This window comes from Malaclemys terrapin, chromosome 10 (assembly GCF_027887155.1).
Source record: "Malaclemys terrapin pileata isolate rMalTer1 chromosome 10, rMalTer1.hap1, whole genome shotgun sequence".
NCBI classification, from domain to species: Eukaryota; Metazoa; Chordata; order Testudines; family Emydidae; genus Malaclemys; species Malaclemys terrapin.
The window spans coordinates 45,449,424-45,737,781 of record NC_071514.1 but is presented as its reverse complement, the minus strand read 5'-3'; the positions used below and the strand labels follow the sequence as shown (position 1 = coordinate 45,737,781).

Genomic DNA, 288,358 nt, shown 5'->3' with positions numbered 1-288,358 from the left:
CGTGCCAGCCACATGCCCACAAGGCAGAGTTGTTGCTGACTTCAAGCTCCGTGGCCTTTTTGATAGACTGTGTCTGAGATACCATAAATCCTGCTCGCTCACGAGGCACAGACGTGAAACCCTTGGGACATGCACTGGAGATGGATCTGATCTGGGGGTGAGTCACTGTGATGTTCCCCTGGTGTTATCTGGACCAGTGATCTACTAGGTCACTCCAATCCCCGACTCCGGGAGCCTGCCTTACCCTGCTCTGCTGTGAGAACCACCACTCCTGGGCTGTTCACACACAGCCTGTAGCATGTAAGCTGCTCCTTGGATTATGCAACCGAATGACACTAGCCAATATCTCTGATCCCAGACACAACCCTAGGAACCTCTGTCTTGTGGTGTCCAGTTATGTCCACTGGACGCTGCAAGCTTATATGTTCGTCAATTTAACAAAGAAATTGATATGTACCAGGCTTGTTCTCCCAAGGGGAGTCTCTGACACTTTTCAAACCAAATGCACTGCTTCAGGTAGAATAAACAAATTTATTATCTACAAAAAATAGATTTTAAGTGATTATAAGTCAAAGCACAAGTCGGATTTGGTCAAATGAAATAAAAGCAAAACGCATTCTAAGGTGATCTTAACACTTTCAATGCAGTTACAAACTTACATGCTTCTCACCACAGTCTGGCTGGTTGCCCTTCTGCCAGACTTTCCCCTTTGATCAGCACTTCAGTCGCTTGGTGGTGATGTCTGTAGATGGAGGTGGAAGAGAGAGAGTCAGGTGAGCATTACCTCATCGTAGTTCCCAACTGACCAAGGGAAGGGAGATGACTCACTCAAGAGTCCAACAGATCCTTTGTTGATGCCTATGCCAGCGTCCTTTGTTCCTGTGAGGCTGGGCTGGGTTTGTCCCATACATGCCCTGATGAGCTGTGAACTTCCCCTCTGTTCCTGGAGAGTTTTGCCTGGGCTTGTTTTACGCCATGAGGACACGTTTTCAGCCTCATAACTATATACATGAAATTACAATCTATAACATTACTATAACAACAATGCTCAGTGCATCATGAGCCTTCCGAAAACACCCGACATGACAAACTTTGCATTGGATACCACACAATCATATTATAAGGATGAACATGGGGGTGCAGAGTGTTCCCCCAAGGTACAAAGCGACACACCCCACCCCCTTAGTTTACTGCAAGAGGGTTAGTCACTGACTATCTCGAAGGCAGTTTGTGTTATAGTTTTCTTGTCATCCAGCCATTAAGGCCAAGAGACAGTATGCCTCAGTTTCCCCCTCACCCAGCAAACCAGGTTTGTTATGGTTTATCCGCTGTGGTAAGCTTTAAGTCTGTTTACAGATACAGTATTAATTGAAAAGTAGCATTATCATAAGGTTTGACATCTTATCCCCAAAACTTAACATTAAGACCAAATTTTTTATCACAGATGGGTGTTTACAAGTATCTTTATGATACCACACCCTCTGTTCAGATAGTGTAGTTTGAGGTATCCTATCTCCTAGAACTGGAAGGGACCTTGAAAGGTCATTGAGTCCAGCCCCCTGCCTTCACTAGCAGGACCAAGTACCAATTTTGCCCTAGATCCCTAAGTGGCCCCCTCAAGGATTGAAACTCACAACCCTGGGTTTAGCAGGCCAATGCTCAAACCACTGAGCTATCCCACCCCCTTAAAGATTAGTTTGTTCATTACCCATGGTGTCCTTTGACTCTCTCCCATGTAATCAGTCACTGGCTTTTCTTTCCCTTCAGTGTTTCCCTCTGTGTGGGTTCTTAATTTAATCATGCTTCTGGAATTTTGGTATCTGGCAAGATAGGTGTTCAGGGGGATCCTGCACATTGGCTGGCCCTTTGGGGAGCGGTCTCCCAACCCCAGGACTGGACATATGCAGCAAATCCAGCTCCCCTTTTGGGGTTACCTGGTGTTCCCCCTCCCAGCACTGAGTCCTTCCTTGCCCACTTTTCCTAAAGGACTATGATCTGTGCTCTGTGGGCGAGGTGTGTTTACCCTTTGATCAGATGCACCTTTTCCCAGCAGCTTTCCCATATCTGCTTTCTGTGTCTCACCAGCGTGGGGGAAGACACCCCCCACGCCTGCCGTCAGTTGGGTCATCTGTATTCTGGCAGACTACCACCTGGCAACTTCCTGGTCCTCTGTTATCACAGGCATTGGAGTTGCATCTTGATTTAAAGAGACACAGTTACTTTCCACAAACTTATCAGAAATAGCATCCTGAAAAATTGGGGGGAGGGATAGCTCAGCATTGGTCTGCTAAACCCAGGGTTGTGAATTCAATCCTTGAGGGGGCCATTTAGGGAACTGGGGCAAAAATCTGTCTGGGGATTGGCCCTGCTTTAAGCAGGGGATTGAACTAGATGACTTCCTGAGGTCCCTTCCAACCCTGATATTCTATGACCTGGATTGGGGTACCCTCACCCACCCCTTTCTCTGTCCCTGAGAAATCAGCTGTGTGACTGTTCCCCTCCAGGAGGTCAGTTACACATTTCCTTCTCAAAACCTGGGTCATAGCCTGGGTGCACACATGCTGACCCAGCCATCCTCTTAGTGTCCTGGGCATCCTGCCCCAAGTGACTACTGAGGAGACATTCCTGTACCCCCAGTTTCCTCCTCTGGGCCCCCTCCTAAGACACATTTCTCTGTGCTCCCTAGGAAAGGTTCTGTCCCTGGTTCATCTGCAAAACTCTGCCAGCTAACTGGGACAGTTTCCTTAATCACTGACAACACCTCTTCTGCCACTGCTCCTGAAGGCATGTTGCCTTCTGCTGGAAAGGAGCTAATCTCAGCCCCTCCCATACTTGGAAGCACCCTGCTTCCCTGTGTTACAGAGTCACAAGAATCCTGGCCCACCTCTGTGGTTTCTGAGATTCCCTACCCCTTCTCTGGGCTCTCCTCTGGGGCAAATTGCTCTATGCTCCCTAGAGCCGGGTTTATCTCTGGTTCAGCTGCAACCTGCTGGCAGCTAACAACCTGGACAGTCCTCTCCCTGTCAGGAATTACACCGCCATCCCTTCCTGATGTGGTGTTGCCTCCAGCTACAGTGCAGGAGTTGGTCTCAACCACCTTCCCACCTGGAAGCATGTGGCTTCCCCCTGCTGTAGAAGAATCAAGGAGATTCGCTCCCATTCTCTCAGCAGTTCCTGAGACCTTACCCTTTCCCTCAGGGGTCCCAGCATAGAGCTCCCACTTGCTGCAGGCAAATACTTTAAACCTGAGCTACATGGAAAAAATCATTACCAAGAAGCAGGTCAACTAGGAGGTGTTCCATTACCCCCACAGTCAAAACACTTTCCAAACCTTCCCAAACCACATGGATTTTAGCTAGTGGTACAAGGAATCTGCTTTCACCCACCCCTACAATCTCTGCCATTTGGCCAGGTAACATACTGGCCTTTGGGACCACACTCTGCTTAACCAGAGAGATCTGGTCCCCTGTATCCCTCTGCCCCAAGCATTCCCTGCCATTAATTTGGACAACCTTAACATGCTCCATATCTGGTTTTGCAGAGGCTAATCTCAGAAAACCAATATGATAGGTTTCAATTGCTTGGGGGGTTTCTGTGTTGAGGACAGCAGAACTAACATGAGCTACTGATTGCTTGCTTCCTCCTAGCACAGGGCATTTATTCCTCAGGTGATCAGTGGAATTACACTGATAGCACCTTTTGGGCTCTTCTGCTTTTACAGGTGATTTGGGATGAGGGTTAAAGGAATGTTTTTGGGTAAAAGAATGTTTAGGCTCCTAATCCCCTTCTCTCTTCCCAGGGGCAAAATGGATCCTCCCTGCCCACCAGTTTTAAACCCCTCTTTCTGTGGCCTGCCCTCACTAGACGCCTGAGTCTGTTCAAAGGCAATCAGGATAGGAACTCTCTTATCATCATGGATTTCATGTATTACACACAGCCTTTCGAAGGTAGTCAGATATTCAGCAATATCATCATCCTCACTGTATGAAGGACATAAGTGTTCCCATTTGTGGATTTTTGGAGTGATGGGAGTCATTGGGGTCGAGGGGTTCTGGTTCTGCTTCTCTAGCAGGACCAGTTGGTGTTTTTGCTCTCTCTCTCTTTCTTCCCACTCTCTTTCTCTTTCTTCTCTCTCTCTCTCTTTTTCTTCCATGGCCCTTCTGTGTGCAGCCTCCTCTCTGGCTGCCTCTGCCTCCATAGTTTCCCGGGCTGCAACTGCTTCTTTGAGCCTCATTTCTGTCTGCCACGTTTGAAACTTTGCCTTCTCTGCCGCTTCCAGTCTGGCCAGCTCTAGTTTTGTAGCTGCCTCACTGCTAGTCATTTTTCTGCTTTCTTGTGCTTATTTCCCTCACCTGAAATAAACAAACAAAAAATAACAAAACTGTGACCTCCACCTGACTGTTCTTAGCCACTGCACTTTAGACTCACTGAAAATCACAAATATCAGTGCTTAAATGTGAACTCCACATGGAGTAACAAGCCACACATACACCCTGCTCGCTGCGCCACTGTGACGTTCCGCTGGTGTTATCTGGACCAGTGATCTGCTAGGTCAATCCCCGACTCTGGGAGCCAGCCTTACCCTGCTCTCCTGGGCTGTTCACACATAGCCTCTGGCATGTAAGCAGCTCCTCAGATTGTGCAGCTGAATGACACTAGCCAATATCTCTGATCCCAGACACAACCCTAGGAACCTCTGTCTTGCGGTGTCTAGTTATGCCCACTTGATGCTCAGTGCATCATGAGCCTTCTGAAGACGCCTGACATGACAAACTTTGCATTGGATACCACATAGTCATATTTTAAGGATGAACATGGGGGTGGAGGGTGTCCCCCCGAGGTACAGAGCGTCACAGTCACTCACCACAGTCTGAGTCCAGACACTTGACTGTTTCTGTGAGGAGCTCTGTTTCTATGATGAAAACAGACACAGCAAAGGGGAAGCTGCTTTGTTAAAATAAGTGGTTTTCACCTGGGCCCGGTGGCTGTTTGTCTTTATCCAAAAAACAGCATGTATTTGTCACTATGAGAATCTCTGCTCAGGAGTGGCTCAAAATGGCAATGGCAGGAGGTACTATAGGCCCAGATTGAGATGTGCTGGCAGAAATATGTAGGGAGGTCAGATTTGGAATAGCAGGGGCTGCAGTTCAGGACTGAGCTGCAATGGCAGAGTTGTGTAAGGGGAAGCTTTAGAGCAGCACCTGCTTCCTTTGTAGTCAATATGCAGCTAGTACAATCAGTCACTCAGTTGAATCATAATCACTAAAATTGATTGCAAATTTTCTTTTAATCAATAAAATACAAATCTCCCCCCACTCTGGCAGGATGTGCAGGGCATGGAAAGGGCCTCTGTTTGCTCCAGAGTAGCCAGTGGATGGTCCTTGGCAGGTCAGACCAGCTCTGATTTCCTGCAAACTGCATTCATATTTGGATTCCAGGCAAGTATTTGGGAGCTGGTCAGTGACACACACCTCATTCCCTGCAGCCAGGCCCTTCCCTCCAAGGGCTTTAGTGGAAGCACATGACAGAAGGTTTGCTTGGCTCCAGTGCCAGAGTGGAACAATGCAGTCCTGCCCCAAACTAAAGGAGTGTGATGATCTTGAATCAAACTCGTGCTCAGCACTGGCTCCATTCACACTTCCTCCCTCTGTCTGTCTGTGAGCCCAGTTTGAAATTCTTTGATGGGCTGATTTTGCACCTTTGGGAGCCTAGTGGCTAAAGGCAGACCTGCTGGGCCCAATCACACAGTCAGCTCTCTTTGAAAGAGAACTGCCCCAAACACTCACAGCAAACTAGAGAAGAGAGCACAGTTGTTTCCTTTTCCCGTCATTTCTAGGCGTTCCGTTGTCAGCCTTGCTGCTTGCTGACTCTTTAATGAGAAGGGTTTCTTCCATCTCATAGTTTTCTCTTCTCCTTTGGTGCTGTATTGGGCAAAGATTGTGCTAGATCTTACATGCTAAAGCAAGGCTTGGCCTGCTCATTATTTAGATGGGAGATGCGGGATACAGAAGAGGTAAATGAATTTGCTCTGACATCTGGATAACGTAGAAGTGGTTCCCCAGGATGAAGGTCCTGGTCCCCTACTGATGGTTAGCTGTAGGCTCCATGCAGCTCTGAGAGACTGTTTGCATGTCACTACAGTGTTCTGTGCTGCCCAATAACTGTTTTCATCACTGTCAAGCAGTTCCTGAGCTCACTGTATCCAATGGAAAAGCATTCCTGAGATGTTCTGAGAGCGGCTGTCAAAGCTGATTCCCCACTTTGAGTGCAGCAGGTGGGGGCCTGCAAGGATTCTAAAAATTAATACTGGCCACTCCAGGCTAGTATTAAACTCCCAAGGTCACAGCTTCTTTCTGTCCTTGGATGGGTAGATGCTGCCACCACCCAAGTGCAAAAAACCCCTTTGGATCTGGGAAGGCTCACTTGGGAATTCCTCCCTGTGGGGTGCCCTCAGACAATCCTGAGGACTGAGAAGCAGCCCCATGATCAGGGGAGCACAGTTTACCTCCCCTCCATCCCTGTGCTGCATAGGGACAAATTGGGGCCTCCATCCACATGTGGTACTTCTAATGAGTCCTCCAGCTCCACCAGGGAAAAACAGACTTGATGCTCCTGTTAGTTCCAAATATAAGGGCAAATATAGTGCCAATGTATAAAAAGGGGAATAAGGACAACCCGGGGAATTATAGACCAGTCAACTTAACTTCAGTATCTGAGAAGATAATGGAGCAAATAATCAAGCAATCAATTTGCAAATACCTAGAAGATAATAAGGTGATAAGTAACAGTCAGCATGGATTTGACAAGAACAAATAGTGTCAACCCAACCTATTTCTTTGACAGGGTAACAAGCCTTGTGATGGTGGTGGGGAAGCGATAGATGTGGTATATCTTGACTTTAGTAAGGCTTTTGATACTGTGTTGCATGACCTTCTCATAAACAAACTAGGAAATACAACCTAGATGGTGCTACTATGGGGTGGGTGCACAACTGGTTGGAAAACCGTTCCCGGAGAGTAATTATTAGTGGTTCACTGTCAAGCTGAAGGACATATTAATTGGGGTCCCACAAGAATCAGTCCTGGGTCTGGTTCTGTTCAATATCTTCATCAATGATTTAGATAATGCCATAGGGAGTACACTTATAAAGTTTGCGGACGATACCAAGCTGGGAGGGGTTGCAAGTGCTTTGAAGGATAGGATCAAAATGATCTGGAAAAACTGGAGAAATGGTCCGAAGTAAATAGGATGAAATTCAATAAGGACAAATGCAAAGTACTCCACTTAGGAAGGAACAATCAACTACACAAATAAAAAATGGGAAATGACTGCTTAGGAAAGAGTACTGTGGAAAGGGATCTGGGGGTTATAGTGGATCACAAGCTAAATATGAGTCAACACTGTTGCCCCCCAAAAAAGCGAACATCATTCTGGGATGTATTAGAGGAGTGTTGTAAGCAAGACACAAGAACTGGTTCTTCCACTCTACTCCGCACTGATTAGGCCTCAACTGGAGTATTGTGTCCAGTTCTGGGCGCCACATTTCAGGAAAGATGTGGACAAATTGGAGAAAGTCCGGAGAAGAGCAACAAAAATAATTAAAGGTCTAGAGAACATGACCTATGAGGGAAGACTGAAAAAAAAAATTGGGTTTGTTTAGTCTGGAGAAGACTGGGGGCGGGGGGACATGATAACAGTTTTCAAGTACATAAAAGGTTGTTACAAGGAGGAAGGAGAAAAATTGTTCTTGTTAACCTCATAAGTTGTAGTAAAGACATACTGTAATAAATTGCCTATGAGACGTTTTGTTTACCTGAGCATCCACAGGTATGGCTGCTCGCAGCTCCCAGTGGCCGTGGTTCACCGTTCCTGGCCAATGGGAGCTGCGAGCGGCTGTACCTGCGGACGCTCAGGTAAACAAAGCATCTTGTGGCCCACCATAGGCTTACCCTAAACAAGCCATGAACCAAGTTTGGGAACCCCTGGTCTAGATAATACTTAGTCCTGCCTTGAGTGCAGGGGACTGGACTAGAAGACCTCTCGAGGTCCCTTCCAGTCCGACTTCTATGATTCTATAAAAGACAAGCAGAATTATTTTTAACACTTTCAGGTCATCTTTATACCACAAAGGCACAACTTCACTTTGTTTACCTGTGCAGCTTGCCTTCGAAGCATGTTGGGGATCATGGGCTGCTCCTTCTACCTGGGAAACAGTCTTACTCTTAATCTAAGCCAGTGTTTCTCAATGACTGGTCCATGGATCAGAGCCAGTCCCTGAAATTTCCCTGATACAGTTTAGGAAGGCAGCAAGCCGGTCCCTGGTATCAAAAAGATTGAGAAACACTTGTAACAGTCTCATAGCAATAATTTCCTCACTCTTGCAGCATCCCGATTGGTCATGGCCAGTCAGGGCAGCACCTCCAAAGATGCTAGCAGGCTGCAGGGGGTCTTGCACAATGCCTGGAAACACAGGCACTGATGTGCAGGGCAGCATCTGACTGGAGCATGCTGCCTACTCCAAATTCCGGTGTGGTTGGGCTGCCTCAGGACTGTTATTTGCAGGGCCAGCCCACAGCATTTTGGCACCTGAAGCGGGGAGCTCAAATGACATCCCCATGCCCCCTCACTTGGGCCAAAACTTTGAAAGGTCTCAATTCTGCCTTCTTCCTGTTCTACTCCTCTCGTGGTATTGCTCTGCTACCTACCCCAATAAAGGAGAACTAAACTTAAAATGCGTTGTTCAAAAATTTTAAGTAACACTTAACTTTCAAATGCCTGAACAGCAAATGTAACTTTTTTTGTCTGCATAGTAAACACTGGCATTTTTATCTGTTTGAATAATCAAAGTGGTGCTTTTCGTGCCTTCTTGGTTGCAAAGATTTGAACTGCTTCATGCTGAAGGTCCACAGTCTGGGCCAGCTCATGCTTTATTGAGATGGTTGCAAGGTCGACCAGCCTCTCCTGTGCCATTGTGGAGCGTAGATGTGTTTTTATTAACTTCATCTTGGAGAAGCTGCGTTCTCCACTGGCATCTGTTACAGGAAGTGTTAGAAGTATGCGCAGAGCAACAAAAGCCTTTGGAAAGAGGGTAGTCATCTTATTTGTGCACATATATTCCAGAACAGCCTTTGGAGTTGATCCTGCTGAAATGTATCTTGAAAGGGCTTTCAGTTCATCATCTAAATCACTTTCATCAATATCATGTATGTCATCATGTGTCAACACTGTCTCTAGTGCCCTGCATTGCTGAGTGAGTTAGTAAAGTGCACCAGCGACCCTTTAAACATCCAAAAGCACATTCTACCACCATTCTGCACTTGCTCAGCCTGTAGTTGAACGGCTCCTGACTCCTGTCCAGGCTGCCTGTGTATGGCTTCATGAGCCATGGCATTAAGGGGTAGGCTGGATCCCCAAGGATAACTATAGGCATTTCAACATCCCCAATGGTTATTTTCTGGTCTGGGAAGTAAATCCCTTGCTGCAGCTGTTTAAACAGATTAGTGTTCCTGAAGATGCGCGCGTCATGAACCCTTCCCGGCCATCCCACGTTGATGTTGGTGAAACGTCCCTTGTGATCCACCAGTGCTTGCAGCACCATTGAAAATGTACGGTTTATGTACTGGCTGCCTTCACCACATGCTCCCAGCAACATTGCAAACCAAATTATCATGTCAGGATCCCTCCCAAAGTCAGAAGTCTGGTTCCTTTGGGTATGTCTACACTACGAAATTACTCCTATTTTACAGAATTAGATTTTTGGCAACAGATTGTATAAAGTTGAGTGCATGCGTCCACACTAATCACATTAATTCGGCGGTGTGCGTCCATAGTATCGAGGCTACCATTGACTTCTGGAGTGTTGCTCTGTGGGTAGTTATCCCATAGTTCCCGCAGTCTCCCCCGCCCATTGGAATTCTGGGTTGAGATCCCAATGCCTGATGCGGCAAAAAACATTGTTGCGGGTGGTTCTGGGTATATGTCGTCAGGCCCCCTCTCCCCCCCCCCCCGTGAAAGCAACGGCAGACAATCATTTCACGCCTTTTTTCCTGGGTTACCTGTGCAGATGCCATACCACGGCAAGCATGGAGCCCACTCCGCTGACCATCACCATATGTCTCCTGGGTGCTGGCAGACATGGGACTGCATTGCTACACAGCAGCAGCTCATTGCCTTTTGGCAGCAGATGGTGCATTGGAGAAATTGGAGAGGGTCCAGAGAAGAGCAACAAGAATGATTAAAGGTCTTGAGAACATGACCTATGAAGGAAGGCTGAAAGAATTGGGTTTGTTTAGTTTGGAAAAGAGAAGACTGAGAGGGGACATGATAGCAGTTTTCAGGTATCTAAAAGGGTGTCATAAGGAGGAGGGAGAAAACTTGTTCACCTTAGACTCTAAGGATAGAACAAGAAGCAATGGGCTTAAACTGCAGCAAGGAAGGTTTAGGTTGGACATTAGGAAAAAGTTCCTAACTGTCAGGGTGGTTAAACACTGGAATAAACTGCCTAGGGAGGTTGTGGAATCTCCATCTCTGGAGATATTTAAGAGTAGGTTAGATAAATGTCTATCAGGGATGGTCTAGACAGTATTTGGTCCTGCCATGAGGGCAGGGGACTAGACTCGATGACCTCTCGAGGTCCCTTCCAGTCCTAGAATCTATGTAAGGAGTTTAACTTGAGCCAAGTCTAGTTGGTTAGGTTGTCATTATTGGGAAGTGTTTTATCTTCATGTCTCTTGTAATCATTTCTGACTTTAATGTCTTATACTTGTACTCACTTAAAATGTCTCTCTTTGTAGTAATTTAAACTTGTTTTATTCTTTAATCAAAACTAATCTAGTGTGGTGCTTTAACTGAATGGTTTGGTAACTCCAGTTAAAGAGCAAACTGTTGAATATTGACCCCTTACAAGGGTGTCGGAGAAAAACAGAGTTCTCACTCTCTGATTGGGTGAAGCAAAGTCAGATACTTTATTCTTAAGCAATTGCATAGAGGGAGAGAGTGCACTAGGACACAGGGTTTCCCCCTCCTAGGCAGGTCTCTCTACAGGTAAACAATTACAGCAAGCATTTATACCTTTTGTTACATACAATAATGAGCAACAGCTGCATTTTGTTTATACATAGGTCATCCTGATATCTTATTTTTCACATCTATTTAGACTCTAGTCTACATTCCATATTTATCTACACAAGGTCACAACAATTTCTCACACAGTTCTTTCCCATTCACCTCAAACAATCCTCGCTTCTACAAATCTCACATTATTAGGCTAACCGCTAGCCTGACGCTTGTTCACAGAAGAGACTGTTTGCATCGAAATCCCCTTCAAATCCCTGTCAGTTCTTTCTCTACTTCCACAAGGGCAACGGCCCTATAATATCTGAGCTGCCCAGGAGAGGGTGAGACAGCACAACACACATTTTAGGGACAATTTGGGAGTGTATTGGGGTCACCCTACAAGCAGTACCCACGGCTGGTGGAAGCCAGAGAGTGGCTGGTCTGTTGCTGACAGGCTCCTGGGGTCAGAGTTGCTGGACCAGGGCTGTGACTATTCACAGACACTCAGGGTGTGACCTGCATGCTGTTTGTGAGTGATCCAGGTTGGGAGCTACATCAACAAAGTATTGCAAGGCACCTGAGATTGACAATCCCCCACTGGTCTGGATTGCACCCCAGAATATGAATGGGAAATTGCTGTAAATTCATTCAAGAAATGGATTGACCATGCAGCTTTGCCCAGCATGAGTAGGATGGGGACCACACAGCATCGTACAGGGAGGAAGATGGGGATATTGTGGGATAATGTGGTGAAGAGAATGTATCACACAGCAAAGAGAAGGGGATTGCGTGGTGAAGAGGTGAACATAACATAAGAATATAAGAACATAAGAACGGCCGTACTGGGTCAGACCAAAGGTCCATCTAGCGCAGTATCCTGTCTACTGACAGTGGCCAATGCCAGGTGCCCCAGAGGGAGTGAACCTAACCGGTAATGATCAAATGATCTCTCTCCTGCCATCCATCTCCACCCTCTGACAAACAAAGGCTAGGGACACCATTCCTTACCCATCCTGGCTAAAAGCCATTAATGGACTTAACCTCCATGAATTTATCCAGTTCTCTTTTAAACGCTGTTATAGTCCTAGCCTTCACAACCTCCTCAGGTAAGGAGTTCCACAAGTTGACTGTGCGCTGCGTGAAGAAGAACTTCCTTGTATTTGTTTTAAACCTGCTGCCCATTAATTTCATTTGGTGGCCCCTAGTTCTTGTATTATGGGAATAAGTAAATAACTTTTCCTTATCTACTTTCTCCACGTCACTCATGATTTTATATACCTCTATCATATTGCCCCTTAGTCTCCTCTTTTCCAAACTGAGAAGTCCTAGCCTCTTTAATCTCTCCTCATATGGGACCTGTTCCAAACCCCTAATCATTTTAGTTGCCCTTCTCTGAACCTTTTCTAGTGCCAGTATATCTTTTTTGAGATGAGGAGACCACATCTGTACGCAGTATTCAAGATGTGGGCGTACCATCGATTTATATAAGGGCAATAATATATTCTCTGTCTTATTCTCTATCCCCTTTTTAATGATTCCTAACATCCTGTTTGCTTTTTTGACCGCCTCTGCACACTGCATGGACGTCTTCAGAGAACTATCCATGATGACTCCAAGAACTTTTTCCTGATTCGTTGTGGCTAAATTAGCCCCCATCATATTGTATGTATAGTTGGGGTTATTTTTTCCAATGTGCATTACTTTCATAGAATCATAGAATATCAGAGTTCGAAGGGACCTCAAGAGGTCATCTAGTCCAACCCCCTGCTCAAAGCAGGACCAATTCCCAGCTAAATCATCCCACCCAGGGCTTTGTCAAGCCGGGCCTTAAAAACCTCCAAGGAAGGAGACTCCACCACCTCCCTAGGTAACGCATTCCAGTGTTTCACCACCCTCCTAGTGAAATAGTTTTTCCTGATATCCAACCTGGACCTCCCCCACTGCAACTTGAGACCATTGCTCCTTGTTCTGTCGTCTGCCACCACTGAGAACAGCCGAGCTCCATCCTCTTTGGAACCCCCTTTCAGGTAGTTGAAGGCTGCTATCAAATCCCCCCTCATTCTTCTCTTCTGGAGACTAAACAATCCCAGTTCCCTCAGCCTCTCCTCATAAGTCATGTGCTCCAGACCCCTAATCATTTTTGTTGCCCTCCGCTGGACTCTTTCCAATTTTTCCACATCCTTCTTGTAGTGTGGGGCCCCAAACTGGACACAGTATTCCAGATGAGGCCTCACCAATGTCGAATAAAGGGGAACGATCACGTTCCTCGATCTGCTGGCAATGCCCCTACTTATACAGCCCAAAATGCCGTTAGCCTTCTTGGCAACAAGAGCACACTGTTGACTCTTATCCAGCTTCTCGTCCACTGTGACCCCCAGGTCTTTTTCTGCAGAACTGCTACCTAGCCATTCGGTCCCTAGTCTGTAGCAGTGCATGGGATTCTTCCGTCCTAAGTGAAGGACTCTGCAGTTGTCCTTGTTGAACCTCATCAGGTTTTTTTCGGCCCAATCCTCTAATTGGTCTAGGTCCCTCTGTATCCGATCCCTACCCTCTAGTGTATCTACCACGCCTCCTAGTTTAGTGTCATCTGCAAACTTGCTGAGAGTGCAGTCCACACCATCCTCCAGATCACTAATAAAGATATTAAACAAAACCAGCCCCAGGACCGACCCTTGGGGAACTCCGCTTGAAACCGGCTGCCAACTAGACATGGAGCCATTGATCACTACCCGTTGAGCCCGACGATCTAGCCAGCTTTCTATCCACCTTACAGTCCATTCATCCAGCCCATACTTCTTTAACTTGGCGGCAAGAATACTGTGGGAGACCGTATCAAAAGCTTTGCTAAAGTCAAGGAATAACACATCCACTGCTTTCCCCTCATCCACAGAGCCAGTTATCTCATCATAGAAGGCAATTAGGTTAGTCAGGCACGACTTCCCCTTCGTGAATCCATGCTGACTGTTCCTGATCACTTTCCTCTCCTCTAAATGTTTCATAATTGATTCCTTGAGGACCTGCTCCATGATTTTTCCAGGGACTGAGGTGAGGCTGATTGGCCTGTAGTTCCCCGGATCCTCCTTCTTCCCTTTTTTAAAGATGGGCACTACATTAGCCTTTTTCCAGTCATCTGGGACCTCCCCCGATCGCCATGAGTTTTCAAAAATAATGGCTAATGGCTCTGCAATCTCACCCGCCAACTCCTTTAGCACCCTCGGATGCAGCGCATCCGGCCCCATGGACTTGTGCACGTCCAGTTTTTCTAAATAGTCCCGAACCACTTCTTTCTCCACAGAGGGTTGGTCACCTTCTCCCCATGCTGTACTGCCCAGTGCAGCAATCTGGGAGCTGACCTTGTTCGTGAAGACAGAGGCAAAAAAATCATTGAGTACATTAGCTTTTTCCACATCCTCGGTCACTAGGTTGCCTCCCTTATTCAGTAAGGGGCCCACACTTTCCTTGATTTTCTTCTTGTTGCTAACATACCTGAAGAAACCCTTCTTGTTACTCTTAACATCTCTTGCTAACTGCAACTCCAAGTGTGATTTGGCCTTCCTGATTTCACTCCTGCACGCCTGAGCAATATTTTTATACTCCTCCCTGGTCATTTGTCCAATCTTCCACTTCTTGTAAGCTTCTTTTTTGCGTTTAAGATCAGCAAGGATTTCACTGTTTAGCCAAGCTGGTCGCCTGCCATATTTACTATTCTTTCTACACATCGGGATGGTTTGTTCCTGCAACCTCAATAAGGATTCTTTAAAATACAGCCAGCTCTCCTGGATCCCTTTGCCCTTCATGTTATTCTCCCAGGGGATCCTGCCCATCTGTTCCCTGAGGGAGTCAAAGTCTGCTTTTCTGAAGTCCAGGGTCCGTATTCTGCTGCTCTCCTTTCTTCCTTGTGTCAGGATCCTGAACTCGACCATCTCATGGTCACTGCCTCCCAGGTTCCCATCCACTTTTGCTTCCCCTACTAGTTCTTCCCTGTTTGTGAGCAGCAGGTCAAGAAAAGCGTTGCCCCTAGTTGGTTCCTCCAGCACTTGCACCAGGAAATTGTCCCCTACACTTTCCAAAAATTTCCTGGATTGCCTGTGCACCGCTGTATTGCTCTCCCAGCAGATATCAGGGTTATTAAAGTCTCCCATGAGAACCAGGGCCTGCGATCTAGCAACTTCTGCTAGTTGCCAGAAGAAAGCCTCGTCCACCTCATCCCCCTGGTCTGGTGGTCTATAGCAGACTCCAACCACGACATCACCCTTGTTGCTCCCACTTCTCAACTTTATCCAGAGACTCTCAGGTTTTTCTGCAGTTTCATACCGGAGCTCTGAGCAGTCATACTCCTCTCTTACATACAATGCAACTCCCTCACCTTTTCTGCCCTGCCTGTCCTTCCTGAACAGTTTATATCCATCCATGACAGTACTCCAGTCATGTGAGTTATCCCACCAAGTCTCTGTTATTCCAATCACATCATAGTTCCCTGACTGTGCCAGGACTTCCAGTTCTCCCTGCTTGTTTCCCAGGCTTCTTGCATTTGTGTATAGGCACTTAAGATAACTCCTCGATCGTCCCTCTTTCTCAGCATGAGACAGGAGTCCTTCCCTCTTGCGCTCTCCTGCTTGTGCTTCCTCCCAGGATCCCATTTCCCCACTTACCTCAGGGCTTTGGTCTCCTTTCCCCCGGTGAACCTAGTTTAAAGCCCTCCTCACTAGGTTAGCCAGCCTGCTGGCGAAGATGCTCTTCCCTCTCTTCGTTAGGTGGAGCCCGTCTCTGCCTAGCACTCCTCCTTCTTGGAACACCATCCCATGGTCGAAGAATCCAAAGCCTTCTCTCCGACACCACCTGCGTAGCCATTCGTTGACTTCCACGATTCGACGGTCTCTACCCCGGCCTTTTCCTTGCACAGGGAGGATGGACGAGAACACCACTTGCGCCTCAAACTCCTTTATCCTTCTTCCCAGAGCCACGTAGTCTGCAGTGATCCACTCAAGATCATTCTTAGCAGTATCATTGGTGCCCACGTGGAGAAGCAGGAAGGGGTAGCGATCCGAGGGCTTGATGAGTCTCAGCAGTCTCTCCATCACATCGTGTATCCTAGCTCCTGGCAAGCAGCAGACCTCTCAGTTTTCCCGGTCGGGGCGGCAGATAGATGACTCAGTCCCCCTGAGGAGGGAGTCCCCGACCACCACCACCCTCCTCCTCCTCTTGGGAGTGGTGGTCGTGGAACCCCCATCTCTAGGACAGTGCATCTTTTGCCTTCCAATCGATGGAGTCTCCTTCTGCTCCCTTCCCTCAGATGGGTCATCTAGTCCACTCTCCGCATTAGTACCTGTAGAGAGAACATGGAAATGATTGCTCACCTGTATCTCCATTGCTGGTGCATGGACGCTCCTCTTTCTCCTTCTGGAGGTCACATGCTGCCAAACCTCCTCACAATCCTTCTGTCCCTGCTGCGCCTGCTCTGAATCTTCAGAACATTGTGGCCGTAGAAGCATCTCCTGACGTCTGTCCAGGAAATCTTCATTTTCCCTTATGCAACGCAGAGTCGACACTCGTTTCTCCAGCCCTCGAACCTTCTCTTCCAACATGGAGACCAGCTTGCACTTTGTACAGACAAAGTCCTTTCTGTCCTGTGGAAGAAAGACAAACATGGCACAACCTGTGCAGGTTACAACAGCTGATCGCTCACCTTCCATATCACCATCCTCTTAAGAGCTTCCTCAACTGTTGCAGGAACTACTCAGAGAAACCTGCAGATGAAAGTCTCAGTGCGCTCTCCCCAAGCGAACTCCCAGGCAAACTCCCGCTGTTAGCCTCTGCTGTTCGCCGCTTTACATTTATCCACATTAAATTTCATTTGCCATTTTGTTGCCCAATCACTTAGTTTTGTGAGATCTTTTTGAAATTCTTCACAGTCTGCTTTGGTCTTAACTATCTTGAGCAGTTTAGTATCGTCTACAAACTTTGCCACCTCACTTTTTACCCCTTTCTCCAGATTGTTTATGAATAAGTTGAATAGGATTGGTCCGAGGACTGACCCTTGGGGAACACCACTAGTTACCCCTCTCCATTCTGAGAATTTACCATTTATTCCTACCCTTTGTTCCCTCTCTTTTAACCAGTTCTCAGTCCATGAAAGGACCTTCCCTTTTATCCCATGACAACTTAATTTACGTAAGAGCCTTTGGTGAAGGACCTTGTCAAAGGCTTTCAGGAAATCTAAGTATACTATGTCCACTGGATCCCCCTTGTCCACATGTTTGTTGACCCCTACAAAGAACTCTAATAGATTAGTAAGACACAATTTCCCTTTACAGAAACCATGTCCAACAAGTTATGTTCTTCTATGTGTCTGACAATTTTATTCTTTACGATTGTTTCAACTAATGTGCTTGGTACTGACATTAGACTTACCAGTCTGTAATTGCTGGGATCACCCCTAGAGCCCTTTTTAAATATTGGCGTTACATTAGCTATCTTCCAGTCATTGGGTACAGAAGTCGATTTAAAGGACAGGTTACAAACCATAGTTAATAGTTCCGCAACCTCACATTTGAGTTCTTTCAGAACTCTTGGGTGAATGCCATCTGGTCCCGGTGACTTGTTAATGTTAAGTTTATCAATCAATTCCAAAACCTCCTCTAGAGACACTTCAATCTGTGACAGTTCCTCAGATTTGTCACCTACAAAAGCCGGCTCAGGTTTGGGAATCTCCATCTTTGGATGGGGACAGCGTGGGATTGCCTGGTGAGGAGGAGGGCCATGGGGAAAGGAACCTGTCAAGGCTGGATCCCCACTTTGAACTTTAGGGTACAAATGTAGGGGCCTGCATGAAAACTTCTAAGCTTAACTACCAGCTTAGCTCTGGTTCCGCTGCCACCATTTCAATTTTTCCCTCCCTGGGAAGCCTTGAAAAACCTTCACCAATTCCCTGGAGAGTACAGATCCAAACCCCTTGGATCTTAAAACAAGGAGAAATTAACCATCCCCCCTCCTTCCTCCCACCAACTCCTGGTGAATCAAGATCCAAACTCCTTGGATCTTAAAAACAAGGAAAAATCAATCAGGTTCTTAAAAAGAAGGCTTTTAATTAAAGAAAAAAAGTAAAAATCATCTCTGTAAAATCAGTATGGAAATTAACCTTTCAGGGTAATCAAACTTAAAGAGCTCAGAGGACTCCCCTCTAGTCTCAGGTTCAAAGTACAGCAAACAAAGATAAACACTCTAGTAAAAGGTACATTTACAAGTTGAGAAAACAAAGGAAAACTAACACGCCTTGCCTGGCTATTTACTTACAAGTTTGAAAAGGGAGAGACTTGTTTAGAAAGATGTGGAGAACCTGGATTGATGTCTGGTCCCTCTCAGTCCCGAGAACGAACACACTCCCAAACAAAGAACACAAACAAAAGCCTTCCCCCCCCAAGATTTGAAAGTATCTTGTCCCCTTATTGGTCCTTTAGGTCAGATGCCAGCCAGGTTACCTGAGCTTCTTAACCCTTTACAGGGAAAAGGATTTTGGAGTCTCTGGCCAGGAGGGATTTTATAGTACTGTACACAGGACAGCTGTTACCCTTCCCTTTATAGTTATCACAGAACCACATGGGATTGGCCAGTGAGGATGAAGGCAGCAGAGACAGGGAACACATAAGATCACCTGGTGAGGGGGTCACTGAAGTTTCCTCGTGTTTATGTGGGTGCTGCCCCTGTGGTTTGATCCCCAGGTCTGGTAGTTACCTGGGTTAGCAGGGGAGAACTGATGATCTGGATTACCTCACTCCCCACCCTTAAATAGGATTTGCATAAGGTGGGAGTCCTTTGTTTCCTAGTTTGACCTCCCGCCCACCCCCAGCTTCTGTGGAAAAGTACAGAATTCAAGATGGGTTCCAGTATCAGGTGACATGATCACATGCCTCTGTAGGGCCCCTGTAGACATTCTTCACAGGCTGACCCACATGTTCACAGGAATATTAAGCTCTTTTACTGTCCATTGTTTCTTGTTGATGGGCCATCAGCACTGTTGGGCTTTTTCGTTGTTTACCTGAAGTGTTGGGGGCGGGGGGCGTCATCCAAAGTAACACATTTGAAATGTAGATACATAGTCAATATTCCTAACTTCAGACACAGAAATGATACATGCATACAAATAGGTTAATCATATTCCGTAAATTCTAACCTTTCCAATGATACCTTACAAGATTTACCTTGCATAAAGCATATCTTAGTTATGTCATATTCCTACCACTAGCATATTTTCATAAAGAATATAGAGTATAATTCCTACCACAAGCATATTTTCATAAAGAATATAGAGTATAATGAGGGTTACACTGTCTGAGGATCCTGGTTGGGCTGGCAGGACGTGGCGTTAACAGCGAGGGGAGAACCCAAATGATGAGAACTATTGATTGAGGTGGGTGCGGATTTCCTGCCCTGTTTTGTTGGAGGGAGAGGGAGGAAAAGGAGGAGAACAGCAAACCCTTGGGGGACACAGAAGTAAGCACTTTATGCTTGATAACCCAGCAGTGACAAAGTCAGCACTGCTCTCAGGTGGAGCAAGGCCTCCAGTATTAACCCTTAAAGTGTCTCCCAGCTCAGGAGCTGCCTTGCTCTGTCTTCCAGTAAGCAGAGCTGTTGGGAACATGGTGCATTTCACGTTATGATGCTTGGGGCTCTTAATCTCCTTCCAGACTTTCAACTCCATCCCTCGTGTCCCAAAGGGCTATTTCTTGCTTTCTTCAGAATGGGAAAAAGCAGCAGCAAGAGCTGGGTTGAGTGATTATTTAAGTGTTCCGCCCTTGGTGTCTGAGCACAGCTCCAGTGATCCAGAGGCAAAAGGTTTAAAAAAGCCACAACAGGAGGGTGTTCTGTGAGGACAAATAACCAGGGCTGGCCTTACCATGAGGCGAACTGAAGCAGCCGCCTCAGGTGCCAGACTGTGGGGGGCTTCACTAGGACCCAGAGTGTAGAAAATTGTGTCTGCTGCTGGTGCATATGTATTCTCTCTGCTCTAGATGCACAGAGTTGGTGGAATGCTGTGCTGGAGGAAGGAGGGCACAAGAGACATAACAGGCAGGCAGGAGAAAAGGTGAGAGGGAATAACAGAAAGCAGCAGGAGCTACAGGGAGAGAGAGGAGGATACCTTTTATGTATCTCTCTAGCACCCCCAGGAGCCTGGACTGATTAACACCAGCATCTCAGGGAGCTTCCTGTTTCCTACTGCTTCCCTGAACCCACTTGAGGAGAACAGGCAGTCAACTGAAGTAGTAGGAGCAAGTTAGGCCCTTAAGATGCTGATATCTTCCCTCACTCAGGCCATGCTACTAGCCTGCTTATTTGTCCCCTTCAATTGAGTGTTGAGAGCCACTATAGCTGGCACAGAACAGCAGTTGTGAGTGAAAGAAGATGATGCCCCTCTGGGCAGCATTCAGAAAAAGAAAGAAAACAAAGGAAGCTTTTCTATCTAAGCAGGAAGGAGCTCTCCTGAGATACATAGACACAAATGTTCATGGTGAGCCTTCCAGCCCCAGTGAGGATGTGAGTGGTGAGGAGATGCCTGATCTTCCAGTTAGTCAGAGTTCAAGTGACCTGGCAGCTACTGCAGCATCCACTCAGACCTCAGCCAAACCAATATCCCCATTGTTATTGCTGCTTGCTGTGTGCTCCACAATCTCTGTGAGCGTAAGGGGGAGACGTTTATGGCGGGGTGGGAGGTTGAGGAAAATCGCTTGGTTGCTGATTACGCACAGCCAGACACCAGGGTGATTGGAAGAGCACACCAGGAAGCACTGCACATCAGAGAGGCTTTGAAAACTAGTTTCATGACTGGCCAGGCTATGGTGTGACAGTTCTGTTTGTTTCTCCTTGATGAAAACCCACCCCCTTGGTTGACTCATTCCCTGTAAGTCACCCTTTGATCCCAGCTTGCTTGCAAAGGAAATAAAGTCACTATTGTTTAAAAACTATGTATTCTTTATTAATTGATTATAAAAATAGGGAGATAACTGACAAGGTAGCCCTGGTAGGGTGTGGGAGGAGGGGAGGAGGGAAGGAAAAGGCCACTGCAAAACTTGTTGAATGACAGCCTTCTGTTGCTTGGGCTGTCCACTGGGGTGGAGTGGTTGGGTGCCCGGAGCCTCCCCCACCGCGTTCTTGGGCGTCTGGATGAGGAAGCTATGGAACTTGGGGAGGGGGGAGGGCGGTTAAACAGGGGCTGCAGCGGCACTCTGTGAACCTGCTGCCATTCCTGAAGCTTCACCAGACACCGGAGCATGTCTGTTTGATCCCACAGTAGCCCCAGCATTGCATCCTGCCTCCTCTGATCTTCCTGCCGCCACCTCTCATCTCGATCATCCCTCCTGTCCTCACGTTCATCCCTCCTGTCCTCACATTCATTGGCCACTTTCCTGTACTGTGATACTGTGTCCTTCCACACATTCAGATGAGCTCTTTCATTGCGGGTCAACTGCATGATCTCAGAGAACATTTAATCGCGTGTGCGTTTTTTTCACCGCCTTATTTGAGATAGCCTTCGGGACGGAGGAGGGAGGCTTGAAAAATTTGCAGCTGCAGGACAGAAAAAAGGAAGAGAAGTATTTAAAAAGATACATTTTACAGAACAATGGGTATACTCTTTCACGGTGAACAACACTATTCACATTACATAGCACATGTAATTTCGGTACAAGGTCGCATTTTGCATCTTATATTGAGTGCCTGCAGCTTTGGTGTTAGAGATCACAGATGCAGGGCTGGGCAACAGACTTTGGCTTGCAGGCGGTCATGGCAAGCCATAGTCTTTCGACTTCTGCAACCTTCATAAAAGCAGCGCCCTCCTTTCCCATACCAAGCAAAGCCCATTGAGTGCTGAGGTTTTAATACGGTTCGTGTTAACATGCAGCAGCAGAAACCAAACTAACCTCCCCCTCCCCACCGCATGGCTGGTATCAGGGAAGATCCCTGCTAGCCAAACGCGAACAGCTCAGCGCCAATGCCACCACCACCACCACCACCACTTGGCTAACTGCGGGGAGGATTTATTTTCAGCCACAGGCAAACAGCTCAGTAGGAATGGCCACCTCTGAATGTCCCCTTAATTAAATTCCCATATTTCAACCAGATTACCATGAAAAATATCACTCTCCTGCCTGAGGATAACACAGCGAGATAAAGAACGGATGTTGCTTGAATGCCAGCAAACACCGGGACCATACCCTGCCAGGCTTTGTCATGCAATGATACCAGATTACTTGCTACTAGCATGGCATGGTAAAGTGTCCTACCATGGAGGACGGAATAAGGCTGCTCTCCCCAGAAACCTTCTGCAAAGGCTTTTAGAGTACCTCCAGTAGAGCTTCATGGAGATGTCCCTGGAGGATTTCCGCTCCATCCCCAGACACAATAACAGACTTTTCCAGCAGCTGTACTGGCCGCGAATGCATCCCAAGTCCTCAGGGCAAAGTAATCATTAAAGAACGGTTGCTTTTAAACCATGTATTATATATACAAAGGTACACTCACCAGAGGTCCCTTCTACGGCTTCATGGTCCGGGATACCGCCTTGGGAGGGTTGGGAGGGTATTTCAGTCAGGGTGAGAAAAAGCTCCTGGCTGTTGGGGAGAACGGTGTGCTGTGTGTTCTCCTCAAGCTTGTCCTCCTCCTTATCATTATCTTCTCTGTCCGTAAAATCCTCAGGCATGGCTGAGAGTACCCCTCCTCAGAATCCATGGTCAGGGGTGGGGTAGTGGTGGTGGCCCCCCCCTAGAATTTCATGCTGCTCAGCGTAGAAGCGACATGTCTGCGGCTCTGCCCCAGAGTGTCCGTTTGAATCTTTGGGTTTCTAGTACGATTGTCTGAGCTCCTTAACTTTCATGCGGCACTGTGTTGAGTCCCTGTTGTGGCTTCTCTCCATCATGCCCTTGGAGATTTTTTCAAATGTATTGGCATTTCGTCTTTTGGAACATAGTTCTGATAGCATGGAATCGTCTCCCCATACAGCGATCAGATCCAGTACCTTCCATACGGTCCATGCTGGAGCTCTTTTTCGATTCTCGGACTGCATGGTCACCTGTGCTGATGAGCTCGACTGGCCAAACAGGAAATGAGATTCAAAAGTTTGCGGAGCTTTTCCTGTACACCTGGCCAGTGACACCTGGCCAGTGCATCTCAGTTGAAAGTGCTGTCCAGAGCGGTCACAATGGTGCACTGTGGGATAGCACCCGGAGGACAATACCATCAAATTGCGTCCACACTAACCCTAATTCGAACCAGCAATATCAATTTCAGCACTAATCCCCTTGTCGGGGAGGAGTACAGAAATCGATTTTAAGAGCCCTTTATGTCAAAGTAAATGGCTTCGTTGTGTGGATGGTTGCATGGTTAATTCGAATTAACGCTGCTAAATTCAACATAAACTCGTAGTGTAGACCAGGTGTCAAGGCTGCTTCCCCACTTTGAACTTTAGGGTACAAATGTGGGGGCCTGCATGAAAACTTCTAAGCTTAACTACCAGGTTAGATCTGGTCCGCTTGCGCCATCCCAAAGCTAATTCCCTTCCCTGGGTAGCCTTGAGAGACCTTCACCAATTCCCTGGTGAATACAGATCCAAACCCCTTGGATCTTAAAACAAGGAGAAATTAACCATCCCCCTCCTTTCTCCCACCAACTCCTGGTGGATCAAGATCCAACCCCCTTGGATCTAAAAACAAGGAAAAATCAATCAGGTTCTTAAAAAGAAGGCTTTTAATTAAAGAAAAAGGTAAAAATCCTCTCTGTAAAATCAAGATGGGAAAATAACTTTACAGGGTAATCAAACTTAAAGAGCTCAGAGGACCCCCCTCTAGCCTTAGGTTCAAAGTCCAGCAAACAGAGATAAACACTCTAGCAAAAGGTACATTTACAAGTTGAGAAAACAAAGATAAACTAACATGCCTTGCCTGGCTGTTTACTTACAAGTTGAAATATGAGAGACTTGTTCAGAAAGATTTGTAGAACCTGGATTGATGTCTGGTCCCTCTCAGTCCCAAGAGCGAACAACTTCCCCAACAAAGAGCACAAACAAAAGCCTTTCTCCCCCCCCCCCCCAAGATTTGAAAGTATCTTGTCCCCTTATTGGTCCTTTGGTCAGGTGTCAGCCAGTTTACCTGAGCTTCTTAACCCTTTACAGGGAAAAGGATTTTGGAGTCTCTGGCCAGAGGGATTTTATAGTACTGTACACAGGAGAGCTGTTACCCTTCCCTTTATAGTTATGACACCAGGCCTTTGTCTTCTTCAGTGAAAGAGAGAGAGAAAGACATAGGGAGAGAGAGAGAGAATACGTGGAGTGTGTATGCCCCTCACTTTTATAGTCCAGTTACCCTTTGAAATGCATTTTCCTAAGGGTTCCCCCTAGGTTTCTAGCTGTGCGGACGGAAATGTGGAGTCTTGTGATGAAAGAGGTGCCGTGCTATTGTTAGCTAAAACTCCAAGCAATCTTTTCCTGCCCTCTCCGTTGCCAAAGAATGGCCACTTAACTGGTGATTGCCAATCAGCTTTGATGACACCTGGCTAGAGGCATCAGCTTGTCCTTTGTCTTTGGGGAATTGGTTTACCCCTTCCCCAGACTGATCTGGTAAACACTCCTCAGTCATAATTTCAGCTCATGTTCATAACTTTACATATAATGTTACTATAGACATTTCATTGTGTATTACTGACCAGTGAGTTATTAGTTGTCAAACGATACCTCACAAGGTACATTTTGTACAAAGATTGTTACAGTAGCATGCAGGGTGTGAATACAGGGAGCATTCAGTCACACCCCATCCTACCCCTCACTGTGCAATGCTGCATGGTCTTAATCCAGTTCTTGAATGAATTTACATGAGCTTCCCAGGAACGTGGCTGGGTTCCTCTCTGGGGCCAAATTGTTAGGGGGCTGCTAGGGAGCTGGCAAGAGCTCTTGCCATCCCAGCTTTGTTGCCTCATCCCTTGTGCTAAGCGTTGTCACAGATCTGCCTTGACCAGAGGCTGTAGCATTTACCTTTTGGCCCCCTGCTCCAAATCACTGGTTGCTCTGTGAAAAATCACTCCCATAGCCATTTCACATCCACCATCCCGGCCTTCTCTGCGACTGGACTGTCACCCTCGGTGACTTCCAGTTTAGACTGAGGGAATGTGACTGTGAGGGGGCAGAGAAACTGCCATCCAGCACATGAGGGGTTAAAGAAAACCTTTGAGTTCAGCTAGCCTTGCCCCATTGTGGCCAATGCCAGGTCTGGAGAGAGGAGAAACAAAAGTTAAGTGTCTCTTTCTCTGAAAACATGGTCTATGTTTCTCATCTGGGACCAGACACATCTAAATGGATCCCCAGTGCTAGGTCCCTGCAGCAGAGCCCCTAGGAATGCAATAGTGCAGTCTGCAGCCAAGAACCCCCATAGCCACAGACATGGCATGGGGGCAGAGGGGGACTGCAGCTCTGTCTGGTACATGGGAGTAGCTACTATCAGGGCACCTGTCCTGGGCAGGAACATAGCTCCACTCCCATGGGGTTTAGGAACTCTTCCCATTAACCACTCTGGCACCATTCCTCACCTATGGCTGGCTGGGTGTAGGGACTCCGTATAGCAGCTGCCTTTCCTGTGGTGCCATTCCCAAGCCAGGCAGATCTATTGGGAAAAGTTGACATGGACAACTATCCATCCTCTAAGGAAATCAGTGACTAATGAGGCCAAGAATGGCTCTGCCCCATACATAGGTCTAGAGCTAGACTACCTGGGGATCAGCGGAGCTGAGGACTCCAGCTATGGCCTAAGCTGTTTGGCCAAAGCCCGCCCCTGAACAGGAAGGTCAGAGACAAGGGGACAATAGGAGGTTGTTAGTGTCCAGGGAGCTTCCTGAGCAAAGGCCTGACAATGGCTGGGTTAAGAGATGCCAGCACCCACCCTGCATCAGGGAAGCCCTAACTGTCTCCACTGGATTTATGCTGGACTTTCCCCAGGCTGCCTTGCTGGGTTATGAACACAACCTGCATTGACTTTCACTGGTACTCATGTTTCTGGTGTTACACTCCCAGACCAGGGGTCTTTCAAACTTGGAGCCTCATATGCCTGGACAACTTGCTCTGACACATCCATTTTGGACTTCAAACTTCAATGTCATCAATGCCTTCAGTTCTGCCATTTCCATCATCCCGCAGTTACCTTTGGAAACGATTGGGAGGAAGGACTGCTTCTCTTTCTGGCTTGTGATCTGCATGGTGGGATTGTACAGAATTACCTGTTACTGCTTTAGCACGTCTTCCATTCCCCAACACCTGTTAGAATCATAGAAATGTGGGGCTTGAAGGGACCTTGAGAGGTCACCAAGTCCAGCACCCTGCGCTTAGGCAGCACCAAGTAAACTTAAACTATCCCTGAGATTCCAAAATCTCCCTTAGAAGCTTATTCCAGAGCTTAACTACTGTTATAGTTAGATAGGTTAGATATTGGGGGGGAAAATGAACTCTCCCTTGCTGCAAGTTAAATCGATTACTGCTTGTCCTACCTTGCTTCTGTCAGGGACTTTTTAACCCAGACGGCAAGGTTCGTTGTCTGACCGCAGAGTGAGAGACAGGCAACACCAGCAAGGTCCAATACAAGCTCTTTATTGAAGAGTGCACACAACAATAGAGAGCGGCCCGTCTCCAGAGAGAACCAGCCACGATTACAATAACTAGTGAGATTATATAGACAGTTCCGTCGCGTCATAGTTAAAGCAACTCAATTCCCTCCTTTACTAGTTAAAAGCTTCTAATATTTATGCATATTTATGTTCTTTGACAGTACAAACAGTTCATGATTCCTCAGCAGCTTCTTATCAGCTTTTTCGTCATGCACTAAAAACTAGGAGAAAGTAGGGAGTTAAGAACAGAAACGGAGTGGAGACTGCAAGTCTCCATATGTCCAAACAAACCGTTCCTAGTACATTTGGTACAAGAATATGGTCCCCCCCTTTATCTCATTCTTTGAAGCCCAAGCAAGCATGTCCTCATGTTTCACAGAGAGACAGGAATGGCCCAGCAACTACAGTTAGCCTAACTTTGGCTAAGCTGGCCAAACAACCTGTTCTATACTCCATTTTCCTTGGACCTAACAGTCCCCCCTTTGTCCCTGGAGTACTTTGAAGGGACTCCTGGGACAACTAACTACTGTGAGTGGTAAACTTGGGAGTTTGTTACTTTTGGACAGAACACACCTTGGCGCCTATCTAACTTTTATTATAACATACAAGGCCAGCAAGCTGCATATAATTACAACAGCGCTTCGGAGTACATTATGGAGCCAACCACCTATATTTGGAATCCAATTGAACAGGTTACTTTACTAGGATTTAATTCGCTTCTTTCCGTGGTTCTTTGCTACTTCTATAAGGTGGTTTGCTTTTTCCTAAGTGGCATTATAAACGTCTGGGACATACACACAGCATTCTTGTCCAATTAATGCACATGTTCCTCTCTGAGAGGCCAGTAAAATATCTAGAGCCAAGTGGTTCTGGAGAACCATCTGCTTTAGTTTTCTTTGTGCGGTTGCCAAGTCCACCAGGGCATCGGCGTTAGTCTAATTTCTCAGATGTCTTGGTGAATTACTCAATTTCACATGCATTTTCCCCATGGACCCGGCAGGATTCGGTATATGGGAGCCCACACCTCCCTAACCGGTCCATATGCTTGGAAGGAGCATTGAGAATGTCCGCACTTCCACCAGGAAGTCTCCAAGTATTTCTTTATGGCCACAGATCAGATGGTACTCCTGATGTGTCTGTAAGGGCAGTGGGCCAAGCCTGAACATGCTAGATCCCACTGCAATGCCTTCCCAGCCTCAGTGATATTCAATACCATCTCTGTCAGCAACTTCTGGGTCATAGAACTAAGGACGGAGATAACATGTAACTCACTAATTCTAGCCTGTACCTGGGTTAGCTGTGCTCCACAAATAAGGCTTGTGGCCTTCTTTAGTTGCTCTAATTTCTTATTATGTTTTTGGTTTTTTAAAAATATTTTAAACTGCTGCTGTACTATTGGCCCTATCCCATAGGGATCCGGTCAAGTCTCTCTTCTTTCTAGAGGAAATAACTCAAGCCCTCTGTTGTGCTAATCTAATACAGCCCTTTTTGCATTTAAAATGTAATTAGGGAGGGCAATACATGCTGAAGGACTTATTTAAAACACAGGGCGCAGCCTGTAGAATAAACCCCAAAATTCAATCAAAACTACATTCCCAAGCATGGGTCCCACAAGTTTCTTCTTGCCACTGTATAATTTTTTGTTTTTTCACCAGGGTCAGTTCTTAATGTTTTTTTGTAGTCAGGAATTTCTGGACTTTGGTGGTTTCAATGGAGCGAGTGTTTTTTCTTCTCTTTTTTTGAAACAGTGTGGTTCAGCATCATACAGGGGAGAGGTTACTAGCACATTACCTTGTAATGGGTTTTGCTTCTTTTAGAAAAAAATCTAAAGGCACAGTAGGTCTGTCAGTGGACAAGGGAGAGGTTACTAGCACTTTACCTTGTCTTTTTTTTCTTTTCCCTGCTGTCCAGAAGGCACAGCAGAGTTAGAAGGAGGAATAGGCTGATCATCAGTCGGAGAGTCCTCCCGAGGTGGAGGGATCTTTTTGCAGTGAGAAACATGAGTCCAGGTAGGCAGTCCTTGGCACTTCACAGCGGTGTTGGTGGTTAACAGGACTTGGAAAGGGCCTTTCCAGCATGGAGTCAAAGCAGTCTTTCATTGATGGACTTTACGTAGACTCAGTCTCCTGGTTTTAATGAATGGCAGGGCTGCTACGGTCTTTAGGTAGCACTTCTTTACCTGTGAGAAAAACCTAACACATTTCATTAATGCCTGGCAGTGTTTTACAGATTTTACAGCTGCTTGGGCACATTCAGGCCCCCCTTTTCTTGGCTGTCAGCCAAGTCTTAGCTGTGGGCAGTGCCCTTGGATGGGCCAGCATCTTATCTTTAGACTGAGCTTGCTAGCTATTTTTTTTTCTAGTTAATTCGTTCTGTTTTTTTTTTTTCTTTTCTTCTTGGCTTCTTTTAACCTACAAAGGAAACTTTCACTTTTTACTCATACACCTTTTCCCAACAATGAACACATACACATTGCCATTATACAGTACATTAGTCTTATTATTTAATGTATGCCATATACACCCTTCTAGTAAAATAACTTCTATACAGAGCTTTGGAGCAACAAACCAGGACAAGCACACCCACCTTTGAGGAGTCCACTCGGTACAACCTCTTGTGTCCAATAGCTTTCCTCCTTCCCCAGCCCTCTGGCTAGAAATTTGAGGTAGCCAGAAGGATCCCATGTGCAATATGGGGAGTGGGTTAACCTTCCATGTCCTTGCTTCCAAAGACTGTTGATATGCAAATTTTAACAAAAATTTTTTTTAATTAAAAGATTTGACCAATGAAGCATTTTTTTTTTACTTAAGCAAATGTATTAGACTTTAGTATATCACATTTTTCCTGATTTATTTAAACACTTTTTGTATTCTAAGTTGAATAAAAACAAGTATCTGCTTTTTTGATTTAACCCTTCTATTTAATTTTGAACTAGACTGTTTTATGAAAATATTAAACTCAACAATTCTGGCCACAAGACAAACACCACAAGACAGGACAAAGAACACAAAAATAATTCTTATTGTACCAGTAAATGCATGGTACGTTGAATGCTGTTCAGCTGGTATCCGTTTTCTCTGATGATTTGAAAGACATTATTTACTTAAAATATTTCCTTTATATACACATACTCTTGTTGATTTTAGGCAAAACTGAGGAATTACTCCATATTTCCTTGTATTTGTTTCATAGGCAGCCCAGGTTTCAGTGGCTTCTACTTTATTAGTTAGGAAATTGCATTAATACAGATGCTTTCTGGCTTGCTTCCAGATCCAAAGCTATCCACAGCTTAAAGATTCTTACTTTAAAAAAGGACACAATTAACTTTTCTAGACTTTTGATTGCCTTTTACTTTTAACTCCTGCTTTTAAATGCACAGTGATCTGAAAAAGACAACACAACCTATATTGGTAGGCTTGCATTTCTTTTACCTTTACTACAATATACACTGCACATGTTCTGGGGAAAATGCACATCCTATCCACAATTCAATTTCTACAACACTAGCCACATTAATTTCTACACAAGGTATAACTGTTTTTTTTATGCTTACAAAATCTCCATGCACCCACAGCAAAGTGACAGCTCGACCACACAGAGCCAGGGGCACTGTCTTTCTATCTCTTTACTAGATCTTTTATTTACTATTTTGTTACCCAAAAACAAATTTAAATCTTTTATTCTTCTGGCTTTGACTACTCTGCTGCAGCCACAACCTTTGGTCTTTATTTAAAACATTTTAACTCTTGTAGCATTAAGTCACTTTAAGGATTAAATGCTAAATACCTTAAACAACACTAGTTTCCTGTGCCTGGCAAAAGTATTTTCGGTTTTGCAACTTTAAACAATACCAATTTATTTTAAACTTATAAAATACAGATTGTACACAGCAGGAGTGTTCTTCAGCAAATTAGACTAATGTATTCATAGTCGAATAATTCCACTTAAATAACTTCTTGCCTGGATTACTTACAGAAATTCTTACCAAGTTTCACTGCTTAATTCTCTCTAGCAACTATAGAGTTAACTTCTCACTCTTGGGAGGGCTGTTCTTTTACACCCTGGGGTCTCCTGCGATGTCTCTTTCAGTGATTCCAGTCCAGGCCAGCTGCCTGGGGCTTCTTCAGCGTCCCCAAACCACACCAGCTCCAGGGTCTTAAAGGCAGATTGTTGGATCTCACTGGATAGTTAAGCTTTGCAAATGTAATCTCAGCACTGTAACTTGTACTGCCTTTGGTTTGCCTCTGTCTATATTTTTTCACAGCCAGCTGGGGCCGAAAGCAGTTTTTCTTTTGGTTTATAGTTATACCATACAAATAAATAATCCATTTGTCCCGGTCTAAGATCAACCAGGATATTCCTGAGGGAATCCATCCTGTCAACAGAAAAGGTTCTGCACCTTGGCCAGTCTTTAGTCGGGGACAAATGGGTAGTAAAGGAAGGCCATTGAATTTGGCATAAGTTTTTCATTTAGATTTAGTCAAACCGGTTGTTCCAGAGATTTCTTTCCAATTTCTAAGTACCAGAGACAACGGGGCGTCCCCCGGGCACTTGCTGCCAAACTGTCCCATTTAGCCTGTAGGGACTCTAACCCTACTCCGGGGACTCTAACCCCTCACTGGGGACTCTAACCCCTTTCCCGGGGACTCTAACCCCTTTCCCGGGGACTTTAACCCCTTTCTCGGGGACTCTAACCCCTTTCCCAGGGACTTTAACCCCTTTATGGCGATCGCTTACCTTATTCAGGGACTCGAACCCCAAAGACCTGACCTCCCCAGGGACTCGAACCCCGAAGACCTGGATCCTACTCAACGGGTAGGTGGACATTGCTGGGTTTCTACGGGCTTCAGCTGGTTCACAGAACTCGCCTTATCGCCGATGCAGGGATCAGGTTACCGGGCAAGGCTCCTCGAAGCCAGAGGATGCGCGCTGCGTTGCTTCGGAGTCTGATCCCGCACCGGAGAGTCAGACGAGTCCCGGCGGAGTCGCCAAATTTGTCAGGGACTTTTTAACCCAGACGGCAAGGTTCGTTGTCTGACCGCAGAGTGAGAGACAGGCAACACCAGCAAGGTCCAATACAAGCTCTTTATTGAAGAGTGCACACAACAATAGAGAGCGGCCCGTCTTCAGAGAGAACCAGCCACGATTACAATAACTAGTGAGATTATATAGACAGTTCCGTCGCGTCATAGTTAAAGCAACTCAATTCCCTCCTTTACTAGTTAAAAGCTTCTAATATTTATGCATATCTATGTTCTTTGACAGTACAAACAGTTCATCATTCCTCAGCAGCTTCTTATCAGCTTTTTCGTCATGCACTAAAAACTAGGAGAAAGTAGGGAGTTAAGAACAGAAACGGAGTGGAGACTGCAAGTCTCCATGTCCAAACAAACCGTTCCTAGTACATTTGGTACAAGAATATGGTCCCCCCCTTTATCTCATTCTTTGAAGCCCAAGCAAACATGTCCTCATGTTTCACAGAGAGACAGGAATGGCCCAGCAACTACAGTTAGCCTAACTTTGGCTAAGCTGGCCAAACAACCTGTTCTATACTCCATTTTCCTTGGACCTAACACTTCTCTACCTCTTCCCCCACATAATGTGAAGCTCCCCATGTAAGGTCTCATCTGCCACCTCATTCTTTTACATAGGGTTACATCTCTGTCTGAATGTGTTCTGCAATCCTGGCAGTACTGCATGGAGAAACGTGTTTGTACAAGCACAAGTACAATCTTATGTCAGCATCAGCTTCCTGTGAAGCACACAAGTGTCTCAAATCAAGTTCAGCCAAAGAAATCCCAAAGTGACTCTTGGCTATTGAAGGCTGCTGATACAGTCCAGTTCCATCTTTTTGCTGATAATAAGGCTTTAAAAGGCGCCTCAATTTTGGCAGGTTCAGATCATTTTCCCCTCCAAGTAGCCCCTGAGGCTTAGTCCTGGGCAAATTGACCTGATTACTGCTTCCACATTCACCGCCTCAGTGTATCCCTTTGGAATCCCCCTTCCAATTGGAGAGCCAAACTGCTAAACCTTCACTGGCCCTTCTGGCTGGGGCTGCCAAGCTGTTCCATCATTTTAAAGTCTTTTATTTTTCAGAACTGGTTCTGTGTCCTGGGGTGGGGATGCCAAACTTCCACCTGAGTTTGGCTTTTAATTTCCTTTATGCTTTCCTGAAACTGTAATTCAAGCAACTTTAATTCTTCAGTATCCTCTTTCTGTATGGTCTCTACTGAGAACTTACCCCCTTTTGGCGTAGCAGTGAGGAGTACAATCTTATCTTTTAGCTCCAGAAATCCAGATAATCCCTGATCTTCTAACTCTCGTGGCTCTTCCCTATTTAAGAGCTTTGATTAAAGCAGAATGGCGTTTTGGTGCAATTTTACTTCAGGCTAGCCTCCAGAAGCCCCAAGAATCACGTTGTAAATGTTCATCTTTTAGCTGATATAAAAGTGCTCATACCTCCATACAAAGGTCCTCTAACTGTCTACCCACCACAGTGCTTGCAAAAAATTAAATCTTCCCTGCTATACTTTGCAGAACTTTCGGAGGTTAGGCACTGAAGATATTCAGCTGTGCCCTTTGGTCACTCACTTCTATCCTCTACTGTTCACCTTTCTCTGGTAACAGGAAGGAAGATCTTGCTAAACAAAAGCTTGCTGTTTGCATTACCTTCTGGCAGCATTTCCTGGGACGCTCTACAGCAGCTTCCTTAGGAGGTTTGACCCTCAGAGGATTGAAGTTCAGCCATATACACATACCCCAAAGATGCACAGCCTTCCAAATCAGAACTGACTCCCTCTGACCAATTCAGCAGAGTTCCAACTCTTAAAGGGTAAATATAGCCCTGACATTCCATCCAGTTCTTACACCAAAACCAAATCTACATTTATGCTACTACATGCATCAGAGCTTTGGGGTGCTATGCTAACTCTCTGGAAAATCTCCTTCAGTTGGAATGGGGATTCAGGTGTAAGGTCATAGCATGATAGATGGTCCTGGAGTGTTTCCAGCCCTTCAGTGAGTGATGCCTGGTGTTCTCTAAGGGGAAGGGGCTGTGTCTCCCTCTGCAAGGAGTGCAGGTTTTCTCCAGGGCAGGGATGGGTGGGTTTCACTTGTGCAGCAGACCTCAACCCCCTGCAGTGAAGCAGTGTCAGCTCTGGACAGATCCCTTGATGGTGGGTTGGGGCCAGTGGTGAGCTGGAGCCAGTTCGCACCAGTTCGCGTGAACCGGTTGTTAAATTTTGAAGCAGTTTTAGAACCGGTTGTTAACCTGCTTCCCTGCGAGGAGGGGGCACTCCGGCTTTGATGGGTTCCGGACAGGAAGTGATGTAATTCCTCCTCTGGCCGCCAGGGGCGCTGCACTGCAGGAGCCAAGTGGGCTGATGCCTGGTCCTGGGCACGGGCCCTGTGCAGCTGCTGCTCTCCTGACCCCTGGCCCTGGGGCTCCCGCTGCTGCGTGGTGGTTCCCCGGCTGCTCTGCTGGGCCTGGGCTGCATCCTGCTGCTCAGGCTGCTCCGAGCCGCTCTCCCCGTGAGTACCTGCACCCCCTGCCCGCAGCCAGCCCCTGCCGCACCTCCTGCCCTGTCTCCAGCCAACCCCTGCCGCACCCCCCGCCCGAAGCCAGCCAGCCCCTCTGTCTCCAGCCAACCCCTGCAGCACCTCCCTGCGGCCCTGCCCGAAGCCAGCCAGCCCCATACCCCCATGTCTCCAGCCAACCCCGCACCCCCCTGCCCTGCCTGTAGCCAGTCCCTACCTCCAGTCAGCCTCCGTCCTGCCTCCAGCCAGCCCCACACCCCCCGTCTCCAGCCAACACCACACCCCCTTGCCTCCAGCCAACCCCGCACCTTCCTGTTTCCAGCCAGCCCTGCACCCCCTGCCCTGCCCGCAGCCAGCCCCGCACCCCCTGCCTCCAGCTAGCCCTGCCCCCACGCCCCTGTCTGCAGCCGGCCCTATGTCCACTGGTGCCCTGCAGTTCCCAGGGCAGTAACCCTGCACACCTGCCTCAATGAGGCGGACAGGGAGCTGCTGGGACCCACACATGTGCACACCCTAGGGTGACCAGACAGCAAGTTTGAAAAATCGGGACCGAGGCGGGGGAGGGAGGGTAATAGGAGCCTATATAAGAAAAAGACCCAAAACTCAGGACTGTCCCTATAAAATCGGGACTTCTGGTCACCCTAACACACCCCCAGGGAGTGGCAGGGACCCACACATGTGAAACGGAGCTCATTTCTAGTTCAGGCCCATCTTTTTAAAAAAAGAACTTTAGGTAGGGTTAACATACATCTGTATTTTCCTGGAAATTTCAGGCTTTTTGGTTCTTAAATCGCCTTCCAAAATATGGATGTATGGTAACCCTATTGGTACAAAAAATACATACTGTGGCACATCCCTTAAATCAGAACTTTTTATAGGGAACTGGTTGTTAAGATTTTGGCAGCTCATCACTGGTTGGGGCACTGAGCTCCTGCAGGCACAAGAGCTACATCTTGATTCTAACCAGCCTCAGATCCTGCCCTGCTTATAGATACAGAGGGGCACTGGCTTTCCCAGCTCCTCTCCAGTGGGAGACGAGGTTCAGAGAAAGAGAGTTTGTGCCCCAGAATCAGGGAATGAGCCCAGAATGCCAGGCCTGGAATGGAAAATACAGTCACTTAGCCCATTAAATTTATCAAAGGAAAGTGGAGCCGGAGCAAGTCAGAGCTCTGCCTAGAGGCCCTGGCAATTTGTGCTTTGCCAGCCTGCTCTGCTCCTCTCAGGCAATGGCATCTCCCTGCCAGCCCTGCCCCCATCAGGGCAGCAGGTCCAGGGGGGATAATTCAATGGTTTGAGCATTGGCCTGCTAAACCCAGGGTTGTGAGTTCAATCCGTAAAGGGGCCATTTAGGGATTTGGGGCAAAAATCTGTCTGGGGATTGGTCCTGCTTTGAGCTGGGGTTTGGACTAGATGATCTCCTGAGATCCCTTCCAACCATGATATTCTATGATTCTATGAAGGGCTCAGCACCTATGCTCAGGGCCAGACTCCCCACAAGCCTAGCTCCCAGCCCTCTGCAAAAATCAAACAACAAGACTGAGAGGCTCATTCTCTAGTCATCAGCATTTATTATTTGCATGATGGTTAGGCCTGTCCTATTCTTTTAGATGAAATAAAAGGGCCCAAAGAGTCAAAGGTGGTGGAATCTCCATCCTTAGAGGTTTTTAAGGCCTGGCTTGACAAAGCCCTGGCTGGGATGATTTAGTTGGTGTTGTTCCTGCTTTGAGCAGGGGGTTGGACTAGATGTCCTCCTGCGGTCTCTTCCAACCCTGATATTCTATGATTCTATGAACTCCACCACCCCAGCCAGGACACTCAGCCAGTTTGACATCGGATCCATCCACATCACTCCCTAGCAGCTCTAGCCCTGCAGGGGGCAATGCTCTGCCACTGAGACACAGAAGCAGTTTCTTTTCTATGCTGGCTGCTGTTGTGGCTAGCCTGTTCTTGAAGCTACTAACTACCCCTTCCCAGTTGTATGGAACACTGGAAAGTTGCTGTTGTAGTTGCCAGTCTATCCCTCCGACCCGCCCAGGCTTAGGACAAAGGCTTAAGAATCACTTCCCCCACTGGGGAAGCCATGATTGTGGCTGCTCATTGGGCCCTCTGCCTCTTGTTGGGACTCAGAGGAGCTGCCTCTTGGGAATTGTATTGGGGAGCTGGGTGCCCCATCTTTGATATGATCTCGCTCCCTCTCTGCAATGGGGTCTGTACGGCATCTGGGAACTGGACCAAGGGTACCTTGTTCAACGGCTCTGAAACAGTTTATTTTCAGTGAAGTGTTCTCTAGGAAGCTGGGAGTCTCAGAGAGAGCCCTCCCTTCGGTAGGGTGAATCGGGGAAACCGCCCCAGGCCCCAGGCTTTGGGTATCCCACACTGCAATAAAATTGGGATTGTCCCAATATTTAGCCCTTTGTCCCGCGTCTCGACCGATGTATGATCAGGACACCATTTGTCCCGATATTCAGGTGAGGAGACGGGCGGGGAGGCGAGGCGAGAGGCAGGAGGGTGAATGGGGTGAGGAGGTGAATGGGGAGGCAAGCGGCAGGCAGGCGGGTGGCCAGCGAGGAGGAGAGCAGCCAGTGGGCAGGGGGAGTGAGGAGGTGAGTGGTGGCCGGGCGGGTGGGTGCGCCGAATGGATGGCGAGGAGACTAGCGGGGAAGGGAGCGGCAGGCAGGCGGGCAGATGGCGAGGAGGAGAGTGGCGGGTGGGCGGGCACACCAGGTGGACGGCAAGGAGACTAGCAGGGAGGCTGATTTGTGCCGGGCCCTGCACACCCCCAGGGTGTCTCAGATTTCAATGAATCTCTTTTATGAAACTGTTACACCATGAATATACTAGATTAAACTGAATGTACTTTCCCACTCAGGGGATCCCCACGCTCTGTCTCCCGGTCTGTTTGTTCCTAGCCTATTTTCTCTGGCCTCTTCCCCACTGTAAGATACTCACATGTTGCGCCAATGTACCCTGAAGGGCCCACATGCACTCCTGCATTTCTATTTTGCTTTCACTCTGGAGGATCTTTTCTCTTGTCTCAACCACAATGGACTGAAACTCCATTGGGCTTCTGTAACAGCATGTGAGCTGGCCTCATGCTCTTTAGAGTTAGGATCTGTCTAGATTAGAATAACAGATTCATAGATGTTCAGGCCAGAAGGGACCAACTTGTCTGTCCTCTTTCATCAAAAATGATTAGGCAAAGAAGTTGAGATGAGGTCAGAGTTAGCTCCTCCCTTAACCACAACCTTTTCCCTAGTGTAGCGGCAGATTAATGCCTTGAATTAGTTGGTCAAGGTTGACCCTAAAGGGATCTGATAATAAATGTCCTTCCCCATATGTGTATCCATATGTGAAGGTGTCTTCCCTGCAATACACACACTCACTAGCCACCCATCATTGCAAAGGATCTGCGCTTCAGCCGCAATAGGGTGTGTTGTTTGACTGCAGCCCGTTAATCTCTGTAATGAACTCCTGGCTGCATTGTCCCCTCTGCCGGCTTCGGAATGATCCTGGCCTTATTGTCTTCATTTCATTTCATTTTAATTAGCGGCGTTTAGTCCAATGTATTGGCATTTCTGCCTGGCTGGCGCAGCACGGTGCAGCACAGCTGCAACCTGAGGGGAGGCAGTGATGTTATTACAGTCAATGAAAAGCCATGATACTGCCATTTCCATTGACATTCTCATCACAGCTTTCCTCCCTCTCTAGTCCCATTCAAGACAGCTCTGAGCACTTCTGCAGAGATACAAACACAGGCTGCCTTTCAGTGTGCACTGTACCTGGCTTGGCATCAGCCGGGATGACAATCAGGATCCCAGTAGTCCCCTCCATCATAGCCTACCCAGTAGGGCCGTGGATGGGGGCAGCTCACTTTTGTGGCATTATTCCTTCCCCCTGTCTCAAACATCGCAAATGCCCCTGGGATTGAGCACTGAGTATGGGAAGGAGGTGAGTTGGGGACAAGGGCTGGTCTGTGAATCAACCTCCCCCCCACCCCACCACCACCACCAATGCAATTGTCAAACTGCACTTTAGGAGGGTTCTGGTGGAGTGATTGGCTGGAGGCCCCCAGCAGCACATCTCAGATAAAGCCAGGGAACATTGGGCTGGGAGACAGCACTGGGACAGACAGCAAGTGCAGAGGCTCAGGGTCTCTCTGCAGACACCACTGCCCTCCATTGATCTCTCAGGATTCCGTGGGTGGGGTGAAACCCTGCTTGTTATGGGGAGGAAATCAAATTCCAAACTCTGAAGGCATTGTGCCAGGGAAACTTCAAGGGAGATACTGGGGAACAGCCAAATCCCTACACAAGCAACTCCCACACAGGGAATGAGCTGATTCCCTGGGGCTAGACTGAACTGGGCTGAGATGGGACAGGTGGGCCAGCAGTGATGGGACAGGGGCTGCTGGTGTATGTGTGATCCTAGTCTGTGCATGTATCCCCTGTGCTATTTCTCTCTTCCTAGGCTCCTTCCTCACACTTGGCCTTATCACACTTTCCTGTGGCAACACACGGCCCCTCTCTCCCTCCCCCTGCAGATCTTCCTTCAAGACTTATAAAGGGATCCCTCTCTACTGCTCCCTGACTTTTGGGCTACATTGAGCACTGAGCTATTCTATTAGTGCCACCTACTGTTTATTTCTGACAACCCCATCCAGGAATCCACCTCCAGTTAATTCCATTTGCTAAAATGTTTTCCTTTTCCCTCGCTCCCATGTCTTCTTTGGAACCCCTCAACTATGACCCTTCATCTTGTTAGAGGGAATAATTCCTGTGCAAAGCCTGGCCATCCCTCCAAGACTATCTGTGGAACACACACAGCCATTGGGCTTAATGCCATCCATATCTGCTTGCAAAGCTGGGAATTAGAACTGGGAGAGCTAGTTTCACCAATTTTTTTTTAAAGAAACAATTTTTTCAGGAACTTTTTTCTGATGAAAAATTTCCAATTTGTTTCTAAAAGTTTTATTTTGTTTCAGTGGGGAAAATAACTCAGTTTCTTTCACATTGTTTGTCCCCCATCCCCCTTTTCCAGTGGAAAAAGAGCAAAAAAGTGAGAGAGACGGCGGGATGGCGTTTCCTAGCAAAACAAATTTAAAAATTTGAATTTTTTCATTGATAATTTAAACATTTGAATCAAAATGAAATTTTCTACAAAAATGTTCGTTGAAAAGCCTTTTTTCCAAGGAAAAAAACCTGTCAATTACAACATTTTGGCCAGTTCTGCCAGGAGCATTTACAGACCTGGGGGGGGGGGGGGGGAGTTTGCTAGAAATAGCCAAATCCCCATTAAATCTCAGAGTCAAGATGTGTATAAGACAAACTTCCTGCAAAATAGAAAAACACATCAATATCTTCCTTTCCTCTCTAGTTCCACTGGATCGTCTATCTTTTTCAGAGTCTGCATTTTCTCAGACTACTTTTTCTATGACTTTTCAATGTCTTACTCTACTTTTTCTCCTTCATTCCTCAAGAATTTTTTTTTCTGATTTAGTCTTTTCTCCCTGTAGTGGTCCCTCGCTCTCCCACTCGGATGGAGGCCACTCATTCCTGTTGCCTTCAGGCTTGTCTGGTCAAGGCATGAAGCTGCAGAACAGTCTAGCGCTCTTGTCTCCACCCAAGGTGGAGCAAGGCCCCCCAGGTCCTCTAGTTCCCAGCCCCACAATAGGGCTGGGTACCAGACAGTCAAAGCCAGGCTTTAGCCTGGGCTTGGGGGAGGCTCAAGCTGCCAGCAATTAAACAGTCTTAAGGCTGGCTTTAGCCTGGGCGGAGCTCAGGCAGCCTGCAAAGCAACAGTCTACAGGTGGGCTGGGGCCTGAGCTTGAGGAGGCTCAGGCTCATAGGCGCCAACTCCATGGGTGCTCTGGGGCTGGAGCACCAACGGGGAAAAATTAGCAGGTGCTCCACACCCACCGGCAGCCAAGCTCCCCCCTCTTCACCTCCTCCCCCATCCCTCCCATCGCTTCCTGCCACCTAACAGTTGTTTCCAGGGAGGAGCGGGGACGCCCTCAGGGGAGGAGGCAGAGAAGAGGCAGGGCAGGGCAGGGGTGGGGACTTGGGGGAAGGGGGCAGAATGGGGGCGGGGTGAGGGCGGTGCAGGGGTGGAGCCAGGGGAGTCGAGCACCCACCGGGAATGGGGAAGTCAGCACCTATGCTTAGGGTGCCAGCAAGAAAACAGTCTTAAGGCTGGCTTTTTCCTGGGCAGGGCTCAGGCAGCCAGCAAAGCAACAGTCTATAAGGGAGCTGGTAAGGGAGGCTCCTTCTTCAGAGCAGGAGCATCCCTGCACAGTGGAGGGAGTCGGCCACCCGGGTGGGGTGGGGGATACGGGCCCACCCTACTCCACTGCGTCCTAGCCCAGGGCCCTGGCAACTCTGGGGGCATTCCATCTCTGCCCCCCAGAGCGTACGCCTAGGTGGCTGCCACCCCTCCACATGCCACTGTGCCATCTGCCCCAACCGCTGCCTCCAGTACCATCCCTGGCGGCCAGGGTTCCTTCTCCTCACTGACCAGGATGCATGGCATCTGCTGCTTCCTGGTGCCCACCTCACCCCACGTTGAAACTTATGTGTAGGCGTTGGTGCAGGTGGTGGGGCCCACGGCTGTTGTGGTGGCCTCCAAAATGTATGGGAAGGTTGTGTTCTTCCTGGCGTTGGAGGCCACCGCTCAGGAGGTGGTGGAGAGGAGCCTGGCAGTGGGGGGCGTGTTTGTCCCCCTAGAACACCTGGAGGACCTGGGCATATGGGTGGTGCTGACCTCCATCCCACCCTTCCTCCCCAACACTGCCCTGTTGCCTGCCCTCTCCACCCTGGGGAAGCCCATTTCCGTTCTCAGCTCTTTCCGACTTGGCTGTAAGGACCGCGCCCTCCATCACGTTTTCATCTTCCGCCAGCAGGTGCAACTCCAACTGCCGCCAGCAGCACGTGATGGGGTGGCGCTCGAGGGGTCCTTCCTGGTGCCCTCCCAGGGGCCCACTACCGGGTCCACTATTCAACGGGGGAGGCCTGGTGCTTCCTTTGCCAGGTGACAGGGCACATCCAGAGGGACTGCCCCCTGGCCCAGCCCGGCGGGACGCCCGGGACCCCCACGACCTGGCCCTACCAATACCGGCGACCTGGTGGCCTGGCTACAGCTGCTGCCCCTCTTCCTCCTGCCGTTGCCCCCACTCCGGCTCTGGGGGCAGCCCTTCCACCACGCCCAGACGAGCAGGCGGGCCCCATCTCAGTCAGCTTGGTGGGGACCACAGAGGAGAGGGTGGCGAGATTATTGCCAGCCATGGGAGAGGGCCCGCCCCAGGGGGAGGTTTCCCTTCCCCCCGCTGTCCCGCTCTTACTGCCCTGTGACTAGGAACCACCACCCTCATCCACTGGCCCTGCCCCTGTCGACTGGCCCTCCACCTCCATCTTGGAGGGCTGGGTGCTCATCCAGGGGAAGCGGAGCGCCTGCAAGTCGTGGGCTCGATCCCTCTCCTCCGACGAGGAAGGAGAGGAGGCCCCCCGAAAGATGCTGTGGGGGGCTGATGCCGCTAAATCTTCCATGCACCCCCAGAAGGAGCCCAGCAGGAGGTTCTGGTCGTACATGCCATGGCAGCAGACAGAGGCGATACCGCCACCTGCACCAAGTCCATGGGGACTGATTTTACCTCCATTTTTGGGAGCTCGAGGCCCTGGGTCTGACCCCAATCACCCAGCGGGCCTCGATCTGGGCAGCGGCTTAGTCCTACCGCCCCCTCCACCTCCTCCTACCCCAGGTTGCTGCCCCAGCTCTGGTCCTCGGGGCGCCACGGGCCCTACCCGTCTGCCTGGCCGCAGATGGTACTCCATCCAAGGCCCCCGAGCTCCTTGGGGCGACAGCTAATGCCGAGTGGCTGGGCGCCAAGCCTCTGGGTGCACCCTCCACCACCCAGACAGAGCAGTTAGCCTCCCCTCCAGAGGGAGACCCCACTGAAGACTCCACCACGCCTGACGCCGTGGCTGCGGGTGACGCACTTATTGCAATGCCCAGTGTTGGTGAAGGCCCCCCTTCCGCCCTCATTCCCTCGGCCCCAAACCCCGGACGAGAGGTGCCCCAAAACCATTCAAGAGGACCATGAACCCGCTTCTGCTTTCACTCCCTGCCTCTGATCCTGCTCCTGCCCTTTGACCTGCACTAGTCCCTGATCCTGCTCCTGCCCCAATCCCTGTTCCTGATCCCGCCCCCAATCCAACTCCTGCTCCCAATGCATCAACTGCCCCTCTCCCCTTCACTCCCCATGCTGCTGCTGCCCCCGAGGTTGTCTCGCTTCTGCTGCCCATGGACAACCCTCAGGGGACGGTTTTCATGTCTCCCCTTCCCGACTCAGTAGGAGCTCAATTATTCCCTCTGCTGCCCCCTCCAATGCCAGGGATGGGGACGGGCCACACGGCGCCACCACTTCAGCTGCCGTGCCAGGGGTCAACCCCTTGTTTGCCTGTCTCCATGGTCCGCGAGTTCCTTCCAGGGGCCCAGCTGGAGGACGGCAGCGGGTCTGTTACCCCGTCACCCTCTGTGTTGAGGGATGAACTGCGCCGTTTCCTAGCAGACACCTATGGCTTGAAGGGCAAGGTGCAGCTCGCTCCCAGCACTGGGGGGACTTCCATTGTGTCCTCCGGGCCATGAAGGCCCTTTTGGGGGAGGGGAGAGGGACCGTGAGGCAGGACACTCCTGATTGGACCGAATTTATTTCTCACGCTTCCATCTGACACGGGCCCACACCTCCAGCATGCGGCCGGCCCCATTCTCGGACCATTACCTGGTGATGGCAGCTCTCAGCTTGGAGAGACCAGGGCCGGCCTATTGGAGGATGTGGGCTTCATGGCATCCTTCCAGGAGTTCTGGCTGGCCTGGCGGCAGCAGCAACACACCTTTCCCTTGGCACGGCGGTGGTAGGATGTGGGGAAGATGCACGCCCGGCTCTTCTGCCGAAACTACACGCAGGGCGCCAGCTGCCAGAGGGATGCGGTGATAGGGCAGTTGGAGCAGGAGTTCTTAGAGCTGGAGAGGTGTCTGGCCTCTGGCCCCGAGGATCCACCCCTCTGCGCAGCTGTAACGATGCTGCCTTTGGTGGGACACAACTGAGAGTACCGATTCAGGACAAATTGCTTAGAGCAGGGCAGCCACAGCCCCAGGGTGGTGGTTCCCCACCTCTAAGGCACACCAAACCAGCCAAACAGAGACTTCAATCTCACCCCACTGGCTAACCATAAGTCATACAAGCAATTCCCTTAGACACTCCAGTTTCCCAGGATCACCACCAGTGCCTCTCATTATGGGGATGAATGGTTATGAAAACTAATACCCCAGTAAAAGAAAAAAGGTTCTCCCGATCCCAAAGGACCAACCCCCAGACCCAGGTCAATATACAAGTCTGATCTTAACCACAAATCACACTGTTGCCAATCCTTTAGAATCTAAAATCTAAAGGTTTATTCATAAAAAGAAAGAAATATAGATGAGAGTTAAAATTGGTTAAAGGGAATCAATTACATACAGGAATGGCAAAGTTCTTAGTTCAGGCTTGTAGCAGTGATGGAATAAACTGCAGGTTCAAATCAAGTCTCTGGAGTACATCCACAGCTTGGATGGGTCATTCAGTCCTTTGTTCAGAGCTTCAGTTTGTAGCAAGGTAAGCCAGAAGTAAGAAGCAGGATTCAAGACAAAATGGAGGGGTTTCCAGGACCTTTTATATCCTCTGCCATGTGGCTTGTGCTTCCTTTGTCTCAAATACAAGCTGTCCAGCCATGACTTGAAAGTCTTAGAGTTCTGTCCATAGGCAAGTCCCTGCATGCCTTGCTGAGTCACAAGGTGTATCTGCCTTCTCTCAATGGGTCCATTGTATAGCTGATGGTCCTTAATGGCCATCAAACAGGCTAGGCGGAATTGAGGCCAAATTGTCTGGGGTGTCACCCAGAAGCATAGCACAAGTTTGAAATACAGACAGTATAGAGCCAATACTTATAACTTTAAATACAAAAATGATACATGCATACAGATAGCATAATCATAACCATCAATCATAACCTTTTCATAGACACCTTACTGGACCTTCTTTGTACAAGATTTGGTGCCACTAAAGGATCTTGGTTGCAACAGTGGTCTATACGGTCACAGTTTGTGTCAATAACATCACAGCAGCGTACCGGGAGAAGCGGGAGGAGCTCAGGGCCCTGGAGGACCATCAGGCCTTTGTTCGATCCCTCACCGTCTCCTTCTGGAGATGGATCGTGGCTCCCGCTTCTTCTATGCCCTGGAGAAAAAGAGGGGGGCCAAAAAGCATGTCACCTGCCTCCTGATGGAGGAGGGCGCTACCCCTCACGGATCCAGGGGAGATACGTGGAAGGGCCAGGGCCTTCTACGCCAGCCTCTTCTCCCTGGATCCAACCGATGCCGAAGCCTGCAGGGTGCTCTGGACTGAACTCTCAACAATCAGTGCAGGTGACCAAGACCAGCTGGAGCAGCCTCTCTCTCTGGCCGAGCTTTCGGAAGCCCTCCATCTCATGCCCACCAACAAATCCCCGGGCATGGACGGGCTGACCGTGGAGTTCTACTGTGTGTTCTGGGACAAACTAGGCCTGGACCTCATCATTGCCCACTTCCCCTCGATGACCAGGAGGCATGGCGTCTGCTGCCTCCTGGTGCCCGCCTAGCCCCATGTCGAAACTTACGTGCTCTATCTCGGCGTTTACCTTTCCACCATGCATCCTACTCTGCCGGAGAACTGGCAGGATTTGGAGGACAGGGTGAGTGAGCGGCCATGGAGATGGACAGGACTCCTCCGGTGCCTCTCCCTACGGGGGAGGGCACTGGTACTGAACCAACTAGTCCTGTCTATGCTCTGGCAACGGCTCAACACCCTGAGCCTGGCCCCAGGGATCCTGGCCAGGCTCCAGAGGGTAGCTCTGGAGTGCTTCTGGCCAGGATTGCACTGGGTCTCTGCAGGGGTCTTGAGTCTTCCCCTGGAGGAGGGAGTGCAGAGCCTGGTCTGCCTCTGCAGCAAGGTCCATGTCTTCTGCCTCCAGGCCCTGCAGAGTCTCCTTTATGGTTCAGGTAGTCCGGCGTGGAGCACGTTAGTACATGCCTTCCTCTGCTGCCTCCGAGAGCTCCGATACGACTGGCAGCTCTTTTTTCTCCACCCGAAGGTTCTTCCGTGAGACCTCTCCAAGCTGCTGGTCTTCTACCAGTAACTCCTGCAGACCTGGAAGCTGTTCTCGGTGACCAGGTCTGTTGTGGCCACCGAGAGGGCAGACCTCCTCACGGAGCCCCTGCTACACAACCCCTGCCTATGTGTGCAGGTGGTGGAGTTGCCCTTGGTGCACTGGAGGTTGATCCTGGCAGATACCACCAGAATCGGAGACCTCCTGGACTATGACGGGGGGACTGGGTGGATCCCCGTGCACTCAGTGGTGAAAGAACAGGTGAAGAACTATTTAGAAAAGCTGGACATGCACAAGTCCATGGGTCCAGATCTAATGCATCCAAGGGTGCTGAGGGAGTTGGCTGATGTGACTGCAGATCCATTGGCCATTATCTTTGAAAATTTTTGATGATCGGGGGAGGTCACGGATGATTGGAAAAAGGCAAATATAGTGCCTATATTTAAAAAAGGGAAGAAAGAGAACCCGGGGAACTACAGCCTCACTTCAATCTCCGGCAAAATCATGGAGCAGATCCTCAAGGAATCCATTTTGAAGCACTTGGAGGAGAGGAAGATGATCAGAAACAGTTAACATGGATTCAAGAAGGGCAAGTCATGCCTGACCAACCTGATTGCCTTCTGTGATGAGATAACTGGCTCTGTGGATATGGGGAAAGCAGTGAATGTGAGATATCTTGACTTTAGCAAAGCGTTTGATAGGGTCTCCCACAGTATTCTTGCCAGCAAGTTAAAGAAGTATGGAATGGATGAATGGACTATAAGGTGGACAGAAAGCTGGCTAAATTATCGGGCTCAACGGGTAGTGATCAATGGCTCGATGTCTAGTTGGCAGCCAGTATCAAGTGGAGTGCCCCAAGGGTCGGTCCTGGGTCCGGTTTTGTTCAACATCTTTATTAATTATCTGGATGATGGGATGAATTGCACCCTCAGCAAGTTTGCAGATGACACTAGGCTGGGGGGGGAGAGGTAGATACGCTGGAGGGTAGGGATAGGGTCCAGAGTGACCTAGACAAATTGGAGGATTGGGCCAAAAGAAATCTGATGAGGTTCAACAAGGGCAAGTGCAGAATTCTGCATTTAGAAAGGAAGTATCCCATGCACCGTTACAGGCTGGGGACCGACTGGCTAAGCAGCAGTTCTGTAGAAAAGGACATAGGGATTACTGTGGACGAGAAGCTGGATATGAGTCAGCAGTGTGCCCTTGTTGCCTAGAATGCCAGTGGCATCTTGGGCTGTATTAGTAGGAGCATTGCCAGCAGATTGAGGGAAGTGATTATTCCCCTTTATTCAACACTGGTGAGGCCACACCTGGAGTATTGTGTCCAGTTTTGGTCCCCCCACTACAGAAGGGATGTGGACAAATTGGAGAGAGTCCAGCAGAGGGCAACGAAAATGATTAGGGGGCTGGGGCACATGACTTATGAGGAGAGGCTGAGGGAACTGGGAGTGTTTAGTCTGCAGAAGAGAAGAGTGAGTGGGGATTTGATAGCAGCCTTCAACTACCTAAAGGGGGGTTCCAAAGAGGATGGAGCTAGGCTGTTCTCAGTGGTGGCAGATGACAGAACAAGAAGCAATGGTCTCAAGTTGCAGTGGGGGAGGTCTAGGTTGGATATTAGGAAACACTATTTCACTAGGAGGGCGGTGAAGCACCGTAATGGGTTACTTAGGGAGGTGGTGGAATCTCCATCCTTAGAGGTTTTTAAGGCCTGGCTTGACAGTTGGTGTTGGTCCTGCTTTGAGCAGGGAGTTGGACTAGATGACCTCCTGAAGTCTCTTCCAACCCTAATATTCTATGATTCTATGATGACCAGAGAATTAGTGAGATCATGACACCCAAAGTAACAAAATAATTTAATCCTGCTCCTTAGGCCTGGTCTACACTATGACTTTAATTCGGATTTAGCAGCGTTAAATCGAATTAACCCTGCACCCGTCCACACAACGAAGCCATTTATTTCGAAATAAAGGGCTCTTAAAATCGATTTCTGTACTCCACCCTGATGAGCGGAGTAGCGCCAAAATCGATATTGTCATTTCGAATTAGGGTTAGTGTGGCCGCAATTCGATGGTATTGGCCTCCGGGAGCTATCCCACAGTGCACCGTTGTGACCACTCTGGACAGCAATCTGAACTAGGATGCACTGGCTAGGTAGACAGGAAAAGCCCCGTGAACATTTGAATTTCATTTCCTGCTTGCCCAGCACAGGAGAGCACAGGTGACCACAGAGAGTTCATCAGCACAGGTAACCATGCAGGCCGATAATCGAAAAAGAGCACCAGCATGGACCGTACGGGAGGTACTGGATCTGATCGCTATATGGGGAGAAGATTCAGTGCTAGTAGAACTTCGTTCGAAAAGACGAAATGCCAAAACTTTTGAAAAAATCTCCGAGGGCATGATGGAGAAAGGCCACAATAGGGACTCAGATCAGTGCCGCGTGAAAGTCAAGGAGGTCAGACAAGCCTATCAAAAAACAAAGGAGGCAAACGGTCGCTCCGGGTCAGAGCCGTGGACATGCCACTTCTACGCTGAGCTGCATGCAATTCTAGGGGGGCTGCTGCCACCACTACTCCACCTCTGACTGTGGACTCCGAGGTGGGGGTAATCTCATCAGCTACACCTGAGGATTCTGCGGACGGGGAAGAGGAGGAGAGTGATGTCGCTCATGGTAACCTGGTGGAAATATGTGAATTTAATTAAGGGGACAGAGGTGGCTGTTCCTACTGGGCTGTTTGCCTGTGGCTGAAAAGAAATCCTTCCCTGCAGTTAGCCAAGCGCAGTGGGGGGGGAATTGGCCCTGAGCTTTTCGCATTTGGTTAGCAGGGATCTTCCCTGATACCAGCCACGCGGTGGGCGGAGGGGTACAGCGATCATCCCAGATAATTCATGGTGGGAGGGAGGAGCGGGGGGTTAGTTTGGTTTCTGCAGGGATCTTCTTTGATACCAGCCACGCGGTGCGGGGAGGGATAAAGCGATCATCCCAGAGAATTGGATGGGGGCGGGGTTTAGTTTGTTCTCTGCTTCTCTCCTTTTTTTCAAACCCTCCCTCCAGCAGCTGCAAACTTTTCAAGCCTCCCTCCTCCGTCCCGAAGGCTATCTCAGATAAGGCGGCGGAAAAAGAGGACGCGAGACGAGATGTTCGCGGAAATAATGGAATGCACCCGCAATGAAAGAATGAGTGGAAGGACACGGTATCTAAATACAGGAAAGATGCCAATGAACGTGAGGTCATGAGGGACACTCGAGATGAGAGGTGGCAGGCTGCAACGCTGGGGCTGCTGCGTGATCAAACGGACATGCTCCGGCGTCTGGTGGAGCTTCAGGAACGGCAGCAGGATAACAGACTGCTGCTGCAGCCGCTGTATAACCTCCCTCCCCCCTCACCATGTTCCATATCCTCCTCACCCAGACGTGTAAGAACGTGGGGAGGGGGGGGGAGGCTCCATGCACCCTCCCACTCCACCCCAGTGGACAGCCCAACCAAAAGGCTGTCATTATATTGAATTTTTTCAGTGGCCTTTTACTTCCCTCCTATCCTCCTCCCAAACCTCACCCAGGTTACCTTGTCAGTTCTCTCCCTATGTTTATAATCAATTAATAAAGAATACATGATTTTTAAATGATAAAGTCACTATTTCCTTTCAAAGCAAGCTGTGATTTAAGGGGGGAGGGTGGTTTGCTTACAGGGAATGAGTCAATCAAGGGGGCGGGTTTTCAACAAACAGAACTTTCACACCGTAGCTTGGCCAGTCATGAAACTGGTTTTCAAAGCTTCTCTGATGCGCAGTGCTTCCTGGTGTGATCTTCTAATTGCCCTGGTGTCTGGCTGCGCATAATCAGCAGCCAGGCGATTTGCCTCAGGCTCCCACCCCGCCATAAAGGTCTCCCCCTTACTCTCACGGAGATTGTGGAGCACACAGCAAGCACCAATAACAATGGGGATATTGGTTTGGCTGAGGTCTGACCGAGTCAGTAACGAACGCCAGCAACCTTTTAAACGGCCAAATGCACATTCTACCACCATTCTGCACTTGCTCAGCCTGTAGTTGAACAGCTCCTGACTCCTGTCCAGGCTGCCTGTGTATGGCTTCATGAGCCATGGCATTAAGGGGTAGGCTGGGTCCCCAAGGATAACTATAGGCATTTCAACATCCCCAATGGTTATTTTCTGGTCCGGGAAGTAAGTCCCTTGCTGCAGCTGTTTAAACAGAGTAGTGTTCCTGAAGACACAAGAGTCATGAACCCTTCCCGGCCAGCCCACATTGATGTTGTTGAAACGTCCCTTGTGATCCACAAGTGCTTGCAGCACCATTGAAAAGTACCCCTTGCGGTTTATGTACTGGGTACCCTGGTGCTCCGGTGCCAAGATAGGGATATGGGTTCCATCTATTGCCCCACCACAGTTAGGGAATCCCATTGCAGCAATGCCATCCACTATGACCTGCACATTTCCCAGAGTCACTACCTTTCGTAGCAGCAGCTCAGTGATTGCTTTGGCTACTTGCATCACAGCAGCCCCCACAGTAGATTTGCCCACTCCAAATTGATTCCCGACTGACCGGTAGCTGTCTGGCGTTGCAAGCTTCCACAGGGCTATCGCCATTCGCTTCTCAACTGTGAGGGCTGCTCTCATCTTGGTATTCTGGCACTTCAGGGCAGGGGAAAGCAAGTCACAAAGTTCCATGAAAGTGCCCTTATGCATGCGAAAGTTTTGCAGCCACTGGGAATCATCCCACACCTGCAAAACTATGTGGTCCCACCAGTCTGTGCTTGTTTACCGGGCCCAGAATCGGCGTTCCACAGCTATAACCTGCCCCATTAACAGCGTGATCTCCAAAGCGCCAGGGCCCGCGGTTTGATAGAATTCCATGTCCTCTTCACTCTCGCCGCCGTAGCCTATTCCTCGCCGCCTGGTTTTGCAGGTTCTGGTTCAGCATAAACTGCACAATAACGCGCAAGGTGTTTACAATGTTCATGACTGCTGTCTTGAGCTGAGCGGGCTCCATGCTTGCCGTGGTATGGCCTCTGCACTGTTCACCCAGGAAAAAGGCGCGAAACGGTTGTCTGCCATTGCTTCTCTGGAGAGGGGGGAGGATGTACTCAGAACCACCCGCGACAATGTTTTTGGCCCCATCAGGCATTGGGATCTCAACCCAGAATTCCAATGGGCGGAGGAGACTGCGGGAACTATGGGATAGCTACCCACAGTGCAACGCACCAGAAATCGATGCTAGCCCCGGTACATGGACGCACACCCCCGAATTAATGTGCTTAGTGTGGCCGCATACATTCGAGTTTATACAATCTGTTTCCAAAATTCAAATTATATAAATTCGGATTAATCCCGTAGTGTAGACATACCCATAGAGAAGGGAAGGGATTTTGAGCCAGATTGTTCAGAATTTTTATATCTTCTCTACAAGTTCCTCACTTGTCTCTAAAAGGTTGGGGGTTATCAGCACTGGGATTTGAACCCCTGCAGGCAAATCATCATTAATCATCTCAGGCCGCTGCCTTAAATGCTCAGCCTTTCTAACTGACATGATGGCTACCCCCAGGCTTTGTAATAAAACTATTCTGTTCTTACTTTCAAGTCATTATTCCAAAGACCCCAAGATGAACATTGAGACCCTATACTGGCAAAACCATTTTTTCTACACAACAGCTTCTCTCTAAGCAGAGGTTTCATTATAAGTGGAAATGCATTTTGCTCACAGAAAGGCACTGAAACAAACACAGTCTTTAATTCCACATCAAGAGTTTCAGGATATCCGAGTTTGATACAAAAAGGTTTGATTGTATAAGGCCCTATATATACTATGGACCTGGTCCAAACCCTGTGGAAAGACTTTGAGAGCATTCAGTAGGCTTCGGATCAGGCCCTAAAAGCACAGCCATGTTTTGTAATTAGCTCATGACACCCCAATCTCATTTGGTTTACTAAGGTGTATCTACTCAGCAGTTTGTTTGTTTGTTTTACAACAAAACCATATGTCAGCTGAGTTTCTGCTTCCTCACTACCTGCACTGTGTAACCATGTTCACATGAGTGACTTCTGGGAAAATCTGGGCAGTTATCCCATAACACCTCAGCATGGAACAGAGGGCCTGGAAGACACATACATAAAGCAGTACCAGCAGCATGTGAGGCAATGCACCCTAGGATATCCCACTACACAGTACTGAGAGGAAGAGCATCTGACAAATCAGTTATGCAAATGTGCATAAAGGGTTCTGGCCACATAGCAAAATAGCAGCACGCTGCACTGGTTACAGGAAAATAATTTTATGTTAGCTTAGGCCCAGGCCTCTGGCAGGGTGACTCATGGTGAGCTGCCATGGTTACTGTCACAGTGTCTGGGATGTGGCTGTAACTAACAGAGTGAAACTCAGGTCAGACTGTCAGAAAACAGACATGTCAAATTGGTGATATGTTCCATAATTAGATTTCATCAAGACAGTAACAAAAGTGCTGTCCTAGATTACTATACTAGCCTCACCATGAAGTCACAGCCATTCCCTGTGATGGGTTCAGTCACAGAGACCCCACTGTCACCTGATGTGCTGAAGTTACCTCTGAGCCCATTTTCCCTGCCAGCTTGGGACTTCCAGAACCCTGTCTTGTTGAGCCAGACATGCTAGCCTGCTGCAACACAGACCCAGGGTCCAGGCCATGGCCCCAAAGCTGCAGAATTTAACTAAAAATAGCTCAGCAGGTTACCTCTCCAGCACCCAGACACCCAGCTCCCAATGGGATCCAAACCCCAAATAAATCCATTTTACTCTGTATAAAGCTTATACAGGGTAAACTCAAAATTGTCCACCCTCTGTAACACTGATAGAGAGATATGCACAGCTGTTTGCTACTCCAGGTATTAATCACTTACTCTGGGTTTGTTAATAAACAGAAGTGATTTTATTAAGTATAAAAAGTAGGATTGAAGTGGTTTCAAGTAATAACAGACAGAACAAAGTAAGTCGCCAAGCAAAATAAAGCAAAAACACGCAAGTCTAAGCCTAACACATTAAGAAACTGATTACAGGTAATCTCTCTCCCTCAGAGATGTTCCAATAAGCTTCTTTTACAGACTAGACTCCTTCCTAGTCTGGGCCCCATCCTTTCCTCTGGTACAGTTCTTGTGAGTTCCAGCTGACATTTCAGGTGGTAAGCAGGGGTCTTCTCATGACTGGCAGCCTCCTTTGTCCTGTTCCACCCCCTTTTATAGCTTTGGCACAAGGCGGGAATCTTTTGTCTCTCTGGGTCCCCACCCCTCCTTCTGAATGGAAAAGTCCCAGATTTAAGATGGATTCCAGTATCATGTGACATGGTCACATGTCCTATGAGACCCCAGCCTCCATTCTTCCTGGGCTGGCCCACACGTACACAGGAAGGTTTGCAAGTAAACGGAGCCATTTACAGTTCATTGATTCTGAAGCACCCTTAATGGCTTCCTCTTAATATGTTTAAATCAGTAATACAAGTTCATATCTTATACTCCTGACTCCAGACATAGAAATAATACATGCAAACAAATAGGATGAACACACTCAGTACATTATAAGCTTTGTAAAGATACCTTACAAGAGACCTTTTGCATAAAGCATATTCCAGTTACATCATATTCACATATCCTCCTCAGGATACTGGGCCTGGGGCAGGCGCGGCCCAGCAGGAGCTCGGGCACCAGCATCTGCCTTCTTCCGCGGTCGGGCCGCAACTGAGGTGGGGCCTTTATACTTCCTGTCCCGCCCCTTGACTTCCAGGGGGCAGGGACAGGCGGTGACTCCGCCCACTCTGGTGGCTGTTCTGGCTCGTCCCTCACAGGGGCGGCTGGGAGCCAGGCTGCCTCACTACACTCCCCTCCCCCCCCCCCCCAAGGCTGGCTCCCGGGTAACGGGGCGAGACCCTTCCATACCCCCCAGGCGGGAAAGGAAGTCGGCGTTCGCGCGTTCCTTCCCGGCCCGATGGCGAACGGTGAAGGCATAGGGCTGCAGTGCCAAATACCACCGCTGCAGCCGCATATTATGGTCCTTCATGCTGGCCAACCACTGGAGGGCAGAGTGGTCGGTGACCAACGTGAACGGGGTGCCCAGGAGGTAATACCGCAGGGCGTCACAAGCCCATTTCCCGGCGAGGGCTTCCTTCTCCACCATCGCATAGTTTTTCTCGCGGGGGAACAGCTTCCGACTAATGTAGAGGACCGGATGCTCTTCTTCGTCTACCTCTTGGGAGAGGACCTCCCCGAATCCCACCTCGGAGGCGTCCATTTGCAGGACAAAGGTCCGGTTAAAATCGGGGCTATATAGGACCGACTTCTGGCAGAGGCTTGTTTTGAGGGTTTGGAAGGCCTCATTACACTCGCGGGTCCAAATCACTTGCAGCAGACTGTCTTTGGTCAAGAGCCCCGTTAAGGGGGCAGCAATCGCCGCGAATTGGGGGATAAACCGTCAATAATATCCTGCCAACCCCAGAAACTGGCGTACCTGGCGTTTCGTGGTGGGCGGAGGGCAGGTTGCAATGGCCTGTACCTTATCCACCAGTGGCTTTACATGTCCATGTCCGATAGTATATCCCAGGTACGTGGTTTCTTGCCGGCCGATGTGGCACTTCTTCGGGTTGGCCATTAACCCGGCCGCCCGCAGAGACCTCAGGACGGCTGCAACCCGTTCTAGATGGTTTTCCCACTGAGGACTGTAAATGACTACGTCATCCAAATAAGCTGCCACGTAATCTTGATGGGGTTGGAGGAGGCGGTCCATCAGGCGCTGAAACGTGGCCGGGGCCCTGTGGAGGCCGAAAGGCATTCGGATAAACTGGTAGAGGCCCGTAGGGGTGGCGAACGCGGTCTTCTCCCTGGAAGCAGATTCCAGGGGGACCTGCCAGTACCCCTTGCTAAGGTCGAGGGTGGTGATATAGCGGGCCTCTCCCAGCCGGGCCAACAGCTCATCTATCCGGGGCATGGGATATGCATCGAACTTGGAAACGGCATTTACGCACCTGAAGTCGATGCAAAACAGTTGGGAACCGTCGGGCTTTGGTACCAGCACGATGGGGCTTCGCCACTCGCTGTGCGATGGTTCAATCACCCCCAAGTCCAGCATCGTCCATACCTCCTCATCCACAATCCGTTTCCGGTGATATGGCAAGGGCCTGGTCGCGCCCTGAATTACCACCCCCGGCTCAGTCTGAATTTTATGGTATACCAGGTGGTGGACCCCGGTTGGGCCGTGAAGGTGTGCGAGAAGGCTCGCAGGAGGCACCGGGTCTGCTTGAGCTGGTCCTCGTCAATGTCTCCCCAAGTTGGGGTTTCTCAGGGTCCTCGGTGTGGGTTATCTGGGGTCCTAGCTCTGGTTCCAGCCAGGAGCAAGGGTGGGAGTAGCTGGTCCCATCGACGAAGGTCCTCCTGGGGGAACTTACGGAGCATATCTTTTAGGGGCCGGTTGAACCTTTCGACCCGCCCGTCAGTCTGGGGGTGATAGACTGACGTGCGCAGTTGCTTGACCCCCAGAAGTTCACACACCTGCTGAAGCAGCCGCGAAGTGAAGTTGGTCCCCTGATCCGTGAGGATCTCGCGGGGCAGGCCAACTTGGGCAAAAACCTTCACCAGTTCATCGGCGATGGCGCGGGCTGTGATGTTCCGGAGGGGAATTGCCTCGGGGAAGTGGGTGCCGTAGTCCAACATTACCAGGATATACTGAAAACCCACACTGCTCTTGGGAAGGGGCCCCACCAGATCCTTGGCCACATGTTCGAAGGGGGTCTCTATTAAAGGCATCGGGATCAACGGGGCTTTGGGAGTCCGTGCCGGGACAGCCGGGGCAGGAGTTGCAGTACTTCTTTACCTCCTGATACACCCCCGGCCAGAAGATGCGCCCCAGGATCCGGGCCAGGGTCTTCTCGTGACTGAGGTGTCCAGCCGCGGGGACGTCGTGGGCCAGGTTCATGACAGCCCGTTGATGACACCGGGGAACGAGGAGTTGGGTCCGGGTCTCTCCCGTGTGGGGGTCCCGTTCAATGTGATACAGGCGCTCCTGCCGCATCTCAAAGTGTGGCCACTGGGCCGCTCGACCAGGGTCGAGGACAGTCCCGTCCACAATGGCCAGTTGTTTGTACACCTGCTGAAGTGTAGGGTTGGCCCGTTGGTCCCAGCAAAAGTCCGTGGTGGGCGAGGGATCCTCCCCCGCCCCTGGGGGAGCGTTCTCTGGTTCTCCCATCGAGCTGGTAGTCTCGGGGTTTTCTCTCTCCTCTCCCTCACTCTCGGGGGCCTCCCCTTCTAAGGCTGGCGTGGCCCGCGGGTTGCCTCCTGCGTGGTGGCGGAGGATTGCTGGAAACTCTGGCCAGTCCCGACCCAGGATCACTGGGTATGCCAGTCGCAGAGCAAGTCCCACCACCATTGACCGAGTGATCCCCTCAATCATCAGTTGGGCCCGGGTACTCCGGTAGGGCCGTATGTCTCCGTGGATGCACTGCAGCCAAATTTCCCCCAGTCGGGCATCAGCCGGGGGACCGAAGTGTCGGCGGACTAGCGTCTGTCCACAGCCCGAGTCGAGGAGGGCCACCATCGGGTATCCCTCAATGACCACGGGTACGGTGATCTTAGCCGCTTGTGAAAGACGGGCACAAGCCTCCCCTGCACAGACCTGACCAAAGGTACACTCCAGTCCCGGGCAATCCCGCTGGAGATGGCCGTATTCCCCGCAGGAAAAACAGGGCCCCAGGGTTGCCCGTCCCGTCCGTAGCCAAGTCCCAGGGTGGTTTCCAGGCGGACTCCAGTGGTCTCTTCGCCCCGCGGGGATCGGAGTCCGAGCGGGTCGCCCGGGTGCCACCGGGGCATGAGTCCAGGCCTCGGTTCCCTGGGTGGAAACCCGTAAATCCGCTCGAGTGGGTGCCCTTTTCTTCTCGGGGTTAGGGCGCTCCGCCCCTGGTGGGGCTACTCGGACCCCCGGGCCTATCGGCATTTCCGCCGTGAGGAAGTCCTCCATTAATGTAACGGCGGCGGCCAGGGTCGCTGGCCTGTGGCGGAGGACCCAGGCCCGTCCCCATGGTGGAAGAACCTGGGTGAACTGCTCTAGCACCACCTGCTCCAGTAGCTTTTCCGATGTTCGGCGCTCGGGCTGCAACCACCGCTTGCAGGTCTCCCGGAGCTCCTGGGCCACCCGCCAAGGCCGGGCCCCGGTGGGATAGGTCAGACTCCTAAACCGCTGGCGGAAAGTTTCGGGACTCACATCCAGGGCGTCCAGAATGGCAGCCTTTACTTGGCTGTAATCTTGGGCTGCTTCCAACGACAGGCCTCGATAGACTGTCTGCGCAGTCCCAGTCAAGTACGGGGTCAAGATGGAAGCCCATTGCTCCAGGGCCCAGCCAGCGATGACTGCCACCCGCTCAAAGGTGACAAAAAAGGCTTCAGGGTCATCGCTGGGTAACATCTTCGTCAGCTGGATCGGGGGCTGGGTCATATGGTCCCGGCTGTGCCTCCCCAGGTCGGGCCAGCGCCCCTGCGAGCTGCTGAAGACATTGCCGCTGGAAGTCCTGGTGCTGGGTAACTAGGTCTTGAACGAGCTGGTTCTGTTGTGTTCCCAGCTGCTCCACGAGCTGCTGCTGCTGCTGCAGCTGTGCGGCCTGCTGCTCCTTTTGCTGTTGCAACTGGGCCGCCTGCTGCCGCTCCTGGGTTTCCGTCACCAGGGCCAAGAGCTGGGACAGATCCATCTCTCGGGAGGGGGATCTTTCTCCCCCGGCCCCTCTCTCCCCGGGGTCGAGAGTTCGCGCCCACATCTGGGCAGAACTCCTCAGAGAAGGCACCACGTGTAGACGTCCCGGGGAGGGGCTCGTCCCTCACAGGGGTGGCTGGGAGCCAGGCCACCTCACTACACGAGGCGGGGGGAGCAGTTCAGTCTTGCGTGCCCAGGCCTAGGTTGGGCGGGCAGCCAACCGTAGTACAGGGCTCAGGCCCTCAGGCAGGGGCATAACAAACAAACAGTAAGTTCAGGGCTCAGGCAGGGGCTGAGCAAACAAACAATAGTTCAGGGCTCAGACCCTCAGGCAGGGGCTGAACAAGTAAACAGTTAGTTCAGGGCTCAGACCCTCAGGCAGGGGCTGAGCAAATAAACAGTTAGTTCAGGGCTCAGGCCCTCAGGCAGAGGCTGAACAAATAAACAGTTAGTTCAGGGCTCAGGCCCTCAGGCAGAGGAGGAGGAGAGACTGCCACCCGGCGTGGGGTGGCAGGGGGGAACACAGGCCCACCCACTCCACTGTGTTCCAACCCGGGGCCCTGTCAGCAGCAATCCGTCTGCTGCTGGGTCAGTGGGGATCCTGACCGCAACACACTGACATGGGTTCGGGGTCTGCTATCCCCGGGCCACTTCCCATCTCCTCCTCCATTGGTACCTGCACGTCCTTAGCCTCGTCTGCCGTGTCCCAGATCATGGGCTCCTCAGGGCAGCGAGCGCTGGGCAGATTGGGCGGCTTCTCCAGACCCTCGGTGAGGGAAAGTTCAGTCCGCTCCTCCGGATACCGGGCTCGGGGCAGGTGCGGCCAGTCCTCCTCAGGATACCAGGCCCGGGACAGGCTCAGCCAGTCCTCCTCAGGATACCTGGCCCGGGGCAGGCTCAGCCCAGCAGGAGCTCAGGCACCAGCTTCTGCCTTCTCCTGCGGTCAGGCCGCAACTGAGCGCTGGGGCCGGGCCTTTATACTTCCTGTCCCGCCCCTTGACTTCCAGGGGGCGGGGACAGGCGGTGACTCCGCCCACTCTGGCGGCTGTTCTGGCTCATCCCTCACAGGGGCGGCTGGGAGCCAGGCCGCCTCACTACACAGGGGTACTAAAATTTTATACAAAAATGACTTTTTTATACAGCTCTAAAAACTACACTCTGAAATGTAAGTATAATATTTATATTCCAATCTGCTTATTTTATAATTATATGTAAAAATGAGACTGTAAGAAGTTTTTGAGTAATAGTGTGCTGTAACATTTTTGTATTTTTAGGTCTGATTTTGTAAGCAAGCAGTTTTTAAGTGAGGTGAAACTTGGGGGTATGCAAGACAAATCAGACTCCTGAAAGGGGTGCAGTAATCTGGAAAGGTTGAGAGCCACTGATGTGTTGACTGATTTTTAATCTGGCCAGGAAATCAGCCTAGATTTGCCTCCCTATCCTGCACCTGTCATCGTGTTGTTAGCCCCAAAGAAAACTTTGCCCTGGTCTACACCGGGGGGCTGGGGGATCGATTTAAGTTACGCGACTTCAGCTACGTGAATAACGTAGCTGAAGTTGACGTACTTAAAGCGACTTACCGGGGTGTCTTCACCGCAGTGAGTCGACTGCTGCCGCTCCCCCCACAACTCTGCTTGCGCCTCTCGCGGTGCTAGAGTACAGGAGTCGACGGGAGAGGGCTTGGGGGTCGATTTATCGCGTCTAGACCAGACGTGATAAATTGATCCCCACTGGATCGATCGCTGCCCGCTGATCCTGCGGGTAGTGTAGACATACCCTTACAAAGATAAGGTAAAGATTAAATAACAGCTTTATTTATAACACAACAGTTAAAACAGTAATAAAGGGATAAACACTAAGGACTTTCAAACTATAACTATAGAGGACCAAATACAAACCCAGCTGTGGTTGTAACAACCCGGGGCTTAAAGCCCTGACCCAGAACTATATACAGGACAGGTGATCTGAGCATACATGTCTCTTTACCAGCTTGGTTACAGACGCCCACCGACATGACAGGACGGAGCACCAGACGCAGGCAATGACAGCAGGCTGCTGAGGATTAGATCTCCTGACAGGTAAACTGACAACTGTTCTTCTCTTCACAGGCCTGTGCTGTCATGTGTGCATGTGTGAACTGGAACCAAAGGACAGCAGATGGACGGCTATCCTCGCATGCAGGTATGTACCTACCCCAGCAACCCTTAGTGTGGTGCCTGTCTGCCTCTCAGATGGGCAGCCCCGTGTGACTGGAGGGCTGGACTTTTAAACTGCCTTGTTACTAGGCAGATTACCAGTCACATGGCCTGTCTCTTTTCCCACCTTTAGCAAAAAGAGTGCTGTGACGGGGCACCTGCCCCGCACTGGCCCTGAGAACCTGGGGCACTGTGACAAGGTTGGGACTCACCACCGCAGTGCCTCCTACTGGTTGTTTCTGGAAATTAGCTCTGTCCAGTGGAGTGCACCGTCCTGGTGGTGTCCCGTCCATCATCTGCTCCCTTGTTGTTGTCTGGACCCGCGTTGCTTCCTGCTTGGCGGCATCCTCTTCTGGACACTGCCCTCCGGCAGTGCCCACTACTCCAGTCTCCCCCCCTTCCGGGGGTCTGATGTTATCAGCAGTCCTTCTCTGCACCCAGCCACCGTGGTCAACCACAACCTCAAAGTCTAACCCCTACTGTCAGCGGTCTGGTGCAGTCGACTATTACCACATCCACTGGCTGGGTGTTCGTGCAAGGGGGAAGGGAGGGACCCAGGCCCACCCTCTACACTGGGTCCCGACCCAGGGACCCTTTGGTGGCAGCCTTCCTGCCCTCCTTCTCTCCCCTTGTGCGCCTCTCTCCCTGGGTCACTTCCCCTTTGGCCCCTCTGCACCGGCTATGTAAGTATGCATATGCCTCACCAGTTCCAGTAAGCTTCCTTTTACAAACTAGTCTCCTGCTAGTCTGGAGCAATCACTCACCCCCCCTGCAGTTACTGTTCTTTGTTCCAGTTTCTTTCAGGTATCCTTGGGGGTGGAGAGGCTCTTTCTTTAGCCAGCTGAAGACAAAATGGAAGGGTCTCCCAGCGGTTTAAATAGACTCTCTCTTGTGGGTGGAGACCCCCTCCTCTTTCCTATGCAAAGTCCAGCTCCAAGATGTAGTTTTGGAGTCACATGGGCAAGCCATATGTCCATGCATGACTCAGTTTTTACCAGCCAAGCCACATTCCCGGGAAGGCTCAGATGTAGATTAGCATCTTCAAGTTCATTGTTATCTTAAGTGGTTTTTGATTGGGCACTTAATTTGCACTTTTCTCAAGAGGCTGATCAAACGCTCTGCTAGGCTAGTTAAAATCAAGCCAGTACACAGCCAATATTCATAACTTCGAATACAAAAATGATACATGCATACAAATAGGATGAATACATTCAGTAGATCATAACCTTTTGCAGATATGTTACATGGCATATGTAGCCTAAAACATATTCCAGTTATGTCACATATACATTCATAAGCATATTCCATAAAGCCTTATGGGGGGCACGGTCACACATACGATCTGTATAAACAAGCAGGTCACTCCAGTTATTCATCCATGTAGAGAGGTGCCATTTGCACTCCATGATAAAGTGCAACTCTTCCAAGATCTCACTTTCGTAGCTTGTATCACTTTGAATAAGCCTGTTATAAGACAAGGCTCCTATGTTTCATCAAGGAATATCAGATGTGAAACAGCATGAATGTATTTAAGAAGCCAACTCAAAGTGTTCCTCCTACACAAGCATTCAGGTCTTCAGCAGTCCAGGCAAACAAACAAATCTTAAACTTGTTCTTCATAATTATAAAAACAATACTAGCTGCCTATTTAATTTTAAAAACAGCAAAAAATATCTACATCCCTTTCCATTTCTTATAAGGAGTCTTGAAGTTTAAATCTCCTCAATATGATAGATATGCTTGCTTTGATCTGCTTAGCTCTTGGAAGTCCAGGAGCTCCGGGCTGCTGGCCCTGTGCTGCCTGGGGTCCCTAGGGACAGCTCTGTGCACCATTAGGGATTTTTTTCCCCGAGAACCCCCTGTAACATTTCATGAACCCCTAGGGGAACAACTGCCCCAGAGGCCTACTGGGATGGAAAGAAGGATGAGACACACAGCACACCTTTCCCTCTTGAATTCCCCTCATGGAGCCCTGCGCCTGCAGAGGTTTTTCCATGGATCTGGGACTGGGAGCAGTGCCATGCACTCCTTTACGTACAGAAATGGTGAGTGCTATGCCCCAAGGGATCCCACTGTTTCTGCTCTTTATTTCCCTAGGGCCTTTTATCCAGAAATCTCTCAGTGCTTTACAAACTTCACAGCCATGTTTACCAGCACACTCCTGCTGTTTGTGCATTCTTTTCTCCTGTACAGTGAAACCCTGCTATACCGTGATGTTTGGGGTCCAAAAAATTACATCACGCTAAATGCGGGGTCGCGCTATAGCGGGGTTTCAAGCCCGTCAGTGGTCCCCAAGGCGGTGCATTGATGTGCGCCGCCTAGTGCCTAGCAGGGGAGAGAAGCTGCGGCCCCACGCCTGCCGGGGACAGTGAGCACCGGCAGCTCTGTTGTTCTCTGTCCTGGGCAGGTGCGGGGCCACGGCTTCTCTCCGGCTTCAAGAGGAGCCACGGCCCCGCGCCTGCCGGGGACAGAGAGCTCCAGGGCTGTGGGCGCCGGTGCTCACTGTCCCCGGCAGGCGTGGGGCCGCAGCTTCTCTCCCCTGCCTGGCACTAGGCAGGGGCACATCAATGTCCCGGAAGCCATCATGGCTTTGGGGACCACTGGTACAGTACATAGAGTACTGTATTACTGTGTGTCTTAAAGGGGGGCCAAATTATGATCGCGTTATATGCGATTTCGCGTTATGGCAGGGCGCCTTATTGCAGGGTTTGACTGTATTTGTATAACATGTAACACAATGGAGTCCTGATCCCTGGCTGGGACAGATTGAAGTGTCACTAGAGGAGGTTTTGGAATTAATTGATAAACTTAACATTAACAAGTCACTGGGACCAGATGGCATTCACCCAAGAGTTCTGAAAGAACTCAAATGTGAAGTTGCGGAACTATTAACTAAGGTTTGTAACCTGTCCTTTAAATCGGCTTCTGTACCCAATGACTGGAAGTTAGCTAATGTAACGCCAATATTTAAAAAGGGCTCTAGAGGTGATCCCGGCAATTACAGACCGGTAAGTCTAACGTCGCTACCGGGCAAATTAGTCGAAACAATAGTTAAGAATAATTGTCAGACACATAGAAAAACATAAACTGTTGAGCAATAGTCAACATGGTTTCTGTAAAGGGAAATTGTGTCTTACTAGTCTATTAGAGTTCTTTGAAGGGGTCAACAAACATGTGGACAAGGGAGATCCAGTGGACATAGTGTACTTAGATTTCCAGAAAGCCTTTGACAAGGTCCCTCACCAAAGGCTCTTAAGTAAAGTAAGCTGTCATGGGATAAAAGGGAAGGTCCTTTCATGGATTGAGAACTGGTTAAAAGACTGGGAACAAAGGGTAGGAATTAATGGTAAGTTCTCAGAATGGAGAGGGGTAGCTAGTGGTGTTCCCTAAGGGTCAGTCCTCGGACCAATCCTATTCAACTTATTTATAAATGATCTGGAGAAATGGGTAAAAAGTGTGGTGGCAAAGTTTGTAGACGATACTAAACTGCTCAAGATAGTTAAGACCAAAGCACTGTGATGAACTTCAAAAAGATCTCACAAAACTAAGTGATTGGGCAACAAAATGGCAAATGAAATTTAATGTGGATAAATGTAAAGTAATGCACACTGGAAAAAATAACCCCAACTATACATACAATATGATGGGGGATAATTTAGCTACAACAAGTCACGAAAAGGATCTTGGAGTCATCGTGGATAGTTCTCTGAATATGTCCGCTCAGTGTGCAGAGGCGGTCAAAAAAGCAAACAGGATGTTAGGGATCATTAAAAAGGGGATAGAGAATAAGACTGAGAATGTATTATTGCCCTTCTATAAATCGATGGTACGCCCACATCTCGAATACTGTGTACAGATGTGGTCTCCTCATCTCAAAAAAGATATACTGGCACTAGAAAAGGTTCAGAAAAGGGCAACTAAAATGATTAGGGGTTTGGAACGGGTCCCATATGAGGAGAGATTAAAGAGGCTAGGACTCTTCAGCTTGGAAAAGAGGAGACTAAGGGGGGATATGATAGAGGTATATAAAATCATGAGTGATGTGGAGAAAGTGGATAAGGAAAAGTTATTTACTTATTCCCATAATACAAGAACTAGGGGTCACCAAATGAAATTAATAGGCAGCAGGTTTAAAACAAATACAAAGAAGTTCTTCTTCATGCAGCGCACAGTCAACTTGTGGAACTCCTTACCTGAGGAGGTTGTGAAGGCTAAGACTATAACAGTGTTTAAAAGAAAACTGGATAAATTCATGGTGGTTAAGTCCATTAATGGCTATTAGCCTGGATGGGTAACAAATGATGTCCCTAGCCTTTGTTTGTCAGAGGATGGAGGTGGATGGCAAGAGAGAGATCACTTGATCATTGCCTGTTGGTCCACTCCCTCTGGGGTACCTGGTATTGGCCAGTGTCGGTAGACAGGATACTGGGCTAGATGGACCTTTGGTCTGACCCGGTACGGCTGTTCTTATGATGGGGGGAGGAGGGGCTCTGAGCTCGGGGAGGGGAGGAGGCACTAATGGGATGTAGCAGGGATGGGGGCTCTGAGCTGGGGGAGGGGAGGTGGCAGTTAGGGCTGCAGCAGGGAGAGGGGGATGAGCTGGGAAGGGGAGGTGGTAGTTAGGGAGTGCGGCAGGGAGAGGGGGCTGAGCTGGGGAGGAGGCACTAAGGTGCTGTAGCAAGGATGGGGGCTCTGAGCTGGGGGAGGTGGCAGTAAGGGCTGCAGCAGGGAGAGGGGGCTGAGCTGCGGAGGAAAGGAGGCATTAAAGGGCTGTAGGAAGGATGGGGGGCTCTGAGCTGGGGGAGGGGAGGTGGCAGTAAAGGCTGCAGCACGGAGGGGGGGCTCTGCGTGGGCGGGAGGGGAGGTGGCAGTGAGGGGCTGCAGCACGGTGGCCGAGCAGGTTAGGTGCCCGTGTTGTCACGTGACACAGGTCACTGTCTCCCAGACCCCATCACGTGAGCAGGCAGCTCTGTGGGTGGAGCTTCGCTCCCTCCCGTTTCGAAGTCTCGCGAGGCTTAAGGCTGCGGTAGGAGGTCGGAGGCAGAAGGACGGAGTCGGTCGTTGTTTGCTTCTCGTTGTAGCCTCCCCTTCCGCCCCGGGCCGTGTCGTGCTGTGTCCGGCCTGAGAGGAGGATGTCGGGTTCCGGGTCGCTCCCCCTCGCGCTCTGCCTGTTGCTGACCGCCGCCAGCCTCATCTCGGGTCCCGCCGCAGCGCAGAACGGTGAGTGGGAGGGGAGCAGGGCAGGAGGGAGGAGGAGGAGGAGGGGCGGGGCGGGCTGGGCTGGCTGGCTGGCTGGGAAGCAGGGCAAGAGGAGGAGGAGGAGGGGGAGCAGAGGAGGAGGAGCGGGGGCTGGGAAGCAGGGTAGGGCACGGGGGAGGACGGGGTACTGGGGAGAGGAGGGCTGGGGCGCGGAGCACGGTATGGGGGGGCTGGGGGGAGGAGGAGGAAGAGGAGGGGGGTGGGGGAGCAGGGTAGGAGAAGGGGGGGCTGGGGAGCGGGGGAGGTCGGGGAGCGGAGGAGGGCACGGGGGGGGGGAGGCTGAGTTACCACTTTAAATATTCTCTGCCAAGATATAACTATATAATTTAAAAAGTATACTTGTGTTAATAGCTATGTGAAAACATGATGCCTTGGGTCAATTACTCCACTTAAAATCTCTGATGGCCCTTTTGAACCTGTTCTTAATAGCATAACCTGTTCATGCAATGGAAATATTATTTAAACAATCAATGGAAAGGCCAGTGTCTTCAGATAAATACCGTCTGCAATGTCAAGAACCATAGCTTTAAATCACAGCTGCTTTCTGAATTTTTGTATCTCAAGGAGCTTCTGAGGCATTTAATGCCCTATGCTGCATGTGAGGTGCTCCTAGTAAAATGGAATGTCTCTGTCCGCCTACTAAATCTGCATCTGCTGAGCTGCTTTAAATGATTTATAATGAATAAAATTGTAGTTTCTTAGCAACCAAAGAGAGATCCTCTGATAGGACCATAAAGAAAAAACTGTTTGTTTTCTCATAGGGTAGTGTGTGCTAAATCTAGCATAGCAAACATCTCCCTGGTGTGAGTGCATGTTAGTGACAGTGTAAAGCAGGGCCAAGAGGCTGGGTTAAATGAGTGAAACATTAACATTTCAAGGAAGGTCATGCAGAGCTTATAAAAATGAATAAGAACATAAGAATGGCCCTATGGGTCAGACCAAAGGTCCATCTAGCCCAGTATCCTGTCTTCCGACAGTGGCCAGTTCCAGGTCCCACAGAGGGAATGAACAGAACAGGTAATCATCAAGTGATCTATCTCATGTCGCTCATTCCCAGCTTCTGGCAAACAGAGGCTAGGGACACCATTCCTGCCCATCCTGGCTAATAGCCATTGATGGGCCCATGTGACATGATGAGATGTGATCCTAAAGCTAGTGCAGGGGTTCCCTAATTGTCGTATGTGAATTTGTTGGAACTGGAACCCTGTAACAAGGTGTTCTGTCCCCTTTAAAGAGGTGGAACCTGGGGCTAGCCAACCCCTGTTCCGTGACCTGATTCTTTAAGGAAACAGGTGTTGAAGAGAGCAATGGACTGGCACCATCTGTTAATCAGGTAGATACTTCCTTAATGTAACATCCAGTGGGTAGGTGAGGCTCAGGAGGAGAGCCTGGAGAGAATTGCAGGGGAACATTGAGTCAGGAGGGAGGCTCCTTGGGATGGGAACCAGAAGCAGAAGGGAGATAGTACAAAGTAATGCATGTTGGAAAACATAATCCCAACTATACATACAAAATGATGGGGTCTGAATTAGCTGAATTAGAAAGAGCTCTTTGAGTCATTATGGATAGTTTTCTGAAAACCTCCGCTCAATGTGCAGCAGCAGTCAAAAAAGCTAACGGAATGTTGGGAGCCATTAGGAAAGGGATAGATAAGACAAAAAATATTATAATGCCGTTGTATAAAGCCATAGTACACCCACAGTGTGCAGTTCTGGTCGCCCCATCTAAAAAAAATGTATGTTAGAATTGGAAAAGGTACAGAGAAGGGCAAAACACATAATGGGGGGTATGGCACAGCTTCCATGAGAGAAGAGATTAAAAAGACATGGACTGTTCAGCTTGGAACTCAATTTTGAATTTAACGAAGTGCTGCTCAGTAACTTGTGGTTAAGAAGAAGAAGAGAGGACTTTAGTCTGATACCTGACAGAATTTTGGGATTTTTTTGATGCCCTTCAGCACTAGGTATCTGTGCAAGCATTCCGCCCCCCCCCCCCCCGATTAAGAACATAAAGGCCGTACTGGGTCAGACGAAAGGTCCATCTAGCACAGTATCCTGTCTACCCTACCGACAGTGGTCAATGCCAGGTGCCCCAGAGGGAGTGAACCTAACAGGCAATGATCAAGTGATCTCTCTCCTGCCATCCACCTCCATCCTCTGACAGAGGCTAGGGACACCATTCCTTACCTGTCCTGGCTAATAGCCATTAATGGACTTAACCACCATGAATTTATCCAGTTCTCTTTTAAACTCTGTTATAGTCCTAGCCTTCACAACCTTCTCAGGTAAGGAGTTCCACAAGTTGACTGTGCGCTGCGTGAAGAAGAACTTCCTTTTATTTGTTTTAAACCTGCTGCCTATTAATTTCATTTGATGACCCCTAGTTCTTGTATCATGGGAATAAGTAAATAACTTTTCCTTATCCACTTTCTCCACCTCACTCATGATTTTATATACCTCTATCATATCCTGCCTTAGTCTCCTCTTTTCCAAGCTGAAGAGTCCTAGCCTCTTTAATCTCTCCTCATATGGGACCTGTTCCAAACCCCTAATCATTTTAGTTGCCCTTTTTCTGAACCTTTTCTAGTGCCAGTATATCTTTTTTGAGATGAGACCACATCTGTTCGCAGTATTCGAGATGAGGGCGTACCATCGATTTATATAAGGGCAATAATATATTCTCAGTCTTATTCTCTATCCCCTTTTTAATGATTCCTAACATCCTGTTTGCTTTTTTGACCGCCTCTGCACAGTGCGTGGACATTTTCAGAGAACTATCCACGATGACTCCAAGATCCTTTTCCTGACTTCTTGTAGCTAAATTAGCCCCCATCATATTGTATGTATAGTTGGGGTTATTTTTTCCAATGTCCATTACTTTACATTTATCCACATTAAATTTCATTTGCCATTTTGTTGCCCAATCACTTAGTTTTGTGAGATCTTTTTGAAGTTCTTCACAGTCTGCTTTGGACTTAACTATCTTGAGCAGTTTAGTATCATCCGCAAACTTTGCCACCTCATTGTTTACCCCTTTCTCCAGATCATTTATGAATAAGTTGAATACGATTGGTCCGAGGACTGACCCTTGGGGAACACCACTAGTTACCCCTCTCCATTCTGAGAATTTACCATTAATTCCTACCCTTTGTTCCCTGTCTTTTAACCAGTTCTCAGTCCATGAAAGGACCTTCCCTTTTATTCCATGGCAGCTTAACTTACATAAGAGCCTTTGGTGAGGGTCCTTGTCAATTGCCATTAAAAACAAGTATAGGACAAACCTCAGTGTAGAACTGGACCTCTAAAAAAACTTCTTAGTATCTCACCTAACATAGCAACTACTGTATATTCTGTGAAGCAAGCACACCCTTCTCATTAATGGCACTTTAAAATTTTTCTCTGAGCTATTCAAAATGTTTAATATTTTTCTTGATTTTAAACTTTGTAAAAAGTAAACAAAGTAAATTTTGGCTCATGTTCAACAATAATCCAGATTAGAATTAAGCAGGAATTTCAAATTTAAATTAGACAAATTAAAAAATCAAGCCATGAACTTAATTTAGCGGCATATCAAAATGTATCAAAACATCATTTGACATATTTCATTGTTTTCTATAATTTGAGTAACATGACCAATATAAATTAATAATGGATGCTTTTGATTCACTGTCTAAAACCCCAAGATGTTTTATGTGGTACATGAACCAATAAAGTTTGTGAACAGTTGACCTGGTTATCTATCTATCTATCTAGGTGGGTTCTGCACCCAAGAAATATACAAGTGCAGTTGTAAAACACTGTAAAAATTAGCTAGTGTATATTAAAACATAGTTGAAGGTATAAATGCTGTAGGACTTAGAGGTTTTAGTGCAGAAAGATGGGACTGCGGATCTATGCACCTTCTGAAATATAGATCTAAAAGGAAGACAATCACTTACTATAAGTAAGGCTGAGATTTTGTCACGCATATTTTTAGTAAAAGTCACGGGCAATAAAGAAAAATTCATAGAAGCCAGTGACCTGTCCATGACTTTTACCAAAAATGCGTGACAAAATGGGGAGCTTCAGGCTCCCTACACCACCAGGGGGGCCTGGCTCAGAGCTGCAAGGTTCTCTCCCCCCTCCATTTCCCCCCCCCCACTCTGGTGGCTCCAAGCTTGGGGCACTCCTGCCACCTGTAGTGACTTGGAGCTCCAGCGCAACCCTGCCGCTTGCGTTGGCTCAGAGCTTTGGGGTTCCTCCTCTGCCCATGGTGGCTCCGGGCTCCAGGGAACCCCCGCCGTCTGCGGTGTCTCCATGCTCCGGGGTGCCAGCAGGGGGCTGGGATTTGTGGGGCAGCCCCCAGAAGTGCCCAGAAGCCCTGCCATCTGGGAGCAGCAGGGCACCCCTGCCTCTGCCCAGCAGCTCAAGTCACGGAGGTCTCTGAAAGTCACGGATTCCATGACCTCCGTGACACAAATCATAGCCCTAACTATAAGTCCCTGGTTTTGAATGTTTTCTTCTGGCTTGCAAAGGTTATTGTTTATAGCATTTACTTTGCAGATGGATGCGACTATTACCTTGTCAACATAGGTTAGTTCAGTTGACTTGCCTCCTACGAATTGTTGGTTTAGAATAACTAGTGAAGATCCCTTAACACGCTTATTTGAGAACCTCTGCCAAATAAATAAATGAATGGACACTTGGAGAAGATATGAAATCTTTAACCTATATTGCCATGTTGGGAAGTATGAAAACAGAAGAGATGGCATCACTGCTGAATCTTATAATGAGGCTAGAAATCCCCCCAACCTTTCAGAACCCATTTAAAATGGATGAAAACTGTAGGCTTTCCTGGAAGACCAAAAATGTGCAAAGCTAGAAGCTAGGATTTTTAAGAGAGTCTAAAGGGGTTAGGTGTCTAATTCAATGGGGAATAGGCACCTAACTTCCTCAGATCCCTGTAAAAATGCTGGTTGGAATGTGCTGTGGATAAGTCTGACCTTCCATCTGTCAGAGAGATGCTGTCTGACTTTTGTGGTCTGATTACTTTCCAGGTGTCATCTCTATTGGGTTTATCTGTCTCTCTGTTACGTTTTCTATTTTATGTATGTGAAGTGAGGGGAGCATTGAGTTAAATGGGCCATGTGCTTGTCGCTGTTTCATAGAAATGGCAGGCAGGATGTAGAATGATGGGATTGGGTATAAATCTATATAGACTGCATGCAGATCTGCAGCATAAATGTTTCCTTTGGTACTCACTGTCACAGTCTTCAGATTAGTGAATGTTGACATAAAGCTGGGGTTAGGGCAGGCTAAAGTGTTTGCCCTGTAGTGAACTGATCATGATTTCTGTTGCTGGCATAAAGGCCTAGCTCAGGAGTCTCAAACACGTGGCCCGCGGGGTGATTTTCTGCGGCCCCTCGCAGCCCCCCCGCCCTCCCCCAGGGTTTACCAGAGCGGCTCCGGCCAGACATGCACCAGGAGCAGGGCAGGCTCCCTGCCTTCCCTGCCCTGCGCAGCTCCAGGAAGAGGCTGGAACATGGGGAAGGGGGGGCGGAGGGGCTGTGTGTGGCTGTTGCTTCAGGCAGCGCCCCCAGCAGCTCCCATTGGCTGGGAAAGGGGAACCGTGGCCAATGGAAGCTGCTGGCGGCAGTACCTCAAGCAACAGAAACACACAGCCCCTCCCCCCCACGTTCCAGCCTCTTGCGAGGGCAGGGTAGACAGGCAGGCAGGGAGCCTGCCCTGCCCCTGGTATGCGCCGGGCCAGATCCTGCCCCCCGAAACCCTCCTGCAGCCGAACCCCCTGCCCTGAGCCCCCTGCCACACCCTGCACCCCAACCCCCTGCCATACCCTGCACCCCTCCAGCATCCCAACCCACAGCCCTGAGCCCCATGCCGCACCCCTCCTGCACCCCGACCTCCTGTCGTACCCTGCACCCCTCCTGCACCCTGACCCCTGCCCTGAGCCCCTTGCCACACCCTGCACCCTGACACCTTGCTGTACCCTTCACTCCTGCACCCCACACTCCAACTCCCTGCCCTGAGCCCCCACCACACCCCTCCTGCACCCCCCGGGGGTAGGGAGGGGGCAGAGTTGGGGTGGGGATTTCGGGGAAGGGGTTGGAATGGGGGCAGGGAAGGGGTGGGAAGAGGCGGGGCAGGGGCTGGGCCTCATGGAAGGGGTGGAGTGGGGGCGGGGCCGAGGGCGGCTGGGGGGGCGGTATCAGTAATGCGGCCTGCAGGCCAATGTACTAGTTCTCATGTGGCCCTCATGGTCATTTGAGTTTGAGACCCCTGGCCTACTTAGCTAGTCAGGTAGTATCAGGCATTAGCATAAAGCAAGTCCTTTTAGTCACAGAACTAGAACCCTAGTTCAGGCATGTGGTGTTTGGATGGAGTGGACTAAGCTCATTAATTAGAATATTTATTACTTAGTACGCACCCATCCCAACTTTTCAATTGGAATAAATGAGGTTGTCCCAGTATTTGATAGGTTAGAGAGATGCCTTGAGGTTGTGCTCAGTTGCAGGAAATGTAGATAGCCTTACTGCAGAGTTCAACTTACCTATGCCTACACTGGCAATTGAATGACAAAACTTTTGTCTTTCAGAGGTGTTAGCCCCCCCCCCCCCCACCCGAAAGACAAAAGTTTTGCCACGACAAGCGCCAGTGTGAATAGTGCGTTGTCGGCAGGAGAGCACCACTCGTTGGGGGTGGAAGTTTTTTGTTGGCAGGAGAGCCGACAAACAGTGGCTACATTGCATGACTTTTAGTGGCACGGCTGTAGCTATAGCCTTAATGTCACAGAAGGAAACTGGTTTGTTTCTTAACGAATGTGCATTGCTACTAATAAAATCAAAGATCAGTGACTTAAAAATGCAACAAAAACAAATCACTGTACAACTTGAGTAGGTCTACTTAAGTATTTTCAGTTTGATAACTTGCTTAGAAATGTGACTTTTAAATACAATAAATATTGTATTCATGCCTATCATGCTGAAGAATCCCAAAATGTTTTACGAACTATACCTAGGTATCATACTATCTATTTGAAACCTAGTCATCCCTGTAGTAAAAGGTTACAATGTTGCTGTGCACTGTGAAACACTGTAAAGTTTAGGACAGGAAGTTAAAAGTAGCATAGCAGTTGAAATTGAAGAAGACATTGCCACAGTATTTTGATGAAACAACTTGCTCCTCCAAAAATGCTATGGAGTCTTGAATGGCTACAGGCAAGAAAATCTCTGCTTTCTGTCTCAGACAAAAGATTGTCATTTATTCTGTAGGGTGAACTTAAAAAAAAAATTACCGTGAAATGTCCTCTTTAAATGGGGAATAATAATTTATTATTCCTATAAAGCTCCAATAGAATTTTAAATTATTAAAGTGTTTTTTAAGATTGTGTATGCAGATTCTAAAAATGTATCATATTTGAAGCATTTTAGAGAAATTGACATTCTTGCAATTTAAACTTGCATGCTGGGAATACCTGGGAGAAACTTGTCAGGTTTTGCAAGACTGAGTGGATGTCTACTCCGCAATGTCAGCTAAGGGTCAGAGGGACTCAAGCCCACTAGTTCAGTGATTGCAAGCCTGAGCTTGAGTGTCCACACTAAATATTGACCCTAGGTTTAGAATTTCTGAAGCCAGGTCTCTCACCCATGCTTGGGCGTCGACACTGCATTACACAGACCTGAGTCAAACCAGCCTATCCTGAGCTTCCTAGTGCCCTCTTCAGCTGTAGCTGCTTTAGCCCTTTGTTTGTGGTGCAGTGTGGGAAAACTTGACTGTCTACCCCACACCTCGCAGGAAGTTGTCACAGCCTGCCAACATATTCTGCCATGCTGTCTTTTGGGTCTGCACACACTCAGCAACATAGAAGAGTCACCATTTGAAGAACTTGTCTTGGTTGTCAGAATATGGACAGAGCATCTGTGAGACACTGGTGGACATTTAGGTGGTGGTTTATGACCCTACTGAAGTCATCTTTTGGAGAAGGAGGAGTATGCAGACATGGCCAACTCGATGTGGCTGATGCTGCTCGTGACTCCTGGTATAGCTGCTGATACCCCCTATGTACACCAGCACTTCTGGAGCAGGACCACAAGCACAGACTTTTGGGATCACATTGTCATGCAAACCTGGGATGACCTGAAGTGGTCCAGAGCTTTCTCAGGCAGAAAGCTACATTTCTGGAGCCATCTGAGCAGCTTACCACAGCTCTCCAGCATCACAACAGATGCATGAAGGCTGGCTTGCCTGTCCAGAAGCAGGGGGGTTATAACCATCAGGAAGCTGTCTGCCCCAGACTACTACAAGTCTGTTGCTATCCATTTTGGTGTTAGAAAGACAGCTGTGGGTAAAGTGATTGCCTCAGAAACATCTGCCATCAGGCATGTGATTGAACCAAAGGTGGTGGGCATAAACAATATCTCTGAAATAACTGCTAGTTTTGAGAGAATGCGGTTTCCAAACTATGCTGGGGACATTTATGGAACTTATGTACCCATAGTTTGCCCTCCTGAAGGAGCATGTGAGTATGTAAACTGTGAAGAATACTACTCCATTGATATGCAGGCCCTTGTGGACCATAGAAGCTGATTTATGAATGCCAGCATGGGCTGTACTGGAAAAGTTCATGATACTAGGGTTTTCCGCTGATTGGGAGTCGACCTTTGTGGTCAAGCTGGGACGCTGTTTCCACCAAATGACATTTGTCATAAATGGAGTTACTGTCCCACTGTTAGGCTAGGTCTACACTGGGGGGGGCGACCTAAGATACACCGACTTCAGCTACGCTATTTGCATAGCTGAAGTTCCGTATCTTAGGTCGACTTACGTGGCCGTGAGGACGGCGGTGAGTCGACTGCTCCCGCTCCCCCGTCTACTCCATTTCCGCCTCTTGCCGCGGTGGAGTTCCGGAGTCGATGACAGAGCGATTGGGGATCGATTTTATCGTGTCTACGTTAGACGCGATAAATCAATCCCTGATAGACGTACCCTTATTCTAGGGACCCTGCCTATCCCTTTTTGCTTTGGCTTATGAAGTCATATCCTGATCTCAGGGAGCCTGGCAAACGAAGGTTTAATTACACTCTCAGTAGGTAGAATGGTTGTTGAATGTGTATTTGGCAGGGTGCTGTTTACAGAAGTGCTTGGATTCCAGTAGAATCAGTGCTGTCTGCGTTACTGTGGCTTGCTGTGTTCTTCACAAGCTTTGTGAAATCAAAGGTGAGCCATTTGCCCCTGAATGCACCTCTGACAGTAATGGATTGCTGAACTGGTACACTCAGCCAGAAAGTTCACCTGTCACTGCCTGGAGTAGGATCTGCCTGGACAACAAATCGGGGATGGTCTGTGCTACCATATTATGGACTTGCATGGGCCAATGGAAGAGGGAGAGTAGTATGTTTCTGAACGTAAAAAGAAGAACAGGAGTACTTGTGGCACCTTAGAGACTAACAAATTTATTAGAGCATAAGCTTTCGTGGACTACAGCCCACTTCTTCGGATGCATATAGAATGGAACATATATTGAGGAGCTATGTTCCATTCTATATGCATCCGAAGAAGTGGGCTGTAGTCCACGAAAGCTTATGCTCTAATAAATTTGTTAGTCTCTAAGGTGCCACAAGTACTCCTGTTCTTCTTTTTGCGGATACAGACTAACACGGCTGCTACTCTGAAACCTTTCTGAATGTGTTTATATAACAATGTTAACAGTAAATGAGGAACTGTCACTGTATGCAGTGAATGGGGGCTGGGGAGTGATTGTCATGATTTTTAATTATGGATGAGATGGGAGGTGCACTGTGTCACAACAATTGTGGATTTTCATCATGGATTGATGTAAATAGATGTATTGAGAAATTGTGTTTGGAAACAACTTCCCAATTGTGCTGTATCCTGTGTTTCTCTTTATTATTCAAAATACACATTATATGATGTGATGCAGTGATGGAAATAAACTTTCTTCAAGTGTTTGCTCATGTCAATTCCATTCTAGGTGTTCACGCGCACATGTGCGCAGTCATCAGAGATTTTTGACTTAGTGGTACACCTCTACCCCAATATAATGCCATCCTCGGGAGCCAAAAAACCTTACCGCGTTATAGGTGAAACCACGTTATATTGAACTTGCTTTGATCCGCTGAAGTGCACAGCCCTGCCTCCCCGGAGCACTGCTTTACTGCGTTATATCCGAATTTGTGTTCTATCGGGTCGTGTTATATCGGGGTAGAGGTGTATCTGTAGGGCCAGCTGTGGCGCTCCCTTGAGTGCCACTCTCATGCGTCGGTATATCAGGCGCCGCCAGCTCTATGCCCTTTCAGTTCCTTCTTACCACCCGTGGTGGTTAATTGGAACGCTTTTTCTTACATAGCAAGGGCTAGTGGTTTCCACCATCCTTTCTGGTTCACAAGCATAGACACGTTTGATTCTTTTCTTCTCACCCATGCCAATCCTATCTTTAAATCCCACTGGACGTTGCTCTAAAATTGTTGTTTGAACCATGATTGTATCTCATCTTTACTATTGTAGCCTTGTCCCCATACCTCATGCCCCTACCGTCCAGGGGAAAAAATAAGTTTTGCATCACTAGATAGGTGTCCATCTTCTCTTCAGATTCATTCATTGTGGTTTCCTTTTGGTTTCTATATCAAATTCAAGTCTTGTCTTTCAAAGTTCACATAGCTTGACTCCTGGGTGTCTCATTGGCAATCTTTTTTTTTTTTTTTTTTGGGTCACACCCAAACCACATGTCTTATTTAACCTCCACTTTGTCTCCTTTCACTTTCTGGGCTTTATTCCTTGTGGTCCCTGTGCCTAGAAGCCCCTTGAAGAACCCTCAAATTGCTTGTGATGCTGTCCAAAGCAACCAGTTGCTTATTGTTGCAAACTATGTCGCCCTCTTCCCCAACCACACATTTTAACTTACGTTTCAACTGAAGCTGTTCAGGGCAGGGCCATATCTTATTTGGCTATAAAGTTCCATGTTGTATAAACAACTAAAAAACACCTAGGTAATTAGTTAATTAAAATACACTCAGCTCATCTTTAAAGTTGTATTTTTAAGTTGGAAATAAACTGAAAAAAAAAAAAAAAAGCTGATTTTAATCAGTCCAAGGATTAGTAATCATACATTGATTTGTTTATGTACACTCTCCTGGATTTAGAAAGCACATACGCTAATCTTTTGATGTCGGACCTATACTATGTGGTGGTTGCTTTTTAAATATATCCTGGATCTGATGGGATGGGAAAAGCAAATTACCCTCTTCCTCACTAAAGTAAAGTTGTCCCATATCCAGATATAATGTTTAAAAGCACATTTATAAAGTGCTGTATTGTACACATGGTTTTACTAACCTTGATTAATACATATTTCATGACCTGAAGAGCTTACTCTTTAAGAAAGAAAACAAACACAAGAAAAATTGGATAGAATTTTAGGAAAAGGAGAATGGGGTTCATTGTGGACGAGCAGCGGGGGTGCTTGAAGAGATGAGCTTGAAAGGGGGGAGAGGGCTCTTGGCAGGCAAGGGAAGTTTGAGGCTGTTTCATATATGGGGTAACAACATGACAGAAGGTGCTGTTGAGAGGGGAGAAGGAGTAAAGCAAACATATTGGGAAGAGTGCAAGATGTGGGATGAGGGGCACAGAATTGGGGCAGACAGGTAGGGCCGAGACTATGTAGGGCTGGGGTGGGCAAACTTTTTGGCCCAAGGGCCACATCTGGGTATGGAAATTGTATAGCGGGCCATGAATGCTCACAAAATTGGGGATTGGGATGCGGGGAGGGTGAGGGCTGGGGTGTAGGAGAGTGCTTCAGGCTGGGACCGAGGGGTTTGGAGGGAGATCAGGGCTGGGGCAGGGGGTTGGGGTGCAGGAGGGGGTCAGGGGTGCAGGTTCCAGGCGATTCTTACCTGAAGCAGCTCCCGGAAGCAGCGGCATGTCCCCCTTCCAGCTTCTACACGGAGGCGTAGCCAGGTGGCTCTGTGCTCTGCCCTGTCCGCAGGCGCTGCCCTGGCTGCTGCCATGGGCCACGGGAGCTGCGGGGGCAGCATGCGGAGCCCCTTGGCTGCCCCTACACGTAGGAGCTGGAGGGGGGACATGCCACTGCTTCTGGGAGCCGTGCGGAGTGGGGCAAGCCCCCGACCCCACTCCCTGTCTGGAGCACCGGAGCGGGGCAAGCCCCGGACCCTGCTGCCTGGTAGGAACTCAAGGGCCATATTAAAATGTCTGGAGGGCCAGATGTGGCCCGCAGGCCCTAGTTTGCCCACCCCTGATGTAGGGCATTGTAGATGAGTATCTTAAATTGGATTAAGATGAGAAATCAATGGGAAATTGAAGAAAGGGGCTGATTTGATCAGAGGAAGGGGATGGTCATTGTAGTTGCAGTGTTGAGGACAGAAATAAGAGGAGGTCAAAGGCAGAGGTTAGAGAGGTTTAAGTGATGGAGGTGAGAGAGATCCACAATGTGAACAAAAGGTATTTTTTAGCAATGATGTGAGCGAGGAAAGAGCAGATTTTTGTGCTATTATAGAAACAGGATCAGTAGGATTTAGCAAGAAACAGGATATGGTGGAGGAAGGAAGCCTGATTACATTAAAAGTATGGTCTGGGAGATGGGAAGAATAGAGGTGTAAATAGAGAAGGGGGAAAAAGCAGAGGGGAGGGACAGGGTGGAAACAAATTTGCTTTTGGGGGAAAAATGGTTTAGAAGGCAGTTGAACATCAAGAGTTTGAGGCAGAGAGTAATGTGAGATTTTGGCCGAGAGGAGATGTCAAGGTTAGAGAGGTAAACTTAGGAATCATCAGTATCAAGCTTCCATCCCAAATAATGGGAGTAGATGGAGGTGGCGCTGGTGAAATACGAAGAACAGAATCCTGAGACTGCCAGCTGGTAGGAGGAAGAGTGAGGAGCCAGCTATTAAGGGAGATGGTCAGCAAGGTAAGAGCATAGTTCTGGAAACCAAGAATAGAGAGTGTGGAGGAAAGCAGAGTGTCTAAGGCAGCAAAGAAATGGCAAATTAGGATGAAGTCTTAGATTGTTTGTGTGTCAGAGCAGTTTTAGTGAAATGGAGAGGTTTGGAAAACATTCTGATGGGGATCAAGGAGGGCTTGAAAGACACATTGAGATAGATCAAGCAGAGGAAGCAAAGGGTAAACAGCACATTACAGGATATTCAGATACAGCAGACTAAATTTGGGACTCCAAATATTTTGACAAAGTTACTCTAATTTGTATTAGTAGGACTCTTCCATCTGAATTTCTTATAATGGAATGAAATAATGAACATGGAAATTGTAGCTGTACTGTAAACCAGATAGTTACCAATTAAAGCAAAACCACAAAGACAGAATCACTAAAGCAATCATTTAATATTCTTAGCATGATGGATTATGTTATGTTTGTAGAACAGTGTGTAACTGAAAACTCTTGAATCTGGGATCCATCAATAGAGAGGGTTTACTTGGATGGTTCAACTGTCTTAATCTCTGCAGGAAGTGGATGAGAAGGTCAGAATGGACATGTTGATTTGTTCAGGGCTTGCATCCAGGAAATTGGTGTATTGCATTCTGTACTGGGTTTCTTGTAATCTCCTTTGCTGTAATTGCAAGGCTGGCTAGCTAGTGAGTTCTCCAGTTCTAAGGGTGATGAACTGTATTAGGTGGAGTTACTAGTTTGACAGGAAAGAGAGACTTCTTGGGATATTTTCAGAGCGGTTGGGCATGAAAGTCTCATGAAAAGTTAATGGGAGTTAGGTACCCAGCTGTCCTTTGTGCCTTTGAAAATCTTCTCCCCAATATCTTTTAATGGCACCTGATAGAGTAAATAGAGGTAAGCATTGGTTTGATAAAATGTTGCTACATTTTTACACTTAAATGTGACATACAATAACTTTTTTACACACTATGCAGCTTGGCAGCAAATGTAACAGATCAGTTGATAGGCGAGTGTTTTGGTAGCAAACACAGTTCAGACCTGGGCTTATTTTGGGTTGGTATTGGGGAAAAGAATACAGGTATTTCTCAGAGGCAGTCTAAAGAGACCAGAGACAAGTGGTGCCAGGGACAAGTAGTGCAATTGTGCATCCTCCATTTTTTTTAAAAAGATGGTCAGAAAGAGCTTTTATTATTTTTAAAGCTTAGTGCTGGTGAAAAAGCTTAGTGTTGGTGTTGGAGTGATAGTACTGGAAAGGATAGTTTTATATCCACGGAACATAGTCAGTAGTAATACACGGTTCCCTGTACCACATTTGCAATTTGGCAATGTGCTTTAATTCCCACTAGGAAGGACCTCTTAAGGGTCGGCATGGTTCATTCTTGATGCCTATGGAATGCTTGTCTTTGGAGACTAACCATGCCAATTATTTCAGTTTGAGTTAATGTTTCAATGTGGATACCTGTTTGCTTGGAACTTAAGACTATGTCTACACAGCCTGCAGAAGTGAGCCTCCATGCCCAGGTCAACAGGCTCAGGTAGTGGAGCTCATGCTAGCCCTCTAAAAATAGCTGTGTAGACAGTGCTCTGAAGCCCATTTCCCTCCTTAGGCTTCAGAGCTTGAGCTGCAAATTCAAAGCATTATCTATTCAGCTATTTTTAAAGCACCAGTGCAAGTCCTGCTTCCTTTGTCGCTTGACCTGGGCTCGGAGGCTTGCTTCCATGGGCTGTGTAGACATACCCAAGGAGACCACCAGCTAATTTTGCGCAAGCCTAAGAAGAGTCATCAGATGGCAAATATTTTCAGTTGCCACTAAATTGGGCTAGATTTGAACATCTGAAGCCAAAAAGGCTCCATATCCCATTAGTATTACTAATGCTCTGAGCTGTTTTACTTAATGGCTCACTCCCACCAATGCACCTGTAGTGGAAGTCTCAATTTTGTTGAAGCCAACGGCTAATCAGAGCTCTGCTTGTTTTAGTAAACAAAATTAAAACTAGAAAAGTAAATATGGGACCATTTGACTTGTGGTGCAAGAATTTTTAATTACAGATTTATCTTAAAATTACAAACTAGCAATCATATCTTGGGGGCTTAATGTACAAATAGTCAGATGCTAATCATGCTTTAAGTCATTCTGAACCTAGTTCCACCCCATATTTGCATTAAGGTCTCAGATTCGACCTGTGACATTAAGGTCATGTATCTAATTTCTAGCACTCATCTTAATTATTCTGGACGAGTCGGTTTCCTTGGATTTTCCCTATTAAAATACCTTTTACAGACATTCAGATTAGGACTCCAAATGTTTCAGATGAAATTTCAACTGAGGTACTGCAGTTAATGTCTGTAGAAGTTCTTCATATTTCTTATAAGAACAAATGCCAGTAAAAGATCACACCTTTGTGGGGTTTGAGGCAGCAGTCTTTAGTTTCTAACCATTTCTCTTGCTTGATTCTCCTGCTTTCACACTCTCTTCTTTTAAATTACTCTTCCTTTAATATTGCTTTTATCAAACTTCTCTTATGATATTTATGCTTTTTGTTTTTATTTATGCTTAGATGACCTTTTCCAGCTGCTGCTGTTTTTTTAATTTAAAAAAAAAAACAAAACGTTGGGGCTCTTTCTGTTCTGGATATGGCTTTACAACCCTCTTTTCATTGCACTCCATCTTGCCTTCACCTTTTTCTTTATAGACTTGTGCTATCACCTCTCTCCTTTTGCTCTTTCAGAAATATTTGAACTTTGTTCCACCTCCCTTTCTGCTGACTGTTCTATAACCTGCAGTGAGGGATTGGGTACCGAATGGAACAATTGTGAGAATGTTACGGTGTTGTAAAAACTTCACTCCCTAACCTACTGCCACATATTTTCTATTAGGCATTCCTGTACCCACTTCTTCCTACAAGCCAGGATGTTTGCTGTCTGAGATGGGCTTGTTACCATGAAACTTTACTTGCATTTTGGTCTTTCATAGCCTCTATATAGCATCCAGTGGGCCTATTTGACAAGAATAAATATGGCACCACTGATGCAGTCAGGGTACACTGTACTCTGTGATTCTGCAAGTGTGGAATTTGCCACAGTGTTGTGCTCCATAATCTAACCTTTCATTTATAAAACTTTCTGGCCCCTTGTGGTTTTGAAAATAACCTTGGAAACATGAATGGAGTGTAAAACGATGCAATGGTCTCTTCTTGGATCAGCAGACAGTCTGACTTAACTACTTTGAGGTGTGAACTGTCACATTTGCTCAACTCAATGTGAAGACCATACAAACTTGAATTTCATATTGAACTAAATAACAACTGTCGTGATGATTCACTTCCATATTTAATCCCTTTTTTAGCTGAAAGGAAGTTGCTGCAGTGTTTCTAATTTGCCACACCAGAGTGCTACATAATATATGGCTGGTTTGCTCATCTGTAAATGAGGCCTCATGTACAATATATTGCATATCTTCAGTTCCTCTTGGACCCAGAATTATGCAGGGTGAAACCTCTTCTCTTCTGGTGAGGGATGTGTAGAAACTCAGGCTGTCAGGAGCAAACATGAGAAGTAGCCTCAGCAGAGATCCTTGGACACTGATATGAGATTGCTTGCGGTTTCCACTCTAAATGTTCTCTCCCCTGTGCAACCTTCTCTCACCCCCTTCCTCATGTTTCTTAACCCCTTGCTTTATCTTCAGAGATACAAGTATGTTTACGTAGCGAGATAACTAAATGTCATAGTTCTTCTTATAGTGCTGGTCCCTATGGGTATTCCACATGTGGGTACGTATGTGTGCCTTGTACCTGAGTCCAGAAATACTAAAAAGCAGTGTCTGTTGGCCTGCGCATGCCCAGTAGGTGTCTTCATGCTCCCGACCGAGGTCATAAGCGGCAGTGTGGGCCAATACCTCTCCAGTTCCTTCTTACCGCTGCATGACCTGAGTTGGAATCCTGCATCTTCAGATTGCTCCAGCTTTTTTGATCGACTCTATAAATCTGTAAATACTTTTTATACATCTAAGCCTTGTATTAGTGTATTTAGAATTTTATAGTATTGTTAGTGTATCTTGTTTTCTCCTGCTGGGGACTTCCTCCCTGTGATCTGGGACTATGGCCAGGGTCCTGGAGTCCAGGAACTGTCTCTCTTGCCCTCACAACTTCTGTGTCTGCAGCGATCACAAATGCTGCCTCTACTGCTTGGGTGAGATGCATATCTCTGCAAAGTGCTGTACTGGTCATTCATTTCCACCAAGAGCTCACAAAGCTTTAACACTGATGGAGAAAGCTATGAGGCCACTCTCTGGTCTGGGTAAGAGAGACCTTTCCCCTCCCTCTCCAGTACATCGACCCCAACAGATGAACAGCGCTCCTCAAAGAACATGCTTAGGAGTGGATTTTGCACCACCTAAGCCCAAGGATTCTTTCTCCAAGGCTTCCCATGAGAGTAGGGAGCATTCTCATGGTCAAAAGCTCTATCAAGGATGCAGTCCGTCCCCAAGCCTGTTGAGATTGGGTGAGCCTTTGTGTGCAGACCCTAAGGGACCAGCAGTGCTGGAAAATCCCCAGGCTGGAGGGTAAAATGTTCAGAAAGAAAGAGCTGTTGATGACTCTTGCATTACTACACTGGAGGATGATACTACTTTGGTGTCTCAGGAACTGTCTCCTCTCCAGCCATCAAGCAGGAGAAGCCCCAGTCCCGACGACCCTGCCATTACAAGGAGAATAGATTTCACATTTGGACAAATCAGATGTGCTGGCTACTCCTGTATCTCCCTGGAGAGAGCTGAGCCCTGACAGGAAATCCAAGGAGTTATGGTCACTATCTCTCCAGTTAGGACTTCGCTGGGGCCACTGGTACCCAGTACCATGGGGTCCCCCACAAATGGTTTAGCCTTCTTTCCTTATTAGGGACTGTGATATCCCTATGACAGATGCCTGGGATCCACCCACGCATCTTACCACACTTCTTCTTGGCACCCACCAGATCTGTCAGTGTATGAGAAGGAAGATATTGACCCAGATCCAAAGGTACCTGTGGTACCAATAGAAGTCTTGTCCTTGTCTCCCATGAAGTTGCTCCTTCCTCTCAGTCTCTATCAGTTGACTATAGGCAGTACCAGGAGCTATGGCAAAGAATTTCCAGTGATCTCCAGATACCACTGGAGGATGTTCAGGACCCACAACACTGACTCCTGGATATTTTGCAAACTACAGCACCATATCGCCCTCATGGAACTGGCTAAATGGTCTGGCATACTCCAGCATCCTGGTTCCCCACACCTAAAAGAGCTGAGAGGCGTTATTTTGTCCCCACTAAGGGAGCCGTGTTGCTAAATATCAGGTCTTGTTAGTGAAATATTACTTTAACAACTATTCCAGATTAACAGACTTTAAGGACCAGCTCCTCCCTGAGGAGAGAGCTCAATATTAGTCCTTCAAAGAGGAGGGCAAGTCAGTGGTTAAAACATATCTTCAGTCTGCAGTGGATGCAGCAGATACAACATCCGGAGGACTGGTCACTGGTATAGTCACAAGGAGAGGTTATTGGTTACAATCGTTGGGTTTCCTTAGGGAGGTCCAGAACACTATTCAGGACCTTCCTTTTGACGAGTCAAATCTCTTAAACAAGCAAACAGACAAGTCCCGACACTCATTAAAAGACTTGAGTTTGACCGTACGCATCTTTGGGATCTACACTCCAGTCCTGAGGAGGAAACACCTGAGACAAACCTATAAACCAAGACCACCATGTTACTCCTGGGGGAATTTTGCGCTACTGCGTGTGTGCATAATTAATGAGCTGCACATATTATTATTATTTTTTTTTTCCCCAGGAAAAAAAGCTTCTGCTGAAATGTTGCTGCAGGTCTGCCTTTTGCCCACCAAAAGGCGCTGTGGGGATAGAACACAGCAACAGCTCCCAGCCAGCTGGGGAAGAGAAAGAGCCTACCTTCTTTGCAGTGCCTGTCAGGCCAGGTCAGGAGACAGGGACTATGGGGAGAGACAGTGTGGGGCTGCTGCGGGGGGGAGGCATGTCAGATGGGCTCATAAGGGCTAGTAGGGGAGGACAGACTGGGGCTAGGGCTGAATGGGAGTGGAGGCACAGGGCCAGAGGGGGGAGGGAGGTGCATGGCCACATGGTGATGGGGGAGGGGATGCAGAGCTACATAGGGACAGAGGGTGGCTGAGTGGGGGCACAGAGACCGATTGGGACAGGAGGAGGGGGTACAGGGCCACGGGGAAGGGAGTGGTTGGGTGGGGGTACAGAGACACATGGGGACATGGAGGGGGTACAGGGACATGTGGGGATGGGGGGAATGGGTGTCCGAGTGGTTGTGGAGGGACAGGTGGACAGGTGGTGCAGGAACACATGGGGGTAAGGGCACATGTGCCTGACTGAATGGGACAGGGTAGGGGTCAGCCAGGATCTGCATGAGGGAATCTCCCTAACAACCCCCCCCCCCCCCCCCCCCCAAAAAAAAAGCCCTGTTTCATATTTTTCCCACCCATACCCAACAGCTCTCCAAGAGCACACCCAGGCTCCTTCCCAGCAATTTACTTCCCACTCCTTCAGCTCCTCCATTATCCCTGACTCCCCCAAACCTTTGCACGGCTTCTAATGGGTGCGGGAAATACAGTTTTGTATTGTGGTTTAAATGAATTATTATTCAGAGTTCTGTATTAATATGCCTAGTAAGGAATCTGTTTGTCAAACATTTCCTGAATCTTTTTTTGTCTGTATTGTTTTTAATTTTTTGGAGTAGAATTCCTCCAGGAGTATCATGTTTTCTACTACCAGTGTGCAGCCGAGCCCCCGTGGAAATGTCAGAATGTTCAGAGACCTTGCTTCTTGGTCCCCTCTACAACCATGACCTCTACTCATTCCTAGCCACCTGCAAAGGGCTACTTTTGGCATCTTGGTTAAGACCCATCTGCAACCCTCCTCTTCTCCCATCACCTTTTGGGGGCCGTCTCGTACTCTTCCCCTCTCACAAACCTCCTTCCCGGTCCTCCTCTTGGGATGACTCTTATGTGGTGATTCTTCCACAAGAGGCAGACTCCCTCCATGCAATAGAGCATGTCTCAGCTCACTATCAAGGGAGAGGGTTCTATTCCCTGTATTTCCTAGTCTCCAAAAAAGACTGAGGGTGGAGACCCATTCTGAACCTTTGACAAGCTCAACATCTTTATTTGAAAGTTGAAATTCAGGATGGCTAGGTTAGCATCCATAATCCCCTCCCTACAGGAGGCAATGTGGTTCAGGGCTCTTGACATGATAGACATGTACTTTCATATTAGACATTCATCCCTCCCCAGGGCATTCCTTCTGCTTGTGGTTAGCCAAGAACATCTCCAGTTCAGAGTCCTTATCTTTGGGTTGGCGACAGCTTTCAGAATGTTCACAAAAGTTTTCTTCATGGTGGCAGCCCAAATGAGACATCAGAGGTACGCAGTTTTCTCCTATCTGGGTGACTAGCTCTTGGTAGGCTGCTCCTGCCAGGAGATCAAGCTGGCGATTGTAGTTTCTGATTCTAGCAGCCCTGGGCATTTGCATAAACAAAAGTCCATTTTATCACCCACAAAGATGATAAACTTTAATGGAGCAACACTGGGACTCTATTTCTGCAAGAGCTTTCCTTAATGAGCAGCCTAATCATAGACTATCAGGGTTGGAAGAGACCTCTGAAGGTCATCTAGTCCAACCGCCTGCTCAAAGCAGGACCAATCCCCAGACAGATTTTTACCCCAGATCCCTAAATGGCCCCCTCAAGGACTGAACTCGCAACCCTGGGTTTAGCAGGCCAATGCTCAAACCACTGAGCTATCCCTCCCCCCGATCTCATGAATTTCCTGCAGACCAAGAATTCTAGACCGTCAGTCTGATTTAGATGCCTGGGAAGCTACTAGAGCAATGTATAAAATATTCCGAGGGCAAATACCTGGATGATGAAGGGGTAATCACTAGTAGCCAGGGTGGATTTACCAAGAACAAATCATGCCAAACCAGCTTGATTTCCTTCTTTGATGGGGTAACTGGTTTGGTGGATGGGGGAATGTGGTGGACAAAAGATAGCTGGACTTCAGCAAGGCTCTGTGACACAGTCCCACATGACATTCTGTGAAGTAAGCTGGAGAAATGTGGGCTTGATAGAACTACCATTAAATGTATACCTAATTGGTTAAACAGTTGCAAACAAAGAATAACTATTAATGGAATGATGTCATATTGGAGGAAGGTCTCAAGTGAGGTTCCACAGGGATCTGTTTCGGGTCCGGTGTTGCTTAACATCTTTATTAAGGAACTGTATGTAGAAATAGAAAGCATACTGATCAGTTTTTCTGATGACACAAAGCTATGTGGGGCTTGCTAACACTTTGGACAATAGAGCTAAGATTCAAAGGGATCTTGATAAATTGGAGAACTGGGCTATAAGACAACAAAACGAAATTCAACAAAGACACACACACACATGGTGCTATACTTAGGGAAGAAAAACCAAATGCACAAATAACTGGCTTGGCAGCAGCACTGCTGAGAAGAATTTGGGAGTTGTGGGGGATCACAACCTCAACATGAGTCAGAAAGAAAAGGGGGAAAAAAAAGCAAATGCAGTTTTAGGTTGCATTAACCGAGGCATAGCATGCAAGTCACAGGAGGTGATAGTACCATTCTACTCAGTCTGAGTAGGCCTCAGCTGGAGTATTGTGTCCCAACTTTGATCACCAGAGGCGAACAACAAAGATGGTCAAAGGGATGGAATGCAAGTCATCTGGGTATGCTTAGTTTGGAAAAGAGGAGACTGAGGGCAGACATGATAGTGGTCTTCAAATACTTGAAAGGCTGCCATAAAAAAGATGGAGAAAAGTTGTTCTCTCTTGCCATAGAGGGCAGGACAAGAGGTAGTGGGTTCAAACTACATCATAGCAGATTTAGAGTAAATCTCAGGAAAAACTTCCTAACTGTAAGCCGAGTAGGACAATGGAACAGATGCCTCAGGAGATCGTGGAAGCTCCTTCACTGGAGGTTTTCAGAAGGAGACTGGATAGCCATCTGTCTTGGATGGTTCAGACTCAACAAATCCTGCCTCTTGGCAGGGGTTAGACTAGATGACCTTTGCAGTCCCTTTTGAACCTATGATTCTAATTACAGTGAGAATGTGCCTATTGTTGTTAGGCCGTATGGCCTCATGCACTTATGTGATACCGTTCCCCAGGCTTCATGTATGATATTTACAGGGCTGGCTCTGCTTGGTCTACTCACTGAACAAGGATCGCATCAACTCCAAGGTTACTCTTTCCACTAGAGTCATCGCCTCCCTCACTTGGTGATCAAACCTGGAAAAAGGCAGAGTGGGCATCCCCTTCAGTACTCCCAACCCCAATCCCACGATTATAACAGATGCTTCCCTTCTGGGGTGAGGTGTGTACCTGAACAGCCATGCAGCTCAAGGTACTTTGACCCCACAGGAGGCCAGACTACACATGAACATACTAGAACTGAGAGTTGTCTGCCTCCCTTGCAAGGCCTTCCTCCTGCTTATACATTCACTCCATATCCAAGTGATGTCAGACAGTATCACCATGGTCTTTTACGTAAACAAGGCAGAGCAAGATCTCTTCCCCTTTGCCTAGAAGTATTCAGGCTTTGGAACTGGTGCATTAGAAACCACATCGCTATCCAGGCTGTATACTTCCCAGGTATTCAGAACTCCTTAGCAGACAATTTGAGCAGGCACTTTTCTGTGGACTGTGAGTGGAAGATCCATGACTCTGTCGGAGTGAAATATTCACACTCATAGACTTCAAGGTCAGAAGGGACCATTATGATCATCTGGTCTGACCCCCTGCATGCTGCAGGCCACATGACCCTTCCCTGGACTCTGCCATTGAAGTCCCCAATCCTGTGTTTTAGTGACCTCAATCGGCAGAGACCCTCCTGCTAGTGATCCCTGCCCCATGCTGCGGAGGAAGGCGAAAAACCTCCAGAGGCTCAGCCAATCTACCCTGGAGGAAAATTCCTTCCCGACCCCAAATATGGCGATCAGTACTACCCCGAGCATGTAGGCAAGAGTCTCTAGCCTGGCCCTTGTTGGCCATTATGCTATTTATGTGGGGTACACCTCAGTGGGACTTCTTTGTGTCCCAAATGAACAGAAAATTTCCTCTGTACTGCTCTAGAGAAGCTATGGGCTGCTGCTCCCAGGGCAATGCTCTTCTGTTGTCATGGACAAACTATCTCAGATATGCATTTTCTCCCATTCCCCTGATTCCACAGGTCCTAATAAAGGTATGTCGTGACAGGGCCAGCACTCAATGGCCCAGACAGTTTCAGTTCCCCAAACTCCCATCTTAGCCCACCCTCCAATCAAGATCCACCCCTTCCTGGACCTCCTAACTCAGGAGAGAGACAGAATCACATGCCCTAATCGGGGCTCGCTCCACCTCCTGGCCTAAAGTTTGGATAGATGTCAGAAATAAAATGCTCCTGCTCATCACCTATTCAGACTGTCCTTATCCAAAGTAGGAAAGGTTTATATAGGTCCTGTTATCTAGCTAAATGAAGGTGTTTCTCTGCCTGGGTGCAGCACAACTAACTTTATCCAGTCATTGCAGATATGACGGTCATTTTAGATTATCTCCTGTCTCTTAAAAAAAAAACCCAACAACTCAGGACTTTCTATTACCTCATTATGAATCCATCTTGCAGCAGTTAGTGTCTTCCTCCCTCCGGTAGACGGACTTCACCTACCCAACTACAGTATGATTCATGAAGGGCCTGATTACTACCTTCCTGCCAGTGGTCAAACCTACACCTCAGGAGACATCAATCTCTTTTGGTTGATACTCACCAGACAGACCACCATTAGAACCCTTGGTGACATGTTCCATGTCCCACCTGTCTATGAAAGTTGCATTTTTAGTGGCAATCACTTTGGCCAAGAGGGTCAGTGAGTTGGGAACCATCATGACAGACCCTCCTTATACAGTTTTTCACAAGTAAAAGATATCCTTTTGCCTCCATCCTAAATTTCTCTCCAAGATTGTTTCTGAATTCCACATCAACTTTTGTTGGTGAAAGAGACAAGCTTTTCAGCTCCACAGAGTAGTTCTTCAGTTCTATGGAGCTCAAAAACTTGTCTCTTTCACCAAGAGAACTTGGGCCAATAAAAGATATTACTTCACCCACCTTGTGTGTCTATGTCCTTGGATCAACACGGCTACAACCGTGCAAACAAACATGGAACTAACATGACATCTGCAAACAGTCATTCTTTTCACTGTTCACTCTGCTTGTATATTACCTCTCTTTCCCCTAACCTGTGTCTGTCTTGTCTAGACTGTAAGTCTGTTTGGGGGAACAGATCGTCTATTACTCTGTTTTGTATAGGGCCTGTCAAAATGGGGTCCTGTTCTTGACTAGTCAGGCAATACCATGATACAAATAAGGATGTTCTGCATTGCCTCTTCCTCTCCATTTTATGGCCTAGTATTGTCTGTAAAAAAGTAAATCAGTAGAGGCACAAACTGGTGTTCTGTTGTTTGTGCACAAACGGGCTTTGGCCCCAGGAAGCTGGCAATGGAAGCCCTTCAGCTACTTGAAAATATCAGTTATTTCAGTGCATGTCACAGCAGGTTGTAAATCATAGGCCCTCCCATTGCAATAGTAAAACTTCTATATAAAATATCTTTAAAATGTGACTCATAGACCTTAAGGTCAGAAGGGACCATTATGATCATCTAATCTGACCTCCTGCACAACGCAGGCCACAGAATCTCACCCACCCACTCCTGTAACAAACCCCTAACCTATGCCTGAGTTATTGAAGTCCTCAAATCGTGGTTTAAAGACCTCAAGGTGCAGAGAATCCTCCAGCAAGTGACCCATGCCCCACGCTGCAGAGGAAGGCGAAAAACCTCCAGGGCCTCTGCCAATCTGCCCTGGAGGAAAATTCCTTCCTGACCCCAAATATGGCGATCAGTTAAACCCTGAGCATGTGGGCAAGACTCACCAGCCAGCACCCAGGAAAGAATTCTCTGTAGTAACTCAGATCCCACCCCCTCTAACATCCCATCACAGACCATTGGGCATATTTACCTGCTAATAATCAAAGATCAATTAACTGCCAAAATTAGGCTATCCCATCATACCATCCCCTCCATAAACTTATCAAGCTTAGTCTTGAAGCCAGATATGTTTTTTGCCCCCACTACTCCCCTTGGAAGGCTGTTCCAGAACTTCACTCCTCTAATGGTTAGAAACCTTCATCTAATGTCAAGTCTAAACTTCCTAATGTCCAGTTTATATCCATTTGTTCTTGTGTCCACATTGGTACTAAGCTTAAATAATTCCTCTCCCTCCCTGATATTTATCCCTCTGATATATTTATAAAGAGCAATCATATCTCCCCTCACCCTTCTTTTGCTTAGGCTAAACAAGCCAAGCTCTGAGTCTCCTTTCATAAGACAGGTTTTCCATTCCTCGGATCATCCTAGTAGCCCTTCTCTGTACCTGTTCCAGTTTGAATTCATCCTTCTTAAACACGGGAGACCATAACTGCACACAATATTCCAGATGAGGTCTCACCTGTGTCTTGTATAACGGTACTAACACCACTTTATCTTTACTGGAAATACCTCGCCTGATGCATTCCAAGACCGCATTAGCTTTTTTAACGGCCATATCACATTGGTGGCTCATAGTCATCCTGTGATCAACCAATACTCCGAGGTTCTTCTCCTCCTCTGTTACTTCCAACTGATGTGTCCCCAATTTATAACCAAAATTCCTGTTATTAATCCCTAAATGAATGACCTTGCACTTTTCACTATTAAATTTCATCTTATTACTATTACTCCAGTTTACAAGGTCATCCAGATCTTCCTGTATGATATCCCGGTCCTTCTCTGTATTAGCAGTACCTCCCACCTTTGTGTCATCCGCAAACTTTATTAGCACATTCCCACTTTTGTGCCAAGGTCAGTAATAAAAAGATTAAATAAGATTGGTCCCAAAACCGATCCCTGAGGAACTCCACTAGTAACCTCCTTCCAGCCTGACAGTTCACCTTTCAGTATGACCGTTGTAGTCTCCCCTTTAACCAGTTCCTTATCCACCTTTCAATTTTCATATTGATCTCCATCTTTTCCAATTTAGCTAATAATTCCCCATGTGGAACCGTATCAAATGCCTTACTGAAATGGAGGTAAATTAGATCCACTGCGTTTCCTTTGTCTAAAAAATCTGTTACCTTCTCAAAGAAGGAGATCAGGTTGGTTTGGCACGATCTACCTTTTGTAAAACCATGTTGTATTTTGTCCCAGTTACCATTGTCCTTAACTACTTTCTCCTTCAAAATTTTTTCCAAGACCTTGCATACTACAGATGTCAAACTAACAGGCCTATAGTTACTCGGATCACTTTTTTTCCCTTTCTTAAAAATAGGAACTATGTTAGCAATCCTCCAGTCGTACGGTACAACCCCTGAGTTTACTGATTCATTAAAACTTCGTGCTAGTGGACTTGCAATTTCATGTGCCAGTTCCTTTAATATTCTTGGATGAAGATTATCCTCCTCTCACATGTTCCTACAGCCACTTCTGTATTTGAATGCAGCAGCTGTTTAACAGTGCGCAGCACACTGCCCTGCGGAATAGTTCAAATATAACTCTTCAATTAATACAGCAGGTGGAGTTGAGGGAGGTAGAAAGGAATGGGGCAGATCATCTGGATTAACATCAGTACTCTTCCAAAACATACTATGAGATCGCCAATGAACATGATTTCATCAGAATTTTGTTTTAAGTCTCATCTTATAAATGGTATGTAATACCGATATACCCTGATAATACTGGGCATTGTTTCAGCACTGTCAGGAAACGAAGAACACCCACTATAGAATCACCAGCATCACTTCCTGCAGCCCATTTATTTTTTTCTTGGGTTCCCATCTGACAAGGTGTTGCTCAGTTTAGTTTGTGAGATCTGAGTGGATCACTGTCTTTGGTATTCACTTCAGGCAACTTGTTTAATGACTGTGCCCCTAGGCAGGCAGAAACTCGCTTATTTTTTGAAGTCTTTAATGCTGCACCTGACTAAATGAATTAGGAAAAATACGGATAGGCTATGTAGAATAGTAATTTTTAGTGTGACTGGGAAATTATGCTCTGGTATACAACAGTGAGAAAGCTAATAGAAGGTTGAGCCTGCTGGCATTCATTTTTAAGTTAAGATTATGTACATTTCAGTAGCTACTTGAAGCTAGCTTGGGAAAGGCTTTATGTGGCTGTGTTTTGTAATGGTTTAGCTGAGTTATGTTACCCTTCTGCAACATTATCACTGTTACAGAAAGATATTCCCTCAGTCTGTTTAGTAGGTTACATTTTTAATTAGGATATAACATTTGAAAAAACTTGTTTAGTATTATTGGTTGTTTTGGGTCATACTTTATTGTTGTCTTCATTGTGACTAATTTTTAGGCATGTTTTAGGCTAATTCTCATAGCAGAACCCATTGCAGTGTTCATGCGTCCTTCCTACCTCTCTCCATTCTTGAATGTTGTTATAAAAGGGGTATGTGAAGCCCTAGCCATCTTCATTTGTTCCACTGCTTCTTCAGGTCTATGATTCTGTTGAACTCTGAGGAAGAAGGGAAGGTGTGTGATGAGCGTGCATATGCAGGGTCCATTTAAAAGAACTACAGTTACAGGAAACTATTAGTAGTGTTATCATCATGCTTAGGAACCTTAGTCATGAATCAGGACCCCATTGTTCATGGTGTACAAACACAGAACAAAAAGACAGTCCCTTCCCCAAAGATCTTACAGTCAAGTATGACGAGACAACAGATGGATCCAGACAGACCAATGGCAGAGTGCAAGGAAATAATGAGACAATACTGGTCATTATAAGTTTTGGTCTCAGCCCACCAGCAGCATAACATTTGAGTTTTTTGTAGGCATCATAGAAAAGTGTATTCCTGCTAATCAGATAGTTTGACAACCAGTGCATCGTGTAAGGAAGGTTGTAATCTGATCTTAATTGAATAGGGATTGAGGTTACTACTCTATGAAAATGAGTGTGCAATTTAAACGCTAGGTTTAGGAAGTAGTGGTTTGTAAACATTTGCTGCAGTTGGAATATGCCTAAAACATGCTATGCAGGCAGCCATTGCTCTGGAATGTGACCTAACCTCTACAAAAGGTAGAATAGATGCTAGTTTATAGCTTTCTTTTGTGCACTTTCTAACCCATCTGTAGTGAGATAGTGTGTCATTTATGGATGTCTGTCTATGAAATGAAGAGACTAGAGCTTTTCTTAATGCCTTGGTTCTGTTAAGATAGTAAGCTAAAGTTCTTTTAGCATTCATGGTGTGCAGCTTTGACTCCCTTATATGAGTATCCGATCTAAGAAAAAATACTGGCAGACTTATTGTTGGATTAAGGTGAAAGTCAGATACTACTCTGGGGAGGAATCTAGAATCAGGATGAAGCACTACCTTATCATTGTGAAAGATAATGAATGGAGGATTAGCCATGAGGGCATGTAGTTCACTCAGTGGCCTATGATATGGCTCTGTGGAAAGCCATTTTGATGGGTGGAACAAAAAACACTCTCTCCCAGAGCCTCAAGGGAAGCTTAATCTTTATGCAGCTAATTAATTTAATAGCCCATAACTGTACTGGATCCTTCACTGTAAGACTTGTCAATATGTATCAACCAGTAAAGAAATTTACTAGATCATGCGCAAAGACTGGCTTTTGTTTTACTGATACATAGTGAGCTGATATAACTGCTAAGTGAACTTTCAAGGAGGATATAGAAGTCCTGAGAGCTTTAAACTGAAGTATTCAAGAGTAGACTGAATTTGTGCACTGGTAGATCTGTATATCCTTTTTTCATTTGTCTACTTTACAAACCTACTCCATTTGAGAGGATAGTGCCTTCTAGTTGACTTTCCTAAAGTTAGTCAATACCTGGTGCACTTCTAATGGGCAAGATTTCACAGGATTCAGTAGAGGCCTATAACCTGTGCAATTAGGTGCAGGGACAGGAGGTCCAGGTAATAAATTCTACCTGCCTGTTGTGTTAAGTTTGGGGACACAGGGAAAAGTTTGATACTTCCTTGGAGAACTGAATGTGTTCCAAGAACTATTGTTGCCTGCCTGTGTTAGAGTAACAAAAAATATTTTGGCATTGTCTTTATCCTCTGGATGAGAAGGAAGTGCGGAAGGCATAGAACAGACCTTTCTTCACACCCGGAGAGAGGTATGTTATATGGCTAGATTGTCTAGATTATTATTTTTAAATGAATGACCCAGGATGTCAAAAATGGGCTGGGAGGAAGGAAGTTTCAACGTTATTGCATTTCTGTGCACGTTAGTAGAATTGTAACACAACATCAGAAGGAGAGGATGCAGAAGCAACCATAATATTTTTGTCTGGGAAAGATTCATCATTAGGTTTTGTCTCCAACTCCTCATATTCAGCCTGTGCTGCAGACTGCCATTTCTCCTCTGGGAGTGTCAGAAATTATAGGAAGTATTCTTCCACTATAAGGAGGCGAAGTCAATTGATCCAGGAGTCCTGATATGAGGAGCAAGATTTTCTCTGACCCTTAGGAGGAGAGGAGTTTTTATCTGGATGAGAATGTGGAAGATTCCTATACTGCCTAGGAAAGGGCCAATAGGACCAGTCATGCCAAATTGAAGTTCCACGTCATTCTCTAGGAATCATATTTATTTTGAGGTGCATTTTTTTTTTCTTGTGAGAATGGAATTTAGGACATATATCTAATGCATTCCAATTATTCTTTGGACTCTGATTCTGATCTTGGATCCAGCTCAAACTATGGATGAAACTACAAGTCCTGGCACGTATTATTGAGAGGCATAAAATGTTACTGGATGAGCCTGTAGGTATGTAAGAGGGTGGAAGGGAAACGTTGGGATATCTGCAGTGACTTATCTGACTGCCTCTTCTGTCTCTGGGGGGAGTTATGAATAGGGAAACCAGGGGCTTTCTTCCCACGCTGTCTCCTCCCTTCCCCCTCTCCCCGGGTGCTCTTTGGAGGATGATACAACCTTGCCCACCCAACTGCACCTTTTGGATCCATTGTTAAATTGCACTTGAGCTTCCACTGTAAATGTTGGTGCAGCATGGATGAGTGAACAAGAACAGAATCAGGAATATTCTTTGGATCAAGAATGTTTCTCTGAACCACTGTTGATTTTCCATAAGTCTTGAAACATTGGAGAAGTTCCAGATTGTACCAATATTTAAAAAGGGTAAATGAGGTAACCTGGGTACTTATAGGCTTGACAGTCTGACATCGATTCCAGGCAAGATAATGGAGTGGCTGGTATAGGACTTGATTAATCAAGAACTAAAGGACAGTAATACAATTGTCAGTCAACATGGATTTATGGAAAATTGATCCTGTCAAACTGGATACCTTTTTTAAAAATCAGATTACAAGTTTGATTGATGAAGATCGAACTTCTGTAAGGTGTTTGACTTAGTACCACCTGACATTTTGATCATAAACAAACTAGAATGATGTAAAGTTAACATGGCACACGTTCAGTGGATTAAAAGCTGGCTAACTGATAGGTCTCAATGTAACTGTAAAGGAGGAATCACCATGGAGCAGGTTTGTTTCTAGAAGAGACCCACGGGGATCTGTTGGCCCTATGCTATTTGCATCAATGACCTGGAAGAAAACATAAAATCACCACTGATAAAACTTGGAGATGGCACACACCTTGGGAGAGTGGTAAATAATGAGGAGGTCACTAATACAGAGTGATCTGGATAGCTTGGTGTAAGCTGGGTGCAAGCAAACAATATGTGTTTTAGTATGACTAAATTTGAACTTGTACATCTAGGGACAAAGAATGTAGGCCATGCTTACAAGAACGGGGACTCTAACCTGGGAAGCAGTGATCTTGAAAAAGATTTTGGGGACATGGTGGACAATCATCTGAACATGAGCTCCTAGTGCAACGCTGTGGCCAAAAGGGCTGATATGATCCTTGGATGCACCAGCAAAGGAATCTCAGGTAGGAGTAAGAGAGGTTATTTTAGCTCTGTATTTGGCACTGGTACGATAGCTGCTGGAATACAGTGTCTAGTTCTGGTATCCACAATTCAAGAAAGATGTTGATAAAATGAAGAGGGTTCATAGAAGAACCACAAGAATGATTAAAGGATTAGATGACATACCTATTGTGATAGTCAAGGAGCTCAATCTGTGTAGTTTAACAAAGAGACTATTAAGAGGCCCTTGATTAGTTTATAAGTACTTACAACAAGAACAAGTATTTAATAATGAGCTCTTCAAACTAGCAGGAAAAAATATATAACATCCAATAGCTGCAAGTTGAAGATAGACAAATTCAGATTATACATAAGACATAATTTTGTAACAGTGAGGGTGGTTAACCACTACAGAAATTTACTGAGAGTCATGGTGGATTATCCATCACTGACAATTTTTAAATCCGGCTTGGATGTTTTTCTAAAAGATACACTGTATGAATTGTTTTGGGGGAAGTTCTGTGGCCTGTGTTGTACAGGATCACAGTGATCCTTTCTGGCCATGGACTCTATGAATTAGATAAACTTTTCAGAACCGGAAAATTAATCTTAACCCAGTACAACATCTTTATTCTTTGGTGTAGGAGCCCGTGCTCTTGAGTCTCAGGATTCTCCTGAATGTGACTTGGTCTTCTAACAGGAGCCTTATTGACCTTAATAGCTCTTCTCAGACCAGAGAGAGACTGATCTGAAGATTTCTCCTATGTTTTTTTTCTGATTCCAGAGGCTGACACAGACTGTTTCATTGTGTGCTTTGACATTGAATCCGATGGTCTGGGATCCATCTTGGATCTAGACTCTGGTGCAGAGATTGGTCCCTTCTGCATTCCGCTCTTAATCTTCTTTGTTTCTAAGGCCTTTTAATCTTTCTTACAGCCAAGGTCCTTTAGATGTGAGAGATTTTGCAGCTAGAGCTTATTGCAATACAAAGCTTGTAGCCTATTCTGGCGTTCCTTGTAGGGCCTCATGGTAAAAGTGCTGTGAATTGAGCACTGTGAAAGAGAATGTCCCTTTGAGGCACACCAGGCATCTGGTATGGGCATCTGATGCCGGAAAGACTAATGGGCTAGAGGCATGCTTCTTGAAGCCAGCTCTCTGAGCTTTCATGTCTGCCATGGGTTTGGTGGTCAGAATCGAAATCTGAACTAAGTAATCTAATCTAAAAACAAAATAACTTAAAAATAAACAAGAACCCCGATTAGCTTAATGTTGTTCTTAGGTGATAAAGCACTGATCCTTCTTAAAGAGAAGGTGCAATGACCTGGCTAGGCTAGGCTGTGCTAACTGTGAGGAGAAGTAGAGGCAAACTAAGACAAAAGGGATAATTTTAAATTTTTAGAACTTTATAAGGGAAACCCCAAAAATTGTACCAGAGGATAAATAATATAGATCATTACCAAGTACTTACTATTTCATAATAATAAACTATAGATAACCAATACACTAACCTTTGTGAGCTTGTACAGGATACTGTTCTTCACTCTGTGCAGTTAATACCAAATGGCATGGTATTAAAAAGAACAAAAGAAATTACTCAGCATAATGTAGTGTCAGTTCAGGAACCAACTTTTCCTCTCATAGAATATTAGGGTTGGAAGGGACCTCAGGAGATCACCTAGTCCAACCCCTGCTCAAAGCAGGACCAATCACCAGACAGTTTTTTACCCCAGTTTCCTAAATGGCCCCCTCAAGGATTGAACACTCAACCCTGGGTTTAGCAGGCCAATGCTCAAACCACTGAGCTATCCCTCCCCCTTGGCTGTAAGTCCTGCTCCACTCTTGCCATCTTGTTCTTTGTTTCTCTTTCACTTGAAGTGCTCCTTAGATTTGATGTTCTTGTGACTGTACCTCTTTATCCACAAGAGGGGTTTCTTCACCCTGGTGGGCCCTCACTTGTTCATATTAAGAACCTTTGAACGGTATTCTTTCAATAGATATCGAACAGTCATTCTCTCTGTTCATATACTTTAGTTATTTTGTGGGTGGACTTCTTGTGGACTGTTTTCAGGGTCTGTTTTCATCTAACACAGCTTTTTGGTCAATTCCCTCTTCCCCCCAATTATATTTTTCCTTTCAGTTTTTTCCCTTGATACTCTCTCTCCAGTATGTCTGTAGATTTTATTTTCCTCTACTTCCCTTCTCTAATAGTGTCTGCTCACATTAATCACACATTTCCTTCTTCTGACCTGAAACCTTTTCTATTTTCCTTCTTTCCTCCTCCTCGCTTACCAGATCCCTCCTGTTCTTTATCATTTCGCCTCCTATCCCAGCTCCAGTTCATCTGCTAACCCAGCATCTCGATTCTTCTGCTTCTCTCCTCTTTCTCTAACATCTTTTTCTAACTGCCCTCTTTGGGGTCACTTCCCCAGCTTGATCTGCTGTCTCCTTGGCTGCCTCTCTCCCTAGGGTAGCGTTCTATGCTGCTTCAGCAGGTGCTAGTGCCAGGGTCAGGGTTACTACAAAGGATCTGGATCCAGTGGACTCAGAGAGGTTCATGACCATGTGTTGCTACAGTTGGAAGGAACTGAGGTGGATGGAGTGCCACATCCCCTTTTATAGCCTCGTCCTGAAATTCTTCAAGAATGGAGAGTGAAGAGGAGGGAGGGGACCCATGAATGTTCCAACAGCCTCTGTTATGAGCAATGTTCCCTCTAATTTTTTCCATCCACATGCGGAGTAAATTGTATGTGCACTGAAGTGATGTGCACCACCAGCAGAAACAAAAAACCTAGATATAATATAATATCTTTAAAGAGTTACCTTAGGGATAATCACTCCAGTCAGGACAGGTTAGGCATTTTAGAACTCACTACTCAAAGAATTAAATTTAAGTGTAAGAGAGAAAAATTATGAAATGCATAGACCACCCAAAAAGCTAAAATAACACACTTTGAAAGAATAAAATTACAGAGAATATATGTGCATTTCAGGAAGTACCAAGAAGTAACAACAATAATAAAACAAGTGTTGAGAGGTGAGTGTGAAAGACTGTGCGTGACACAGAGACTGTGTGTGTATGCTGGCTGCTAGGGAAGCTTCTGAGAGACACCATGCACCGGACATAACCCTCCTCCTCCCCCGTGTTCTGCACAACCAGCAGGAGGGTCCCAGGAGCAGCTGCAGGAGCAACATGGCTGCAAAGTAGCATGGAGAGAGGCACCTGAATACACGCTGCCGGATGTGTGCAGCTCTGCTAATCAAGTGTGCAGCTTAGAGGGATCACAGATTATGAGTGGGTTCCACCATAGAACTGCACCTGCCAACACATCCTATAAGTGAATATTCAGAGGACGCTCAGAACACTTACTACAGGGACTACTACTCAAAGTGCAACTGTACTTTGGAAGGTGTTTAAAAAATTACATCATAGGCTTCTGTATTTATTACTTAATAAATTGACTTTATCTCCCTCTCCCTCCCCCCAGCAGTGTCTTCTGTGTGCAAGCTGGGCTCTGCTGAGTCCAGTGGCCCTTAGTGGTGGTTAGTAGCACTGCAGTCCATTTATGAGGGGGAAAGGAAATTCTGCATGCTCAACGTTAATTTCTGCAAAATTCTGCATTGCACAGTGACACAGAATTTCCCCAGGAGTAAAAGTAAGCTGGTGTGCCTCAAAGGGCACATGGACCAGATATATCAGATTACATGGTGCCATTTTATTGGTTTGTTTTTCTGAGCAACTACACTTAAAACAAATGTATGTTATAGTAACAGACATGATAAAAGAAGAATACCAAGTGAAGTACAAGAGCACAATAGAAATTTGACCCAACAAAAGAATTGGTTTGTTCTTCTTCAAGTGCTTGCACATGTCCATTCCGATTTAGGTGTTGTGCCGAAGAAGAGACTTCGAGGCCACTGGGAGAAGACCCACTCTCTGGTACCGAAGGGAGGTAAGCGGACAGAACGGGATAGAGCGAGACCCCAGCTGGGCCGCTCTCTCTCCCTGGCACTGTGGCAAATGCCAGTAGCAATGGCAGCACCGGGACCGCAGACACCAGATATCCAGCCAGCTGCCTGGCACTGGGCTGACCAGTTCGTGGTACCATCGCCCCCGAAGGCCTATGTGACAACGAAGGACTTATTAACTTTACTGGTATCAAGCCTGGCCAGGAGGCAGGATACAGCACCGGCACCACCCAGCAGCATTCAAGCATCGACCAGCTGTAGACTGGTCTTAAGTCCAGCGTCCAGGGGCAAGCCCCATTTCATTGCCTTGCCAGAGATGGCACCATGACACTGATCACTGGCACTGGGGGGATTGGTGCCGCTGTGGTCACTGCGGTCGTCGTCCAGTTCGGACTCGGGGTATGACTTCAAGATGCTGGCACTGGTGGGAGGGTCCGTATCAATGCCCACACCAAGCTATTCCTTTGGGGGCGCTGGGAACAGTGATGGCACAAAATACCTGGCCCATGGGACCGTGGGGTCCGGCACTGCTACAGTGGCCCTTTTGGAACCTGTGGGGGTTTCGCCAGGGCACCAGCTCACGACGCTCAGAGACTACAGTGGCACTGCTGGGGTGCACTGGGAGACTCCCGATACCAATCTCTGATGCAGACACCGGAGCAAGTCCCACTACTGAACCTGGCACTGACCCGGGACTACTCCCTGGTACCAAGGCTAGGACCAGGGCTGATCAACAAGAACAAGTTCCTTGGCAGGAGGTTGCATTGGATGCTATGGCAGTGCATGGCTACTCATCTTGCCCAGATACGTCCTCCCTGCCTCAGGATGACCTTAGAGTCCACCAGTACTTTCTAAAGCGGGTGGCCTCCAATCTAGGGTTGCAGGCGGAGCTTGTCAAGGAACCAGCAGATGGGTTCCTGGATATTTTGTTGGCCACAGCTCTTGCAAGGGTTGCCCTCCTCTTGCACAACACCATCATGGGACTGATCAAGGCCCTCTGGCAGAATCCTGCTTCCATTCTTCCCACGGCCAAGAGAACAGAAAGAAAATACATTGTTCCTGCTAAAGGCTACGAATTTCTGTTCTCGCATCCTCCCGGGAAAATGGACCTTCTGGGGAGGAAGGCATACTCAACGGGAGGGGCTTCAGCTAAGGATAGTGAACCAGCAGGCGTTTCTGGGTTGTTAGACTCCCACATGTTAATGCCATATGAACAAATTTAAGGACAGACTTCCACATGATAGTCAACAGGAGTTCTCGACCCTCGTAGATGAGGGCAAGACAATGGTAAGAGATTACTTGCAGGCAGCCCTTGACATTGTGGGCTCAGCATCCGGATCTTTGGCCACAGCTGTGACTATGCGTAGGAGCTCGTGGCTGCAGGCAGCAGCGTTCCCTCAAGAAATACAACAATTGGTGCAAGACCTGCCATTTGAGGGACCCTCGCTCTTTTCGGAGCAAACCGATGCCAGGCTCCATGGGTTCAAAGATACCAAGGCAACACTGAAGTCCCTGGGTCTGCAGTCACAGCCTAGGAGGCAATATAGGCTGCAGCAAAATAGTCGTTTCTATCCCAACCAGAACTGCTACGACCACAGGAGACGGAGGAACAAGAGCTCGGGATGTAGACTTCCCCCACTTTCCTCCTCCTCCTCCTCTGGAGGCCTGGCATAATTGGCCCCACATCACTTGGTTGCCTGGAAACACCTGTTTTGATGGGTTTGTCAAGGACAGTATACCAGTTCCTCACGATCTGGATTCAGTTATCCCTAATTTTTCTGACAGTCTTTCCCACTTCCTAGAGGTCTGGAAATGGATCACCTCCAACCGCTGGGTTCTAAATTTGTTTATACCCTCCAATTTATTTCAACTCCACCTTCCCAGTCCCTCTTCAGGGACCCCTCTCACAAGCTTCTGCTAGAGCAAGAAGTTCAGTTCCTCCTCAGCATGGGAATGGTGTAGGAAGTTCCATTACATCTAAGGCAGGAGTGAGCAAACTACGGCCCACGGGCCAGATCTGGCCCGCCAGCCGTTTTAATCTGGCCCTCGCGCTCCCGCTGGGGAGCGGAGTCTGGAGCTTACTGTGCTCCGGCGCTTCAGTTGGGGAGCAGGGTTGGGGGCCACTCCACGCGGCTCTGTGAAACAGCAGCATGTCCCCCCTCCGGCTTGTACATGTAGGGGCAACCAGGGGGCTCTGCTCTGCATGCTGCCCCTGCCACAGGTGCCACCCCCATAGCTCCCTTTGGCCGTGACCCACAGCCAATGGGAGCTCCAAGGGTGGTGCCTGTGGATGGGACAGCGTGCAAAGCTGCCTGGCCGCACCTCCATATAGGAGCCGGAGAGGGACATGCTGCTGCTTCACGGAGCTGCTTGAGGTAAGTGCCGCCTGGAGCCTGCACCCCTGAGCTTCTCCTCGTGCCCCAATCCCCTGCCCCAGCCCTGATCCTCCTCCTGTCCGCCGAACCCCTCAGTCCCAGCATGGAGCACCCTCCTACACCCCAAACCCCTCATCCACAGCCACACCCCAAAGCCTGCACCCCCAGCCAGAGCCTGCACCTCTTCCTGCACCCCAACCCCCTGCCCCAGTCCTGATCCTTCTCCTGCCCTCCAAACCCCTCAGTCCCACCACGGAGCACTCTCCTACACCCCAAACTCCTCATCCCTAGCCCCACCCCAGAGCCCTCACCCCCCCCTGCACCCCACTCCTCTGCCTCAGCCCAGAGCCCCCTCCCGCACCCTAAACTCCTAATTTCTAGCCCCACCCTAGAGCCCGCACCTCCAACCAGAGCTCTCACGCCCCCTTGAGTGCAAGTGCAGTTGGACATCGCCCACATTCAGTCAACCTTCTGGGAATTGGGCCTTTTGATTAACATTCAGAATAGACTCCCAGCTGGTGAGGGCTCTTCTCCCAGAATCATTTCCAAGTGATCACAGAGTCAATACGTCGTGTGGAGTCTCAACCGATCACCAAGGTCAGGCTTTGTTTGAGCCGCCTCAGCCATATGGCTTCATGCACATATGTCGTTCATCACGCGAGGCTGAGACTCAGACCTCTCCAAGCATGGCTCGCTACAGTCTACTCCCCTTCAAGACACCATCTGGACAGGGCAGTCACATTGCCACCTCATATTTTCAGCTCTGTGCCATGGTGGCTGGATCCTCAAGTGGTCTGTGAAGGGATTCTCTTCACAAAACCTAAGCCATTGGCACACCTGATCTCCAGCGCCTCAGAGATGGGCTGGGAAGTCCATCTAGGGACGCTCAAGATCCAGGGTTGTTGGTTCGCGGGGGACCTATCACTTCAGATCAATGTGAGGGACCTCAGGGTAGTCCGACTGGCATGCCAGATGTTCTTACCCCATATTGCGAACACAACAGTCTTGATCCTCATGGTCAATACATCAGCCACGTACTACATCAACAGACAGGGAGGCGCTCATTCTTGCCCTCTGTGTCAAGAAGCAGTACATCTAGGGGAATTCTGCATCGAACATTCGATCAAGATCAAGGTCTCATATCTGCCAGGAGTACAGAACCAGCTTGCATACTGGCTCAGCAGGTCCTTCTCGACTCATCACGAGTGGTCTTTATGCCCAGATGTCGCGATGATCATCTTCCACAGATGGGGATTTCCCCACATAGACCTGTTCACCATACAGTCCAATAGGAAGCGCCATCAGCTCTTCTCCCTGAGGGGTCACAGCCCTGACTCCATGACAGACGCCTTCTTGATGAAGTGGTCTCATAACCTGTTCTGCGCCTTTCTGCCCATCTCACTAATCCACAAGGTGCTGACAAAGATCAAGCAGGATCGGGCTCATGTCATATTGATAGCTCTAGTGTGGCCCAGGCAGCACTGGTACACCTTGCTCGTCCATCTCTTTTGCGAGGCCCCAATCAAGCTTCCTCTGTGCTCAGACTTGATCTCACAAGACCATGGTCAGTTACTCCACTTGAGCCTCAGCTCCCTGCGTTTGACAGCCTGGAATCTGCGTGGCTGAACCCCAAGGAATGGGCTTGTTCAGAACAGGTTCGCAAGGTTCTCTTCAGTAGGAAACCTTCCACGAGGTCAGTTTACTGTGCAAAATGGAAACTGTTCTCCCTTTGGTCTTTTATCATTGAAAGAGCAGGGCCTGGCCTTCTCCTCTCTATAGGTCCACTTGGTGGCCATTTCAGCATTCCACCCAAAGGTTGACAGTAAGTAGGTGTTTTCACATGAAATGGTGATTCGTTTCCTCAAAAGTCTAGAAAAGACTTTTCCGCAAATGAGAGAACCTCTTCCTCCATGGGAATTAAACTATGCCCTCATGAAACTAATGAGGCCACCCTTCAAGCCGATGGTGATGTGCTGTCTGCTGCATCTTTCATGTAAGTCAGCCTCCCTGGTGGCAATTACTTCAGCAGGAAGGTTTCAGAGATTCAAGCCCTCCCAGCAGAGACCCCCTATACGATTTTCTTTAAGGATAAGGTACAGCTTCAGCCGCATCCAAAGTTCTTCCGAAGGTTGTGTCCCAATTCCATTACAACCAGCCTATCTTTCTGCCAGTCTTTTACCCCAAGCCTCATGCAAATAGGGAAGAAAAATGCCTGCATTCCCTAGACGTCAGATGTATCCTTTACATTGAAAGGACCAAACTGTTTCGTAAGTCACCACAGCTCTTTGTGGGGATTGCTGAGAGAATGAAAGGGCTTCCTGTCTCTGCCCAAAGGATCTAGTCTTGGATCACATCCTGCATAAGAACGTGCCACGACCTCGCAGGCATTCCCCTTCCATCAAACTTAACTGCCCACTCTACAAGGTCCTTTGGTGGCCTTCCTAGTGCAGGTCCTGATCCAGGACATATGCAGACCAGTGACCTGGTCCTCTGGGCGTACGTTCTTGGCGCACTATGCTATCACACAGCAGGCTAGAGATGTCGCCTGCTTGGGCAGTGCGGTTCTACAGTTGGCTTGTCCTTAATTACCTCCCAGTCTACTACTTGCTAGTCACCTAAATTGGAATGGACACGTGCAACACATCTTGAAGAACAAGAGTTACAGAAAGGTTAGTAATTGTTTGCTTTTTCAAAGGATACAGTTCAGCACAAGCGCATGTGTTCACTAGTAGCTACATGAATTTAATAAAACTCAATCCTACTTTTTAGGGCAGTTTCTGTGCAGCTTCTATGACAAATAATAAATTGGATTGTGTGTTGCTGCATGTTGGTAGGAGGGCACGTTTCAGGGGAGGCGCTCCATATCTTTTGAAAAGCCTTTTCCCCTCGTCTTCCATTGCAGTGATTTTTTCCCCCCTTCTCCCCCTCCCCCCCCGCCCCCCCATGTAGCTAGAAAGAGTTGGATTGGCTCTGGAGAGTGCCCCATTTCTACTAGCACTGAGCAATTTTTCAAACTTAAAATTGAAAATCTTGTTTCAGATCAAATGAAACGTTTTATTTGCTTGAATGGAGGAGGTTTCTAGAGAGGGGACTGATGGTACATATCTTTTCTCACCTCCCTTCTCTTACTCTCTGGAGGCAAATATCCTACTGCTGCAGCACTCCCAAGCCCTGTCAGGCAAGAAGCTGTAGACTGAGTTTGTGTTCTGTTTTCACCATGTAGCAGAGCATTGATCTTGTCAGCGTAACCGCTTCTTTAAGTCTTTTGGGTTTGTTTAATCTGGAAAAGAGAAGACTGAGAGGAGACATAACAGTTTTCAAGTACATAAAAGGTTGTTACAAGGAGGAGGGAGAAGAATTGTTCTTCTTAACCTCCGAGGATAGAACAAGAAACAATGGGCTTAAATTTCAGCAAGGGAGGTTTAGGTTGGACATTAGGAAAAACTTCCTAACTGGCATGGTGGTTAAGCACTGAATAAAGGACTCCACTTACGAAGGAACAATCAGTTGCACACATACAAACTGGGAAATGACTGCCTAGGAATACAACAAGGAGTCTGGTGGCACCTTAAAGACTAACAGATTTATTAAGCTTTCGTGGGTAAAAACCTCACTTCTTCAGATGCATCTGACTCCTTGCCACCAGACTCTTTGTTGTTTTTGTAGATACAGACTAACACGGCTACCCCCTGATACTTGACACCAGGCCTAGGAATGAGTACTGTGGAAAGGGATCTAAGGGTCATAGTGTAACACAGGCTACATATGGGTCAGTATTGTAACACCATTGCCAAAAAAAAAAAAAAAAAAAGGGAACGTCATTCTGTTATTGTAGAATATCAGGGTTGGAAGGGACCTCAGGAGGTCATCTAGTCCAACCCCCTGCTCAAAGCAGGACAAATCCCCAACTAAATCATCCCAGCCAGGACTTTGTCAAGCCTGACCTTAAAAACCTCTAAGGAAGGAGATTCCACCACCTCCTAGGTAACCCATTCCAGTGCTTCGCCATCCTCCTAGTGAAAAAGTTTTTTCTAATATCCAATCTAAACCTCCCCCACTGTAACTTGAGACCATTACTCCTTGTTCTGTCATCTGGTACCACTGAGAACAGTCTAGATCCTCTTTGGAACGCCCTTTCAGGTAGTTGAAAGCAACTATCAAATCCCCCTTCATTCTTCTCTTCTGCAGACTAAACAATCCCAGTTCCCTCAGCCTCTCCTCATAAATCATGTGCTCCAGCCTCCTCATAATTTTTGTTGCCCTCCCCTGGCCTCTTTACAATTTTTCCACATCATTCTTGTAGTATGGGGCCCAAAACTGGACACAGTACTCCAGATGAGGCCTCACCAATGTCGAATAGCGGGGACTGATCATGTCCCTTGATCTGCTGGCAATGCCCCTACTTATACAGCTGAAGGGGGACAGGATAACAGTTTTCAAGTACATAAAAGGTTGTTACAAGGAGGAGGGAGAAAAATGATTCTCATTACCTTTTGAGGATAGGATAAGAAGCAATGGGCTTAAATTGCAGCAAGGGTGGTTTAGTCTGGACATTAGGAAAAACTCCCTAACTGTCATGATAGTTAAGCATTGGAATAAATTGCCTAGGGAGGGTGTGGAATCTCCGTCATTGGAGATTTTTAATAGTAAGTTAGACAAACAACTGTCAGGGATGATCTAGATCAGTGGTATCCAACCTTTTTATGCACAAGATCACTTTTTGAATTTAAGTGCAACCCAGGATGTACCCTGCCCCTTCTCCGAAGCCCTGCTCCGCTCACTCCATTCCCCCACCCCCGTTACTCGCTCGCTGTCCCCCACCCTCACTCACTTTCACCAGGCAGGGGGTTGGGGTTCGTGAGCCAGGTGCAGGCTCTGTGCTGGGGCTGAGGGGTTTGGAGTGTGGGAGGGGGCTCTGGGCTGAGCCTGGGGCAGGGGATTGGGATGCAGGAAGGGGTGAGGGGTGCAAGCTTGGGAGGGAGTTTGGGTGCAGGAGGGGGCTCCGGGCTGGGACACAGTGTTGGGGTGCAGGAGGGGGGTGCAGGGTGTGGACTCCGGGAAGTGTGTTGGGATGCAGTAGGGGGTATGGGGTGCTGGCTCTGGGAGGGGGCTCAGGGCTGGGGGTTAGTGTGTGGGCTCCCACTGGGGGTCTCCCTGCCTGCCCTGGCCCCACTCAGGCACATTGGCACCCCCTACCCATCACAAGCCAGGCCACCCCCTACCCAGCCAGCCAGTAATGCACCATGTGGCCACGCTGCTCCTGGAAGGGGCCAATGCACCCCTGCGGCTCCTTGGGGGAGGGACAGGGACGTGGCTCTGCAGGCGCTGCCCCTCTTGCAGGCGCTGCCCCCGCAGCTCCCATTGGCCACAGCTCCCCGTTCCTGACCAATGGGATCTGTGGGGCCAGTGCTTGCGGGGGCTTGCTGGCCACTTCCAGGAGCAGTGTGAGGCCACGGCAGCCAGGGAGCCTGTCTTAGTGGCAGCCCCGCTATACCACACGCCGCGGCTGGAGATCGCAATCGACCGGTTGGTGACCACTGGTCTAGATAATACTTTGTCCTGCCATGAGTATAAGGGACTGGACTAGATGACCAATTGAGGTCCCTTCCAGTCCTGTGATTCTTTGACTGTCTAATCCATTTATGTATAATTTAACTTTCTGTGATGAATACGTTGGTTTGCACAGATGGTGCTGGACAAGTTTCCATAGTGTAGGTATGTGATACTAGCAATATTGTGGCCAGTGTAAGGAGTATAAACCAGTTTGTTTTCCCTTTTCATGTTTAGAAAAATCCTTTTAAAGGAATTTAGTACTTGAATATTCAACTTACATTTCTTACAGTAAGTTGGCTTCCATTAGTCTCTAGTGACGGGCTCACTGCTTGCATCAAATGTCAATCCCTCCTGTGGTATATGTGCAGCCATTTTGCTGAAATCTCTGAAATGCACACTTTGATCAGACTAGTTTCACTGACAGCATGCCATTTATGTACAACACTGCTTCCTATAGAAACTGTTGGGCTGAGGAAACTGGGTGCAGCTCTTTTAAGCAAGATTGTGGTCAAAATATTACACAGCTAAACAAACCTTTTTGAAAGTAGTAGTCTGCGTTTATTACAATTAGGGCTTGTCTACCCTTAAAATACTGCGGCAGTGCTGTAGTGCAGGGGTTCTCAAACTTCATTGCACTGCAACCCCCTTCTGACAACAAAAATTACTACACGACCTGAGGAGGGGGGACCGAAGCCTGAGCCCACCCGCGGCCCTGGGTGGAGGGGCCAAAGTGCCTCTGGCTTCGGCCCGGGCACTGGGGCTCAGGCTTCAGCCCTGGGCCCCCCAGCAAGTCTAAGCCAGCCCTGGTGACCCCATTAAAACAGGGTCACGACCCACAGTTTGAGAACCACTGCTGTAGCGCTTCAGTGAAGACGCTATCTATGCCGACGGGAGATCCCCTCCCATTGGCTATGTGCTCCACGTCCCTGAGAGGCAGTAGCTAGGTTGATGGGAGAATTCTCCTGTTGACCTAGCGCTGTCTACATCAGGGGTTAGGCCAGTCTAACTGCACTGCTGAGGGGTGTGGATTTTTCACATCCCCGAGTGATGTAGTTCTACTAATCTAATTTCCTAGTGTAGACCAGGCCTTAGTCCACACCCTTGAGTTGTCTTACTGTGCATCTCCTATGCAGCTTGATATATTGATAATACTAAATCAAAAGATGTCTATGGGTGGTTCTTGACTGATGTCTTCTAATTTCTTTAGCTAATGTCTCTAGGGTGTATACTTTCCAATGTACTGAACAGTGTGCTATCTTAATCTATCTTTAGATCCTGTTCAGGATAGTTGTACCAAGAATATTTAACTGTTTTAGTCTTTTGCTTTTCCTGTTACTGAGATGTCGAATCTTCATGCTACAGCAAACTCCATAGTCTTGTATTTAAACTTCATGAAAACACAACTCATACACTCTGTGTTTTCCATTGGGCAGGATCTCTTTGAACACTTTTCCATCTGGAGTGACTGAGGCACAAGGAAGTAAAATGACTGTCCTGAGGTTACATAACGAGTCAGCTCAGTTGGAGCTTGGAGCCAGACGAGCACTGGATTCCGCTCTTTTATTTGAATCTCTAGGTCAGAATTCTGGAGTGAATGGGAGCAAGCCTCCCAGCTGGGCCGACAGACTTGGCTCGTGGGGCTCATGCTGATGCTCTAAAAATAGCTGTGTAGACAGTGCTTTGAAGTTGTGGCTCAGGCTCTGAAGCCCACCCCCACCAGGCTTCAGAGTCCAAGCTCCAGCCCAAGCCACAATTTCAAGCGCTGTCTATACAGCTATTTTAAGAGTGCTAGCCTGAATCTGTTGACCCAGATTACTCCTACTCAGTCCAAAATGCTGTGTAAATATACCCTTGGTAGCTCTGGGTTTACAACAGAAAGCAAGCATTGGAAGTGAAATGTGCTGTTTTGCTCTGGACAGAAAATGGTGGCTATGTTAGGAACTTCTGAATGTTTGAGAAGTGTGATTGTGTAAAAATAGCATCTCATTACCCATATCTGTCACTAGTGTCTTGCAAATCATTCTTGCAAACTACTGCATCAGCTACTGTCCGCTCCTCTGAGCCAAACTGCCGAAGAATGAACAGGATTCCTATGCCTTGTCACCATCAACAAAATTGGCAATTAAATAGTGCTTCAGAATCTTTGGTGTACAAAACAGAAAATAGCTTTATTTCCTTCCCCCAACCCCCCGCCCCATACTAAGCTAAGTCTGAAGTTCTTTGTCACTTGTAAATGAAGTTGAACATTAACCTGTTTTGTGTTCTTCCGACTACAATCTTTCTCCAGTAAAAATCATATTTGGATGCATTTTGCTTTGATAATATTCTTATTCACATGTTACATTCTGAAAACATACAATAATCAACAGACTGACATAAGCTTGGAACCCATGAGTAAAGGGGTGCTTATCCCATGCTTGTTCAAACTTTTGTAGCAAATAGGGAATATTCAGGGTCTGAATTCCTTAAATTTACCTTTCTTATAATTACTACATATTTGCAGGCACATGATTGTGGTGGTAAGATAATCACTAGAGGAAATCTTAACAGTTTTGCCCATAGATCATAATATCTTGCAATAATACAACAATAAGGTTCAAGAGAAGTTCCAGTTTCTTCTTAAAAGTGAAGAAGCTGAACAGCAGGAGCCTTCAGTAGGAGCACCAGTATTTCTGAGAATGGTGTCATCTTTAGTGTGGTGTCTTTCGAAAGGGCAGTTTTTGATTGTTATTACATGATAATCCTATATGAAGAGAACCTCCGCCCACTCTCACATTTTGATCATGCATAGAAGTGTTTGCTTTGTGGAGGTAAACATTATACTTGAATGTTTACACTAAGGAAACTTAAACTTTTTATTTTAAATTCCATCAGGACTTGTGTGGGAGAAGACAAATAGGTCACTAGTGGTCTGTAATTACTACCTTTCTATCTGAGACTGAGGTTCTTAGTCTGGGTGTGGTGGCCACATTGTCTGTTTCCTATGGATAGATATGAGGGTTGGGGAAAGAGGGACTGTTTCCTGTCTAGATGGGAGGGGTTACAAGCATGGTCCTGATATGGAAAAGGTTCAGAACCACAGACTTAAGTAATCTTTAGTTAAATCTTGAATAGATAGCTAGTGAAATGAGTTTGTTTCTATAACTGGGTTGGTTTCATTTCTTACAGATTAAATAAAGATGCTATACCTTGTCTGAAGTGCTACAGATAATTAATGTGTTCCATTATCAAGGCTGCTTCCCCACTTTGAACTTTAGGGTACAAATGTGGAGGCTGCATGAAGACTTCTAAGCTTAACTACCAGCTTAGATCTGGTCCATTGCCACCATTCCCAAATGAATTCCCGTCCCTGGGAAGCCTTGAGAAACTTTTCACCAATTCCCTGGTGAATACAGATCCAAACCCCTTGGATCTTAAACCAAGGAGAAATTAACCATTCCCCTCCTTCCTCCCACCAACTCCTGGTGAATACAGTTCCAACCCCCTTGGATCTAAAAACAAGGAAAAATCAATCAGGTTCTTAAAAAGAAGGCTTTTAATTAAAGAAAAAGGTAAAAATCATCTCTGTAAAATCAGTATGGAAAATAACTTTACAGGGTAATCAAACTTAAAGAGCTCAGAGGACCCCCCTCTAGTCTCAGGTTCAAAGTACAGCAAACAAAGATAAACACTCTAGTAAAAGGTACATTTACAAGTTGAGAAAACAAAGACGCCTTGCCTGGCTTTTTACTTACAAGTTTGAAATAGGAGAGACTTGTTTAGAAAGATGGGGAGAACCTGGATTGAAGTCTGGTCCCTCTCAGTCCGAAGAGCGAACGACTCCCAAACAAAGAGCACAAACAAAAACCTTCTCCCCCCCCCAGATTTGAAAGTATCTTGTCCCATTATTGGTCCTTTGGGTCAGATGCCGGTCAGGTTACCTGAGCTTCTTAACCCTTTACAGGGAAAAGGATTTTGGAGTCTCTGGCCAGGAGGGATTTTATAGTACTGTACACAGGACAGCTGTTACACCCTTCCCTTTATAGTTATGACATCCACTAAAGAAGAAAGTTTGTAGCCAAAAAAATCAGTGTGATTAGTATGCACACACAATATTCAAGCTGCCAAAGCCCAAATGAGGGCTGCTGCAGGAAAAGTGAAAGGTGGTGGTGGTAGTGGTGGTGAGGAGCAGGGAGGATAACCTGAGAAAATATAGAATCCAGTTCCTTTAATAATGATCTTACTGCAGTTTTCTTTCAGCATTTGTGATGTCAGTAATGGTAACAGGTGAGGCTAATGGAGGTAAATATGCTAAAATGAGCGTCAAATAAGATGCAGTTGGAAGTGCATGCAATGCTTCTTAGAATTCCTAGGAGACCATGTGCTTTCTTATTTTAATAAAAAGCCAAATGCTAATAGTGAAGGCTCTTTCAGATTTGGGGATGGAGGGGTAGTTAGCTGGTCATCCAAAAGTACATCTGGCTACTTCTAGTTGAACATCCCATACAGTGGTTTAATTTAGCTGGACAAATTACAATAAATGAGATTATCACTTCAACAGGCTCTGAATCTGAGTGCTTAAGTGACTTCTACTAGTTCACTGTTGTGACTTTCTTTAAAACATCATCAGCAAACATATTTCTTGAATGGTTCTTATTCCCAAACTGGGTCTCTTTTAAGGCCTGCTGCCATTATAGGTTTTCCCCTTCTAGTGAGAGAATGGTATGGTAGATCTCAAATCAATGAAGGCTACACTCAGAAAGACCTCAAGACTTCTGGAATATGCTGCTCAAATAGTTTCACTTTTCTTTCTACTGCCTGTCCCTCCCTTCTCACATTTATCTCCAGACTTCTTCTCCTTGTCCAGATCTATTCCGCCCCCAACAATCTTCTATTCCAGGGATTGGCAACTTTTGGCAGGCGACCCGCCAGGGTAAACACCAGGCCAATAGGGTCTGCAGGAAGCGGCGGCCAGCACATTCCTCACCCCGTGCCGCTTCCCGCAGCCCCCATTGGCCTGGGACGGCGAACCGTGGCCAGTGGGAGCCGCGATTGGCCGAACCTGCAGACGCGGTAGGTAAACAAACCGGCCCAGCCCATCAGGGTGCTTACCCTGGCGGGCTGCATACCAAAGGTTGCCGATCCCTGTTCTAGTCGTTGAACTTTTTGAAACTTTTCACTTTTAGAGAGAGGTAAGGGATTGACTCTGTGTACACAAATTTGCAGAGGGACATAAGCTTGAGGTCTGTTATTTCTCACCTCTATATATTTATTTATTTATTTATTTAAAAACATTTTTGTTGTTAACAAACATGTTATCTCTGGAGACACAAATCCAGAGTTTGAGAACTGCAAAACTAAGCATCTCTGATGGTATCTTCTAGACTGAGCACTGAGTCCCATTGGGTAGATAGAAAGATTAACCTAAATAATCTGTACAGAAGCCCCTAGATCCCCATAAGATTGGGTCCCTAATCCATGAACTATTGGAACTCATTTACAAAACTTTTCTTAAACATTACATGAATATATTGTCTCATATTATAGAATTAGAATTTATAATCCCTATTCCATGAGATATCTTTGAGCTATAATAAATCTTAATTAAAACTATCTTTCGATAGGTTTTTTCCTCAAAAATCATTTTATAAAAACAATCTGATTTAAATAAAAAAAATCCGTGTTTTGTTTTTTTTTAATTTATTTTTTAAATTATTGATTTTTATCCACCCTGGTAAAATCCTGTCTGAGCTACAAAAAGCTGATACATTTTGGGGCCTGGTTACAGTATGGTGATTCTCTCTGATGTCGGTGAAACACTGTTTGGCTTTGCAGTGTAGAATGGACTGAATTATGGCCCAGCCTTGGACTTCGCAGCACTGTAGCACAACTTGGGAGCATGATTAAGATGGTTAAAGTCCTGCCTGTGCTGTAAAATCAGTATTAGGCACTACCTTGTGGTAGTAGCTTTTTGTAGTGTAGCGTGAACCCTAAATCAAATTACACTTAATATTCTTCCAGCTCTTTTAAGGGTGTAAAGTCAAGCACTCAAAAAGAAAAATGCCCAAATTAAGGTTGCCCATGCAAATTCAAGTAAGACTAGGTTTTTTTTAAACTGCCTCCTGTAAACCAGACAACTGCTTACAAAGATTAATGTCCTTGATGCTTTGACCCTGCAGGCATCAATACATTTACAGCCAAATACATCAGTTATGAAGTCTTGGTAATAAAAGGCAAGAGATGATTCAGAATCAAAATAGTCTCTTCTACCAAAAGATAGTTAACTACTGAATTCTGAGCTATTTTTGGACTGGTAAAGAGAGAGATGGTAGCGAAAATATTTTCCTTGATTACTCTCTTTCCCCCACTGAGATCACTCTTTCTGCTAGAAAGAGCAGGCAGAAAGGAAGTAGGAATCTTTTAAATTTTTCATGAGATTGTTTAACCATTAAGGAATCCCCTTTTGTGGTTTTAAATTGGGCTCCAACCAAGTTGTCATGGAGTTGCCGTACTTGTTTAAATCATGCTTTCTAAGATTTGTAACATTGCATAAACATTTTATTGCAATTAGGCTTTGTGCGTGTGATTGCCTAACCCATTCGTAATACGACCAATGGTAAGGTGACATGACAGATGACACAACAACCAGCAGAAAGGGGCAGGAAAGCCTACTCCACTCACCTGCCATGTCATTACCAGTTGGCGTGCAGATTAGGAGATCATTGTGAACTGGCAGTGCTCTTCCACTGAGTTCTGTGTCTCATGTATGCTAAAGGGGCACAGAGTTTAGCTTTACATCACTCTTGATCTTTGGCAGATCAGTTATTCCAAAATTAGCTGCATAGAATATGCATATCAGAAGTATGCTGGACAAAAATGCAGCTCTTGGTCCAGCTGAGAATTTGCATGCCTTGCTGATAGGACCTAGTCAATGGACTTACTTAAAATCTGATATTTTTTTTTTAAGCATGATTACTAGAATTTCCTGTCTCCTATTTTTCACTCTGGGTCTGTTATCATGAAGTTTTCCTAACATTCTGGTACTGTTAGTTTACTTACGTTACATTATATGTCTCCTTTCAGTATATAAACTAAGTACTGACTCTCAAATATTCTTTCTGTCTTAGAGTTTTCCTAGCTGTCCTTACAGAAAAAAGTGTTCCTTTAGCATTTGAATAAAAGTAATTTCTCATTCTAGATCTTAGTGAATCTCCACATTGTACAACTGCTGCACAATCTGTAATCTGTAGTTCTTAGACAGGTACTGCAGGAGCTATTGCAGGTCAGACTTCATATGCATTAGTGGAGATGCACATGGAAAATTTATCCACATTGACCGAGCACTATGCTTATATACTTAAAAAAAAAAAAAAAAAAAAAAAAAAAAGGAATCTTGGCTATTGAGCTTCTAATAACCTCTACCCCGATACAACACTGTCCTCGGGAGCCAAAAAATCTTACTGCATTATAGGTGAAAACGCATTATATCAAACTTGCTTTGATCCGCCGGAGCGCTCAGCCCCTCTCCCCCACCTCCCCCGGAGCGCTGCTTTACCGTGTTATATCTGAATTCGTGTTATATCAGGTCGCGTTATATCGGGGTAGAGGTGTATAATATCTCTTTCATTACTTAAACCTATGACTTTATCTGAAGAACAATGCCGTAGAAGAAAATAAATTACAAAAATTTATAGCTCAGTTTATGTTGGTGACAGCAAGTAAATGTTACCCTGAAATGGCAAAGCTTCCCAGACTGTCCTGTAGTGTAACATCCCTTGTCTTCTGTTGTATCATGGAATTATATTGATAATTTGGTAAATCTTGTGACAGACTTCACAGTAACTCTCCACTTGCTCAGTGCTACCACGTACAGTAGAACAATGTTTTGATTTGTTTTTTCCATGGTGCATTTCACTACCTAGCAGTTTACAAAGCAGTCAATAGCTTACCAGTGATTGTAAGCTACTGGTAGCTTTACAGCCCTGGCCATAAGAACCTGCCTTATTTAGAGGGAGAATATCTCTATAGGCATTTCCATTTGCTTGTTCTCAGTAAGTAGTGTCTGAGGCTGAGCCCTTTTTGTCTAGTGCACCAGGGCTATTCTATAACTTGCAAAAGGCTTTAGTTCTTTACCTTGCACTTGAAGAGCTAGCAGGTGGACTGGAGACCTCAGTTAAATATATGCCTTTCCCACTCTCTTATCTCTTTTGTTCTATAGCATCAGCATCAAATGTCAGCCCAAATTTTACAAGACTTAGTGCTGCCAACTGTGCCTTAATGACACTTGCAAAGTCCAAGCAAGACTGTTGTTCTTTCTGAATTGTTTTGGGGGTTTTCAAAATGTGAGAAGGGTGCATTCAGCTTTAAAAGCTGTAGGCAGCTAGAAAATCTGAATGAGGGCAATTTTCAGATGTAAAAAGATGTCAAGATCAGTAAACTTTGACCTATTTTTCTCCTTTATCTGTTGAGAGAGAGATTTTCTTTTGGGGGCTGTCTTCTTGAGAATAAGTTATTATTCCTTCTTTCTGTAGCACCTACCTCCGGAATATCTGTCTTTATGCAAAATGCTACTGTCATAACTATAAAGGGAAGGGTAACAGCCCTCCTGTGTACAATACTATAAAATCCCTCCTGGCCAGAGACTCCAAAATCCTTTTACCTGTAAAGGGTTAAGAAGCTCAGGTAACCTGGCTGACACCTGACCCAAAGGACCACTAGGGGGACAAGATACTTTCAAATCTTGGGGGGGGGGGGGGGGGGGGAGGCTTTTGTTTGTGCTCTTTGTTTTGGGGGAGTTTGCTCTTGGGACTAAGAGGGACCAGACATCAATCCAGGCTCTCCAAATCTTTCTGAACAAGTCTCTCATATTTCAAACTTGTAAGTAAACAGCCAGGCAAGGCGTGTTAGTTTTATCTTTGTTTTCTCAACTTGTAAATGTATCTCTTACTAGGGTGTTTACCTCTGTTTGCTGTAACTTTGAACCTAAGGCTAGAAGGGGGTCCTCTGGGCTTTTTAAGTTTGATTACCCTGTAAAGTTATTTCCCATCCTGATTTTACAGAGATGATTTTTACCTTGTTCTTTAATTAAAAGCCTTCTTTTTAAGAACCTGATTGATTTTTTCCTTGTTTTTAGATCCAAGGGGTTTGGATCTTGATCCACCAGAGAATTGGTGAAGAGTCTCTCAAGGCTACCCAGGGAAGGGAATTAGCACATTGGAAGTGGTGGCAGCGGACCAGATCTAAGCTGGTAGTTAAGCTCAGAAGTTTTCATGCAGGTCCCCACATTTGTACCCTAAAGTTCAGAGTGGGGAAGCAGCCTTGACAGCTACAAAACCCACCCATGTATACATGCCATGGGGGAAAACCAAGTAAGGAAACTTTCTGGCTTCAGAAGCCTCTTGTATAAGCAGTGAAATCTGTACATTCTTTCTCTATTTGCTTGGTTTTGTACACTTATGGCAAATGTTGACAGAATTGCCAAACAGCATGAGTTTTCCAGATAAGTTTCTAGTCTTGTCTTTTCCATTATGGAAAGTGTTCTGTTTAGTGTGCATTCCATTATTTGAATAATCCATGGGGTGCAGATGGATTTTACCTCTACTTGTAGTTTCTTCTTGGAATTCTTTCCTTATCGGAAATGGCTCGCTGAAGGTACTGCCTGAAACTTGCTGATGCTGTTTGGTGTTGTGTAGCTAGTAATGAATTAGTGAAAATGCAAAGCGCTGAGTTACATGTAAAAGTTGATAGACTTGCATGGCATTTCTAATCATGCAGCTAGTCCCTTACTAATAAGGCATTTTCAGAATACGCTTTTTATAGGGAGGTTTCCTATAACTTCTCTCACTTCTAAATCCTTCCAGGGCTCCATCCTTTTGTGGGGAGAGCTCTCTGCAAACCCCAAATATCTTGTGTGGTAGAAAGTAGTTCATTATTTCCTCATTTGTGGTCTAATGCATGACTGTGTAGAATGCCAATGGGAGATGTTAATCTGTATTTAACTGAAGCGTGTGCTGCAGCAACTTCTGTGCTATGCTGCTTCAGTTAGGGGAACCCAAATACATCTCGGGGAGTTCTAAAAAGCAGTTTGTAGTATGGAGCAACAGTCTGTAGAGATTACAGATCTGGTTACACAGATCAAGATGGCACGTTGTATTGGGACCTATAATCTCACAGTCAGCACTCTTCTACTGAAGATGAAGGCAGCTGATATCTACATAATATAAAAGTTAAGTGTAGCCTTAGGGCTCCTGGCAAATTACTAAAATGGTCCTTGGATGAACACCGTTTATGCCTAGCTTAAATGTGAATGTTGAATTTTAGGCCTTGTTTATACACCATTATAATGGATTATCTCAATTGCTCTGGAGGAACCAGTACTAGAACAGCAAGAAAAGCTTTTCCTGTCCATACTTCAACTGCCTGCGGCCTGAGTAACATGAATACAAAATTCCTCCTAAATCTACAGAAACACTTGTTATAATAATAGCTTTCCAGTGTACATTTATTGTTCACTTGAATTTTATTTTACCGCAGTTCATCAGTTACCTATTGAGTAGCAGAGAAGAGAGAACCTTGGAACAAGAATAAAAGGATGTGGTCCAAACTGTCTGACAAGGGACTGAAAAATTTCATCTAATCAGTGTGCATGGAAAGTTTAATGGAATAAGCATCTCATTCCTCCTGTCCCTTATAACGGAGACCAAAGGCTTGTTTCCCTACACCTCTTTCTGAAATGGATTGTGTTTGGGGGTGGGAGAAGAGTGTGGGGATGAGTGGGGTGGAGCAGTCTATTTTATCAGTGGTATAGATGTCAGTAACACTGTCTGCCCTCCCTGCTTGCTGCTGTTGCTGATCCCTGGTGTCCAGAGAGAATTCAACATAGATTTGACAGGTTTTGCTGCATAATCTAGCTGGCCAGCTGTTTTTTCTAAAATTTTCAGTATACAAAATAGACTTGCTTTAAATCTGCACTATTTTCAGTGGGTCACTTCCAAAATATGCTTTGGAGGGCAACTTAAAACAAAGTCAAATGCACTGATGTAGTAATGCTGGTAAATAGCAGGGAAATTTATGTCACAGAAGGGGCTCCAATGGTTTTGGTACTGAATTACAACTATGCATCTTTTACAAAGATACAGAAGGACTTCCCTTGTAACATATCTAGTTACTCAATGCTGTGAGTTTCTCAATTAGTGAAATAATTTTGTCATTCTGTATGTGTAAAATGAAAATCCCTATCATAATTTAACAGGGATTGTGAGAATCTGCTGCTTTCAGCTGCAGTGATCTAGCTACCGCCAGAAAGTAGGTCACTTATATCTCAGGGAATTCCCTGCCTCTGAAGTTCAGAATAGGTGGAAGAAAAGGTCAAAGTAGAGTTCACGGTGGAGAGGTATATAGGACAGAAGCTTGCTATTTTTTTCTGTAGTTGGTGTTTGGTCGGTTTTCTGTTTTAATGAGAAGGCTGAGAATGAACAGGGGAAAGGCTTCTGTTGGACATTTAACTTGTATAAACCAAACAGTTCAAGCAGCTAGAAAAGGACCACCATAATTCACAGTCTGCTTTTCCATAGCTCCCTGGTGCCATTTCATGGCTTTCCAGTTCCAAAAGGTGATGCGTGTTTGCTGTATATGGTTCCCCTGATGCAGCCTCCTATAATCCAGTTTGACACTATAGAAAACCCATCATAAAATGCTTATCCTGGTAGTCTGTCTCCCAAGAACTCCTCTTCCTTGAGAGGGTGTGCTGTGATATGAAAACTATAACACACCTTCAAGCCAACAAAATTAGCAAGCGCTCTGTGTGTTGCGCTTTCTTTCTATAAAAGTCTTGTTAACACCTGGTTGCTGTAAATTATGATGTCTTATCTAATCCTTTGTTTTCTGCAACTCACTTTGTTCTTTATAACATCTGTTATTTTCTGCTGGTCTATCACTGCATTTCTGCTGCCCCTCCCTCTAGCTGGGTTTGTCAAGTCGCCCATGTCAGAAACTAAACTCACAGGGGATGCCTTTGAGCTGTACTGTGACGTGGTTGGGAAACCCACTCCAGAGATCCAGTGGTGGTATGCTGAAGTCAACCGGGCTGAGTCTTTCAAACAGCTGTGGGATGGTGCTCGGAAGCGCCGTGTCACCATTAACACTGCCTACGGGGCGAACGGCGTGAGTGTGCTGAGAATAACCCGCCTTACATTGGAAGACTCTGGGACTTACGAGTGCAGGGCCAGCAACGATCCCAGGAGGAATGACTTGAGGCAAAATCCCTCCATAACGTGGATTCGAGCCCAGGCTACGATAAGCGTCCTTCAGAGTGAGTTCAGCACCCTACAGTAGTAGTACTGTAGTAACTAGAGGCAGTCCAGTGACCCTTCTCCCTCTCCCATGACCCTTGATATTACCACCCTTTGTCTTGTTTTTTGAACCCAAGATTATTCCTCCAGTTGTAGTGCTTGAGTGTGTGTCTGCCACCGTTTTTTTTTTTTTTTTTTTCTTTTCTCCTTGTCTCTCTCTCCTCCATAGGATCAAAGGACTTGCGAAAATCTATGGAACTATCCTATAGCTCCTGTGTGAAAACAAGCTCAGTGTTGGATTTTTCTTTTTTGTACCACTACCCTTTACTTTTATAGTAGGTTTCCTGCATCCTATCGCTGGCTTCTTCATGAGTGCCTTTCTATTTTGGTTTTTATTCTTTCCTGATCTAACCACTTTTCTTTCTTTTTTTTTTTTTCTTGGACTCTCTGAATACCTTCCTTACTTACATGGTTTTGAGTTCATAAGCTTCTGTACAAATCCTTCCCATTTTGATTTTGTTGTTACATGTGACCTTTAAAGCCTGGATTTTTCCATAAAGTCATGGAGCTTCTTTTCTTTTCTAAACAACAGTATGTGTCCTAACAGATTCTCTGACGCAGCAGCACATTACTGATACAACTGTTCTTACATGGTGGTGTGAAAGTGAATGCCACTCAGAGTGAAGGGATGTTATCAACTTAATGTGCGCTAACTTTAGCCAAATGACTCCCCACTGAGAATGTAACATCCCTTTTTAAAAACTTATACTGGATCGGATAAGTTGATTCTCAATTGCTGTTTGTTCCATTTATTGTCATAGATTTTGTACATGCTTTCTGCTGTCTTTATTAGGTTTCCACACGAGTTCTGCTATTTTCAGAACCATTTTAACACAATCCTATTTTTATGTACATTGAATAGAAAGAATACTGTTTGCTTTCTCTTAGATGTAGTGATTGATATACAGCTTGCATCTACACAGATTCAAAATGAAATACATGCAGAGAGTGACTTGACTGTGTACAAATGTGAAGAGCAGAAGGTAAAGGAGAGGTTTTTTTGATTTGTTAGTGTAAATGTTTCACTGTTTTAGGGCTGTGAATAGTAGAGGATGGATGTTATCTTTAACACTACTCTGACTGTTTGTATACATAAACCAGGATAGCATAGAAATGTAATTTCTCGCTGCATATATTGAGCTTCATATTGCATAACTCAAGCTCTCCGATTGTGTAGTGACATCTGTTTAATCGATGTAGTGGTATCTGAAGGAACCCCGTGCAAATGTAAACCTGGTAGCTAGTGCTCAGGTGGGGTACCAAGCTGAACTATCTGACTGTATTACAGAAGAGTGCTGCAATATGAAAATGATTATGGACGAAAACAAGTGACTTGCTTTAGTCAGTACTGATGGATCAGAGAACCTGCCTCTGGAAAATGGAAAGAACATGAATGTATGTGGAAAAATAAACAGAATTAATCCAATGACATGGATTTGTTTAAAACCTAAAAAACATTGGGTTGTTTGACTTGATAAACCTGTTCAGTTTCCAGTCCTAGGACTTGACCCCTCCATAGCCTGTAGAGGTCACAGTGGACTCAGACCTGTAAGTTATTAACATCAGTCACAGCAGCAAGAGCCTTCAGGTTTCAGGGAATGGTGTTATCTCAAGACAAAGCTGAATTGTCCTGCAGCAAGTTTAACTTCTGGAAGTCTGGTTCCTGTCTCAGATACAGTGTAGTTGTAGCTGGTAGTGTAGTGTAGTGTAGTCAGTCCCAGGATATTAGAGAGACAAGGTGGGTGAAGTAATATCTTTTATTGGACCAACTTCAGTTGGTTAGAGACAAGCTTTCGAGTGACACAGGGCACTTCTTCATGTTACCAGTAGAAGTTGGTCCAATAAAAGATATTACGCACCTTGTCTCTCCTATTTCATATGATTACCTGCTTCTGCTGCCCATGAAGGTCTGTTGTATTTCTCGTCTCTATTCCTTGCCTACCCAGTCTCCTTTTAAAAAAAAAAAATGGAGATATCCCATCTCCTATAACTGGAAGGGACCTTGAAAGGTCATCGAGTCTAGCCCCCTGCCTTCACTAGCAGGACCAAGTACTGATTTTGCCCCAAATGGCCCCCTCAAGGATTGAACTCACAACCCTGGGTTTAGCAGACCAATGCTCAAACCACTGAGCTATCCCTCCCCCCAGTAGTCTTTTGGGGAGGGGGGAAGAACCTTTTTGAATGAAAAGCTAATTATTAAGTTCTTGAAGCATATATTTGATAGAGTCCTTATGAAATGTCTCAAATTGTGTTTCCTATCTCCCTCAAATAGGTCATTTGTAACTGAATGTACTTTTTGGGATGGAGGTTCTAAGCTTCCATCTCCATCCCCAGTTAAAGACCTGTCTTGTCTCTTGCATGCCTGCAGTTCAATTATCCAATGTTTCCTAATTTTGGATTGTGTATTATGACTATATTGCCAAGGTCCTTGTGTTCAGGACACACTTTTGTTTTTGTTTGTTTCATATTGGTGAGAAAAACACTGTACTCAAACACTTAAACAACTGTACTGTGCCCACAAGGGAGGCTTGAACTGCTATAGTTTGTGGGAAGCAGAGCTCTTAAGGTTTAATCTCTAGGTAACTTCACATTGGAAATGGAGCTTAAGGGAGATCTAGCTAAAGAAGCTCAACCTGTACCTGGAAGGCAGGAGTACAAGTATGAAGTATCCCAGAGTGTTTAAGCTTGCAAAGGCAGAATACAGTAGTGCACTGAGTAGAAACTATTCTGTAATTTTCCATTAGGAGAAATGCATCTTACAGCTTAACTAAATTGTATTTGAAATGAAGGCTTCTGATTAAAATGGTATTGGAGTCTTCAGCTAATGGTGGTCACTCTTCCACTGATCTCATTTGACACCATCTTGGGTATTCAAAAATAGACACAATAAACTAGTAGAGCCTGCTTTAATTGTGGTGGCTAAAACAAAATGTCATTGTTAATATCAAAACAGAATGCAGTGAAAAGTAGAACTGAATACTGATTTGAAAAGTTAAACAGTTAGGAGAACTGGAAGTTGGTTTCCAACTAGACCAGGGGTGGGCAAACTACGGCCCGCGGGCTGGATCTGGCCCCTCAGGGCTTTGGATCCAGTCCACGGCACCGCCGGCACCACATTCCTGCAGCCCCTGGGTGGGGAGGGCAGAGGGCTCCATGTGTTGCCCTTGCCTCTAGGCACCGCCCCTCGCAGCTCCCATTGGCCGGGAATGGGGAACCGCGGCCAATGGGAGCTTTGGGGAAGGTATCTCCGCCCCACCTCCCCTGGGGGCCGCAGCGCTTCCTGGAGCGGCGCAGGGCCGGGGACAGGGCAGGTGTGCAGGGAGCCTGCCCTGGCCCCAGTGCGTGCCGCTGCCACTCCGGAGCCGCTTGAGGTAAGCGTGGCCGGAGCCCGAACCCCTCCTGCACCCCGTCCCCCAGCTCCCTGCCCTAAGCCCCCTGCCTGCACCTCGCACCCCTCCTGCACCCCAGCCCCCTGCCCTGAGTCCCCTTGTACACCCTGCACCCCAGCTCCCTGCCCTGAGCCCCCTCCCGCAGTCCGCACCCCTCCTGCACCCCAGCCCCCTGCCCTGAGTCCCCTTGTACACCCTGCACCCCAATCCCCTTCCCTGAGCCCCCTTATACATCCTGCACCCCTCCTCTGCCCCAATCCCTTGCCCTGAGCCCCTTCCTGCACACCACACCCCCTCCCACACTCCCTCCGGCACCCCAACCCTCTGCCCCGGCCCTGCATACTATTTCCCCACCCAGATGTGGCCCTCGGCCCAAAAAGTTTGCCCACCCCTGAACTAGACACTAAGGCTCCCATACTGCCCTTCCACAAGATGATGGATTCCAGTTGGATGCACTTATTTTAAAACCACAGCTCATATACAATTGACACCTCAAACGTGAGGTATGGGAAGGATTTTCCTCATGAGAATCTTCAGGATGTTCCTTTTTGGAGTGGGACAGCTTTTTTGTGTGTGCACACCTAACCCACCATGCATGAGCGCCTCAGAACTAAACAGCAATGCCTGCTTGCTTTTCTGCTTTCTTACAGATTGATGAAACATTAGTGTCTTCTGCTAACATTTTAATACTTAAAGTGGTCAACCATCAGGGAACTCTAAGTTACATTCTCAATCTTTAACTCTTCTTGCTTCAAACATCTGTGTTTAGTAACTTTCATATATTCTCAGGATAGGTATGAAAGCACCCAACAAGTTCTGTAAAAAGCCTTGTTGTTCCCTTGGTTCCCATTATTTCATTCAGCTCCACAAACTTTTAAGTGACCACCTATAAATATCACAAACATTACTATGTAACTGACAGGTGGGTAAGAATAGGTCTAAACTGGCAGAGATAGACATTAAAGTCCCAATTAGCTTGTTTGTTCTGAGCTCCAGGTCATCAACTTACAGTTTGAAAAGCAGACCTAAAATGGTCCATTATTGGCTGAATATGAAAAACATTTGGAAAATAAAGCAATTCCCAAAGCACTTCTGGATAAGTCTCTATTACACAAATTTTCTAGTTCTGTAGACTAGATTAAAACTGTTTTCCATTACTTGCTTTTTGGAGGTATGATGCTTGTAACATTCTCTGATTGCAGCATATATGCTTTCCATTCCAGAGTCACTGCAGGGTGCGCTCTCTAACCACCACCATAGTGCGTCCATGGCTTCAGTCCAGTGTACTGCAGACAGCATCAGACTGCCTCTACTATTGACTCTGTTTAAAAATATCCAGTTCACTTTTACAGTGGCCAGTACACTTGTTTGACCAGTTTCCTCTTTTGACAGGAAAATGCTATTTATAGTTCATTGACATAAATAAAACTGAAGATATTTCTTTTCATATTGAATGAAAATCTGTAAAACAAGCAAATATCAGTCAGTTCTAGTAAAGCTGATGTCTGTTTACAAAATTCCCAGAAATTGAGTTAATGTTGCTTCAAAGGGTTATTTCTATCAAAGTATTTTCATAGTTGACAGTATTTTTTGTTTAGATGAACAAATCTTGTGTGCTTGCTCATTGGGGATGATATTGGGGTATGAAAGGAGAGGAGAATAGTGGTGGAGTGGTAAACAAATGATTTTCTTCCATCTAGGACCTGATCTTGTGGTCCTTGCACAGGTAAAATTCCTATTGCAGAACATAGTGGGGCAGAGTTGCAGCTGATGGACAGTAATAAAGTTTCTACAAGAAAGGACAGAAGGAACTCCAGCATTTTGATAGCTGCAATATTGTATCTGGGATGGGGTGGTTAATACTGGGACTTCTAAGTAACTGCAAGAGGGAGTTTGCATAGCCAACCTAGTAGAATTAGGAAGGAAAGACATACACGTATCAAGTGGTGATGTAAGGGGCTTATCGGTCATCAGTAGTAAGATTTCTCACTTTGCCTCGCTGGGCAGCAGCAAGAAGGGGAAGTACTATATTATTGTAGAGATTAATGTTCCATTATGAATAACAATACAACCTTCATGGTGCCTCGTTTTTTTCCCGATTCAATTTAATAATTTGCTTTCCAAGTGCTTTACAGATGAGACTTCAGAAGACTGTATGGTGTGACTTACTCCAAATGTTTTTAAATAGTTGTCAGCAAGGTATATTGAACCAACTGGAATCAATATTCTTCTTTGACTTTCAGACATCATTATGAAATGTTATTAGGAATTATATGAATGTGTTTGTATAAACCACACCCACACCTGGCAACCCATCTGCTATTTCCTCTCCTACTGTTTGGAATGCAAAGAAAGTTCTTGTATTCTGAGATATTAGCCTTTTTCCAAGCCTAACCACCAAAAGTTCTCTCATCTTTTAAACCTGTGATTTCTCACGCTTAATAATTTTTTAGTTTGAAGGTAGATAAGATCTTTTCTTAGTCTCAGTAGAAAAATTCCTTGCTTTGCAGTTTGGGAAAAGCATTTTGTCCACTCATCGTTCCAATGGCCAGCTTTCAAAATTTGGTGGTTGTGGATATTAACCCTTAATTGTGCATAATGCCGCTTTCAAATTTAAGGAGAAAATTCATAATGTCCAAGTTCCCAACGCTAATTTCTGAAAGGCCTCATATATATGGTTGGACTCGTACAATTTATAAGTTCTCACACTGCCACTCAGGATTGAAATGTGAGATATTCAGGGCTTCAGAAAATAACTAAAAACATGTCAGCAGAGCATGTAACCCCTACGTGTATGACTGGGACTCAATGTTGCAAGCAAATTCTATTCAAGTGAACAAGAAAACGTTTCCTATTAAATAAAATTAAGGACATTGCCAGTCAAACTCAATTGAGTAAAGGTTGGAAATATATTCTTCCCCCTTTATTTAAAAAACAAAAACCTTTTCACCCTCCAACTACTGTACAAGTGGGAGATTCTCCCCTCAACTACAAATGCTATTTCCAGTATGGGCTACAACGTTCCAACTCATCCCCCTTGTTGGCTGCCCTTCCACCCAGTCATACAGTCCCTTCTCAGCCAACTTGTGTCAACTAGTGAGGTCAACAGAATTTTTTTCCCCCCTTTTCTTTATGGCTAGAGATTCTGCATTTCCCCCCCCCCCCCCCCCAAAAAAAAAAAAAAAAAAAAAACCAGGAGCCAGAGATTCCCCTTTCCTCTCCAGTTCTTGGTACATGCTGAAAAGATGAATGTGAATTATACTGTGCAACTAACTTGCATACTGTTGTAATTCATATACTGTGTGCAACAGCACAATGCTGAGTGTCATGGACACAGCTGATCAGGATCTTCTGGCCTAAATGTGGAATGCAATTATAGGGCCAGAGTTAAAGATGGCCTGCAAAAGAGAGAGAATATTTTTTCTTTACAATGTATAAAGAAAGCTTAAAAGCTTCTTTTTAAAAAATCTGCTAGGTTTTTAACTTTAAAAATATCAGGAATGTCAAGTCTTGTCTACCCACTTTATGGGAAGACTTACTGGATGACTAAAATGAGGACTGGGTCTTTGGCCTTTGAATCGTATTGAGTGTTGTGTAGAATTCTTAACAAAGCAAAATTCTTCAGACTGAGATAAAATTGCTTTAATAAAAATGAACATGTTTAAACAGTGAATAAACACTACATTTCTGCTCAACTAGCTTTAATTTTTTTGTTCACTCCTTCATAAAAAAACCTTCTAGTTCTCAGGTTGTCCATAGTATGCAAGAATGCACAAGATCTGAATTCCCAATATGAAAAAACAAGCAGGATACAAATCCTTTTCAAGGAATTACACATAATAGGAGAAACATAGATGCTTAAATGGAATCTCTTTTCTTTCATAGTTCATCTTTAAGATTAGAATTGGAACCTAAACTGCACATTTCCTGAATTTTATATCATTTATTTGATGTGATCAAGCCTGTGTTCCACATTTCTTCTGCCTCCATTTCGCTTTATGCTACTCACAGAGGATACCACAAGAAGGTTGTAGACATGACACCCATGTGTCCCATGACTGAACACTTTAGAGACCAACGTATGCTACATAGCAAAGAAGTTAATGCAACGCAAATTTAGTGTTATGCACTTTAAAGGCAACACTTTCTCAATCCCACCTCAGCTTTTTGTAGTTTGTGACTTGCAATTTGCCTACGGTTGGGAATTTGCTCCAATTTCAGCCTTCACAGGCTACCAGTTAGTGAAGCTGCACCCTCATGTGGACAGGATAAAAACTGTTTATAAACCAGTTTGCACTGGTGCAGCCTACCCTTAATTTCAAGCGTGAGTAAGATCTACCAGCAGAAAAAGCAATTCTGTCCATTTCCAATAGGGATTTATACTGTTGCAGCTACAGTGATGGCAATAATGAGAGCATATTCCCCCTTGTAGACATGGCCTTGTTCCTAAGACTGTTGACATGTGTTTTTTTTCCTGGGAACTGGGTACCCAAAGAGATGCATATTATTCGCCAAAGCAGACTGTTTTTGCCTGAAGTTTCTGCATATAGAAAAGGGTTTGCTTTATTCCGAATGAATAAAACTGCATTATATTGCCCAGAAACAATGACTTACTTCCTTCAGGAGGTGAGGAAAAGAAGCTGATTTTGCTTGCAGTCACCAAATATGCAGCTTACTTCTTTGCATTCCACCATATGTAAAAGATTTGTAAAACTCTTACTCTGAGGTGTGTAGAGGTTGTTTGAAGTGTGAAAGTGAAGAATCTAAAATTCTTATTTTTTATATAGGGGAACTGGTCCTTAAACTGTTGCCTTCACTAGTGGTCAGCTGTTTGTGATTCTTTCTTTATCTCCCAAATTAGTGAAGCAGTAGTCTCTTCCCTCCCCATCTCCCAACTGAACATTAGACCTGGGTTCGAGGTGCAGTTGTTAGCTGAGATTTATGACTCTCTTTAATGTGCACTTTGTTCCAGAGCCCAGGATCAATGCCAGCGAGGATGTGCACATTCACCAGTCTAGTTCTCCCATCATCCTGCAATGTAACCTCACCACAAGTCCCAGCCCCCTCACTTACAGCTATTGGGAGAAGAATGGGGAAGAAATTTCTGGCACTAAGAAGAATTCCAACACCACAGAGCACAAGTAAGTCTGTAAGAGGAGATGTCTCTTCACTATAGCATCAAGCGTGGTCGCCTTATGATTTAAAGTAGGGGATAAAGTCAGGATTTCAGGGTTCTGTTCATGGCTCTGCTACAGGGTGGCTGGACAGTTTGCATGAGATTCATCTGCAGTAGAGGGGTGTGCGATTTCTAGGCTAAACAGAACAACTAAATAGTTCTAGAAAAAGCTAATTCTGAAAGGGATCAGTGTTCTCCATAGCTATCCTGAGTAGTTCATATCCACATAATTCCAGGCACAGCTCTTTAGAATTTCTTGGAGCAGGTGTGTATGGTATAGATAGAAGTACAGATAATGGTTTCCTTTCTCAGCTGAGCATACTATATATTGTACAATATCCTGTTACATACATTGCAGAATGTGTTCTTGCATCTGTGCATATTGTGCTTGAACAGAAGAGCTGGTCTGAGCTGAGACCAGCTTACCACCAACTTGGCTGTACTCTGCACCTTGACAGATGAAAGCCAGTGCTCTGAGCTGTCACTGAAGTATAGGCAGGAGCAGTGGTGAGCTGGAGCCGGTTCGCAGGAACCGGTTGTTAAATTTAGAAGCTGGTTTAGAACCGGTTGTTAGAGTTACCAAAAGTCCGTATTTTCCCGGACATGTTCGGCTTTTTGGTTCTCAAATCCCTGTCCGGGAGGAATTTCCAAAAAGCCGAATGTGTCCAGGAAAATAGGGAGGCATAAGGGGATCCTGAGAGGCTGCAACTTACAACTCCGGCAATCTGCGGGGGCACAGAGGTGGCGGGCGCATACGAGCGGGCAGCCGCTTCCTCCCAGGGCTCCAACTTTCCCGCTGCTCTCCATTGTGGGGAAGCAACTTCCCGCCCCCCAGGCTGCTGTTGCGCGGGGGAAGCGCACGGCCAGCGGCGCACGGGCTGGAGGTATGTGGGCTGCGTGGCAAACCGGGGGAAGGTAGCGCTCGGGCAAAGGACACTCGGCTCTTTAGCTGCACAGAGCTGAGGTGTCTCCGAGCAGCAGCAGCCGCCGCCGCTGCAGGGGAATCAGACTGCAGCTTGCAGCCTGCCGCAGCCCAAGGTAAGACAAGGCGAGACTCGGAGGGGAGGAATCTGGGGGTGATGAGGCGGGGGGGGGGGGGGGGGGCGGGCGGGAGGAATCCGGGGGTGATGAGGCTGGCGGGGGGGAGAGGCATGTGATCCCAGGGGGCAGTGAGTTGCCTGTCTGTATGTTCTAAATAATAGCTGCTGTTCCCCTAGCAAAATCCTCTCCTCTACATTTCCTTTCTATTTTTGCCTCATTTTCTCCAGTTTATAGTTCTGTTTTTAAAGCCTATATTATTTATTCATGTTAATCTGTCTCTCGGTTTCAGACAGGGTTAAATATGTAATTTATTTTACTTAGAAAAATAGCTGGAGAGATAGTGGTAAGACTATATCACCCAGCATTCTAAAGAGGATCTGTCCATTACAGTTTGTGAATAGGAAAAACAAAAATTGTCTTTGAATTTTATTAACCAATGTAATTGCTTTTAGCACATCAGGAAGAAAGGCAATGACTTTAAGACCTGTTTTGTATAATAATGGAAATACTATGGTTTCTCACTGGCTAACTGTTAAAACACAATTTCTTTTGTTTACAGCCACTGGCCATAGCTATATAATCCCTTATCCACAATGGTGTTCTGTAATATTTGCCAAGGCTACTGTCTAAATTCTTGCCAAGCTTTTCATCATATCCACAGAACCGAGATTAAATTAATGTAACTGCTAGCTTCCATTCATACTAGTGCTTGTAAAAACTGCTTCATCAAAGCACTTAGTTCAATTTTGCAATAAATATCAGAATCCAATAAAGACTATTAAATCTGACTTATTGCCTACATACGTATTGTATTTGGAGACACAGTCAGTTATTATTCAACAGTGAGGTTCGGGGGGGGGGAGGGCTGTCAGGGGGCAGGGAACGGAGCAAGTTGGGTAGTTATGGTGGGGGGTCTTGGGAGACGGTGGTCAGGGGACAAGGAGCGGGGGGGGGGTTGATGGGTTGTGGGTTCTGAGGGGGGCAATCGGGGGCAGGAGGTGGGGGGGTGTCGGATGGGGGGAACAGGCTGTTTTGGGAGGCACAGCCTTCCCTACCCAGCCCTGATACAATTTTGCAACCCCGATGTGCAGGGCTGGCTTTAGGAAGTGCGGGGCCCGATTCAAGCAGTTTTGATGGGGCTCCGGCAGGGATGCCTAAAAAAAACCACGTGGGGCTTGTACTCACCGGGCGGCGCCCCAAGTCTTCGGCAGCACTTTGGCGGCGGGTCCTTTACTCGCTCCGGGTCTTCGGCAGCACTGAAGGACCTGCCGCCGAAGTGCTGCTGAAGACCCAGAGCGAATGAAGGACCTGCCGCCCAAGACCCGGTAGGGAACCGGTTGTTAAGATTTTGGCAGCTCATCACTGGGCAGGAGTATTATGGAGTTGCTAATTATGATGAGGTAATTGAACTAGTGCAGCTGCACTACCTGAACTTCTCATCTTTGTCAGCACAGTAACATTTTAGACTGAACTCTGCTCAGAGTTTATGGTTGCCAACCCTCCAGGCTTGTCCTGGAGTCTCCAGGAATTAAAGATTAATCCTTAATTAAAGATTATGTCATGTGATGAAACTTCCAGGAATATGTCCAACCAAAATTGGCAAACCTATAGAGCTCGTGCATTAGTACTGGAACCTGTAATGTTTGTGAATATTATTTCCATATGCTTGAATTGATGCCATTACATGTCAGTATTCTTTAAGCATTATTTTCATGAGTTCCCTCTATGATTGGCATGCACACGTTGATCTCATGAAATTGGAATTTTGAATATGCTCACCATACCTCTGTCCTTGCATCTCCTGTCCAAAGGTGTATAAGGGCATGTCTACATTACATGCTGGACGGGCAGCGATCAATCCAGTGGGGGTTGATTTATCGCGTCTAGTCTAGACGCGATAAATTGCCGGCCGAGTGCTTTCCCGTCAACTCCCGTACTCCACCGGAGCGAGAAGCGGAAGCAGAGTCGACGGGGGCGCATCAGCAGTCAACCTACCACTATGAAGACACCGCAGGAAGTAGATCTAAGTTATTCACGTAACTGAAGTTGCATAACTTAGATTGATTCTCCCCCTTTCCCTCCCCAGTGTAGACCAGGCCTAAGAGGGTGATGCCTCAAATCCCACTCATGTCCTTCTGTATGATTGCAGTAAGGAAAAATTCTTGTAAAGTGTGGCTCCCCGGCACTGAGCTGTGAAACTACCTTGAAAAGCCACATCCATTGGGGGTGTGCACAAGACATCTTGTGCAGTGGTGGTGTCATCAACATACTCTCTGTATGGGAGCGCAACTGCCTCAGTTCCCTTGTTGTTCCAAAAGAGGGCATACAGAACTCTCCTGTGTGTCCTCAGGCTAGCTCTTTCCTTAGTTTAATTGATCTCCTTGTAGTTAGAGTAGTATAGGATAGCTTAGTGTACATAGCAACAGAGGGTCCTGTGGCACCTTAGAGACTAACAGAAGTATTGGGAGCATAAGCTTTCGTGGGTAAGAGCCTCACTTCTTCAGATGCAAGTAATGGAAATCTCCAGAGGCAGGTATAAAGCAGTGTGGAGATAACGAGGTTAGTTTAATCAGGGAGGGTGAGGTGCTCTGCTAGCAGTTGAGGTGTGAACACCAAGGGAGGAGAAACTGCTTCTGTAGTTGGAATGCCATTCACAGTCTTTGTTTAATCCTGATCTGATGGTGTCAAATTTGCAAATGAACTGGAGTTCAGCAGTTGCAGACAGAGACCAAAACCTACAAGATCTTCACCAAGCATTCTCAAAACTACGATACCCACACAAGGAAATAAAGAAACAAATCAACAGAGCCAGACGTGTACCCAGAAGCCTCCTGCTACAAGACAGGCCCAGAAGAGAAACCAACAGAACTCCACTGGCCATCAGCTACAGTCCTCAGCTTAAACCTCTCCAACGCATCATCAGTGATCTACAACCCATCCTGGACAATGATCCCTCACTTTCAGAGACCTTGGGAGGCAGGCCAGTCCTCGCCCACAGACAACCTGCCAACCTTAAGCATATTCTCACCAGCAACCACGCACTGCACCATAACAACTCTAACTCAGGAACCAACCCATGCAACAAACCTCGATGCCAACTCTGCCCACATATCTACACCAGCAACACCATCACAGGACCTAACCAGATCAGCTACAACATCACCGGCTCATTCATCTGCACGTCCACCAATGTTATATATGCCATCATATGCCAGCAATGCCCCTCTGCTATGTACATTGGCCAAACTGGACAGTCACTACGCAAGAGGATAAATGGACACAAGTCAGATATCAGGAATGGCAATATACAAAAACCTGTAGGAGAACACTTCAACCTCCCTGGCCACACAATAGCAGATGTAAAGGTAGCCATCTTACAGCAAAAAAACTTCAGGACCAGACTCCAAGGAGAAACTGCTGAGCTCCAGTTCATTTGCAAATTTGACACCATCAGATCAGGATTAAACAAAGACTGTGAATGGCTATCCAACTACAGAAGCAGTTTCTCCTCTCTTGGTGTTCACACCTCAACTGCTAGCAGAGCACCTCACCCTCCCTGATTGAACTAACCTCGTTATCTCCACACTGATTTATACCTGCCTCTGGAGATTTCCATTACTTGCATCTGAAGAAGTGAGGTTCTTACCCACGAAAGCTTATGCTCCCAATACTTCTGTTAGTCTCTAAGGTGCCACAGGACCCTCTGTTGCTTTTTACAGATTCAGACTAACACGGCTACCCCTCTGATGCTTGACACCATGCAAGGCACTGCATTTAGCCGTATGGAATGGAAATCTATCAACCTCATGAAGAAACTTGCACAAATACAGACAGATATCCTCTTCCTTTCCAAATGCAAACGGATGGACATCATACCAAATGGACTGAAGGTGAAAAATCCATTGCTATCTACATACTGCACAGACCACAGTGAGAGATTATGCCATACACTATCAAAGAAACTGAGGAACCACCTGATCAGCATCCTATACAGCAAACAGAAAAACATCAAGAAAGAGCTCTCCAACCTGGAGACTTTCATAAATAACCAACCCTCCACACAAATGGACTTTACTAAAATAAGACAGGAGATCTACATTACACACTTCACCTCTCTACAAAGGAAAAAGGACCGTAAGCTGTCTAAAATCCTACCTGCCACATGGGGCCACAACAGGGGTACCCCTAACTCACCCAGCAATATCGTCAATTTATCCAGCTACACACTCAACCCAGCAGAAGAGTCTGTCCTATCTCGGGGACTCTCCTTTTGCCCTAGCACCCCCACGAACATGATACAGTTCTGTGGTGATCTGGAAGCCTATTTTCGCCGCCTCCGACTCAAAGAATACTTTCAAGATAACACTGAACAGCGCACTGATACACAGATACCCTCCCACCAACAACACAGGAAGAAGAACTCCACATGGACTCCTCCGGAGGGTCGAAATGACAGTCTGGACCTATACATAGAATGCTTCCGCCGACGTGCACAGGCAGAAATTGTGGAAAAACAACATCGCTTGCCTCATAACCTAAGTCGTGAAGAACACCATGCCATCCACAGCCTCAGAAACCACCCTGACATTATCATCAAAGAGGCTGATAAAGGAGGTGCTGTTGTCATCATGAACAGGTCTGACTACCAGAAGGAGGCTGCCAGACAACTCTCCAATACCAAATTCTACAGGCCACTTTCCTCAGATCCCACTGAGGTATACACTAAGAAACTGCACCATCTACTCAGGACACTCCCTACACTAACACAGGAACAAATCAACATACCCTTAGAACCCCAACCGGGGTTATTCTATCTACTACCTAAGATCCACAAACCTGGAAATCCTGGACGCCCCATCATCTCGGGCATTGGCACTCTCACTGAAGGACTGTCTGGATATGTGGACTCCCTACTCAGACCCTACGCCACCAGCACTCCCAGCTATCTCCGTGACACCACAGATTTCCTGAGAAAACTACAATGCATTGGTGACCTCCCAGAAAACACCATCCTAGCCACCATGGATGTAGAGGCTCTCTACACAAACATCCCACATACAGATGGAATACAAGCTGTCGGGAACAGTATCCCTGATGATGACACAGCACAACTTATTGCTGAGCTCTGTGACTTTATCCTCACGCACAATTATTTCAAATTTGGTGACAATATATACCTCCAGACCAGTGGCACCGCTATGGGCACCCGCATGGCCCCACAATATGCCAACATTTTTATGGCTGACCTGGAACAATGCTTCCTCAGCTCTCGTCCACTCATGTCCCTTCTCTACCTACGCTATATTGATGACATCTTCATCATCTGGACCCATGGGAAGGAGACCCTGGAAGAATTCCACCATGATTTCAACAGCTTCCACCCCACCATCAACCTCAGTCTGGACCAATCTACACGGGAGGTCCACTTCCTAGATACCACCGTACAAATAAGCGATGGCCACATTAACACCACCCTATACCGAAAACCCACCGACCGCTACGCCTACCTTCATGCCTCCAGCTTCCACCCCGGTCACACCACATGATCCATCGTCTACAGCCAAGCACCTGCTCCAACCCCTCAGACAGAGACCAACACCTACAAGATCTTCACCAAGCATTCTCAAAACTACGATACCCACACAAGGAAATAAAGAAACAAATCAATAGAGCCAGACGTGTACCCAGAAGCCTCCTAAACACTAAACACTGTCACACTGATCTAGGAGCTGAATACAGTATTGTTACATCTTAGATAGGAAACCATGGCCCTTTAGTTCAAAGATCTGTTCCATGAGAGCCACTCAACAAGAACCACTTCAGCATCAGTGGCTTAAGCAGGTGGGGATATGTAATGCAATTCAGCAGCTTTGAGTTTGTTGCACACTTTCACCAGACAACCTCCCTCAATTTAGCATTGCACCCAGATGGGGGGAACAGGGCTACGGGTCCTTATTTAGTTAAGAACACCTCACCCACTGTCGTCCTGAAACCACACTGCTTGTTAATCTTCCACAAGAGGGAATGCATACAAGTCTTCAAAGAAAAAGTTGACTTGCCTGTAGTTAGTTATTCATGAGTTACCTCTGCATATTCATGCTACCCGCCCACCTTCCCAACCACCTAAGAGTTCTGTCCGGAGACCATCAGGGCTCTATGGCTAGGGAGAAGGAAATGAGGCCATAGGGGAGTGCTCTCCTTTCCTTAAAGTAGGGTGATGCCATCACTCTAGTGCAAGATCTTCCATGCCTCCCTTAACACATGGCTTTTCAAGACAGTTCTATGGCTAGACACTAGGGGGCTCAAATAACATCTCCTGGTAAGTAACATCTTTTTCAGCAGTGTCCATCACTTTCCCATCAGTCATTTTCAGGAAAGTGTAGTTTTGTGTATATTGCTGTTTAAAAACATCTAGACATAGTTTTATTACTGTTAGTCTTTTACAGTTTATCACTTCTCTGGCAAAACTCTGAGACCATTGCACTGTTTCCAACCAACCCTGAACTGGCCTCATCTAGGTGATCGGGTCTGACATTTACATGGTGGTACTCTCCCTTTTATGGGAGGATGAAACAGAACATGTTCTCAAGGGCATTCCGTCCCTTTCATGCCATCTCCACTGTCTGCTATGTTAATGATGAGTAGCACACCCAGATTAGCTCACAATCCAAAGCCTTTGGGCACAGGAAATGACCAATCTCTATATAAACATCCTGGAATGGAGAGCAGCCCACTGGCCCTTTGAAGGGCACCTCTCCAAATTTTAAATGACTGTACAGTTGTACAACATTGATGTATTAGGCAGCAGAGCAGTCCCCATTTGGGACTCCTGTGTAACCTGGTGCATTCATCACTGTGGTACAGGTATAGCTTTCCATCATCCTGGCAGACAGCCTCAGCAGAGAGTAGAAAAACCAGTGCTGGTGGTCACTTGGAGCCAAGCGAGCAAGTTTTTTCGACCTGGGTCGAACATAAAGGATCTGGTCCTCCCTTGGCTTCCATTCCATTCAGACTCTGCATACATGCTCTTGCTAAAGTTTCAAACAACTAGGTCTCTCCTTCAGTTTAGTAAATGCACCACTTTCTCTCACTGGGATAAAGGTCTGCTGTATTATTTCATCCTACATTGAGTTTTAAAAGGGTCTGCTTCATGTATTTCATCCTCTCCAGGAAGGTCTAGGACTCAAATATAGTACTTCCTAAATTAACAGCCAACTGAGTGATTGATAGAATGTTCCTTTTATCATCATCTCATGGAAGGCTGTGGCGATCATGCTGGCTCAGGATCCTGAGATCCAGGAACTAAAGGCTGATCCATAGCCTTTCATGGTGAAAGTTGGTCCTTCCTCAATACCCCAAATCTCTCTATAAAGTAGTTGGGTATCTCTTTTTTGGGATGGGGAGGGGAGAAACAGGAAGGTTGAAGTAAATCCCCATTCATTATCAGGAGAGGGTCAGCTGTATGGTTTCTTTGTTAACATGGCTCTAAGTTGCAGTGTGATCTGGAAAATCATAAGTATTTGTGACTCATGAGACTAGTACGAGAAGTCAGTCCATTTCCACCAGAGGCTAACAACTAATTGGGATTCCAGGTGTTGGGGTACATTCCACCAGGTGTAAAGCAGTCTCTGCTGCATGTTACAAAACTGTTTCCATCGTGGAGATCTGAATGGCTGGAGCTCTGTCCATGCTTTCATATGTTAATAGTCTCTGGACTCCCCTTAGCCTCTAGATTAGATGCTAGAACTCTGGCAATCTTTATTCAAGTAAGCTTCCTCAAACCCATCTCCTTTAGGTCTGGGAACTGCTTGTCAACCTCCTGCAGTGGGGATTCATGCAGGCAGTGCTCAAAGAAAACTGTTGCTTACGATACTAACTGTAGCTCACTTTTGTATGGATCCAAGTGTTACCTGCCCTTCTTCCCCATTATTTCCAAGTCTTAGCATAAATTTTTGATATTTAATGGGAGGAATTGATTGGCTGGAATTGTCACACTATGTCCTTGGGTGTTGTGGTACAAGGATATCGGCAGGGTGCGCTTGCAGCATCAGTGGACAGTGTTGTTCAAAGTTTCAAATTTGTGCCCCCCAAGCTACACATTGCCTGAAATCTGAATCCATGAAGGCAATTGTCTCTAAGAACCATAGGTACTATAGTAAGCACCCATTCTTTCTCTAGTGTAGAAGAACCTTTAATTTACCTCTGTGTAAAATATGTACATTACTCATTTGGGTCAAGGGCGTATGGAGGCTTGATATTGATGCAGCACTTTGAGATTCTCTGATAAAAGAAGCTAGTGCAAAGTATCATGTTAAATTCACTGGCTGCTTCTAAGAATCTTGACAATTGCCTTGTGCTATTCAATAACTCTTTTACTGGAAATATTTTTTGTAGGCTTTCTGATCATCTGCACATTACTTCCTTTCTGTAAGAGCGTTGGGTACCTTTCAGTAAAGGGGCGGGGGGTGAGGGGGGAGAAACATTAACAACATTTGCTTTAGGCAGGGTGGATATGTGGCTTCTGTGTTTAATACTGTAGAACAAAGCACATTTTATTTTCCTGACCCTCAAGCTGTTTGTAGGTTAAATATCAACTGAACTTAGCAAATACTCTTTATTAGATGCAGAACTTACTGCATGCAATTGAGTCTAAGCTTTTCTTGTGACACTGAAGGTTCCTAGGCTTTAAGTATAAAATATCTTTGATGTTTTTAGTCTCCAAAACTAGAACTGTAGCATTCTCCTTGCTGGCTCACAAGAACAGAGCTAACAGAGGGAATGGAGAAGACAGTGAAAAGCCCTCATGTGTGCTTGCATCAGTCCTCTGTCCCCATTTTAGTCACTGCAAACTTAATGCCTTGCTTTCTTTATGTGGTTTGGCCAGCTTAGAGGATGGAATTTTTGCCAAGCCCCATTTGCACAATTAATAGTCTTTTTTTTTTTTTTTTTTTTTTAATTCAGTTGAATGCCTTATTACAAAACTATTTCTAGTATGAGAGGGTTTGATCTTATCAATCTTGATTGTCCCTCTAACTATAATCATGTCTTAAATGGCTGTGCCTCAACTGTTTATGATGCAGACGTATGTATAAATTGCATCTCTTGAGAGAGCAGATCTTTGTTCCCCATGTGAAGCAATCTCTGCCTATTGCTAACAATGAATGCAGATGCCACGGAGGTAATTAGAATTGTGATTTGTGGATAATTTGTGTGAAACTGGTCACAGCACTTAATGTAGGAGTGATGCTGAAACTTCCTATTGCTTTACAATAAAAGAGAAGTTTCTCTGGAAATATTAATATTGATTGTCACTCTAGTGTGTTAGTTTGTGTATTATATTGCTGAGGGAATACTCTGCAAATACAACATATATTTATATTGCAGGATAAAATCATAATTACCCAACACAATTTTACCAGTTTGTAATACCATTCTGAAATTCAGATTAAAAACTGAAAATCTCCAATATACTTTGGTTGCCTGCCACCTTTCAATTGCTAAAAATAATTCCCAATGCCACTAACACACATTCTCTCCTTGTACCTACAGGATTTTGAAACTCAGAGCAGACGAGTCGGGGGAATACTTATGTGTGTTCGTGTTTGCTAACTCGCCTGTAGCCAACGCCACTATAGAAGTGAAAGGTATTTTTGGTTTTTCTCTCTCCTGAAAACTGTCTGAGCAGTGCTCTTTCCTTTCTTCTCTTCTGGGTCCTCTTTGTCATGAGTCCTCTCTGGGTGTGTCCATACGACATAATTAACTCAAATAACCCTCCCCTGAGTTACTTCCCATGTGTTAGCTTCTCACAAAGTAATGTTCTGCATCCACACTGGCATCACAGTTGCTCATATGACTTCTGGAGGCACATCCTTTGGTTCATAGCATTACAGTAAACTGTACCCCACTATGACTGCTTTTGCAGTGTATAGTGATAACTTTTCTGTGCCTTTTGTGGATACTGAATGGACATTGTATGAACCCAGCAACTAATTAAAGGAAACCAGTTTAGATTGTCACGTTGTAGATTTCTCTCCAGGGTCTTCATTCCACTGGTGGCAAGGTATGGATTCAGTTTGCAGAGGTTACCTGTATCAAATATTGGCACTAGTTTCTCAGTTATTCCCCACACGTGGCCTTTTTTCCTGCCCTATCCATTTAACAGTAGTTGTATAAACTACTTCAGAGCTTAAAACTGGACTTGGTTTTTCACTAATGAAAAAACAGATTAGAGCTTGGTCAGTCAGAAGAAAAGGCAGCTAAGTAGTCTGCAAGGTACAAAATCCTCATAACCAACTATGTAAACCTCACTCCCTTTCAGGTTTTGTATTGCCCTTTGCCATTACATAGGTCTGTCATATACTGAGTCCCTAAACTTACATTGAAGGGGTTCTGTTTCCAATCCATCCTCAAGCTTAATTAAAAAGTGTAAAGTTTTGTCTGTTGCTGTTCCAGTCCTAATGGCAAGTAACAAGGGAAGAGAAATCATTGTCTTCTAAATGGCTTGTTGGTTTTTTTGGCATCCCTGGGGATAGCTTCTGACCTCAGTTATTTGATATGTTCCTGTGATATTACCTAAGGAAGGCCCTTGGCAAAGGCAAACACTGTTAATGGATACATAAGGAACTTCTGTGCCCCTGACTGAAGATATGTTGTATGGCTGAGCTACTGAATGAAGCATAGCAGGAAAGTGGAGGTAACAGACTGTGCAGTCCAAGAGACAACTTAGTTGATATTAAAATAAAATTAAGAAAACATAACTGTAAAATTATGGTTAAAAGTGAGTTACATTGTTCTAACACTTCAAAAAAAGAAAGCAAACAATTTCCTGAGGCTTAAAACTATTGCCATGTTAAAAAGATTGTATTCTGATCAAGATGTACGAAAAAATACTGTCAAATGCGTGTCTCTGTTCAAAGGATTCCTTTTGCAGAGGGCTCTGAGAGAGGCTCTTTACATAAAGACTGTTTAGAGATAGTGGATTTTTGTTAAATGTTGGGTATTGTGCTCATAAGGAAAAAGTGGTGATAGCTCTCTAAAATATATAATTAGGAAAACGTAATTAGGAAGGCAGGAGGGCATTTTGTGTGGGAGGGGAGAGGGAGAAGAAATTCATTGCTGATCAGGAGTCTGACTGTGAAATGTGAGCAGAGTCACACAACTCTAAGAATGCAAGTTCTATTGCTTAGCTTGAATCAATTTAATAGAAGGTTGTGCTGTATTTAGTGACCCTGTTTTCCAGGATTTAGACTGGCTGTGATTTTATGCTGCTTAATCTTGTTTACTGTGATTTTGCTCAACTTGCTAAATAATTATTGCTTTACGTAAAATAACTTTTGAATTAGGCTGCTCTTAGGGATGACCTTTACAAGCCATTTCCAGAGAGAAGGAAAGCTTCTTAGCTTTGATAAGGGGCAAAAGCTGGCCAGCCTAGAGCACTCTGTCAAAAGATGCAGCATGGGGCTGTGCATCAGAGTGGCCAACTTTCATGTGGTAAATAAGCACCCCGACTTTCACAATAAGCCAAAAATCAAGCTAAAACAAGCCAGTCCCTAAGAACCCCCACACTCAATGTGATTAGATCCCCCGGCGTGCAGTCTGGGACTGTGGTGGGCCCGCTGTGCACCCCTGATCTCTCCTCCCCTTTCCCCTGCTTGCTGGGAGCCGATCAAAATAAAGAAGCAACAAGCTACAAGCCAACAAGGAACTCACAAGCCAGTTAAGCCAAAAACAAGCCCAATTTCTGTTTTTTTTTTTTTCCCCCACGGGTTTGGCATGTCTGCTGTGCATTCACCAAAAGTGCTGTTACTGTGCTGCCCAAGGATAGTTGCAGACATGCAGAAAACCGGGTGGTACTACTGAGCAGTGATAGTGATAAACTCAGTTTCCTGGATTGAACCATTGGCACAAAGGGTAGAGGGAGAACAATAGTTAATTACATTAACCACTTTCCATGGAAATTATGTATAAATACCTGTGACTGAGTAATCATTACCAATTACACTGGTCTACAATTTTTGAGAAGTCATCTGCTTCAGAGATAAAATGTGCTATTTATTATGTATTTTGATGTGCTGAATTCAAATATGACAATTAAAACAACTGATTGGCTACTGTTTCTAAGATATTTAAATTTTTACATTTTATGTCTATGTGTATTGTGTAGATAGTAGAGTTTTAATCATAAATTGTAAACCTAGGTCTTTTCATGTGTTTATGGTTGCTTTACATGATAATATTTCACCTGTCCTGTTTATGTAACACTTTAAAAATCAGCAAAAGGGTTATATAAATAAAATTTATTATGAAACAAAAGGCAAAAAACTATTTTGTACATAGTTTAGTCCTATTCAGTGTCTACTCTGCGCTTCTTGGCTTATCTCTTGTTTTCATTAAATGGAGCATCTCTTGTCACTGTCCAGCAATAGTCTGCAAGCATTGATGGGCTCCATTTGCCCTGATAGCGTTTCTCCATTGTTGCAATATCCTGGTGAAATCGCTCGCCGTGCTCGTCGCTCACTGCTCCGCAGTTCGGTGGGAAAACATCTAGATGAAAGTGCAAAAAATGTATCTTTAGTGACATGTTGCACCCAAGGCTTTGTATGCCTTGAGGAGGTTTTCCACCAACAACCTGTAGTTGTCTGCCTTGTTGTTTCCGAGAAAATTTATTGCCACTAACTGGAAGGCTTTCCATGCCGTCTTTTCCTTGTCACGCAGTGCATGGTCAAATGCATCATCTCGAAGAAGTTCACGAATCTGAGGACCAAGAAAGACACCTTCCTTTATCTTAGCTTCACTTAATCTTGGAAATTTTCCAAGGAGGTACTTGAAAGCTGCTTGTGTTTTGTCAATGGCCTTGACAAAGTTCTTCATCAGACCCAGCTTGATGTGTAAGGGTGGTAACAAAATCTTCCTTGATTCAACAAGTGGTGGATGCTGAACACTTTTCATCCCAGGCTCCAATGACTGTCGGAGTGGCCAATCTTTCTTGATGTAGTGGGAATCTCTTGCACGACTATCCCATTCGCAGAGAAAACAGCAGTACTTTGTGTATCCAGTCTGCAGACCAAGCAAGAGAGCAACAACCTTCAAATCGCCACAAAGCTGCCACTGATGTTGGTCATAGTTTATGCATCTCAAAAGTTGTTTCATGTTGTCATAGGTTTCCTTCATATGGACTGCATGACCAACTGGAATTGATGGCAAAACATTGCTATTATGCAGTAAAACAGCTTTAAGACTCGTCTTCAATGAATCAGTGAACAGTCTCCACTCATCTGGATCGTGAACGATGTTGAGGGCTGCCATCACACCATCAATGTTGTTGCAGGCTACAAGATCACCTTCCATGAAGAAGAATGGGACAAGATCCTTTTGACGGTCACGGAACATGGAAACCCTAACATCACCTGCCAGGAGATTCCATTGCTGTAGTCTGGAGCCCAACAGCTCTGCCTTACTCTTGGGTGGTTCCAAGTCCCTGACAAGGTCATTCAGTTCACCTTGTGTTATGAGGTGTGGTTCAGAGGACGAGGATGGGAGAAAATGTGGGTCCTGTGACATTGATGGTTCAGGACCAGAAGTTTCATCCTCTTCCTCTTCCTCATCTGACTCAAGTGAGAATGATTCTGGTGCATCAGGAACTGACAGTCCTTTTCCGTGGGGTTCTGGGTGTATAGCTGATGGAATGTTTGGATAATGCACAGTCCACTTTTTCTTCTTTGACACACCTTTCCCAACTGGAGGCACCATGCAGAAGTAACAATTGCTGGTATGATCTGTTGGCTCTCTCCAAATCATTGGCACTGCAAAAGGCATAGATTTCCTTTTCCTGTTCAACCACTGGCGAAGATTTGTTGCATAAGTGTTGCAGCATATGTGTGGGGCCCACCTCTTGTCCTGATCTCCAATTTTGCAACCAAAATAAAGGTGATAGGCTTTCTTAACCATAGTGGTTATACCGCGCTTTTGTGATGCAAAAGTCACTTCACCACAAACATAGCAGAAGTTATCTGCACTGTTCATACAAGTACGAGGCATCTCTGCTCACTTTGGCTAAACAGAAATGTGTCCCTTTGCAAAATCAAACACTGACAAATAAGAGAGCACGACATTGTATGATTTCTAGAGCTGATATAGGGCAATTTGTTCAGTTGTAAGCTTCGTTATGATTGCATCATCCATGACTTCTAGGAATAACATGATGCAATTCATATCATGTATAACTCACTTATCCTCCGCCATTCCCAAGTCAAGGGTTGTATATACTGACCCAATAGCATATCTTGAAAACTGGAGCCAATCAACAATTTTAAGCATCATTTTCGTTCTCAGTGACCCAGATTTAGTAAAGTTTGATTACGTTTATTTCAGAAGCATTTTGGCTGTAGAGCACTGTTATAAGTTAATGACTGTTAAGCACCTCTCTTGGGAGGAGCTACACTTGCAGATTGCACAGCAGTCAGTAACTTGAGAGGACTCATAGACCCTATTCTGAAGCCACTCCATACAACGTCATAATTCCTAGACCAGTAGGCAGTAAAAAAAATTTGTAGACATACAAAGTATGGGGTGTGGACTAATGGGAGAACTCTTGTTAAACATCCTGCAAACTGTGGCTGGCAAATTTTTTTAGTTGAAGAAAAACTCAAAACTTTTGTACAATATAAATTATTTCCCTACATAATGGCTACATAGGACGTATTTAGGAGAGTCTTCTAAGCTACTGGTGATTACACGGTTTAACTGCAGAACCAATGTTTTCCTAGAACTGCATATAAATTTATTATGTTGAAAATGATTACTCACTAAGGTTATTGCTACTGCAAGAACCACTGTATAAAAGGTTGAGCATATATGCATCCTCTTAAATGTAGAATGTCACTAAGTGACTAGTTTGTACGTTAGGAGTATACCGGTTTCTCCCAACTAACAAACCTTGTTGCCAGTTCAATGGTAGTTTTTTAATATTCATACTGTGATGGGATAGTAGTCCAAAAATTCAGGAACCAAGACTTAAAAATCATTCTTCTGGATCTAGACTACTATGCTCTAGCATTAGTGGGACCTCAACCTTGTCCTCAAGTGCCTTACAAGGCTTTCTTTCAAACCCATGGCCACATACTTGCTTACACATCTGTCTATAAAAATGGCATTCTTAGTAGCCATCACCTCAACTCGGAGGATCGGAGAAATAGGGGCTCTAATCGCACAGCCCCATTTAATTTTTTTCAGAGATAAGGTTACGTTGTGACCACACGCCAAATTCCTCCCAAAAATATCCTCCACTTTCCATATAAACCAGTGTATCCACCTCCCAGCCTTCTTTCCCAAGCCATGCCAGGACAAGAGAGAGGCAATATTACATACACTCGATGTCAGAAGAGTACTGGCCTTCTATTTGGATAGAACTAAACCTTTCAGAAAATCTCCTAGACCAGTGTTTCTCAATGACTTGTCTGTGGACTGACACTGGTCCCTGAGATCTCCCTGACACAGTTTAGGAAAGCAGCGTGCTAGTCTCTAGTATCAAAAAGGTTTAGAAACACTGTCTTAGATTATTACTTTCTAGTGCAGAGAGATCTAAAGGATCCTGAATCTCTAAGCAAAGACTCTCTAGATGGATATTGGACTGCATTATCTATTGCTATCGTACCTACACTCTCCATCTGGAGTTCAAACTCATTCCGTGAGATCTCTTTCCACTTCTGTAGCCTTCCTCAAAAACGTTCCCATCACAGAAATGTGCAGAGCAGCAACTTGGCTATCTGCTTGTACTTTTGCTGAACATTATGCAATCACCCATGACTTAGCATGCAATACCATATTTGGCCCCACTGTATCGTCATCAATATTAGATTAGACTCCAAAGCCCCACCCCTCCATTAGGGTTACTGTTGTAGATTCACCTATAGTGGAGCAGCCATAGGATCACTGCTTGAAGAAGAGGTTGCTCACCTGATGCAGTGACTGGTTTTTCGAGATATGTATCTGTATGGGGGCACCACTATCCTTCTCCCCTCTGTCAGAGCTCTGAATAATGAGTTCTGTGGTAGAGAAGGAACTGAGGGTGGTTTGCCTGTGCAGCGCTAGATAACCTTGAGGCAGAGCATGAGATAGTGAGAGCGCATATGTAGGACGAACAGACACTGCTACCTAAAATCTCCAATCTGACGTGCAGGGATGCAGATACACCTACAATGGAGCACCCATAGGAGGACATCTCAAAGAACCACAGTTACTGCACAGGGTGAATAAACCTTTCTTTTGGGTGGGACCCATGTTTAGTACAGCACTTATGACTTGTCTCTAGTTTTTTGGAAATTGTGGCGGGGTAATTGCTAAATTTGAATAAGCATATTTACTTAGAGCTGTGAAAGCCATTTATAAATACAAACACAATGGAGTCGCATCATAGGCACATTTAACTTATGCGATTTTAACTATACGCGCTCGGCAAAACAAAACAAAAATTTAAATACTGTACCTGTAGTGTGGGCAATTCCGCCCGCCATTCCACTCAAGGAGCGTTTGACTATACGCGATTTTCACCTTACACGCTGACTTCAGAACCTAACCCCCACGTAAGATGCAACTCCCCTGTATAGACATTTTCTTGGCTAATATCTGTCATTGAAGATATTTATTTGAATAGGGATTTTTCCTGCCTTTCCCTCCAGTGTTGCTGTTAGTCTACTGAGCTTTGTTGCTATAAGAGATCATAATTCCATATTCTATTATATGGCTATCACTACTATGGACAAATGGGGTGAGCCTTCCTGCCTGCCTGAGTGGTAGCCAGTCCAGATGCAGTATTTTCAAGCCTAGTTTCTCTTCTTGGAATGCACATAAGTGTCCACAGTTGTATCCCTACCCTTTTGGAAACATCTGGTGTATTTCTGCTGAGGCACCATCATTCTGTCAGGTGTCAGCAGAGCTCCCAAATAACACAGAAGAAGGGAGCATAGAAGAAACTTTCTCCTAGGGTAACCAATAAAACTTGGGGGCAAAAGAATCCCTCTTGTTCATCTCCCCTGTAAGCTTTGGAAACAGATGTGTTCTGCTTATCCTAATCCTCTTTCAGCACAAGGCCACAGTGGAACTGTCACAGCCAGTTCTAAGAAGGGTCAGGATGGGATCTGAAGCAGACAACACCTTCCAGTTCCCTCTGGATATCTGAGGAGAGGAAATCCATGAGAACCAAGACTGCTAAGAGGGCTTATAACATGATATGTTGGAGATAGGGGGTAGCATTCTCTCAGCCCTGCCATCGTCACTGCAAGGGAAGTCCTTTGTACACGGGTCTGGATAAATAGGGCTTTTGCAGCCTCTCCCATCCAGCCACCTTCCCCCTCCCCCTCTCAAAAGAACCTTTGATACTTTGGAAGGGAGACCAGGTTGAGAGCTCCCTGACTTTTCCAGTGTTCTCAGGGAATCAGTTTGTCCAGCAACAAAAACTCAAAATGTAGTCTCCACTCAGTGCTTGCAGCCATAAATCCAGAGGATTGCTGCTTTGAAGAATGTCTACCTTCACATCACCCACACTTCAAATGCACCAGAAGCCCTTAGATTTTCTACATGACACTTGCACTTCCAGTTCTAAGCTCTCCTTTGGTCCATCTCCAGCTCCAAAGCTATCAAGAAAATGAATAGTCATTGCAGCAGCCCTCAGAGGAAGGAGTGTCTAATTCTGCACCTGAGTGACTGGCTGGTCTGGTTCTGACTTCCAGGAAGCCTGTGCAGCCATTTCACAACATTGTCCTGATGATGAATTAGGAAAAGACTTTGATTCCTGCCCAGACACTGCTGCAGCTTGGAATAATGATAAACATGGCAAACACTTATCGCTTCTTTCCCTGACAATCTCCCAACGTAGAGGCCCTAATTGATCTTTCAATCCACAGCTCAGCGTCCCTCTGGATGTACATGGCCATGACTTGGAGTGTCTAATTCCCTCCTTCAGCGAGGGCATTTCCACTAGTGGCTGACAGATTGCATCCCCACTTCAGAACTCCCGAAATCTCCATGTCTCTATGGATAGCAGCCGCTGCACATGAGAGATGGGGGACTTGCAGTTCACCAGTCCATTCGGGAAACGGTCCGTCTCAAGAACAAAAGCTCCACATCAGCATCTTGGCGCTCAGGACAAGTCAGGTTGTCTCTCAAGGTCCTGGAAATTCCTGCTGACCACATCTTGATCAAGTTGGACCAGGGCTTTGGAGCGGAGCCTGGAGTTGGAGCGTGGAGCAGCTCCGGAGCAGTGGAGCTGCAGGTTTTTGCCTGGAGCTGGAGTGGAGCCGGAGCACAGCTCCAAAGCCCTGGGTTGGACGACATGGCTGTACAACTGCTGCAAAAGGAATCAAACACACTCTTCTAGTAGGTAGAGAGAACATTGTACCCTGTTTAGGCTCTGCTTGAATCTCAAATGTCACTGTTTGAATCTATGGGCAGATTGGCTGAGTAAGAAACCTTCCATCCAGAAAGTGGTCCTTCTGGTACTGATCTGGTCAGAGCCTACCTCAGTTGCTTTCTTTATGATGGGCTTTAGTTCTGAGATACTGCAGCAGATATAGACCCTAAAGTTTGGGTGCATGGGTGGGGGATGTAAGTCATTGCATTGTCACTTTTCCCTCCTTCATTGAAGTGGGTTCTGAAGAAAGGAATTAGTGCTTTGATTTTCGTAGTCCAATGACCTTTCTAGTGGCAGTCATCTCAATCCTGATTTGCAAACCCAAGTACTTCATTTTCAACAAATTAGCTTTTGGAACACTCCACTTGTTTCCCCAATGTGGTCTCTGCCTTCCCCCTTTAACTAGGTGAGCTTGCTTCCCAACTCCTGCTCCAATCCAAAAGCCAGACTCTTAAGTCTAGGTCAGCCTAGCCTGAACCGTCCCTCCCTCCCTGTTTGTTCTTGAAGGGCTTCACAAAGGAGAGAAGGTATCCTAATAATCTTCTGGCTGCATCAGATACTCCCATTCCATTGCATACCCCTGCCCAGAGTAGCTTTGAGCTCACTCTGTCACAGCAGTGCTATGTCTTGGGTACCCCTCAAGTCAGCTTTTCCAACCCACCTTGCACTCAGCTCATGCCTTCTCGAGATGCTTTTTGCTGAACTTCCACATCAATTGATGCAGCCTTCAGTCAGCAAATACCTGTGACAGCCAGAGGGCTACAGCCTTCAGGAGGCGATCCATTCACACCAGTAGACTGACTGGTCTCTTTCTCTCCTTCTGTCACTGCTTAGCTTGTACAGTTCCTCTCCCTTGGTATGCTCAGAGCTAGCCACCCATTTGTCCAGAGGATGGCATTCACATCATAGGAAAAAAAAAAAAAAAAACAGATTTCTCTTACATCACTAATTGTTTTCTGTGAATTGTAGATACTCACCTTAGGGCACCTCGATGGGAGATCAGGCTCAGGGAAAAGAGATTATGTAGTGTAGGTTTAACCATAATTTTTCTTCAGCTCTGGAATTTCTCCAATGGGAAAGCCTGCCTGTATGCTGGGGGGAATAGGAAATGGGAGCCAGAATCCTGCATCTGGACTGGTTACCACCCACCTGACTGACAAATAAGACTACTTGCTCCGTTTGTCCTGATTGGTAGAAACCAAATCATGAAAAACTATTAGCAAGGAAAGAAATCTTTTCTTATGCTTTTGGGATCAGAGATGGTTGTCCTTAAGAAAGTTCTTTAGATGTAACTAATCTTTTAGAATAAAAAACAGGTTAATTGAACAGCGAATGGACTTACATTTAAGATGTATGTTTTGCTGTAGCATGAAAATGTCTAAGTCCAACTTCATGGCTTTAAAGGAGAACTGTAAAGGATTTTTTTTTTTAAAGTTCTCCTGTTTCAAAATGTTGCATAAAGAATGGCTGTTTATTTCCTGTTTGCATTTACCTCAGCAAGATCAGGAAAGTCACATCCAGTCTTCCCTAGTTTTAGCTGGAAGACCTTTACAAGGTCTCAGGGATGTTTATTGCAGTCTCCAACTTCTTAATTGAAGAAGTCAGGGTGTGGAAACTTGAACAAAGGCATTATCCAAAATGTTAGTTACTGAAGTTAAATAGGTTTGAAACTATGTTTTGGGGTTGCCTTACTGAAAGTTGAGCAATTAATGGGCAAAGATTTTTATTCTGATGTCACTGAGTTCTCCACTCAGTTTTTCAGCTTAGACAAGACCAGAATTTTAATGCGATTGGGGGGAGACTAAAACATGTTTCGGGTTTGCTTTATGCATAGAAAATATGGAAAGAGCACTGGGGCCCACTCTTTTCCTCTACTAGGCCACCTTTGTATTCCCATAACCCTTTGTATTTTTAGCTGCTTGCTTGACATGTAATTTTCCCATTTAAAAATTCAAAGAATTAAGGGAATCAGGGCATGGTTGTGAACTGATCTTCTGCGCACCAGCACTCCCTACTTGTCAATTTCTACCCACAGATATGTGCATACAGCTCCCTTTCTCTTCACTGGAAGCTATGGACCAAATTCCATCCACAGGTCAAAAGCAGCATTATATGCCTTGTGCTTGGAAGGAATTTTTCTTTTACGGATCAGTTCTAAACATACCATGTCAGACACCTGTGGTGCTGTGTATTGTGTGGCTGTTACATAGTTAAGTGTTTGAAGATATGGGGGTAAGAAAGGGCTCACACCCAGTTTGTCTTCCTAGGAGTGCATCTCTCTCTGTCACTGGATTATCTTCCAGGATACACTGTAAGTGGAGAGATGCAATTTCTAACAGGAAATTGGTGCTAGTAATATAAAGAATTTTCTCTTGCTTTCAGAATGGCTCAAACGTAATTGTTAGTTACAAAATTATTATTAAGTGAAATATAATTCAAAGTAGCCCTCTTTCTTGTTGATCTGCTTACACGTTATTTTAAAAAGTTCTTCAAACTGAGGAACTATTTTCCTCTTTTTTGTGATGTAGAAATAAAAATAAGATGCATAAAAGCACTTCACAAAAATTACCTCTGAGGTGTAATGAATGGAAAGCAATTAGCCCATTTTTATGAATGGGGAAACTAAGGCAAAGCATGTGGCTTGTCCAAGATCACACAGCAAGTCAGTATCTGAGCAGGGATTACAGTGTGGCTTCTAGTCCTCTGCTTTTCAGATAAACACTACTGCTCAAAAGTGTAAGTGAAATCTAAATCCAGCGTGAAGAGAAAAGAACTAAATTTGTGCATTTGATTTTTCCTTCCTAACTACAAAGTGGAAACTAACTGGCTAGGTGGTAGAACTGCTGAAAAGGACCTAGGGATTGTAGTGGATCACAAATTGAATGAGAGTCATCATTTAGGTGATGCAGTTCCAAAAAAGGCAAATGGGGTATATTAACCAGAGTGTCGTATGTAAGATACAGGAGGTAATTGTTTCACTCTACATGGCATTGGTGAGGCCTCCGCTGGAGTACTGTGTCAACTGCTGGGAGTGACACTTTAGAAAAGATGTGGACAAATTGGAGAGAGTTCAGAGGAGAGCAACAAAAATGATTAAAAATTTAGAAAACCTGACTTATGAGGAAAGGTTAAAAAAAACCCCAACTGGACATGTTTAGTCTTGAGAAAAGATGACTGTGGGGGGACTTCTCATAACAGTCTTCAGATACGTTGAGGATGGTTAAAAAGAGCACAGTGATCAGTTGTTCTCAACGTCCAGAGAAGATAGGACAAGAAGTAAGGGATTTAATCTGTAGCAAGGGAAATTTAGGTTAGATATTAGGAAAAACTAAATTGTTCTGGAATAGGCTTTCAGGGGAGGCTGTAGAATCCCCATCACTTGTGGTGCTGTCAGGAATGGTCTAGGTTTACTGCAGTCCAGCATGGGGCTGGACTAGATGATCGCCTGAGGTCCCTTCCAGCCCTACATTTCTATGATTCTATTGCTAAATTCCTGATCCAGGTGAACCAGTATGGTCTCTGCTGCTTAATTGCAATCCGCACAGTAAAACACAACTGCCAGTTAACCAAGACTCTCTGGCAGAATAATCATTGGGTTAATGTCTCAGCCACAGTTGAAAACCAGCTAGCATAGAAGGCTCTGGAATATTAATATTCCATATCGTGCTCCCTTCAATAGACTGCATGCTAGAAATAGTCTTTGTCCTAGTGGAATTGTAAATTGCACATCCAGCAATAAAGTAGAATGTAGCCTTGTCACTTATGCTCCCTTTGGGATAACCCAACACAAATGTCCTGTTCTTAAAGGAATATAATTATCTCCTGACTCTAGGAGAGTTTTAGGTCACCCTGCAGTTGGAGTGACTGTCCTAGAAACCCTTCTTCTGCCCCCCTCCTTTTTTTTCTAACGGTTTGCTGATGCAGTAAAAGTGGGCCAGCATTAGCAGTGCTGATTTACTGCACCTTCCTCCTCTGCAAGGCTTTGCCCTGCTTTCCTCTCTGCTGATATATGGCAGTGAAAAGCTCAGTGCTGACAGATGGGGACTATGAGAGGTTGCAGTTTAAGCTGATGAATCCTGTTTCTCCTTTTCCTAATGGGAGTAATTTACAGTCACTCTCGATAATCCTGTGATGCCAGCTTTGGGACTATCACCTTGTTGCCTGCTAGCCTTTCCCTTCTGTCCCTACCTCCTGCCTGTTCTGTTCCATGAAATGGGACATAAACCCTGCATCTCACATTCTTAGTGCACAACATAGGAATGTCTCTAGGGCTCACCCTGACTGTTTGGCCTTTGCTTAATTTCCCTGTTGCTAGCTTCCAAACTAGTGGGAAGGAGGTGACATCCGAATCAGATAGGGGGCCTGTGAATCCTCCCACATGCTCCACAGGCCCTTGCCTTTTGTCCACCCCCTTTCAGAATTCTGCTAGTAAGAACTGGTGTCCCATGCAGTAGAAAAGACTCTTGCTGAGCAAGTGCCACGTTCCTGCTGGAGGCTCTGTGGTGTGTCCACAAGAGGAGACTGTAAGTAGACAGTGAACCTAGTTTCCCCACATGGCAGTGCAGAGCACGAAGGTAGCTTTCCCTTAGCTGACCCTCAACATGAAAACCCCATTTGTTTGAAAGACTAGTGCCTATCATAGTCTCAGGTAACAGCTAGAATCACTATAACTGAGGGAGAAAAATGTTGCTAACTCCTTTATTTCTTTAGTTTTGTTTTGTGCATTTGACTGTCCTTTGGATATAGTCTGTCTCATGGTTTATCATGGATAATCAGTTTTCCCCTGCTGAAGAGACCACTAAATTGAAATCGGAGGTGAAAACCTCTTTACTATTTTACAGGATTGTTTTTAAACTCTCAGAGCTTATTGTTTAAAATGGGGATCTACCAGAAACTTCTGGAATTTTTCATATTACTCAATTTTTAAAAAAAAATTCCAGTTGCCAGTATTCTTCTATTAGAGTGTAAGCCTCTTTCAGGTTAACTCTGTGATCCCCAAACTTTTACCCAGTGCCCTCCTTTGCCCCTGTTTGCACCCCACCCCCAGAACCAGGAGTGGGGCCTTGACTGGGGGGGCACAAACAGAAGTAAGGAGTAGAGGTTGTGGCCACAGCTGGGGGCAGGCATGGGGCCAGCAGTGGAAGGTTGGGTCAGCAGCCAGGACCCCGGGCGAGGAGCCAGGAGCGGAGCCCTGGGTGCAGCTTCAGCTGCCAGGGCAAGAGCCAGGAGTGAAACTGGGTTGTGCTCCCCTCCATGGGGGCTATCTAGGGACCCAGCCCCCGCCCCCTGAACGTTCCTTTGCTTGCACCTCCCTGGGGGGGGGCCACCCCACAGTTTGGGGACCTCTGGGTTAATCTGGGAACTCACTGAGGGGCCTTGAGCAAGCCATTTGTTCATTTTTCTCCCATTTTTTAGATAGGCAATCTTGGTAGAGCTGTCTGGCTAGTAGGATTAATGCTTGTAAAGGTTTTAAAGAGAACTACTATGTAAGTGCAAGAAACCAGGTGAATGGGTGTCTCTCTCTCTCTGGATGGGAGTGTTTGGTTGTGATGCTGTCCTTGCAGTGATGATCAGCTGGTTGGTTTCTTCACTTGAAGGAGATAATGGTTGGGTGTTGCAGTGACTTCCTATTTTGTAGTTCAAAGACCTCCTCTTTTCTGACCCTACTTTTTAAGAACATAAGAATGGCCATACTGGGTCAGACCAAAGGTCCATCCAGCCCAGTATCCTCTATTGACAGTGGCCAATGCCAGATGCCCAAGAGGGAGTGAACCTAACAGGTAATGATCAAGTGATCTCTCTCCTGCCATCCATCTCCACCCTCTGACAAACAGGGGCTAGGGACACCATTCCTTATCCATCCTGGCTAATAGCCATTAATGGACTTAACCTCCATGAATGTATCTAATTCTCTTTTAAACCCTGTTATATTCCTAGCCTTCACAACCTCCTCAGGCAAGAGTTCAACTTCCTTTTATTTGTTTTAAATCTGCTGCCCATTAATTTCATTTGGTGGCCCCTAGTTCTTATATTATGGGAACAAGTAAATAACTTTTCCTTATTCACTTTCTCCACACCACTCATGTTTTTATATACCTCTATCATATTGCCCCTTAGTCTCTTCTTTTCCAAGCTGAAAAGTCCTAGCCTCTTTAATCTCTCCTCCTGTTCCAACCCCCTAATCATTTTAGTTGCCCTTTTCTGAACTTTTTCTAATGCCAGTATATCTTTTTTGAGATGAGGAGACCACATCTGTACACAGTATTCAAGATGTGGGTGTACCATGGATTTATATAAGGGAAATAAGATATTCTCCGTCTTATTCTCTATCCCTTTTTTAATGATTCCTAACATCCTGTTTGCTTTTTTGACTGCCACTGCACACTGCGTGGATGTCTTCAGAGAACTATCCACAATAACTCCAAGATCTCTTTCCTGATTAGTTATAGCTAAATTAGCCCCCATCCTATTGTATGTATAGTTAAGGTTATTGTTTCCAATGTGCATTACTTTACATTTATTCACATTCCATTTATTTGGCAAATTAAATTTCATCTCTTTGTTTCTTTACCTTCCAAACAGAATTTCACTTTAGAAATGCAGCCCATTTAAATACCATAAAATGCTGTTTGAGTAGGGTGACCAGATCACCCAAGACAAATATCGGGACACGGGGGGGGGGGGGGGGGGGGGGTGATGTGGGGGGGGGAGCGTGGGGGGGGCGGGGCCAAAAAAAAAGAAAAAACCCTTCCTCCGCAAGCGCCGGAGGGAGGCCCGGGAGACTCAGGGGAAGCGCGGGGCCGGGGTGAGTAACAGTCCGGCCTGGTCCCTTGCAGGCAGGACTCAGTTGGGTGGTTGGGAGAGGAGGGGGGCGGCCCGCGGGGCCAGGCGGCGGCTGTTCTCACCCCCAGCCAGCGGGACTCGGGAGCAGCCGCTGCTGCAGCTCCCACTGCCGCGGGGGAGGAAGCGGCCATGGTGCTCCGCGGCTGCAGCTCTGGCGCCCCCGAACCCTCCGAGCCGGGGCCTGCTGCGGGGGACCCAGCAGCGCGTACGCTGGGCCCAGCCCCTGGCCGGTCGCATCTGGGCTGCTGCCCAGCTGGTGCTATCCCGCGGCGGCCCCGGAGTGGGGGCAGCAGGCCCCAGCCCCCCCGTCCCGCAGGGGAACGAACGGGGCTGGGCGGCCGATGCCTCCGCCCCGGGGCCGCCGCGGGATAGCACCAGCTGGGCAGCAGCCCAGACGCGACCGGCCAGGGGCTGGGCCCAGCGTACGCGCTGCTGGGTCCCTGCAGCAGGCCCCGGCTCGGGGAGTTCGGAGGCGCCGCAGCCGCGGAGCGCCATGGCCGCTTCCTCCCCCGCGGCAGTGGGAGCTGCAGCAGCGGCTGCTCCCGAGTCCTGCTGCCCGAGGGGACAACAACAGCCGCCCCCTGGCCCCACGGGCCGCCCCCCTCCTCTCCCTACCACCCAACTGAGTCCTGCCTGCTCGGGGCCAGGCTGGACTGTTACTCACCCCGGCCCCGCGCTTCCCCTGCGTCTCCCGGGCCTCCCTCCGGCGCTTGCGGAGGGAGGGGGAATGGTGAGCCCGGGGAAGAGGCGGGGATTCGGGGAGGGAGCAATCGGGGGAGGAGGGGGCGGAGTCGGGCCGGGGGGGGGGGGAGGGGGAGCACTTCCGGGCTCTAGGCTCCGGGGCATTTCCTTGTTTGTCCAGTGTCCCGACCGCATGTGTCCAATATTGGGACAGTCCCGATAAAATCGGGACGTCTGGTCACCCTATGTTTGAGTGATACAATGCAAAATAACTGTCATGCTGTTCATTCTGGCTGAGAAGTATTTTCACAATAAACGACGTGATGCAATTATTTGCCAGCAAAGGGCAGATTCAGCCTCTACTTATCAGTCATTTTGGAGGTCTTGTTTATTCCATTTGTTGGACTGACTTGAATAATCACATTTATCTAGCTTCCCAAACTAATTTTCAGCTGCACATGTGCTGTAATGAACACAGATTTTCTACCCTTCCTTCTGTAAGGATGACTGTCCAGTGCTCATTTGAGCAAAGTGGAAAGTGGCAAAGGAAGCTTTGGCATTGAGTGAGCCCTGGAGTAATCTCCAGTGTCTGGAGTCTGTTGCTGGAGCACTTGGCTTGGACTTTGCCTGGATTAACAGTTCACTGCAATCACATAGCAGGCCACGTGTGACATAATTAGCAGGCTAGAAAGGGAATGGCTCTTAAAGGTGGTGGTCACTGCAGTACACCAACCCATCTGCTAAGTGAAGGTTCAGCTCAGGCAGTCCATTGATCCATTCTAATCTCTCAAGGTATTCTAGAGCAACAGGCTGCAGTGGCAAAACTGGCAAACTGATGGCAACAGAATTATTTATAAACAAATACATGCCAGCATGGTGTGTTCCGGTGGAAAGGCCCCATTCTGGGTACATAGTTCCGACGCTTATCCATGACCTCCTGTGGAATGTAGGCTTATGGGTAGGATGGATTGGAGAACCCCAAGATAAAGGAGAGATTCCAGTATCTGCAAGCCCTTCTATACTGCAGGTACCACCCCATGTGAGAGTGAGAAGTCTCTAAATCAGGGGTCGGCAACCTTTCAGAAGGGGTGTGCAGAGTCTTCATTTATTCACTCTAATTTAAGGTTTCGCATGCCAGTAATACATTTTTAACGTTTTTAGAAGGTCTCTTTCTATAAGTCTATAATATATAACTAAACTATTGTTGTATGTAAAGTAAATAAGGTTTTTTAAATGTTTAAGAAGCTTCATTTAAAATTAATTTAAAATGCAGAGCCCCCCGGACCGGTGGCCAGTGTGAGTGCCACTGAAAATCAGCTTGCGTGCCGCCTTTGGCACGCGTGCCATAGGCTGCCTACCCCTGCTCTAAATCATGTCTGTTTAATGGGGTGGTTAGACTTCTCTTCACTTCTTTTTCTAAGCCCATCCCTATTATCGTGTAAAAAGTCCGCACTTAGGTGGCAGGAGCCTGAACAGCAGCCAGGTTCCTATATCTCGGTCTCAGGTCAAATCCAAGATCTTGCTTCAAGCCTTGGGAAATTTGCTTTTGAGCTACCTTGGCATGACTTTGAACTCCTGCAAATTAGAGTTCAAAGAAGACTAAATCCATTCAGAATCCTCAATTATAGATGCTCCACCAGGTGGGAGACTATTCTGAGAACTTGTAAATCTGTCCCTAAATATGAAAGCCCCTGCAGGACAACTGGAATTGATTTGTGTGTGATTCTGCTGCAGTTGAGATCAGTGGAGGAACTTCAGCCTTAGAAGTCTCTTCCCTTAATAGGGAAAGGGCCTAGTCAGAAGATGATTGTTGTGACTGTAAGTAGTTCTCAACACTGTGTCCCATCCATCCATCCACCCTACCCCCAGTCTTTACAGCCTGAACTTTTTAACCGGGGCAGATGTGGGAGTTTATTATTTTATGTGATTTACATTTTGTAAGTTGGACTTGGCTTGGAAGGGCAGGTGCCCACTTCTTTGTGCATTTTATAATTTAAATATCTGTTCAAGCTCTCTGAGCTTGAAATAATCACTTTTGAAAGGAATGGTTTGTAAATGCAGAACTTCTGTTTGTGTTTTGTAGCTATTCCTGAGATCACTGTCCACAAGCGAAGTGAGAACAAAAATGAAGGGCAGGAGGCAGTCATGTATTGCAAGTCTGTGGGCTTCCCCCACCCCGACTGGGTGTGGCGCAAGAAGGTCAATGGAGTATTTGCGGTGAGTGAGAGCCATAATGTCAGTATGCAGGCCTGAATTAACCTGCTGAAACTTCTGATAGGAGAGAGAACTGGAATCCTTATTTGTTCCCAGTGTTGGGCACTCTAATGCCTTGTAACTTCTTTGAAAACCTGACTGGGGGGGAAGAGGGAGGAGTGTCTGTTTGAATCTGTACTGAACTGGAGCTGAAATGATTTGCTTAATAATGAAATAAGTAATTCTGCTTACCTTTAAAGTTAGTAGCTGAAATATTGATAGCTTTCTAAAATGGTCTCCTTTGTGTATATCACTGGTCCCCAACCTTTCTGTTATGCAATAGCATATTCATGTTCCCAGAAGACTGTGGCGGGCGCTGGACGACCAGCTGCCAAAATGCCGCCGAGAAGCGGCGGCATCGAGAAGTGCCGGTGTCGAAATGCTGCTGAGAAGCAGAGGCATTTCGGTGGCAACACTTCTTGGCGGCATTTCGGCAGCTGGTTGTCTGGCAGCCACACTCCTCAGCGGCAGGTTGTCTGGCGGAAGCGCTCCCTTGTCAGTAGGCGGGCGCACATAAATGCCCCGGTGGGCGTTATGGCGCCAGCGGGCACCGCGTTGGGGACCACTGGTCTATAGCCTCCATTCCTATGCAAGCAAAGCTGCTTGTTACACTGCTCCTGGGTGTGACCACTAAGTGAACTGCCAAGAACATGGAAGCATGGTGTAATTTGCAGTGGGCAACTTGAACAGGACACATTCTGAAAGTCCCTTCCAATCTGTGTTTAATGGGCAAGAATACCAATTAAAAAAAAAAACAAAAAACCAACAACTCATCAGCATTTTATCATTTGCTTTCATTTTAAGCAGGTTCTCCAGATACCCTGGAAATCCAATTTTCCAATTATACCATGTAAAGAAATGACCCTTGGCATTCATATGTGTGACAGAAACTACAGCTAAGCTTATTCACATCTATATTAGAATGCAAGATTAATGTTGATATCACTGGCTTCTTTAATTTTATGCACATTCTGTGCTATTGTAGTATAGTGCATTTTATTGCAGTGGTGGTGATAAAAGCAATAACACAAGCCATTCCATGGTGGGTAAAGCATCTCAGCCAAAACAGTGCAAAATGGCTCTGTTCTCCCATGATATCTACTAATAGAGATTGATTTTCTTATTATGAAGCTGATTCATTAAGTTCACTGTGAGGGTGGCAGTAAGAGCTTTGGCAATCATATTTTCCATGTGGATACTTGTCTCTTGGGCAAAAGATTTAACAAGTGGTTGAAATTGTAGATTGTCCTGGCTTTTACACATTGCTTGTGAGTCAGAAACATGCTTATAAGTAGAGAAAATATCACGATATACCTATCATGGAATACATTTGTTCTTTTAAGTGAAAATTTCCCAACTCTCTCTTTGATGGGGAAAGCCACATTAATTATTTCTTAGGAAAACCAAAAATGGATATATCAAGTCCAAGCTGGACCTGGTGCAAGCAAATCTGATGCACCTCAATCCTAACCTACAGAGTTTCTTGTATTTCCAGTCCTGGGTCCCTTTCCCCCACAACTCTACCCTGACACCTTTGACCCTAACCTGCAGTTCTTCCAGTGTTTGCAGATTCCGCAGCTGACTTTGCAATGGGGACAGAGTCCCCCTATGGGCTAGATTGAGACAATACTCACTTTGCTTGTGACCTAAGGGCTAGTCTAAAGCGGCAGCGCTTTAACGTGCCTAGTGTGGTCGCAGCGCTGGGAGAGAGCTCTCCCAGTGCTCTAAAAAAACCACCTCCACGCTTTACAGCTTTACAGCGTTGAAACTTGCTGTGCTCAGGGGTGTGTTTTTTCACACCCCTGAGCGAGAAAGTTGCAGCACTGTAAATTGCCAGTGTAGACAAGCCCTCAGTCGCACATAAACTCAACTCTCTGAAGTAAAAGGCCCATTTCCAAGATGTAATTTTAAGAAACAGCCTTGAATGCGAAAGAGTGAGATCTTTCATCCCTGAAACTGAGAGTGGGCTTATGTATACTACCCTTATTTGGAAATTACTTAGAGAATCTGTGTGCTGTGCATTGACTTCAGTTGAATCTGAACCAAAGTAATAGGGTCCATAAATTTGTAAAGTTAGATGGAAGAATGATACCCAGCAATTGCATCATGGAATAAAAACTCTTTTACATAGTCCAATCTTATGAGTCCAGCCATCCAGCTGGGATACTCTCAGAAGTGACTTGATAAAAATGGCATGGAAAAAATTTGCAGCCTCACATGACTTTCAGATCAAAATGTGTTTTACCTGCTAGCCCTGCAAATATACCTTCAGAAATTACTACTGATGATGTGAAGTTTAGCTCCATCTGTGCAAGCTTATTGCTTAGAGTTGACGATTGGGACTTGACAATTCCACTGATACACAAGCCAGAAAAGCATTCTGTTTACATGATCATGGCTGTGTTGGTGTTGCATGTCTGACAGTAGAAAAAAGGAGTGAAAAAAAGGTAAATTTTGTCATTGCAATGAGCAAGTCTGCTGATTTAAGGTGCCATTTTTATATTCCTTTCAGAGCAGAACTGTATTTTAAGAGACTGGAGACAGACTTTAGCTTTGTAAATATTTTGGAGCTTTTTAGACTGAACACTTAAAACATTAGACTGTTGAATACTCTGAAGTAACCAGCCTCTTCGCTTTTACAAGAATCTCTTTAAATTTTCCCACCTTGCACAGTAACTGAAGGGAAACTGTATGTCTACACTGCAACGGTGTGTGTGTGTGTGTGTGTGTGTGAGAGGAGGGGGAAAAACACCTGCGACAGTGAGTCTCACTGACTGAGGCTTGCATTATAAGGGCTAAAATAGCAGTGTGGATGTTCCCTCTGGAGCCTGGGCTCTGAGACCCCTCCACCTTGTCAGATTTCAGGGTCTGGGTTGCAGTCCGAGCAAGAATGTCTACACTGCTATTTTTAACCCTGTAGCACAAGAATGAGTCAGTTGACCTGGGCTCTGAGACTTGCTGCCACAGGTTTTTCTTTGCAGTATAGACATACCCTAACAGCTTATCACCTGGGCTTACTCAAAGTTCCCATCCCCCTCTGTTCCCTTTCTGCTTTTTACAGGAAATCAACAACTCCTCTGGCCGATTCTTCATTACAAATAAAGACAATTACACGGAGCTGAGTATCACAAACCTCCAGATAAGTGAGGATCCCGGCGAGTATGAGTGCAATGCAACCAATCCAATTGGCTCTGCCTCTGCCACCACCATTCTGCGAGTGCGCAGCCACTTGGCCCCTCTCTGGCCCTTCTTGGGGATATTGGCAGAGATTATCATCCTTATTGTTATCATAGTGGTTTATGAGAAGAGGAAGCGGCCAGATGAAGTCCCAGACGGTAAGAGTGTTCTCAGAGCCACCTGTAAAACTTATGGAACCAGGTCATTGAGAGAAAATAAGCACCACAGTCCAAGAAGAGTTCTCAGAAGTTCTCATTTCAGCAGCTGTTCTCTCTCCAACTATTAGGCCCTTCACAGTAGCTCTGCAGAATCTGTACATTAATTCCTAGCTTTGCTTGTCCCTGATTCCTCATGCTATAGTTGGACAGTTATTACTGGATCTTTGAAACATTCATTGTAAAACTGGTAGTGGTTCCATGGTTCCATCTCTCTTCCCTGCTATAGCTCTTAGATCTGACACTTAGTCATGCAGCATAGGAGAATAAACTGACACACACACACACACACACACACACCCCGTGTCCCTCTTAATGTGTCCTCCTAAATCTGGCAAGCTGTGTTGGATTGAGCAACATTCAGGGATAGGTTTTCATGTCACATTATAGGGATCTTAATTTTGACTTCAAATGATCAGAAGGAGACAATGATTTCATTGTTCTTATAGTCATTCATCAGTTATTTGATATTTAAATAAGACTCTGGTCTCGTAATACGCGTTTTGCATCCTGGTCTCTGCTGAAAGCATCAGTAATGTTTTTAACTGTGTGTTTTATGTAATTGAGGTTACATAATGTAGTTAAGGAATGTTGTGGAGATTTTAGTCTAGCTGTATCCATTGGGTTAAATTCCAAGTTGAAAGGAGCTAGGTTATCTGCCTTCCATGCTGGTGGTAGGATTCATTAGTTAATGTGTGTACAGTGTTTAGAAAAAGTAGAGTTTTTATTTTATCCTTATTTGAGCTCTTTGCACTATATCTTCCTCTCTTTAAGGAAGAGGGACAGTTTCGGAGGAGAAACTGGTTTATGAAAGAGACAGACTGGTGAACAGACTTTAATGTAACAACTAGTTGCTTACAATGTTGTCTGTCAAAAGCCTACCTAAGGAGTCCTAGTGAGGAACTTATTGCTCACTATAAGGATGTGATGTTTTCAAGTAATGGATCAGGTGAAGCGCGTGCAGCAGGGAGTGACCATATCCATATCATAATTCACTATCATTTTATAATACTGGAGAATCCTTCTCATGTATCAGACAGGTACCACGGTGCTCCAGTGTGTACCATAGCTTATGCAACAATAACTACTGTAGCTGAGGCAGTACGACAGATTGATTATTCAGCAGTCTTCAAACATTCACCTATTGGGATGAAAATTTCTGAACCCAACAGTGAACTTCTTTGCAAAGTTTGAGCGAAAACAGCTCTACCATTTCTGAGTAATACCTTGGAGAACAGAAAGTCTTCATTAAAAAGAATTTTTTTAATAAACAGCCTCATATCAAAACAGCAGAGGCTTGTAAGTTTCAATCTGACATGGAGCAATGCATACCCTGGGTTCTGAGAAAATCTGCTTTGGTTCAGCCAAGTTATGTGAATGTAAAAAATGCCTACAAAGCATGCACAGAGACTTTGTCCCTAGGTGCATTTCTAACAAGCTTAGCCAAGTGGTGCACAGTGATGCATACTCACTGTAGTGATGGGTGGCAGTATAAAACTCTAAACTAGTCCCAAGGTGGCTCTCAACCAGCCCACAAAACTTTACATGTGCCGATAAACTTAATTTTTAAAAAAACTTCTCCTCTTTACTAGTCTTTTTCTTTGTTTACAAACCCCTCTTTGCTTAGCAGAATATGCACTAGGCTGGGAGCCAGAACAGCCTGTGTTATAGTACCACCTTTTCCATTGGTGGCTCTTCAGAATTCATTGCACTTTTCTACCCTTTATCTAGTGAGGGCTGATCAGAGGTTACAGCAGAATCTTAACACTTGCAATTTGTCATGGAAAACAGTCCTTACTAAGGAGCAGTGCATGGACTTATTACAGAGGAAACTGGTGTTCATTTGGTCAAGTTCCAAGCATTTGTAATGACATTATCTTAAACTCATTAAGTGTGCACCTAAAATATGAAGTGTTCTCATTTGGTTTGGCCACTCTTCTCAAATCCCCAAGATCATCTCCTCCAGTAGACATTCTGGTAATGATAAGTCAAAGAGTTGAGATAACTGAATTTGCTTGTTTTGTTTGCTATTCTGAAGGCAGCTAAGCTCAAGGCCCCCAAGATGCTTCTCTTCTCCTCCCTCTTCCCACTTCCTTTTCTAGGGGAGGAAATTAAATGTAAATGTCTCCATGTGTGTGCCATTAAGGTTACCTGGATAAAGGAAATCCATGAGCTTGAAATCCACTCAACTTCAAAAATAGTTAGTTCTGGGTCAGATGTGTGTCCTGGAGTCCCCTGGCTATTCCTGTGCTTTTACAATTGCACCATAAAGTTTTTCTCTGCTGCTATTGTGGAAAAGCCCCTCACAAGCAGAGGAAAGTGACTGTACAGACAGTGCTGTCAAATGCATAATAAAGAAAATGAAAAATCTGGAGAAGTCACTGATGATTGAGCTTTCAGTTACATTAAGCAAAACATTCCAAGGAGAAGCAATTTTTAAATTGACTGCCCCTTTGAACACTAAAGTCATGAAATGCCAAAGTTAAGGGTGAACATTAACTGTGCCTTTGTGTGTGCCATTTGCATTGAACTTTCAATTACATCTAAAACCCATGTAGTACTATTCTCCTCTCTACACATCAGTCTATGGAAGTGTTAAACAGTGAGCTGTATGTAACTTGCTAAAGAAGTAGTTAATATTAACCCTTGTGTACCATATGCCAGAGCATTGTGTAGCATTTCATTAATGCATCTTGTTCTAAATAACATTAATTATATTAAAAGCTGGAAACACAACTGTGATCCATAATCTTCACTGGCTATCAGTTAACTTCCTTGGGTCTGTTTTAAGGTGTTCATTTTGATCTATGAAGTCCTAAATGACTTGGTTCCTGGCTCCCCATATAATACTACTGCAGCTGTAATCAGTGGAGGTGCTTAAGCTATCTATCAGTCCTTCCTGGCTTACCGAAGAGGAGGATTAGTGGCACGGAGTCCTCAGTGAGGGCCTTTGACTCTGGGATTTACTCTCACCCCAAGATCTACCAAAAATCTTTCCACAGACTCTACAAGCTACCTCCTTCTTTAGCTTTGGCTATTTTATTCCAGGGTGGAGTGACTGGAGTCACATTCCTAACAGAGATTTTGCTGTGGAGTGACAAGTAGGAGAGGCAGTCAGGAGGTCACTCCATTCAAGTGTTATGGCCACTTGTGTCTTAATTTGAGAACTGTATGCTCATAGGTCATCAAGATCTATCCAAATAATTTAGTCTACTCCAGGCTACCTACTTTAGCTTATCAAGTGGCTGCTAGTAGTAAACAGTCTGAGTGACACAGCACACAGCATTTTTATCTATAGCCTAACCTTCTGGTATACTCTATCCCAGTTCAGAGTCCCCTGAAGGTAGGCTTTGGGGGAGGAGGGGAGATCTGAGTCCAGTCGCCTCTTCTTTTAAAGATCCCCAAGGCTTTTTAGTAACCCGATGGACTGTCTCTGTAAGAAGATCTCAGGAATGTGAATTTCTCTCCATAATACATCTCTGCGACTGAATGCAAATGAGACCTCTCATAATCTTTATCAGGGAGAAAGAAACATCTTTTTTTTTTTCTCCGCTAGAATATTTCCAGTTACATAGAAACTCAACAGTGCCAAATTCAAGCAACTTTCTTTTTATAAGGCACAAACCCTGCCAAACAGCTGGAGCAGGATTACTTCAATGTCTTGAATGCTCCTACTACTTCAAAAAGGGTATATCATAAACTCCCTCCCTCTCATTACCCCCAGCCCAGTGTCATCTTTCAGAAATAAGCATCCTCTTCCCAGACCATAGGAGTAAAAGAGTTTACTTGATATTTAGTTCTTCAGAGGCCTGGAAAGTTATGCCACATTCTGTATCTTAGGAGTCTAAACCAGCTTGTGAAACAGCATACATTCAAGATCCCTCAGCTCAACCCTGACTCTGATGGACAAGGAATGGGGGCGGGGAGTATCATTGCTGAAAAGGATGATTTGGTGCTCTTCCCCAGATTGACTACTTGATGAACAAGGAAGACTCACCCCACAGCCTATATTGGTGTTGTTGCCAGGATACACACACATGCAGGTGTGTTGCTGGCATAAAAACACACAAAACTCACTACAGTCTTTAACTCTGGCATTTCTTGACCTGAGTTCCTGTCTATTCAGCCTCAGTGCTGCATGAACATAGCGTTTAGCATTTAATTTAATCATGTCTCCCATTCCAAGGAAAAGGGGAAGAGAGTAGTGTAAAGCTCCTTTGTTAATATTTCTTTACTGACACACTCATGTTGTTCACCTTTTTGCTTCCTCTCTGTACCAGAAAGAGGAAAACCAGTCTCTGAATCCAGTGAAAACTGTATTCCCAACTGGAAATGTGAATACAGTGTCTGAGTTCTTACAATTTTTGCTGTAGTGCCTTGTTGATTAGGGGTATCCTTTCGCATCCCACAATAAGAGATTCTTTCAGTGAACACTTCAGGAGGGAGAGACTGTGCTTGATCCCCTTCATAATTTTTAAAGAAAAACCTGACCTTGCTTCCCCCATGACACACCAATGCATTTCTTTTTGCAAATAGCTGTCAGGGTTCCTAGGCTCTCATACAGTAGTTGAAAGTGTGCAGCTTTCAACATCAGGAGCTGCTGAAAAGTCACATATCAAGTCCAGGCCCAGGGAGCTGACCCTTCACTGCATGTATGACCAAAAGTTTTCAGTGAGGCAGTGCTGATTCATTTTGCCCAGTACATATGTTGGTTGGTGGGCATTTTACAACGAAAGGAGGCAAATAGTTCTCTCCTCTCTCCCCATGGTAGTTTAAGCTGCTTAATTTTTTGACAGTCATAGAAATCAGCCATTGTGACCTCTGTAATATTTTAAAGGCTTTTAAATGAAGAAAGTTCTTTTACTTTTTAAGAGGGTGTGTTCTTGGGTAAGTAGAAAGTAAAAACTCTTTGGTTACATTCCTACCGAATAATGTAGCAAGTGAACAGTTTTTACTTCCAAATCCATTTTCTACATTCTCTTTAGTTTAAAGCCATGAAATAACTTAGTTATTATAACGTGCCTTCTCTTTCTTCCCTTTTCATTTGTCAGCTTAATCAGAAGTAAACTATTTCCATAAATATTTCTGCTCCAGCAGTGCAGCAGTTGCATTCCATTACCCCACATTTTTTCTAATACTTATTTTTCTTGCTTTTCTATGCTACTGCTATTATTGTAAGTAGTAATTTAAAGAACAAATATGTTTATTTCACTAAAATGGTTTATCTTGTTACAATTTTTTAAATTTTTCTACTACCCTTCATCTTTCTCCCCCACACTTAACCTCACCAAGGAGAGCAAACTGTCCGACACAAACTGTAAGAATGCATAGGAGTTAACTATACCTGCACTTAGGATTACTGTAGCATAGTGACAGCCAAATCGCATCACTTCTCAGGTGGCTTTGGCCTTTAGCTCTGTATAGGTTTGTTAGAGGCTATTGTAGGAATATAATTCATTATATGCCTGATTTGACCACTCTTGGCCATATGTTTTGTTATAAATCTATATTTATGACTACATTCCATTTCAGATTGATTGCTTTTTTGGTACATGAACTCTTCACTAATATGCACGTTTTATGCAGCCCATGAGTCCCTTATCCCATTTTCCTACTGGTCATGCAGCATGATAAAAAAAAAAGCATTAAAACAATTCCTGTTGCAAACTTGGGACTTAGTGGCTGTAAATGTTGCCTCTAAATCTTTGTGTATAACAAAAGGCCTTGACAGTTAATAAGAAGGGTTTTAACTCACATCTCTTCTAAAGCTTGCATATCTCCAGAAAATTACTAGTTTTTAAGAACACAATATCATTCTGCATTTTGGAAGTCATCAAATCATCCTGAATACTGATCATGCTTTTTGGGAATCTGAAGAATAAAATACAAAAACTTAATATTGGATAAATAAAGTCTCTTCTCAATGATAAGTTCTCTCGGAAGTAGAATGTTCAAATTTCTCATCAGATTGTTTTGATTTTATTTCTCTTCCCGGAAAGGCAAAATATTAAACCAGTTTTACACTTAGGTGCTGCCTTTTGTAGCAATTTTACAGAGCTGCTATCAAGTTTTATAAGCAGTTCCATTCTAAAACCAGACTTCCAAGTGGCTTAGACTGGCCATTTTAAAAGAAGGAAAAAAATAAACAAGTACTTGAGTTGAAATTGGTCATAAGCTTGGGTTATGAGTATTTAGCTGAAGTGGGGTAAGGCAGCAGAATTGACTGCTGCCCTGTGACTCTGGTCTATCTGACAAATGTTCATCTCTTATGCTGCTGCTTCTTTCTGAAACTGCGCTTCAGTGAAACATTAAACTGAAGCATCAGCATGAGTTGCATTAGGTAAAGGGATATTCAACAGCAAAGTGGACTTTGAGGGAGAAAAATATTTACTTATGCTGTTAACTTTTTTTTTTATCCACTTCTGAAAATTAGTTCTCAATGATCCCAAGAATAAAAAAAAAAGTTATTCCTATTAGGAAACTAGATACCGAGCACATCAGAAATGTTAAATTTGTTATGTCCATGTTATAGTAGCCTCATAATGGGCCACACTAAGTATTAACCCAGTACAAATAATGGCATTATAGTGTGATTATTCCAAAGGATCCACGTTCTGTGTTCTTAACATACCTCCCTTAAACACACACACACAATAACTGGGTAATATGAGAAATTAAATGAAAAAAATATAATTAATTTAAATGTTGACAGTGACAAGCAAGGAAATTGGAGCTGAATGGTATTAGTTTCTCTGCTCATCTACAGATGACCTCAGCACTGTTAGCCATGTACACTGCAATGTGCAGGAGGTCTAGTTATGTATAGATACTAGAGGTTATAAACTTTTCAATTTCGGAATACACTATTTCAGGGCAATGTTAAGCAGATAATCACTTTACCTACAAGCAAGGTTTGTTGTTAATCTTGCATTATATAAACAATGATTCACTGAATCTGCAGATCCTCCAGATTAAAAAGCAAATTCCTGAAGAGCGAGGGGTGTAGTGCAGTTAGCTTATACAACTGAAGACTGAGTCACAGTATTTCAAGAGCCTGGCACAGTACTGTTCGTCTGCACACATTTGAATGGAATGAAGAGACATGTTCACATCTTCTCTGACCATTGGTTTCAAATACTAGTGAGTTAGAGACAATCAGTTACTAGAGCAGGCCGTCTGGCATGAGGGATTTGGGTTATATTGATATTTATCGGTTACTATGACTTCTTTTTTTTCCCCCCTCAATTGCATCAAACCCTTAAAAAAATGGTGGTAAGTGAGAGATCTGCATGCTTTGGAGTTTGTTAATCTCCGCTTCAGTCTATACGATGCACAGTTCATAATGTTAACACTTTTCTTAAAGTTTCTTCATTCACGTTCACAACTAATTTGGATTTCAGTTTGCTGTTTTTAATCTTTATTTACTCTTAATTTTGTACTTATTTTTCTGTAGTTCTGTCCCCACCCTGATTTTTTCATTAGGGTTCTGGACCTTTGTCTGTACTGTATTGTACTGTACTGGGGAAGATTTTGTAGCAGTTAAATGGCTGACCAACAAGCTAGTGACATACAAAGGCATTTTCTTTAATTTGTTTTATATTGAACCTATAGAATCTAGATGGGTGATGGGAGGAAGCTATCAGTCTCCGAGTTTATGCTTAACTGTGACTATTCTTACAGGCACAGCTCCTATAGTTAATTAGATCTTTGCTAAGAACAACACCCACTGGTAGCCTTTGTAAATCAGAAAAATGTTAGTCTAACACAACTATTCATCTGGAATCTGCATCCATGCTACATTTATTTTAGTTAAGATCACAGAATGGTTACCATAACAAGAGATGGCTTGCATCCCATTAGTATAGTTTTATTTTCTGAAGTCTAGCAAAACTCCCAGAGATGTTCATTATATAGTAGTATATATTATAGAAGGCTGAGATGACAAAGTCTTGAAGTAAAATGCTTTCACATGGCATTACTAACCATATTAATCCTTAAAAAAAAACAAAAAACAAACCTAAGGACTCACTGATGTCTGTCCGATTCTATTAAAAGGCTCCCAAATAGTGTGTAGTTTATAGTTTGTAGAGTATGTAGCATCGTATGTTTTGAAATCTTTTAGGAATCAAAGATGTTTGCAGAGGCAGGACTTAGGTTTACTCTACCGTGCTTTGTGTTTCAGTTCCTGGATGTGTCTCTGTATATCTCCACTGTATATACAGCACATTGATGTCTGGTTGTCCTTACTAGTCCTAGTTTTCTCTGTACCTTGTCTTGATATAGTGTATTGTTGCTAGTGATGGACTTCCGTGGACACTGGTGTGTCGCTAGTGTGTTACTTTGGCTGTAAAGCTGTTGGTTTGTGGTTAGTTCTTTATTTTTTTGAAATATTTTTTTGTTCCGGTCACTGTTTGTGCTGGCAGTGGCTTTGCCTATCCGTTGCCTTGAAGGTACAGGTGGAGTAATGTCCTATTTTTGACAGACATTACTCCTAGTGTGTGCTCATGCAGATGCCTACACTGTTAAGACTGTAACTTCCATAACTGCTTCATGTGCACTAAGCCCCCTTGTGGAATCCTGCTGAGAGTTTCTTAAAGGTGTCAGTGAAAAAAATCATTAAACCTTAAAAAAAAAAAAAAAAAAGTTGAGATGCTTAAACCAATTGATTAGCAATTGCTCCCCAACAGTAGTTCTACAAGGAGCACTAACACAACTTTGTGGATTAATTTTTATGACACTAGGTACCCAATTACTACTCTCTATAGTGCAGCCTGAGGGTAAAATAAGGCATTTATAAATCCTAAAGAATAAAATGTTCATGAAAGCATATGTTGAAACATCACAAATTATTGGATTTTTTCAATTTCTAAATGATATAACTTTTTTCTGGTGTTTTTGCGAAGAGACACAGGCAGATCAGTGCTATCAGTCTATTTGTAGCTGAAGCCTGTGGTCTCTAGGGAAGTTGCAACACCATTTAACTTTTCCTGGTGGTTTATGAGAGTCTTATCCTAATACACACATGCACAGTGCTTGCTGCTATGCAAGGGACTGCACTTGTTTACAATGTCACGTTAAAATATTGCAGCTTCCACCTCCCCCAAAACTGGTTCAACGTGATTAGATATCTGGAAAAATGGAATATGAAATGGGTTGTATAATCCTTGGGGGGAAAAGAGATGGTATATACCTTTTGCGTATATACTGCTACTTGCCCATCAAGAGTTGATGAATGTGTATTTAAAAAAAAAAGTTAATGCAAGAAAACAAACAGCAGGATTTTACAACTGAAATGTTGGTTTGTCTTCTCATCTAATTTATAAGATTGAACCACTGGAACTTGGGGACAAGATGAGTATGACCATGTTGCAACATTCTGTCCGCTACAGTTGCAGTTCTTCATGACGAGCATTCAAAGTGTTAACTCAAACCATTGAAACAACATACTTGCCATTAAAACTTGAATCCAGAAAAATAACTTCATGAACCTTTGCACTACCAAGTGGAATGGCCTTTAATGCATAGATAGATCAATTTGCTGTTCACTGTCCAGCTAGGGTTTAATACAGAACCTGACTCCACTCTCTTTCCTTCCTTTGTTTTTCATTGAATCACAATGGAACTCTTGCTGCAGACGACGAACCAGCTGGGCCAATGTAAGTACTTTTATCTGAATTTATAAAGATAGTTTTATCTAGTTCAGTCACTATTACTGAATTTGTAGCTTAAAATTGCTTAGTGGAAGAGCTTGGTGGCTTACAGGATTTTGTAGTGCATGAAACCTAGGGCACGTCTTCACTACCCGCCGGATCGGCGGGTAGCAGTCGATCTATTGGGGATCGACTTATCGCATCTAGTGAAGACGCGATAAAATCAATCCCGATGGCTCTACCGTTGACTCCGGAAATCCACCGCGGCAAGAGGCGGAAGTGGAGTCGATGGTGGTGCGGCAGCGGTCGACTCGTCGCCGTCCTCACAGCCAGGTAAGTCGACCTAAAATACGCAACTTCAGCTACGCTTCAGCTTCACGTAGCTGAAGTTGCGTATCTTAGGTCGACCGCCGCCCGTAGCGTAGACCTAGCCCTAGATTTAGGCTTGATAGCAATTACTATTTGTATTGTAGCACTCGGTTTCTAATGGGGATTGGAGTATTGTGCTAGATGGTATTAAGCAAATAAGAAAATACTTTCTGCCCCAAAGAGCCTGTGGGTTAAGGCCACCTACTTTGGTTTTCCTTCCCAGGCCAGGAAGAGCAATACAAATTCAGATGGATGTGAGAGGTATGAAGGGCTTAGTCACAGAGCTGGACAAATATAGCAAAAATATTTGCAAATATCCTTACTAATAAAACCTGCTGATTTTCACTGGTATTTGTGCCCCCAAACCTTTTTACTTGCTTATTCTTGACCATTTGGGTGAAGGAGATTATATTTGCAAGAACTTTCCTGCAAAAGCAAGTGTTGTGAAAATCAGTGGAAGCAAATATTGACAAGATTATTCAAGACAGAAGAGCTCTCCTGGCCCTTACCTTGAATGACTTAGAGAGACATGGTGGGTGAGGTAATGTGAGCTGAGGGGTGAAAACATTATCTTTTATTAGACCAACTTCTGTTGGTGAGAAACAAGCTTGTGCGCTCTGTGTAAGCTCGAAAGCTTGTCTCTCTCACCAACAGAAGCTGGTCCAATAAAAGATTTTAACTCACACACTTTGTCTCTGTAATATCCCGGGACTAGCATGGCTACAACACTGCATATTGTGAGTGACTTGTCTCTTAACCGTGCTGTTGTTATGTTTCCACCAATTTTGATGCGACTTTTTTCCCCTCTCAAGGAAAAGCAATTCTACAAACAATCACAAAGATAAAAACTTACGCCAGAGAAACACAAATTAAAAATAATGCGTATAATGTAAGTATGACTTTTTAGATGTTTAAGAAATATTCTTACTATTTAAGCATTTCTGTTCTTTCATTAAGGTGAACTAAAAATGTAAGGAATAATCAAAAAATAATACTGATCGAACAAGCCATGTGTAGGTATTTCAGTGACTTGCAAAGTTATTTGAAACTGTTCTGAATAAAGCATCATTTCTATTGAACTCTTCCATACACTACTTGTGTAGTGTATCTTTTTCAGGATTTTTATAAAAGATCCCTGCCATAATAGCCTAGGCTCAGTAGTTAGTGCATATTCACACAACTCTAGTCAATTTCTAACATGATTCTTACCTGTGCAACACTGACGGCTTCAGCAGCAAAGGAAGCGCGCACACACACTCACTCACTCACTCTCACTCTCTCTTTTATACCATAAAAGTAAATTTCCTTGCTGGGTGTGGCGGTTCCAGGATATGGTATGAAACTGATGTTTTTAGGTTGAAACAATAGGCAAGCCTTTATCATAATAGCAAATCTGACAGCAGTTTTATTATGTGCATTATGGCATACTGTAATCAGTGTGGCATTAATCATTGACTAATATCTTTGTTCTCAATTCTTTTTTTTTCCATAGAGCTTTAAGTTTCTGAGAGACTGATGGCAATATAACCTGCTAAAATAATGGTTGGAACTCTTGGTTCTAGAACTCCAGTTCTATTTGATTTTTCCTTTCAAGTGAGCAACAATATGACTGTCTAAAAAAGCATGCCTTATTTAGCCTGTCCTGTAAGGATGACATACCCAGACACATTTTAACAATGCTTCAGTGTAGAAGGTGTAAACTATTTTGGGCTTGATGTGCTGTGAATGTTGCTTTTTTCCCTTAAGGTATTTAAACATTAGAAGTAAAGTCAAAACATGCATGCGCCATTTTTTACTTTCTTAATGTAGCTGTTAAATTGGCAAAGCTCTAAAATGCACTGCTGCCATCTAGTGATAACTTTTTGTAAAGTACAGCAAAACCTAAAAATATATACAATATATATTTATATTTTTTGGGAAGAGGAAAACCAAAATACAATAAGTGTTTCATTTTTAAGCTGCTGATATTCATTCCTTATATTGTATGTCTGAGAGATGAGAGAATTATACTGTTCTGGTACTTAAAGAGGAGTAATATAAATTGAAATTATTTTAAGGGCTTAACCTATATAGAAAGATTTGGGTGTCCTATAATCAGACTTTAAAAGCTGGAACAGTCCAACAAAGGGTGATGAATTGTAGTACAAACTTCAGTTTATATATATATATATATATATATATATATATATATATATATATATATATATATATATATATAAGATTGCTTTTTAAGTGATTGTTTTGTTTTGTTAAGTCATGTAAATTCTCAAATCCTTTTGCACTGATGTGTTCAACATATTCTTGTACATTCAATTCAGGCAACTTTTATAATTTACTTTTTTTGTTTTAAATGATGTTGAAATGTTACAGCATGGTGATATTCTATGCAACTAGTAATACTCTTCAGTTTGACACTGTAATTTCTCATGTTCATTTAAAGATTGATTGTAGAATTACAGACCTAACAGGGTTCTCATGCCGTGCATAACTGTAGATGCATGAACTTGTGTTCTGTGTATTTGTTGAAGTGCAATGATGTATAAAAAGTGGATTCACCTGTTTTTAAAAATAAAACACTGACCAAAAAAAACCCAGACTTTCTCAAATTTGTATCCACTCTACTTGTTATTACCTGAAATACTGTATTAACATTTCCTCAACCTTCTGTCAGTTTTTTCAACTCCGTCTCAACTTCTTCCACAAATGCTGGGAAGTTCTGATCCATGAGACATAGGCGAATAAAAGGCCCTAATTCTTCAGCATGCCACACGGAATGCTGATATGCAAGGGGGAGCTCAAATGTTGATGATTTCAGCACAGACTGCAAAAGCAAAGGCAAAGGTAGTTTTCAGCACAGACTACAAAAACAAAGGCAAAGGTGATTATATTTAAGGTGCATTTCATCGTCAGTGCAATTGAGTGTGTTTTTGAAAGTAGCATTCATGGCATTCGTGGGTTCACAGAAATGCTTGTTTTACTACACATGCACACTAAAAATCTACATGGCACCTGTTCATTACAAATATGACAGTCCAACTAGGTCAGATCTTCCTTGTATGTTAATTGCTAACATGTTAAAAAAGACAAATCTACAGTTTTTGCTTGCTATGGTCTAACATCTAAATACTAGGCTGTTTCAGATGTAGTCACCGTTTTAAAATATTTTCCAAACAATAGCATTTATTTGACCTTTGCACACAAGAAAAGATATCTGCACCCTTTTCCTTCATGGAAAGTCTTTCTCTGACCTCTTTCCAATCTCTTTCCCTAAGTCAGGAACTCAAAAATTAGGAAATGCCAGTTTTACAATTGCAACCTTATTTCCACCACCGTATGTCCATCCTGTACATTGAATGAGGCAAGGATTCTATTCTTATCTGTTGCAGAGCTTGCCAGGCCAATTTGCGGCAGCCTCATCAGCAAAGTGCACAGCCTTCAGACCACTATCAAATCTGGTCAGAGGGTAGTCATCAGTGAGGTGTGACATAGTGTGTCTTTGGCCCTAGTTGCATGTGGGGATCCTCACACTAGCCCTAACTGTGAAGGCTGGCTGCACGTTGACCCTGGCTCCTTTGAAATCGATTCAGAAGTGCCTGTGAGCAGCGTAGTCAGGTCCATTGTAAGAGACTGGTTTCTGATATCAGTTGCAGACCATTCTACATCGATGTTGCAGAAAAATCGGGGCAGGACAAATGGGCCCACAAACAGGTGCCTCCATGACTAGTGCACACCTGGATGGTCAAAGAGGTTGGTGTATACTAGTAGGCTCAGGTTTGCCCTGATCTTCTCAATCATTCTGGCTGCAGCATCCTCACAACAGATATCTGGGAGTGATGTTGCTTAACACAGGGAGCCACAGTACTGATGTGGGTAGAATCGTCCCAGTTATGATGCGCAGGGTTGAGTGTAGTTGTGTGTCAGCCAATGTGAGATGAATGGAGCCAGAGTGGAGCACAGCATTCTGCTGCAGAGTGACAGAGGGCTAATATGGATGATCAGAGTTTAAGTGTTTGCTCCCTATAAAGTGCCAGCCAATTTGCTTAGAAGGCTGTTATGCATCCTCACCTTAGCAGCAGTTTTCCTTAGAGGTTAAGATACGTGAGACATCTATCTAGGTTTACTTTGAGGTTGAGTGAGTGGGATTCATGTTTCAAGTGATGTTCACTGAGAAAGATATTTAGTTCCTGGCCTGCTCTGGTGGTGTAAACATGGAATACACTCAAAACTGTTTTAGTCACACTGGGCTGTAAATGCCACTGACTACAATATTGTCCATCTTAAGTCAGCATTTAGGACATCTTAGAGTTCTGGGAATGACCTTGCTTGGATGCCTAAGCAAATGCTGTCATCTGCATACAGGAGCACGCAGTACTGGGTTAGTGGAATGCCATTCGTGTACAGGTTGAAAAGCATTGGTGCCAGCACAGAGCCTTGAGGTAGGACCGTTGGTTTGTCTTTTCCATGTGGTAACTCTGTCTCCCATGTGCATTTGGAAACATCTGCTGCAGAAGAGGTACCCCTTTCAGGAGTCTGATTTGTCTTGCATACCCCCAAGTTACATCTCACTTAAAAACTACTTGCTTACAAAATCAGGCATAAAAACACAAAAGTGTCACAGCACACTGACAGAAAAAATTGTTTACCTCCTCATTTTTACCATATAAATATTGTACAGTGTATGGTATATAGAGCAGTATAAACAAGTCATTGTCTGTATAAAATTTTAGTTTGTACTGACTTCGCTATTGCTTTTTATGTAGCCTGTTGTAAAACTAGGCAAATATCTAGATGCACTGATGTACCCCTTGGAAAACCGCTGTATAACCCAAGGGGAACGTATACTCCTGGTTGATAACCACTGTGCCAGACCATGTCATATACTGCTGTCAGGTCCAGAAATATAGCTCCCGTCTCCAGGATTTTCTGAAAATCGTTTTTGATAAAAGCAGCAAAGAGTCCTGTGCTGCTTTTGCAGATCCAGACTAACGTGGCTACCCCTTTGATTTTTGATTAATGTTTTCAAAGCTAGCACTTGATCACAGGTACTTCAAACTCTCAGAAAACTTGCTTGCTTGACACAGAGTATTGACTCCACTAGGAGTCTATGCATTCCAGATTCTATGGGGAAAAAAAGTCTAATTACATGATTCTGTACTATCAGTGCATGTGTACAAGGGTGTAAGATGAAGGCTGCCTGGCAAGCCATAAATCTGGCATTTCCTTGACTCTGCAGCCTAAATATCATCTCAACAGCTTTTTTTTTTTTTTTTTTAAGGTAACTTTTCTTTTAAAAAAGCCTTGCACAAGTTACAACAGTAATAATGCCAAACAAAAAAAATTATATAACATCAATAGGATTTGAACTACACAGCTGGCAGCAGAAGGCAGCTGCTATTCCTGGAAGGGTCCAGAGAGGAAATAATCAGCAACTGGCACTTAGGGTGACCAGACAGCAAGTTTGAAAAATCGGGACAGGGCAGGGGGTAATAGGAGCCTATATTAGAAAAAGACCCCAAACTCGGGACTGTCCCTATAAAATCGGGACATCTGGACACCCTACTGGCACTACATGCTGCACTGGAGGGCACGGGCCCACCTCCCTCCAGCAGGAGATAGGGGCTCCTGTCCCATGTGGTGATGGGGAGAGTGGGGCCGTGTGTCAGGTCTAGGGAGGGGTCAGCTCCCAGGATTCCCTGTGCTGTTACTATTTTGGCAGTGGTGTGACCCCAGCTGTTTTAAAACGTTCATGTTCAATTATTTTGGGATGCTGCCAAAACTTCCTGAGGAACACAAGCCACTGTGGGGGAAATGGCAACTTGAACATTTACATCTCAATCAAATGGGAACAGATTTTCTTGGGGCAAAGAAAAGACACTTCTGTCCCTGGAGCTTTCTAAACTGCAAGTGCCTGTTGCAAACAATACAGGTGCTAGAGCTTTTCAAGTATCTTTTATAATGGATAATATGCAACCTAAATACCAGGGTCACTGCCAGCATCCTCTCTAATGAAGGAAGGATAGGCAGGGGAAAAAGGGGGGTTGTGTTGTATTATTTATACACCAGGAATGTATACGCTTCTTCTGAGTTCCAGATGGTGGTAAGAGGCAGACCACTTGAAAGTCTGTGTGTGAAGATAAAAGCGTGGAAGTTGGTAGATGAGGCATTTCTAGAACAAATACAGAAATAGCCAAAACCCAAAAGCTGCTAGCCAAGGGGAATTTTACCCCAATAGCTGTTTGACCAGTAATATTGCAAAACACAAAATGACCAGTAAGTTCTTGGAATGTACTGTGGATAACTAGGTTTCAGAAGGTGAGGGAGGAAGCCATTTTATACTTGATTGTGACTAATGGGGAAATTGCCTCCTACCATAAGATTTTCAACCAACTTGGGTGAAAGTGATCATGAAATGATATAATATAATCTAAGAAATGAAGGTGAGAAGACAGAAAAATAAAAAGACAGGCTTCAAAAAAACAGACTTGAATAAACTCAGAACTGGTAGGTAAGGTCCCATAGGAAGAAAATCTAAAGAGAAAAAGGAGTTCGGGAGAGCTGGTAGTTTCCCAAAGAGATATTAAAAGCACAATAGCAATCTATCCTGATGCAAAGAATAATAAGAAGCCTGTATGACTCCATCAGGAGCTCTTTAATAACACTGGTCTACAATTTTTGAGAAGTTGTCTGCTTCAGAGATAAAATGTGCTATTTATTATGTATTTTGATGTGCTGAATTCAAATATGAAAATTAAAACAACTGGCTACTGTTTAAGATATTTAAGTTTTTACATTTTATGTCTATGTATATTGTGTAGATAGTAGAGTTTTAATCATAAATTGTAAACCTAGGTCTTTTCATGTGTTTATGGTTGCTTTACATGATAATATTTCACCTGTCCTGTTTATGTAACACTTTAAAAATCAGCAAAAGGGTTATATAAATAAAATTTATTATGAAACAAAAGGCAAAAAACTATTTTGTACATAGTTTAGTCCTATTCAGTGTCTACTCGGCGCTTCTTGGCTTATCTCTTGTTTTCATTAAATGGAGCATCTCTTGTCACTGTCCAGCAATAGTCTGCAAGCATTGATGGGCTCCATTTGCCCTGATAGCGTTTCTCCATTGTTGCAATATCCTGGTGAAATCGCTCGCCGTGCTCGTCGCTCACTGCTCCGCAGTTCGGTGGGAAAACATCTAGATGAGAGTGCAAAAAATGTATCTTTAGTGACATGTTGCACCCAAGGCTTTGTATGCCTTGAGGAGGTTTTCCACCAACAACCTGTAGTTGTCTGCCTTGTTGTTTCCAAAATTTATTGCCACTAACTGGAAGGCTTTCCATGCCGTCTTTTCCTTGCCACACAGTGCATGGTCAAATGCATCATCTCGAAGAAGTTCACGAATCTGAGGACCAACAAAGACACCTTCCTTTATCTTAGCTTCACTTAACCTTGGAAATTTTCCATGGAGGTACTTGAAAGCTGCTTGTGTTTTGTCAATGGCCTTGACAAAGTTCTTCATCAGACCCAGCTTGATGTGTAAGGGTGGTAACAAAATCTTCCTTGATTCAACAAGTGGTGGATGCTGAACACTTTTCCTCCCAGGCTCCAATGACTGTCGGAGTGGCCAATCTTTCTTGATGTAGTGGGAATCTCTTGCACGACTATCCCATTCGCAGAGAAAACAGCAGTACTTTGTGTATCCAGTCTGCAGACCAAGCAAGAGAGCAACAACCTTCAAATCACCACAAAGCTGCCACTGATGTTGGTCATAGTTTATGCACCTCAAAAGTTGTTTCATGTTGTCATAGGTTTCCTTCATATGGACTGCATGACCAACTGGAATTGATGGCAAAACATTGTCATTATGCAGTAAAACAGCTTTAAGACTCGTCTTCAATGAACAGTCTCCATTCATCTGGATCGTGAACGATGTTGAGGGCTGCCATCACACCATCGATGTTGCAGGCTACAAGATCACCTTCCATGAAGAAGAATGGGACAAGATCCTTTTGATGGTCACGGAACATGGAAACCCTAACATCACCTGCCAGGAGATTCCACTGCTGTAGTCTGGAGCCCAACAGCTCTGCCTTACTCTTGGGTAGTTCCAAATCCCTGACAAGGTCATTCAGTTCACCTTGTGTTAGGAGGTGTGGTTCAGAGGAGGAGGATGGGAGAAAATGTGGGTCCTGTGACATTGATGGTTCAGGACGAGAAGTTTCATCCTCTTCCTCATCTGACTCAAGTGAGAGTGATTCTGGTGCATCAGGAACCGGCAGTCCTTCTCCGTGGGGTTCTGGGCATATAGCTGATGGAATGTTTGGATAATGCACAGTCCACTTTTTCTTCTTTGACACACCTTTCCCAACTGGAGGCACCATGCAGAAGTAACAATTGCTGGTATGATCTATTGGCTCTCTCCAAATCATTGGCACTGCAAAAGGCATAGATTTCCTTTTCCTGTTCAACCACTGGCGAAGATTTGTTGCACAAGTGTTGCAGCATATGTGTGGGGCCCACCTCTTGTCCTGATCTCCAATTTTGCAGCCAAAATAAAGGTGATAGGCTTTCTTAACCATAGTGGTTATACTGCACTTTTGTGATGCAAAAGTCACTTCACCACAAACATAGCAGAAGTTATCTGCACTGTTCACACAAGTTCAAGGCATCTCTGCTCACTTTGATTTTGTAAAGGGATTTCTGTTTAGCCAAACACTGACAAATAAGAGAGCACGACACTATGATTTCTAAAGCTGATATAGGGCAATTTGTTCAGTAGAGTGATGTAAGCTTCATTATGATTGCATCATCCATGATTTCTAGGAATAACATGATGCAATTCATATCATGTATATGCAATACCAGCTTCAGATTGCATCATTCATTGTTTTGCCTAAAAAGCAAGTACTGTCCAAACCCAGTCATAGATTTATTCATAGATCCAGTCAAAGATGTATTTTAGTCATTTCTGGTTTAAATTGAGATCCCTTCCCTTTATAACTCACTTATCCTCCGCCATTCCCAAGTCAAGGGTCGTATATACTGACCCAATAGCATATCTTGAAAACTAGAGCCAGTTAACAATTTTAAGCATCATTTTCGTTCTCAGTGACCCAGAATTAGTAAAGTTTGACTACATTTATTTCAGAAGCGTTTTGGCTGTAGAGCAGTGTAACCTGACAATCAAAAAGGAAACTTACAAAATGTGGAACTATGGGTGAATTGCTAAGAATGAATACAAAAGAACAGCACAAGCATGTAGGGACTAAATTAAAAAGTCTAAGGCACAAAATGAGTTACACCTGCAAGAGACATAAAAGGTAATATGAGGTTCTATAAATATATTAGGCGCCAGAGCCAAAGGAAAGTGCAGATCTACTACTTAATAGGGAAGGACAGCTAATAACAGATGATATCAAGGCAGCTCAAGTGTTTAATGCCTATTTTGCTTCAGTCTCCACTAAAAAGGTTAATTGTGATCAGATGCTTAACACAATAGTAATAACAAGGGGGAAGGATCAGAGCTAAAATAGGGGAAGGAACAGATTAAAGAATATTTATCCTAATGTACTTACAGAACTAGGTGAAGCAATCTTTAAAAAGGGGAACAAAATGGACCTGGGGAATTAGACCAGTCAGCCTAACTCTGATATCTGGAAAGGCATTGGAACAAATCACTAAATTAACAGTTTGTATGGACCTAAAGGATAATAGGGTTATAAGTAATAGCCAACATGATTTTGTCTAGAACCAGTCATGCCAAACCAACCTAATTTCCTTCTTTGACATGATTACTGGCATAGTGGATGGGGGGAAGCAGTAGACATGACATACCTTGATTTTAGAAAGGCTTTTTTGACCCAGACCCACTTGGCATTTTCATAGGCAAACTAGGGAAATGTAGTCTAGATCAGCGGTTCACAAACTATGGGGTAGGCCTCCCACGGGAGGCATGAGCTGTGTGCTTTGTCAGCCCTGAGTGGCTGGAGCTCGTGCAGAAGGACATGCATACCCAGGAGATGGGGATAAAGGGGACAGCCAGAGCCCCACTATGCTCAGGCTCTCCTTCCCCTCCCCCAAAACCCCTCACCTGGAGGCAGTGGGGTGGCAGCAGCAGTGCAGAAGTAAGGGTAGTAATGGGGCGCTAAGTCTGCTGTGAAAAGTGATATTGAATATTACTTTTCACATTGTGACCCTTATTTCTGTACTACTTCCAGTGTGACGCTGCCTTCAGAGCTGGGTGGCAGTATGTATACTTGGGGAGGGGCACGTGAATGACTACAGACACAAAGAAGGGAGGCCCGATCAAATAAGTTTGAGAACCATTTGTCTAGATGAAATTACTATAAGGTGGTTACATAACTGTTATTTGAATATGGTCTTTCAACTAGTTATCAATGTTTGCATTCAAACTAGGAGGATGTATCTAGTGGGGTCTTTCTGGAGTCTGTCAGTACTATTCAATTACTTGGATAATGGAATGGAGAATATACTTATGAAATCTGTAGATGACACCAAAAGGGGAGGAGTTGCAAGCACCTTGGAGGACAGGATTAGAATTCAAAACAACCTTGACAAATTGGAGAACTGGTCTGAAATTGACAAGATTAAATTCAATAAAGACAAGTGCAAAATACTACACTCAGGAAAGAAAAATCAAATGCACAACTACAAAAGGGGGAATAACTGGCAAGGTGGTAGTACTGCTGAAAAGTAACTGGGCGTTCTAGTAGATCAGAAATTAGATGAGTCATCAATATGATGCAGTTGTGAAAAAGGTTAATATTCCAAGTTGTATTAAGAGGAGTCTGGTATGTGAGACACAAGTAGTAATTGTTCTGCTTTGTCTGGCATTTGTAGGGTCTCAGTTGGAGTACTGGGTTCAGTTTTTAAGAAAGATGTGACCAAGCCTATCCAATAAATTCTTGGACTGCATTGCAGACAACTTTTTATTTCAGAAGGTTGAAAAAGCTACTGGGGGGAAGCTGTTCTAGACTTGATTTTAACAAATAGGGAGCAACTCGTTGAGAATTTGAAAGTAGAAGGCAGCTTGGGTGAAAGTGATCATGAAATCATAGAGTTTGCAATTCTAAGGAAGGGTAGAAGGGAGTACAGCAAAATAGAGACAATGGATTTCAGGAAGGCGGATTTTGGGAAGCTCAGAGAGCTGATAGGTAAGGTCCCATGGGAATCAAGACTGAGGGGAAAAACAACTGAGGAGAGTTGGCAGTTTTTAAAAGGGTCACTATTAAGGGCCCAAAAGCAAGCTATTCCGCTGGGTAGGAAAGATAGAAAATGTGGCAAAAGACCACCTTGGCTTAACCATGAGATCTTGCATGATGTAAAAAATAAAAAGGAGTCATAAAAAATGGAAACTAGGACAGATTACGAAGGATGAATATAGGCAAACAACACAGGAATGCAGGGACAAGATTAGAAAGGCAAAGGCACAAAATGAGCTCAAACTAGCTACGGGAATAAAGGGAAACAAGATGGCTTTTTATCAATACATTAGAAGCAAGAGGAAGACCAAGGACAGGGTAGGCCCACTGCTCAGTGAAGAGGGAGAAACAGTAACAGGAAACTTGGAAATGGCAGAGATGCTTAATGACTTCTTTGTTTCGGTCTTCACCGAGAAGTCTGAAGGAATGCCTAACGTAGTGAATGCTAATGGGAAGGGGACAGGTTTAGCACAGGGATAGGCAACCTATGGCACGTGTGCTGAAGGCGGCATGCGAGCTGATTTTCAGTGGCACTCACACTGCCCGGGTCCTGGCCACCAGTTCGAGGGGCTCTGCATTTTAATTTAATTTTAAATGAAACTTCTTAAACATTTTTAAAACCTTATTTACTTTACATACAACCATAGTTTAGTTATATATTATAGACTTAGAGAAAGAGACCGTCTAAAAACGTTAAAATGTATTACCGGCACGCGAAACCTTGTGGGAGAGTTAGCTTGGGTCCTTCTACTCTGCGCTGGTTAGGCCTCAACTGGAGTATTGTGTCCTGTTGTGGGCACCGCATTTCAAGAAAGATGTGGAGAAATTGGAGAGGGTCCAGAGAAGAACAACAAGAATGATTAAAGGTCTTGAGAACATGACCTATGAAGGAAGGCTGAAAGAATTGGGTTTGTTTAGTTTGGAAAAGAGAAGACTGAGAGGGGACATGATAGCAGTTTTCAGGTATCTAAAAGGGTGTCCTAGGAGGAGGGAGAAAACTTATTCACCTTAGCCTCTAAGGATAGAACAAACAGCAATGGGCTTAAACTGCAGCAAGGGAAGTTGGACATTAAGAAAAAGTTCCTAACTGTCAGGGTGGTTAAACGCTGGAATAAATTGCCTAGGGAGGTTGCACAATCTCCATCTCCGGAGATATTTAAGAGTAGGTTAGAAAAATGTCTAACAGGGATGGTCTAGACCAGGGGTCGGCAACCTTTCAGAAGTGGTGTGCCGAGTCTTCATTTATTCACTCCAATGTAAGGTTTTGCGTGCCAGTCATACATTTTAACGTTTTTAGAAGGTCTCTTTCTATAGTCTATAATATAGAACTAAACTATTGTTGTATGTAAAGTAAATAAGGGTTTATGAGGAGGATGGTGATCAATTGTTCTCCATGTCCACTGAAGGTACGACAAGAAGTAATGGGCTTAATCTGCCCATTACTAAATCTGAGATTTAGGTTAGATATTAGGAAAAGCTATTTAACTATAAGTTCTGGAATAGGTTCCAAAGGCAATTGTGGAATCCCCATCAGTGGAGGTTTTTAAAGAACCAGTTAGAGCAACACCTCTCAGGAATGGTGTTGGTAGACTTGGTCCTGTCACTTAAAGCCACATGCACTAAGACAACTCCTCATGGTCCCTTCCAACCCAACATTTCTATGATTCTATGAAGTCTCTTACAGTGACCTCTCCACAGATCAGCTAGTAGGAGATGCTGCAACTTGTGCCATTGTTCTCTGAATCCTCTACTCTCAAGACCAAAGATGAGAAAAATAAGAATCCAGATTTTCTCTTGCATAGCAGTACAATAAGCTGCTCCCATCATTGGACTATAACTTTTAAATAAGAAACTGCTTCATTTCAAGGGGTTTAAAAAAACTAAATCTTTGTTTATCAGGGGAAGGATTCCACAAAGAATGTTTATCACTGCAGTATTCTCATTCTCTGGTCTTGTGCTCCTAGTGTGAGAGAGAGCAGATTTTCTCCTAATTCTAAGACTCAAACCTCTGAGATGAAGGCTGCTAACACAAAACACCCCACCTGGTCAGTTTGTGGCAACAACTACCACATTTCAGCAGATGTGAAGATCTCAAAGCACACACACTGAAAGAGGCCTTTCCGAAGTCTAAGTCCAGGGCAAAATAAAGTGGCTGAAGGAGACTCTACAATTCTATAAAATGCAGTACAGTTGGAAAACAAAGCCAAAAACGTGAAAGGTCTTGCTAGTCAGCAGCCATGTGGCCCAAAGTGCCAAAGGTGAGGAACCTCATTATATAAGTAGACAATATGTTAACAGCTGACTCGAAGGCATACAAACCAGTAAAGGATTATTTGACTGCTTGATACAATCTGGGTGGACATAGAAAAGCAGTTGTTGTTCCAAAAGGGAGACCATTACCTGGTATAGTCAATTAAGAGCCATCTAAAAGTTCTAGCAATTGTAGTAATGGCTACAGTGTGTAACTACTGTGTATGTAACAAGAAAAGTCTCATTAATTGCTACTGCCCTGCTACCAAAAAGCTTTGACCTGGAGCAGGTATTAGAAGTCTCAGGCACGCATGTGATTAGACTAGGATGATATATTTATTTTTAAAAAGTTTAGTCTGTGTTTAGACAATTTCTTCTGGCTGCTTTGGGAGCCCATCTAGTTACTAAGGGTACATCTACACTACAGCGGGGAGTCGATTTAAGATACGCAAATTCAGCTACGTGAATAGCGTAGCTGAATTTGACATATTGCAGCCGACTTACCCCGTTGTGAGGACGGCGGCAAAATCGACTTCTGCCGCTTTCCGTCGGCGGCGCTTACTACCACCTCCGCTGGTGGAGTTAGAGCGCCGATTTGGGGATCGATTGTCGCGTCCCGACGGGACGCGATAAATCGATCCCCGAGAGGTCGATTTCTACCCGCCGATTCAGGCGGGTAGTATAGACCAGACCTTAGAGTGTCATGCAGAAGCTGGTGGGGGGGAGGAGAAGATGGTCAGAGGAGAGTGTGTCTGGTGCATTGGAGTTCAGAACCATGCAATAGAGCTGACCCTCAGCTTGCCTCCACCCCGTGCTGCACAGGCATATATAGCTATCTACAGCACATCTACTGTTCTTGGTGAGCCTCTAACCTTGGTGAGCATCAAGGCAACTTCCACAGCAGACCCCATTCTGCTTTCAGAATTAATGGCTCTAACTGAGATTGACATTGAGGAAGAATCAGTGGCCCACTCCCAATTGTCATCTTAAGGAGTGGGCAGTGGCCACATTCTTCCCTCTGATATTACAGCTGACAAATTAGCATTAGACTTTAGCATTGATGGAAGTACTGTATTCTATAGTTTGCAAACAGACCAGTACACAGGTGAGAAACAGCCTGTGTGCTAGATCTAGGCTGTGACATATTTGAGGCCCATATGCCATTTACCTAATGCAAAAATCTCCACTCTGTTTAAAAAAAGTGTAGGGTTCATGGTTGCAAAAACAACCTTCCAAATACGAACAGACACTAACCCATGCATTGATGTCTATGGGAATCAATAGCTTTGAGAGGGGTGAACTCCTAGGCTCCTATAATGTCACCGAACTATCAACTCTAAAGCCAATGACATCTAGGGAAAGTTTTACTATTCCACGGCCCTTCACATGGGCAGTGGAAATAGGGTAAACGGGCAGAAGTGAAGCCCACAGGGAATTGGGAGTTATTGCTAGGAAGAAAGTGTAGAGGGAAGACAGAGAAACAAGGGCCAAGAATAATAGTGCCATGTTGTCTTACTGATATTAAATGTGATAAGGTACTCAACAAATAACAAAATATAGTTAACATATACATGCCATTGTACCTTGTTCTTTAAACTTTCCATTGATAACAGTGGCAGTTCTGGATCAAGGTTAGTATGTGTTCCTAACGTATACACCAGCCCACAGCTGATAAGTAAAAATTGGAATTTGTCTCAGCACCCTAGATTGGGTTAAGTGCATCTAATATTTGGGCAAGTTTTCTTTCTAGCCATAAAGGCCTGAATGTTAATTACAGTGAAAGCTCAGGTTCTGCAGGCAAGTCCATGGCTATTCAACAGCAGACATACAAGGTCCTGCCCTTTTCTCAATGTATGGTCTTTGTGTGCTTCTGTCTTAATGTCTGCAAGTTACTGTTTCACTGAACAAGCTGGTACATCATCAGTATAGGAAAAAATTAATATCACACAGCCTACCACAAACTGTCTCTCCCTGCCAGAGAAATGCAGTGTCTTGTCATAGGACAGTGTTTGACTCTACCTGTGCTAGCTCTGTCACGGATCTCTGTCTCTCTGGAAAGCTTGTGCACAACTGGGCTGGAGGGTTATCTATAATGTGACTTGGCTGGAAAATATCAAAACAGAATTTAAATTAATAAGTTCAATCAGTGCAATAAGTACAAATGAAAAGTATTCCACTTAGGAATGAACAATCAGTTGCACACATACGAAATGGGAAATGACTGCTTAGGAAGGAGTACTGCAGAAAGGAATCTGGGGGTCATAGTGCACCATAAACTAAATATGAGTCAACAGTGTAACACTGTAGCAAAAAAAGCAAACATCACTCGTAGATTTGATTTAAATCTCTTAATCATGATTTAAATCACTAGTCAGGAACGCTCAATTTAATCATGGATTTCTACATAAAAGTGCATTCTTGTTGGTTGTTATAACCTTAATACATATTTTTCACAACTCAGAGATAGGTGTAGGTTTCATTTTTAGAAGGTACACATTATACATTTTTAAAGTGATTTATTTTGAAAAATTTTCAGATTAGTTTTACAGCTATATCAGAAAATCAATGATTGTTTGGTTATTTCATTTACCAAAGGTAATTGAAGCAGATAGTTCACCTCCCAATGACTTCATAAATATCTCCAATTCAACATATTAATCATTAATATTTGAGGATTTTCTTGCCATGCTGTATTAGGAGAAGAACATCACCAGACAGATATTTAAATTGTTTTATTTAACTAAAACAACAATGTTATGTATTCTGGATTTTTTTCTTCAACAGCAAACATACAATATTTTAACAAAACAAGCATATGATTTTTGAATTTAAACATTCTAGTTTTTTAAAATCAGGTTTGTTTTTGTTAAAATTGTTTTTAACTAAAATAGTTAAATGAAATATTTTAAAAAAATTAAATCGACTATGTCAGCCAGGTCAACATGAGAAACTTAAAATATTGGCTTCTGCAGCTAACTGAGTTGTCTTCACCTTCACTGTCCTGTTTGTTCATAATCTGGAAAAGAAAAACAAGCTTTCCTGCTTTTTCAGGTCCCAAATGATTTCTCAATTTGGAATGAATTAGTCCAAAGGAAGAAAATATTCTTTCTACACCGGCAGAAGTTATTGCTGTTAAAAGTGAGATTATCACTTCCGTCTCTGAATCCAAGTGCTTAAGTGTCTTCCACCAGTTCACTGGTGTGATTTTCTTTAAAACATCATCAGCAAACATATATTTCTGGAATGGTTCACCCTTAGCTCTGAAGTTTATTATAGTTGGCATTATGGAGGGATGATTGCTGGATGTCCATGTCACAGCCAACTCCTCTTCTTCAGCAGTTAAGGTTTGACCCTGGTTCCGAGTATTGAGAATATTTGCAAGAAAATGAGCTGGAGACAGTCCTTGTCCCATTCGTTTTTTTAATGCTTGTAATTTAACTCTGTCATTGCATATTTCTCTTTTTAAGATCTTACTCAGTTCCTTCCAAATTTCAACAGCGTCAGCAATAAAAGAGCTATTTCCCTGCATTTTGTTCAAGGCTACAGAAATAGGCTTCAGGGTACTCAGCATGTGTTCAACATTTCTCTTAAGCCCAATGTTGAGAACTTTGGCTGTGACAGTGTCATCTATTTTTTCACAGTTTTGTTCACAAACTATCATCCGATTAGTCCAGTTCTTGATATAGTGCTCAAAACAGTCCACTACTGAGTTCCATTGCACGTCTTGTGGGAGAGTTAGCTTGGGTCCTTCCCCTTTTTTCAGAGCAGCTGCTGCAAAGTGGTTGTTATGGAAGTATTTTCCAATTTCAACAACATTAGCCTTTATTTCTGGAACACTGAAGTCTTTGGCTAGGAGGTTCATCAAATGAGCACTGCAACGGTATGTTATTAGGTTGGGACTTGCTTCACTCTCTTCTAAATTTCTTCTCATCTTGGATACATTTGCAGCATTGTCTGTGACCAATTTTTCCACAGTTTGTTATAGCTTTTACTGCTACTTCTTGTAAGTATTCTCTGTGTGTCTTTCCTGATGTATCAATTGTTTCTGTAAGGAAGACATTCCCTTCTTCTGTTGTCACTCAAGCACATACAACAGGATCACTGTGGACATTGCTTCACCCATCAAGACTCAGGTTAACAATTTTACCCTCTAGAACTTATGCGCACTGCTCAATTTCTCTTTCATACACTTTATCCAGCAATTTGCCTGCAACATCTGCTCTGTTGGGTGGACTGTATCCTGGTCTTAATGACTGAACCGTATTAATGAAGTGTGGGTTCTCAATCATACGGAAAGGAGAGTCTGTTGCATAAACAAACTGGGCAATTTTTTCATCAATTACCTTTTTGTAATCTGCTGGTTCTTATCACAAACGTATCTATGGTTGTTTCTGGATGATGGAGATTTTTTTTTTGCTACAGGTGATATACTGTGGCTATGTGATATACAGGATGTGACTGAAACACTATCATTGGCAGATAACTCTGAAACTATAGAAAATGATGGTGATCTTGAAGGTAGATAGTCTTCAGAATCCTGTATGAGGATGGATTCTCCTAAACAAAATAAGTCAATGCATTTATTTAATTATTATTACCATACTGCTCATTTAGTATTACTCATTTCATTCAGTAACACTCAGTACTACTTTAAAGGTGAAATTGTAAAAGGAAGATCTGCCTATTTCAGCTATTTATTTTTTAATCACAACTGCATCTGAAATGATAGAACCACAGAGTAACAACTATAGTTTTTGCTCAAACATGAGAATTCAAGAATAGTCCAGAAGGAAGACAGGCAGTCCTTAAGAAAGAAGTATGAAATGAAAAAGTTTACCAACCTGAAGATCCTGCAGGTTCAGACATGTTCCTTTCATCATCTTCAACGCAGATTCCTCCTGAGAAGGAACACTTCTCAGGATGATGTTTCATTCGGGCAACCAGGCCTTGCATTTCTTTGTTGCACTGTTTGCATTTTGCACACATGCCTGTCTTACCCACAGGTGGAGGAACTTCATTAAAATATTCCCAAACTGGGTCTCTTTTATGGCCTGCTGCCATTATAGATTTTCCCTTCTAGTGAGAGAATAGTAGGGTAGATCTCAATCAATGACTGCTACACTCAGAAAGACCTCAAGACTTCTGGAATATGCTGCTCAAACAGTTTCACTTTTGTTTCTACTGCCTGTCCCTCCCTTCTCACATTTATCTCCAGACTTCTTCTCCTTGTCCAGATCTATTCCGCCACCAACAATCTTCTGTTCATTGAACTTTTTGAAACTTTTCACTTTTAGAGAGAGGTAAAGGATTGACTCTGTGTGCACAACTTTGCAGAGGGACAATAAGGTTGAGGTCTGTTATTTCTCACCTCTCTATATTATTTATTTATTTAAAACATTTTTGCTGTTAACAAGAATGTTATCTCTGGAGACAGAAATCCAGAATTTGAGAACTGCAAAACTAAGCATCTCTGATGGTATCTTCTAGACTGAGCACTGAGTCCTAGTGGGTAGATAGAAAGATTAACCTAAATAATCTATACAGAAGCCCCTGGAACCCCATAAATTTGGGTCCATAATCCATGAACCATTGGAACTCATTTACAAAACTTTTCTTAAATATTACATGAATATATTGTCTCATACTATAGAATTAGAAATTATAATCCCCATTCCATGATGAGATAGTTTTAATTAAGATTTATTATAGCTTTAAGATATCTTTAGATAGGTTTTTTCCTCAAAAAGCATTTTATCAAAAAAATCTGATTTAAATTAAAAAATCATTTTTTTTTATCCACCCTGCTCTCTGCCAGGCTTTGTCTCCTCCCTCCATTCATGCTGCCTGGTAGAGTGTGAGGCTACATTAACAACAATGTGTTAACTCTTGAGGACTCAGACAAGTTCTAGTTCATCATTTAGCAGTAAGGCATTCCCTGGGAAATATCCTACCCTCTTCCACCGTCTGACTTCACCACCTCAACCAAGTTTCACAATCATCATTGCTGTGTACAGTATTAAATTGTTTAAAACTTATACTGTGTATATGTGTCTGGTGAAGAAAATTTCCTGGAACCTAACCCCCCCCCCCCCACACACACACACTTACATTAATTCTTATGGGGAAATTGGATTTGCTTAACATTGTTTAGTTTAAAGTGGCATTTTTCAGGAACATAACTACAACGTTAAGCGAGGAGTTACTGTACTAATGCAAGAAGTATGGGGAATAAGCAGGAAGAACTTGAAATGCTAGTTAATAAACACAACTATGACACAGTTGGAATCATAGAGACTTGGTGGGATAATACGCATGACTAGAATATTGGTATAGAAGGGTACAGCTTGCTCAGGAAGGACAGGCAGGGAAAAAAGGGAGGAGGTGTTGCCTTATATATTAAAAATTTATACACTTGGACCAAGGTTGAGATGGATATAGGAGACAGACTTGCTGAAAGTCTCCGGGTAAAAATAAAAGGGATAAAAAACCAGGATGATGTCATGAGAGGGGTCCACGTAACCAAGCAGAAGTGGATGAATAAGGCCCTACCAAATTCATGGTCCCTTTTGGTTAATTTCATGGTCATAGGATTTTAAAAATCATAAATTTCATGATTTCACCTATTTAAATCTGAAATTTCACGGTGTTGAAATTGTAGGGGTCTTGACCCAAAAAGGAGTTCTGGAGAGGTTGCAAAGTTATTGTGTGGGGGGGTTGCGGTACTGCTATCCTTACTTCTGCGCTCCTGCTGGCGGCTGCGCTGCTTTCAGAGCTGGGCAGCTGGAGAGCGGTGGCTGCTGGCTGGGAGCCCAGGTCTGAAGGCAGAGCTGCCGCCAGCAGCAGCGCAGAAGTAAGGATGGTATGGTATGGTATTGCCACCCTTACTTCTAGGCTGCTGTCTGCAGAGTTGGGCCCTCAGTCAGCAGCCACCTCTCTCTGGCCGCCCAGCTCTGAAGACAGAAGCAAGCGTAGTATGGTATTGCCACGGGACGCTGCCTTCAGAGCTGGGCACCTGGCCAACAGCTGCCGCTCTCTGGCCGCCTAGCATTGAAGGCAACGCAGAAGTAAGGGTGGCAATACTATGACCCCCCCAAAAAAAATAACCTTGTGACCCCCCTGCAACTCACTTTTGGATCAGGACCCCCAATTTGAGAAACGCTGGTCTCCCCCCACGAAATCTGTATAGTGGAGGGTAAAAGCGCAGAAAAGACTTCACAGGGGGAGACCAGAGTTCACGGTCCATGATGCGTTTTTCATGGCCATGAGTTTGGTAAGGACCTATGGATGACGCTTTTTTTAAGCAACTAACAAAATCATTGAAAGCACAGGACTTGGTGGTGATTGGGGACTTCAACTACCCAGACATCTGTTGGGAAAATAACACAGCAGGACACAGATTATCCAACAAGTTCTTGGAATGAATTGGTGACACTTATTTCAGAAGGTAGAGAAAGCTACTAGGGGAGAGGTTGTTCTAGATTTGATTTTGACAAATAGGGAGGAACTGGTTGAGAATTTGAAAGCGGAAGGCAGCTTAGGTAAAAGTGATCATGAAATGGTAGAGAGGAATGGTAGGAGGGAAAACAGCACAATAAAGATAATGGATTTCAAGAAGGCAGACTTTAGAAAACTCAGGGAGTTGGGAGGTAAGATTCCATGGGAAGCAAGTCTATGGGAAAAACAGTTCAAGAGAGTTGGCCGTTTTTCAAAGAGATATTATTAAGGGCACCTTGATCCCACTGCATAGGAAAATAGGAAGTATTGCAAGAGACCACCTTGGCTTAACCAGGAGCTCTTCAATGATCTGAGACTCAAAGAAGAATCCTACAAAAAGTGGAAACTAGGTTAAATTTCAAAGGATGAATATAAACAAATAACACACGTATGTAGTGACAAAATTAGAACGGCCAAGGCACAAAACAAGATTAAACTAGGAAGAGACATAAAAGGTAACAAGAAAACATTCTACAAATACATTAGAAGCAAGACCAAGGACAGGGTAGGCCCATTACTCAATAGGGGAGGGGTGGGGGAGGGAGAGAACAATAACAGAAAATGTGGAAATGGCAGAAGTGCTAAATGACTTTTTGTTTTCACTAAAAAGGTTAGTAATGACTGGATGTCTAACATAGTGTAGGATCAGAAGATAGGATCAGTAGGATCAGAAGCTAAAATAGGGAAAGAACAAGTTAAAAATTACTTAGATAAGTTGGATGTCTTCAAGTCACCAGGGCCTGATTAAATACATCCTAGAATACTCAAGGAGCTGACTAAGGCGATATCTGAAAAGTCATGGAAGACGGGAGAGATTCCAGAGGACTTGAAAAGGGCAAATATAGTGCCAATCTATAAAAATGGAAATAAAGACAACCTGGGGAATTACAGACCTATCAGCTTAACTTCAGTACCCGGAAAGATAATGAAGCAAATAATTAAGCAAGCAATTTGCAAACATGTAGAAGATAATAAGGTGATAAGTAACTGTCAGGATTTGTCAAGAACAAATCATGTCAAACCAACCGAATAGCTTTCTTTGACAGAGCAACAAGCCTTGTTGATAGAGGGGAAGCATTTGATGTGGTATATCTTGAATTTAGTTACGCTTTTGATACCGTCTCACATGACCTTCTCATAAACAAACTAGGGAAATACAATCTAGATGGAGCTACTGTAAGGTGGGTGCATAACTGGTTGGAAAACCTTCCCAGAGAGTAGTTATCAGTGGTTCATAGTCAAGCTGGAAAGGCATATCAAGTGGGGTCCTGCAGGGATCAGTTCTGGGTCCGGTTCTGTTCAATATCTTCATCAATGATTTAGATAATGGCATAGAGAATACACTTATGTCTGTGGACGATATCAAGCTGGGAGGGGTTGCAAATGCTTTGGAGGATAGGATTAAAATCAAAATGATCTGGACAAACTGGAGAAATGGTCTGAAGTAAATTACTCCTTGTGCTTAGCATACCAGAGGCAGATATGAGGTCTACATCAATTTTGAAAGGAAAAATATTCCAATTTTCAAAGCCTGATTGTATCAGCATAACAGATGTATAAAGCTTTATTTTCATTTTACCAGGTAAGTAACAAGCCCAAACTTTATACCAGTTCAAAACTTTAACATCTCCAATCTAAGGTACTCTGCACCAAAAAAGCACTTTGCTAACTCATATACGTATATCTACATATTTTTAGTGAACCACGTACCTTTCAGAGAGGTACCAATGCCAATGCTATTTTTTCTTCCCAGAAATACAAGTAAAGGATCCACTAAAATAATTACTGTAGCCCCATCAAAAAAAGAACAAAAGAAAAGAAAAAGTGAAACACAGGCTGAAATAACCCACACTGTAATGAGCATAGAAGAACCAAAACAGTTACACCTCTAACCTGAGCATATGCTTATCAGGAGCATAATTACTGTCTGATGTTATAGTGGTACTGATAGACCGAGCCCTGTGTATGCTGTAGCATACTGACCCCATATTCCATGGCAAGAACTCCTAAATTCAACATCATTATAATATTTCAATGAAAATACCCTTTGTTCCCTTCCCTCATCCCCCAGGTCCATTTCCACTGTATTTCCATTAACCTAAATTAGTCAGGGACTGGGAAACACCAGAAGTATAGGCTACCTATAGAACATTACATGAGCCTGGGAGATGAGCAGCTGAAGCTCTACAAGCTCTCCCATCCCCTTCCATGCATGTGGGGAAGGAGGATGTGAACTGAGCCACCCAGAAAGCACCATGGCGCTGAAGATAGGAGAGTGGAACTAGGCTGCTTGGAGAACATTGTAAAAAGACCACTATAAAAAAAAACTAACCAAACTCAGGGTTTTTTTTTTTTTTTTGGTACTTGAGTATTTTTGTTATATTCTTCAGAGAACTTCACTACCCCACTCTCCAAGCCTTGGCTACTACAGTAGCCCTCACTTAACATGCTCCCACTTAACATTGTTTTGATGTTTCATCCCTGCTCCATTAGAGAACATGCTCGTTTAAAGTTGTGCAATGCTCCCTTATAACATCATTTGGCCGCCTGCTTTGTCCATGGCTTGCAGGATTCTCCAGAAGAACAGCAACTTTATGAGAGCATTGCACAACTTGTAACAGGGTGGGCTGGCAGCCCTCCTATCAGCTTCCCCCCCCCCCACCCCCCGAGTGTCTCCCGCTCACCAGCATATTCCACGGATCAGCACCTTCCCCCTGCTCCCCCGCCTCCTGCCCACAGCAATCAGCTGTTTTGCAGCATTCAGGAGGTGGGGGGGGGGAAGGAGCAAGGATGCGGTGTGCTCCGAGGAGGAGGTGGAGCGGGGCTGGGAAGAGGTGGGGCAAGGGTGGGAGTTTGGAGGAAGGGGTGGAGTGGGCAGGCCTGGGGCAGAGCCAGAGGTTGAGCCACTCCTCAGCAAAGTCAGTGCCTGTGCTTGCACAGTAGGGGAAGCTGGCACCGCTGCTGCTCAAGGCATTTCCTAGCCTACAATGACACCTTCAGCCTCCTTGCCTGCCTCATTGTCTGCAGTGGGCTGTGACTGTGTGGGGTAAGGCGGGGGCATCTCCCTACTACAGTACAGTATGGTACAGTATGTATGTTTGTAAACACACACCACGTGCACGCTAACCCTCCCCCCCCCCTCCCCAGCAATTCACTTTTGCTTTATGGCCCAGCTGCCGCCCTGCTCAGGAATAGGGCGCTACAAGAAGTGCTTGCGAGGCCACAAGCTGCCTGCAAAGCAGCTGCAGGGGGTGTACAGCAGCAGCCCTGCCTTGCTGTCTTGCGGCTGAATAAACAATGTTCCATCCGCTCCCCACTCTTCGCTGGAGGGGGGTAAGAACACAGGGGGTGGCAGCCTGCCCAAAGCAAGTTACAGTAATAGCGTTCCAGTGCCTGCTTCGCTGTAGCAAGAGGGAGACGCAGCATAGAGTTGCACAGAACCCATGAAAGTCTGTGAAATCCAAGGGAGCTTTGCCATTCACTTTAATGCCAGCTGCATCTCTTAGCCCCTGCATTCACACAGCAGGGAGGGGCACAGCCTGGGTGCTGAGTGCATGGTTCTAGGGGAGATACAGCAGGGCCAGTTTTCCAGGGCACCCTGGAAGACAGGCCTTTGGTCCTCCAGCAGGGCTTCTGTGAAAGTAAGAACCTCCATAACTAGTCCTAGCCTAAACCCACAGGGCTTCCAGTAGGGAAGCAGATTACCATGAAGAATGACATGGGTTATCCAAATTCTTTCCCTTGCAATAGTTGATTGATGCTGTATGACCCCGGCCACTCCAGGCTGAAGGGAGTGAAGAGTAGCACATGCATGCGCCATCTGGAGGAGCATCACCCAGCACCATGAGTCAAAAACATCCAGCAAGTGATAGTGGAGTGCCTAGTAGTAACAGTACCACTAGCACCAAGAAAACCAGGAAAATCATTGGTATGGGTACTAAATTAGACATTTTAAAGCGTTTTGATGTAGGCGAGCATGCAGTAGACATAGGCATCACTCTAGGTCTTACTCCAACCACTATGAGAACAATTCGGAATAATGCCGACAAGATCAGGGCTAGTGCTCAGTGTGTAACACCACTTAGTGTTACTACAATAAGTTGATCAAGAAGTAGTTTGCTGGAAAACATGAAGCATCTTCTCTCACTGTGGATAGAGGATCAAAACCAGTGGAACATATCTTTAAGTTTGCTAGTGATACAAGCTAAGGCAAAAAGTTTGTATGATAATTTGAAGAGAGACCAAGGTGAAGGGTCACAGAGACTTTCACAGCAAGTCGGGGATGGTTTGATCGGTTCAAGAGGTACCTGCATAACATCAAGACGGCTAATGCTGATACTGCAGCAGCTAAAAAATTCCCCGATTATCTCAAAAAAATAATTGAGGAAGGTGGCTACTCCCTTAAACAAGTCTTCAATGTCGATGAAATGGGCCTGTAATGCAAGAGGATGCCTGAGCGGACTTACATTTCCTGAGAGGAGAAGACAGTGCCTGGATTTAAAGCAGCTAAAGACTCTTTAACCTTGCTTCTAGGTGGTAATGCTGCGGGAGACATGAAGGTGAAATCGTTGACAGTGCACCAATATGAAACACCACGCACTCTCAAGGAATTTTCAAAAGGAACATCTTCTGGTCATTTGGAGATCCAATAAGAAGGCATGGATAACTGGAGCTATTTTTTCAGAATGGCTGACTGTCTATGCCATCCCTGCATGGAAGGAATACTGTGCCAAGGAAAATCTTGATTTCAAGATTTTATTGCTTATTGATAATGCATTGGCTCATCCAATCAACCTGGATGACCTGTGTGAAAACGTCTAAGTTGTCTTTCTGCCACCTAGCACCACATCACTCATCCAACCCATGGACCAAGGAGCCATCGCTGCATTTAACGCGTATTACTTACGCCGTACTTTCAACCAGCTCATCAGAGGCACCGATGGGGAAAGCAAACCTACGATTTGACAATTTTGGTGTGACTACAACATTCTGAAGTGCATCAATAACATTGGTGAGTCCTGGGCTGAAGTTACTCAGGCATGCATGAATGGTGCGTGGGGGAAGTTGTGGCCTGAATGTGTCAATGACTTAAAAGGATTTAAAGATGTTGTCCCCGCTATGAAGAAAGATATCCTCGACTTGGCCAAGAAAGCAGGTTTTGATGAGGTGGAAGAAGCTGTGGAAGCAGAGAAAGAACTGACAGGAAGGGGATGCAATGCATGACAGTTCGTTAGCAAGAGTTATGCTAACTGTAACCCTAATAACGCGAGATTTGTAGAAGCGAGAAATGTGTGAGGCGAGTGGGAAAGAACTGTGTGAGAAGTTGTTGCGACCTTGTGTAGATAATTAGTGAGCAAAACAAGATATCAGAATGACCTTTGTATAAACAAAATGCAGCTGTTGCTCATTACTGTCTGTAACAAAAGGTATAAATGCTTGCTGTAATTGTTTACCTGTTGAGAGACCTGTTTAGCTCTCTCCCTCTATGCAATTGATAGAAAGTAAAGTATCTGATTTGCTGTACCCAAACAAAAAGTGAGAACTCTGTTATTCTCCGACGTTACACAACTTCTGCAATCACATGGAGAAGAGCTAACCAATGAAGATCTAATGCAACTAGACGTGACGAGAGCAATGGAAAAAGGGGGCTAAGAAGTAAAAGAAGAACCAACCCATTGAAATTTGACTGCCAAATGTCTTTCTGAAGCTGTGATAAATGAAGGGGGGGAAGCTCCATTTTATGGACACCCAGCCAGCCAGAAGCTATAAAATTCCTCTTAGTAGCTGTTCTCTAATTGCTCTATCTGTAAAGGGTTAAAAAGTCTCACTGCTATACATAGGTAAAAGGAAGTGAGTGGGCACCTGGCCGGGCACTTCCCCTCCCGGGCTCCGGCGGCGCAGGGTCCGGAGGCATGGGGGCTGCCCGAAGCCGGTAGCGCTCGGGCAGCCCGGCTCTTAAACAGAGTCGAAGAGGAGCAGAGCCTCCAGCCGCGGCGGCTCTGCTCCTCCCCGATTCTTCGGCTCTGTTTAAGAGCCGGGCTGCCCGAGCGCTACCGGCTTCGGGCAGCCCCCGTGCCTCCGGACCCTGCGCCGCCGGAGCCCGGGAGGGGAAGTGCCCGGCCGGTGGCTGGGGTCCGGAGGCAAGGGGGCTGCCTGAAGCCCATAGCGCTCGGGCAGCTCGGCTCTTAAACAGAGCCGAAGAGTCAGGGGAGGAGCAGAGCCGCCATTTTCCCGGACATGTTCGGCTTTTTGGCAATTCCCCCCAGACGGGGGTTTGACTGCCGAAAAGCCGGACATGTCCAGGAAAAAGAGGACGTATGGTAACCCTACTCTAACTGAGGTGTCTTAAAACTTGATGGGGAAGGCTAGAACTTTTTAAAATTGAAACAAGACTTCCCTTTTGTCTGTCTGCTGTTGTTCTCCAGGGGAGAGGCAGACAGGGCAGAGTTATGCTGTAAGAATCTTGGGCCAGGTATGAAAAAAATCATCGGTATCATACCTAGAAACTACTCATTTGAAACCCCAGATATGTAAGTAGATCAGGAAATGTCTAGGAAGACACAACTAGGTTTATCTCTTTTTATTTCTTTACATCTTGTGGACTCCTCAGTGCTAACCCCAGGTTCTTTTGTTTTGCTTGTAACCTTTAAACTGGACCTCAAGAAAGCTATTGTTGATGCTTAATCCTTGTAGTTTTTTTTTTTTTTAAAATCTAGCAAATGCCTGAGTTTCCAATTGTATTTTCTTTTCTTTTTTTTTAAATAAAATTTTACTTTTTTAAGAACAGGATTGGATTTCTGTGTCTAAGAGGTTTGTGCACATGTTGTTTAAATTAGCTGGTGGCAACAGCTGATTTCCTTTGTTTTTCTTTCTCAGCTCTTCCGCGGAAGGGGGGTTAAAGAGCTTAAGGGAACCTCACAGGAAGGAATTCCCAAGTGCGCCTTCCTGGGCTCTGAAACGGGTTTTGCTCTTGCATTTACCAATCCAAGGTCAGAGTAAAGCTGTAACCTTGGGAGTTTAATACAAGCCTGGAGTGGCCAGAGTGGGGAATCAGCCTTCACAGAAGCTTTCCAAATGATTGAAGCTGGCTTGCAAATCCTTAGTGATGACAATCCTGACAGGGAACGCAGTTCCAAAGTGATTAGGGGAGTTGGTCATCTAATGACTTTCTATAAAGAAATTTACCAAGAAAAAAAAAGAAAATCAAAAAAACAATCTCTAGATGTGTTTTTTCGAGTCTGTAAAGTTCAGCAAGAACAGCAAGAGGAGCGGCTGGACAATCCACCCTCTTCCACTTTGACTCCACCACCTCAACCAAGCTTCATACTCAGCAATGATGATTGTAGTATTAAATTGTTTCTCTAAAATTGTTTAAAATTTATACTGTATATGTATATAATGCCTTTTGTCTGGCAAAAAAAAATTCCCTGGAACCTAGCCCCCCCTATTTACATTAATTTTTATGGGGAAATTAGATTTATTTAACATCATTTCGCTTAAAGTCTCATTTTTCAGGAACATAACTATACTGTTAAGTGAGGAGTTACTGTATAAAGATCTCTAAGCAGCCTGCCTCAGAACTTCCTGCACTTTGCACTTGTCTGTAAGTGGGACTCCAGTCTAAGTTTCCAAACTCCTACTACCTGGTTCCAAGGAACAGTAATCTAACTCCCCTTTATAGGGAAAACTGGAGAAGACACATATCCTGACAGAGCAGGAAGACAGAACAAAATATTGCACACCTGGCTGAAGCAAAAAGGGAAATTCTACAAAACTGCTGACTTCTGTGGCAAATTCCATGGTCTTGGAACTGCAGAACACAGAGCACCCTACTAGTTGGATTCATTATAAACTAAATGGTATATTCTGTCCTCTAATCACAGGTTAACCCAAGCACTGTACCACTGTTAAGAGTTCTGAAATACCATGCCATTCTTCCTTCTGCACTGCTGCTGGCAGTGGCGCTGCCCTCAGAGCTGGGCACTCAGCCAGCAGCCACTGCTCTCTGGCCACCCAGCTTGAGCCCGACACCTCTCAGATTAAGCACTGCTGACAGTTGTTTGTTTAACCCATTCTTAAAAACCTCCAATGACAGAAATTCCACAATTTTCCCTAATGTCTAACCCAAATCTCCCTTGCTGCAATTTAAATCCATTACTTCTTGTCCCGTCGTCAGTGGTTAAAAAGAACCATTTATCACCCTCCTCTGTAACAGCCTTTTACACATACTTGAACACTGCCATATCCACCCTCACTTGTTTCTTCTCCAGACCAAACAAACCCATTTTTTTCAATCTTTCCTCATAGGTCATGTTTTCTAGACTTTAATCATTTTTCTTGCTCTCCTCTGGACTTTCTCCAGTTTGTTCACAGCCTTCTCAAAGTGTGGTGCTCAGAACTAGACATAATAATCCAGTTGAGACCTTATCAGTGCTGAGTAGACTTGAAGAGTTACTTCTCGTGTCTTGCTTACAACACTCCTGCCAACACATTCCAGAACAAGGTTGACTTTTTTTGGCAACAGTATTACATTGTTGACTCATTTTTTAGTTTGTGATCCACTATAACCCCCAGATCCTTTTCTGCAGTACTCCTTCCTAGGCAGTCATTTCCCATTTTGTATTTCAGAAATTGATTATTGGTTACTAAGTGTAATACTTTGAATTTTTCCTTATTGAATTTCATCCTATTTATTTCAAACCATCTCTTGAGTTTGTCAAGATCATTTTGAATTCTAATCCTGTTCTCCAAAGCATGTGCAACCTGTCTGCTTGGTATCATCTGCAAACTTTATAAGTGTACTCTCTATGCCATTATTCAAATAATTTATGAAGATATTCAATGGAACTGGATCCAGGACAGATCCCTGCAGGACCCCACTTGATATGCCCTTCTAATTTGTTTGTGAACCTGTAGAGGGGTTTGGCCAGGGCTTGTCCCTCTCTGGGGTGGCGGGGGACCACACCACCTCGCTACTTCCTTCCAATTGTTGACAAGAATTAGCCTGGTCGTGGGAGTCTCTCACCACGGCAGCAATAAAGGCAAACACAGACAGTTATTCATGCCGGCCTGTAGTCGGCGGGAATAGCGAATCAAGGGCTCAGGTTCTCAGGCAGGAGCTGAACAACAGTATATGTAATTTGCAGGCCCAGGCCCTGGGTTGGGGCGGGGCAGTAGAGAGTCGATGGCTTAGGCCCTCAGGCAGGGGCTGAGCAAAGGCAGGTAAACAACAAACCCAGGCTCTTGGCTCAGAGGGGCCTGGGAGAGGGGGAGACTGCCACCCCCCAGTTGGGTGGCAGTGGGGGATGCAGGCCCACCCACTCCACTGCGTCCCAGCCTGGGGCCCTAACAGCGGCAGAAGGCCTGCTGTTGAGTCAGTGGGGATCCTGGCCACAACACACTGACATAGGCTCTGGCAGTGCTACAGCCAGACTTGGGTCGGCTGCCCCTGGGGTACTTCCTAACTCCCCCTCTAGAGGTATCTGGTTCCGGACGGAGTCCTCTTGGGGGTCAAGTACCATGGGCTCCTCAGGGTAACTGGCGAGGGGTAGGCTTGGCAGCTCCTCTGGGTAACTGGTGAGGGACAAGACTTGGCAGCTCCTCCGGGCTCTGGTCAGCGTTAAGCGTTGGTCGGGCAGGCCAGTCTTCGGGTCCGCTGCTGGTTGGCGGGGTCTCCCAACTGAGAGCTAGGCAGCAGGCATCTGGCCTCTCTGGCGGCTGATCCTCCAGTGAGCTCTGGGGTTGGGCTTTTATACTTCCCATCCTTTGCCTTGACCTCTGAGGGGCGGGTGCAGGACTCGCTGGCTCGCCCACTTTGGTGTCTGGAGGGGCCCGTCCCTCTCTGGGGCGGTGGGGGACCACACTGCCTCACTACACACACATATCCCCATCAAGTCTGGCTCCCGCTTGCAGGGCCAGACCCTTCCATACCTCCCAGCCGGGACAGAAAGTCTGCATTCGCATGGTCTTTACCTACTCTATGGCAAACAGTAAAAGCATAGGGCTGTACTGCCAGGTACCATTGCATTATTCTTGCATTATTATTTTTCATTTTGGCCAGCCATTGGAGTGAGGCATGGTCGGTGACCAACGTGAATGGGCCCCTGAGGAGGTAGTAACACAGGGCATCACAAGCCCATTTCACCGCAAGGGCCTCCTTCTCTACCACCGCGTAGTTCTTCTCCCAAGGAAACAATTTCCAGCTAATATACATGACCAGGTGTTGTTCTCCATCGATCTCCTTGGACAGGATGGCCCAAGTCCTACCTCCAAGGCGTCCGTTTGGAGGATGAACTCCTGGTCAAAGTCTGGGCTATATAGAACAGGTTTGTGGCAGGGACTCTCTTTGAGTGTCTGAAAGATGTCTTCGCACTCTGGGGTCCAAACCAGACACTGGGGGCTGTCCTTGGACACAATCAGGGAATAAAATGCTGATAGTAGCCGGCAAGTCCCAGGAACTGGCGCACTTGGTGCTTCGTGATGGGCAACGGGCAGGCTGCCAGGGCCTGAACCTTTCCCATAAGGGGCTTCACTTGTCCTCTCCCCATGATGTACCCAAGATTCGTGGTCTCTTGCCATCCAAGGCGGCATTTTTTTGGATTGGCTGTCAACCCAGCTGCCCGCAGGACCGCAGCTACCCTCTCTAGGTGGTCCTCCCAATGGCAGCTGTAAACAACCACATCACCCAGATATGCTGCAGCGTAGTCTCGGTGGGGTCGGAGGATGCAGTCCATCAGCTGTTGAAACGTTGCCGGTGCCCCATGGATGCCGAAGGGTATCCGAGTAAATTGATACAGGCCTGTGGTGGTGGCAAATGCAGTCTTTTCCCTGGAGTCGGGGTCGAGGGGCATCTGCCAGTAACCTTTGCTCAGACCAAGGGTGGTGAAGAAGCGGGCCTCCCCTAAACGGCCCAGCAGTTCATCTACATGGGGCATAGGAGACGCATTGAATTTTGAAATGGCGTTGACACATCAGAAGTTGATACTGAAGCGCTGTGTTCCATCGGGCTTGGGTACCAGCACTACTGGGCTGCGCCATTCGCTTTGCGATGGTTCGATGACTCCCAGGTCTAGCGTAGCCTGTACTTCCTTCTTGACGACTTGCCAAATGTGGTGAGGCAAGGGCCTGGTCGGTTCCCAGATCACCACCCCAGGCTCCATCTGAATGGTATGATGGAGTAGGGTCATGTAGCCCGGTTGGATTGTGAAGGTTCATGGGAATGCCTGCAGGAGGCACTGGGTCTGCTTATATTGCTCCTTGGTAAGTGTTTTCCCGAGCTGGAGCCCACAGGGTCCTCTGTCAGGGGTGCACAGGGGCCCAGCTCTGGCTCTGGTGGGCAAGGGTTAATTAATAGGCCCTCTCGTGCCCACCAAGGCTTCAGGTATCGTTGAGTTTTCTTGTGCCGGTTCGGTTGGTTGATTTCATAGGTGACGGGCCCGGCCTTTCGGACCACCTCAGAGGGCCCTTGCCAATGGGCCAGTAACTTTGACTCGCTCGAGGGCAGGAGGAGCAGAACCCGGGTTGAAGTCGCGGATCTGTGTGTCCTGGTTATAGGCTTGGGCCTGAGCTTCCTGCCTTCAAGTTTTCCCGAGCTAGGGCTCCTGCCTGAGCGAGGCGTTCCTGAAGCTGGAGGATGTACTTCAGGAGGCACTGGATCAGTGACCAGGCTTGCTCCCATGTCTCACACATGAGGTCCAGCAACCCCTGCGGGTGACGTCAATACAATAGCTCAAAGGGGGAAAATTTCATGGAGGAGTGGGGCACCTCACAGATGGCCAGAAGCAAGGGCGAGAGTAGCTGATCCCACCGGTGTAGGTCATCTGGGGGAAACTTGCACAGCATGTCCTTCAGGGAATGGTTAAACTGTTCAACCAAGCCATCCGTTTGCAGGTGGTAGACGGAGGTGCACAGCTGCTTAATCCCCAGGAGGTTGCACACCTGCCACAGCAGCCGTGAGGTGAAGTTGCTGCCCCGGTTGGTAAGGATTTCCCATGGCAGGCCCATGCGGGTGAAGACCTACACGCGCTTGTCGGTGATGGTTTGGGCGGTGATGTTCTGTAGCAATACTGCTTCAGGGAAACAGGTGGCATAGTCCACGATGACCAGTACGTACTGAAAACTGGCAATACTTTTCGGAAGGGGGCCCACCAAGTCCATGCCAACTTGCTCGAACGGCGTTTCTACAATGGGCATGGGAATCAACAGGGCCTTGGGCGTCCGTGAGGGAGCAGCTACTGACATTCTGGACAGGAACTACAATAGTTCCTCACCTTCTGGTGTACACCGGGCCAGAAGAACTGCGTCAGAATTTGGGCGAGGGTCTTTTCATGGCCCAAGTGCCCTGCAGCCGGGATGCTGTGGGCGAGTTTCATTACAGCTCATCAGTAACATCGAGGCATGAGAAGTTGGGTCTGGAGCTCTCCGGTGTGGGGATCTCATTCCACCCAATAGAGATGGTCACGGCGCAACTCGAAATGGGCCCACTGCTTTGCCCAGGACTGATCGATCAGGGTCCCATTGACGGCCCATTGATATGCTTGACTGAGGGTGGGGTCCTCCCTTTGGTCCCGACAAAAGTCAGTGTTAAGCATGGGTTCGATGGCGGGCCCCGGTGGGGAGTCCTCAGGTTCTCCTCCCTGTCCGTTGGGGTCTGGTTCCTCCCCCTCCTCGGAGTGGGTCTCGGGGCAGCCCCCTTCCAACACTGGGGTGACCTCAGGACCTTTCTCAGCACTCCAGCGAAGGACCTCTGGGAACTCGGGCCAATCACGACCCAGGATCATTGGGTAGGCTAGCTGAGAATCCAGGCTGACCACCATCAACCACATGACCCTGTCCATGGTTAGCCGGACTTGGGCACTGGGGTAGGGCCGGACATCACCATGGATGCATTGCAGATGAATCATCCTCAGGTGCGGGTCAGCCTAAGCTTTGGCGGATTAGCATCTGGCCGCAGCCTGAATCAGTAAGGGCCAGGGCCAGGGTCAGGCAATCCCCAATGACTACTGGCACCGTAATCTGGGTGGGGTGCTGCCGTTGGGCGCAGGTTTCTCCCGTGCACGTGTGACCGAAGCTGCAGTCCATCTCAGTGCAGTCACATTGCAGGTGTCCGTATTTCCCGCAGTAGAAACAGGGTCCAGAGCTCTGGACGCCCAGGCTGGGCGGACGTTCCCATGGGGTCCCTGGGGGTGCTTCAATTGGTCCCCCTAATCCCTGGCTCAAGGGTCGCTGGGCTTGTCAAACTGGCACCTCAGGTCATCTATACCAGGACTCCTTGCCCCGTGAAGAGTTTTGCAGTTCGGTCCGGGCGTTCCCCTTCTTCTCTAGGTTAGGGCACTCAGGCCCTGGTGGGTGGGCTTGAATCGCCGGTCCCCTCCAGGCTTCAGCCATGAGGAAATCCTCCATCAGAGTGACGGTGGCGGCCAGCATAGCAGGCTGATGGCAGAGCACCCAGACCCTTCCTTGCAGGAGGATGTTGATGAATTGTTCCATAATAACTTGCTCAGTGAGCTCGTCTGGGGTTCGCCTCTCGGGCTATAGCCACTGCTTGCATGCCTGCCTCAGTTCCTGGGCCACCAACCGAGGTCAGGCACCCGCAGGGAAGGTCAGACTCTGGAACCGTTGCTGGAAGGTTTTCAGGCTGACATCCAAGGCATCTAGGATCGTCGCCTTTTCCCGGGTGTAGTCCCGTGCCTCCTCCGTTGATAGCCCACGGTACACTGTTTGGGCTGACCCGGTCAGATATGGGGCCAGGAGGGTGGCCCATTGATCTCGGACCCACCCCACGACTAATGCCACCCTCTCAAAGGTCACGAGGAAGGCCTCAGGATCATTGTTGGGGCTCATCTTGGTCAGCCAAATCGGCGGGGCTATGCTGGACGGCCCAACAGCATCTCCCAGCTGGGGTTCCGCAGGACGGGGGAGCAGAGTTGCCAACTGCTGCAGGCATTGTCGCTGGTGATCCAGGTGCTGGCGTCCCAGCTCCAAAATCAGCTGTTGCTGCTGTGCCCCTAACTGTTGGACCAGCTGCTGCTCCTGTTGGAGCTGGGCTGCCACTTGCTGCTGTTGAAGCTGGGCTGCCTGCTGCTGGCTCTCAGCCAGGAACTTAATGAGCTGATCCATATCCATGGTCGTCCTGGGCACATTCCTCCTAAGACTCCCTACTCACAGGGATTGGGGGACCACTGCCCGCATTCTCCACCATGTGTAGAGGGGTTTGGCCGGGGCTCGTCCCTCTCCGGGGCGGCAGGGGACCACACTGCCTCGCTACTTCCTTCCAGTTGTTGACGGGAATAAGCCTGGCTGTGGGAGTCTCTCACCGCGGCAGCAATAAAGGCAAACACTGACAGTTATTTGTGCCCGCCCATGGTCGACAGGAATAGCGAGTCAAGGGCTCAGGTCCTCAGTCAGGAGCTGAGCAATAGTTTATGTAATTTGCAGACCCCGGTCCTGGGTCAAAGTGGGGCAGCAGAGAGTCAATGGCTCAGGCCCTCAGGCAGGGGCTGAGGAAAGGCAGGTAAACAAGCCCAGGCTCTTGGCTCAGAGGGGCCTGGGAGAGGGGGAGACTGCCACCCACAAGTTGGGGTCCCTGGGGGACCCAAGTTGGGTGCAGGGGGGACGCAGGCGTCCTAGCCCAGGGCCCTAGCAGCGGTAGAAGGCCTGCAACTGAGTCAGTGGGGATCCTGGCCACAACACACTGACACTTTGGTGTCCAGAGGGGCTTGTCCCTCTCGGGAGGAGAGGGGGGCAGGGGACCACACCGCCTTGCTACAGAACCATTAATAACTACTCTGAGAATGCTTTCCCAACCAGTAGTGCACCCACCTTATAGTAGGTTTATCTAGGCTATATTTCCCTAGTTTGTTTATGAGAAGGTCATGTGACACAGTATCAAAAAGTGTCATATGACATACTTCCTGCTGGGCAGAAACAAAGAAGCCCAGGATACGGGAGTCACAGTCTGAAGCTACACAGAGTAGTAGGAAGTTTGTTACCTCATTGCTACACGTAGTTCTTGTTCATAATAAAGGATTTATCTTGATACCGGTCTGCTTGTCAATTAGATACTACATTAGCAGCTAGCATAGTTTTGTTTCTGAACAAATGCATAGATGAAATGCCTCTTTTCAAAAATTTGTATTATGAAACAGGATTAAAATAGTGATCTCTCATACCCAACAACCACACAAGGACCATATTCTTATTAGACTACACATCTAAGCTGTGGACCTAAAGCAGTGGTTTTCATCCTGTGGTCCACGGACATCTGTCTAAGATTTCCAAAGGGGTTCGCACCTCCATTTGAAATTTGTAGGGGTCCTCAAATGAAAAAAGGTTGAAAACCACTGGCCTAAAGGAGTATGGACATGGCACTTAAAGAAGGCAACCATTATTTTTCTTAGTTTCACACACATACACTCTGCCAGCTTACTCCATGCAGCATCGATGTATTTTGTTCAAAGTCCTTCACTTGACTTTCACTGTTAGCCAGCTGACTATGACCTTGATGCAGCTCTTGGTTTTGTTCATCTGTTACCTGAACTGTTACATAGTCTTTAAGTTTCTGCACACAATTATAGCAGTGTTCCAGCGCCTGCTCTTTTGAATCTCCACCAAACTGAATACGAAACATGCGGCATTCATTCTGTTTAAAGCCAAAAAGAGAAATTAATTTGAGTGTGCATCTCACCAAACAATTTTATTTTTAATTAAATTTGTATTTATTGTAGCCAAAACAAAATAGTGATAGTTACTGGATCACTGCACCAACTATAAACACAAGGTTGGTTAACTTTCTCCTTGCTGTATAAGAACATAAGAACGGCCATATTGGGTCAGACCAAAGGTCCATCTAGCCCAGTGTCCTGTCTTCCAACAGTGACCAATGCCAGGTGCCCAGAGGGAATGAACAGAACAGATAATCATCAAGTGATCCATCCCGTCACCCATTCCCACCTCCCAGCAAACAGAGGCTAGGGACACCATCCCTGCCCATGCTGGCTAATAACCACTGATTGGCAAAGAATTCCACAGGTTGACTGTGCATTGTGTGAATAAATGCTTCCTTTTGTTTGTTTTAAACTGCTGCCTATTAATTTCATCTTCATTTACTCCAAAGGAGCTACACCAGAAACATTTTATCAAATAGTCAAAGCTGTTTTTCCAGTGCAAATATGGAACCAGGAAATGTAAGCAAGAAGCTTTTACTTTTGCACATTCCACTATTTATCTGCATCTTAAAGGGAGAATTTTCAGTCTGCCATAAGTTGATGCTGAAATATTAAGGCATATTCAACTTCAATTTATCGCTTTAAAATTTTTGGAAAGTTGATGGTTCACTGCATTTCTAATGCAACACTGGCTAACATAAAGGCCATGAATGTTTAACTACTAGCATCCACGGCTGCAAATGTGATTTCCTGACAAGTAACACTCCGCCTGCAGCCAGACCACCAAAGACTAATCAGAACTCTCACCATCTAAGCCTGGTGAGGCTTGGGCAATTACTTGAATCAGAGATTGCCAAAAGATAAAGCAGGCTGCTGCAAGTATTTCTGGGGAAGTAAGAAGCACATTCCTTCTGTCATTATTAAACTAATGTCCCAGGGTCCAATTAAGGGCCCTCTCTGGGACATTGGTTTAATAATGACAGAAGGAATGTAGAATCTTTTAGAGGATACAAACCAAGTTCTGACCACTTTTTGCCACTAAAAAACCAACAGCACTACAGAGAAGAGCAGAGGTATTAGCCATGGAATCCAGGCCAAATTCTGACTCTGGTATTATTATTACATGGTAATTACATTTTCCATTCCTAAATTTTCCTTACAGTTTCAATTTATTAAGTTATTCTTCATTTCAGACCCTCCTGAACCCACAGTTTAGTGTGAATATGCATAGTTAAGCAGTTGTTGCCTTCTACCCCAGAGTTAGCTGCACTTCAGTGGTGGAGAAAATGCTCTGAGTATAATTTGTACTGCTGTTTAAGTTTATGTAGTGAGACAGAGTGACCTCCCTCCCTGCGTGGGCAGAGCCAAATCTACCCCACCCCTGCTCACTGGAAGTACCAGGGCAGGACAGGAAATAGAAAAGGAGAGTCCTGGACTTCAGTTGCTGCTGAGCCACAGGAGAGTGGAGGTCTCTTCTAGGGAGCAAATGCCCCTACAAGAGCCTAGCCTAGCCCTGCCACCTTGCCATCAAGGGAGGCAGATGAGGACCCCAAGGAGCTGCCAGAGCTACCAGTAACTGAATACCCTGAGGAGACAGGGGATGTTTGGACCATGGTACCCTACACCCAGACTGTGGTAGGAAATAGTCCAGGGGGACCAGACTCTAGTCCAGTTCTGCTGCTGGAGTATGAGTCAGTGTGTTGTCTGGATTCCCCACTGACCCAGTGGTGAAGCACTCAGCCACTGTTAAGCCCTGGGCTGGAACCTGGTGAAGTTAGGTGGGCCTGGGTTCCCCTACCCCCTGCTGTCAGCCCCCACCCCTTGGGTAGCGGCCTATTAACTCCTAGGCCAGAAGGCCCTATGTGTTGTCTGCCCCAGCCAGGTGGCTGAGGGCTTAAGACTGTTTGTGGTTCTGCCTTGCCCAGAGGGCCAGAGCTCCCTCACAGATGGCTAATTATAGGCTGTTAATTACTGTCTTCCCCAGCCAGGTGTCTGTGGGCTAAGGAGTGTTGTGCCTCACCCCACACAAGGGGCTGGAGCTCTCCCCTATAAGACTGTTACTTGCAGTCTGCCAGTAGTGAGGCCTTATTAGAAATCCACTCTACTAGAGTATGAGGGACCATGAGAGCAGTGGTTCTCAAACTTTTGTACTGGTGACCCCTTTCACATAGCAAGCCCCTTATAAATTAAAACACTTTTAAATATATTTAACACCATTATAAATGCTGGAGGCAAAGCAGGGTTTGGGGGTGGAGGCTGACCGCTCACGACCTCCCATGTAATAACCTCATGACCCCCTGAGGGGTCCCAACCCCCAGTTTGAGAACCTGTGTGCTAGATCTTACAAAGCATATTGGGATTCTTCACGATGAAAGATGCTCCTTAAATGAAAGGCTATTATAATCACTTTTTGAAACTGTCTTTGGAAGCACTTATTAGTGAAAACCAGTCTCACTCAATCCACTCCCGCATAAACAATGCCCTCAGTTCCATGAGGTTCTGGATCACTTTGCACTCATGGAATAGCCAACAATGCATACAATGGTAACAGAGTCTCACATAATGTTACCTTTTAATTATATAATGAATGGAGAACTTGTTTTGAAATACTGAAACAATATCTTATAAAAACCCCTCACCAGATGGATGCTGTATAATTTCCAAGGTGAGTTTGATGGCATCCGCCTTGATAGAAGTCACATCACACAAAAGACTGGAAACTGTAACTACTAGATATAATTCTGTAAATTACTTTGAAAATGCAGGCCAAAAAAGGATTCAAGTATCTGTCATGCATGTCTTTCACGTGAGCGTGCATGCTGTAAGGAAAGGAGTACTTGTGGCACCTTAAAGACTAACAAATTTATTAGAGCATAAGCTTTCGTGGATTACAGCCCACTTCTTCGGATGCATATAGAGTGAAACATATATTGAGGAGATATATATACACACATACAGAGAGCATGAACAGGTGGGAGTTGTCTTACCAACTCTGAGAGGCCAATTAAGTAAGAGAAAAAAAACTTTTGAAGTGATAATCAAGATAGCCCAGTACAGACAGTTTGATAAGAAGTGTGAGAATACTTACAAGGGGAGATAGATTTAATGTTTGTAATGGCTCAGCCATTCCCAGTCCTTATTCAATCCTGAGTTGATTGTATCTAGTTTGCATATCAATTCCAGCTCAGCAGTCTCTCGTTGGAGTCTGTTTTTGAAGTTTTTCTGTTGTAAGATAGCCACCCGCAGGTCTGTCATTGAATGGCCAGACAGGTTAAAGTGTTCTCCCACTGATTTTTGAGTATTATGATTCCCGATGTCAAATTTGTGTCCATTAATTCTTTTGTGTAGAGACTGTCTGGTTTGGCCAATGTACATGGCAGAGGGGCATTGCTGGCACATGATGGCATATATCACATTGGTAGATGTGCAGGTGAACGAGCCCCTGATGGTATGGCTGATGTGATTAGGTCCTATGATGATGTCACTTGAATAGATATGTGGACAGAGTTGGCATCGGGCTTTGTTACAAGGATAGGTTCCTGGGTCAGTGGTTTTGTTCAGTGATGTGTGGTTGCTGGTGAGTATTTGCTTTAGGTTGGGGGGTTGTCTGTAAGCGAGGACAGGTCTGTCTCCCAAGATCTGTGAGAGTAAAGGATCATCTTTCAGGATAGGTTGTAGATCTCTGATGATGCGCTGGAGAGGTTTTAGTTGGGGGCTGAAGGCTGTCACCTGTCAGTTTATGCTCTAATAAATTTGTTAGTCTCTAAGGTGCCACAAGTACTCCTGTTCTTTTTGCGGATACAGACTAACACGGCTGCTACTCTGAAACATGCTGTAAGGGCTGATTTATATGCTTAACAGTATGCAGGATGCAAAAGCTTGTGATGTGCAAATTATTCAGACTTTTATGCTGCTCTTGACATTTTAAAACAGAAAATGGGCTTACGACACCAAACATGAACAAGTCTCATTTAGATGGACAATGCTTAGTTGATCCTGGGTGTTTCTGAATAGAGCTCCACATCACTAAGCCAATATTATATTTATCCTATTTTTTCTTTTATGACCGGATCAGTAAACTGTTCAGTGATCTACATAAATTTAGAGGACTTCACATTTAACTTCCAAGTCTCTGACTAGTAAAGATGAAGCAACTCATCGCAGTAGTACAATCTGCCATATTATTACAGGCACAGCTATTATATAATGTGTTTTAAAGGCACTGCAAATAAATAACCCTGTTCTAATGCTTTTTAAATGGAAAAATGTCAAAGTGATGGTTCCGATTTTTAACTTTCTCTTTATCCATTGTACCATGAGAAGCTTGTGGGATTTTTCTTCTAGTTTATTGAGCTGATATGGCAATTTGATCAACTTCTCACAGTTCAGAAGTAACACATGGAGATGCAAGGCATATTTTTAATAGGAGAATTTACCTATATGGGACAAAATCAGAAATTACATTTTAATTTGAACTCATTCTGGGAGATTTTCACAAGAGACAAATAATATCTATAGGGTCTTTTGGGGGCACTGTAAAATTTTTAAATACACTCCAGCTCTGATGAGCTATTGTTCCCTCGCTGTGTATATGTGGATCTGAATTACACAAAAGCTAAAACATTTGTGCTAATCATTGAATTGCTGTTCATCATTGATTTATTTTTGTTGTAGACATTTATTTTCTTTATGTAGGAGGAAGGCAGCAACGATCTAGCTAAGGAGCATATATAAATGGATGTGAGCATAAACTCCGATGCATAGCTGTGTGCTATTCAAGTGCAGAGTGTACCCTGTAAGGATTTTTAAATAGTCCGATCATATATATTGTGCTTAGTCACCAATAGAATTTCGGTGAAAATAAAGTATATTAAGGAATATTGCTTCCTACAACTATCTTAAAGTACACACTGAGTGATGATTTTTATAAAAGAATACTTTTATATATGGAGGTAACTGACTGACTATATAATTTTGGGGGATAGTTGACAACCAGAAGAGTTTTGTGCCTTGAGTAAGTAAGAAGCTGTAATATGAATCACAATACAAGATTATTCATAATTCTGTTTGCTTACAGTGTTTTAAAGTTTCCTTCACTATCAATCATGTAAATATTTATATAACTTGAGGGCACTTCCTATTTATGAGGTATCAATCCTATCCTTGGATAAACAAACTTGTAGTCTGAAGCAGAGGTGCCGGAACAGGGGGAGGGCCGGGGAGCCATGGTCTTCCCACTTTTTACTGTCCGTAAGCACAGGGGGTGAGAGACAAGGAAGGGGAGCGGGGCCATGGTTTGGGTGCTGTTGGGGGGCTCCCCCCAGGGTTAGGAAGCTTCTGCCACCCCTGGTCTGAAGTGTTTATTAGCCCAGGATATAGTTAATAAGCAACACTCCACTTCATATACTGAAATGATTTGTTTAGAAACAACATGGTTTAAAATAATTTTTCTCTGGAAGAAGAGATGAAGATAATAGCCCACTATAGTGACAGTCAAAAGAGCTAAAATGGCTTTGAGAAATAAAACAAACTTTCAGAGGAGCTAGGATTAGATATCCCTCTGCTTGGTTTTAATTTTCTTTACATTTTTATAGTGTTATTCTTCTTTAAAAAAGTATTTGCTATTATCTTTCATTCAAGAAAAACACCATTATTGATTTAGTACAGGGGTAGGCAACCTATGGCACGCGTGCCAAAGGCAGCACGTGAGCTGATTTTCAGAGGCACGCACAATGCCCAGGTCCTGGCCACCGGTCCAGGGGGCTCTGCATTTTAATTTAATTTTAAATGAAGCTTCTTAAACATTTAAAAACCTTTATTTACTTTACATACAACAATAGTTTAGTTATATATTATAGACTTATAGAAAGAGACCTTCTAAGAATGTTAAAATGTATTACTGGCACGCAAAACCTTAAATTAGAGTGAATAAATGAAGACTCAGAACATCGCTTCTGAAAGGTTGCTGCCCCCTGTTTTAGTGTCTGAAATGTGCTATGTGCTTTCCAAACAGAGGAAGATATAATCAAGATGTGAATGCCTAATCTAAATTTTAGAGGACTTTTTCTTCTGATTTTTTTTTTAAAAGGATATTTTACTAAACTTGTCAACATATCCAACTTCTGGATCTCTGTGTAAAACTCACTGAAGTGTAGCACAAAATTAATGGATTTTAGTTTCAGCAATACCTCTATCCTCTCTTTTTTGTAAGCTGAAAGGGTAAAAATAATAGCCAAGATACATAACAATGCCAAACCTTAAAGTAAAAACTTCAATACACAACTGGAGATGGGAAACAAAAGGAAAATCTTGGAAATCAGCTTCTGTACACGAAAGCTTTGAAATAGAGCCGTCTCAATTATTTGGGTTACTGAAAACTAGCTAATAGTCTTGACAGTATTTCCTCCTTAGATCTTTTGCCTTAGATATGCTTTAATTTGCAGGTTTTTGCTTTTTAGAGGGAGGATTCTTTTAAAATTTGATCTGGTCTTATTAAAGATTAGACCTGGAACAAAAAACTTTAAGAATAAAATAATGGTCATATTGAAATCTGTAGGTGTTTTGCCATGGACTTCAATGGTGCCAGAATGTCACCCTAAATGTTGGGAAAATGTGAACAATCTAGGCAACAAGATTAGTGAAACAGTGAAGGGTATTCAATATCTAGCAGGAATTTAAATAAAAATAATGCTTTTGCATATGTAAAACAAGGAAAACTTTAAAAAAATATATCATTAGCGTCTAGAATTGTTGGAATGGGGAGTTATTTGAAAAAAATTCCTATTTGCTGAATTCTCTTACCAAATTTTGCCTTTTACTGCATGTTCTAAAAATGGTCTGTATAACCCTTAAATCTGCCCCACTTAAATCATTGTCTGATTCAGCTACATGAGCTAGAATATCACGGGACTGTTAATCTGTTATGAATGCAGTTGGGAAAAAGGGCCATATATAAATTTTAGATAAAAAAAATTGTTAATATCAATTACTATTCAAAATCAAGAAGGAAATTACTGGCCCTCTGCCCAAAATTCATTCTTGCTATAGGCTTTCAAAATACTGTGTTCTTTTTGACAAAACTGGAACTTATGGGCCATTTTTAATTTTTTTAAACTAAAAAGATACCAAAGTAGTCCTTTGAACACAATTAGTCCAAAAAGAAGCTCATTTAAATTAAGATGATATCAGGGGGGATTTCATTTAAATCAAATTGATTTAAATCACTAGTCAGGAAGACTCAATTTAATCATGGATTTCTACATAAAAGTGCATTTCTTTGGGTTGTTGTAACCTTAATATATATTCTTCACAACTCAGAGATAGATGTAGGTTTCATTTTTAGAAAGTACACACTATACATTTTAAGTGATTTATTTTGAAAACTTTTCAGATTAGTTTTACAGTTTTATCAGAAAATGAATGATTGATTGGTTATTTCATTTACCAAAGGTAATTGAAGCAGATATTTATGAAGTCACTGGGAGGTGAACTATCTCCAATTCAAGAGGCTAATCATTAATATTTGGAGGATTTTTTTTGCCATGCTGTATTAGGAGAAGAACATCACCAGACAGACAGTTAAATTGTTTTATTTTACTAAAACAACAATGTTATGTATTCTGGATTTTTTTCTTCAACAACAAACATACAATATTTTAACAAAACAAGCATTTGAATTTAGTTAAACTTTCAAGTTTTTTTAAAACCAGTTTTTTGTTAAAATTGTTTTTAACTAATATAGTTAAATGAAATATTTAAAAAAAAATTAAATAGACTATGTCAGCTAGGTCAGCATAAGAAACTTAAAATATTGGCTTCTGCAGCTAACTCAGTTGTCTTCACTTTCATTTTCCCGTTTGTTCAGAATCTAGAAAAGAGAAACAAGCTTTCCTGCTTTTTCAGATCCCAAATGATTTCTCAATTTCGAATGAATTAGCCCAAAGGAAGAATATATTCTTTCTACATCGGCAGAAGAAGCACTGCTGTTAAAAGTGAGATTATCACTTTAACAGTCTCTGAATCCAAGTGCTTAAGTGACTTCTACCAGTTCACTGGTGTGACTTTCTTTAAAACATCATCAGCAAACATATATTTCTTGAATGGCTCTTATTCCCCAACTGGGTCTCTTTTATGGCCTGCTGCCATTATAGGTTTTCCCTTCTAGTGAGAGAATGGTATGGTAGATCTCAAATCAATGAAGGCTACACTCAGAAAGACCTCAAGACTTCTGGAATATGCTGCTCAAACAGTTTCACTTTTGTTTCTACTGCCTGTCCCTCCCTTCTCACATTTATCTCCAGACTTCTCCTTTTCCAGATCTATTCCGCCCCCAACAATCTTCTATTCATTGAACTTTTTGAAACTTTTCACTTTTAGAGAGAGGTAAGGGATTGACTCTGTGTACACAAATTTGCAGAAGGACAATAGGATTGAGATCTGTTATTTCTCACCTCTATAAACTGATCTATTTAAAAACATTTTTTGCTGTTAACAAGCATGTTATCTCTGGAGACACAAATCCAGAGTTTGAAAACTGCAAAACTAAGCATCTCTGATGGTATCTTCTAGACTGATGCTATAGATCCCAAGGAGGATGTTTTGGACAATTCTTTCTTCATTATCTCACATGGAACAGTATACGCAATTGATCTTGACTTTGAACTGCTAACATTTCTCTTTTTACTTCCCTTTTTCTGTACCTTTTTGTAGATTTAGTGGAATTTGATAAGGCTACTCATTTTTCCTTTGAAATTATGAAAACATTTATCCTTATTTGATTCCCTTCATTATATTTACAAAATATCAATAAATAAAAAGGGTAACAAAATGGGTAAGGCTATTCTGGTCACCATCTGGCCTTCTCTAATGGTCTCCTTTAACTCTTCCCTGGAATCCTTTGCCCCTTTCAGCAGGAGGAGGGCATCACCCTGTCCCATGTCAAATTATATTTGTTGAACAGCTGGTAGTTTGCCACACAGAGTTCCAGTGAGGCAGAGAAGAGGCCTTGCACTCAGACAGGTCTAGATTTTTGGCCACCCAGTCCTTGAGCATGCCTTGTTTTGAGTTTTCCTGCACTGTTGCAACTACCAATGATACTGGATTTGGTGGGAGTAAAAATGTTCAAAAAATTTTGGAGATACCCGATCTCACTTATCCAGCCTCTATTTAAACAAGTGGAGAATAACTCAGTTTTGCCAGAGCTCCTTGGCTGGCTCCAGTATTTCTTCATCAAACTATTTCTAAGAGATGAGTTTGAGGCTAGGAGAAATGTAGTAGGTTACCCTTTTGCCAGATTTAATCTTGTTGCTACAGATGATAAGGAGAGTAATGAGGGTGGGCAGTGTTTGCCCCAGGAATTGAAATTAGGGGGGTGTTTGAATTTCCAGGGGGGGGTCAGGTCCGATGAGGGGTGGGACCGTGAAGGGGGGGCTGTATGGCACCATAGTAAAAACTGATAACTGTTTCATGACCATGTTATTAGATTTAACGTATGTTTTGAAATCATCACACAAATTAAAGTTGGCTACTCAAGCATTCTATGAAGCACGACATCTACATCCTTCTTGTTTCCTTGTTATAATTTTGCACAACTCTGTTAATGAACTTCTTGAATGCAACACGTTCATCTTTAGAGGCTTCTCATGTGTCCAGTACTTCCATTCCTTCAATTGATATGCTCATTAGTTCATTCACATGATCAGGCAGAAGGCGACTTCTTTCAGAACACAAAATTCTATTCAATGATGAAAAAACGCTCAACTTAGTTGTTGTAACTGGGAGTAGCAAGAGATGAATTCCTACTTCTTTCATCCCAGGAAACAGAACACAAAGATCGGGTTGAGCCACTAGTGATGATAAAAAAGAAGTTGAAGTCAAATCTTCATTCATTTGTCGTATGATATTACACTCTGTGTTCAAATTCTCTAGTCTGTCTTAATCACATGGCAGCCCCATTGCTGGTAGTGCCTCAATCCACTCAACTGTTGGTGTTTTATAGGACAGGCATCTGTAAAACCTATGCAGAGGTTGAGTAGAATCTAGAAGTCGCTGTTGTAGATTTTAAAGAATCATGTCTGTGTACTTTTTCAGTTGTCTTAACAAACACTTCTTGTCTTCTTCACTTAAGGATTCAATATACATGCCTTCATTAGTCAACTTCTGGACTGAAGTCTTTGCTTCTTCCAGTACTTTTTCAATGGATAGATCTCTGATTGATCCAAATGTAGCTTCTATTGCTGGACAAAGATCTACTACTGTTGTAGCAGATGCCTGGATGGCACTGTTTAATGACCCAAGTGGTTTCAACAGTAGACTTACAAGAGAGAGAATGGCAATAGTCTTCTCTGAACGTAGTAGCAAAAGTAATCCATCAGCCTCACTACTTAGATCCATCCCATCTTGGTAAATACTTTCCAAAGCCAGTAATAATGGCTGGAGTAATTTTAAGACAACAGCCAAGGATCGCTCATGAGAAAGCCAGCGGGTTTTCCCAGGTTGGACTAATTTGAACTTCAGTCCCAGTGTATCTTCTATATTTTCCAAGATATTCAGTCTTTTTGGATTCTTGCTGAAAAAAGAATATAATGAAGACATTAAATTTATAGCTTTTTAAATGTCTTTTGAAGAGTCTGCAGCTTGTACTAGCGCTAGTTGGAGTAGATGGCCTCTGCAGTGTGTATAGGAGAGATTAGGGTTACACTTTTCTCTGAGCAAAGCTTGTACTCCACCATGTCTTCCAGAGAAGTTTGCAGCTTCATCAAATGCACAAGCAGCCATCTGTTTGGGGTCCAATTGACAAGCATTTAACGCTTCTAAGATGTGGGTTGTCACAGATGCAGCCGGTGTGTCTTCTATAACTTGTACATCTAGAAATGCATCTACTGGCCTACCACTGACATCAAGATAATGTACACAATGACTTAATGCTTGCCCATTTGCATTGGTGCATTCATCCGCTATGTATGCAAATTTTTTGAATGTGATGAGAGAGGTCTTCACTTTTTCAACTGTTGAGTCTTTCACTGTTGCACCATATGCTTCGAGCCAGTCAGCTGAGTTTCTTGCAGAAAGATAGTGAGCATTCAGTAGCATAGCTAGGGGGGTTCAGGGGAAGCAGCCACTTCCCCTCAGTACATTTTTCAAAAGCGGCGCCTGCTGGGCCGCCGCTGGGGTCCTGCAGGCAAGTTGGGGGGCAGCACGGTCGGACTCCGAGGAGCCATTGGGGAAGGGGCAGTGGGTGCAGCCAGAGGAGTGAAGGGGCCGGCTCCTCGGCCATCACGCCCCACGCTCAGCGCGGCCCCAAGATCGCCACCGCGGCCACCACCTGCGGCGGCTCAGGGCTCGGCGGCCGAGTGCTCCGCAGCTGGCGGGCAGATCCCCTTTCCCCGGCAGCTTCCTGCTTCCCGCTAGCTGCGGAGTGCTCGGCCGCCGAGCCGCCGCAGGAGGCGGCCGTGCTGAGGGTGGGGCACGATGGCTGAGGAGCCCGGCCGCTTCGCTCCTCTGGCCGCGCCCACCGCCCCCCCCAAATGGCTCCTCCAGAGTCCGGCCGTGCTGCCCTGCCCCTTGCCTGCAGGAGCCCAGCGGCGGCCCGGCAGGCTCCGCTTTTGAAAAAATTGCTGGGCTGCCCAGGCGAGGGAACCACGAAGCTGCCGGGGAGAGGGGATCTGCCCGCCAGCTGCTGCCCGCCCCACTGCTCCGCTCCCCCCAGTCCCCGGGAGAAGCGAGCAGCACCCGCCTGCCACCCCTTCCCCGGCACCCGCCCCCCCCGAGCCCCTCCGAGGGGGGGCACAACATGGCCACAGCGTGGCCGGAAGGGCCAAGGGGGGGGGGGCGCGGCCAGAGGAGGAGCGTGACCAGAGGAGGAGCCAAGGGGAGGCGCCTTTTTTATGGTTGCTCTCCCTGCACTGAGAAGCTGGCTACGCCACTGTGAGCATTTGCTGGTCTTGTTCGGAACCAGTGTTCAACTTCAGGATGAACAAGTGACAATGCACTTAACATTGGCCTCCAGTTTGTAGTGTGTGGTATCTCTTGCTTATTTAGACTTTAGACTTTGCTAACAATCATAATTTGGCCAACATCACCGAAATGAATGCACTGACATCGTCATAAAAACAAAAGCTGTATAAGGAAGCTAGTCTATGTTCATACATTTCAAGTCTATTATAGTTTTTCAGATACACGTATTTTATCCTACACTTTATATGCTTTTAAAGTATGTATTAATGTTTCAATTTCAATTCAGATTTCCAAACAATCACTAAATTGGCAACACTGCATGTAACTAGTTCACAAAACTGGGGGGAGGTGGGAATTAGGGAAATTCAGGGGGGTATAGGGAAATCCCTGAGGGTGGGTCACGGCTGCTCCACTCTTTATAGTCTTACACAGGAGTACAAGGAGATACACTGGCTTTAACTCTCCAGAAACACAGCACAATTGTTTGAAATAAAACAGGATAAAATCAAAAATAAATGATGAAAGAGTGAATTTCTAGTGCAAAGGTGTAAATTGTAACCACTAACATACTATTATGTGGAACTTTATTAAACAGCTCTCAAGAGACATTTACAAAGGAAGATATAAATATTACTTTAGGGATATGATGAGTGAGTTACAGAAGGTTTTGATGATTTGCCTTAAGTCACACAGTTAGCAACCAAGCCAGTCTTTCAATTCCCAGTCCAGGGCCCTTCCTCTCTATAAGACAACAGAGCCTTCTGAGCCCCTAATTGCACAACTGCTACCCAGATTTTCTACTACCATAAATGGGAATTTCACACGGAATGGTTATATAACTGAGGACCTGAGGAAATATCCTTTAAAGAAAAATATAGCTGTGGAGCAAAAAATTCTGTCTGACTTCAGTTCTGATTTTCTTAAATGTGCTACTCATCTAAATCAAGATGTTTCCAAACTAAATTTCTCAATTAAAACTGTAGCAGAGTGGGTTTCTGAACTATCTTGACAGTTTGCAAGGCATTGTTTAAAAACAGAATATTTGATTAAAAATGAGTACATTTCACTAGAAATGCAATATTATCAACTGAGTGAATGTCAACAGATTGGTTTTCATAAATCTTTTCTAAAGTACACAATCCCAGTCATTAATCTCAATGTTTCTTTGATGAGGATCATTCTTTAGGCTCTGTACAGCGGTGAAGCAGGTAACTGGGAACATAGAGAACAGGAGAAAAGAGAAGTAGCAAAATAAATGAAATGTTCTTAGTAGTAAATAAAAAAAAGTCAACAAAATAAAAAGCAAGGAGTATAACAAAGGAAAAGCAATTTTAGTACATGACAATTAGTTTCTCTGTTTACTGAGAAATAAGTCCTGTTTTTTTTAAAAGAAATAAGCAGCTTTCCCATATTCAAAGGGCTCCTGCTTCTCTCTCTCTGTCTCTCAATATTTTGAAGGAACTTCAATGTTTTTGCTTTACCAAAGTGGCAAGACAGGCCTGAAATTTAATATACCAACTATGCACAGGAATATCTTCTCCACCAGTAAAATCAAGCCATTTCTGGTGTGAAATAGGGCAACTGTTTAACAGGACATACCAAAACCACCACATCCTATTGTGTAGTGTAGGTGGAATTTAGGTAAACTGAATATGGCTATGCAGATTGAATTCACCCAAGACACTGGTGTTAATATTCCTCCTCTTCTGAAATGTATCCTTGTGTTCCATGTAAACACAAGCTGTCAAAACTTTGATTTGATCTGTCTTAACTGAAAGGTGCAGCATAGTGCCCTTTTAACACTATGCTGGGGTGCTGATTCAGTACTGACTCATTGGGAAAATGATAATCTATTGATTCACCAACACTACTTACTACTGCACATGGACATTTTCCTTCAGTAGGTCTCCCATCTACATGCCAACCCAGGTTCAGTTATGAGATCTGACAATCACATGTGCTGGTTAGGGTCCAGAGAAGAGCAACAAGAATGATTAAAGGTCTAGAGAACATGACCTATGAAGGAAGGCTGAAAGAATTGGGTTTGTTTAGTTTGGAAAAGAGAAGACAGAGGGGACATGATAGCAGTTTTCAGGTATCTAAAAGGGTGTCATAAGGAGGAGGGAGAAAACTTGTTCATCTTAGCCTCTAAGGATAGAACAAGAAGCAATGGGCTTAAACTGCAGCAAGGGAGGTTTAGGTTGGACATTAGGAAAAAGTTCCTAACTGTCAGGGTGGTTAAACACTGGAATAAACTGCCTATGGAGGTTTTGGAATTTCCATCTCTGGAGATGTTTAAGAGTAGGTTAGATAAATGTCTATCAGGGATGGTCTAGACAGTATTTGGTCCTGCCATGAGGGCAGGGGACTGGACTCGATGACCTCTTGAGGTCCCTTCCAGTCCTAGAATCTATGAATCTATGTGGGTCATTATCATTCATGGATTTAAAATCAGCTAAGATCTATAAGCTCTTCATAGCTGAGGAAAAAAGTAAATACATTTTCTGATGCCACAGCAAGGTAAGAGGAAGAAGTGGTTACTCACCTTGTGCAGTAACGATGGTTCTTTGAGATGCGAGTCCCTAGGGTGCTCCACTGTAGGTGTTTGTGGGTCACTGCGCTTCTGATTGGAGATCTTTGGTAGCAGTGTCTGTTCGGCCTGCACATGTGCTCTCTCCTCCTCGTGCTGTGCCTCAAGGCTAATTAGTGCTGCATGGACAAACCACCCTCAGTTCCTTCTCTACCACAGAGTCCCTATCAAGAACTCTGAAGTAGAGGGCAGGAGGGTAGGTCGCGGAGCACCCATAGGGACACACATTTCAAAGAACCATCATTAACTGCACAAAGTAACTTCTTCTTTGAGTAGTGTGCCTATAAGCTCCATTGTAGGTGACTCCAGATCAGTATCTCTAATGGGAATGTGATTGGCTGTACCCCAGGGGTGAAGCCTGGAAGCTGTTGGAACCGCTGTGCCCCCTAACTATTCAGCTGGGTTGGCCTCTTCCCTCTGCTCTGCTGGTAACACACAGCCAGACCAGACCCTCTGGGCCCTGTTATCACTCAACATGACAGCAGGTGGCACCACACACCCAACTGAGACACCTGAGTGCTTTACCTAAGCCACTCATGGACCAACAAGGGAGGTACCAGCCAATTTCTCAGCTCCCGAGCCTTGCATCCCTACTGGAGTATAAATCTAGAATTATGCCATCATGCATTGCACAGGGTTCTGTACAGTGCAAGCTCATTAAATTAGTCTGCTTTCTCCCTTGATGTGGGAAAGATATACAACACCTTTGTTAACAGAGCTAAGATTCCCTAACACTTCACTCAAAAACACACTGGTTAAGATAAAACATAAAACAAGTTTATTAACTACAGGAAGATTATAAGTCACAGCAAATAGATCAAAGTAGATTACTTAGCAAATAAACAAAAATGCCATCTAAGCCTAATATACTACACGGGATTTGAATCAAACAGTCTCTCACCCAGTTAGATAGTACAAGCAGTTTGTAGATGTCTCATACACAGGCAGGATTTCCTTCTTTCCTGCCTGGGACCAGCACTTCCCCAGTTCAAAGTCTTTGTTCTTCCAAAGGTATTTTCAGGTGTTGAGTTGTGGAGAAAGTGAGGCTCCTTGGTGATGTCACTTCCCATTTTTATAGTTTTTTCTGTAGGGCGGGAAGTCCTTTGTTCCAAGTCAGGTTCCCAGCCCAGTTTGTGGAAAAATACAGTACCAAAATGGAGTTCAGTATCATGTGGTCTAGTCACATGCCCTTGCATGCCTCACTGAGTCATAGCAGCCATTATTCATAGGCTGGCTGAATCCTTCCCATGGCCCATTGTCTTTGCTGATGGGCTATTCTACTTGGATAGGCCATTCATGTGCTGGCTAGCCTGAATGCCAATGAACTTTTGGGTGTTGCCCGGGGTGAGCACATTTGAAATACAAATACATAGTCAATTTTCATAACTTCAGATACAAAACTGATACATGCATACACATAAGATAATAATATTTAGCAAATTATAACTTTTCCATAGACATCTCACATGACACATTTTGCACAAGATGCATCATAATTATGTCATAATCATATAATAATTATACCATTATATAGTGAATATATAGGGCAGTCACAGGGAGGTCGGGGCTTCAGAGTCGAGTCTGTTATGGATGATAATACGGCAGAGCCGAAGCTAGTGTTGGAAGCAGAGTCCCCAGTAATTGCATAGTATTCTGTGAAGGTATGTACAGACACCCAGGTGGCTGATCTACAGATTTCTGAGATAGCGACATTCTTGAGGAAGGCAACAGAGGAAGGCAAACTGACCTCATGGAGTATGTGCAAATTCCAGATGGAGGTGCTATCTTGAGATGGTCGGTACTGAGGGCGTACATACGGATGCTGTCTTCCTGGAAGCGGCATGGTCTACTTTCCTGTACCTGACAGGCAGTACTGCTGCTTCGATGCCTGTGTCCTTGGGGTCCTTAGGCATATCAGCAGTATCTTTTGCACTGGATCCATGTGGTCTATCGTACCATGCTTAGATGCCTTCAGTGCCATCAGTACAGAGGAGACCGAATATGCCAGGGATCTCCTCTAGCTGGTTCAGGGCTCATTATGAGGGCTCGAAGCTCTCTTTTTGGAGGTCTTACTTCTGAGGATTTCTTTCTCGGTTCACCGGCCTTGGAGTTTAGAAGGAACTGAGGGCGGCAAAGTGCTAATTAGCCTCGAGGCAGAACATGAGTAGGGGGGAGCGGATGTGCAGGCCAAACAGACACTGCTACCAAAGATCTCTGTTCAGAAGTGCAGGGACGCACATAAACCTAAAGTGGTGCCAGGGCCGGCTTTAGCAGGTGTGGGGCCCCGCACCGGGACGCGAATTGTCTCGTGCCCCTGCCCCGCCCCGACTCCGTCCCCTCCCTGCCCCATTGGATCCCTCCCCAAATCCCCGCCCTGGCCCCGCCACCGCCCCCTCACTGCCCCACTGGATCCCTCCCCAAATCCCCGCCCTGGCCCCGCATCTTCCCCAAGCACGCCCGCCTTCCTCCTCCTCACCCCTCCCTCCCAGGCTTGCGCTGATCAGCTGTATGGCGGCGCAAGCGCTGGAGGGAGAGGGGAGAAGCAGGACGCGGCTTTTTTTTTTTTTCCCGCTCCGCCGGCAGCCCCGGACGTTGCGGGGCCCTCTTAGGCGCAGGGCCCCATTCCAGGGAATTGGACCTGAGTGGAGCACCCATAGGGACACTACTCGAAGAAGAACTAGGCTATTTCTAAGGCAAGAAAATGTCTTTCCTGTTCACTTGAACAATGTTTGTTGTTATTCTTCGAGTCTCCTAGCATTCTGCAGACAATAAGGTGTTTTCACCTGCAAATTGTAGAATATTACTTCTCTGTTTATAAATCAAACATACCTATATAAAAACAAAATGCAATCACTGACTGTTAAGCAGTCTTGTGATGGGTCCACATGAATCTTTCATACGGAACAAAGCAAGAGCTATGCTAGACATTGCTTCCTTCACTTACAGCCCTACCAGACAGTTCTACACCTCCCCAACATGATCCTGGAAATATGGTATGCTGGAGCAGGTCAAAGAATCGATGGGGCATTCTTATGCCCCAACTATTCTGCACCTGAATGGGAGAGGCGCAATCCATGCTCCATAACACAGCACTCAGTTCTGAGTTTCAGACTTACTGATCCTAGGAAACTGATGTGCTTTCTACTGAAAAACCTGTTTAGATGTCTAGGACAATCTGGAGCACTTTTAACTATATCAAATAAGCACATGTATTTTAAAATTTCTAGGCTCCAAACCATCTACTTGCAAAGAAATACAAGTAACAAAACTATAGGTCACCAGCTTGAGGAAAGGAAAGGAGTTCCTTCATCTTCATCCTAAGCATACAAATAACTCACTGTACCTTTGAACTTCCTGTTGAATTTCACCAAAATCAATACAAAAAATGACATTGCAGATATTAAGTCAATACATGACATCCAGATTTTAATAGCAGAAAAAACAATGCAACTTACTTTTAACTTTGAACCAAACAACAGACAATCTGCTCTTCTTACTATCTTCAACCATTTATGGGCATCAATTAATGAAAAACCTTCCTGAAATTAAGCAAAAAAATAGTGACTTGTACAGAAAACCTGTAAAGCAGAAGGACCCAGTTATGCAAGCTAATAAACTGACCCTGGTCAGTAAATGAGAAAATATTTACAACATGGATTTAAGGCAGAAGAAATTATTTCAGAAATAAAGAATGTAAAAACAAATTTTACAATATTTTTCATTCAAAATATATAATAAACAATATTTATCATACATAAACATAACACATATTTACATGTACAATATAAAATTTCCAGGATTTCATTTGTTTTTACCTCAGTATGAATTAAGTTTAAAAATATATCTTCAGCAGTACCAGTACATTAAACTAAAATTTTATTTTTAAATATATTTCATAATTCATACATAATGAAAGGCAATTTGACTTGTACTATATAATGCCTTCCACAAAGAGCTTTGAATTCTACTCACAAATCCCATGCAGTAGCCCTAGATGGCAGCAGATGGCATGCAAGTTTTGAGAATGTGATACCAGTGGGCTTGTCTTAAGCTGAGAAAGATACTTAGATATTTTCTTAAGATATACTTAAAGAAAACAAAAACATTCTATCAAATTATTAAAGCTTATGCTCCAATTATGTTGATTGGGAATCTCCTCACATAAGCAGTACATTAAGCTACAAAGTTTAGCTTGTGGTACTAATTTAGGAAACTGATAAGCTGACTGTACAAATACAGCATACACACTGGCTATCCATGTCAAAGCTATTTCACAGAGTGTTGTACACTCAGCACTAGACTTCCACCATGGAACTCTAGTACACTACTGTCCAGGTTAAAAAAAGTTTAAACATCACCTGAAATACTCTAGCGGGGGGAAATGGTCATTCTATTATCTCCAAGCGAACAGCAGAGGCTAACAGCGGGAGTTTACCTGGGAGCTGTCCGAGAGGAGGTACGTTAAGTGCTGCATTAGGGGGGCTGTGTTGGTGGGCCTTGAGTGGGCCTGACTGGTATATAAGGGCAGTCAGCAGCGAACCAGCTGAGCGGCAAACAGCAGAGGCTAATAGCGGGAGTTTGCCTGGGAGCTGTCCGAGAGGAGGTACGCTAAGTGCTGCATTAGGGGGGCTGAGTTGGTAAGTATCTGAGTGCCTGCTGCTGGGACAGTTGGTCAGTTTGACCGTGTGCTTGATTGCTTGCGTGTTTGTTTGAAAAGTGTGAATTGGGAGTGCTTTGTTCCAGGTGGGCCTTGAGCGATCAGCTGTTGTAACCTGCGCAGGTTGTGCCATGTTTGTCTTTCTTCCACAGGACAGAAGCGACTTTGTCTGTACAAAGTGCAAGCTGGTCTCCATATTGGAAGAGAAGGTTCGAGGCCTGGAGAAACGAGTATCGACTCTGCGTTGCATAAAGGAAAATGAAGATTTCCTGGACAGACGTCAGGAGATGCTTCTACCGCCACAATGTTCTGAAGATTCAGAGCAGGTGCAGCAGGGACAGAAGGATTGTGAAGAGGTTTGGCAGCATGTGACTTCCAGAAGGAGAAAGAGGAGCGTCCATGCACCAGCAATGGAGATACAGGTGAGCAATCGTTTCCATGTTCTCTCTACAGGTACTAATGCGGAGAGTGGACTAGATGACCCATCTGAGGGAAGGGAGCAGAAGGAGACTCCACCGATTGGAAGGCAAAAGATGCACTGTCCTAGGGATGGGGGTTCCACGACCACCACTCCCAAGAGGAGGAGGAGGGTGGTGGTGGTCGGGGACTCCCTCCTCAGGGGGACTGAGTCATCTATCTGACACCCCGACCGGGAAAACCGAGAGGTCTGCTGCTTGCCAGGAGCTAGGATACACGATGTGACGGAGAGACTGCCGAGACTCATCAAGCCCTCGGATTGCTACCTCTTCCTGCTTCTCCACGTGGTAACCAATGATACTGCCAAGAATGACCTTGAGCGGATCACTGCAGACTACGTAGCTCTGGGACGAAGGATAAAGGAGTTTGAGGCGCAAGTGGTGTTCTCGTCCATCCTCCCTGTGCAAGGAAAAGGCCGGGGTAGAGACCGTCGAATCGTGGAAGTCAATGAATGGCTACGCAGGTGGTGTCGGAGAGAAGGCTTTGGATTCTTCGACCATGGGATGGTGTTCCAAGAAGGAGGAGTGCTAGGCAGAGACGGGCTCCCCCTAACGAAGAGAGGGAAGAGCATCTTCGCCAGCAGGCTGGCTAACCTAGTGAGGAGGGCTTTAAACTAGGTTCACCGGGGGAAGGAGACCAAAGCCCTGAGGTAAGTGGGGAAGTGGGATCCTGGGAGGAAGCACAAGCAGGAGAGCGCAAGAGGGGAGGATGAGTTATCTTCAGTGCCTATACACAAATGCAAGAAGCCTGGGAAACAAGCAGGGAGAACTGGAAGTCCTGGCACAGTCAGGGAACTATGATGTGATTGGAATAACAGAGACTTGGTGGGATAACTCACATGACTGGAGTACTGTCATGGATGGATATAAACTGTTCAGGAAGGACAGGCAGGGCAGAAAAGGTGGGGGAGTTGCGTTGTATGTAAGAGAGGAGTATGACTGCTCAGAGCTCCGGTATGAAACTGCAGAAAAACCTGAGAGTCTCTGGATAAAGTTGAGAAGTGGGAGCAACAAGGGTGATGTCGTGGTTGGAGTCTGCTATAGACCACCAGACCAGGGGGATGAGGTGGACGAGGCTTTCTTCTGGCAACTAGCAGAAGTTGCTAGATCGCAGGCCCTGGTTCTCATGGGAGACTTTAATCACCCTGATATCTGCTGGGAGAGCAATACAGCGGTGCACAGGCAATCCAGGAAATTTTTGGAAAGTGTAGGGGACAATTTCCTGGTGCAAGTGCTGGAGGAACCAACTAGGGGCAAAGCTTTTCTTGACCTGCTGCTCACAAACAGGGAAGAACTAGTAGGGGAAGCAAAACTGGATGGGAACCTGGGAGGCAGTGACCATGAGATGGTCGAGTTCAGGATCCTGACACAACGAAGAAAGGAGAGCAGCAGAATACGGACCCTGGACTTCAGAAAAGCAGACTTTGCCTCCCTCAGGGAACAGATGGGCAGGAACTCCTGGGAGAATAACATGAAGGGCAAAGGGATCCAGGAGAGCTGGCTGTATTTTAAAGAATCCTTATTGAGGTTGCAGGAACAAACCATCCCGATGTGTAGAAAGAATAGTAAATATGGCAGGCGACCAGCTTGGCTAAACAGTGAAATCCTTGCTGATCTTAAACGCAAAAAAGAAGCTTACAAGAAGTGGAAGATTGGACAAATGACCAGGGAGGAGTATAAAAATATTGCTCAGGCGTGCAGGAGTGAAATCAGGAAGGCCAAATCACACTTGGAGTTGCAGTTAGCAAGAGATGTTAAGAGTAACAAGAAGGGTTTCTTCAGGTATGTTAGCAACAAGAAGAAAATCAAGGAAAGTGTGGGCCCCTTACTGAATGAGGGAGGCAACCTAGTGACCGAGGATGTGGAAAAAGCTAATGTACTCAATGATTTTTTTGCCTCTGTCTTCACGCACAAGATCAGCTCCCAGATTGCTGCACTGGGCAGTACAGCATGGGGAGAAGGTGACCAGCCCTCTGTGGAGAAAGAAGTGGTTCGGGACTATTTAGAAAAACTGGACGTGCACAAGTCCATGGGGCCGGATGCGCTGCATCTGAGGGTGCTAAAGGAGTTGGCGGGTGAGATTGCAGAGCCATTAGCCATTATTTTTGAAAACTCATGGCGATCGGGGGAGGTCCCAGATGACTGGAAAAAGGCTAATGTAGTGCCCATCTTTAAAAAAGGGAAGAAGGAGGATCCGGGGAACTACAGGCCAGTCAGCCTCACCTCAGTCCCTGGAAAAATCATGGAGCAGGTCCTCAAGGAATCAATTATGAAACATTTAGAGGAGAGGAAAGTGATCAGGAACAGTCAGCATGGATTCATCAAGGGGAAGTCGTGCCTGACTAACCTGATTGCCTTCTATGATGAGATAACTGGCTCTGTGGATGAGGGGGAAGCAGTGGATGTGTTATTCCTTGACTTTAGCAAAGCTTTTGATACGGTCTCCCACAGTATTCTTGCCGCCAAGTTAAAGAAGTATGGGCTGGATGAATGGACTGTAAGGTGGATAGAAAGCTGGCTAGATCGTCGGGCTCAACGGGTAGTGATCAATGGCTCCATGTCTAGTTGGCAGCCGGTTTCAAGCGGAGTGCCCCAAGGGTCGGTCCTGGGGCCGGTTTTGTTTAATATCTTTATTAATGATCTGGAGGATGGTGTGGACTGCACTCTCAGCAAGTTTGCAGATGACCCTAAACTAGGAGGCGTGGTAGATATACTAGAGGGTAGGGATCAGATACAGAGGGACCTAGACAAATTAGAGGATTGGGCCAAAAAAAAACCTGATGAGGTTCAACAAGGACAAGTGCAGAGTCCTGCACTTAGGACGGAAGAATCCCATGCACTGCTACAGACTAGGGACCGAATGGCTAGGTAGCAGTTCTACAGAAAAGGACCTAGGGGTCACAGTGGACGAGAAGCTGGATATGAGTCAACAGTGTGCTCTTGTTGCCAAGAAGGCTAACGGCATTTTGGGGTGTATAAGTAGGGGCATTGCCAGCAGATCGAGGAACGTGATCATTCCCCTTTATTCGACATTGGTGAGGCCTCATCTGGAATACTGTGTCCAGTTTTGGGCCCCACACTACAAGAAGGATGTGGAAAAATTGGAAAGAGTCCAGCGGAGGGCAACAAAAATGATTAGGGGTCTGGAGCACATGACTTATGAGGAGAGGCTGAGGGAACTGGGATTGTTTAGTCTCCAGAAGAGAAGAATGAGGGGGGATTTGATAGCAGCCTTCAACTACCTGAAGGGGGGTTCCAAAGAGGATGGAGCTCGGCTGTTCTCAGTGGTGGCATGACAGAACAAGGAGCAATGGTCTCAAGTTGCAGTGGGGGAGGTCCAGGTTGGATATCAGGAAAAACTATTTCACTAGGAGGGTGGTGAAACACTGGAATGTGTTACCTAGGGAGGTGGTGGAGTCTCCTTCCTTGGAGGTTTTTAAGGCCCGGCTTGACAAAGCCCTGGCTGGGATGATTTAGCTGGGAATTGGTCCTGCTTTGAGCAGGGGGTTGGACTAGATGACCTCTTGAAGTCCCTTCCAACTCTGAAATTCTATGATTCTATGATTCTATGAAGCTATTGCCTAATCACAGACTTCCCTTGCCCATTAGCTTCTTGGGATATAGCAATGAAAAAGTTGAAGTGATGTACTTATTTAAGTTATATAGATTACATCTTTTAAAAGCTGTGTTGGCAAAAGAATTAATGTGAAATAGCTATGTATTTTAAATAAATTTAGATTGCTCAATAAATAAGTCAGCAGGATCTCAACTGACCAGGTTTTATTCATTCGTCACAAACAGTTTAGAGGAGCATGAAGGACCCCTAAAAGGATTTCTGAGGCAGACAAAGATAGGAGAAAATCTCAAACGGGACAAATGGCAATGACAAAGCTCAGAAGAATATTTAGAGAGGCAGAAGGAAGATGAAATGAAGGCAAAGATGGAGGAAGAGAGTTAAAAACAGCACAAAGGGAGTTAGCTAAGCATGATGTGAGCTGTACATGATCTGAAACTGTACCAAGTGTAGGCCTGTTGACTCAAGCCAAGTGTTTCTATTTGAATTTATTACATAGATATTTACTGAAATAGCATAAATCCCCTAGAACTAGGGTTCTCAGACCTTTTCTCAGGGAGGACCATATCTTAATAGAGAGATGGCCCATGAGACTATCTCTTCCCCCATTCTTGAATGTATAGCATGCTTGTGGAAACTACTACAGTTGCTTACATGCAAAAGTAATATCAGGAAAGGATTAAATGTATTTTAGCTACCTTTCAATGAAGATCAGCAACCAGAAACAAGGAAGAGAGCCAACACCATTTTACCAGCCAGCTTTCCTCAGACTACCAGCAGTCCACAGACCACAGTTTGAGAACAGCCCGCTCAGGAGTCAAACATAAGTCAAAAGGAAACAACTACAAAAAATAAGGAAGCAGAAACAATCTAGCAAACAACAACAAATCATAATATCAGATGCAGAAGCAATTCCTGAACCAAACTGGCTGGTATGAGTCACCAAGAAGCCAAACAACAGAAATGTCAGACCACAAAATTAGTTTTGTCATGACCAACATACGATTTTATTACTGTTTCTTCCCCTCAAGAATAGTATTTTGAATCCTGCTAGCTGGAAAAGGCAGCTGTGATGGGGTCGCTGATAGAATCATCCTTGATTGCTAATTTTCAGCAATAGCTGCATACAACATATAAAAGGGAAGAAAGACAAAAAAAAGTGGATGTAGATAAACTGAGGGTAGAGATAAAGAAATAAAGGGAGGGAAAAGGGAAACCCAGAAATCCAGTGGAGGGTGAGAGACCCCTCTGCCCCAAAGAAAAAAAAGTGCTTTCAGCATCAGCTAAGAGAGAGGTAGCTGAGTTACCTTTTTTCACTATATATAAATAGGTTTGAATTTATATACCTAATGACATGAATATCTCAGAAGACATGCCTAGTAAAGCAACACCTGATCGGTCTTATTGATCAGAACTGGTCAGTACTTCAACTACCTCACCCCTTACTCCCATTCCTGCGTTGTAGGTTATTAGGTTGTACTGGGGAGTCAGTAGATGGCACTCTTTTCTCCAAGTGAGAGCTAAACCAATGTACCAAGCCTCAGATAAAATTTAAAACCAAAATGCTGAGTACCTATTATAGTCATTAAGGATACCATGACACTTTTCCAGCGAATACTGGCTAAATTCCATTTTGGTAACTACAGTCCACATATCTACAATTCTACCTCTTATTTAATTGAATATGGTATTCTTGAATTCCTGTCATGTTATTACACATACAGTATTTCTAAAGAGCCCCAAACTGTTGCATTTGGGCACACTTCACATGGTTTAATTATCATTTAGCAACATGAGAATTGCCAATACCAGATCAGACCAATGATCCAGCTAATCCACCATCCCATCTTAGGCAGTAGCCAGTTTCAGAAGAGGACACAAAATCTCCATAATGGACAATAATAAAATAATGTGCCCACAGAGGAAATTTCTTGCTAATCCTAGGCAGTCAGTGGTCACACAATTCTCTCTAAAGTATACAGAAGTAGTAGGAGATTACAAATGTATCCATTCTGGTATGCCAAATTTCCAAACACATTTTAAGTTGAGACATGTACATGTTTTGAATATCCTAATTTATATTCATTCTGTTTGACCCACTGGGGAGAAGATAAGATTTACATGCTGAGATGCAGTGAGTTAAAACAACACCTACTGTAAATGGTATAAAAATACCCCCAAAACTTCTAGAGTATTGGGTAGCATTTTACATTAAGTATTTCTAAGTTAACTGTACACTGTACAGTGTACTCAGAGATACTCAGCCTAATTATGTTCTTAGTTATGTAGAAATTGACCCACAATACAAAGTATTACTTAGCACTGAATATGGAGAAGTATTAGTAACTTACTGGCTAAAAATATACTGTGTGCACATAATTTTTTTAATTAAACGTTTGAACAAAATTCAGACAATGTTAAACTATATTTTCTTTGCTGCCCATTACTTCTGGTCTAACCTTCAGTGGACGTGTAGAACAAGTGATAACCATCCTTTTTACAACAGCACTTTACTTATTTGAAGACTTATTCAGTCCTTCCTCAGTCTTCTTTTCTCAAGAATAAACATGCCTAGCTTTTTTAGCCTTTCCTCATATGTCAGATTTTCTAAATCTTTTATCATTTTTGTTGCTCTCCTCTGGATTCTCTCCAATTTGTCCACTTAGATTCCACTAGTGCTGAGTCGAGTGGAACAATTACCTCCCATGTTTTACATACCACACTTCTGTTAATACACCTGAGAATGATTTTGCCTTTTTCACAACAGCATCACGCTGTTGACTCTCATTCAATTTGTGATCCACTATAAGCCTCAGTTCCTTTTCAGCAGTACTACTGCCTAGCCATTTTGTAGTTGTGAATTTGATTTTTCCTCCCTAAGCATAGTACTTTGCACTTGTCATTACTGAATTGTTGATTTCAGACCAATTCTCTAATTTGTCAAGGTCTTTTGAAGTCTAATCCTGTCCTCCAAAGTGCTTGCAACTAGACATGCCAAACTTGTGAAAAAAACGCAGAAATTGGGCTTGCTTTTGGCTTTATTGGCTTGTGATTTGCTTGTTGGCTAGTTTTTGACTTATAGCTTGTTTGGCTTGTTGCAGCCTCTTGCTGCTTCTTTTTTTTTTTTTTTTTTTTTTTTTGATAGGCTCCCAGCAAGCAGGGGCAAGGGGGGAGAGAGAGTCAGGGGTGCACAGTGGGCCCACCACAGTCCCAGAGTGCACTCCGGGGGATCTAGTCATATAGAGTGTTGAGGTTCTTGGGTATTGGCTTGTTTTGGCCCTATTTTGAAATGGGATTAGCTTGATTTTTGGCTTATTGTGAAAGTTGGGGTGGTTATTTACTGCGTGAAAGTTGGCAACTGTACTTGCAACCCTCCCAGCTTGGTGTCATCTGCAAATTTAATAAACATCGTCTCTACTTCAGTATCTAAGTTATTAATGAAAGTATTGAATAGTATCAGACCTAGGACAGACCGGTGTGGTGCCCCGGTAGATACATCTTCCCAGTTTGACAGTGAACCATTGATAACTACTGTGAGTAGTCTTTCAACCAGCTATGCACCCACCTTATAGAAATTTCATCTAGACCATATTTCCCTAGTTTGCTTATGAGACTTATGTGGGACTGTGTCAAAAGCCTGACTAAAATCAAGATACATTCTGTCTACTGCTTCCCCGCACTTCCATTTGGCTAGTAACCTGTCAAAGAAGTAAATTAGGTTGGTTTGCCATGATTTATTCTTGACAAATCCATAATAGGTATTACTTATAACCCTATTCTCCTCTAGGTGTTTACAAACCGATTGTTTAATAATTTGTTCCGTATCTTTCCAGATATCAAAATTAGGCTGACAGATCTATAATTCTCTGGGTCCTCTTTGTTCCCTCTTTAAAGATAGGTACTGTGTTTGCCCTTCTCTAGTCCTGTGGGACTTCACCTGTCCTCCATGAGTTCTCAGAGATCATCACTAATGATTCTGAGAACTGCTTCAGGTAGTTCCTTAAATATCTAGAGTGAATTTCATCAGGCTCTGCTAACTTGAATACTCTAATTTATCTAAATATTGTTTAATCTGTTCTTTCCCTACTTTGGGTTGTGTTCATTCTCCCTTGTTAATATCAATTGTGTTAAGTATCTGATCAGAATTTACCTTTCTGCGAAGACTGAAGCAATCACTGGGAAGCTACAAAAAGAATGTGATTAGCCTGGGATGGGAGGATATCATTTTGGTTGACTGTTTCATTTATGAAGGAACACTGAGGGCCTGTGCCCAGTACCAGGGAGTCTATTAGACTCATAGACTTTAAGGCCAGAAGGAACCATTGTGATCATCTAGTCTGACCTCCTGCACATCACAGGCCACAGAATCTCACTCATCCACTCCTGTAATAGACCCATAACCTCTGGCTGAGGTACTGAAGTCTACAGATCATGATTTACAAGACTTGAAGTTACAGAGACTCCACCATTTACTCCAGTTCAAACCAGCCAATACTGGAAGAACCTAGTGCAGAAAAGAACGGGTTGACAGAGAACTTTAAGTTGTGACATTAAGGTTTGCTTTAAGACTGTGGGCAGAGTTATTTAGAATACTAACAAATAAACATGCAACGGGGGTGCTTTTTATGTTAAAAAGGTGCCAGTGGAGTAACTGCTGAGACCCTCCAGGAGAGAACATAAGAACATAAGAAAGGCCATAATGGGTGAGACCAAAGTTCCACCTAGCCCGGTATCCTCTCTTCCAACAGTGGCCAATTGCCAGGTGCCCCAGAGGAAATGAATAGAACAGATAATCATCGAGTGATCCATCCCGTCGCCCATTCCCAGCTTCTGGCAAACAGAGGCTAGGGACACCATCCTTGTCCATCCTGGCTAATAGCCATTGATGGCCCTATCCTCCATGAATTTATCTAGTTCTTTTTTGAATCCTGTTATAGTCTTGGCCTTCACAACATCCTCTGGCAAGGAGTTCCACAGGTTGACTGTACGTTGTGTGAAGAAAAGCTTCCTTTTGTTTGTTTTAAACCTGTTGCCTATTAATTTTATTTGGTGACCCCTAGTTCTTGTGTTATGAGAAGGAGTAAATAACACTTCTTTATTTACTTTCTCCACACTAGTCATGATTTTATAGACCTCTATCATATCGCCCCTTAGTCATCTCTTTTCCAAGCTGAAAAGTCCCAGTCTTACTAAACTCTCCTCATATGGCAGCCGTTCCATACCAATAATCATTTTTGTTGCCCTTTTCTGAACTTTTTTCAATTCCAATAGATCTTTTTTGAGCTGGGGCGACCACATCTGCACACAGTAATCAAGATGTGGGCATACCATGGATTTATATAGAGGCACACCGGTATTGATTTTATTTATTTATTTTCTGTCTTATTATCGATCCCTTTCTTAATGATTCCCAACATTCTGTTAGCTTTTTTGACTGCTGCTGCACATTGAGTGGATGTTTTCAGAGAACTATCCACAATGACTCCAAGATCTCTTTCTTGAGTAGTAACAGCTAATTTAGACCTCATCATTTTATATATATAGTTAGGATTATGTTTTCCAATGTGTATTACTCTGCATTTATCAACAATGAATTCCATCTGCCATTTTGTTGCTCCGTTACCCAGTTTTGAGAAATCCTTTTGTAGCTCTTTGCAGTCTGCCTGGGACTTAAGTATCTTGGGCCTGGTCTACACTAGGAGGTTATGTCGAATTTAGCAGCGTTAAATCGAATTAACTCTGCACCCGTCCACACAACAAAGCTATTTAGGTCGACATAGAGGTCTCTTAAATTCGACTTCTGTACTCCTCCCCAACGAGGGGAGTAGCGCTAAATTCGACATGGCCATGTCGAATTATGGTAGGTGTGGATGGAAATCGACGCTAATAGCTCCGGGAGCTATCCCACAGTGCACCACTCTGTTGACGCTCTGGACAGCAGTCCGAGCTCGGATGCTCTGACCAGCCACACAGGAAAAGCCCCGGGAAAATTTGAATTCCTTTTCCTGTCTGGGCAGTTTGAATCTCATTTCCTGTTTGGACATCGTGGCGAGCTCAGCAGCACTGGCAACGATGCAGAGCTCTCCAGCAGAGATGGCCATGCAATCTCAGAATAGAAAGAGGGCCCCAGCATGGACTGATCGGGAAGTCTTGGATCTGATCGCTGTGTGGGGCGATGAGTCCATGCTTTCGGAGCTGCGATTGAAAAGACGGAATGCAAAGATCTATGAGAAGATCTCCAAAGCCATGACAGAGAGAGGATACATCCGGGATGCAACGCAGTGCTGCGTGAAAATCAAGGAGCTGAGACAAGGCTACCAGAAGACCAAAGAGGCAAACGGACGCTCCGGATCCCAGCCCCAGACATGTTGTTTCTACAAGGCATTGCATTCCATCCTAGGTGCGGCCGCCACCACTATCCCACCACTGACCGTGGACTCTGAGGATGGGATATTGTCGACGCCCGCTTCCTCTGAGATGGTAGTGGACGGGGAAGATGAGGAAGGAGATGAGGAGGACGAGGCAGTCGACAGTGCTTACAACGCTGATTTCCCAGACAGCCAGGATCTCTTCATCACCCTCACAGAGATCCCCTACCAACCGTCCCCAGCCGTTAACCCGGACCCAGAATCAGAGGAAGGATCAGCCGGTAAGTGTTTTAAACATGTAAACATTTATTTTAAACAGAACATTAATATTAACTGTGGGTTTTTCATGATTAGATTGTCCTAGGCACTTAAAGGTTTAGTCTGTGGCAGTGCAACTGCTGCAAAAAAATCTAACAATGTCCGGTATATCTTGATTGGTTTGCCCTAGGCGCTCTACTGTTTAGTCCTTGCAAGTGCAGCTACAGTAAAATTTGGTCTATATGTCCGGGGATAGAGCAGAAATCCTCATGGGACATCTCCATGAAGCTCTCCTGGAGGTAATTGGAAAGCCTTTGCATGAGGTTCCTTGGGAGAGCGGCCTTGCTGTGTCCTCCGTAGTATGAAACGTTTCCGCGCCAGGCTATCATCAAGTACTCAGGTATCATTGCCTTGCACAGCATGGCGGCATAGGGCCCTGGTCTTTGCAGGCTTTCCCGAAGCATGCGTCCTTGTCGCTGTCTAAAATCCGCATCAGAGTGATGTCGCTCATGGTGACCTGCTTTGAATTACGGGAATGTTAGTATTGGGACTGCTTGCCTGTTCCTTTACAGAACTGTAACCGGAGGTTTACAGCCATGCGGTGGAGGCGGGAGAGGGGCAGCATAGAGGGATCTTTCCCGGGGACAGCCGCGAGGGGGTGGGACAGGGGCATAGTTCATGCTTGCCGGATTGCTGGCAGCAGGAACTGGGCAACGCTAGGAGCATTGCTTTGAACTTGAAAGTAGGGCAGTGCTATTATTAAAGTTTTAAGCTGCCACAAGTCTACAGCTTACCATGTCAGCCCGCTACCCAAATTCCGCTGTCCTGTTCCACTTCTGTGATCTGCACTGCAAGACCCCAGGGACTGAATGCGAAGGCCGAAAATTCAACCTTGTCCTGAGTGCGCATGTGATAGGTGCTGTGCATGGTCTTGTTCACAGAGAAAGACTATTTTCTTTGTTCACCAAAAAATTTATCTTTCTGAGGAATTCACTCCCTTTTTCCCATCCCACAGCTGTGACTGTCTCCCGACCTACCCGGTCATCAGACTCCCAGAGGCTGGCGCAGATTAGGCATAGAAAGAAAAGGACACGGGACGACATATTCTCAGAACTTATGGGCTGCTCCCGAGCCAAGGCAACCCTGCAGACTCAGTGGAGGGAGAACATGTCCCAATACCAGCGAGCACACAGCTAACGGGAGGAGAGGTGGCGGCAGGAAGACCAGCAGGCGACTCAAACGCTGCTTAGACTAATGAGGGAGCAAACAGACACGCTCCAGCGCCTTGTGGATGTTCTGCAGGACTGGAGGCAGGAGGACAGAGCCCCGCTGCAGTCTATCAGTAACCACTGTCCCCCGCCACAAAGTCCCATACCCCCCTCACCCAAAGTACCAAGAAGGAGGGGCTCCAGAGTCTGTGAAAACTGTCATTCTACCCCTGTAGACTGCTCAAGTGGCAGAAGGCTGTCATTCCCCAAAATTTGATAATTCCTTTCCTTCCCGCCTCACCCAAGCCCCCATCCCAGTTTCATCCCCTAACTGTCCAGTTGCTAATAAAAAATACGTTTCTGTTAATTACTGTTTCCATCATGTTTTTTTAGAGGACAGTCTGCTTGAAGGGGGGGGTAGGGGGTTGGTACAGACACGGGGGCAGGTTCAGCAGCAGGTCACACACACAGTGCAGTCACTAGGCACCCTGGTCAGTCTGGGAGGTGGTTTTCATTGTCTGTGTGTGTGGGGACTATGTGACTTTGTGGCGTGGGAGGGCGGTTAGAGATCTTATGCTGCGGTCCTTATCCTGGATCACAGAGCCACGCAGCAGCGGATCTGTAACCGTCCTCCCCCTGCCACAAAGTCACATAGCCCCCACAGACAGAGTCCCGAACAGGAGGGGTGGCAGGCTACGTTGAAACAATCAGTCCACCAGTGCGGACCACTGTAGAAGCAGGAGCCTGTCATTCCTCGAGTTTAGAAGCGTCCTTTGCATCACTACACTACACCCGCTCCCCACCGCAGTCTGTGTCCCAGTTTCAACACTTTACCGCGAAAACAGTAATAAAGAAAACGTTGTTCATTAACAAATTTTCAGTGATTTTATTATTAAACGTGGGTTGGAAGGGGGTGAACGGGGTGAACGGGGTATGAAACTGGAGAGGATAGTGAACATTCACTGGGTAAAGAAACGGGGGCAGGTTCAGCTTCTCTGTAAACAAACTAAATAGTCACAGGTTACCCTGCTCACTGAGGAACCTGGCTTTCAAAGCCTCCCAGATGCACAGCGCGTCCCGCTGGGCTCTTCTAATCGCACGGCTGTCTGGCTGGGCGTAATCAGCAGCCAGGCGACTTGCCTCAATCTCCCACCCCGCCATAAAGGTCTCCCCCTTGCTCTCACAGAGATTGTGGAGCACACAGCAAGCTGCAATAACAATGGGGATATTGGTTTCGCTGAGATCAGAGCGAATCAGTAAGCTTCTCCATCTCCCCTTCAGACGTCCAAAAGCACACTCCACCACCATTCTGCACTTGCTCAGACGGTAGTTGAAGAGTTCCTTTTCACTGTCCAGGGCGCCTGTATAGGGCTTCATGAGCCAGGGCATTAGCGGGTAGGCTGGGTCCCCGAGGATCACTATAGGCATCTCCACATCCCCAACAGTTATTTTGTGGTCCGGGAAGTAAATACCTTCCTGCAGCCATCTAAACAGACCAGAGTTCCTGAAAACACGAGCGTCATGAACCTTGCCCGGCCATCCGACGTTGATGTTGGTAAAACGTCCCCTATGGTCCACCAGTGCTTGCAGCACCATTGAAAAATAGCCCTTTCGGTTAATGTACTGGCTGGCCTAGTGGTCCAGTCCCAGGATAGGGATGTGAGTTCCATCTATAGCCCCACCGCAGTTTGGGAATCCCATCGCAGCAAAGCCATCTATGATGACCTGCACGTTTCCAAGGGTCACTACCTCTGACAGCAGTACATCAACGATTGCGTTGGCTACTTGCATCACAGCAACCCCCACGGTAGATTTGCCCACACCAAAGTGGTTCACAACTGACCGGTAGCTGTCTGGCGTTGCAAGCTTCCAGAGGGCTATGGCCACTCGCTTCTGGACAGTCAGGGCTGCTCGCATCCGGGTGTCCTTGCGCTTCAGGGCAGGGTACAGCAACTCACAAAGTTCAAGGAAAGTTCCCTTCCGCATGCGAAAGTTTCGCAGCCACTGTGATTCATCCCAGAACTGCAGCACTATGCGGTCCCACCAGTCCGTGCTTGTTTCACGTGCCCAGAATCCCCGTTCCACGGCATCAACATGACCCAGTGCCACCATGATGTTCACGGCGCGGGGTCCCGTGCTTTGCGAGAGGTCTGTGCCACTCTCAGACTTCATGTCCTCATCGCGCTGCCGTTGCCTCCTCGCCCGATTTCTCAGAATCTGCCTCTGGAAAAGGTGGATGATAAGGTGCGAGGTGTTGACAACGGCCATAACTGCAGCGATGGTCGCAGCGGCTCCATGCTCGCAGTGCTGTGGCGTCCGCACTGTCACTCAGCAGAAAAGTGCGCGAACTGATTGCCCGCTGGCACTTTCAGGGAGGGAGGGCGGGAGTGACTGTTGGATGACGACAGTTACCCAAAACCACCCTCGACACATTTTTTTCCCCCAGCAGGCATTGGGGGCTCGACCCAGAATTCCAATGGGCAGCGGGGACTGCGGGAACTGTGGGATAGCTGCCCACAGTGCACCGCTTCCAATGTCGACGCTTGCTCCGTTAGTGTGGACTCACACAGTCGAATTACTGTCCTTAGTGTGGATACACACGTTCGACTTTGTAATATCGATTCCACATATTCGATTTAAGTGAAATCGAAGTACTCTCATAGTGTAGACATACCCTTGAGTAGTTTTGTATCATCTGCACATTTTGCCACCTCACTGTTTACCCCTTTTTCCAGATCATTTATGAATATGTTGAATAGGACTGGGCCCAGTACAGACCCCTAGGAGACACTACTATTTACCTCTCTCCATGCTGAAAACTGACTATTTATTCCTACCCTTTGGGCATAGCTGTGGTCTTTTGGGCTGCACTTAGAGACAGAGACCTCTGTTACAAACAGTTATTTAAGTTCTTAAGTTTTAAGTTCAAATGTTATTTGAAAAATATTTTTTCTGTGCTGTTGACATTTTAGAAAATGTTGTCTTCACATTAATCACAGAGGGCTCCAAAGGAAAATCTCATTCATGTGTAAATTTAGAAGTTGTGAACATTAGGCTTAGAATGAAACTCCAATCACACTTTCAGCTACTAACTTGTGACCAGCACCTGCAGTAGAGGAAATTTTCCTTGCCTGTTATTTTTCATTCTTTGAGATCTTCTGTTGCAGGCTAGATGTTTGGGTTATAGTTCCAAGGATCTGACTGGTTTAGAAGACTGAAGACAGAATAACATCTTAGTATTCATGTATGATAGGAACTGAAATACACAAGATAATGATGTAGGACCATAGACAAGACATGTCACCTAATTTTACTGTTCTGTAAAATAGACATTATGAAAATTAGTGCTTCTAAAGCATGCTTAATTCCTGTGATTAAAAGCTCTATAGCAGTACAAAATTATTGGTGATGGGAGAGATCCTCTTTGAGGACCCAATTCTCCCAGGAGCTGAGAGTCCTCTCACACACAACACTCCTCCAGAGGTGCTCAGTACCTCATAGGATCAGGCCCTTAAAGAGCTAAATATGCGTCAACAGTGTGATGCTGTTGCAAAAAAAGCAAACATGATTCTGGGATGCATTAACAGGTGTGTTGTGAGCAAGACACGAGAAGTCATTCTTCCGCTCTACTCTGCTCTGGTTAGGCCTCAGCTGGAGTATTGTGTCCAGTTCTGGGCGCCGCATTTTAAAAAAGATGTGGAGAAACTGGAAAGGGTCCAAAGAAGAGCAACAAGAATGATTAAAGGTCTTGAGAACATGACCTATGAAGGAAGGCTGAAAGAATTGGGTTTGTTTAGTTTGGAAAAGAGAAGACTGAGAGGGGACATGATAGCAGTTTTCAGGTATACAAAAGGGTGTCATAAGGAGGAGGGAGAGAACTTGTTCACCTTAGCCTCTAAGGATAGAACCAGAAACAATGGGTTTAAACTGCAGCAAGGGAGGTCTAGATTGGACATTAGGAAAAAGTTCCTAACTGTCAGGGTGGTTAAACACTGGAACAAATTGCCTAGGGAGGTTGTGGAATCTCCGTCTCTGGAGATATTTAAGAGTAGGTTAGATAAATGTCTATTAGGGATGGTCTAGGCAGTATTTGGTCCTGCCATGCGGGCAGGGGACTGGACTCAATGACCTCTCGAGGTCCCTTCCAGTCCTATAATCTATGAATCTATGTGGTTAATAAAGTAATTTAAATGTCTTCTAGAAATTTCTGTACATCATATCTATTTTCACAGATCAATATAAAAAACTACTACAGTAACTCCTCACTTAACGTTGTAGTTATGTTCCTGAAAAATGCGACTTTAAGCGAAACAATGTTAAGCAAATCCAATTTCCTCAGAAGAATTAATGTAAATGAGGGGGTTAGGTTCCAGGGACATTTTTTTCACCAGACAAAAGAGTATATTATTTTTATATATATATATACACACACACACACACACACACACACACACACACTATGTTTTAAACAAACAATTTAATACTGGTACCCAGTGATGATGATTGTGAAGCTTGGTTGAGGTGGAGGAGTCAGAGGGTGGGATATTTCCCAGGGAATGCCTTAATGCTAAATGAACTAGCAATTGACTGAGCCCTCAAGGGTTAACTCTCACAACACTCTACAAGGCAGCAGGAAAGGAGGGAGGGCAGACAGAGACACACTCTCTGTGTGTGAGAGAAAAAATGCACATTTCCCCTTTAAGTAGCTGACCCCAGGCTTAAGTACACTGTCTTGTTAATTAAATCAGCTTGCTGAGACCTGAGACAGCAGCTACTGCCTAGAAACTCCCTCCCTCCGTCATGTGTCCCCCCTGCTCTATGGAAGATGGGGTAAGTGGGGTACAGGAGCAGGGGGAAGGGGGAGACACCCTTACATTAGCCCCCCTTTCCTCCCCTCCTCCCATACAGCAAGCAGGGGTCTCTGGAAGCAGCTCCAAGGCAGAGGGCAGAATCAGCACATGGCAGTGGGGGGAGGGACAGCTGCTGCACAGGGAACTTAGGGGAATGGGGAGCTGATAGGGGATGCTGATGGGGGGCTGCTGGTCCACCCTAGTTCCAACCACCCACTAGCTAGCTGCAAGGGGCTGCTCTTCCTGCAAGGAGTGAACAAAACAGGTGGCTGCCAAACGAAGTTAGAAGGGAGCATTTCACAACTTTAAACGAGCATGTTCCCTAATTGATCAGCAACTTAACATCAAAACAACGTTAACCGGGATGACTTTAAGTGAGGAGTTCCTGTATTTGGTTTTAGGATAAGTACGGTATAATTAGGTGTGTGCATGCCCATGCACAGTCGTCAGAAAGTTTTTCCCCTAACAGCATCTGTTGTGTCGGCTGTGGAGCCCTCTGGAGTGGCGCTTTCATGGTGCTCAATATATGACCCTGCCGATCCGGTGCCTCCTCAGTTCCTTCTTGCCGGTTACTCCAACAGAGGGGAAGGAGGGTGGGTTTGGAATGGATATGAGCAACACATCTCGAAGAACAACAGTTACGAGAAGGTAAGTAACCGTTTTTTCTTCTTCGAGTGATTGCTCATATTGATTCCAATTAGATGACTCCCAAGCCTTACTTAGGCGGTAAGGTCAGAGTTATGGAATCGCTGATTGGAGCACCGCTCTGCAGAAAGCTGCATCATCTCTGGCATGCCAGATGATGGTGTAACGAGATGTGAACGTATTTACCGAGAACCAAGTTGCTGCCCTGCAGATTTCTTGTATCTGGACCTGGGCCATGAATGCTGCTGATGAGGCCTGAGCCATCGTGGAGTGTGCTGTAAGAGCTGGGGCTGGTGTTTTGGCCAGTTGGGAGCATGTGCGGATGCATGACACGATCCAGGAAGTTATTCTTTGAGATGAGACCGGGAGTCCTTTTATCTGGTCTGCCACCACTATGAACAACTGGTTCAACTTCCTGAATGGCTTAGTGCACTCGATGTAGAAGGCTAGGGCTCGCCAAACATCCAGGGAGTGTAACCTCTGCTCACGGCTACTGGCATGAGGCTTAGGATAAAAAACAGGCAGAAAAATGTCCTCAATAGTGTGGAAGTGTGACACAACCTTAGGAAGAAAAGCCAGGTGAGGTCTGAGTTGCACCTTATCCCTGTGGAAAACCATATAAAGTAGGTCTGAGGTAAGGCCTTTAACTCAAACACCCTGCTTGCTGATGTAATGGCGACCAGAAAGGCTACCTTCCACAACAAACAGAGAAGGGAGTAAGTCACTAGCGGTTCAAAGGGGGCCCCATTAGCCTGGAGAGGACCAGGTTAAGGTCCCATGTGGGGACAGGCTCTCTGATCTGGGGATGTAGCCATTCCAGACCCTTGAGGAACCGACCAACCATAGGGTTGGTGAAGACGGAGCGTCCAGATGCTCCCAGGTGGAAAGCCGAGATAGCAGCAAGGTGTACCTTTATGGAGGATGCTGCCAGGCCTTGCTGTTTCAGGTGCAGAAGGTACTCTAAGATGAGAGGTATAGGTGCCTGAAGAGGGGGTGTACGACCCTGGTCACACCAACAAGTAAATCTTTTCCACTTTGCCAGATATGTGGCTCTAGCGGAGGGCTTTCTGCTGCCGAGTAGGACTCCCCCCTTACCTGTTCTGAGCACAGAAGCTCCATGGGGTTCAGCCATGAAGCTTCCAAGCCGTGAGGCAACGTGATCGGGGTGTCCACTGACAGTTCCAGAAGTGTGGTGTACTAATGTTGTCGAGCCCATGCTGGTACCACCAGAATTATCTCTGCCCCATCCCTGCAGACCTTGAGTAGACCTGTGCACAAGAGGAGGTGGGGAAAAGGTGTAAAGCACGCAGTCTCCCCAGGGTAGCAGGAATGCATCCGTGATTGAGCCTGGGCTGTGTTTCTGGAAGGAGCAGAACATTGGGCACTTTCTGTTACTCCGGGTGGCGAACAGATCGACCTGGGGAAAGCCCCCCTTTGAAAGATGAAGTGTATATGACATCCGGCTGGATGGACTACTCGTGATTGCGGAAGGACCTGCTGAGGTGGTCCGCCAGTGCGTTCTGAACTCTTGGTAGATAGGTTGCTTCCAGGTGAATAGAGTGGGCTATGCAGAACTCTCACAGCCAGAGGGCTTCCCGACATAGGGGAGAAGACATGGCAGTGGTTATGTCCATCAGAACTGCTATGAACTGACCTTGTAGTCAGGCCTGAAAGGTCTGGCATGCTAGTCACACTGCCCTCAGCTCCTTGATATTGATATGGAGGGAGAGCTCATCCTGCGACCAAAGGCCCTGCATTTGGAGGGCTCCCCATCCAGAGCTGATGCGTCCATTACTAGGGACAAGGAGGGCTGAGAGCCGTTGAAGGGGACTCCTTCGCACACTGTCCGAGGGTCGAACCACCACTGAAGTGACTTGAGTAGGTGCCCCGGTACCATGACCACTGAATTCAGGCTGTTGCGTCCCAGGTGATAGCCCGAAGTGAGACACGCCTGTAGAGGCCTAAGCCTCAGTCTGGCATGCTGGGTCATGTACATGCAGGCTGCCATGTGGCCGAGGAGACTCAGGCATCTCCTTGCTGTAGTGGTCGGGTATTGCCTGAGGCCTTGAATGATGTCCGTCATGGCTTGGAATTGGGACTCTGACAAAAGTGCTGTTGCCTTAACCGAGTCCAACACCGCCCCGATGAATTCTATTCTTTGGGTCGGTGACAAGGTTGACTTGTTCAAGTTGAAGAGGAGACCCAGTCTCTCGAATGTGGATCTGACCAATCGGACTTGAGACTCCACCTGCCCCCTAGTGCAGCCCCTGAGCAGCCTGCACCTACCTCCGATGGAGGAAAGCAGCCACGACCGATATGCACTTGGTGAACACTGGGGGGGCTGTTCAGAGGCCGAATGGAAGGACCGTAAATTGTTAATGTTTGTGCTCAACCACGAACCATAGGAATTGTCTGTGTGCAGGCCAAATAGCTATATGGAAGTACGCATCTTTTATGTCAAGGGCTGTGTACCAGACTCACAGATTCAGAGAAGGGATAATCGTGCCCAGGGAGACCATGCGGAACTTCAACTTTACCATGAACTTGTTGAGTCCACACAGATCTAGAATGGGTTTGAGACCTCTCCTTGGCTTTGGGGATTAGGAAATATCGGGAATAGAATCCCTTGCCCCTGAGCTCCTGAGGAACCTCCTCCACCACGCTCATGACAAGGAGCACCCACACCTCCTGGATAAGGAGTTGCTCGTGAGAAGGGTCCCTGAAGAGGTACGGGGAACGGGGGTGGGAGGGAGGGTAGGAGCAGAATTGGAGAGAATATCCCACTTCTACCATATGGAGAACCAAGTGGTCCAAAGTTATTTGGGACCAAGCATGGTAGAAGTGGGGCAGATGATTCAAGAAAGTCGGGAAAGGATCCGGAATTGTGGCTGGTGCACCGTCCTCAGGCGCACTTTCAAAAGGCCTGCTTTGAACACGACAATGATTTAGTCAGGCCCTGGCCCTGCCTAGGCTGGGGTGGGCAGGCTTGTGTCTACCATTCCTGCCCCTTCTCCTATAAAAGTCCTGCCTTGTCCGAGGAGGATTGGAGCACTGCTGTTGCTGAGGCTTTACATGTTTATGTTGGGTTGCTGGGGTGTGCATACCCAAGGACTTCATAGTAGCCCTGGAATCCTCTAGGCTATGCAGCCTAGAGTCAGTCTGCTCTGCTAACAGACCTGCCTCATCAAAAGGCAGGTCCTGCATGGTCTGTTGAACCTCGGGCGGGAGTCCCGAGGCCTGCAGTCATGAGCTACACCTCATGGTAATATTGGAGGACAAAGTGCATGCCGCTGAGTCTGCAGAGTCCAGTGAGGCCTGTAAAGAGGTCCATGCCACTGCCTTGCCCACCTCCACTATCGTGCCGAACTCCTCCCTGGACTCAAAGAAATCTAGGCACTTGGCATCCTTGGACTTAGGCGCTGGGGCTTGTTGTCCCTGCCTCTCCTTTTCATTTACTGCATCCACCAATGAGCAAGGCTGCAGGTGTGTGAAGAGGTATCCGTACCCCTTAGATGGGATGAAATACTTCCTGTCTATACCCTTCGTGGTGGTAGGGATGGAGGTCGGGGTCTGCCAAATGGTCTTAGCACTGGCCTGTATAGTCTTGATGAGGGGTAGAGCCACCCTCAATGGGCCTTCCAGGGCCAGGATGTCAACCATCGGGTCCTCTGACTCCACCACCTCGTCAGCCTGCAGGCCCATATTTCGCACCATCCCGTGAAGGAGGTCCTGGTGGGCACAGCTGTCTAAGAGGGGTGGTCCAGAGACAGAGGTGCCTGTAACCGCCTCGTCCGGGGAGGATGACGAGGAGGCTAATGGGGAAACAGGGTCCTCCTGACCCTCTTGGTCTCTAGGGGCCTCCTGTCCCGCCTCTCTGTCGGTGCCAACCACACCTGGATCAGGCTCAGGAACTGGGGTTGGTTCCAGGGAAGGTAGTGTGACTAGTATCTCCTCGGCACCCCTAGAGGTGTGGCAACTGGCTGATGCCTCCAGCACCCTCGGTTCAGAGGCTGCCAAACGGGAACCTTTGGATTGGGCGCCCTGGGCCCGGTGATACGCCCATGGGGTCCAAAATGGCCACTGCGCTGGTCCTTGCCACTGTGCCGGCCATGGCCCTACCCCCATCTCAGGCCTTCCACGGCCTGACCGGTGCCGGCCCTGGTCCGAGTATCTAGACCCTATCTCTGAGTCCAAAAACAGGGACTGGGACCGCGATGGCCAGGACGATGCTGAGCGGAGCTGGACTGGGAAGTGGTGCCATGAAGCTGGGGAGCGGTGCCGCGATCTGGAGCGGTGCAGGGACACTGACCGGTGCCAGGATGACCGGTGCCAGGAGCAGGACCTGGGGATCAGCGTCGCAATCAGGAGTACTGCCGCGACTCTGACTAGCACCGCAAGTCCAACCGGCGCCAAGGGACGAAGCATCACTGATTTGCCTTGAGACGGTGCCACATGTTGTGGTATCGGAGGCTTGGCTCGAAGGACCGGGGACCATGGTACCGTCATGGCGATGAGATCCCTCACGGCCTCAAAGGTGTCTGGGGTGGATGGCAAATTCCACCTCCTCAATGACCTGGCTTGGGGAGTACAACAGCACCTGACTCGACAGTCTCCCTTGCAGGGCCAAAGTCGACAGTGCTGGCTCCAAAGTCTTCAGCCGTGGGTGCTCCTCTCTGGGACTCACCCCATTGGCTGGTTCCAAAAGGGTGGGTCTCTGAATCGGAGAACCATTCCTCCCCAGCTTCCGGAGCCGCTTCTGCATCAGGGAATGGGAACGATGCCAGGTTGATCCTGCCAGTTTTGGTGCTGGGGAGCAGCGGTGCCGCGGGTCTCTCCCAGAGTCCTTCCATGGTGCTGCTTCTACCACTGCCGCCGGGGCCCTGCGCTCCGATGAGCTCGGTGCCGGGTCTTGCCCAGCTGATGTAGGTTGCGGTCTAAGTGCCGCCTCCATAAGGAACTGCTTAAGGCGAAAGTCTCACTCCTTTTTTGTTCTGGGGCAAAACCCTTTACAAATCCTGCACTTGTCCGCTTGCTGTGCTTCCCCCAGACACTTTAAGCAAGCGTCATGGGGGTCACCCGTTGGCATGCACTTGTTGCAGGACTTGCAGGGTTTGAACCCTTGGGACTTAGGCATACCCCAAGTCCCAACGGGGAACACAGTCAGGGTGAAGGGGAAAACCCCCACTCTCAGTTATCTGCTGTAACTACCGAAAACACTAAAACTAAACTGAACGAGGCTAGGAATAACTGTGAACTAAACTAAACTGAAAGCTAGGGAAAACAAGGACAGCTTGCTAAGCAAGTCACCACAGTTCAAACGACCATCACTGGCGGTAAGAAGGAACTGAGGAGGTGCCGGGTCGGCAGGGTCATATATTGAGCACCATGAAGGCGCCACTCCAAGGGGCCCCACAGCTGAACCGACGGGTGCTGCTAGGGGAAAAACTTTCTGATGACTGTGCACGTGGTGCGCACACACCTAATTGAATCAATATGAGCAATCATTTGAAGAAGAATGGTGTTTCTTTTAAAAAAAAGAAATATGGTCATGAATTGCATTGTTTGAAATACTCAGCTCTCCAAAAATCATGGATTTTTGCACCTGTTTTATGATTAAGGTTTCTCTGTCCCGCTTCCCAAAATTAGTTCACTTCTAAAGAGAATTAGACATTATTGTGGATATAAAAATCCACACTTTCATTAGACCCATGGTTCTCAAACTATGGGGCGGGCCTCCCAAAGGAGGCGCAGGACTATGCCAAGGGAGGTATGAGCTGTGTGTTGTTGGGTTTTTTTGAAGAGCTCTGGCCGTCAGCCCTGGTTGGCTGGGGCTTGTGCAGAAGTCATGCACACCCAGTAGCTAGGGATAAAGGGGACAACGAGAGCCCTGCCACCTGGGCTCAAGCTTTCCTTTAACCCCCAACCTCCCTGCAATCTCTCACCTGGAGGCAGTGGGACTCTGGCTGTAAGCCCTGTGGTGGCAGCACCAGTGCAGAAGTAAGGATGGCAATGGGGTGCTAAATCTGCTGTGAAAAGTAATGTTGACAAATATCACTTTTCACATTGCTACACTTATTTCCATGCTGCTGCTGGTATGGCGCTGCACTGCCTTCAGAGCTGGGCGCCCAGCCAGCAGCCGCTGCTCTCCTCTCTGCCTTCAGAGCTGGGTGGCGGTATATGTACTTGGGGGCGGGAGGGGCATAAACGACTGCAGACACAAAGAAAGGGGTCCCTATCAAAGAAGTTTGAGAACCACTGCATTAGACAGACCTGTACAATAAACTATATACTGACATGATTAAGAGAGGCACTTCAGCTTGAGACCCATTGGTATAAACAAGAGGGGCTACTGGCTATACATTCTCTGTGAGGGCCCTCAGCTTTGGAACTCATTCCCCCTTTTATCTGAAATATCCTGAATCTGGACCAGTGTTTTCCCCAGGAATTGAAATTGGCGGGGTGTTCGGGTGAGGGACGACGAGGGTTGAGACCATGAGGGCGAAGGTGGGCTGTATGGCACCATAATAAAAACTGAAAAATGTTTTACGACCATTTTATTAAATTTAACTCATTTTAAAATCATCACAGAAATTAAAGTTGGCTACTTAAGCCTACTATGAAGCATGACATCTACATCCTTCTTGGTTTCTTGTTGTAATTTTTGCACAACTCTTTGGTGTCTTCTTGTGTGTCCATTACATCCAGTCCTCCATGATATGCTCATGATCAGGCAGAAGGCAATTTCTTTCAGAACACAAAATTCTATTCAATGAGGAAAAAGAATGCTCAGCTGTAGCTGTTGTGACCAGGAGTAGCAAGAGATGAATTCCTACTTCTTTCATCCCAGGAAACATAGCACAAAGATTGGGTCGAACTACTAGTGATGATAAAGAAGAAGTTGAAGTTAAATTTTCATTAGTTCATTGTATGATATTCCACTCTGTTCAAATTCTCTATTCTGTCCTGATCACAGGGCAGCCCCATTGCTGGTAGTGCTTCACTTCACTCAGTTGTAGGTGTTTTATAAGACAGGCATCTGTAAAAGATACGTGAAGCTTGAGTAGAATCCAGAAATCGCTATCATAGATTTGTAAGAATCAAGTCTCTGTACTTTTTCAGCTGGCTAAACAAACACTTCTTGTCCTCTTCACTTATGGAGTCAATATAAGTACCTTCATTAGTTAACTTCTGGACTGAAGTTTTTGTTTCATCCAGTACGTTTTCAATGGATATCTCTGATTGAGCCAAGGTAGCTTCTATTGCTGGACAGAGATCTACTACTGTTGTAGCAGATGCCTGGATGATGATGTTTAATGACCCAACTGATTTCAACAGTAGACTTACAGAGAGAATGGCGATAGTCTTCTCTGAACTTAGTAACAAAAGTAGTCCACCAGCCTCACTACTTAGATCTGTCCTATCTTATTGGATACTTTCCAAAACCAGTAATAGCGGTTGCAGTAATTTTAAGACAACAGCCAAGAATCACTCATGAAAAAGCCAGCAGGTTTTCTCAGGTTGGACTAATTTGAACTTCAGTCCCACTGTATCTTCTATTTGTTTTCAAGTCGTTCAGTCCTTTTGGACTCTTGCTGAAAAAAACAGTATAACAAAGCCATTAAAATTTATAGCTTTTTAATGTCTTTGGAAGATTCTGCAGCTCGTACTAGCGCTAACTGGAGTAAATGGCCTTTGCAGTGTGTATAGGAGAGATTAGGATTATGCTTTTCTCTGAGTAAAGCTTGTGCTCCACCATGTCTTCCAGAGAAGTTTGCAGCTCCATCAAATGCACAAGCAGCCATCTGTTTGGGGTTCAGTTTACAAGCATTTAACTCTTCTAAGATGTCACAGATGCAGCTGATGTGTCTTCTATAACCTGAACATCTAGAATGCATCTACTGGCCTATCACGGACATCAAGATAACATGCGCAACGATTTAATACTTGATGCCTATTTTCGTTGGTGCATTCATCAGCCATGTATGCACATTTTTTTAATATGATGAGAGAGTTCTTCACTTTTTCAACTGCTGAGTCTTTCAATGTTGTACCACATGCTTCTAGAGAGTCAGCTGAGTTTTTTCCCCAAAAGATAGCGAGCATTTGCCAGTCTTGTTCGAAAGCAATGTCCAACTTCAGGATTAACAAGTGACAATGCACTTAACATTGACCTCCAGTTTGCAGTGTGAGGTATCTCTTGCTTAAAAAGAAAGTATGATGCTACAGCCATGTTGGTCCACAAAAACTGAGTTGTGTCTCCGGCATTCTTAACAGAGATAAATAAACTGGTTCAAGTAAAAAACAGTTTTTGGGGACAGAAAATTCCACGGCAGGCCTGAGAATCACCTCAGCTGGGAAAAAACTGAATACAGAGAAAATCTCCCCGAGCATACTAGCACCACCGACTTCCTGAGGAAACTACAATGCATTGGTGTTCTTCCTGAAAACACCATCCTGGCCACCATGGATGTAGAAGCACTTTACACCAATATTCCACATGAGGATGGACTACAAGCTGTCAGGAACAGTATCCCTGATGAGGCCACAGCACGCCTGGTGGCTGAACTTTGTGACTTTGTCCTCACCCACAACCACTTCAGATTTGGGGACAACTTATACCTTCAAGTCAATGGCACTGCTATGGGTACCCGCATGGCCCCACAGTATGCCAACATTTTTATGGCTGACTTAGAACAATGCTTCCTCAGCTCTCGTCCCCTAGTGCCCCTCCTCTACTTGCGCTACATTGATGACATCTTCATCATATGGACCCACGGAAAGGAGGCCCTTGAAGAATTCCACCTGGACTTCAACAATTTCCACCCCATCATCAAACTCAGCCTGGACCAGTCCACACAAGAGATCCACTTCCTGGACACTACAGTGCAAATAAGTGATGGTCACATAAACACCACCCTATAGCGGAAACCTACTGACCGCTATACATACCTACATGCCTCCAGCTTCCATCCAAGACCCATCACATGATCCATTGTCTACAGCCAAGCCCTAAGATACAACTGAATTTGCTCCAACCCCTCAGACAGAGACAAACATCTAAAAGATCTTTATCAAGCATTCTTAAAACTACAATACCCACCTGAGGAAGTGAGGAAACAGATTGACAGAGCAAGACGGGTACCCAGAAATCACCTACTACAGGACAGGCCCAACAAGGACAATAACAGAACACCACTGGCCATCACATATAGCCCCCAACTAAAACCTCTCCAGCGCATTATCCACAATCTACAACCCATCCTGGAAAATGATCCCTCACTCTCACAGACCTTGGGAGGCAGGCCAGTCCTCGCTTACAGACAACCCCACAACCTGAAGCAAATACTCACCAGCAACTACACACCACACCACAGAAACACCAACCCAGGAACCAATCTCTGTAGCAAACCTCGTTGCCTACTCTGTCCCCATATCTACTCTGGCGACACCATCAGAGGACCCAACCACATCAGCCACACCATCAAGGGCTCATTCACCTGCACATCTACTAATGTTATATATGCCATCATGTGCCAGCAATGCCCCTCTGCCATGTACATTGGCCAAACCGGACAGTCCCTCCGCAAAAGAATAAATGGACACAAATCGGACATCAGGAATGGTAACATACAAAAGCCAATATTTCTTCAACACTTCAATCTCCCTAGACATTCTATAACAGATTTAAAAGTAACTATTCTTGAACAAAAAATCTTCAGAAACAGACTTCAAAGAGAAACAGCAGAACTAAAATTCATTTGCAAATTTAACACCATTAATCTGGGTTTGAATAGGGACTGGGAGTGGCTGGCTCATTACAGAAGCAGCTTTTCCTCTCCTGGAATTGACACCTCCTCATCTATTATTGGGAGTGGACTACATCCACCTTGATTGAATTGGCCCTGTCAACACTGGTTCTCCACTTGAGAAGTAACTCCCTTCTCTCCATGTGTCAGTATATAATGCCTGCATCTGTAACTTTCACCCTATGCATCTGAAGAAGTGAGGTTTTTACCCACGAAAGCTTATGCCCAAATAAATCTGTTAGTCTTTAAGGTGCCACCAAACTCCTTGTTGTTTTTGTAGATTACCTGAAGTATCCTATCCTTCCACTAGTCTCCCAACAGCGTCTCTATGGACACACTTTTCTAAGGAACTGGGAAGGTCAACATGTTGCATAAAAGGAGTCGAAAGAATGTGCTAGAAATGGAAGGAGTGTGCTACAAAGCTCCTAATGCTGAGACTTAGAGCATCAGGAAGCTAGGACTCATACCCAATCAGGAGCCTATCTAGAAGGTGTTCCAATATATCTAGGCTTGGAAGGGTTAGATTTTTATTGGTAAATGTGAATAAACATCAATTTTACCATACACACACAAACCTGTGAAAAAATATTTCCACTGACGATAATCAAAATATACAGCTAGGCAAAGTAAGAAAAATGCTGCTTGAGAACTTATCAGACTTTGATTTAAGGATATTTACTTTGTAACATTTTGACATGTAATGTGGACAATTTGTATCTTAATGGTTATAAAGCTAACTTTGAATCTCAACATCTACTGTCACTAAGTATTGTCTTACCCCACCTATTGTCTGACTCTCCCATAATTTCCCATAACCATGACAAATTTAAATTGATAAAAATAAAAAAAATACTTAAAACCCATAATTTTGTGTAATCCACCCACCTCTTGGGTGTGGTGTTCTGTCCCATCTAGTGGCACTGAGACCACTTAGAAAGAGAGAGATTAATTAGTCTGCTCTACAGCCTTAGCTAAAAGCCATGTGGCTTTTACAGTTAGAAGTAGAAGTTCATGAACTAAGCTCCAGAGGTCCCAGGTTCAATCCCACCTGCTGACAACCGGGGTATGTATGCATTACATTTGCACAGCCGTAAAAATTTAAATTGATTAAAAAAATTAAAAATGCTTAAAAATAAACATTGACATTATCAGTCAAAATAGTAAAACAAATCAAATTCTGCCAAGCCTAATAACAACTCGGGTTGCAAGACAAAATAGGATTCTTGTTTTCTCAAGAGCATCATGAAGATCAAGTTCTCTGAGTCCCAGATTTGTGGTTTCTACAGTTGAGCAGGAAGTCCATTAGCTATCTTGGATACTCATGTTCCAGAAGGTAAAACCTCTTATGTTCCCAGACAAGGATCTCAGGTGCTGTAGGTCTGGGGGTATGAAGATCCTGGAATAGAAGCTTCCATCAATCCAGGAAGTTCAAATATGCTGAACTGACACATGTAGGAATCTGAGATACTCTGGGTGCCTGGACCATTGATTTGTTAACTATTTGAGGACTTGATGATTTAGTTCTCATTCTCATGCATCCGACTGGTGCTTAGTCAACCGGCTTACAGGCTCCTCTTTTGCTCAAATGTGGGTTGTTATAGTAATTAGATGCCTTACGTTGTGAGCACCTCAAAGCAGAGACAGTCTTTAATGAAGACTTGGTAAGCTCCTAGCAAATACCAATATAAACAATACAAGTAATAAGTAAGCAACAAAACTGCCTGTCCAGCAGTAAGAGATTTCCCTTGCTTCATTCAGGATTTTTAACTATACTTTCTCACTTTATCCTAGAAGTGCAAGTATGCCACAAAGGCCCTATTGCCACTTTACATCTGAATGGCAACTACCAAACGCAGAGGGAAGCATAAAACTATCCTCTTAACTGCTTGTAACTTTAGAAAGTTGTTCTGATGAGCTGCCTGAGACAATCTTTTGTCTTGAATTGAATGGGGCTCCCTCAGTAGTGCAGCAGATAATCTGGTTCTTGAAACTGATAACTCCACTGATGAGCAGGATAGTTTGTAAGATAGAGAGGTGCATCATACCACAGAACAGTTTCCACAAAGTGAGTGAGGTCCCTGGTAGGCAAATACTTGAGGAGGTCCTAGAAGAAATACAATTTGTGAAATCTTTCCTTCGACAAGATTGGACTTGAGGCAGGAAAGTCTGATAAAAGTAGATCAACTCCTGAGAAGACACTAAGTAGCTTCTCTGAAAACAGAAGTCAAAGAATCTGAGCAGTTGAAACATCTCATCAGTGTGTACAGACATGATCTCATGTGGATGGGCTATCAACACGTCATCTATGACCTTTCTGTTGTAGACTGGCCATCAGAGATTCCCCTGGGCTGGAGAAGTCAAAGGGAAAGCTAGGCCATGATGCACAAATCCACATTTCTCTAGGTCCTCATATCCAGACTGTCTAAACCTTGCCAATTTTTTTTCTACATAACATGTCAAACATTCCGCCTTTCCTTATCCATTCACACAGCTAAAACTTTTGTCCAAGCTCTCATCTTGCATCTCGATTATTGCAACAACCTCTTCTCTGGCCTTGACAAATGCTATTTTGTCCTGCTCGTATTCATTGAAATACTGCTACAAAGATCATTTTCTTAGCCCATCAGTTTGACCATTTCACCCCTTTCTTTGCATCCTTCAACTGGTTCCCTTTCTCTATTGCACCAAACATAAGCTAGTTGTCTGCACTTGCAAGGCCTTTCACGGCCTAACCCCACCTTTCCTATCATCTCTCATTCAGTATCAACATGTTAACTCCCACCTCTGATGGGCCAACAATGTTAGTCTCCATCGTCCACTTGTTAAAATTTCAAACATGCTTCCTCCCATACTGCCTCTCTCCCAGGGAAGGAGCTCCCCATTAACATCTGCAAAATGATCTCATCCTCTTTCAAACCCCTTCTTAAAAGTCTCCTTTTCCATGACACTTACAAAATACTTGCAACTGTTATGCCACTGGTATGCTGAGACCACAGCCTATCATATTGACCAATACTGTCTCATTGTTCCTTGTACTCCCCCATGTGTTATCTGTATCTATCTGTTGTCTCAATCTATACTTAGACTGTAAGTTCTTTGAAGCTCTTTTTTTGTATTCTCTGGTATGCAGCAATTAGACATACATCAGGGTGGATTGATTTAAATCAAAATGGAAAGCCTCGATTTAAATCACCAATTTTAATCTTTTCCATTTGTACTTCAGCTAGAATCTAAAGAAACGTGCATTCTCATTGGTTGATATAACCATTGTTTCCATGGTGGATGGAGTCAAATATTCATAATTTGAGAACCGAGAGAATCAGAACTCAAGTAGGGAGAAGCTATAAGACCTGATCCTGATGAGATACATGATGTCTCCCAGAGTCAGAGACTGGGTCCCAAGGCCTGTGATGAATCTGCCAGTCTCTTATACCCAGTAGCACAGTCCCTGTGTTCTCCACAGGATCAAGCCCTGAATACAGCACATGACATATTATGCCATAGTTATAAAGCTAGACATCTAAAGTTACATATTTTTCCTCTAATTCTTTCTTTATAAAGAAATGCTGCCTTTAACTCCAAGTTTTTGATGGAGGCTCACCATATTTACTTTTATTTACAAGTCTTAAGAGATTATAATAAATTTAGACCTTAACATATTTTGTGTTAAATTCAGATTTCATTTAGACAGGCTTGTTTTTAAAAAGAAAAATTATAATTGAAATACAAATTTTAAAAAACATTTGCTGATTTTTTGGAAAAAAAAAACATCAATTTTTATTCACCCTGACATCTATAGTAAAAATATGTTGTAAAAAATAATACCCTGTGTAATTTGACTCCAGATGAAGAACTTCATATTGGAAAACCTGGATTTGAATCACAATTTAAGAATTTTCTGTTAATTACTGAATTATAATACAAATAAAACAGGTAATCATCGTGCCAATTCATGGAACCTCCACTTACCGTCATTTAGGGTCTGTTAGACTCTTCTGATTTCAGCCAATTTTAAAAGGAAAGTGACTGTCCTGTGTTATTGTGCAGACAAGATGCATGAGGTAATGCCTTTCATTGGACCAACTTCTGTTTGTGAGAGTATGTTATTGTCGGTAGACACAATCAAGTCTTGGGCAAAGCCATACAAGAATGTGTACAACAACAACAAAATCTTGAAAGCATACCCATTTTCCACCTGAGATGGGGTGTCCACTCCACACAGGAATGGAAAGGGTAAGATGGCCATGTAGACCTATTAACTCCACAGGTTGTATCTGGAGGAAGAGCCAGGGAGCAGGGAATTGATTGGAAGCGGGTTCAGCTATGCAGGAATAGGCGGGGCCTATAAAACCAAGAAGCTGGCAACAGACAGGGGCGGCTGCTGGAAAAGGACAGTCATTTTCTGGGAAGAGGGAGGCGTGTTTGGAGGTTACAGAGATGTGTAGGTTGGAGTCATGCTCTGGGAAGAGGGTTTGGAGCTGGTACACCCAGGGCAAGGAGGGAAACCAGGAGTTGTAGAAAGCAATCCAGGGAAGGAGCAGTGAGGGTTGGGAGAGGAAAGTCAGAACAACTGGAAAGAGGGTCCCTGGACAGGAAACCTGAAATAGAGGGTGGGCCTGCGGTTTCCCTACCTGCCACTGAGGAAGCGGCACCAGTGAACTGGAAGACTGCCTGGGTCACTGTAAGAGTAACACAGAATTTGGAGAATTGTACCCCGGAAGGGGGGAATGCTGATTGACCTGGCCGGAGAGCTGAGTCATGAAGAGGACGCTGCAGTTCCTGGAATGGGAGAGGGACTGCAAATCAGAGAGAGTTATGGTGTGCGACCACAGGATGGGGTGTTAGCCTCAAGAGCTAATCCCCAGTGATCAGGAGGAGGCACCATACTTGCAGTGAGTAGAGCAGTTCTGTGACACCACCAAAAGGCAAAGTGATTAGTTCTTTGTGCATCTGACAGAAACACTGAAGTTGCAAGCAACCAATTACCTATTACAGCTGCATGGGAGTGTGCTTTAATAATTCACTCTGAAGCATCCTCAAACATTTTAAACTACTATTTTGGAAGTTATCATGGAGCACAGGGATTCTCTTATTCTGGCCAGAGGAACCAACAATTTATTATTTTTCAAAGCATGAAATGTTACACAGGTCCAGTTGCTTTAAAATAGTTGATTTTGAATGATAAACTACTTTTATGTAAGTCCTTTTGGCAAGAAATTAATGTGTTTTTTTATTTCTAATTGCAAAATGGCAGGTAGACATTAATTCATTAAATGTCACACCTCTGACTGTTCATGGGCATAATCCTACAATCTGCAACTTGAATTGAGAATATGAATTGTTACCTAGCAGAAAAGGAAACGTGACAGAATGTGTGAAGATATAATTATTTTACAAATATTTTTGGCAGTGGTAGATCATGAAATACTCCCAGAAGTCATTCTTAGCACATAGATCATACACTTCGTGCAACTATGTTAATTTTGTATCTTTTTAATCAAAAGTCACATAGATTTCTGTAGGGCATTTGACTTAGTACTAAGTATTTTACACCAACACAAACACCTTTATCAACCAAACTTGTAGTCTCATCTAACTTGAACTCATCACTCTTCTATAGTATCAGAGGGGTAGCCTTGTTAGTCTGGATCTGTAAAAAGCAACAGAGAGTCCTGTGGCACCTTTAAGACTAACATCTGTTAGTCTTAAAGGTGCCACAGGACTCTCTGTTGCTCTTCACTCTTCTATAGTAAACTGAGATGTAAATTCCATCTAAAATATAGAAGTTTTATGTTCAGACTTCAGTTTTTAACTCTGATGTCTTGGTGGACTTTTAAAAAAAAAAAACATCTATCCACAAAATTATCAACATAAAAGTGAACACACCCACACACCACTGAAGAACAATCTTGTTCTAACCTTATCACATTAGGAAGAATAGGAGGTACAGAGTGAGCCATTTTCAATCTAATCTGCTGATTTAGCTGCATTTGGTTTCTTATTCCATTCTGGTTCAACACTTGTATAATATTACGGTAGCTGAACTCAGTTTTTGTTTAAAACAGGCAAGACTGCAGTTTGAAATATTCTTACATTTCTTTTGTTACAGTTGGGTAAAAAGGGGATCCCCCCATTTTTTTAATGTAATGTATCTAAATTCTCCTATTTTCTGCTCTTGCTCCTCCATCATTGCTGAAGCCAGAAAAATCTCATTAAAATTTGTCTCTACGGTGCTCTTCTGGACTTGCATAACAGTTTAGTCTATTATTTTTTTAATGTTAGAGGACATAAAATTACATGATCAGTTAAATTAGAAATAAAAAAATAATAGAAAAATGCAACAATTCAGGATTAGGAGCAGACATGCCAAACCTGCAAAAAAACCCACAAAAAACTGGGCTTGTTTTTGGCTTAATTGGCTTGTGAGTTGTTTGTTGGCTAATTTTTGGCTTGTAGCAGCTTGTTGCTTGTTGTAGCTTCTTGCTTTTTTTTTTAAATCAGCTCCCAGGAAGCAAAGGCAAGGGGGGAGAGAGTCAAGGGTGCATAGCAGGCCCACCACAGTCCCAGACTGCAAGCCTGGGGGATCTAGAGTGCTGGGGTTCTTGGGGATTGGCTTGTTTTGGCCTTGTTTTGAAATGGAATTAGCTTGATTTTTGGTTTACTATGAAAGTCAGAGTGCTTATTTACTGCGTCAAAATTGGCAACTGTAGTTAGGAGGACACTTTCACTGGCTGCAGATAAACTCAAAAATGCCTGCTGCAGGGTTTCTGGCACCTGCCTCTAAAACAACTGCCCGCCGTTTGAGACGGACAGTGATCTTGAGGCACCATGGTCCAATTGAGTACAGTAACTCCTCAGGGTGGATAAAAATCAATGATTTTTTTTTAAAAATCAAAAATTTTGGATTTTTTAATTTAAATTGGATTTTTTTTATAGAATGCTTTTTGAGGAAAAAAACCTATCTAAAGATAGTTTATATTAAGATACATTATAGCTCAAAGATATCTCATCATGGAATAGGGATTATAAATTCTAATTCTATAGTATGAGACAATATATTAATGTAATGTTTAAGAAAAGTTTTGTAAATGAGTTCCAATAGTTCATGGATTAGGGACCCAATCTTATGAGGTTCCAGAGGCTTCTGTATAGATCAGGGGTCAGCAACCTACGGCACGCATGCCAAAGGTGGCACGCGAGCCGATTTTTGATGGTACGCGGTGGCAGGCTGAGCGGCTCAGCCCGCCGCCGCTCTGGGATTCCAGCTGCTGCCCCATTGCCAGCTGGGGTCCCAGCCGCCGGCCCCACTCAGTGCCTGCTGAAGGCCTGGGGACCCCCAAGGAACCCCAGGCTGGCAGTGGGCTGAGCAGGCCGGCGGCTGAGACCCTGGCTGGCAGGAGCCGGCGGCTGGAACCCCAGAATGGAGGCGGGCTGAGCCGCTCAGCCCGCTGCCGGTCTGGGGTCCCGGCCACTGGCCGCGCTCAAGCCGCCGCTGCCGGCCCCTTGCCAGTCGGGTTCCCAGCCGCCGGCCCCGCTCAGCCTCCTGCCAGCCTGGGTGAGCAGAACCCCAGGCTGGTAGCGGGCTGAGGGGAGCCAGCAGCTGGGACCCCAGCTGGCAGGAGCTGGTGGCCGGAACCCCAGACTGGCAGCGGACTGAGCAGCTCAGTCTGCTGCCGGGCTGGGGTCCCAGCCACCAGCCCCACTCACCCCGCTGCCGGTCTGGGTGAATGGAACCCAGGACTGGCAGTGGGCTGAGTGCAGCTGGGACCTCAAACCGGCAGCAAACTGAGCCACTCAGCCCGCTGCCGGTCTGAGGTCCCGGCCACCGGCCCCACTCAGCCCGACGCTGGCCCCGCTCAGCCCGTTCAGCCCAGACCGGCAGTGGGCTGAGCAGGGCCTGGGATCCTTGTCTGGGTTTCCAGCCACCAGCCCCGCTCAGCCCACTGCCGGTCTGGGGTTCCATTCACTCAGCTGGCAGTGGCCTGAGCAGGGCCGGTGGCTGGGACCCCAGATCGGCAGCAGACTGAGCCGCTCAGTCCGCTGCCAGTCTGGGGTTCCGGCCACCAGCTCCTGCCAGCTGGGGTCCCGGCCGCTGGCCCCCCTCAGCCCGCTACCAGCCTGGGGTTCTGCTCACCCAGGCCGGCAGGAGGCTGAGCGAGGCTGGCGGCTGGGACCCTGACTGGCATGGGGCCAGCAGCTGGAACCCCAGACAAGCAGCAGGCTGAGTGCTGCCGGCACCCCAGACTGGCAGCTGACTGAGCCATTCAGCCCCCCGCCGGCCCCGCTCAGCCCGCTGCCAGCTGAGTGAATGGAACCCCAGACCAGCAGCGGGCTGAGCAGTGCCAGCAGCTGGACCCCAGACCACCAGTGGGCTGAGCAGAGCTGGTGGCTGGAACCCCAGACAAGGATCCAAGGCAAGGATCACACTGAATTGATAAGATCTGCATTTTAATTTTATTTTAAATGAAGCTTCTTAAATATTTTAAAAACCTTATTTACTTTAAAAGTAACAATAGTTTGTTTATATAATATAGACAGAGAGAGAGACCTTCTACAAACGTTAAAATGTATTACTGGCACGGGAAACCTTAAATTACAGTGAACTTGGCACAGCACTTCTGAAAGATTGCCGACCCCTGGTATAGATTATTTAGGTTAATCCTATCTATCCAATGGGACTCAGTGCTCAGTCTAGAAGATACCATCAGAGATGCTTAGTTTTGCAGTTCTCAAACTCTGGATTTGTGTCTCCAGAGATAACATGCTTGTTAACAGCAAAAATGTTTTTAAATCAATCAATCAATGAATAGATAGATAATATATAATATACAGACCTCAACCCTATTGTCCCTCTGCAAATTTGTGTACACAGACTCAATCCCTTACCTCTCTCTAAAAGTGAAAAGTTTCAAAAGTTCAATTAACAGAAGATTGTTGGGGGCGGAATAGATCTGGACAAGCAGATAAATGTGAGAAGGGAGGGACAGTAGAAAGAAAAGTGAAACTGTTTGAGCAGCATATTCCAGAAGTCTTGAGGTCTTTCTGAGTGTAGCCTTCATTGATTTGAGATCTACCATGCCATTCTCTCACTAGAAGGGAAAACCTATAATAGCACTAGGCCATAAGAGACCCAGTTTGGGAATATTTTAATGAAGTTCCTCTACCTGTGAGTAAGACAGGCATCTGTGCAAAATGCAAACAGTGCAACAAAGAAATGCAAGGCCTGGTTTCCCGAATGAAACAACATCATGAGAAGTGTTTCTTCTCAGGAGGAAGCTGCGCTGAAGATGATGAAAGGAACATGTCTGAACATGCAGGATCTTCAGGTTGGTAAACTTTTTCATTTCATACTTCTTTCTTAAGGACTGCCTGTCTTCCTTCTGGACTATTCTTGAATTCTCATGTTTGAGCAAAAACTATAGTTGTTACTCTGTGGTTCTATCATTTCAGATGCAGTTGTGATAAAAAATAGATAGCTGAAATAGGCAGATCTTCCTTTTACAATTTCACCTTTAAAGTAGTACTGAGTGCCAGTGAATGCAATGAGTAATACTAAATGAGCAGTATGGTAATAATAATTAAATAACTGCATAGACTTATTTTGTTTAGGAGAATCCATTCTCACCATACAGGATTCTGAAGACTATCCACCTTCAAGATCACTATCATTTTCTATAGTTTCAGAGTTATCTGCCAATGATAGTGTTTCAGTCACATCATGTTTGTCACATTGCTATAGGTGATATACGGTGGCTAAAAGAAAAGAAAAAAATCTCTATCATCCAGAAACAACCATAGCTAAATTTGTGATAAGAACCTACAGATTACAAAAAGAGGTAATGGATAAAAAAATTGTCCGGTTTGACTCTTCTTTCTATATGATTGAGAACCCACACTTCATTAACATGGTTCAGTCATTAAGACCAGGATACAGTCTACCCAACAGAGCAGATGTTGCAGGCAAATTCCTGGATAAAGTGTAGGAAAGAGAAATTGAGCAGTGTGCAAAAGGTCTAGAGGGTAAAATTGTTAACCTGAGTCTTGATGGGTGGAGCATTGTCCACAATGATCCTGTTGTATGTGCTTGTGTGACAACACAAGAAGGGAATGTCTTCCTTACAGAAACAATTGATACATCAGGAAATGCACACACAGAATACTTACAAAAGGTAGCAGTAAAAGCTATAACGAACTGTGGAAAAATTGGTCACAGACAATGCTGCAAATGTATCCAAGATGAGAAGGAATTTAGAAGAGAGTGAAGAGAGTCCCAAGCTAATAACATACCGTTGCAGTGCTCATTTGATGAACCTCCTAGCCAAAGACTTCAGTGTTACAGAAATAAAGGCTAATGTTGTTGAAATTGGAAAATACTTCCGTAACAACCACTCTGCAGCATCTGTTCTGAAAAAAGGGGAAGGAACCAAGCTAACTCTCCCACAAGACGTGTGATAGAACTCAGTAGTGGACTGCTTTGAGCACTATATCAAGAATTGGCCTAATCGGATGACAGTTTATGAACAAAATTGTGAAAAAATAGATGGCACTGTCACAGCCAAAGTTCTCAACATTGGGCTTAAGAGAAATGTTGAACACATGCTGAGTACCCTGAAGCCTATTTCTGTAGCCTTGAACAAAATGCAGGGAAATAGCTCTTTTATTGCGGATGCTGTTGAAATTTGGAAGGAACTGAGTGAGATCTTAAAAAGAGAAATATGCAATGACAGAGTTAAATTACAAGCATTAAAAAAACAAATGGGACAAGCACTATCTCCAGCTCATTTTCTTGCAGATATTCTCAATACTCAGTACCAGGGTCAAACCTTAACTGCTGAAGAAGAGGAGGTGGCTATGACACGGGCATCCAGCAATCATCCCTCCATAATGTCAACTATAATAAACTTTAGAGCTAAGGGTGAACCATTCAAGAAATATATGTTTGCTGATGATGTTTTAAAGAAAGTCACACCAGTGAACTAGTGGAAGTCACTGAAGCACTTGGATTCAGAGACTGTTGAAGTGATAATCTCACTTTTTACAGCAATAGCTTCTTCTTCCGGTGTAGAAAGAATATTTTCTTCCTTTGGACTAATTCATTCCAAATTGAGAAATCATTTGGGACCTGAAAAAGCAGGAAAGCTTGTTTTTCTTTTCCAGATTATGAACAAACAGGAAAATGAAGGTGAAGATAACTGAGTTAGCTGCAGAAGCCAATATTTTAAGTTTCTCATATTGACCTGGCTGACAGTCGATTTAATTTTTTTTTTTAATATTTCATTTAACTATTTTAGTTAAAACAATTTTAACAAAAACAAACCTGATTTTAAAAAACTTGAATGTTTAACTAAATTAAAAAATCATATGCTTGTTTTGTTAAAATATTATATGTTTGCCGTTGAAGAAAAACATCCAGAATACATAACGTTGTTGTTTTAGTTAAATAAAACAATTTAAATGTCTATTTATTAATACAACATGGCAAGAAAATCCTCCAAATATTAATGATTAACCTGTTGAATTGGAGATAGTTCACCTCTGTAACGATGCTGCCTCTGGTGGGAAACAACTGAGAGTATCAATTCAGGACAAATTGCTTAGAGCAGGGCAATCACAGCCCCAGGCTGGTGGTTCTCCACCTCTAAGGCACACCAAACCAGCCAAACAGAGAAGACTTCGGTTTAACCCCACTGGCTAACCATAAGCCATACAAGCAATACCTCTGTGCTTTGAACAGACCCTCTTTTCCCTGCTTGCTTGTGAATTTACCACCCCCAGCAACTTAGAGACTGGATTCTGTTTTAAAGCGATACTAAACCAATTCAAAGTACCTAAGGATGAGAGTTTGCTTGCTTTCCCCTGCATTCTTAAGCATTCAGCCATAAAACTGTTCTGCTATGAAACACCAGTAACCAAATCTGTCCTTAGACCCTGAAGCAAAGACTGCTTACTTAAAGAATCAGCATGGAGACATTCCTCTCTCAACAACCTTGTCTCCCCAATAAACTGGTTAAGCACAACCACTTGGTTATAGGGCTGTTCAACTTTCTTAATAGCTTTTACTTCATCTGAGCCCTTCTTAAAGCTATCCACACCTTACATAGCTTAGGAAAGTCAGTGGATCAATACACAACAGAAAATTTCTGGCTGTTAGAAACTGAAATTTCCTTGATTAAATCACTTCCACACCCTTCAGTTGCAGTAAATTGCTTGCAAAGACTACCATGAGGATTCCTTTCCCTAGGAGCTTCTCTAAGCAACAACTCACCCCTCACAGAAATTCTGCCCTCACCCTCTTCACCTAGGGCTTGCTCTAAAGGAACACTTTCCTGAGCAACAATAGATTCTTTCTGGGTCTCACTTACATCCAGGATTACCTTTGGCTCATCAGGCGGATTTCTACACAATCCCCTTTCAGGCAAACTCATAGACTTACTAGATAAAAGGTTAGAGGTACTCTCTTTCCCTCTGCAACTTTCATCACAGTTACTGGCAACGTGCAAGCTGTCAGGCTCAACATACACAAGTTTAGGAATTATTTCCTTCTTGTTGCAACTTTCCACACCATCAGTGGGTAATACAATCAAATTACCTTTAGGCTCTACTTGTGCCCTGGTGAGGGTATCAACTTGATTAGACAGAGTTGCTACACCTTTTCCCAGCAACACATTAGCAACAGGCAAAATATAAGCACCAGAATTGTTTGGTCTCTGGGACTTTGCCATGACACTAACTGATGCAACCTAGTTACAGTGCCATTCTCCCTAGCAGACACAAATCCCTTGCACCCCCTCACACGCCCCCAGCCCCCTGCCCTGACCCCTGCACCTCCTCCTGCACCCCCCTCACACACCCTCAACCCCCTGCCCACCCTGACCCCTGCACTCCCCTCACACCTCCCCAGCCCCTTGCCCTGACTCCTGCAACCCACACATACCCAGCCCCCCCCACACCCCATGCCCTGACTCCTGAACCCCCCCATGCCCATCCTGAGCACCAAACGGGAGCTCCTGCACACACATACCCCATTCCCACCTGCACCATTCACACCAAACAGGAGCTGCCCCAGGTAAGCGCTCCACACCCCAACCTCCTGCCCCAACCCTGAGCCCCGTCCCTCACCCTAGCTCCTGGCCAGACCCTGCACCCCAATGTTTTTTTACAATATTTGGAAAGATCATTAAGTGGTCCGTCGAGACCCACCGCGATTTTCAAGTGGTCTGTGGAAAAATAAGTTAGACTACAAGAACAATCAAGGTACCTCACTTTATTTTCATTTACTTGCTATTACTTATAGGAGGAGGATGAAGAAAAAAAGAATGAAAAATGGGGGTGGGGGGAGATAAGAGAGAATGTTCTTTTTCTTGGCTGGGTCCCAAGGAGGGGCCCCAAAAAATGAACTGAGAACAGGGCTGGGGGGCCCCACTAACTCTAAATCCACCACTGGCTGTCACGTCACCTGGGCTCTGGATACTGTGTCAGCTGATCCCCACAGTCTCCAACCTACCTGGGCAGTACAGCAGACATGGCCCTGCCCATTAGCTCCTCTCCACTCCCTAGCCCACCCATCCAGAGGTGAAAGTAAGCTGGTATGGCACAGTACGCCGTACTGGCAAGAGCCCGTATGCCGTGCCGGACTGGACCAGCTTCTCCAACGGTGATTTAAAGGGCCTGGAGCTCCGGCCCCTGTGGGGAGCCCCAGGCCCTTTAAAACGTTGCCCTAGCCCCACTGCTGGAGCTCCGGCGGTGCTTTAAAGGGTCCCGGGCTCCCCCCCGGCAGCCAGAGCCCTGGGCCCTTTAAATCACCGCCAGAGCCCTGCCGCTGCTACCCCAGCAGCGGCAGGGCTCCAGCAGCGCTTTAAAGGGCCGGGGCTCCCCACAGTGGCAAGAGCTCTGGGCCCTTTAAATCCCTGCCCAAGCCTGGCTGCCGGAGCCCCGGGGCCCCGACAGACAGGCTTGGGCGGGGATTTAAAGGGCCCGGGGCTCCCCGCAGTGGCAGGAGCCTCAGGCCCTTTAAATCCCCACCTGAGCCCTGCCACCCTGGGGTAGCGGCAGCAGGGCTCCCGTGATAATTTAAAGGGTCCGGAGCTCCATGGCGGCCAGAGCCCTGGGCCCGTTAATTTGCCCCTGGTAGCTCCGGGGTGATTTAAAGGCCGGGGGGGCTCCCAGCCACAGCCGGAGTCCCAGGGCCTTTAAATCTTGAAAGGCCACGCCTTTTCCTGTTGAGGCCATGCCCCTGCTCAGGACTCCGGCGTACCGGTAAGTCTTTTAAGTTACTTTCACCCCTGCACCCACCCCTTGCTTCCTACCGCTTAAGGCTTATCCTTCTCAATTTTAAAAATGATTGCTTGCCCCCACCCCGTCAGGCTTTTCTGGCACCCCTGTTACTAGGTATCCAGTTTTAGACTGGAAACTCCAATAGAAAATGGGACCTGGGTGTCCGGTCAGCAGTGCTGACTGGAAACTAAAAATCCAGTTATAGGAATAACCACATTACCTCCACTCCTCCCACTCCCAACACCCACCCCAGAGGGCTGGAAGAGAACCTGTCCTGCTGCTGCTGGATGTCACAGAGTGTGGGGGAGTCAGGGTCCTGCACTCCCCACTTCATGCGATTCACCGTGACTCTCAGCCAGCCAGTAAAACAGAAGGTTTATTAGATGACAGGAACACAGTCAAAGCAGAGCTTGTAGGTATGGAAAGCAGGACCTCTCAGTCAGGTCCGTCTTGTGGGGTAGGGAGCCCAGACACCAGTGCTAGGCCTCCCTCCATTTCCCCAACCAGCTCCGAACTGCAACTCCCTTCAGCCCCTCCCCTGTCTCTTTCCCGGGCCAGGAGGCCACCTGATCTCTTTGTTCTCCAACACCTTCAGTTGGCACCTTGCATGGGAGAAGCCCAGGCCATCAGTTGCCAGGAGACATGGTGTCAGCCATTCTCTGTGCAGACAGCATCACACCTGCCTAGGGCTCTGCAACAATCACACACCCTTATCCCACCACCTAGATACTTAAGAAATGCATAGGGGAACTGAGGCACCCACACACTATTCAGAGAAAACATTAAGAATATTCCCACTTTGTCACACTGGAGGAGGGGCAGCTCAGTGCAGAGAGAGACAAAGAGAATGGGCTAGAACCAGGGAGAAGGTAGGTACCCGCTCTATGTGGGCAGGGGTGGGGGGGATCCTGTTCACCCCCTCCCCAGCCCTGCTGCGCTTGCAGTTTACCCCTGGCCCCTCCCTTGCTCCAGGGACCAACCCTAGCTCCTGCCCCACTGTGCTTTTGCCCCCAGCCTCTTTTACAATCATTCTCCAAGGGGGTCCACAAATATGTTTGGAACCAGGCCCACAAAAAGTTAATCCAGCCCTGGTAACAGGTAAAGTATAGGGACACTCATCTTCCACTATTCTTGCCTTAGCAAACTGCTGATTAGACAAAGCTATCAGCTCACAAGGCTGCCTAGGCTCATCCAAACTTTCTTTGTCCTCCTCTCCCATCAAAAATCTACCTTTTTCTTCCTCAGCTAGGGCTTTAACCTGACCATCAATTTTAATCTGCTCCTGAGAAACATTTTCTGTGCTTGATCTAATTCCAGATTCACTTCTGAGACATTAGACAGCCATTCAGAAACTTCCTTCACAGACAAACAGCTATTTGCCACCTTTCTCAGGTTAGGGTCCCCCTCCCCCTGGTCACAGCATAATGGGCAAACACAGAAAACTGCTCAGAGTAATATAGCATACCAACATTGTTATAAACTGGACTTCCAAGAGAATACAGTTTCTGCTGTTCTTCAATTGCTTTTTTGACTTGAAGCCTAAGTCTGGCAATCCTCTCCTCAGTAGCCAGTTGTTCCATTTGCCTTTTATGAGCCCTTTCCTCTCTTTTAGCAGCTTCTTCTTCCAATTCAACATTCCTTTCCTTAGCTTCCTTCTCCAGCTGGGCCAAGGCTTGCATCTCTCTCATTCAAATTTCTGCCAGTTTTTGATTATGTTCAAATTGCAGGCTGTCTCTCAGGGCTTGCAGTCTCATTGCTTCTGCTGATGCTTTCTGGCTCATGGTCACTGATCTTTAACCAACAAAACTCTCAATACCAAAATTCCAATTTGGATAGCGTGGGGTTCTGATCCAAAGCTTAACTGACCTGGTTCTGTGGATCCTGCCAACTATGCCACTGTAACGATGCTGCCTCTGGTGGGACACAACTGTGAGTATCAATTCAGAACAAATTGTTTAGAGCAGGGCTGTCACAGCCCCAGGCTGGTGGTTTTCCACCTCTGAGGCACACCAAACCAGCCAAACAGGGAGGACTTCAGTCTCACCCCATTGGCTAACCATAAATCATACAAGCAATTCCCTTAGACACTCCAATTTCCCAGTATCAGTGCCACTCATTATGGGGACGACTGGTTATGAAAACCAATACCCCAGTAAAAGAAAAAAGGTTCTCCCGATCCCAAAGGACCAAGCCCCACACCCAAGTCAATATACAAGTCAGATCTTACCAACAAATCACGCTGTTGCCAATCCTTCAGAATCTAAAATCTAAAAGGTTTATTCATAAAAAGAAAAAAATATATAGATGAGAGCTAGAATTGGTTAAATGGAATCAATTACATACAGGAATGGCAAAGTTCTTGGTTCAGGCTTGTAGCAGTGATGGAATAAACTGCAGGTTCAAATTAATTTCTAGAGTACATCCACAGCTGAGATGGGTCATTCAGTCCTTTGTTCAGAGCTTCAGTTTGCAGCAAGGTTCCTCCAGAAGTAAGAAACAGGATTGAAGACAAGATGGAGGAGATGTAGCAACCTTTTATAGTCTCTTGCCATGTGGCCTCTGCTTTCTTTGTTCCAAAGACAAGCTATCCAGCACATGGCATGGAAAACCTTAGTTCTGTCCATAGGCATATCCCTGCATGCCTTGCTGAGTCACAAGCTGTATCTGCCTTCTCTCAATGGGTCAGTTGTATAGCTGATGGTCCTTAATGGGCCATCAAGCAGGCTAGGTAGTACTGACGCCAAATTGTCTGGGGTGTCACCCAGAAGCATAGCACAAGTTTGAAATACAGACAGTATAGAGCCAATACTTATAACTTTAAAGACAAAAATGATACATGCATACAGATAGTATAATCATAACCAGCAACCCAAAGCCTTGTCTTAGACACCTTACTTGACCTCCTTTGTACAAGATTTGGTGCCACTACAGGATCTTGGTTGCAACAATGGTCTATACCGTCACAGTTCGTGTCAATAACGTCACAACCTCCCAATGACTTAATAAATTTCTGCTTCAATTACCATTGGAAAATGAAATAACCAAACAATCATTCATTTTCTGATATAGCTGTAAAACTAATCTGAAAAGTTTTCAAAATAAATCACTTTAAAAATGTATAGTGTGTACCTTCTAAAAATGAAACCTATATCTATCTCTGAGTTGTGAAGAATATGTATTAAGGTTATAACAACCAACGAGAATGCACTTTTATGTAGAAATCCATGATTAAATTGAGTCTTCCTGACTCGTGATTTAAATCATGATTTAAATCAATTAGATTAAAATCAAATCCATCCTGTAACTCCTATAATCCTATGTTCTGTGATTCCTTAAGGTCCTCCTTAGACAAAAACCATGATTTTTCAAAAAGGTTCTAGAATCTAAATAAAGGCTATTTTCTATGGCATTTAATTCAGGAAAATCAGACAAAACAGAAAACTATGTGGAACAGTTCCAGTTGATGTTCTCCAGAAAGATGATACTGCAAACAAAAATGTCATTTCAGCCTAAATAAACTTTGCAACATCCAAAATAGTTTGTGCAAGAACTGGAACACATCTTGATGACAAACCATAAAGGTATTTCAAGATCAACCATATTTAATCCACGGAAGTTTTTTTTTAAGTGCAGCTGTTTAATCATTTTAATATTTGCTTACAATATAGAGTAGATATTACATGACACAGGGAGAGAATGCATCAAGAGGGAGGTTAATAAAACAATATTAGATTGTTTTAGCATGATACCCATTGTGCAAACGTTAATTTAGATTTTATAAGGTTGGTGTAGAAGTGCGGTCATTGTTGTAAAGATATCGGAAAGAAGAAACTTTTAGGGAAGAGATGTAGATCATCCAAGATCTAAGGAGCAGTGTGAGAGAAAGCAATGAACAATAAACTAAGGGAAGCAGAATTAGTACATATTAGTAGCACATATGTGGGCCAGACCTGTGTAACTCTTTAAAGGGGAGGACAAGAAGTGTAAAACTAAAGCAAAACTGTACAAGCCAAATTTAAGGATCAAGGGCATGGCAGATGTTAGGTGAACATGTAGTTCCTTTCTAGAAGAGCATCTCATCCAGCAATGCCTTGGACCACAGGATTTCTATGGCAAAAATTCACCAGACAGTGTTCCTGCTCTATGTTGTTGCACAATCTAGAGCACGATTTGGTCAGTTTCTTGCATACACTGAGTATGCCTGATCTTAGTTCCCAGCACAGACCCAGTCAGTCATGCCTAAAGCTACCTATCAGGAGTTCTGCAAGCTCCTCCTGGCACAGAATCAATTCATTCTGGCTGAGACTCTGATGCTGGCTTCTCTGGTGTCACTGTGACTTCATTAAAATCATACAAGCTGACTGTGTTGTAACCTAGGCTACAGCACAATCAACTAATAATTTCTAAGTCTACCTGTCTACACATGGTGGTAAGGTGTGTTTTAAATCATATCAGCTCACTCCATTTAAAAACACAATTCCCCCGCACCCCCCATCATCGAGGAATAACTCTAAACGCCACTTTAACCATATCTCATCTCTGTTAATCTATCACATTAAGGATGTATTTTATGTAACTATTTTTCAATTACATTTTTACCTGATCTACTCAAATAGGTGAACTATACATGTTGAAAGTATCCAGCAGATTGCTGACAATGACATTCTTTGACACCAATGGGACAGTTTCACCACACTTTTTAAATTTAGTTTGTCAGTCACACAAGAAAAACACTACTATTCAATAGGGAAAGAAAAGTGCACTTTAAGTATTATATAAATAAGTTTAGAGAACTTCTTCCACCATGTGAATTTGCATGTGCTAAGTAAAATTGGTATAGCTTTCTTTCAGTAACAGACCTCATTAAATTGAGGAAGGACAAAAGAATCAAGACTGATTACTAACTTGAGTTGAGAAATATGTTTAAGTACCTGAAACTGAAAACCTACCTGTACTGCCCGTCTTTGGGAAATGAAGAAATGACCAGATACAACAATGGTGAGAATAAGATGGCCTGATTCTTCATTTGACTCCAAAACCTTAAAAAAAAAAAAAAAAGACAAAAAACACACACAAGAAAGCAATCAATTATAAACATGAAACCTGTATATCCCACTGCCAGTATAACGGGTACAGGTAAGGCCAAAGTTTTCAATCTTGGGTGCCAGAAATTAGGCACCTAAAGAAGTTTTCAGTGATAGTGAACACTCCACTCCTATTGATAACAATGGGAGTTGAGAATGCTCAGTAATTCTGAAAAGGACCTCTTATTTAGGCACCAAAATATAGATTTAGATACCCAACTATAGGTAACGAAGTTTGAAATTTTTCTTCTGAAACAGTGGTTCTCAGCATTCTTGATACCACAAACAACTTGTAAAAGAGGGAAAAATGATGGACCACTATTTTATTAATTGTAATATTTATGTTCAACAATTAATCGTGATTTCATGAACAATTCTTCTTTAATCTAAAGCGGTAATGATGCATTTAGATATTTAAATACAGAGGTTGCTGCTCAATTTAATCAATTTTATGCAACCAGATAATGATAGTACAAGTCAATCTTCTGCTGTACTGCTGTTCAGTTCTAAAGTCCTTTGGAGTACTGACAAACTCTATAAGCAGAGCTGCAATAAGCAAGATTCACATTGACTTTCTTCCCTTGAACCCACAATCTCCTGTCATGCAAAGAGCTTGATACAGTATATAACATTTCTTTTCTATCACATGAAAGGAAGTTAAGCCAGTTGATTCACCCAGATTCTTTTAATAAAGACACAGGTTTGATACAGGAGTGGGTGGGTGAGATGCTGTGGCCTGCATTGTGCAGGAGGTCAGACTAGATAATCATAATGGTCTCTTCTGACCTTAAAGTCTATGATTCTATGATTCAGCAACGATCATACTTCAAAGATTTTTATGGTTAATTTTTCAGGCAATCAATATTTATACCACTGATCTAGATTTCAGAATCTTAGAAATGTATGGAAGGAAGGGATGACAAGAGGTCATCTAGTTCAGCCTTCTATGTTGAGGCAATTATACGTACATAATCCCTTATAGGTGTTTGTCATTAGGTGTCTGTTCTTAAAAACCCCCAATGGAAGGGATGCCACAACCTCCCTTGGAAGTCTATTCCAGTACTTAGCTATCTTTACAGTTAGAAAGTTTTTCCTAATATCTAACCTAACTCTCCCTTGCTACAGATTAAGCTCTTTACTACTTTTCCTACCTTCAGTTGGCATAAAAAACAATTGATTACAATCCTCTTTACAATAGCCCTTAACATATTTGTTTATCAAGTCCCCTTTCAGTCTTCTATTCTCAAGACTAAATATGCACAGATTTTTTAACCTTTCCTCACAGGTTAGGTTTTCTAAACTTTATGATTTTTGATGGACACAACACTCCAGCAAATCTTTTTTATATTCAGATTGTCCTGAGCCCTCTAAAAATGCCTTACTGCTTCTGGGTTGGTTTTGCTTTCATCCTGCTAAATTATGAGACTTGTAGTACTTAAACTCCAATTTTCCAAGATATATAACTAAACATTTATGCAAGAATGAATATTGAATGCAGACAGATGGCTCTCCCTGTGCAGCCTGCTCACTGCCGTACAAAATAAAAAGAAAGTCACAGTCCATTCCCACATAGTTTACATTCCCAGTGTATATTTAGCACATTAGAGACATTTGACAAAATTCTACTGATCATGACTGGGTTTTCAGATCAATTGAAATAAAAAGAAAAGTAGTAGCTATTCCACTGACATTCTTTTTGTTCAAAAAGATTTACAGACATATAAAAGGAAGGCTTAGGTCTCTTAAACTTCTCCCCCTAGTTTAATGCCTTTTTTGTTTATTTGAAATATATAGTGTGTGAAACAGTGTAAACAGCAAAATATTGGTTTATGAAATCACATCTGTGTCCATATTCTTAATGACATATGTAACACAAAACATCATTTATGATTATGGTGAAGTTAACAGCACCATACAACATGAAATTGTTTCCAAAGTATTCATTCCCTACACAGAATCATAGGGCTGGGACCGTGAGAGGTCATCTAGTCCAGTCCCCTGCACTCATGGCAGGACTAAGTATTATCTAAACCACCCCGATACCTATTTGTCTAACCTGCTCTTAAAAATCTCCAATGATGGAAATTCCACAACCTCCCTAGGCAATTTATTCCAGTGCTTAACCACCCTGATAGGTAGGAAGTTTTTTCCTAATGTCCAACCTAAACTTCCCTTGCTGCAATTTAAGCCCATTGCTTCTTGTCCTATCCTCAGAGGTTAAGGAAAAAAAAATTCTCCCTCCTTCTTGTAACAACCTTTTATGTACTTGAAAACTGTTATGTCCCCCCTCAGTCTTCTCCTTTCTAGACTAACAAACCCAGTTTTTTCAATCTTCCCTCAGAGGTCATGTTTTCTAGACCTTTAATCATTTTTGTCACTCTTCTCTGAACTCTCTCCAATTTGTCCACATCCTTCCTGCAATGTGGTGCCCAGAACTGGACAAAATACTCCAGCTGAGGCCTAATCAGCGCAGAGTAGAGCAGAAGAATTACTTCTCGTGTCTTACTTTCAACACTCCTGCTAATACATCCCAGAATGATGTTCGCTTTTTTGCAACAGTGTTACACTGTTGACTCCTATTTAGCTTGTGGTACACTACGACGCCCAGATCCATTTCTGCAGTAGGCAGTCATTTCCCATTTTGTTTTGTATGTGTGCAACTGATTGTTCCTTCCTAAGTGGAGTACTCTGCATTTGTTTTTATTGAATTTGATCCTATTTACTTCAGACCATTTCTCCAGTTTGTCTAGATCATTCTGAATTATAATCCTATCCTCCAAAGCACTTGCAACCCCTCCCAGCTTGATATTGGCCGCAAACTTTATAAGTGTACTCTCTATGCCATTATCTAAATCATTGATGAAGATATTGAACAGAACTGGACCCAGAACTGACCCCTGATCATCTCTCAGTACTGTGGAATTCAACAACATGGGCTACTTCTAAGTTCATTATACACCTGAAGGCAGTACAAACTGCATATTGTGCAACAGAAATGAACACTGATACAAAAAAAAAAATCATCTGGATCATTCCCCTCTATTCGACATTGGTGAGGCCTCATCTGGAGTACTGTGTCCAGTTTTGGGCCCCACACTATAAGAAGGATGTGAAAAAATTGGAAAGAGTCCAGCAGAAGGCAACAAAAATGATTAGGGGGCTGGAGCACATGATTTATGAGGAGAGGCTGAGGGAACTGGGATTGTTTAGTCTGCAGAAGAGAAGAATGAGGGGGGATCTAATAGCTGCTTTCAACTACCTGAAAGGGGGTTCCAAAGAGGATGGAGCTTGGCTGTTCTAAGTGGTGGCAGATGACAGAACAAGGAGTAATGGTCTCAAGTTGCAGTGGGGAAGGTTTAGGTTGGATATTAGGAAAAACTTTTTCACTAGGAGGGTGGTGAAGCACTGGAATGGGTTACCGAGGGAGGTGGTGGAATCTCCTTCCTTAGAGGTTTTTAAGGTCAGGCTTGACAAAGCCCTGGCTGGGATGATTTAGTTGGGGATTGGCCCTGCTTTGAGCAGGGGGTTGGACTAGATGACCTCCTGAGGTCCCTTCCAACCCTGATATTCTATGATTCTATAATCAAATCTTAGTTCCATTAAATCTTAAGACTCTCAATCAAGAGCTACTGTAGCTGCAGCTACCATATTTTGCTACACTTAAGACCACAAGAGATTTTACAAGGATAAATCATTGCACAAAGAGAACCACTAGTTCAGACAGCTCAAGTATCCTGATACAGGATAAACAACCCATCACTTCTTTTGTGCATTTATTTACACCAATGCAAAATCTGTGTAAATCATTACCATTCTGTTTTACTAGCCTTTTTCATACCCTTTCTATCGGTATGAATGACTACTACCCAAAGTGCTGGGCAATGGAAAATCCAGTCCAATACTTTTCATTTTAAATCATAGAAGGCTATTTCGAATTATTTGTTAAGAGCATCCAGGGTATATTTCTGTACTGTCAAAGCCCCTATTTCTTTTCAAGGACAAGTCCCATTACATTTAATTTTAAATATTAAGTAGAGCAATCATTCTATGTCCTTACTGTTTATTTTAAATGTGAACATTTTTAAGGATAAAATCACCTAAATAGAACTAAATCCCTTGGGAATCTTCAGAGCCTTAAAAAACTAATTTATTTTTGTTTTTAATGCAAAGGATAAGCTTCCATCATTAAAAAATTTCAAACCAGTAGAATAAAAAAAAGACACTGTACAAAAGTCATGGAATAAACCAAAGATTATGTCTAAGAATGCATGCAAAGAGCAAAAAGATGCATCAGGAAGAGAGGTTTAACATCATGCAAGCCCAAACAATGTTCCTGCATGTGTTTTGTATCAAGGAATGAACAGGTTGATCAAAGTTTAGGCCTGCCTATATACTTTCCAATTATCTCTTTCAGACTCCGATTTACTTCACTTTCAAGCAAGTCCAGTGCTCTCATTTTATTTGCAAATTATTATGGCAGCATCAGTAGCTACTCCATACTTACCGATGCAACTAGACATCCATTATGATTCCTACATTCAAGTCCCCTTCTCCCACCTTTTGATTGGACTACCTGATTTGCGTAGTGGTACAGAAGAGTTTGGTTTTGTTTGTTTCTTTCTCTTAAAAGAGATTTTGGTACATTGAGGACTTACAACACTAAGTACAAAATTAACCTGGGTTTTCAAGATATTCCTAGGCAACATAATGGCAGTGTGCTATTAAATTTCTATCTAAATTTTTTCACAGAATGATCGTTTGAAAACTTCAAGTTTCACATATTGCAGCACTTCAGCACTGCTGAAGCAGCCTGTTAGGAAGCCTAGTCACAGAGGCAACCCAGAAGAGGTACCCTCTAGCTCTGCACCTCAGTGATGCCAAATCCAAGTATTCAAATCATAGGTCATGATTTGAGGGAGGTCTAGGTGGATATTAGGAAACACTATTTCACCAAGAGGGTGGTGAAGCACTGGAATGGGATATCAAGGGAGGTGGTGGAATCTCCATCCTTAGAGGTTTTTAAGGCCCGGCTTGACCAAGCCCTGGCTGGGATGATTTAGTTGGGGTTGGTCCTGCTTTGAGCAGGGGGTTGGACTAGATGACCTCCTGAGGTCTCTTCCCACCCTAATCTTCTATGATTCTATGATGATCCCAAAATCATGATTGGCTTTAAAAATAAGACATGTAGTGTTTTTTGTTTTCCCTCTCGCTTTTGCACTTTTAGGGGTTTGTGCTTTCACGCTTATCTCCACAACCATGAAGGCTAGAATTTTTTTTTTAAATAAAAGCTGAGATTCTAGCATATTCATGTAACTCTAAAGCAGAGATGGGCAAACTACGGCCTGCAGGCCACATCCAGCCCGTGGGACTGTCCTGCCTGGCCCTTGAGCTCCTGGCCAGGGAGGTTAGCTCCCCTCCCCTGCAGCCTCAGCTCGCCGTGCCACCAGCACTATGGGCAGCGGGGCTGCAAGAGCCACCAGGTGTAGTGTATTAAATTGCTCCCCATGTGAATGTGCTACTTATGGAGCACCAGGATTGGCAGCTGCAAGTAGTACACCATTAGTAGCACATTCCTACGGGGAGCAATTTCCTACTGTATTAGATTGCTTCCCATAGGAATGTGCTACTTATAGTGTACTACCTACGGCTGCCAGTCCTGGTGCTCTGAGCAGCATGGTAAGGTGGTGGGGAGTGTGTGTGTGTGGGGAGGGGAGGGGAGGGGAGTGGTGGTTGGATAAGGGGCAGGGACTCCCAGGGGGCAGTCAGGGGACAGGGAACAGGCGCAGTTGGATAGGCGTGTGTCATAACTATAAAGGGAAGGGTAATAGCTGTCCTGTGTACAGTACTATAAATCCCTCCTGGCCAGAGACTCCAAAATCCTTTTCCCTGTAAAGGGTTAAGAAGCTCAGGTAACCTGGCTGGCATCTGACCTAAAGGACCAATAAGGGGACAAGATACTTTCAAATCTTGGGGGGGGAAGGCTTTTGTTTGTGTTCTTTGTTTGGGAGTGTGTTCGTTCTCGGGGACTGAGAGGGACCAGACATCAATCCAGGTTCTCCACATCTTTCTAAACAAGCCTCTCCTATTTCAAACTTGTAAGTAAATAGCCAGGCAAGGCGTGTTAGTTTTCCTTTGTTTTTCTCAACTTGTAAATGTACCTTTTACTAGAGTGTTTATCTTTGTTTGCTGTACTTTGAACCTGAGACTAGAGGGGAGTCCTCTGAGCTCTTTAAGTTTGATTACCCTGTAAGGTTAATTTCCATACTGATTTTACAGAGATGATTTTTACCTTTTTCTTTAATTAAAAACCTTCTTTTTAAGAACCTGATTGATTTTTCCTTGTTTTAGATCCAAAGGGGTTTTTGGATCTTGATTCACCAGGAGTTGGTGGGAGGAAGGAGGGGAATGGTTAATTTCTCCTTGTTTTAAGATCCAAGGGGTTTTGGATTTGTTTTCACCAGGGATTTGGTGAGGGTTTTTCAAGGCTTCCCAGGGAGGGAATCCATTGATGGTGGCAGCCGAACCAGAGCTAAGCTGGTAGTTAAGCTTAGAAGTTTTTCACGCAGGCCCCTACATTTGTACCCTAAAGTTCAAAGTGGGGATCTCAGTCCTGACATGGTAAATAGCGGTGGGATCATTTTAAACCCAAAAGCCAGTGAGATTTTTTTTTCGTTCTAGCTGCTTGGAAAGCCGAGCTGGAAGTAGATAGATGCATATCTTATCTCTCCTTGCCTGAAGGCAGAGGTGTTAAGTTTTTTTTACAGGTCCTTTGTTAAGAGAAGGGTTCAATTAGCAAATGACTGGTAAAAGGTATTTACAAGCTGAATTGTTTTTTTTTTTCTTTTTACATCCTCGGGAGTAGCTAGTTAGAAAGTTTCTGTTAACTCAGCAGCAGCCAGAGCTGAGAGCTTCCCAGTTTCAGACAACTGCAGAGGGGGTTACCCAGCACAAGAAAACAGGAAAATGACTACCAAAGAAGTAGCTAACAAAATAGAACTGGCCAAACTAGAAGCAGAAGAAAATGAAAGAAAACATCAGAGACTGCTTCAATTAACAAAACTCGAGACAGAGCAGAGAGAAAGAGAAGAAAAAGCCAAAAAGGAGGCCCACAAGAGAGAGATGGAGCTGAAAGAAAAAGAGATGGAGCTGAAAGAAAAAAAGATGGAGGAGAGAGAAAAAGAAAGGAAGCATGAACTGGAAGTAGCAAAGGCTAAGCAGGATGCACCAGCCAATGCTAACAACCCCCCTCCAGGTACCACTTCCCATCCCAGAAGATTCCCCACCTACAAGGCAGGCGATGATACTGAGGCCTTCTTAGAAAATTTTGAAAGGGCCTGCCTTGGATACAGCATCGCTACAGACCAGTACATGGTAGAGCTGAGGCCGCAGCTCAGTGGACCCTTAGCAGAGGTGGCGGCTGAAATGCCTAAGGAACACATGAACAGTTATGAACTTTTTAAAAACAAGGCCAGAATCAGAATGGGGATAACACCCGAGCATGCCCGTCGGCGGTTCAGAGCCCTAAAGTGGAAACCCGATGTGTAATTTACCCGTCATGCCTACCACATTGACAAAAATTGTGATGCCTGGGTATCAGGAGCAAATGTTCAATCTCTGGAAGATCTACTTTCCCTAGTAAAAATGGAGCAGTTTTTAGAAGGTGTTCCTGAGGAAATAGAAAGGTACATCCTAGATAGGAAGCCCAAAACTGTAACTGAGGCGGGGGAGATTGGAGCCCAATGGGTGGAGGTGGCAGAAAAGAAAAAAACTAGTAGCAGTTGGAGCGAATATCAGAAGGGGCAAGCCGAAACAAAACCTTACCACTGGGGACAACCCAAGGCCCCACCCACATCCCAAGGGAAACCCCAGACGCCTTCTCACCCCATCACACCAGTCTCCACCAACCAACATCGTCCCGGTGATACCTTAGCAGGGCGATGTTTTAAATGTAATGAACTGGGACATATAAAGGCTCACTGCCCCAAGAACCCCAACCGATTACAGTTCATTACACCACAATCACACCAAAGATCCCCAAACCCAGATGCCTCTCTCATACCCTCGGAGCGAAGGGAAACCTTGAGAGTGGGCGGAAAGAAGGTTACCGCTTGGAGGGACACTGGGGCTCAAGTGTCAACTATCCACCAATCCCTAGTGGACCCCAAACTCATCAACCCAGAGGCTACAGTGACAATTCAACCCTTCGTGTCACAATCTGTAACCTTGCCTACAGCCACGTTGCATGTCCAGTACAAGGGCTGGTCAGGAATGTGGACTTTTGCAGTCTATGACAATTATCCCATTCCCATGCTGCTGGGGGAAGATTTGGCCAACCATGTGAAGGTAGCCAAGAGGGTGGGAATAGTCACCCGCAGCCAGGCTAAGCAAGCTTTCACCCCCATCCCTGTTCCTGAGCCGTCCACCAGGGCCCCGTCTGTGTTACCGGAGACCCAGACAAAGGTGGTGGAACTGGATCCTCTGCCAACGACTGCAACAGCCGTAGTGGATCCAATCCCAGAGACCCAGCCAAAGCCAGTCCCAGAACCGGAACTGGCAACGCAACCAGCACCAGAACCATTGCCAGCCCTGAGTCCAGCGCTTGCAAACCCGTCTACAACTCCAATGCCGGAGGGCACCAGCGAGCCTGAACTGGCAGAAGCAGCAGATAACCCTACCCAAGAGGCTCAGCCAGAGCCTGAGTTACGACATAGTGCACCAGTGGACAGCGGTTCACAGTCAATGGAAACAGCCCCAGCACCTGCATCACTTCCAGAGGGACCAAGCCCCAGTCCACAGTCCAAGGAGGAACTGATGTCTCCAGCATCAAGGGAACAGTTCCAGGCCGAGCAGGAAGCAGATGACAGCCTTCAGAAAGCTTGGGCGGCGGCGCGGAGCACCCCACCGCCTCTCAGCTCTTCTAACCGATCCCGGTTTGTTGTAAAACAAGGACTTTTATACAAGGAGACTCTTTCTGGTGGGCACCAGGAAGACTGGCATCCTCAAAGGCAGTTGGTAGTTCCCACTAAGTATCGGGTAAAGCTCTTGAGCTTAGCCCATGATCATCCCAGTGGCCATTCTGGGGTGAACAGAACCAAAGACCGGTTGGGGAAGTCCTTCCACTGGGAGGGAATGGGCAAGGACGTTGCTAATTATGTCCGGTCTTGTGAGGTGTGCCAACGAGTGGGAAAACCCCAAGACCAGGTTAAAGCCCCTCTCCAGCCACTACCCATAATTGAGGTCCCATTTCAGCGCGTAGCTGTGGATATTCTGGGTCCTTTCCCAAAGAAGACACCCAGAGGAAAGCAGTACGTACTGACTTTCATGGATTTTGCTACCCGATGGCCGGAAGCAGTACCCTTAAGCAACACCAGGGCTAAAGGTGTGTGCCAGGCATTAACAGACATTTTTGCCAGGGTAGGTTGGCCCTCCGACATCCTTACAGATTCGGGAACTAACTTCCTGGCAGGAACCATGGAAAACCTGTGGGAAGCTCATGGGGTGAATCACTTGGTTGCCACCCCTTACCACCATGAAACCAATGGCCTGGTGGAGAGGTTTAATGGAACTTTGGGGGCCATGATACGTAAATTTGTAAATGAACACTCCAATGATTGGGACCTAGTGTTGCAGCAGTTGCTTTTTGCCTACAGGGCTGTACCACATCCCAGTTTAGGGTTTTCACCATTTGAACTTGTGTATGGCCGTGAGGTTAAGGGGCCATTACAGTTGGTGAAGCAGCAATGGGAGGGGTTTATGCCTTCTCCAGGAACAAACATTCTAGACTTTGTAAGCAACCTACAAAACACCCTCCGACATTCTTTGGCCCTTGCTAAAGAAAACCTAAAGGATGCTCAGGAAGAGCAAAAGGCCTGGTATGATAAACATTCCAGAGAACGGTCCTTCAAAGTAGGAGACCAAGTCATGGTCTTAAAGGCAATCCAGGCCCATAAAATGGAAGCGTCGTGGGAAGGACCATTCACGGTCCAGGAGCGCCTAGGAGCTGTTAACTATCTCATAGCCTCCCCCACCTCCAACATAAAGCCTAAAGTATACCATGTTAATTCTCTTAAGCCCTTTTATTCCAGAGAATTAAACGTTTGCCAGTTTACAGCCCAGGAAACAGATGACGCGGAGTGGCCTGAAGGTGTCTACTACGAAGGAAAAAAGGATGGTGGCGTGGAAGAGGTGAACCTCTCCATGACCCTTGGACGTCTGCAGCGACAGCAGATCAAGGAGCTGTGCACAAGCTTTGCACCAATTTTCTCAGCCACTCCAGGATGGACCGAACGGGCATACCACTCCATTGACACAGGTAATGCTCACCCTATTAGAACCCCACCCTACCGGGAGTCACCTCATGCCAAAACTGCTATACAAAGGGAGATCCAGGACCTACTACAGATGGGTATAATCCGCCCCTCTAAGAGTGCATGGGCATCTCCAGTGGTTCTAGTTCCCAAACCAAATGGGGAAATACGCTTTTGCGTGGACTACCGTAAGCTAAATGCTGTAACTCGTCCTGACAACTATCCAATGCCACGCACAGATGAGCTATTGGAGAAATTGGGACATGCCCAATTCATCTCTACTTTAGACTTAACCAAGGGGTACTGGCAAGTACCACTAGATGAACCCGCTAAGGAAAGGTCAGCTTTGTCACCGAGGCAGGGGTGTATGAATTCAATGTACTCCCTTTCGGGTTGCGAAATGCACCCGCCACCTTCCAAAGACTTGTAGATGGTCTCCTAGCGGGATTGGGAGAATCTGCAGTTGCCTACCTCGATGATGTGGCCATTTTTTCTGATTCATGGGCAGAGCACATGGAGCACCTGGAAAAAGTTTTCGAGCGCATCCAGCAGGCAGGACTAACTGTTAAGGCTAAAAAGTGTCAAATAGGCCAAAACAAAGTGACTTACCTGGGGCACCAGGTGGGTCAAGGAACTATAAATCCCATACAGGCCAAAGTGGATGCTATCCAAAAGTGGCCGGTTCCAAAGTCTAAGAAACAGGTCCAATCCTTCTTAGGCTTGGCTGGATATTATAGGCGATTTGTACCCCACTACAGCCAAATCGCCGCCCCGCTGACAGACCTAACCAGAAAGAAACAGCCAAATGCAGTTCAGTGGACTAATGAATGTCAAAAGGCCTTTAACCAGCTTAAGGCAACACTCATGTCTGACCCTGTGCTAAGGGCCCCAGACTTTGACAAACCGTTCCAAGTAACCACAGATGCGTCCGAGCGAGGCGTGGGAGCAGTTTTAATGCAGGAAGGACCGGATCAAGAATTCCATCCTGTCGTATTTCTCAGTAAGAAACTGTCTGAGAGGGAAAGCCATTGGTCAATCAGCGAAAAGAAATGCTACGCCATTGTGTATGCGCTGAAAAAGCTACGCCCATATGTTTGGGGACGGCGTTTCCAACTACAAACAGACCATGCTGCGCTACAGTGGCTTCATACCACCAAGGGAAATAACAAAAAACTTCTTCGGTGGAGTTTAGCTCTCCAAGATTTTGATTTTGAAATACAACACATTTCGGGAGCTTCTAACAAAGTGGCTGATGCACTCTCCCGGGAAAGTTTCCCAGAGTTAACTGATTAACAATTGTTCTTGGAATGAAACATATTGTTAGTTTTTATATAATCAGTAGTATGTCTAAAGGTACATGTGTCTTATTAACTCTGTTTTCTCCTAGAACTCCAGGAAGAAATCACAGCCAGTGTGGAACCAAACATCCAACACTATCTGTGATTTGGGGGGCGTGTCATAACTATAAAGGGAAGGGTAATAGCTGTCCTGTGTACAGTACTATAAATCCCTCCTGGCCAGAGACTCCAAAATCCTTTTCCCTGTAAAGGGTTAAGAAGCTCAGGTAACCTGGCTGGCATCTGACCTAAAGGACCAATAAGGGGACAAGATACTTTCAAATCTTGGGGGGGGGGGGGAAGGCTTTTGTTTGTGTTCTTTGTTTGGGAGTGTGTTCGTTCTCGGGGACTGAGAGGGACCAGACATCAATCCAGGTTCTCCACATCTTTCTAAACAAGCCTCTCCTATTTCAAACTTGTAAGTAAATAGCCAGGCAAGGCGTGTTAGTTTTCCTTTGTTTTTCTCAACTTGTAAATGTACCTTTTACTAGAGTGTTTATCTTTGTTTGCTGTACTTTGAACCTGAGACTAGAGGGGAGTCCTCTGAGCTCTTTAAGTTTGATTACCCTGTAAGGTTAATTTCCATACTGATTTTACAGAGATGATTTTTACCTTTTTCTTTAATTAAAAACCTTCTTTTTAAGAACCTGATTGATTTTTCCTTGTTTTAGATCCAAAGGGGTTTTTGGATCTTGATTCACCAGGAGTTGGTGGGAGGAAGGAGGGGGGATGGTTAATTTCTCCCTGTTGTAGATCCCAGGGGGGGGTTGGAACTGATTCACCAGGAGTTGGTGGGAGGAAGGAGGGGAATGGTTAATTTCTCCTTGTTTTAAGATCCAAGGGGTTTTGGATTTGTTTTCACCAGGGATTTGGTGAGGGTTTTTCAAGGCTTCCCAGGGAGGGAATCCATTGATGGTGGCAGCCGAACCAGAGCTAAGCTGGTAGTTAAGCTTAGAAGTTTTTCACACAGGCCCCTACATTTGTACCCTAAAGTTCAAAGTGGGGATCTCAGTCCTGACAGCGTGAGAGTCCGGGGGGGCCTGTCAGGGGGTGGGGGTGTGGATAGGGGTCAGGGCAGAAAGGGGACAGGGAACAGAGGTGGTTGGATAGGTGTGGGAGTCCCGGGGGGCCTGTCAGGGGGAGGGGGTATGGATAGGGGTCGGGGCAGAAAGGGAACAGGGAACAGAGACGGTTGGATAGGCATGCGAGTCCTGGGGAGCCTGTCAGGGGGACGGGGAGCAGAGGGGGTTGGATATGGGGTGGGGTCCCAGGAGGGGGCAATCAGGGTACAAGAAGCAGGGGAGATTGGATGGGTCAGGGGTTCTGAGGGGCGCAGTCAGGGGGCAGGAAGTGGGAGGGATGGATGGGGTAGGGCCCAGGCTGTTTGGGGAGGCACAGCCTTCCCTACCTGGGTGTGGCCCTCCATACAGTTTCGGAACCCGATGTGGCCCTCAGGTCAAAAAGTTTGCCCACCCCTGCTCTAAAGGCTTTGAGAAAGCAACCCAATATCACGAAACTCATGATAAAAATCACAAGAGTTGGAGACTCTAGCAAAGAACCCTAGTATTATGATTCATTATTTGTACTGCAGTAGCACCTAGATAGGAGTCCCAATAGGGGATAGGAGTCCCACTCATAGACAAGGTCCCCGGCATGCTTGGTTTGTACAAACAGAACAACTTCAAGTCCCAGTTCTAAAAAGCTTATGAGTAGGGCCATACCAAATTCATGATCCATTTTGGTCAATTTCACAGCCAGTGGGTTTTAAAATTAGCCAATTTCATGTTTTCAGATCTTTACATCTGAAATTTCACATGTTGTAACCATGGGTGTCCCTCCAAACCCAAACGGTGGACAGAGTGAAAGTCACAAGATTGTTGGAAGGTTGTGGGATGACCACATTTACTTCTGCACTGCTGCTGGCAGAAGCACTGTCTTCAGAGCTGGGAAGGCAGAGAGGAAGACTGCTGACCAGGCATCCCACTCTAAAGCCAACGCCACCACCACAGTGAAAGTCATATGATATGGGGGGTGGGTTACCATATGTCCGGTGATCCTGGCAGTCCCATGCCAGCGCAGGGAGGTGACAACTCACCTCGAGCTGCGGTCCTCCTGCAGCTGGGGGAGAGACCAGAGGTGGGTCTGAGCAGCCCTTGAAGGAGAAGGGGAAGGGGAAGAGGAAATCTGGTCCCTCCCCATCCTCAGCCAGGACTAGCAGCAGCTGGATCTCATGGCAGGAGCCCCTGGCTGGGCACCAGCTTTCATGGAGAGATCAGATTTCATGGTCCATAACACATTTTTCACAGCTGTGAATTTGGGTCTTATGATCTAAGTCCCCTTATCATTATCTCCTCCCCACCACCATGTCCTCTGCAGATTTCTCTCTCCCACACTTCATGTCCATCCTTTTGGTTCCCATTCAAGTTGGAACCATCCATAAAGTCAGTGGGTAACAAATACTGTTTAATTTTAAGTTATTTATGTTTAAATGTAATTTATGGGTGTGACAGGACCGCAAAGTGGGGGTGCGAGAGAGACTCGGTTGCAATGGTGCCTGGGTGCACAGACTGAGGATATACAAGAGACTGGAGGGTCCAGAGAGACTGGGGCACAGAGTGCGGGTGCGCGGGAGACAAGGTGGGGCCCCGCAAGATGGGGGAGGATACACGGCCGTTTGGGGGCAAGTACTGAGGCTTCCGGGAACCGGGCAGTGACGGCGGGTGCAGCTCCGCCCGGGACACCCCGCCCCAGCGAACAAACCAGGCCTCACCTTCCAGGAGGCCGAAGCTCCCGCCCCACAGGGTGGGGCTCCCGGGGAGACAAAGCGGCCATATCGCTTGAGCGGCCACGTCTCGGCGCTACTGAGCGGAGACACGGTCCCGGCGCCGCGCGCCTGCTCGGGAACGGAACAAGGGAGCGTCCCAGCCGGCTCAGAGGTAGTGACTGAAAGCTTCCGACCCAGCCAGACACAGCCGACCTCGTCCGCAGCCGCCATTTCAGCGCTAACGGCGACAACGACTGCGCCACAGGAGGGCACCCGGCCGCCAATCAGGAGGTGAGAAGTAGACGGCAGCCAATGGGATGGCGTCCTCTCTTTCCCGCTCGAGCCTTCCCTGCCCAAAGCCGACTGACCCAGCGCAAAGCCCTAAAGCGCGCGTGGCGAGGTGCCCAGTGACCGCACCCCGCTGGTGGGGCAGAGATAACAGCGTCCCCTTTCCTCAGAGTCCCCCGTCCCTTCCCTCCCTGCGATCCCCTCACTTCCCTCATCCCAGTTAGCCGCATTCCCTGGCTTCATCTGTTCCCTACATCGCCTCAGCACCTCCCCCTCCTCCGACCCTGTCAATCCCCCTTCACTTCTACCAAATCCTTTATTCCTCTTGAAGGCCCTCTGGTCCTCCCCT

At 45.3% G+C, this 288,358-nt stretch overlaps 2 protein-coding genes and 1 long non-coding RNA gene across 3 annotated transcripts; 1 reads left to right on the top strand and 2 right to left on the bottom strand.

Annotated features, from left to right (window-relative positions):
- Positions 1-26,655: 26,655 nt before the first annotated feature.
- On the bottom strand, positions 26,656-32,028 carry LOC128844942 (uncharacterized). Its single transcript, XR_008446561.1, has 2 exons — positions 31,426-32,028; positions 26,656-28,880 (listed from the first exon to the last, which is right to left on the bottom strand). It is a non-coding gene; the product is annotated as an uncharacterized LOC128844942 (long non-coding RNA).
- Positions 32,029-119,228: 87,200 nt separating this feature from the next.
- Positions 119,229-172,923, top strand: NPTN (neuroplastin). Its single transcript, XM_054041557.1, has 8 exons — positions 119,229-119,697; positions 128,099-128,267; positions 138,893-138,987; positions 157,357-157,490; positions 160,588-160,861; positions 170,553-170,574; positions 171,750-171,826; positions 172,430-172,923. The coding sequence occupies exons 1-7, from the start codon at positions 119,244-119,246 to the stop codon at positions 171,808-171,810; spliced, it is 1,209 nt and encodes a 402-aa protein (XP_053897532.1). The 5' UTR covers positions 119,229-119,243; the 3' UTR covers positions 171,811-171,826; positions 172,430-172,923.
- A 670-nt stretch (positions 172,924-173,593) lies between these two features.
- REC114 (REC114 meiotic recombination protein) lies at positions 173,594-287,952 on the bottom strand. The gene is made up of 6 exons (XM_054042456.1): positions 287,728-287,952; positions 273,179-273,268; positions 225,569-225,652; positions 207,331-207,543; positions 186,429-186,512; positions 173,594-173,758 (listed from the first exon to the last, which is right to left on the bottom strand). Exons 1-6 carry the CDS (start codon positions 287,950-287,952, stop codon positions 173,594-173,596), a joined length of 861 nt encoding a protein of 286 aa, XP_053898431.1.
- Positions 287,953-288,358: the final 406 nt, after the last annotated feature.

Bases quoted from the DNA above. Each gene is read 5' to 3' on its own strand.
- NPTN (XM_054041557.1), top strand. From the start codon at position 119,244: ATGATGTCTTATCTAATCCTTTGTTTTCTGCAACTCACTTTGTTCTTT. The intron at 119,698-128,098 runs GTGAGTTCAGCA...ACTTTGTTCCAG, and splicing joins TACGATAAGCGTCCTTCAGA to AGCCCAGGATCAATGCCAGC. The intron at 170,575-171,749 runs GTAAGTACTTTT...TCCCCTCTCAAG, and splicing joins GACGAACCAGCTGGGCCAAT to GAAAAGCAATTCTACAAACA.
- REC114 (XM_054042456.1), bottom strand. From the start codon at position 287,952: ATGGCGGCTGCGGACGAGGTCGGCTGTGTCTGGCTGGGTCGGAAGCTT. The intron at 273,269-287,727 runs GTGAGGCCTGGT...TTTTTTTTTAAG, and splicing joins GAGCTTCGGCCTCCTGGAAG to GTTTTGGAGTCAAATGAAGA. The intron at 207,544-225,568 runs GTAAGTTGCATT...GGCTTTAAACAG, and splicing joins TGTTTGGTTCAAAGTTAAAA to AATGAATGCCGCATGTTTCG.